This window comes from Barbus barbus (genome assembly GCF_936440315.1).
Source record: "Barbus barbus genome assembly, chromosome: 29".
Classification (NCBI taxonomy): domain Eukaryota; kingdom Metazoa; phylum Chordata; class Actinopteri; order Cypriniformes; family Cyprinidae; genus Barbus; species Barbus barbus.
Genome location: NC_136757.1, coordinates 295188 through 583545, shown reverse-complemented (window position 1 = coordinate 583545; position 288358 = coordinate 295188). Strand labels below are relative to the sequence as shown.

The 288358-nt window shown below is 41.0% G+C and overlaps 2 protein-coding genes, 1 long non-coding RNA gene and 1 pseudogene across 7 annotated transcripts; 2 read left to right on the top strand and 2 right to left on the bottom strand.

Moving 5' to 3' along the window:
- Positions 1–77725: 77725 nt before the first annotated feature.
- Positions 77726–130016, top strand: LOC306848941 (prickle-like protein 2; the record flags this gene model as incomplete). The annotated part of the gene is made up of 7 exons (XM_079383732.1): positions 77726–77857; positions 97568–97681; positions 106702–106839; positions 107190–107393; positions 107560–107746; positions 128016–128951; positions 129115–130016. The coding sequence occupies 7 exons, from the start codon at positions 77726–77728 to the stop codon at positions 130014–130016; spliced, it is 2613 nt and encodes an 870-aa protein (XP_079239858.1).
- Positions 130017–132055: 2039 nt separating this feature from the next.
- Positions 132056–200350, bottom strand: LOC306849346 (uncharacterized protein). Of its 3 annotated transcripts, XM_079384299.1 has the most exons (7): positions 200155–200350; positions 176153–176244; positions 172217–172419; positions 170136–170182; positions 156068–156166; positions 138210–138415; positions 132056–133052 (listed from the first exon to the last, which is right to left on the bottom strand). In XM_079384299.1, the coding sequence occupies exons 1-6, from the start codon at positions 200194–200196 to the stop codon at positions 138254–138256; spliced, it is 645 nt and encodes a 214-aa protein (XP_079240425.1). In that variant the 5' UTR covers positions 200197–200350; the 3' UTR covers positions 132056–133052; positions 138210–138253. The 3 variants fall into 3 exon arrangements, with proteins under 3 accessions (XP_079240425.1, XP_079240424.1, XP_079240426.1); XM_079384298.1 differs by lacking the exon at positions 138210–138415; XM_079384300.1 differs by lacking the exons at positions 138210–138415; positions 156068–156166.
- Positions 200351–207236: 6886 nt separating this feature from the next.
- LOC306849774 lies at positions 207237–212086 on the top strand. Of its 2 annotated transcripts, XR_013782366.1 has the most exons (5): positions 207237–207290; positions 210522–210649; positions 210972–211052; positions 211139–211242; positions 211517–212086. It is a non-coding gene; the product is annotated as an uncharacterized lncRNA (long non-coding RNA). The 2 variants fall into 2 exon arrangements; XR_013782367.1 differs by lacking the exon at positions 207237–207290 and having other exon boundaries at positions 209267–210649.
- A 45083-nt stretch (positions 212087–257169) lies between these two features.
- Positions 257170–272747, bottom strand: LOC306849772 (myosin heavy chain, fast skeletal muscle-like; annotated as a pseudogene). Its single transcript has 39 exons — positions 272547–272747; positions 272279–272422; positions 272047–272203; positions 271835–271862; positions 271216–271327; positions 271042–271134; positions 270881–270944; positions 270694–270792; positions 270507–270610; positions 270182–270320; positions 269981–270099; positions 269724–269873; positions 269465–269635; positions 269083–269389; positions 266727–266797; positions 266560–266647; positions 266363–266480; positions 266119–266242; positions 265160–265296; positions 264814–265069; positions 264489–264731; positions 264224–264400; positions 263981–264126; positions 263838–263928; positions 263360–263749; positions 263093–263219; positions 262849–262967; positions 262537–262733; positions 262282–262465; positions 262033–262198; positions 261819–261943; positions 261407–261715; positions 258455–258658; positions 258235–258360; positions 257922–258092; positions 257732–257836; positions 257548–257642; positions 257309–257440; positions 257170–257187 (listed from the first exon to the last, which is right to left on the bottom strand). The product of its transcript is annotated as a myosin heavy chain, fast skeletal muscle-like (transcript).
- Positions 272748–288358: the final 15611 nt, after the last annotated feature.

Here is a 288358-nt window from a genome sequence, read left to right as displayed (position 1 = left end):
GACGATAACGCGGAGCCATATAATTAATATCAGTAATACGCAGCATGCACGATACAAGGAAATGATCAGTAACATCATCACTTTGAGGTATGATATCTATATCGGTAAGATCAAGTCCATGCGATATAATTAAATCTAGTGTATGATTAAAACGATGAGTGGGCCCGGTGACGTTTTGCTTGACTCCAAAAGAGTTTATTAGGTCAGTAAACGCAAGTCCTAACGCATCATTTGTATTATCAACGTGAATGTTAAAATCTCCGACAATTAGCAGTTTATCAACATTAACTAGTAGATCTGAGAGGAAATCTGCAAATTCTTTTAGGAAATCTGTATATGGCCCTGGCGGTCTATACACAGTAGCCAGAGCAAGAGATAGGAGAGATTTCTTTTGCATATCTAACAGTGTAACATTAAGCAGAAGTATTTCGAATGAGTTAAACCTCCTGTTTCCTGTTTTCTGAGTAACATTGAGAATATCACTATATATTGTTGCCACACCGCCACCACGACCAGTCTGACGGGGCTCATGTTTATAACCGTAGCTTGGTGGAGTAGACTCATTTAGACCAATATATTCATTTGGTTTCAGTCAGTAAGAGTATATGGAAGCAGAATAATGACAATAGTTTTTGAAACCAAGCATGCTGAATTCCACAAATCGAAAAAAAGATTCATTGCAATTAGCAGTGCTTGCATTTTAATGCCTTGTATTTCCGGGGCTTGCATTTTTAGGTCCTGAAATTGAACATAGTTGTTTATTTAAACTGTGAATATTTCAATTCTAAATATTTCACACATTTTCATAATTAAAAATTCAATAATTCATATTCACCTTACAGAATTCACTTCCAAAATATTCAGTCTGTTTAAAAATGCCATGTATAATATTCGACAGGTAAATTCCGGTCATTTTATTTCACTTTCCGAATTCGCTGCCACAAATTCATTGGTTAAAATTCAGCAGAAAATTCGGCGTGGCACATCCGGGACCCGCAGGAATAGCAGTAGAGCACCGATGCACGATCTCCAGCTGATGTCAGCCGCTCACCAGCAGGACACGCAATCGGCTGTTGATGAAGGCCATTCATTCACAAAAACTGATTTGCAGAAATGGAGCAAGCTCTAAGTAGAAGTTTTGATTATTTTTTAATCTTTATTTCGGTTGCTTAGTTTCTGTAACTTTGTTGGTTTCTCCAACGCAATAGCCAATCAGAGGTGTTTGAATCCACCCACTCACCGCTCCAGTCACCGCTTTTTGAGTTGTGAGTCCTATCATGCTCGTAAATTCTTTCTAATGAAGACATTAAAAATATATATATTTGTTGTGTTCTCACATTCATTGGTTAAAACGGAACTTTGTGAGATCGTGATGAATGAGTGACAGTTTTTAATCAATTTAAAGGGAGGACTCTTTGCATGCAGTATACCAAGTCAAATCAAATCACTTTTATTGTCACATCACCACAGCACGTGTGCCTTCGTGAGTGAAATTCTTGAGAGCGTGCTCCAGACACTGCAGAAACAATTTACATATAGACATCACCATACATACGTACAGACTTATACAGATGACAATGTGTAATATACACATACATATACTCAGTACACACAGTGTACTATTTGACAGACATACAGTTACCGATACACATTATACACAGTATGTAGTACACATTCTACGTTATATACACACAGTAATATGCGAAGATGCAGCAGATTATATATAACCGGATGTGCAAATGTCATGGATGTGCATTGGATGATATCCAGTGCTGGCAAAAAGATTGTTGTATTTGTGCAGTAGTGTACTGGTAGTCCAGTTTGAACTGTATGGAATTAAAGTGCAGTGCGTGGTATATTGTAAAGTGTATACAATAAGTATATTGTTTTATACGATAATATATTCAGAATTTAAATAAAACTTCTGTTTTTCATGCTTGACAAGCGGTCATGTATGACACAGAGATAGCTACTACACTATATAGATAAAGATAATAATTTCAGAAGCACAGAGTGATGTGATTCTGTTCCAAATGCAGGATTTAGGTAATGAGACAGTTTATCAATTATTTGTATTATTATTAATCATGCACACCTGCTTGCTTTTCTGTTTAATTTAAGTGTTTTGTGAACACAGGCTATATGCTTTAATAACAAATTATTCTAACACTTTACAATAAGGTTCCATTAGTTAATATTAGTTAATATATTAAAGTGTTAGTTATTTATTGTAAAGTGTTACCCAAATAATGTATTTGGAGCGTTCACTTGAAACTACCAACCACCACCCCCCATATCTGTACACACACAATTAATTAAAATACGGGAGTGAATACAGAAATTCTATGCAGTGTACGGAACTGAACTGAACAACTAGTTGTTAATGACGTATCTGAACGTGCATCGGTGTATTCATCTGTGAGATGCAAGAAAAAAAAAACAGTGAAAGAAGTCTTAACTTAGCACGGGGCTAGCTGCGCTCACGAGCCCTGCGGTAACATGTCAGTGTTGCCAGATCTTCATAGAAAAAAACAACAATAATAATGGACAAGCACAAAGAACCCAAACACCCAAATGCTTTGTTTTATAACACCAAAAAAAATCTCATATCCACACAGATCACTTTATCAACTCCATAAAGTGCCTATCTTTATGAGCTAAGACCAAACATGCCGAACCCGCAACTGCTTGGCTGCCCACTGCTCCGGGTGTATGTTCACTACTGAGTATACACTTGGATGGGTTAAATGCAGAGCACTAATTCTGAGTATGGGTCACCATACTTGGCCACACACCACTTCCCTTTCCCTTCCCTGGTTTCAGTATATCTAAAAAAACGAATTCTTCTTTTATAAGTCGTGAAAACACTATCATGGGTTTTTCTTCTGCTATTTGAGCAAATGGGAATGTAAAACATAAACTAAAAAACAGGCAGAGATGTATTAAATTGATGTGGGGCGGAGAGAATTTAAAGGGGAGAATATAAATACAAAATATTAAGAGTTGAACAGTCTTTTTATTAGGAAAATTAAATGAATTGAGTTATATCCAACAGCATTAAGACCGTTCAAAAGCAGAACATGGCCTTATTGAAAATGCAAATTGATTATCTGCCAGTAGGAGGCGCTATTGGAATGGTTTCCCTCGTAACAGCTGTACACAAAGCTGCGCGGCTCTCATAAATGCTACTTTATCAGGCAGTATTCAGGCATTATAATTTGGATGAGATAATAATAACATTAAACGCTTGAGAAACGCCTCCTTTTTGGTCCGCAGAGACTTGGATTTGTCGTTGTAGTTTCTGACTTGTTCTAATGTTTTCAGAATTTTTGTTGTGTTTTCTGAATTATTTTGTTTTTTTTAGATTTGCATTTGCGTTTGTAATTTGTTATTTTGTTTTCAGAAATGGGATTTGTTTTGCACTTCTTGGCCACCGTACTTATCTTAATTAAACAGTCTGAGTAAATACATCTAAAATGCCAACCCCTCAGAGGGCCTCAGAGGATGCCAATGCTCAGACAACATACAGAATTACCAAATTTTTCCATAAGTCAAATACATTAAGTTTCTGCAATACATAAATATATTGTGGAAACTTAATTTCCTGTAGAGCTGCTTTGCAATGATTTGTATCGTAAAAAGCGCTATACAAATAAACTTGAACTCTCGATGCAGCTTCTGTGTTTGCTGCAGTGGAAAGATGGAGTTTGTTGGTACTGATTTCATTTGAATGGTAACAACCATACAAAGTCTAATTATTCTAACAATGTATTGATAAAATGTAAGAATTTGACGTAAATGATGACATACATTTAGTAAGGTTAGGAAAATATTGCCCTTCATAAAGTTAAGAAGTGTCCTAGAAATCAATTTAAGGCAAATATCACAAATATGCTGATTAAAGTAAGACCTCATTGAGCAGTGATGAGACTATATATTTGTTTGGATCGTGATTAAAATGCAGTGGTTGCCTCTAATTTCAAATGGCTACAGAGGTTTTGCAGTTTGCTGGTTATAGAGTAACTATACAACAAATAAATTTGCTTAAACAAACAAACAAAAAAGACAACCAGTAACAGAATCGGCCATTTTGCTTGTAAAAATTAGAATTGACCCTGAAAAATCATGATTGGTGCATCACAAATTTTTTATTATACATTTCACAGTGAAGGAATTTTCCTTATTATTTATTATTATTATTATTATTATTATTATTATTATAATACTGTATAAATAAGTAGGGCTGCAACTAACGATTACTTTGATAATCGATTAGTTGGCCGATTATTTTTCCGATTAATCAGATAAGAAAGCCCAATCTTATTTCTTTTTTTATTGACAAAAAAAAGACTTCCACATTCTGCCCAATGTCCTTCAAACAAACGTGCCAACTGAATGCTGTGAAAACACAGTGTTAACCAATTTATTAGACCACCTGTCATAATAAAGAGAAAACACAAATATTTTAGTAATGTCAAAATTTTTAAATATGAAAATTTTATTTATTGGGAAAATAAACAATCAACTAATTAGCATTTATTCACATAACAAAAATGGTCTCCCATGTCTTTCATAACAGCTTGCATTCTTGCTGGTATTGTTTATGTACTTTTTGACTGTAATTGGGTATCTGAAGAAAAAAAAAAACACTATAAAAGCGCTTGACTTTGTTTCTGCTTTTCTTTCTTAGATAACAGCAATAATTATAGCATCAGAAATAGCCTGAGCAATCAGGTTTGACTGATTTTTCGCGCCGGCATAGCCCCGTGTGTTTCACTCTGCATACAGCGCTTGATCTGCCAGCGCATGTGGATTAGCGCCTCTCATTACATTGAGTGGCTCAATCCTTCTGCGCGCATTGTAAAATGCTGCGCTGGGCGGCCCCCCCCTCTCACGTTTATTTTCTTCCAGTCACCTCGGAGAAAAAGACGATAAAATCGTGGGGCTGGGCGTTCAGGCTTGAGTGATTTTTCGCGCCGGCATAGCCCCCACGTTTTTCACTCTGCATACAGTCTTTGATCTGCCAGTGTGTTTACACTAAGGATTAGCGCCTCTTGCAGCTCTTTGATCTGCCAGCGCTACTTTCATTATGAAAGCGTAAGTCTGTCCCTGCCGCCTCACGGTGCCTTTCTTCAATGAAGGTGGCCATGCCTCCCCTGCTCTAGTGTTTCTACTCTCCCAGTTATCACGGGGAAGAAACTGCAAGCTCCATGGTTCGAGCGATCAAGCTTGAGTGAATTTACGTCAGCGCAGCCCCGTGTTTCACTCTTTGATCTCGGCTCGCCTTCTTTAGTGAAGATGGCCCCTCCCCTCATCCACTACGATGGCAATGAGTTCAAATTCAAATTTTATTTGTCACATACATATACATACATAGTACGACATGTAGTGAAATGTATTGTACGACTGTCCAACAAATTGTCCAACAAAATTAAGAAAAACCAAGTTTACAAAAATACAAATAGAAAAAGTACAGTAAACATATATATAGAAATAAACTAGCAATAAAATAAATAGATATGAGAATAAAAATAGATATGAAGAATAAAAATAGAATATGATTCTATATAGATTCTATAAAACGTAAAGTGTATGTCAGTGATAAAGTGTCCGTGTGCTGTGCAGTGCAGTAAAGTGTATAAGTGAGTAGAAGGAATACTAAAGACAAATGGTATGTAAGTCCCACTCATTTATCCTTACGTGACCTTCTACAAATTAGTGCAGATTGTAATGAAAATGTGCAAAGTCGAAGTGTGGGGTGATGTGATTAGAGGGGAGAGAGGTTAAGACTCCGAATGGCCTGCGGGAAGAAGCTCCTCCTCATTCTCTCTGTGTTCGCCTTCATGGAGCGGAAGCGCCTCCCTGAACGCAGCAGAGAAAAGAGTCCATTGTTGGGATGGCTGAGGTCCTTCACTATCTTCCTGGCCCTGGTCAGGCACCGCTTGCTGTAGATGTCCTGCAGGTCAGGGAGCTCGGTGTGAATGGTACGTTCCGCTGAACGCACCACCCTCTGGAGGGCTCGTCTGTCCTGCATAGTGCAGTTCCCGAACCAGGAAGTGAGGCTGCCCGTCAGGACGCTCTCGATGGTGCAGGTGTAAAAAGTCTTAAACACCCGAGAGGGAAGTCTAAAGTCCCTTAAGCGTCTCAGATGGTACAGACGCTGCCTGGCCTTCTTCACCAGGGTGCTGGTATGACAGGACCAAGTCAAGTCCTGCGTGATGTGAACACCCAGGTATCTGAAGCTGTCCACTCTCTCCACTGGAGTCCCGCTGATCGTGATCGGCTGGTATGACCGCTCCTGCTTTGTACTGAAGTCCACTATCAGCTCCTTAGTTTTGCTGATGTTCAGGTGTAGACTATTCACCTGGCACCCACTCTCCAGGTTCTTAATCTCCTGTATGTAGGCCGTCTCGTCATTGTCTGAGATCAGGCCCAACACAACCGTGTCGTCAGCAAACTTGATGATGGTGGTGGAGTTGGAAGTGGCCACACAGTCATAAGTGTACAGTGAGTACAGCAGGGGGCTCAGAACACAACCTTGAGGGGCTCCAGTACTTAGGGTGATGGAGGATGAGGTGTGTTTACCCATCCGTACGGCTTGCTGTCTGTCCTTCAGGAAGCTGGAGATCCATTGGCACAAGTATGTGCTGAGACCAAGGACCTCCAACTTGGAGGTGAGTGTGGAGGGAATTATGGTGTTAAACGCTGAACTGTAGTCCACAAACTGCATTTTTACATAATTCCCTTTTCTGCAGTCCAGGTGACTTGTTGTGGTGTGGAGGAGGTGTGAGATGGCATCCTCTGTGGAGCGGTTATGCCTGTATGCAAACTGTAGTGGATCCAGTGTGTCTGGTAGTGATGCAATGATGAAGTCTCTGACCAGTCTCTCAAAGCACTTCATCACCACTGATGTGAGGGCTACAGCGCGATAGTCGTTTAGGCAGGTGGGCTGGGGTTTCTTGGGGACAGGAACAATGGTGGACTGCTTAAAGCATGAGGGGACTATGGACTGTTCCAGGGAGAGGTTGAAGATCTCGGTGAACACCGGTGCTAGCTGGTCAGCGCAGGCCTTCAGAACCCGACCTGTGATGCCATCTGGTCCTGCTGCCTTCCTGATGTTCACTCTCCTGAATGCCCTCCTCACGTCATGCTCCGTGATAGTGAACACGTTGTCCTCACCGGCTTCCTCAGCGTGCATGCAGTTAGCACTGCTAGCGCCGTTAGCATGATTAGCTGCAGCCTCGAAGCGAGCATAAAAAGTGTTCAACTCGTCAGCCAGAGAAGCGTCCGCATTCCCCGATCTGGAGGGTGGTGTTTTATAGTCCGTGATGGTTCTAAGTCCCTGCCACAGACTCCTAGAGCCGCCATGTTGGATTTGCGACTCTAGTTTCCTCCCGTAGCGCTGCTTCGCCTCCTTCACCGCTCTGCGCGCGCTGTAAGATGCAGCCTTGTAATCATCCATGTTCCCGGTGATGAGCCCTGTGTTGTAGGCAGCGGAGCGGGATTTCAGGGCGTCGCGGATGGTTTTATCCACCCACGGCTTCTGGTTGGGAAACGTCCTGATGATGGTTTTCTGCACCGTATCATCCATTAGTTTCTCTATAAATCCCACAACCGCTTCCGTAAACAAGCTGACGTCATCAGAGCTGCGCCGGAACATGTCCCAGTCTGTGTCATCTAGCGCGTCCTGCAGAGCGGCCACCGATTGGTCCGTCCAGCGTTGGACCTCCCTCTGCACCGGGGCTTCCCGTTTCAGCCTCTGTTTGTAAACAGGCATGAGGAAGATGGCGGCATGGTCCGATTTCCCAAACGGTGGTTGTGACTGTGCCTTGTAGCTGTTCTTGTATGGGGTGTAACAGTGATCTAATGTCCTTTCGCCCCTGGTGGGGCAGCCGATGTGCTGATGGAAGTTCGGCAGTGCACGCTTGAGGTTGGCACTGTTGAAATCTCCCAAAACAATGAATGCGGCGTCCCGGTGCTGTGTCTGGTGAAGGTATAGTGTTTCATGTAAATCCCATATCGCAGTGTCCGTGTCCGCTTGAGGTGGAATATAAACGGCACTGACGATGACCGAGCTAAATTCCCGAGGGAGATAAAAAGGGCGACATTTGATGGTCAGAAGTTCAAGATTCAGTGTGCAGGAGCGTGAGAGGGGAACAATGCTCGCGCTGTCGCACCAGTGTTTGTTCACCATCAGACATACTCCACCTCCCCTAGTCTTCCCCGAGTCCAGCGTTCTGTCCATGCGGTAAACCGAGAAGAACTCGGCCGGCTGGATGGCGTGGTCTAGTACCGCTGGGTTCAGCCATGTCTCGGTGAAGCAGAGAAGGTTGCAGTCCCGAATGTCCCTCTGGAACTTGACTCTTGCCCTGAGGTCATCGAGTTTGTTATCCAGCAACTGGACATTGGCGAGCAGGACACTTGGTAAGGGAGCGCGGTGTGCGCGTGCCCTCAGCCTGTTCCTGACGCCGGCTCGTTTCCCTCGAGGACGCCGGTATGGGTCGCGTCCTTTGTTCCTTCTCAGGATCTCGCTCGGCCAGGATGGGTCCGGGTTCAAAAACGGCGAAAGGTTAGTGCATTGTGCACCAATAGAAATAAGAGTGGCCCTGTCGTATGTAAGAATGGCCATCTTACAAAAAGAAACCGGTGTTTATAGTTTACAATACGAAAAAAATAACAAAAGACGACAAGGTTTGGCCGGAGCAGTCGTGACGGCAGCCGATCTCACCGGCGCCATCTTACCAAAAAGATCTGTGTTAATTTTGTGGTACCAAAAAGTTTGTGGTAATACTGTTGTGAACACTGGGCCCTTTCAAAAAGCACCCACACAACTGATCGCTGTTATAGCAAGGAAATAAAACAAACATTTTCAAAAGAGAGCACATTCCTCTCACTCTTATCACGAGCTTCAGGTCCCCGCTAGGCGGCCTGCCCCTCGAAAAACAAATTCAACCCCTGACCACATGGGCCGAGGCCTGGCAGGCCATCCCCGGAGTGTCAGAGTGGGATACAAGGATAATAGAACGAGGCTATGGGTTTCCTCTTCCTCCTCTCACGAGCACCCTGCCTCTGTGCAGTCGATCGCTCGAGTTTATCCAGCCCCTTGCCACGCGGGCCAAGGCCTGGAGGGCCATCCCCGGAGTGTCAGAATGGGTTATACGGATAATAGAACGAGGTTACTCACTCCAATTCGCTCGCAGACCCCCGCGCTTCAGCGGCGTGGTCTCCACTGCTGTAGATGGCGAGAACGCTCATGTTCTACGTTCAGAAGTGATGACGCTGCTGGAAAAAGGAGCCATAGAAATGGTTCCTCCAGCTCAGAGCGAATCAGGCTTTTACAGCTGTTACTTCCTCGTTCCCAAGAAGGATGGCGGCCTCCGGCCCATCCTCGATCTCAGACGCCTGAATCGCGCCCTCATGAGGAGGTCGTTCAGGATGATCACACTGAAGCGGATCCTCGCGCAAATTTGCTCAGAGGACTGGTTCTGTTCCCTGGACCTGAAAGACGCATACTTTCACGATTCGCCTTCGAGGGAGTGGCTTATCAGTACAAGGTCCTTCCTTTTGGACTGTCCCTGGCCCCACGCACTTTTACGAAGTGCATGGACGTGGCTCTTTCCCCTCTCAGGCAGATGGGAATCCGCATTCTCAATTACCTCGACAACTGGCACATTCTGGCCCAGTCAGAGGTACAACTACTCTCACACAGAGTCCTCCTCCTCAGCCACCTAGAATGCCTGGGGCTCAGGGTCAATTTTGCCAAGAGCGCGCTATTTCCCAGCCGACGGGTGTCGTTTCTGGGAACAGTTTTGGACTCAGCTCAGATGAGAGCTGTGCTAGCGCCGGAACGCGCTCTGGCCATTCAAAAGCTCGCAGCCTCCTTCCAGAGCGGCACCGCTCGCCCCGTCAAAACGTTTCAGAGGATGCTGGGCCTCATGGCAGCAGCATCGCTGGTGCTACAGTTGGGCCTGCTTCGCATGCGGCCCCTTCAGCGCTGGTTGAAACCACGCCTACATGGTCGCCTACACATCAGGGTGAGCCAGGCCTGTGTAACGGCCCTGGCCCCCTGGAAGAACCCACGATGGTTCAGAAAGGGTGTGACCATAGGGATGGTCTGCAGCAGGAAAGTTGTCACGACAGACGCCTCCAACATGGGTTGGGGGGCGCTGTGCGAAGGCCTCCACATCAACTGCTTAGAAATGCTAGCAGTGTGCCACAACCTCCACATCAACTGCTTAGAAATGCTAGCAGTGTGTCGAGCCTGCCAGTTTTTCCTGCCAGAGCTAAAGGAACGACATGTGCTGATCCGCTCAGACAACATGTCAGTGGTCTCCTACGTAAATCACCAGGGAGGTCTCTCCTCGAAGCGCCTCTTCCTTATGGTAGAGCGACTTCTGGAGTGGGCTCAGCTCAACTTGCGCTCGCTGAGAGCAGCACATTTGCCAGGCAGATTGAACCAAGGAGCGGATATGTTATCACGGAGCAACGTCCCCTCAGAAGAGTGGATGCTCCATCCGCAGACGGCTTGAATGATCTGGAGAATCTTTGGCAAGGCCGAAGTAGACCTTTTCGCCTCCAAAGACAACTCTCACTGCCCAGCCTATTATTCGAAGTTCAAGGACGCGTTGGCCCACGACTGGCCCAACCTCCTCCTTTATGCATTCCCTCCGATCGCTCTGATTCCTCAGGTTATCAGGCGAATCAGGGATCAATGACACAAGGTCTTGTTGGTGGCCCCCCTGTGGGAGAACCAGCCTTGGATGTCAGAGCTGACCCAGCTGCTAACCGCAGCCCCCTGGCCCGTGCCCCTGAGACGAGGCCTCCTCTCTCAGGCGAACGGTTTATTGTGGCACCCTCGTCCCAAACTGTGGGCTCTTCACCTCTGGCCGCTCAACGGGAGCCTACCAGCCTCCCAGAGCGAGTGCTAAATACCATTTCTGAGGCTAGAGCCCCGTCTACGAGACGCCTCTATACCCTTAAATGGGCGGTTTTCTCTGAACGGTGTCTAAACCGCGGTGAGGACCCCCCTGCTTCTGAGTTGGCGGTGATTCTGTCCTTCCTGCAGGAACTGCTGGATAAAGGACACTCTCCCTCCACACTCAGGGTGTTCGTATCGGCTATAGTGGCCTTTCACGCCCCTATTGCGGGCCAATCAGTGGGCATGGACAATGCTGTCGTCCGCTTTCTGAGGGGTGCCAAGAGGCTGAATCCGCCTCGGCCCCTTACTGTCCCTACGTGGGACTTACCCACTGTGCTGAGGGCCCTGAGGGGCCCTCCTTTTGAGCCGCTCCAGTCCACGAACCTTCGGTCACTGTCGCTGAAGACTGCTCTGCTACTAGCACTAGCATCAGTCAAGCGAGTAGGAGACCTGCAGGCGCTCTCCGTGAGCCCTGCCTGCCTGGAATTTGGGCCAAACGACTCCAAGGTCGTCCTAAAACCAAAGGCATGGATACGTACCTAAGGTACTTTCCACTCCGTTCAGAGCTCAGGTCATCACACTCTCCGCGCTTCCTCCCTCCGAGGTGGACCGGGAGTTAATTTTGTTATGCCCTGGTTAGAGCCCTACGGATCTACTTTGAGCGTTCCGCCTCCTTCAGGCGCACGGAACAGCTCTTTGTTAGCTTCGGTAACCGTGCCAAAGGGCTTCCGGTCACGAAGCAGAGACTCTCTAAGTGGATGCAGTTACGCTGGCTTACTCTTCCTTGGGCCTTCAATGCCCCATTGGAGTACGAGCCCATTCGACTAGAGGCATTGCCTCGTCATGGGCCTGGTCTAGTGGTGTGTCCATTACAGACATTTGTGCGGCGGCCGGCTGGGTCTCGCCGTCCACATTTGCAAAGTTTTATATGCTGGATGTACCGGCCTTGCAGGCCAGGGTCCTATCTGCTTAGATGAGTATGACTTACGTTGTGGGACCAACCCTAACGGAGAACTCTTGACTGCGCGGGCACACAAGCTCTCTGATGGGTTCCTTACATATCTCAGCCCTGAAAGTGCTGAGTATGTGAGGAATACATGGAATGACCCGGGCCGAGCGTGACCTCTATGAGCTCAGCTCGCTTTAGCCCGAGTATACTGCTTCCCTCTGAGCATGGAATGCTTATGGAGCTATTTTACACAGTCGTTCCTCTACCATAGCGCGGCGTGATTGAATTGTGTTCCCATAACGTCTTTAGCAGTACAGTGGAGTATCGATAGGGAACGTACTCGGTTACTATCGTAACCTCGGTTCCCTGAGATACGGAACGAGTACTGCGTACTTTGCCGTGCCAGGTAGCTGCACGACTCAGTCGTCGCTTTAGTCGAAGTAAACCTGAGGATCCTATGGTGAGACGGCCGATTATATAGCCAGATAACCCCGCCCATTCTGGCGGGATCCGTCGCCACAGGCTCGTGCAGCTCCGCTGCCGACACATTGGTTCGTTTTTAACACACTGCACGAACCAATGATCGTGCAGTTTCACTGCGTGATTGAATAACGCTTCAGTAAAGGAGAAAAAAGGCTTTTTCCCATAGCGTCTTTAGCAAGACGCAGTACTCGTTCCGTATCTCAGGGAACCGAGGTTACGATAGTAACCGAGTATGTTATCCCTTTTACAGTTCCTACTCATAAAATACGTGCACTATATGTTGACTTTTAAACCTTAATTTAATGTACAACAACAGATATTTCAGCACAATGGATGTTTTTGCGCTGATTAATTGTCTCCCTCTCTACTGTGTTCCCTCTGTCTGATGCGAGTGCATGCGCCGATGCTCATTCAGAAAAATTTAAAACAGGATGGGCCTTTACGCAAAAATAGAAATGCTCGCGTGAATGTGACATTTACAGATAAGGATATGACGGTAACCTGAAAGTGTTTGCGCTTAGGACGCACACGCATAAGTGCATGACAGGGCAACCCATTAATGCATTAAGTTAGCTTAAAGCTTAAAATAAAGAATTCTCATGTTTTGGGCAGCATGGATCACATACTTCTCCCGAAGCATCTGATTCTGTTTCCTCCACTATTTTTATATGCATTTTGTCCATTGAAATGTGTTATTCAGTGCTGTAATTTGATGTGACCAGCTGAAGTTGGACGTGCACTGTGGGCAGACCCGACTAATCGATAAAGAGAATCGTTGTCGATGATTTTCATTATCGATAATAATCGATTTTAATCGATTAGTTGTTGCAGCCCTATAAATAGGGACAGATTAACGCACGGGCCAACCGGGCACTGGACCAGAGGGGGCCCAGCTACTCCTGGACCGCGATTTCCCCCTCAGATTTTGAATGCAGCTTCCAAAAGACAAAAAATAGCCAAATAATATTTTTATATTTAATAAACGACCACACTGGTGTGATTAGATCATTCAGTGCGGCACATCATCAGCTGCTAAATTGTTCGCTCATCTTCGCTGGAGTCAAAGAGAGCCGCGTGTTTCTACAGCAGCGCATTATAACCAATCACACATGATTCTGTTTATGAGTACAATGACCAATCAGAGGCGTCCAGATGAGTCATCGCTGAAAGTGCAGAAGCGCGTACGATGTAAGCAAGATATTAATTTCACAATGTAAGCAACTTCAGTAATTAATGGGAGTTTTTGAGAGTGCTTTAATTCTGCCAATGATAATGTTCTTTGATAATGTAAATGGAGTCTATTTACACTTTTGGCAGAGACTATTTACACTAATTCCTCCCACCGAGGTGTGACTAGGACTGTCAAACTTATAAAACACGGCTTTGATTCATGAGTTCCAGTGACGCAGATGGAAAAGCGCGTGCTTTTTGACGCGATTGACCTGGGTTCGAGCCCACCTTTTGCCAAACTTTTTTTCTCCCTTTTCAAATCTCATATCACATCATAAAAGCATTTGTCAATAAAAAAGAAAATAACCAAAAAGTTGAAAATAAAGTATTGTCGGGAGGGCTTTATTGTACCAATAAGGTGGCATCCATTTAATAATTAGAATTAAAATGATTAAAAATGTATATACACACACTATTATTGCATACTGTTTTATAATGTAATACAATTCTGAGGTGCAGATAATTTATTTGAAATAAGTAGTATAAATAGCAGAAAATCCTGCTATTTTAACAGTGTAAATATAATCTATAGCTATTTGCACTTAGTGTAAATAACATATCGCTAAAAATACTGCTATTTTCACTTGGTGTAGATAAAATCCATTACTATTTGAATTTAACAAAATTAGCACAATTTCAACTGAGGGGGGCCTTTAATCAGTCCGTGCCCTGGACAAGAGGCTTTCCAAAAGTGCTGATATTTCAGAAGTATCAGCACTGGTGCTAGTCTCTGCACATTCTAGACAGGCTGACAGTCACTGCAGTTGCATTGCTACTCCATAGGTGGCTGCAAGGGACTGCCTTTGAGTGAGTCATCATTAAACCTTTCATAAAAAAAAAAAAAAAAAAAAAAAAAAAAAAAAGCGCAACAATTCTGATTTACTTATGAAACAAGGTATTGAAATTGACTAACTGTTGGCAAACCTTTTTGGTTTCACGACCTGAATAAGTACAAGTCACAAAAAAGAAACCTTTGTGGGACAAGAAGGTCTCAGCCTTCTCATCTCAAACATAAAACGGGAGACTTGTAAAATACTCCTGAACGAATATCAGCACTGAACCATTAGGGCAGTGAAATGGATGCATGTCCTGCACCACAATGGAAACCACTTAAATGCATACAGTCTTATTGTAGAATATATCCATAACCTATGACCAGAGGCAATAATCCACCAGAGACCCTTACCACACAAGCTTCAGTTCTGATCATAATCTCCTCAGGAGGCTCACCCAGGGGACACACCAGATAAAAGAACCATGCACAGGATGGCCGAACATTGTCACCTGAAGAAGTCAAACTCTGTCTCCTCTCGTTGGAAGCAGGCTTATCTGCAGGAAGGCATTTAAGAGTACCCTTGGCCACGCATGTGCCAGAGTGCCTCCCTATCCCTAGAGGTGCTGGAGGTGACAGAGAATCTGAAGATGGCACTGAGCTGTCTTGCTTGAAGCAAACAGATACACATCTGCTCTGCCAAACTACTGCCAAATCAGACTCCAACCACTATTCCCCAGGATTCAACCGGTCTCTTGAGAGAAGATGGCATGTGCACTGAAACTTCTTTTGCGACCAAAGAAAAATGTGTTGCGCCTCAGCAACAGAATACTCTGAGAATTTATTCTCAAACACAACCTTTGTAGGGATTAAAAACACAACTGAACGCTGAAACATCAAGATCTTGGATTGCACTAAAATCAGCCACTTGCTGAGTAACTTGCTGTGCTTTTGAATGTTCTAAATATGAAAATATGCATCCTTCAGATCTATGGTGATAAATCAGTCACCTGGTTAATTCTGTGTCATAGAAAGTCTCTAAATCAGCATTCTGGATCTGCTGACGCAAGTTCAGGATTGGATTTAGACCAATGATAGGATTTCTTCTGACCTATAAATGCTAGCTGTAAAAGCCAGATTCCCTCTGAGAAGGAAGCATTTGTCTTATAGGCCTTTATCACACTTCCGCATTCGAAAAGCGGAAGATTCAAATAGTAGCGTAAAATAACTTCCGCTGCAGCCTCCATCAATGGCTGTGCCCATAGCACGGCATTGTTGTGAATTAATCATGTAGAATTCAGCACATATACGTCTTCTAAAGACACCAATCTCAGTTTACAACAATTAATTGAGCATTATGAAACAAAGGAATATGTTGTCACGATATCCCGATGCGTATTTTGTGATAGGAGCGCGTGAGCCATACTGTAAGTTTATAGGCAATTCTTCACAGTCTGATCACCTTATTTCATTACAGAACAGCGAGAAAACAATACAAACAACATAACCAAGATGGCGGTTTGACCAAGTTGGCAGCGCGAACACATCGCGAGGCTCAGCGTCTCACCAGTTTTTGCAATTTTGCAGTATTTTTCCTGCTCATCTCGGGTCTGTTCTCACTGAACAGCTTTGCCTTAACATCATACACCCGACAGGAGCTTTTGGATATCGGTCTGCACTTTTCCAACAATCTTATAACCAATCATCGACTCATCCCGGAGATCTCCAAAACACCCGAGGCAACGCACTCTGCTCGGCCGGGCGGAAGTGCTCACAGGCGGCGCCGAGATCGTAAACAAAGGCGGGGGAAGCGTGGAGGACTAAGAGCTAAGCTAAAGCTAACACCGCACCGGCTCTCTTTACCCAGCATTTTCCTCGCTAATGTGCGGTCATTGGTGAACAAAATGGATGAGATACGACTTCGCATCACCCATAGTAAGAAACTTTTGGACTGCAATGTCATGGTTTTCACTGAAACATGGCTACATAGCGACATACCCAATAATGCTATTGATCTAACCGGACGCTACACGCTCCGAGCAGATAGAACGGCAGATGACTCCGGCAAGACCAGAGGCGGAGGATTGTGCATTTATGTAAACAAAGCTTGGTGTACGAACTCTGACATTGTTGGAAAACACTGCTCACCTAACCTAGAGTTTCTCATGGTTAAGTGTAGACCTTTCTATCTGCCGCGGGAGTTCACTTCCACCATCATAACTGCAGCCTATATTCCCCCGGATGCTAATGCCAAGCTTGCTATGAACGAACTGCATGCGGCCATTAGTAAACAACAGACTGTACACCCGGAAGCTGCATTTATTGTTGCGGGTGATTTTAATCACTCCAACTTAAAGACAGTGCTCCCCAAATTCCATCAGCATGTCTCCTGCCACACTAGAGGAGAAAAAACTTTGGATCATGTTTACACAAACGTCGCTGGAGCTTACATCGCGACTCCCCTCCCCCACCTCGGACAGTCTGATCACCTTTCTTTGTTTCTCACCCCCAAGTATTCACCCCTCATCAACCGTGTGAAGCCATCAGTGAAGACCATCAAAGTGTGGCCAATGGGAGCAGAGTCTGTACTTCAGGACAAGTTTCAACACACGGACTGGAGTATGTTTGCTTCTCAGGCTGCCAGTGGCTCTCACACGGACATTGACATCTATACCACCTCTGTACTGGACTACATCAATACCTCCATTGACAGTGTCACAACAGAGAAACAGATCACAACGTACCCTAATCAGAAGCCATGGATGAACAAGGAAGTGCGGTTCTTGCTGAAAGCCCGCAACACTGCTTTCAGATCAGATGACGCTCAGGCCTACAGCATATCCAGGGCTAACCTGAAGAGGGGCATCAAGAAGGCCAAGCACTGCTACAAGCTAAAGGTAGAGGAGCATTTTTCCAACTCTGACCCCCGGTGCATGTGGCAGGGCATCCAGGTCATCAGTGACTACAAGCCATGCAACTCCACTCCAACGGTCACAGACGTCTCCTTCCTTAACGAGCTAAATGACTTTTATGCTCGCTTTGACAACAACAACGAGACAGCCACCAAGATCACACTCTCAGGAGACCATCAGACCCTCAAACTCACCTCCACAGATGTCTGCACAGCATTGAGCCGGATCAACGCATACAAGGCTGCTGGCCCCGACGGCATTCCTGGACGTGTGCTCAGGACATGTGCAGAGCAGCTCGCAGGGGTCTTCAGACATTTTCAACCTGTCACTCACCCAAGCAATGGTGCCAACATGCTTTAAGTCCACATCCATTGTGCCAGTGCCGAAACACTCCTCCCCAACGTGCCTGAATGACTACCGCCCCGTAGCACTCACACCCATTGTTATGAAGTGCTTTGAGCGACTGGTCCTGGCACACCTCAAGAACTGCCTCCCACACACACTGGACCCACACCAATTTGCCTATAGAAGCAATAGAAGCACTGAGGATGCAGTAGGCACAGTACTGCACTCGGTACTCACACACCTGGAAAACAACAACACATATGCACGGATATTGTTTGTTGATTTCAGCTCAGCATTCAACACCGTCATTCCCTCTAAGCTGACCACTAAACTTGGAGACTTGGGTGTTAACACCTCCCTTTGCAGCTGGATTATGGACTTTCTGACCAACAGACCTCAGCATGTTAGGTCAGGCCTCACCTGCTCCACCACCATCACACTCAACACCGGCGTACCACAGGGCTGTGTGCTGAGCCCATTTCTCTACTCCCTCTACACCCATGACTGCAGGCCTGTGCATGGATCCAACTCCATCAAGTTTGCTGACGACACCACAGTGATTGGCCTCAGAGACAACGATGAGACTGCCTACAGGGAGGAGGTACAGCACCTGGCTGCATGGTGTGCTGACAATAGCCTGCTCCTCAACACCAGCAAGACAAAGGAACTTATTGTGGACTTCAGGAAGAAGAAAAGTGGAACGCATGACCCCATCCACATTAACGGGATGGTTGTTGAACGTGTCTCCAGCTTCAAGTTCCTGGGAACCCACATCTCGGAGGACCTGACCTGGACCACCAACACATCCAGCCTAGTCAAGAAGGCTCACCAACGCCTCTTCTTCCTTAGGACACTGAAGAAGAAACACCTGTCTCCAATCATCCAGCGGAACTTCTACCGGTGTGCAATTGAAAGCATCCTGACCAACTGCATCACAGTCTGGTATGGGAACTGCTCAGCTGCTGACCGCAAGGCACTACAGAGGGTGGTGAAAACCGCCCAACTCATCACAGGGACACCACTCCCTGCCATTGAGGACGTCCAGAGAAAACGCTGTTTACGTCGAGCTCGCGGCATTCTTAAGGACTCCTCTCACCCTGACCATAGACTGTTTAACTTACTGCCCTCTGGGAGGCGCTTCAGGAGCCTCCGAACAAGGACAAGCAGACTCAGGAACAGCTTTTTCCCTACAGCTGTTTCCCTACTAAACTCTGCCCAATGATACCCCCCTCAAACACCACTACAAACTCTTCACCCCTCCCCATCATTAAATCGATTAAAAAAAAAAAAACAACCAATCTACACACTGAGTACTATGTACTGTAAATTTTTATTTCTATGCACTTTCAATGTTCATTGCACTAGTGTTTATATATCTTAATTTATAGCTTATTCATATCCATTTGTAATTATTTTCATAGTTTTTGCTCATAGTGTACATACATTTACTGCACAATCCATCTGTATAGTATGTTCATATCACCCATCTGTATATCATACTGATAGTATTTAAAAACTTGTAAATTATGTCCATAGTACTACTGCCTTATCTGTATATTCTGTACATATGTAACATTGTAGGCACTGTATATCCTGTACCTCTGCTTATTGCACTTCTGGTTAGGTGCTAACTGCATTTCGTTGCCCTGTACCTTACATGTTCAATGACAATAAAGTTGAATCTAATCTAATCTAATATCACATTAAGAAGCATTAGAATTAGCCAAAGCTTAAAACATTGATTATGACTAAAGGCTGTATGATTAAATTAAAGGTTTAGGGTAAACTTGTTGTATTAAACATAATGCTCACATTTTTTCACGCGCTGACTTTGATGCAGTCCTCTATAATTGCATCAAATTGAAGTTGTTCAAATAAAGAAATATTTCCAACCCATAGACGATAATTAAAAATAAGTTTGATCATCTTAATCGAGTTATTCTCTGTGATTGCGTGCAACGATTGAATGTCATACTGTGAACAAGAGCGGGAGGTTAATCACAATAAATATAATTCGAAAATAAACAAAATAATATTAAAAATAAAATTAAATCAGTCCGAGTATTCCTCTGGCAGTAACTTGAGCTGCGTGCTCTTCATTAATATGACTGGCAACACTGGCAGTGCTGACAGTCGCGTCGCTCAGATAGGCTAATGTTACACATTAAAATGAAGGATGACATGATACAGTTGGGCAAAAAAAGTATTTAGTCAGCCACCAATTGTGCAAGTTCTCCCACTTAAAAAGATGAGAGAGGCCTGTCATTTTCATCATAGGTACACTTCAACTATGAGAGACAGAATGGGGGGAAAGAATCCAGGAAATCACATTTTAGGATTTTTAATGAATTAATTGGTAAATTCCTCGGTAAAATAAGTATTTGGTCACCTACAGACAAGCAAGATTTCTGTCTCTCACAGACCTGTAACTTTAAGAGGCTCCTCTGTCCTCCACTCGTTACCTGTATTAATGGCACCTGTTTGAACTCGTTATCAGTATAAAAGACACCTGTCCACAACCTCAAACAGTCACACTCCAAACTCCACTATGGCCAAGACCAAAGAGCTGTCGAAGGACACCAGAAACACAATTGTAGACCTGCACAAGGCTGGGAAGACTGAATCTGCAATAGGCAAGCAGCTTGGTGTGAAGAAATCAACTGTGGGAGCAATTATTAGAAAATGGAAGACATACAAGACCACTGATAATCTCCCTCGATCTGGGGCTCCACGCAAGATCTCACCCCGTGGGGTCAAAATGATCACAAGAACGGTGAGCAAAAATCCCAGAACCACACGGGGGGACCTAGTGAATGACCTGCAGAGAGCTGGGACCAAAGTAACAAAGGCTACCATCAGTAACACACTACGCCGCCAGGGACTCAAATCCTGCAGTGCCAGACGTGTCCCCCTGCTTAAGCCAGTACATGTCCGGCCCGTCTGAAGTTTACTAGAGAGCATTTGGACGATCCAGAAGAGGATTGGGAGAATGTCATATGGTCAGATGAAACCAAAACAGAACTTTTTGGTAAAAACTCAACTCGTTGTGTTTGGAGGAGAGTTGCATCCAAAGAACACCATACCTACTGTGAAGCATGGGGGTGGAAACATCATGCTTTGGGGCTGTTTTTCTGCAAAGGGACCAGGACGACTGATCCGTGTAAAGGAAAGAATGAATGGGGCCATGTATCGTGAGATTTTGAGTGAAAACCTCCTTCCATCAGCAAGGGCATTGAAGATGAAACGTGGCTGGGTCTTTCAGCATGACAATGATCCCAAACACACCGCCCGGGCAACGAAGGAGTGGCTTCGTAAGAAGCATTTCAAGGTCCTGGAGTGGCCTAGCCAGTCTCCAGATCTCAACCCCATAGAACATCACTGCTCTAGAGGAGATCTGCATGGAGGATTGGGCCAAAATACCAGCAACAGTGTGTGAAAACCTTGTGAAGACTTACAGAAAACGTTTGACCTCTGTCATTGCCAACAAAGGGTATATAACAAAGTATTGAGATTAACTTTTGTTTTTGACCAAATAATTATTTTCCATCATAATTTGCAAAAATTCTTTAAAAATCCTACAATGTGATTTCCTGGATTCTTTCCCCCCATTCTGTCTCTCATAGTTGAAGTGTACCTATGATGAAAATTACAGGCCTCTCTCATCTTTTTAAGTGGGAGAACTTGCACAATTGGTGGCTGACTAAATATTTTTTGCCCAACTGTACATGGTCTGGAATCGGTATAAATACGCAGTTTTAACATTGACGTTTATTCCTGTGAATGCCCAGCCCCAAAATCATAATCTCCTGAAAGCTGACTACCATGAAATTAGATGGACAGTGTGTATACACCTTTTCTATGGATCAAATAACCAAAAATAACCCATTAGTCAGAAGGTGCCACGTTGGCAAATACACAGAGAGAGGTTTTGGTCGATCAAAAGACCACTTAGGCTCACATGAGCCGATGTGCTTGCAGAACAGAGATAGTCTTTTGTGTCTCTAATCAGTTTATGAGTGGTATACAATAGTTTGACCTGTTGTTGTGAATTTTGCTGTCTTAGTGAAACTTACCTCCTAGGTACCATACCTGAGCATGGCAGGTTTGCTGCAGATGTTCACAGCAATGTCAACTGCTAAAAATGTGTCTTGAATAGTGAGAATGTTCTAAGTATCTTTCTTCAAACGGAGCATGTCAACCCTCTACGCACACCGTGGCAATCAGAATCGCCATTGGCTAGCAATTTTTAGTTTACTTGCCAGGCTGTATTTGATCAAATGGAGCAGCACATAGACATTATAAAAAGTAGCTTTAGAAATTATTTAGGTTAATATTTGATTTAGCATAAAATGTATTATACAAACTGTTAAGCCATGTTTACACTACAAGCGACAGGAACGACAAAGCAACACAATCTCATTGATTTCAATGGAGATCTGGCAATTTCCGGTGGCACGAGCAACAGCGACCATTGGCGACGGGATGGGGCATGTCCAGCGGCGTGACAAAGTTTAGAATCCTTCAAGTTTTGGCAATAGCCAGTAGGAAAGAAGAGTAGAGCTTATGTTATCGTCTCCTCTCAGCTCTGGCAGTGACAGAAAGATGGAGTAGAGGCTGATCCTTGCCTTCATCATTCATTTTTGTTTTCATGTATGGATTCAATTTATATTTGTTATATTAATTTTTTGCCTCCAAAATGTTTGAATTTAGCAGCAAGAAACCTGATTCGCTGCCAACAACAACACGAGCACCGCTGTGAATTTTTTGTGAAGTTTCTGCGCGTTGTTGCGTGAAGAACGCATCCACAAATGGAGTTCAGTTAGAGCCACACAGACACATTGTGCATTCGGGGCATTTTGTGCCTATAATTCGTAATATTAACATTTATGTTGTATAAATAACTAAACGTGTGTGTGTATATATATATATATATATATATATATATATATAAATAAATAAATAAATGAGTTAAATCCCATTGATTAAAAACCTGCTAACATATGCTTCATTCTACTGGTCATCTTCAAAATGCAGAACATTAATAACTGTCATATAGGCTACATAATGTTATATTGAGAGCACTATTGTAAAAAATGTTGTGAGTTCTTAGGGTTTTTCTGACGTTTAATGTTAACTCTTTTAATCAATACATAAAACATTATGTACCCTCTTTGTATCTGCGAGGCATCCATTACACATTTTCCCTGTGTGTTAACGTCAGTATGACTGTCGAATGACTGACTTTACTCTTGGTAATGTATTTTGCCCCGCCCCAAACATATGATTCGACTATCAGTCGACTATCGGCAAGATTCGAAAATTCCGATTCGACTATGAAAATCCTTAGTCGGGGACACCCCTAATAATAAAAAATAATAATAATTATTATTATTATTATTATTATTATTATTATTATTATTATTATTAATAATAATAATAATATTACTCCAGTTAACCTAATTAATGCAGTCTAACAATCCTTTAACGGATTTGAATAATATAAATGTGTTAGTGTGTTATGTGTAAGCAAGGTTAAAGAGATCTTTAATCTAGATTTAGGCCCATTCCCAATTCTGTTTCATACCCCTTCCCCTTGTCTTTTGAAACAGAGTGTCAAGGGGTAGGGGTGAAAATATTCTCCCCGGGCGCCGCAGCATAAAATGGCTGCCCACTGCTCCGGGTGTGTGTTCACGGTGTGTGTGTGTGTGTGTGTGTGTTCACTACTGTGTGTTCACTTGAATGGGTTAAATGCAGAGCACGAATTCCGAGTATGGGTCACCATACTTGGCCGTATGTCACTTCACTTTCACTAAAGAGCGACGCACAGACTTGTGTACACGCAACTTTCATGTCTCTCTCTTTCTCTCGGTCTCAAATTGGCCATATTTGAGAAAAGGGTTTAGAGATTTCTAATTATTGGGGCAAATAGCCTCCCTCAATGTCTGTGGTGGTTATTGCCCTGATCAGACATGAAAATATGTTGTGGCACTATCATGCACTCAGTAATGATAACGGTAGCAAACCTTGGCGATTTTTTTGCTAACATTTCTTTGAATATCATGACTGTAAATATGAACACATTATGGAATGTAACAAAACAACTGATTACTTTTCATTTAAGTCTTTATTAATGCCAAAAATGCTTACATTTATGGGTTTTTTGTTTGCTTTGGCAGTCATGTTGCCACTGTCACAAGTTTACGCTGAGATAATTCTCATACCCCTTCGTTTGAAGTGTGGTCCCAAAAAAAATTGTCCTTTCATGGGCTATCTGGCCCTTCCCCTCCAACCAAAGAGAATCGAGACATCCCTACCCCTGAACGTGAACGCGTGAAACGTGTAAGTGTAGGGGTAAGGGGTAAAAATGGGATTGGGCATTAAACTGACAGAGTGTGTCTGCCTCCCAAACAATGTTAGGTAGATTGTTCCAGAGTTTGGGCGCTAAATAGGGAGCCAGTGCAGTGTTGACAGAACCGGGCTAATGTGGTCATACTTCCTGGTTCTTGTAAGAACTCTAGCTGCTGCATTTTGAACCAGCTGGAGTTTGTTTATTAAGCGAGCAGAGCAACCACCCAATAAAGCATTACAATAATATAACCTTGAGGTCATGAACGCATGAATTAACGTTTCTGCGTTGGACATAGGTCGTAATTTAGATACAGTTAGGTCCATATATATATTTGGACACTGACATAATTTACAAGAATAAAATTAAAATGAAGCAATTAAGATGAAATTGAAGTGCAGGATTCAAGCTTTAATTTAAGGCATTGAACAAAAATATAACAAAAAGCTTAGGCATTACAACCATTTTCATACAGATTCCCCCCCATTTTCGGAGGCTCAAATGTAATTGGACAAATAAATATAATCATAAATAAAATGTTCGTTTTTAATACTTTAATGCTTTGCAGGCAATGACTGCCTTAAGGCTACGTCCAAACGAAGACGGGTTTCTCCGTATCCGATCTTTTTTTTGCCTCAAATTCCGTAAACACGGAGTCGTCTCAGGAAATATCTGCGTCCACACGGAATCACTGAAACTGACTGAAAACGATGTAGTACACATGCCAGACCAATATGTGGCGCTGTAATTCTGCCACAGAGATACACAAAAAAACAGAGAAGAAGACTTGGACCATGTGCGTAAACCTTGCGCGCTGAATATAAACTAACACACAAAGCAGAAGATTTTGCTTTAATAAAACTAATGAGCTCACTAGGTTCTGCAGCACGAACACAGGCACGTAGTCTGACATTGTTGTTGTTGTTGTCGCTGTTATGTGACACAGCGGTGTCTGATTAGGGGCGAGACGTGGGCTGATGACGTCATAGTTTCAGAAAATATACGGATTCGCCGTCCACACGAAAACATGAAACCGGCGTTTTCAAATTTATCCACCCTGGGACCCGGTTTCAAAAATGATCGGTTTCACTCTTCGAAAACGCCGGTTTCGTGTGGACGAAACGCCTATACGGTAAAAAATGTATGCGTATACAGAGAAACCCGTCTTCGTGTGGACGGGGCCTAAATCTGGAACTCATGGACATCAGCAGAGACTGGGTTTCTTCTTTGTGATGCTTTGCCAGGTCTTTACTGCAGCTGACTTCAGTTGTTGTTTGTTTGTGGCTCTTTCTGCCTTTAGTTTTTCGATGTTTGTGGCAAAGACTAATAAGGCCTTGTGTGCACCTTGTGGTGAACCCTGTGTATTTGCTCTTGTGAAGGCATCTCTTGATTGTAGACTTTGACAGTGACACGGCTGCCTCCTGGAGAGTGTTCTTCACTTAGCTGTATGCTGTTAAAATGGTTTTTCTTCACCATAGAGAGGATTCTCTGATCACCACAACTGTTGTCCTCTGTGGACGTCCAGGTCATTTTATGTTTCAGAGCTCACCAGTCTTTTTTTCTCAGAATGTACCAAGCTGTTGATTTGGCCACTCCTAATGTTCCTGCTATCTCACTGATGGATTTGTTTTGTTTTTGAAGCCTAACAATTGTCTGTTTCACCTGCATGGAGAGCTCCTTTGACTGCATGATGTGGTTCACAGCAACAGCTTCCAAATGCAAATGGCACACTTAGAATCAACCTTTACCTGCTTAATTGATGTAGAAATAATGAAGGAATAGCACACAAAATGAAATGGCTATTCAGTCAACTGTCCAATTACTTATGGTCCCTTGAAAAAGGGTGGAGGTACATATTAAATAGCTGTAATTCCTTAACCTTTCCTCAAATTGTGCACTTTAAGACCATATTCATTATACAACTGTAGCTTGAATGTGTTTTGGTCAATGCTAAAATAATAAAAAATTTGCCTGTATCCAAATATACAGTATATGGACCTAACAGTATATTTCTGAGATGGAAAATGTGGTTTTACTAATGCTAGTAACATGGATTTTGAATCAAATATTGCTATCATATAGCACACCTAATGCTGGGCGGTATAACCAAAGATTTATTTCACGGTATTTTTCAAAATGATGCCAGTTTCACGGTATATGACGCTATTGTTTTTTTAATGGATGACTGGGTGTTAACCATATTGTCTACTGAAAGATATGGGTAGTATTGCGTATTGTCTTAATTTATTTTCTAAACAAAATCTCTTATGGCTGATATATGTAGTGAAAAAACAATAATAAGAAAATCGAAGTATTTCATGTTAAACAAGTTGTTTTTGTAATTTCCTTATCTGTAATAAAGGTTTTATTTGAATTGACTGAATATTCATTAAGCTGTTCATTCAGTGTTCGGAGTCCAGACATAGGCTAGCTAGACGGTTGAGAATTTTAATTATAGGCCTATTAACTATGAAGTGTCTGTATAATGTTTTATTTTGTATTAATTTGCAGAGCTTGCTTTGTTTGTTTTATGGACAGCTTCGATTTAGTGGCCAGTAAGCGACTATTAACTACATCTCATCAACATTAAGTCCAAAATTAAGTCCAAAAGAACTAGTATTCCGGAGAGGGTGCCCTCTGGTGGTGATCGAAGTGAGCTCTTTGACAGTATAGCTATATAAGAATATTGGCATAATATTAATCTCCACTTTTGATTCTGCATAACTCCTTATACTAATTGCTGAATTAATCAATTAGTCATTGAATGTTCTAAATGAAGTGTAGTTTGTCAAATCTATGTACGTACTTATTGGTTAAATCATTAATAAAATGGGGACAATAGCAATGATAAAAAAAATATATATTTTAATCACCAAATATATAAAACACAACAGTATCTTCTTTCAATTCAGTAATTTTAACGTTGAGTTAATTCAACAGCAAGCATACATGTTAAAAATACATGTTTCAAATCAGCCATATTGCAGAAGTGAGATGTTACAATGATACAGGCTACAATTGTCCCATTAGACAATACACTTACGTTACATAACTTAAATAAATGACATAAAATCCATAAAGTTTGTAGTACTATCTGTTAAGTGTGTCATCAAAAGGTGTGATAAAGTATGACACTGCCATGAGGTGTTCTGTAGAACAGTTTCCTGCCAATACAGTTAATGTTCCTGTACCACATGACCATAAGAATCTATACTGTAGTTTCAGTCTTTCAGGGTGACTTGCAGTAATTTTCTAGTCTCTATCATGGTAAGGCCTCTGTTTACAGCATCACATGGCATACTGTAATATAAAATGCTGTATTTGATACCATCTGTCTCCCTACTTTGGATGCGTCTCTGATCACATTGCCCTATGTTCACAAATGGCTCTATGTTCACAAATGGCAAATTCTCTCTCCCTCTCACTCTTTTCACACACCATAAACACACACACACACACACACTTTGAGCATTTATTGAGCAGATAGTATCTGGTTTAAATTGCTTATGCTGTAACACTTAGCCGTTTCGGTAATTACAAACCATGCAGTTCTACAAAATATGCATCAATAGAAATGTATAGATTTATCAAATCAGAATCAGAATGAGAATGAGCTTTATTGGCCAAGTATATTTACACATACAAGGAATTTGTTGTAGTGACAGAAGCTCCACAGTGCAACAGAAAGACAGTAACAGGACAGGACACAAATAAAACAAAATGACAAGAAATAGCCAATAACCAATGTACAAAGCAGCAAAAAAATAAGAAATAAAAAATACACAATATATAATATAGGCGACTATGTAATGATTGTAATGATGTAATGAAATGATTCACTAATTAACCATTAATCATAGACAAATGTATTACAGCTTTTTTTTCAACTGCTTACAGACAAAATCTTTCTTTGTCAAACAGTTTCTGAAAGCTGACACTCAAACAGCAGAAGCACACACCAAATCTGCAAAACCAGACACTAATTCTCAGCCTTTGACTCAGTTTTCAATTTCATAAAACACTTTTTGCAAAACACAACACACATTTCTCTATGTAACACACAAAAATCTAACAGGAAGTATCTTGAGTTCCTTTTTCAAACACAACCAATCAAAATGCCACTCTAATACATCAGTGCCTCACACTAACTCCTCACGTGTGCTTCAATGAACACCAACCAATCATGCCTAAAAACACACAACTACACATGCTTGATGTATTTCTTTTCTTTTGTACTGTGTAATACTGTATTCACAACCACAAATGCTTACAGTAAAAAAAAAAGGTTTGTTTCAATCTTGCTTTCGTGTTTACCGTGAATTTTTCAACATCTCTCTGCCAATTACTTTCAATCTTGTACAGAAATGTACACAGGAGCTCATGAAAGAAGAGCTTTAGGTTTTGAATAACTGGTGAAAAGGGTGTTTGCAACGCAAGACAAATGTTTGCTTTTGAGATGCGTTTGTGATATTTTGAAGGCAATGCTTCATTTTGCAAGAGATTTGAGGCATTTTGCATTTTGAGTGTTCATTCTTGGATATGTGTGTAAAGTTTTGAAAAAAAGAGGCAAAGTTTTGAAAATGTGTGTTAGCAGCTGAAAAAAAAAACCTGACAGAATACTTAAGTCAGAAAAAAAGACTTTTAAAGAACTTTACAGTTTTTCTCGATTGCTAAGACACATTTCTTGAAAGCTGCTATCCTTTTCTCTAAACTGTGAACAAAACCCAATTTTCAAGCTACATTCACAAAACCTCAGACTCTTCTTGCAAAACCAAACTTTCACCTCAAAACAGTTCAATCTGTGCTCAAAACTGAACCATGTTGTCAAATCGTGCCCCGAGTCAATCAAAATTAAAAACACTACTGAACAGTCACTAAACACTACGTAGAAAAATAGAAAACACAATGCTCAGGACATGAAGCTGGAGAAATAAATGTTTATTGTTCACTGCAGGCTAAATGCATGTTGCAAAACCAAGAAAACCTGTGCATAGCACTTGTACAAAAAGACAAAACAGAAATCTTGTGCATTTACCACTTGTGTACAGTAAGCCCATGTAAAAATAAAGTACATAAATATACATGGAATACTAGGCCTACAAACAGTTAGACCAACCCTCCATTACAATACTACAGTACATTGGTACAGTGATGTACTGAAACATTTACTTACAGTATACTGTGGTACAGTATATAGAGCTGGTAAGTCCCGCCCATCCGTAAAACCACACTGGACCTCTAGATTGAAAAACCATCAATGCAAGTGAATGTTATTATTTTCTCACATTCACTTGCATTGACGGTTTTTCAATCTAGAGGTCCAGTGGGGTTTTACGGATAGGCGAGACGTACCAGCTCTATAGTATGTCATACAGTAATTGCTGTCAACATTTACATACTGTACTATAATGTCAAAAAAAGGTAATTACCTGTTCTCTTCTCTAATCTTCGGATTATGGTGGACACAGTGAATCTGATGTTTGGTTTGGTTGTACCCTTTGTCCAGCCTCCCTCATGCTCATACCATGGACAAGAACATGGTCAATCACAGTAGCTCTGATTTCATCAGATATTACTGTTCTTTGTCTTCGCTGACCACCTCGACCTCCTCTCACACAAACTCTTCCTCTCAGATTTCTATCCATTGTAGGGCCTCACAAACCAGTGCTCTCTGAACTGGCTTACTGTATATGTTCCCTCACATCATTAGCCACAAGTGTGATCAGTTTTGAGTTGTTGTGTTCAAGTGGTGACACCTGTGCTTTAATTGTGTTTGACTTTTGTCACCTGTGCTCACCATTATGCAGCACGGGTGCATCACAATGAAAATGTGTTGGCAAGTTGTGTCTAAACAGGTGAAAAGTGCTTAAGGTTTTGCCAAAAGAGTGATTGATTCAATCAGTGGGTTCAGGCAACTGAGCATTTGGTTCAGACAATAGGGTTTAGTGTTTTAGCAATTGAGAAAAACTGTAAAAGGGACTCAAGGATAGATAAAAAAAGAGTTTGAATCACAAACACAATTTCTGCCTCTTTCTATTAATTAAGCATAATTGTTTTCATTTAATATTTCACTCTTCCTGATGAGAATAAAGTGCAGATACACTGGTAAACATGCATGTTAGAGTGAATGAATGAATGTGTAATACAGCCTTCACGAGACTGGCTTGTGCTGTTTGCTGCTACTAAACCTGCAAGCAAACGTACTATATTGTTCACGATTATGGTTGCTGAATAAACTGATCTACGCAACCCATGCCACAATACTACATCTTTTTGTGATGTTGTTGTTGTTTTAATTGAAAAACAGTAATAAACATAATTTGGAATTATTGGATATTATACTGGTTTAGCTTTTGAAGAAGCTTCTTGTTTTACATGTTTTCATAATGGAAGAGTGTGTTAATTTATTTGATAAATATAATAAATCAACAAACTAGATGAGGTCAAAAAATGCAAATGACAATATTCTCTTGATTTATGCTTGCGTGAGTACAGTACAAGAAATATGATGAAATGTAAAAAATAATCTCAAATAACAATTGCGATCAATAATTGTGAATAAAATTTTGAACACAGTATTCATGATTATCAGTTTAACCGTTACCAGCAGCATGACTTCATTGTGTAAATCCTGAATTTCTACAATTGATGTATTTTTTTGCCAGGGGACATAAATGAAAGTGAAGGCTAACTTCAATGTCATCCAACCTGGAACTTGCTTTCAGAACGACACAATAGGGAGCATAATTGGCAGGTAGTTTGACATGAAGAGATTGTTAATCAATGAAAGCTTGATACAATTTATTTTCTGCCTCTAAAATCCTGCTTTACTGCACTGTGTAGTGCAGTTGTGTCTGTTAAGCTGGACTACTGTTTCAAATTGTCACACACATATACAGGTACATCTCAATAAATTAGAATGTTGTGAAAAAGTTCATTTTTTCTTGTAAGTTTTTTCAAAAAGTGAAACTTTCATATATTTTAGATTCATTGCATGTAAAGTAAAACATTTCAAAAGTTTTTGTTTTCATTTTGATGATTAGAGCTTACAGCTCATGAAAGTCAAAAATCAGTATCTCAAAATATTAGAATATTTACATTTGAGTTTCATTAAATGGCCATTCCTACAGTATAAATTCCGGATATCTCTTGTTCTTTGAAGCCACAATAATGGAGAAGACTGCTGACTTGGCAATGATCCAGAAGATGAACATTGACGCCCTCCACAAAGAGGGTAAGTCACAGAGGGTCATTACTGAAAGCTGTGGCTGTTTACAGAGTGCTGTATCAAAGCATATTAAATGCAAAGTTGACTGGAAGGAAGAATTTGTGTAGGAAAAGGTGCACAAGCAACAGGGATGACCGCAAGCTTGAGAATACTGTCAAGCAAAGCTGATTCAAACACTTGTGAGAGCTTCACAAGGAGTGGACTGAAGCTGGAGTCAGTGCATCAAGAGTCTCCACGCTCAGACGTCTTCAGGAAAAGAGCTACCAAGCCACTTCTGAACCAGAGACAACGTCAGAAGCGTCTTACCTGGGCTGTGGAGAAAAATAACTGGACTGTTGCTCAGTTGTACAAAGTCCTCTTTTCAGATGAAAGTAAATTTTGCATTTAATTTGGAAATCAAGGTCCCAGAGTCTGGAGGAAGAGTGGAGAGACACAGAATCCATGTTGCTTGAAGTCCAGTGTGAAGTTTCCACAGTCAGTGATGATTTGGGCTGCCATGTCATCTGCTGGTGTTGGTCCACTGTGTTTTCTGAAGTCCACAGTCAACGCAGCCATCTACCAGGAGATTTTAGAGCACTTCATGCTTCCTTCTGCTGACAAGCTTTATGGAGATGCTGATTTCATTTTCCAGCAGGACTTGGCACCTGCCCACACTGCCAAAGGTACCAAAAGCTGGTTCAATGACCAGCAAATTTGATTGGCCAGCAAACTCGCCTGACCTGAACTCCATAGAGAATCTATGAGGTATTGTCAAGAGGAAGATGAGACACCAGACCCAACAATGCAGATGACCTGAAGGCCTCTATCAAAGCAACCTGGGCTTCCATTACACCTGAGCAGTGCCACAAACTGATCACCTCCACGCCACGCCACATTGATGCAGTAATTCATGCAAAAGGAGGCCCAACCAAGTATTGAGTACATATACAGTAAATGAACATACTTTTCAGAAGGCCAACAATTCACTAAAAATGTTTTTTTATTTTTTTTATTGGTCTTATGAAGTATTCTAATTTGTTGAGAGAGTGAATTGGTGGGTTTTTGTTTAATGTGAGCCTAAATCATCACAATTAAAAGAGCTAAAGACTTAAATTACTTCAGTCTGTGTGCAATGAATTTATTTAATACACGAGTTTCACAATTTGAGTTGAATTACTGAAATAAAACAACTTTTCCGCGACATTCTAATTTATTGAGATGCACCTGTATATACTGTACATATCTGCTTTCTCTCTAAAAATTAGATTTCACAATACCTGAGCCTGTTTCTAAATAATCATCTTAAAATATTTGTTAACAGTTACCAGAGGGCCGTTGAATGCTTGATTCTGATTGGTTGGTAGACTACTACATAAAGGGATACTCCACCCCAAAATGAAAGTTTTGTCATGAATCACTTACCCCCATGTCATTCCAAACTCGTAAAAGCTTTGTTTGTCCTCGGAACACAATTTAAGATATTTTGGATGAAAACCGGGAGGGTTGTGACTGTCCCATTGACTGCACAGTAAATTGTACTGTCAAGGTCCATAAAAGTATGAAAAGCATCTTCAGAATAGTCCATCTGCCATCAGTGGCTCAATCTGAATTTAATGAAGCGACGAGAACACTTTTTCTGCGCAAAGAAAACAAAAAAAAAACTATTTTATTCAACAATTCGTCTCCTCTGTGTCAACGTAGCGCATTTTGGAGAATATCCAATGGATGCAAGCAGTGTGTCAGCCGCGCCACACGGATGCGGCTGACACAGAACAGCGTATGCGGCTGGCGTCCGGTGGATGTCCAAAATGGCGCTACGTTAACACAGAGGAGACAAATTGTTGAATGTAATCATTTTTTTGTTTTTTTTGCGCAGAAAAAGTCATTCATCAAAGACGCTTCATTAAATTCAGATTGAACTACAGATGGCAGATGGACTATTCTGACGATGCTTTTCATACTTTTATGGACCTTGACAGTGCAATTTACTATGCAGTCAATGGGACAGTCACAACCCTCCCAGTTTTCATCCAAAATATCTTAAATTGTGTTCCGAGGACGAACGAAGCTTTTACGGGTTTGGAACGACACGGGGGTAAGTGATTAATGACAAAATTTTCATTTTGGGGTGGAGCATGCCTTTAAGTAGTTGCCCTGTTTGTTGACCACATGTCAGATCCAAACACATAGACCAAGCAAACAAATGACAAACAATTTGATAAAAATGGTAAACAATTTCCATGCTGCCCAATACAGCTGAGATTGCTCTCTCGCTCTCTCTCTCTCTGTATGTCTCTATCAATCTCTCAATCTATCGCTGTCTCTAATAGCATAGGAATGGTTCATACCTCCAGTGCTAGTTCTGTCTAGCAGCAAAGTTTACAGACAGATCATGTCAAATTACAGTAAATTAAAGTTTCAGTAAATTGCACATTTTACCATCACAATTAATTACTGTTAATAATTGTCTATTAAACAGAGAAACATTGACGACAACTACATTTTAGGGTTATCTGTAAATTTAGGACTTTTATTACTGTCAAGTCACTATTATTTGTATAGCGCTTTTAACAATTAAAATTGTGTCAAAGCAGCTTTACATCAGCTTGATATAGAGCTGGGTGGCTTTATATCAGCTTTACAGTATTTAGACGGGAAATAGTTTGTCAAAATAATGTCATTCTCCTCTGGCCAGACAAAATCAGCAGTTTAAATCTAGGCTAAAGCAGAATCAGATTGAGCAAAGGACTCATCTGGTTCCTGTGGTCTTGTCCCGATGGCCGTCTTGGAGACAGGGTCTTCACTGGGGTCAGTCTCTGGGGCTCATCTAGGTGTCCTGGCTGTAGAGGTCATCTCTAGGTGCTGATCCACCATCTGATCTGGATACAGTCTGGATCTGGGTGGCTACGGTGACCTCTGAATAAAGAAACAGACTAATATTAGCGTAGATGCCATTCTTCTAACGATGTAACAAGTACATCAGGTGTTTTTGGAAGTGTTCCCGGTTCCGGTTGACCTAATTAATGCAGCCTAACAATCTTTTAACGGATTTGAATTATAGAAATGTGATAGTGTATTAAGTGTAAGCCAGGTTAAAGAGATGTGTCTTTAATCTAGATTTAAACTGACAGAGTGTGTCTGCTTCCAGAACAGTGTTAGGTAGATTGTTCCAGAGTTTGGGCGCTAAATAGGAAAAGGATCTCCCGCCTGCAGTTGATTTTGATATTCTAGGTATTATCAAATGGCCAGAGTTTTGAGATCGCAGCGGACGTGAAGGACTATAATGCGATAAGAGCTCACTCAAATACTGAGGTGCCAAACCATTCAGGGCCTAATAGCTAATTAGCACAATCTTAAAATGTATACGATGTTTAATAGGGAGCCTGTGTTGACAGAACCGGGCTAATGTGGTCATACTTCCTGGTTCTAGTAAGAACTCTAGCTGCTGCATTTTGAACCAGCTGGAGTTTGTTTATTAAGCATGCAGAGCAACCACCCAATAAAGCATTACTATAATCTAGCCTTACTGTATGAAGTTACTGTATGAAGATGCTCTGTCTATCTACAGTATTGGTCATGTAAAATAACTAAAATAACAATAACTTATAAAAAAATTCATAAGTACACAAAATCAAAGAAAAAGTCTGTAAAGGTATGACGAAAAAAAATTCTGAATTGCATACATTTGTTTTGTTAAAAATGTTAATTTATTGTGGAAATACAAGCTTATTATGTCAGAACAACTTAGTATGTTCACTGTTTGTTTGGACTTTCATGTACCATAAGCCAGGCCTGGACTGGCCATCGGGAGCACCGGGAGAATACTTTTTGTGTGCAAAAAAAACTAAAATATCGACTTTATTCAACAATTCTTCTCCTGCTCATCACATCTGCAGTGATGCGCTGCCATTGTGGCGAAAGTATCACAATGCATGCGGTTGCTTCTGGTTCATGTAAACAATTAATGCGCGTGCTGATGAATGTGCATGTTACGTAAACAGCAGCACCATGCGCATGCGTTGTTTACGGGAAAGGAAGCAACCGCATGCATTGTTATAGTCTCTCCACAATGGCAGCGCACCACTGCACAAAACGTATTCTAGTAGCTTCGTAAAATTATGGTTGAACCACTGATATCACATGGACTATTTTACCGATGCCCTTGCTATGTTTCTAGACCTTGATTGTGGTAGTAACCTTGTTGTCTATGGAGGGTCAGAGAGCTCTCGGATTTAAACAAAAATGTCATCATTTGTGTTCCGAAGATGAACGAAGGTCTTACGGGTTTGGAATGACATGAGGGTAATTAATGACAGAATTAACGTTTTTGGGTGAACTATCCCGTTAAGGGTACAAATTACTATAAGGTACTAATATGTAAAAAAGGTACAAAGATGTTATTTTAAGGGGACTGCTCCAGAGACAAGCTGTTGTACCCCAATAGGTACAATTTTGGCCTCTTTCTTTCTGTGTGGCCTGGTTGAGTGGGAGATTTCCCAGCCCTGCCATAAGCCTTGCCTTACCTGTATTCACTGAGAAGTATTGGCAATTTTCTCACTGAGTGTTTTTATTGCATGCGGTGTTGATCCTCATTTCATGATCATTGTGCCTGTCTTTTGGATATCGTCTTTTGGATTATTGTTCTGTTTTGTTTGCATGGTTGTTTCTTACGTTACTGGACTTTTGCTTGCCTCAACGACTATGCCTCTTTATCTCTCTGTTTGGATTTATTTGCTGTGTTTATAATAAACTTCCTGCACATGATTTCTTAAACCTCCTCCAAGGCTGTTTTGTCACAGAATACTTCACCTTCACTGAATCCAGCCTAAGTTTCTCAGCTCTAGTCCGCGTTCGCTTACCAAAGTGAGCTTTTCAAGGGTTACCAAGAGCAGCGAAACAACTTACAGGGTAAAGCTGTTTTGGTTCAGTTGCTTCATTTATGCTAGAGCCATAAAATTACAGCTGATTATGCTAAATAGTTCAGGACATTAGCAGCTCAGTGTGGGTGGAACGATGACAATTTAAAGACTGTTTTCTGAGAGGGGCTTAATCATGAATTGCAAACTTGCATGCAAGGGTGAGGATTCATCGATGTCCAAGTTCATTACTATGGCTATCATGGTTGACTATTTTAATTTGTAACTCACCATGTTCTAAAGTTTGCCCGTTTCACAAACTGCAGTTGCCATTCAAGCCCTAACAAGCTCAGAATCTACAGAGCCCATGTGAATCGCTTACAGTTTCTACCGAGGAGCACCAACGTCGTAGAAGTGATCACATAACAGCTGTTTGCAATGCCCCCATTGGCACAGCAATAATACATCAGATTGACCAATTATCCTGCAAATCTGACTACTTTATAGTGAAACTATTTCTGTATATGTGATCAACTCCCCCAAACATACAATTATTCTAGGGCTTCCATGGCTGGCTATTCATGATCTGTCCATTTCCTGGAATAAAGGTGAGATTACAAAGTGGTCAGATGGTTACTTCAACCATCCCTGGGACGCAGGTGTGATCCACCATGTAAACTCTATGTGCCTCTGCACCAGAGAATTATTCAATGGGTCCATACTTCCCTGAGCACAGGACACCCAGGTATTCAGAGAGCTGTTCATCTTGTACGCAATTCGTTTTGATGGCCATCTCTAACCAGTGATGTTACACGCAGGAAAATGCCAGCTGGCCTGCTCCAGCCATTACCTATCCCACAGAGACCATGGACACACCTATCTATTGACTTTGTCATGGATCTACCACTATTCCAGTGGTTTCACCACTATTCTAATTATCATAGATCACTTTTCTAAATCATGCTGACTTATACCCATGAAACATCTATTCATGGTAATTGAAACTCCTAACTCCAAGTACATCAGATTGGACACCTCCATAGTCTGACAGGCTTTTTGGAAGCACCTAGACATCAATGCAAGCTTAACTTTTGGATATCATCCACAAGCAATCATGTACACCCACCTCTATTGGACATTGATGAGCACCAGCATACATGGTTAAAAAGATCATTGACTCGAGAAGTAGAGAGAGCCAGATGCTGTACCTGGTGGAAAGGAAGCCCTACGGACAAGATGAGAGACCTTGGGTAGCTGCCAGAGATATGTTAGAACTGTCACTCAATGATTTTGACCAAGCACACCCTGACTACCCAACACAATGACCAAGGGGGAATCCCCACAGAAGAACACTGGGAGGTGTTCATAAAGGCAGGGTTCTGTAACAACTGAGGCTGATATTCATTCAGCAGGCCAACAGAGGAAGCCCTCTCTTGAATGCTGATCATGTACCATTTCTTTTATGCCTACTTCCTGTTTGTCACATATATATTTAAAGCCTTGTTTATCAGTATTCACCTGTTTTCTCACTGCCTGTGTTGATTCTCGTTCCATGATTGTGATGAAGCAAGTACCACAAATCGCTTCAGGGGGAGGGGAAAAGGGAACGTGAGTCCGTGAAAATACAAAAAACGATGGCTCACTCGCAAGGCACTTTCATGCAGGGTGTAATTTATTTACAGTGCCAATAATCCAGACAGTCCACAGTGAAGAATATATACAGCTGTCCACAAAAATATACCAAAGTACCAAAGAAACAACAAATAGAAAAATAAAGAAGAAAACTATATTTACAAACACACATTGTATCCACAATATACAAAAAAATAAGGGTTTGCTTGAGGTACCACTGTAACACTCTCGCCGACTTGGCTAACAAGCACTATGTGTGAGTCTGGCCTCCCTTTTTATAGGCCAAACTCCGCCCTTTCTTTGGCATCACTCACCAACAGGTAGGTATTCAGGTATGTTTACACATTTTATATTCCCCACACTTCAAACCTTCATTAAATCTTCACTATATAATAATTATTTACCGGTAATAATTCAAATACACATATTCATCATTATTGAAACACATAAACATAAATAATTTACACATAAACCTGTTACAAACACATTCCGGCGCAACACATTCTGTGCCTTTAAAAGCAGGTGCCCTCTGTCTGCTCGGTTTGGCCGACGCAACGTTCACCCACCGAAAGACCGACTACTTCCTGACAAACAAACAAACACTCGAATGTAAACACAAGGACAAAAGACAAGATGCGGTTAATGTATGTGTGAGGTGAATGGGTATGCGACGGTGGAAACTGTGATGTGGAGAAATATCCGTGGACGATCGGTTCATCACGTGCACTCACTTCGCGGAACGCAGAAATAACAGGTGAGGGAGGGGGAATGGAGAGTGAATGGAGTGTATTCGTGTGTGTGTAAGTGTATGTTCAGGCCAATGCTGCTCCGTCAGCAGTGACAAACAGGTACTTTGTCACAATGACCATTGTGCCTGTCTTTTGGATATCTTGAATATATTGGTTGGGCTGTTTCTTATGTTACTGAACTTTTGCTTGCCCCAGCGTCTACACCTCTTTGCCTTTCTGTTTGAATTTATTTTCTGTGTTTGTTTAATAAAAGTCCCACACATTAATTCTGATACCGCCTCCATGTCTGGTTTGCTCCGTAGTGGAGTAAAAAGTATGATATTATGCTTTGGAATGTAGTGGAGTAACATTTCTCAAAAAAAAAAAAAATAAATTACAGATACATGAAAAACGTATGTAAAAATACTGTTACTGCCCACCACTGGTTACCACTGATTGTCTCCCCAGATGTTTTGTGTTTCCTTGTTACCCTCGTACCCATCGTATGTCGCGTTGGGACGTTTTCAGGGAATTGGAAAAATAAGTTGAATGTCAATTTTTTGTCAAAATTAGGTTTTCATTCAATTATTATTCTATAACATCTTGTCTATCATCTCTGAAAATATCTTGGTAAAATTCACTTGTTTAGTGCAGAAAAATAGCGATTTATTGCAGCAAGCAGAAAAGACTGTCTTTCTCTTATGTTAAAGGGATAGTTCACACAAAAATGAAAATTAGCCAAAGATTTCTTAGGCGTGTCTGACATTCCTCTTTCAGATAAACACATTCGTAGTTATATTCAACATTGTTCAAATCTGTATAATTGCAGTGAATGGCGCCCATTTCTGAATCCGAAAAAAGTGTATCTATCCATCATAAAACTACTCCACACAGCTCTGGGGTGTTAAAACGCATTATTTCAGCACAATAGACATGATAATCAAAACCAAACAGGTGTTTTATTTTAGCAGAGTGTCTGAAGTACGAGCTGGAAAGGCACAGCCCTATTCTGGAAAAGGGGTTGGGGAACAGCAGCCACTTTGCATTTAAAGATACAATACATGTCAGGATTCTGCCCTGACAGTCTTGTCTGTCTTGTCCCTGTTCAATGTTTCTTTGTTTGTTTTGTGTCTGAGCACATGGCTCTGTCTCTGTTTGTGTTTGCCACATGCTCCTCTGGTCCAACCTCCCTGTTTCCCATGGTCACGCCCCCTTGTTTAGTCCTTGTCTAGTCCTCGTTTACGTGATTGTGTCCACCTGATCCTCATGTGCTCTGCTCCTTTATATCCTTTCCCTCATGTCTCTGCTGGTTTGTTGCGTGAGTTCCTTGTGTGAAAGAGAATTTATTGTCAGTCTACTAGTCGTATTGAGTAGTGTTGTTTTTTGCTCTCCTTATCTGTCTAGCTTTGCATTGGTTCTCTTGAGGTTTATCAAGATTCCTTTGCTTTTGTTATTTTGCTCTAGTCTAGTTCCTGTTTTTTAATTTTGTTCTAGTTTTATTTAGCCTCTAGTTTGGCTTCTTTTCTTTATTTTGATTTTCGTCTTAGCCAGTTTATATTCCAGTTAGATTCCTGGAATTTGCTTTTTGGTTCTTTCTTTTGATTTATTTGCTCTCAGCAGTTTGAATTTGGTTTTTCCTTTTTAGTCATAGCATGTTGTCATAGATGTTTAATTTTGTTGCTTGTTGTTTTGTCTTGTGGTCTTGTCTTGTTTAGTGTTTGTTCCTGTTCTGTGTCCTGATTCCCCCGGGCTGCCGTTCTCAAGACCTGGCTATCTGACTGGACTGGTTTCACTACAGCTCAAAGTATCAAGCCCTGGCTGCTGTTCTCAAGAACTGGTTAGCTGATTGGACTGGGTTCACTACAGCTCAAAGTATCAAGCCCTGGCTGCTGTTCTCAAGAACTGGTTAGCTGATTGGACTGGGTTCACTACAGCTCTAAGTGTCAATCACTGGTCACCCAAGCTGCTGCCTGATCTCCATTGATATCATTGACTGGTGTTGCTCTATCTCCTTTGCTCTCTAGCCAAGCTTGGTCCAGGTCTGACTTCGGTCATCCTCCTGTTTTCCAGCAGACTGCCCTTTTCTATTGTTTGGACTCCCTTCAGCCCTGTTAATTTCAATCTTGTCAATAAATATCGCTCCCTTGATAATTCTGCATCTGGGTCTCTCTCTAGTATCTGCCGTGCCAAAAACCCTGGCAATACATTAATTAATACAGTATGTTTCTGCTTCCCCTCAAAATAGGCATTTTTTTTTAAATTATATAATAAATTATATTTGGGGTATTTTGGGCTGAAACTTCATAGACATGTTCTGGGGACACCTACGACTTATATTACATCTTGTAAAAAGGGGCATAATAGGCCCCTTTTACCATTTTACCGATATCAAACTGAAGCAGAGTTACAAAGTTTGTAATCAGCGAATGTTGGATATCTATTGTGTTTTGTCCATCATTAACGGCTGTATTTGCAGTTTTCAACTAACAGGTTATAAAGTTTATTGGAGCTATGTGGGTGCTCAGTTTTTTCTGTCATTTGGTCAATTTTATGTTTTTAAAGAGAAGTTCTACTGTCTATTTAAGGCTAATTTGTACTTGCCATGACTGATGACAAATGGTAGACTGAGACACTCTGCTCCACAAATTCATAGAACCATAGCCTCCTATATACGTGCAATTCAAGGCACCTATGTTCCCTTGCCCTTGCCACGTTCCTCTCCTCAGCCTATCACCCTTTCTGTTGAACTGTTGGTAAGCTGTCAACAAAGCGGTCTTAAAACTTAATGTTTTGGCTTTGGCTGAAATATGGATCTCAGCAGACAACACTGCTACTCACTCAGCCTTTTTTACCGACTCACTCTCCCTGCAATTACATTTCTTTTGAATATGATGCTATTACTATTACTTATCCTACTAATCCTCATAATCTATTGTCCACCAGGTCAAGTAGTCAATTTCCTGGAAAAGCTTGATGTGCTGCTGTCCTCTTTTCTGAAGGATGGCACACTTCTGGTTGTCCTTGGAGATGGTGATGAGCAGGGTAGGAGTTAAGTGAAGCCGGTGGAACGAAGGTTAATGAGTGAGGCACAATGGTCTCAAGTCCCGCTGAAGCAGCTTTGGAAGGATATAAGGAAGAGAAACAACAGTGGAAGACAAGTGAGGACCAGACCTGGGACATTTACACTGCTTTTTCTTTTAGTTTATGCAGCAGTCATCATGAGGCATCTTAATTTCATTTTTGTTCTTTGTTTATTTTATGATAAAAGTTTACGTTAAATGTTTGCTGGTTCCCATCTTCTTCTCTGAACATGAACTTTGTTACAGTTTACTTTCAGTGACCTATACAAACCTCAAGTGACAAACTTCCTAGCTCTTCTGGCCTAATCTCTGCATCACACAAAGCAGGCAAAGAACATTTCTCAGACCACTTACTGTATTTCTCAAGTTCTCTTTCACTCTTAGAATCTATGTTTCACCTTAATATCCTGCCTTGATAATATTTGTCTTCTCACCTTCAGGGCAGTACATGTGTTACTTTCCAGCCCTTAGCTGACAAATGTTCCTCATGAACACAGAACAAGTCCTCTTGCTTCTCTAGTGTGTTTTGTTTTTGTTGTTGTTGTCATTGCCAAGATCTCGTAATACCAAAATAAAATCAACAGTACCTCGGACACTGGGAAACTACTGAAAGCATTTTCATCTCAACTCTCTCCTCCTTCAAATCCCCCAATCTCTTCTCTGACTACTGATGGCTTTGATAGCTATTTCATCAGGTGGTTTCATAAGGTGGCAACCTGTTCTCTGCACCACTTACCCACAGCTGTCCTCCACCCAACCCGTCCCACTTTTCTCTTCCTTCTCTCCTCTCAAGGAGAACGAGTTCTCCAAAGTTCTCAGTTCAGATATTCCACAACCCCTCCCTTATAACCAATCCACTCCCCCTTCTACAGGAGATCTCACCAGCATTGCTACCCACTCTGACTCACATCATCCACATATCCGTCACTATTAGCAAAACCACCATCAGGTAATCACTGGGGCTCCTTAAGGTTCAGTGCCTGCTCTTCTTTTCTCCATCGTCAGGGTCTGAAAGACACATTCAGAAATGTTTTCAAATAACCACACTGACACCATCGGATGAGCACAAAACTTGAACTGAATTAAGATGAATGGTGGCACTATTGTCTTCTGTAGAGCTACTTTAAAGCTGAATCGCATCAAATAAATTGAAACATCATTGAACTGACTGGGCCCGAATAACGAACAACATTGCTGGCTTTTGTATTTTGTATAACTGCTTATAGCTGAATTATACTCATATCAAAATTGATGAACATCACACTGCTACTTAGGGCTGCATGATAATGGTTAAAAAAGATATTATTATACTTTATTATTATTTTATATTTCATCAGAATTATTGCACTTTCACATAAGCACAAATCAAAAGATTGTCAACTTGCTTTGGTTGCTTGCAGCAAACAGTGCAAACAACTGCGTGAAAGAAAAAAGACTGGCTGCATTACATTTATTATTTATTTATTTTTATATTTGAGTAGAATATTGTGGCATTGTAATGTAAGGAGGCGAAACAATGGAGATGTGGATCCAAATGCAGGCTTTAATACAAAACGTAGCCAGACAGGCAGGGTACAGAACCAGCAAACAGTAGCAATCAAGGTAATCCAAAAGGGCAAAAACAGGTGAAGGTCAGAGCAGGCAGCAAATTATCACAAAACAGATAAACAGTCCAAGATCAAACACATGAAGGCTAGGCAAGGCAAGGCAAGGAAAAATGGGAAGAAAACACATAAAAAAAGAAGACGTTATAGACTAAACAATATTCAGCGAAGTGAGTGTGTGTGCATCTTTAATAGTCCTTCTAATATGAGACAGGTGGGAACTGATAATGAGTTATGATGAGTCCAGGCAAAGGATTATGGGCAATGTTCCCTCTAATTTTTTTTTTCTTGCTGAGCAAAACTTTTCTCTATTGGGTGGACATTTCAGGCACCTGAGCAAAAACATTTTTTATACCCTGTACAGCGCACACACAAAAAAGTGTGTATCTTTTTACTTTAATGTGCTATTTATATTTGATTTGACCCTAGATGTGACTAAATTATATACATTTTAGGTTATCTGAGAACACATTTTTTACATTATAATACACTGCCATTCAAAAGTGTGGGATCAGTAAAGTTTATAGGTAATTAGCAAGATCTTAAAATGTATACGATGTTTAATAGGGAGCCAGTGCAGTGTTGACAGAACCGGGCTAATGTGGTCATACTTCCTGGTTCTAGTAAGGCAAGGCAAGGCAAGTTTATTTATATAGCACATTTCATACACAGTGGTAATTCAAAGTGCTTTACATAAAAGAAAGTGAAATAGACATTAAAATCAATAAAAACATGGAAATAAGAATAATAAAAACAAGGAATTTTAAAATGATATAGAAAATGATTTAAAATAAATTTAAAGAAAATGATTATACATAAAATGTATTGCAGTCAGTTCGGACATACAGCACAGTGCTCATTCAAATGCACAGTTAAACAGGTGAGTTTTGAGTCTTGATTTAAATGTTGCTAATGTTTTAGCACATCTGATCTCTTCTGGAAGCTGGTTCCAGCTGCGGGCCGCATAATAGCTAAAAGCAGACTCCCCTTGTTTTGTGTGAACCCTTGGTATTTCTAACTGACTCGATCCTAATGATCTGAGTGGTCTGTTTGGTTTATATTCAGTGAGCATATCAGCAATATATTTAGGTCCTAGGCCATTGAGTGACTTATAAACGAGTAAAAGTACTTTAAAATCAATCCTAAATGTAACTGGAAGCCAGTGTAAGGACCTGAGGACTGGTGTGATATGCTCAGATTTTCTGGTTCTAGTCAGAATCCTGGCAGCAGCGTTCTGGATGAGCTGCAGTTTAGCCTGCAGTTGTCTAAATCTGAGTATCATCAGCATAGCTGTGATAGGCAATTTGGTTCTTCCTCATTATCTGACTTAGTGGGAGCATATACAGGTTAAACAAGAGCGGTGCAAGAATTGAGCCTTGTGGGACTCCACATGTCATGGCCGTCCACTTAGACTTATGCTCTCCTATACTCACATAATAACCTCTCCCTTCTAAGTATGACCTGAACCATTTGAGTGCCATCCCAGAAAGCCCGACCCAGTTTTCCAGTCTCTCTAAAAGTATGTTATGATCGACAGTGTCAAACGCAGCACTAAGATCTAGTAGTACCAGCACTGATATTTTGCCAGAATCAGAATTGACGCGAATATCATTTATTATCTTAATGAGTGCTGTCTCTGCTGTGATGTGCTCGGAAACCAGACTGAAAATTGTCCAGGTATCCATTTGACTTTAAGTAGTTGTTCAGCTGATTAAAAACTACCTTTTCAATAATCTTACCTATGAAAGGAAGATTTGATATGGGTCTATAGTTGCTCAACATGGTGTTATCAAGATTGCGCTTTTTCAGAAGGGGCTTAACAACTGCAGTTTTGAGGGAGTTTGGAAAAGTCCCAGAAAGAAGTGAGGCATTCACCACTTCTAAGAGATCAGCCTCTAAACAGTTAAGCACATTTTTGAAAAAGGATGTGGGAAGTGTGTCAAGATAGCAGGTTGAAGATTTAAGGTGCTGTACTATTTCTTCCAAAATTTTGTTATAAATTTCTTTAAAAACACACATAGTCACTTCTTTTTGAAATTGCGGTCGAATCTGTGTGACCTCTGCATAACTTGAGGATGTGCCAATCGCCTTTCTGATATTATTGATCTTCTCAGAAAAGAAGGAAGCAAACTCATTGCATTTGCTGTCGGAGAGCATTTCATTGGGAATCTGACTTGGGGGGTTTGTCAGTCTCTCAACAGTCGCAAAAAGAGTGCGAGTGTTGTTTAAGTTACTGTTTATAAGGTTTGAAAAGAAAGTCTGTCTAGCTGTGGCTAGTTCCACATTGAAAGCATGAAGGCTGTCTTTATAGATGCTATAGTGAATTTCGAGTTTCGTCTTCCGCCACATCCGCTCAGCTTTTCTGCATTGTCTTTTCATGCTCTGAACTGCTGTTGATTTTCTCCAAATTGATTTCTGTTTCCCCGTCTTCTTGCTGACCTTTATCGGGGCAATATCATCAATAACATTCTTAATTTTTGAGTTAAATGACTCCAGGAGAAGATCAACAGAGTCTGCAGAAATGGTTGGTGTTAATGATATTGCCTCCATAAATAGCGCACTAGTGTTCTCGTTAATGCATCTCTTTCTGATAGAGACAGATCTAGATTCAGTGGTGACCGAGATCAATATATCAAAGAAAATACAGAAGTGATCAGATAGTGCTACATCCTTGATTACAATGGATGAGATGTTTAGACCTCTACTGATGAGTAAATCTAGGGTGTGTCCACGATTGTGTGTGGGTCCGTGCACATGCTGACTCAGGTCAAAAGTGTTTAAAACAGTTATAATTTCTTTTGTAGTTTTGATTTCTGCATTATCTATGTGAATATTAAAATCCCCTGCAATAGCAAAACAGTCAAACTCTGAGGAAATCATTGATAACAGTTCAGTGAAATCATCAACAAAGGCTGGAGAATATTTTGGAGGCCTGTAAATAATGATAAACAGGGTGCGTGGAGCACCTTTCAGCACAATACCTAGGTATTCAAAAGATGAATACTGACCAAATGACATTTGCTTGCACTGATAAACATCTTTAAACAGAGCAGCTACACCTCCACCTCTCCTAACAGTCCTGCAGACACTTATAAAATTAAAGTTAGGAGGGGCTGTTTCATGAAGGACTGTTGCACTGCAGCTGTCTTCTAACCATGTTTCATTTAAAAACATAAAATCCAGGTTGTTTGTGGTTATTAAATCGTTGATCAGAAATGATTTATTTTTAAGTGAGCGAATGTTTAAAAATGCTAACTTGATGGAATTACATTTTGTCTCTACAGCAATCTTAGATTGATGCATTATAGGCCGCAGGTTAGATGGGTCAGCCGTACGGCTTGAGAAGGTCTTAGACTTTCTATTGCTTAATAAAACAGAGATAGAGGAGGCTACAGGCACACTGGGTTCCCGCTTGTTCTGTAAACATTTGTGAATGTTGCTGCTAATATAGCGGGGACCCGACACATATCACTGAGAGCTGTTATCAGTTGTTTTTGGTTCACCTACACCAGATGGAGAGGGGTTTGGGCCTTGACGTTGTGGCAGCGGCCGGAGAGCTCTCGCAGGAGGAGGAGGGTGAGCTGGGCCTGCAGTCTTTGGTGGTTGTGGGGCCCGCCGTTTTTTAGTTGATATCTGGGGGCTTGAAGCGAAAGAGTGGGAGAGTTTGGTCCCAGCATACACCAGTTCCTCCATTTTCTGTGAGAAGCTTAGAAGTGGAGATTCTGGGGAGAGTGATAGTGTATCTGGTGAGCAGGGCTCTGGCTCTGGTGTTTCCGCTGGCTGTGAGATGTCGTTCTGGCTTCCCTGGCTGTTTTCCAGAAGGTCGTCCTTGGGTGCTGAGTCTTGGAGCTGTTGTAGTACGTCACAGTCTGCATGTGATGAGCTCTGTGGGCAGGGCTCAGCTGGGATGTCCATGAGCAGTGCTTGTTGTGGCTGCGTGGTGTTATCATGTTGACTCAGAAGCTGACATGAAGTCCTGTGGTCACTCATATACTGTCCAGGTGTGTGTGTGCCATTCAGGCCGAGTAGATTGGCACACACCGCTGAAGGATGACGGAGGGAGAAATAGATATTGTCCTTAAGCACTCTTGCACCGAGTCTGTTTGGGTGGAGGCCATCTAGTTTAAACAGTTGTCTGTGGCCCCAGAAAAGGTTGAAGTTGTCGATGAAGTTGACTCCTTTTATACTGCAGGTTCTTTGTAGCCATGTATTCAGCCCAAGCAACCGTGAGAACATGTTAGTTCCCCTTGCTGGGAGTGGTCCACTGATGAACGACTGAACTTCAAGATTTTGAAGCGTTTCAAAGAGTTCACTGAAATCCTTCTTAAGGAGTTCTGACTGCTCCTTCCGAATATCATTCTTCCCCACATGGATGATGACTCGATTTGCAGTCTTGTGCTTCATCAGAATGTTCCGAAGTTCTTTGTTCACATCAGAGACATTTGCTTGAGGAAGGCAGTATGTAGTTGTAGTCCTGCTGCTGATGTTTCTGATAATAGCATCACCCACTATCAGAGTCCTGGGCTCGGCTGCGCTCTGAGCTGAAAGCCGCTGTCTGCTCGACCTTGAGCGCCTGTTAGTAGCGATGTTAGCTGCTGGCTGATTCGATCCGTGTTTAGTCACATTTGCAGATTTCTCACCCACATTCATTAATGCTTCAAATCTGTTCTCAAGATGTATAGGGGGTGGTAGAATGCCAGTGTTTACAAGTCTTGTCATAGCCGTATCTGGGGTAGAGGATGCTACAGCAGCAATACGAGATACTCGTGATAATCTGATGTCTCGATTGCCTTTGGGTCTCGCTCCCTGTTTGTGCCATCGATTTGTCTGTCGATCTGTTTCGGCTTTTTCCTCTACACTTTGTATAAACTTTTGAGATTCAGAGGACTCACCAGCTGTATGCTGAGGGGGTCCGTGATGACCGTCTGCTGTGTGTTCCGCCTGTTTTGGAAGTCCAGTAAGTAACTTTGTTTCAAGAACCGCAATCCTTTGTAGAAGTTTGTGGCAGTTCATGCAGCAAGTAGATTCCACGAGAGGCATTTTCTCTAGTCTGTTTGAATGTAGACAGCTGTGTTTTTCCGTCTCTGGAATGTAAACTGCTGGGAGAAAGTCTTAAGTTTCCCCAAAAAAAATGTGTTGTCTGAGCACTGTGCTGATCTGCTGAAGTTAAAGTTAAAATCTTGGAGAGATATGAGAAAAATGCAAAAATAGGGAGCAAAGCGGAGAGCAATAAGCAAGAGCGTCCGAACAGTAGCAAAGCCGGAAGAAACGTCAACGGCTATGACAAGACTTGTAAGAACTCTAGCTGCTGCATTTTAAACCAGCTGGAGTTTGTTTATTAAACGTTCAGAGCAACCACCCAATAAAGCATTACAATAATCTAGCCTCGAGGTCATGAACGCATTAATTAATGTTTCTGCATTAGACATTTAGAGCATAGGTCGTAATTTCGATATATTTTGAAGATGGAAAAATGCAGTTTTACAAATGCTAGAACATGTTTTTCGAAGGAAAGATTGTTATCAAAAAGTACGCCTAGGTTCCTAGCTGATGACAAATAATTTACAGAGAAGCCATCAAGTATTAGACAGTGATCTAGGTTATTACATGCTGTGGCAGTGCAAAAATATTTTTGGCCACGATAACCTTTCTAGTTTATTTTCGTCGTCACTTTGTATGTTAGGGGTGGAGTATTTCAATTAACGGCGGCAGGAAGGAGTATATAAGGAAGTCAGTCTTACCCAGGAATATTGCGTCATCAGTAAGGTTGCATGTGAGAGGGACTTCGAAGTGGAAAGACGGCCGCTTCTGGAACTGTTGCTTTCAGCGAACGATATCTGGTGCGTCGCGGAGGTCAACGTGACTTTTTAAGCTTTGCACGTCAAGATTATCTGGTTTTAAGGCTGTTCTGAAGACAGGCTCTGGCTGCTCATTCACCTGTCCTGTTGTCTGATGGAACCTAAACTCACTCTCCAGCTTACCTCATGACTGTGAACTGGGTCAGTATCTCTAAGCGCCATTATACATACTCATTTACTCAGTACATATACACGCACTAGCATAACATTCATTCCCGCACGTTCAGTGTGTTTTTCTTTTTTCTTTCTTTTTTTTTATGATTGTAAATTGTGGTTTGATGTTATTTCTTAATTAGGAAATGAACAAAATGCTTATTTAATATTTCTTTTTTTTCTTTTTCCTTTCCCAATGGACAATTTATGAATGATTGTCGACGTGAATCTGCCACGGGGGGAAACATGAATAGTGACGCAATTACTACACGGATTTCGCACTTGAATTCACCCAAGTGATATATATTTTGTTTTTTGTGTATTTTTGATTATTTTGTTTTCTCTTGTTCCTTGTTTTTCAAACATGGTTTTTTTCCAAGGACATTGAGGAATAAATTTTCCCTTTGTGAAACAGTTTTTCTTTGACTATTTTTGTGATTTTTAATATTGTAATATTGTAACCGGTGGTTTCTGTTTATTTTTGACTATCTTGGGTAATTAAATTTTGTCAGGACAAATCTTGGCTGGCGCCCGAAAACTTTTTTTTTCTTCTTTCAGACTTTATGCTAGGGTGACCACCACCGTTACAATGCAAAAGTTTTTGGTCCAATAATTAACACATGCTTTTTCAGAATTTAGCAGTAAGAAATTGCTAGTCATCCAGTTTTTGATATCATCTATACATTCCGTTAGTTTTGCAAATTGGTAAGTTTCATCAGGTCGTGAAGAAATATAGAGCTGGGTATCATCAGCATAACAGTGAAAGCTAATACCATGTTTCCTAATGATATCTCCCAAGGGTAACATGTAAAGCGTGAAAAGTAAGGGGCCAAGTACTGAGCCTGAGGTACTCCATACTGCACTTGTGATTGGTATGATACCTCTTTATTTAATGCCACAAATTGATGGCGGTCAGATAAGTACGATTTGAACCATGCCAGTGCACTTCCTCTAATGCCAACATAATTTTCTAGTCTATTTAAAAGAATGTTGTAGTCGATAGTGTCAAACGCGGCGCTAAGATCCAGTAGCACTAAAAGAGAGATACAACCACGATCAGATGATAAAAGCAAGTCGTTTGTAACTCTAATGAGAGCAGTCTCAGTACTATGAGATGGTCTAAAACCTGACTGGAAATCCTCACATATATAATTTTTCTCTAAGAAGGAACATAGTTGTGATGATACTACATTTTCTAAAATCTTTGACAGAAAAGGGAGATTCAGGATCGGTCTGTAATTAATTAACTATTTGGGGTCAAGTTGTGTTTTTTTAATGAGAGGCTTAATAACAGCCAGTTTGAAGGTTTTTGGGATATATCCTAATTATAATGATGAGTTAATAGAATTCAGAAGAGGATCTATTACTTCTGGAAGCACCACTTTTAGGAGGTTAGATGGAACAGGGTGTAAAATACAGGTTGTTGGTTTAGATGATTTAACAAGTTTATACAATTCTTCATTTCCAATAGAAGAGAATGAGTTGCATTGTTCCTCAGGGGATCTATAGTGCACTATCTGATGTGATACTGTGGCTGACATGGTTACAATTTTATCTCTAATAGTTTCGATCTTGGAAGTAGAGTAGTTCATAAAGTCATTACTACTGTGCTGCTGCCTATATGTTTTGTTAATTTAGCCACTGTATTAAATAAATACTTGGGGTTGGGTTTGTTTTCTTCTAAAAGAGACGTAAAGTAAGCAGATCTAGCAGTTTTTAATGCTTTTCTGTAGGATAGGGTATTTTCCTCCAAGCAATACGAAATACCTCTAATTTTGTTTTTCTCCTGCTGTGCTCCATTTTCCATGCTGCTCTTTTCAGGGCCCGAGTGTTCTCATTATACCACGGTGTTGGACTCTTTTCCTTAATCTTCCTTAAGCGTAAAGGAGCCACCGTATCTAAAGTGCTTGAAAAGTGAGAGTCAATAGTTTCTGTTACATCATCAAGTTGTTCTGAGCTATTGGATACATTATTCAAAAGTTTGGGGTCAGTAAATTATTTCTTTCTTTCTTTTTTAAAGAAACTTTTAAAACAAGTTTAAGGAAAGTTAAAGAAACTTTATTCAGCAAGGATGAGTTAAATGGATACAATTGAAAGTAAAGACTTATATTGTTAGAAAATATTTCTATTTTGAATAAATGGTCTTCTTTTTAACTTTTTATTAATCAAAGAATCAAATAAAAAAGTAACATATGTTAAAAAAAATATTAATCAGCACAACAGTTTAAGTTTAGAGGTTTTGCATATCAGAATGAGAATGAGCTTTATTGGCCAAGTATGTTTACGCATACAAGGAATTTGTTGTAGTGACAGAAGCTCCACAGTGCAACAGAAAGACAGCAACAGGACAGGACACAGATAATAAAAGAATAATATCCAAATAGGCAATGTACAAAGCAGCAAAAACACAATATATAATATAGACAACTATGTATCTAGTCAAGTATGTGCAAATTAGAAATGAGAAAATAAAAATAAGAATAAAATAAGTGAGTGTGGTGAATGGATAATGTATTATAGTTGTGTGTTCCACATTTATTGTTGAGTGTTCATGAGATGGATTGCCTGAGGGAAGAAACTGTTCCTGTGTCTGGTCGTTCTGGTGCTCAGAGCTCTGTAGCGTCGACCAGATGGTAACAGTTCAAAGAGGGAGTGTGCTGGATGTGAGGGGGTCCAGAGTGATTTTACCAGCCCTTTTGCTCACTCTGGATAAGTACAGCTCTTGGAGAGTGGAGAGGATTGTACCAATGATTCGCTTAGCAGTCTGGACTACCCTCCGTAATCTTCTGAGGTCAGATTTGATAGCTGAGCTGAACCAGACAGTTATTGAAGTGCAGAGGATGTATTCAATGATGGCGGAGTAGAATTGTTTCAGCAGCTCCTGTGGCAGGTTGAACTTCCTCAGCTGGCGAAGAAAGTACAACCTCTGCTGGGCCTTTCTGGCAAGACAATGGAGTCTATGTGAATATCCCACTTCAGGTCCTGGGAGATGGTGGTGCCCAGGAATCTGAATGACTCCACTGCAGTCACAGTGCTGTTCATGATGGTGAGTGGGGGGAGAGCAGGGGGGTTTCTCCTGAAGTCCACAATCATCTCCAGTTTTGAGCGTGTTAAGTCAGTGTGGTGTCGTCTGCAAACTTCAGGAGCTTGACAGAGGGGTCTTTAGAAGTGCAGTCGTTGGTGTAGAGGGAGAAGAGCAGTGGGGAGAGTGCGCAGCCCCGAGGAGCTCCAGTGCTGATGGTACGAGTGCTGGATGTGAATTTACCAAGCTTTACTAACTGCTGTCTGTCTGTCAGGGAGCTGTTGATCCACTGACAGACGGAAGTGGGGACGGAGAGCTGGTTTAGTTTATTCTGAAGGGTTTCTGTGATGATGGTGTTAAAAGCAGAGCTGAAATCCACAAACAGGATCCTCACATAAGTCCCTGGTCTGTCCAGATGCTTCAGGATGAAGTGCAGTCCCATGTTGACTGCATCATCCACAGACCTGTTTGCTCTGTAGGCAAACTGCAGGGGGTCCAGTAAGGGACCAGTGATGTCCTTCGGATAAGCCAAAACGAGTCTTTCAAATGATTTCATGGCTACAGACGTTAGGGCCACAGGTCTGTAGTCATTAAGTCCAGTAATTTTGGGTTTCTTTGGGACGGGGATGGTGGTGGAGCGTTTGAAGCATGAGGGGACTTCACACAGCTCCAGTGATCTGTTGAAGATCTGTGTGAAGACGGGGGCCAGCTGGTCAGCACAGATTTTCAGACAGGCTGGTGACACACCGTCTGGGCCTGGTGCTTTCCTTCTTTTGTTCTTCCTGAAGACCTGGCAGACATGTTCTTCACTGATTTGAATTGTAGGTGTGGGGGAGAGGAGGGTTGCTGGAGGTGTTAATGGTTGTATGGAGAGGTGTTCAAGGCGGGTGTGGGGTGATTTTTCAAAACGACAATAAAACTCGTTCAAGTCATCTGCCAGGTGTTGATTCTCCAGAGTGCTGGGGGATGGTGTCTTGTAACTGGTAATATCCTTCATTCCTTTCCACACTGAAGCAGGATCACTGGAAGAGAATTTGTTCCTTAGCTTGTCAGAATAATTCCTCTTTGCCACTCTGATCTCCTTTTCCAGTGTGTATTTAGAGGTTTTGCACTTTATACGGATTTGCATATTAGATCAGCAACACTGATATCATATCAACATATTGATATGATATCACTTTGACACCACTGACTGGAATATGTTTAAACAGGCTGCCACATACAACAATACTACAGACCTCCAAGAGTACTCAGAGACTGTTACTGCCTACATCTCCAAGTGCATTGATGATGTAACAGTCACAAAGTCCATCACTGTCCGGGCCAACCAGAAGCCGTGGATGACAGGGGAGATCTACAGACTTCTGAAGGCTCGGAACGCTGCCTTTAGAGCTGGAGATGAGGAGGGCCTGAAGACAGCTAGGGCCAACCTATCCCGCGGCATCAAAGAGGCCAAGAGACAGTACTCCAGGAGGATAGCCCATCGTTTCAGCGACAGCAGAGACACGCGGAGCCTGTGGCAGGGGATACAGACCATTACGGATTACAAGCCCCCACCACAGACCTGTGACAACACCATCCCCCTGCTGAACGAGCTGAATGCCTTCTTTGCTCGCTTTGAGGCACAAAACAGCACCACTGCACAGAAGACTCCACCTCCTCCCGGCGACCAGGTGATGACGCTGTCCCCGGACAGTGTGAGGAGATCCCTCAGCAGGATCAATGCACGCAAAGCTCCGGGTCCTGACAACATTCCTGGGCGTGTACTGAGAGACTGTGCAGTGGAACTCACTGATGTCTTCACAGACATCTTCAACATCTCACTAAATCAGGCTGTTGTCCCCACATGCTTCAAAGCTACCACCATCATTCCAGTCCCTAAGAAGTCATCTCCATCCTGCTTCAATGACTACCGTCCAATAGCACTCACTCCCATCCTCATGAAGTGCTTTGAACGGCTAGTCTTGCACCACATCAAGTCTGTCCTCACCATCACCACTGCCCTCCACCCAGCCCTCACACATCTGGAGAAAAAAGACTCATATGTCAGGATGCTGTTCATAGACTTCAGTTCAGCATTCAACACAATCATCCCTCAACAGCTCACTCACAAACTGGTCCAGCTGGGGCTCAGCACCTCTCTGTGCAACTGGCTGTTGGACTTCCTGACCGGGAGACCTCAAGCAGTACGGTTCGGCAGTAACACATCCAGCACCATCACACTGAACACTGGGGCCCCCCAAGGATGTGTGCTGAGCCCCCTCCTCTTCACTCTGCTGACCCACGACTGCACACCATCACACAACTCCAACATTTTCATTAAGTTTGCGGATGACACGACTGTGGTGGGTCTCATCAGCAACAGAGATGAGACAAACTACAGGAGCGAGGTGAGCCGCCTGGCCGGGTGGTGCAGTGACAACAATCTCTCTCTGAACGTGAAGAAGACGAAGGAGATTGTTGTTGACTTCAGGAGAGTACACACTCAGCATGCCCCTCTGACCATCAACGGTGCGACTGTGGAGAGAGTGAGCAGCACCAAGTTCCTGGGTGTGCACATCACTGAGGACCTCTCCTGGACTAACAACACTGTAGCACTGGCCAAGAAAGCACAGCAGCGTCTCTACTTCCTCCGCAAACTCAGAAGAGCCAGAGCCCCGGCCCCCATCATGTGCACCTTCTACAGAGGCACCATCGAGAGCATCCTGACTAGCTGCATCACTGTGTGGTATGGCGCTTGCAACGCATCCTGCCGCAAGTCACTTCAGCGCATAGTGAGAGCAGCTGAGAAGATCGTTGGTGTCTCTCTCCCCTCCCTCCAGGACATCTACAGCACCCGTCTCACCCGCAAAGCCCTCCGCATTGCAGGCGATCCCACCCACCCGACACACAGCTTCTTCAGTCTGCTGCCATCAGGGAGGAGACTGCGGAGTCTCCAGGCGAGGACCAGCAGACTGAAGGACAGCTTCATACATCAGGCTGTCAGGAAGCTGAACTCTCTCCCGTCCTTGCCCCCCCTCCCCTCTTTCACCCCCATTTAACTCAGCAACACACTAGGAACTCTGACTCTGTGACACCCCCCCCCACCGACCAACAAACTGTGACCGGCACCTGTCACTTGTGCAGCATTGGCTGATCACTACCCATCCAACATTGACTGCAAATTACCTCTTCGGATAGTCTGACAAAAACTATCCGAACAGTCACTTCGACTTGTCACTTTAACAGACTGATAAGCTCTTCTTGCACTACACTCATAACAAAACAAAACATCTGCACAGTTTTGTTTTTGTTTTTGTACATTCAACTGGTTTGCACTCCATCTATTCTGCCATGTGCCTTATGCACTTTATCTATCTCTCTTGTTTTTATTTTCTACAATGTCCTCAGACTGATAAGCTCTTTTGCACTACAAATATATCTACACAGTGTTGTTTATTTAACTGGTTTTGCACTCTATCTGCCATGCGCCTTATGCCACTTTATCGATCTAATTCTTATTTTTTTCTACAATATCCTCATTTGTATAATTGTATAGTTGTATGTACATATGTTTAAACTGTATTTATCTGTATCTGAACGTGTTTAATGTTAACTGTATGCACCAAGGGTCTGAGAGTAATGCAATTTCAATTCTCTGTATGTATGTACTGTACATGTGGAAGAATTGACAATAAAGCTGACTTGAACTTGAACTTGAATATTACATTTCTGAAGGATCATGTGACACTGAAGACTGGAGTAATGATGCTGAAAATTCAGCTTTGCTTCACAGGAATTATATTTTAAAGTATATACATTAAAATAGGAAACCAATATTAGAAATTGCAATAATGTTTCACAATATAACAGTTTTTTTCAGTATTTTTAAAATAAATACAGCCTTGATGAGGAAGAGACTCTATTAAAAAAACAAGGTCAATTATTTATTAAGTTTATAATATAGGCCTAACATAATATAATATCAAAACAAACTAAAGCATTTAAACTGATATAATACAATAGAATAGAATAGAATAGAATAGATTAGAATAGAATAGATCTGTAAGTTAAATATAAAAAAATTAAATAAAAAAAATACGTGAACGTTAACAATTATATGTGACCCTGTACCACAAAACCAGTCTTAAGTCACTGGGGTATATTTTTAGCAATAGCCAAAAATACATTGTATGGGTCAAAATTATCCATTTTTCTTTTATGCCAAAAATCATTAGGATATTAAGTAAGCTACAGTTTGAACAATCCACCTGTGTGTGACTCTGATCTATGTCTCTGAGTTTTGTTATCGTTCTGTGCCCATCCTCCGCTATTTCCAGCACTTAATCAAGCCATTCTTCTTTAATACATGAGGATGTTTTATTTAACATGTCATTGCATTTGCATTGGCTCTCGTGTTGAGCTCTTAAGTCCACAAACATTGAAGCTTTCGGTTTCTACAGCGACTCATTTAGCGCACCACACATCATTCTCTTTCTATGAAACTTGTAAACCGCATTCACTGGTTTTAACTCTATAGCGGTTTGCCCGGGCAATTCTTTCGCTTTTAATAGAATTCAATCAAATGGCTTTCCCATCTCATTTTTGCATGTGTGTAGCACATTATTTATTTTGCGCGGCCGCGGTGGAAGCTGTGTACGCGCAGCTTAGAGGGAACATTGATTATGGGAAAGGGAGTCCGGGGTAGAGTAGTAATGGTGTGGGATTGAGTGCCCTCTAACTGAGCTCAAAGGCATTCCAGCTGGTAATCGTAACAGAGCCCCCCATAAGGAGCGGCTTCCAGATGCTCTTTAACAGGAACAGACCAGAGTCCAGGAGGGAGGTGGAGCGGAGGCAGACGATCCCCACAGCAGAGCAGACGGGACCGAGGATCCCCACGGGGGAGCAAATGAGCACCAGGGTAGAGCTGAAGATGATTTCAGCGGAGCTGATGGTGCAGTGAACCACCAAGGCGGATCTTGCAGGACTGGAACAAAGAGCACAGAGAGGTTAACAACAGCCTCAGCGGACATAACAGGACAGGAAGAGTTCGTAAATGGCCTCCCTGACGGTAACAGAATAGTCAGAGGGTTCAGAGATGGCCTCATTGGCCATGACAGTCAGAGAGTTCACAAGCAGGCATAGAGTTCACAAATTGCATCCTTGGCCATAAAGGGACAGTCAGAGGGTTCGCAGACCGTCTCCTTGACCATAACCGGACAGACAGAGAGTTCACCGACTGTCTCCTTGGCCATGACAGGACAAACAGAGAGTTCTGGACCGGCCTTCTTAGCCGTGACTGGACAGTCATAGCGTTTCTCCGTTACTGTGACAAGGCAGGCAGAGAGTTCATAAATGGGTGCCTATGCTTTGAGAGGAGCTGTCCGCTCCTGTTTGAGTGTCCGCTCACCACCGGCACCTCTGAAGGTTCTGCAGAAGGTGCCACCACTTCTGGAGGTTCTGCAGTGGGTGCTGCCACCTGTGGAGCAGATTCAGGGACTGGAGTGAGCTCTGGAGCGGATTCAGGGACAGGATCAGGCTTTGGAGCGGACTCGGGGAGTGGAGCAGACTCGGGAGCAGATTCAAGGACTGGAGTGGACTCTGGGGCAGACTCAGGGACTAGAGTTGACTCTGGAGTAGATTTAAGGACAGAAGGGAGCTCTGGAGCAGACTTGGGGACTGGAGGAGGCTCGGAAATTTATTTGGGTACTAGAGAAGGCCCGGGAATTGATTAGGGTACTAGAGCAGGCCCAGGAATTGATTCAGTGAATAGAACTGATTCTGGTTCTGCAAATGGAAGCTGCCACCTCTGGGGGAACTACGGCAGTGTGTGCGGCCCAAACACATAGAATGGCCATAGCAATCACTGGCAAGACAGTGTCTATTTACAAGACAGACTGCTCTGTGCCTGGTGAACCACAGTGTGTAGTGGCCGGCAGGTTTGAGTGCGTAGCGACCGGCAGGCTTGAGTGCGTAGCGACTGGCAAGCATGAGTGCGCAGAAACTGTGTTGCTTGCGTCGCCTTCCCTACACTATTAGGGGTTTCACAATCCCCTGCCTCTCCCACATTGATTGATCTCCTCCTCAACAGAAAGAGATAAACGTACCCTTTTAACAGACACACCTTGTTCTGAGTCTCTGGCCTGCAAGTGTGAGACAATAGCAGATTCACCATTCTGAGCCTGCAGCCCATTACAGGGTAGGCAGGAACAGATACATTCAGTCTGAATCTCCAGCCTCTGAAAGTGAGACAGTAACAGAAAGAGCCATCTGCACCTACTCCAGGGCCATGTCTGCATTTAAGATTTTAGGATCCGTTGGTGCTCCAGGAGACCAGCATCCTACAGCACTTCGTGTTTAAGCTGTTTAAACAGATTCCTGCTTCTTTCCCCACTGCATTGTTTCCAGCACAACCAGTGGTAGAGGTCTCCATCGTTGGACTGCTCACTCGACCACAGAGAATGTAAATATGAGTTATCCAAATTTCTTCCAGAGATCGTGGCTTTATTGCATATTATCAGTATATGATTTTTTTTGTAATTTACATTAGATGTTATATAACTGATTAATTAAGATCAAATAATCTTTCATTTATTTGTGTGAGGCATAAAAAGGTTATTTGCCTTATTAGTTCCAGTTAATCTTTTTATAAAGTAACTATGCCATAGCAAAACCCAACTGAATTACTTGCATTTTATGAATCTTATGTACTTTATCCCTTTTTCACTTATGGTATTTATTTAGTAGTTGTTGATCACTCCTGTCTATCTTTTGTTAAAGGGTTCATCGGATGCCCATTTTCCACAAGTAGATATGATTCATTAGGGTCTTAATGAAAAGTCTATAACATACTTTGGTTAATATATCTCTAGGTAGTGTAAAACAACACTCATTTTACCCTGTCAAAAACAGCTCTGTTGACAGCAAGCCATTTAATTGCATGTCCCTTTAAATGCTAATGAGCTCTGTTCACCCCGCCCCTCTTTTCCATGGAGTGAGCAGCAGTTCTTTGAGAGACGATAAACTTTAGCCGCATTCATTGTGAAAATTGCTGACTAGCACATTATTAGGAAAGGCGATTTGCAAAGATTCATAAAATAAAAACCTTATACTCACTACTTCTGTAGGTGAAGCTGGATCACGCATGATTTGTGTGAACAGACGCATTTAGGTAGATCAGGGTGCACATTTGCTTCAAAAGAAATCCACTGAATTTTCAGTGGCTCAGATGTTGGGAGTAAATGACGACTGCTATGTTAACTTTTACATCCAACAACAAAGAACCTCAATTTCTTAGGAGGCATTCTTGTTGAAACAATGGCGGACTGCTGACAGCTCAGGTGGGTCTAAGGTAAAACACCAGTGTCACTCAACAATCATGGGAGGGGCCTGTGCATAACTACGTCATTCTCCCAAAAATCTGCGATCGGCTTGATACGAGAAAGGGGTTTGGAATTATCAAGATTTAAAAAAAAAAAATGCTTTTTGGATTTTTATCATTGTAGTGTGGTTGTGTACACACACTGCCAAGACACATTTTAGTTCAAACAACATGTAAAACTGAATGTTGCATCCGATGACCCCTTTAATAAAATGTTTTTTTTTTTTTTTTTTATTACACTCATGTCTTCCTTGTGTTGATGATACAGAAAGAGGTTCTACAAGTTAGAAATGCCATCTTTCTTATCTGATGTACTCTTAACCACACCTTAAGTGACACATGATCCAAAAATCATAACGTCATTGGTGACGTGAGTACCCATCACTACACTATTTCACCTCCCTAGGTTGGTGAAAAGAAAATCACTACAATAGTGATTGTATCTCAATAGTGATCACTAAACAATTTACTTGTTTACCAGTGTTTTCAGCTCATCAGCACTTTTTTCTGTATTGAAGAGAGAGCACTGTTCATGGTTGCCAGGTTTGGAAGATTAAGTAAACCACTAGCAGAAAATGTATCAATTAAAAAAAATAAAAAAAAAACTCTGATTGGAGGATTTAATCTCTTGACATCTGGCAAGTGGCTTGTTACCAATGCAAGATAACACAAATGGCAAATTAAGATGAAACTTTTTCAGAATGAATAACCAGTGGGCAAATATCGCAGATGATTATGCTTAATGATTCGAGAAAAGCAGAAATCGTGATCACGATTGAAATATGATTATTTTCCAGTTTATCACTTAAGTTTTGACACAATCTGAATTGTACACAGTGTTCTAGAAATAAAGGTGACTTGGCACGGTTTGCAGGTTTGTGCTTTATGACATCACAAAAACCAGACCTTTCCTGTCAGAATATACAGCACAGCTCCTCGTCCAAGCTCTTGTCATTTCAAGACTGGACTAATGCAAAGCTCTATTGGCAGGCCTTCCAACCAGAGGGACTTTGTCTCCAGAACGCTGAAGCACAAAAAGCAATCAAAAAAGAAACTAAAGAGTCACTTTTCAAAACTTTCAACCTCTCTGATCTTCTTTGATGTAATGTGCTGCCAAGTTCATCATTAACTGCTGAGAGCATCACATCTTTCAAGAGGCAGATGAAGACACACCTCTTCCACAAGCACTAAACCTATGGAAGAAAAATAATGACAAATGTCTTTGAAACAAATTGTACTAACTGAAAAAAATAATGCATTGATGATACAGAAAGAGATTCTACAAGTTATAAATGCCATCTCAACAGTGTTTGCATTTTAATGCCTTGCATTTTCAGGGCTTCCATTTTTAGGGGCTGAAATTTAACATAGTTGTTTATTTAAGCAGTGAATATTTATATTCAATACAATTCACACACATTTTCATAATTAAAAATGCAATAATTCATATTCCCCTTCCAAGTAAATTTACCACAAGTAAACTTCTTCTGTCTCTTGAAGACTTTGCCTACATCATCCTCACATATGTTAAGTGCAGGCTGAGAAACAGTGAGGGCAGGGTGTTGATGACTGTGTTGTGAGACGGTCAGAGTGGGTGTGGGATGTCAGACCAGTCTTTTGCTTTTCAAATCTGCAGTAGAACTTGTTCAGGTCTTCAGCCAGTTGTTGATCAGCCTCAGTGCTGAGTGATGGGGTCTTGTAGCTGGTGATGGCTTTCAGGCCATTCGACACTGATGTACAGTCCCTGACAAAAGTCTTGTCGCTTGTGTACAAATTGAACTCAAGTGCCGCTGAAATATATTTCTAATCAAGATGTTTTTACAAGAAATGGCTCATTTTATTCCCAACAGCTTTTGTAATAATGTTTCAGTGCAAAACGAAACTGTCAAAAAGTATTCTAATATTCAAAGCTTGGTAAAGCCCATTGAGTCAATTTTTGCAAAGACATAAGTGTTGTCGCCTTGTCATATGAGCTTCGCCTGTGACTAATAATGGATCATTTAGGTCTCAGGTGTGTATAAAAAGAACCCCAGTACACTAGACCTTCACATCAACTGCAACTAGACCTCTGCAACCATGCCTAAGATTCACCCTGAGACTAAAGTGTTGATTATCAAGAGGCTGAAGACCAGATCCACTGCTGATGTGGCAGACACCTTCAATGTGTCTCAGCGTCAAGTACAGAGGATAAAAAAAAAGATTTGAAGAGACTGGAGACGTTTTTGACAAGCCCAGGTCAGGCAGACCCCGCAAGACAACTGCTCGAGAGGACCGTTTGTTGGCTCGAAAATCCAAGGCCAGCCCATTTTCCACTGCAGCAGAGCTCCACGAGACCTGGTCACCTGAAGTCCCTGTGTCAACCAGAACAGTTTGTCGGATTCTGTCTCGAAATGGCCTCCATGGTCGAATCAGTGCCCAGAAGCCAGCACTAAACAAAAGACAATTGAAAAACCGTGTGGCATTTGCCAAGGCCCACAGCCTGCTAAAAGGATGGACGCTGGAAAAGTGGCAGAAGGTGGATTTTTCAGATGAATCTTCTGTTGAATTACACCACAGTCGCCGCAAATATTGCAGGAGACCTACTGGAGCCTGCATGGATCCGAGATTCACCCAGAAAACAGTGAAGTTTGGTGGCGGAAAAATCATGGTCTGGGGTTACATCCAGTATGGGGGTGTGCGAGAGATCTGCAGGGTGGAAGGCAACATCAATAGTCTGAAATACCAAGAAATCTTAGCTACCGTTTATATTCCCAACCATAAAAGAGGCCAAATTCTGCAGCAGGATGGTGCTCCATCACATACTTCCATCTCCACATCAAAGTTCCTCAAGGCGAAGAAGATCAAGATGCTCCAGGATTGGCCATCCCAGTCACCAGACATGAACATCATTGAGCATGTGTGGGGTAGGATGAAAGAGGAAGCATGGAAGACGAAACCAAAGAATATTGATGAACTCTGGGAGGCATGCAAGACTGCTTTCTTTGCTATTCCTGATGACTTCATCAATAAATTGTATGAATCCTTGCCAAACCGCATGGATGCAGTCCTTCAAGCTCATGGAAGTCATACAAGATATTAAATTTGGATCTCACAGTACCACTACTTAATTTGCTGACATATTTTTGTATTTGCAGTAAATTTGTTCAATTTCTGTATAGGCGACAAAACTTTTGTCTTGCCAAAATTTGACCTTTCTGTCTTGATTAAATGATAAATCTTTTTTCAGTGAAACTAATTCATATCAATGCATTAAACATCATTTGGGAGGGTTTTAGCTTTTCATATGAGCTATTTCTAACACCAATTGATGAATTAAAAGTCAGGTTAATAGCAGGTGTTTTTACAAAATAGATAAGCGACAAGACTTTTGTCAGGGACTGTAGTGTTGTTGCTTGAGAACTGTTTTTTCAGCTTTCCAGGGTAGTTTTTCTTTGCCACTCTTATCTCCCTATTTAGTGTGTATTTGTATTGTTTGTACAAGGCTGTCCCCACTGTAGGCATCCTCTTTGGCCTGGCGAAGCTATTTGAGTTTGAGTTGTATGCCACACCATACACATATAACTAATATTATTTGTTTTTGGCTGTTCTCAAGAGGAAATATTCCACGTAAAAATAAGTAAGTACGTAAGTAAACAAATAAATAAATAAAAGCCATTATTGAGGTCTGATACAATTTTGGTGATCTTGAACAGTGGTCTACTCACTTCTGTTGTACAATGTAAATTAAAAAAGACTGATGAAATAGGACAGATTAAATAATGTATTATAGTAAAATGAATCCAATGAGACTAATGACCATTACAGTCTTAATAGACTATAGGAATGAAACATTTAAAGGGGTCATCGGATGCAAAATTCACTTTTACATGTTGCTTAAACTGAAAAGTGTCTTGGCAGTGTGTGTACACAACCACCCTATTATGATAAAAATCCACCCAGTGTTTTTTTTTTTTAAATCCCAATAAATCATGAGCACTGACTCAGATCAAGCTGTTCTCAGATTCTTGGCAGAGCGACATAGTTCTGCACAGGCCCCTCTCACAGTTGTTGATAGACTAGGGGTGTCCCCGGCTAAGGATTTTCATAGTCTAATCGGAATTTTTGAATCTTGCGGATAGTCGACTGATAATCGACTCATATGTTTCGGGGTGGGGCAAAATACATTACCAAGAGTCTGGATAGCTATAACTAAGAACAAGCATGTTCCCAATACAACCAAGAGCTTAAGAACAAGCATGTTCCCAAAATGACTAGACAGAGCAAGCGTGTCTGATACCAGAGCAGAATCAACACTGAAATGAAGGCTGCATCCGAAACTGGAAAATGCTGCCTTTGAAAGACACATTTCGAGGAAAGAAGGCATCAGGACATGTCAAATCCAATGTTAGCCTTACTTCCTGCCTCCTAAAATACCTTCATTTGGTCGATAATTAAAAGCAGAATAGATGTATCCTTCGCTGCCTTGATATCCACAATCCTGTGTGTTGAGCAAAATAAAGATGGTGTCTGAAGTCATTTCTAGCAAGTAATCAGTATTAAGAAATTAAATAACTGCTTAGTTATCAACAAGCTCGTTCTATATCATTGAACCATTAAGCTGCCTCAAAAGCATGTCCGATATCAGTTTCATGACCTTCTTGAACAAACGCTGCTTGCAAAGTCACTGGCTGAAAAGCAGCATGTCAGCAGCCAAGGTTTCGGAGTAAACAACTTCACTGAACAACGACCATTTACCATTTCTCTTGGAGCTGCGCCGCAGCAGAAATGATTCCGCTTGCACCATGGTCGTTATATTCTGCTGCTTAGCCGTGGCTGGAGCTGAAGAGTCACGAGCATCTTTATTGCTGGGGCTGCTCCATCTTTTAGTATAAAACGATGTGCAAATCCAGTGTCAGAACGTACCTTGTTAAAAAACATTCGTCACCGAAATGACGGGAACAAACAAACTTGTTGTGAAACTCCATTGCTGCCCCAGAAGAACAAATTGTATCCACTGTTCACATAACACTGAAAAGGTCATCCTTTCCTCACATCCAAAATCACATCTTTAGAGACTCACATTCTTCTAGAGCAAGTACTGCTGCGCTGCCGATGACTTGCAAACCATGAACGAAATGCGTTGGGTGGCGCGCTCTTGCTCTCGCTCGGGTCACTGAGTGGGCGCGAGCACATAACAATCCAACTCTTAACAGTGTAAAAACTCAGAATGCATGAAATGGCACTGTATCCCCTTTTAAGCGCAGCATATTGCAATGACAAGCTTATGCCAGTAATGCAGATAGTAATAATAATAATAATAATACATTTTATTTGAAGGCGCCTTTCTCGGCACGCAAGGACACCGTACAAAGATACATAATACATTTAAAACAGCGCAGAATAAGAAATATAGAAAATAAAACAATATTAAGAACAAATTAAAAGAGGCAGAGCATGTTACAGTACATTAGATATGATAAGCAGTTTTAAACAGATGCGTTTTAAGTTGAAGTTTAAAGTGAGAGAACGAATCAATGTTTCTGAGTTGTGGTGGTAGTGCGTTCCAGAGTCGGGGAGCAGATTGACTGAAAGCTCTGCTCCCCATAGTGGTGAGACGGGCACGGGGGACAGAGAGGTGTATGGAGGAGGATGACCTTAGTAAGCGGGAGGTGGTTGTAACCTGGATCAGACAGATATGGGGGGGACAGGTTGTGAATGGCTTTGAATGTTAATAAAAGAACTTTGAAATGGATACGAAACTGAACCGGAAGCCAGTGAAGCTGTTGAAGAACAGGGGTGATGTGATGAATGGAAGGTGTTTGTGTTATTATGCGAGCAGCTGAATTCTGGACCAATTGAAGTTTATGAAGGGATTTATGAGGGAGCCCGAACAGGAGAGAATTGCAGTAGTCAAGACGTGAAGTGACGAGGCTGTGGACAAGGATGCAGGCTGTGTGGGGGGTAAGGGAGGGGCGGAGACGATTAATATTTCTTAAGTGGAAATAGGCAGACCGGGTAATATTATTATATATAGTACCGCACATTGCCAACTAAACAACTAATGAGCCTAAGCGGATGACCATAGCAACACGCATGTGGCCAATAACCTGAGAGCATTAAAAGGAACTTTGCTTGTGAAGACGTTCGAGAGAGTGAAACATAGCAGCTGTGGCGAGAATGCTTGATTTCTTGATATCCTTCTTGGGGATGAGTCCATTTCAATAATGTAGTGATGCGTGAAGTAATGGTAACTCAGTCACTTCCGAATCGGGCAGCTTATGATCAATGCGGTGAATTCACGTGTTCAAGTTAACAAACTTGAATGAATCGGAGGTGAGTCCATTGGGGAAATTAATTCCACTCGCTAAATTCCTGATTCCTTGTGATGATGATGATGTTTTGCCTGCCGAATTCGCCTTTTAATTAGCTATTGAGCAATGCGAAAACTGCAGATAATACTGACAACCTTATATATGGATGCTTAGGTGTCGTATTCCTATAGATAGATGGGGATCAGCTGAGAGTCAGCTGATGCGAGCTTGACTAACGTGACCTGCCAGAACTAACGCTACGCTTGATTATTACAACTTATAGGCTATCTGAACATAATGCCCCGAATGCAGAAGTGAACGTCTGCGCGGGTCTGAATGAACTCCTTTTGTGGACTCGTTCTTTATGCAATAACGTGCAGAAACACGGCAACTAAACTCTAAAAATTCACAGCGTTTTATAATAATAGTGTTCTCATTATAATGTTATGTATATGACAGTCCCAGTCATAGTTATTAATATTCTGCATTGTTGATCGTCTTGCTGGCGCTGCACGCTGACAAGATAATCACCGTAGTACCTTCTACAATGAAGTGCTTTATTGCAGTGTAATGCAACCAAACGCATCTTATACGAGATGAATAATATGCATAAACCGGCTGAAATGCTTTGAAATCACTTGTGCCCTACCTGATTGGAAAAATCCAGTCTTTCCCTCTGCCTGTGTCAGTTTGAGTCTTGTTAAAGATTTAAATCCTGATGCTTTTCTTTCGGTCACAGATCATGAAAAGTGAAACTTAAATCTATAGGTGTGGTTGGATTTATTCACGCACGTTAAAATATTTATTTAAAGCGGTAACACTTTATAATAACGTCCAGTTATAAGTCATTTATAAGTGATTAGTTAATGATTAACTAATCATTTACAAAACATTCATAAGCGATTAATAAGTGATATGCTAACAATTTGTGTATGTTTTGTTAATTCATTTAAAAGTCATTTACAAGTAATTAGCTAATGATGAACTAATCATTTACAAAACATAACTATACATTCACAAATGATTAAGTAATATGCTAACGATTTATAAATCTGTCATAAGTTATCTTTATAAATAGCATCATGAAATAATTAAACACATCCTTAATGGTTAATAGTTACTAGTTAATATATTATTAATCACTTATAAATCATTGAAATGTCAACATTGTACTATTATCTCAATAAACATTATAAATCATTTACAAAGCTTTCTGCATCCCCTAATCTAAAGTGTAAACTACTCATCAGTTGTAAATGTTTTACAAACCATTAACCATTAAGGATCTGTTTGATTATTTCATGATGCTATATTTAAAGATAATTTATGACAGATTTATAAATTGTTAGCATATACTTAATCATTTGTGAATGTATAGTTATGTTTTGTAAATGATTAGTTCATCATCATCTAATCACTTGTAAATGATTCAAAACTTATTCTACAAAACATAGATAAAAATATTAACATATCAATTATTAATCATCTATGAATGCATAGTCATGTTTTGTAAATGATTAGTTTATCATTAGCTAATTACTTGTAAATTACTTTTAAATGAATTAACAAAACATACACAAATTGTTAGCATACCACTTATTAATTGCTTATGAATGTTTTGTAAACGATTAGTTAATCATTAACTAATCACTTATAAATTACTTATAACTGGACGTTATTATAAAGTGTTACCCAGTAGTTCTATGTGAAATCAGACATTTGAGCACCCCCATATAGCCAAAATGGCATGATCATAACACCCCGCGAATATTCGACTGTGAGATTGGGAGTTGAATCAGGCTCCTCCTATCAAAGCATCGAATCATCGACTATTCGGGGTCACCCCTATGATAGACACTGGCGTTTTACCTTAGACCCACCCTGAGTGAACTGGAAACAATCCGGCATTGTTTCGATGCCAGAGCAGGGGTAGACAAGAAAGTCTCCTAAATGATTGAGGTGTTTTGTTGTTGAATGTAATAATGAACATAGAAGTCGTCATTTACTTCCGACATCTGAAGACGTAGTGGATTACTTTTGTTTTTGAAGGGAATGCGCCCCTGATCTACCTAAACGTGTTTATGTTTGCGCGAATCATTCGTGATCCAGCTTCACCTACAGAAGAAGTGAGTAAAAGTTTTTTTTATTAATCTTTGCAAATCACCTTTCCTAATACTATGCTAGTTAGCAAGTTCTGCGGCCAAATGCGGTTAGAGTTTACAGTCTCAGAGAACTGCTCATCAACCCATGGAAGAAAGGAGCGAGGCGAGCAGAGCTCATTAGCATTTAAAGGGACATGCACCGAAATAGGTCGGTGTGAAAAGAGCAGTTTTTGACAGGGCAAAAAGGGTGTTTTTTTACACTACCATTGAGACATTTTCATTAAGACCCTAAATAATCATATCAACTTGTGAAAAATGGGCATCTGATGACCCCATTAAGAGTAAAAGGGCTGTAAAATGTATGACAATAATGATAATGTCATAATAAATATTACGTTGTAGCAAAATTAGCTCAAAAGGGGAATATTTATCATTAATTATAACGGGTTATAATTAATAATAAATATTTAGATTAGATCTTAGAATTAACTGTAGCAGAATCGATATTTCAATTATTTGATCTGTCCGTCTGTCACAAATTCAGCCTCTGTGGCTCCCTCCGATCACCACCAGAGGGAACCATCTCCTGAGTACTAACATCATCATTCGGACTCCATTTCCCATATCACCCCATTCCTGAGACTGATTACCTGCACAGGTGTTCCTCATCAACCAGCATATATAAACCATTCCTTCCCCTCTCTTAGTGCGAAGTCTTGTTCTTGCCCATGCAGACATTTCTGAGTGTTATTCCCATGTTTGAACTCCTGTTGCTGACCTGGACTGTTATATCGATTACGAACGAACTCTGCCTGCCTACTCTGACTCTGCCTGCCTTGTTGCCCTGCTCTATTCTCAGTCTGCCGCCTGCCCTGACCCTCAGCTTGAACTTGGTTTATGATACTGCCTTGTCTACATTGTGTCTACCGTCTGTGATTGACCTCTGCTTGTACGACTATTCTGTGGAACTAATAAAGCTGCACATGGATCTAAATGAAAATGGCTCCCCATTACAGAAGACTTTGCCCGAAATTGATCCAGCAGTATTCCACCATTTCACCACGGAGGTATCTGCTCAAGCTTCGATCCTGACCACCCATCAACAGCAACTCAATCACCTTACTTTGCTGACCGAAGAGATGCTACAAGCCATACGGGATCTACGCCGACAAACGCCTATAGCTCAAGCTCAAGCTCCAGCCTCAAGCTCACCTCCTCAAGCCCCGACTTCCTCCACATCCACCACCAGTCCTTGTCTGGCCTTCCCAGATAAGTTTGATGGTTCACCCACGAAATGCAAGGGCTTCCTAATGCAGTGCTCGATGTTTGTGAGTCAACAACCTCTGCTTTATCCCTCCGATGACAGTCGCATCGCTTTTGTCTGCTCACTTCTCACCGGAAGATCATTGGAATGGGCTACCGCTGTATGGAGTGAGAATCAGTCTGTTTTTCCCACCTTTTCTGTCTTTATTCAGCGGTTCAAGGAGGTATTCGAACACCCCGCTGGAGGTAAAGAGGCGGGTGAGCAACTGATCACACTACGGCAAGGTAAAAGTTCGGCAGCCGATTATGCACTCTCTTTCCGTACACTCGCAGCACAAACAAGATGGCCCGACGATCCTTTAAAACTACATTTTCGGAGGGGTTTCAATTCGGAGTTGCAAGCGGAGTTAGCCTGTCGAGATGAAGGCAAAACACTGGACCAATTCATCGACCTGGCCATTCGGATTGACAACCTTCTTCGTTCCCGCCGTCAACCCCGCTACTTCCCGGCTCCAGTCGAAACTCTAAGCCCATCTTCTGCTCCAGAACCCATGCAGGTCGGATTCACTCACCTCAGCGAGGAGGAGAAAGAAAGGCACATCCGCAGGAACTTGTGCTTATATTGCGGACTCGCAGGGAACATGAGGATTAACTGTCCCACACGTCCATCACGTAACCCTCCGACGGTGAGTTCCAATTTGAATTCCTCCACTGTATTAGAGATACCAGTCACCCTCTCTGTTAATGGACAAGTCACGGAAACAAGGGCTTTGATCGATTCAAGGGCTGCTGGAAATTTAATTGATGCTGATTTTGCCAAGTCTCACAACATTCCTCTTGTTACCTGTGTGTCTCATCTGGCAGTGGCAGCGCTAGACGGCCGGCCGCTGGGTTCGGGCCGAGTTCAGTTCGTTACCGAGGAGATTCAGTTAAGTGTTGGGGTGCTTCACACGGAATCCATCAAGCTGTTTGTCTTCTCGTCACCCCACACCCCCATCATCCTCGGATTACCCTGGCTCGAGAAACACAACCCTTCCATTTCATGGTCAGAAAGGCAAATCACGCAATGGTCTAAATCCTGCCAACAAGACTGTCTTCCAGCTACCTCAGCCAAAAAGATTACGAGCACACCCAAAACAACTCTTCCTACCGAATACCATGATCTCACAGAGGCATTCAGCCAGACCAAGGCCACTCAACTTCCACCACATAGGACTAGTGATTGTGACATCACCCTTCAACCCGGTTCACAACCACCCAAGGGGAGAATCTTCCTCTTTCTCAACCAGAGGCAGAGTCTATGAAAGCATATATCGAGGAGGAGCTCGCAAAGGGATTCATCAGACCATCCCCTTCACCAGCTTCAGCTGGTTTCTTTTTCGTTAAGAAGAAGGATGGGGGTCTTCGACCATGTATTGATTATCGAGGCCTGAATGACATCACCATAAAATTCCGTTATCCACTACCCCTAGTTCCGGCGGCCCTAGAGCAACTGCGAGAGGCAAAATACTTCTCCAAACTAGACCTGCGCAACGCTTATAATCTCATTCGCATAAAGGAGGGTGACGAGTGGAAAACGGCCTTCTCAACCACCACGGGGCACTATGAATACCTCATTATGCCCTTCGGGCTTGCCAATAGTCCTTCTGTGTTCCAGTCTTTCATCAACAACGTATTCAGAGACATGCTCAACCGTTGGGTCATTGTGTATATAGACGACATCTTGATTTACTCTAAGTCACTCGAGGAACATATCAAGCAGGTCCGAGCTGTCCTAAAATGCCTCATTGATCACCAACTTTGCGCCAAGGCAGAAAAATGCAAATTCCACCAAACATCTGTTTCTTTCCTCAGTTATGTGATCAGTTCAGGAGGGGTAGCCATGGATGATCAGAAGGTTTGTGCCGTTGTCGACTGGCCTCAACCAGCCACACTAAAAGAACTTCAACACTTTTTGGGCTTCGCTAACTTCTATCAGAGATTCATCCGTGACTTCAGCATGGTAGCAGGACCCCTTACATACACGACCAAGAAAGGTAATCAATGCCTCACATGGTCACCGGCAGCCCTTCAGGCCTTTCAGTCCCTCAAGGAACGTTTTATCTCCACTCCCATATTACATCTTCCCGATCCAGAACAAGAGTTCATTGTGGAGGTGGACGCCTCCAGCACGGGCATTGGAGCTATTCTCTCCCAACGTCAGGGCAACCCGCCTAAACTATACCCTTGTGCCTTCTTCTCCCGTAAAATCAATACTGCCGTGCAGAATTATGATGTGGGCAATTGGGAACTTTTAGCTATGAAGGCAGCCTTTGAGGAGTGGCGTCATTGGCTCGAGGGAGCTAAACAACCTTTCACCGTTCTCACCGATCACCGGAATCTGGAATATCTCAAATCCGCTAAACGACTCAATCATCGACTGGCCCGATGGGCACTCTTCTTCACAAGATTCCACTTCAAAATAACTTATCGACCAGGATCCCAGAACACCAAGGCAGACGCACTCTCCCGACTCCACAAATTCTCAACCCTGACTCCCGATCAAGAACGAATCCTGCCATCTTCCATCATTCTCGCACCGATTCAATGGGATATTATGACAGCGATTACTGACGCCCAGACCACTGAACCTCCACCTGCCGAGACCCCGCCTAATCTCACCTATGTCCCTCAGGCTTTACGGCAACGAGTCCTCAGTTTAGTACATGCAACCCCCAGCTCAGGCCATCCTGGTATTACAGCCACACTCCAACTTATGAGTAATCGATTCTGGTGGCCCTCCATTCAGTCTGACACAACGGCATTCGTGAAGAACTGTGAAATATGCAACATCTCCAAATCTCCTCATCAATTACCCGCTGGTCTGCTCCATCCACTACCCATTCCTCAACGTCCTTGGTCACACATCGCCATTGACTTTATAACAGATCTTCCACCCTCACAGGGCCACACCACCATCCTCACAGTCATTGACCGCTTCTCTAAGGCCTGTCGCCTCATTCCACTCCCAAAGCTGCCCACAGCATTCGAAACTGCCGAAGCCCTATGCAACTACGTGTTCAGATTCTACGGCCTTCCTGAGGACGTGGTCTCGGATCGAGGACCACAATTCACTTCGCGGGTATGGACCGCATTCTGCCAACAACTGAACATTAACGTGAGTCAACAAGAAGCTCAGTCGCAGGTACGTGGGTCCATTCAAAATCCTCAGACAAATTACTCCTGTTTCATTTCGTTTATCACTCCCTGCTCATTACCATATCTCACCCACTTTTCACGTCTCTTTGCTCAAGCCCGCTGGTGGTCCGAGAGGAGCGGCGGTCCAGGAGGAGGCTGGTGACCAGAGGGCTCCTCCCCTCATCATAGACGGCGAGGAGGCATATCGTGTCCGAGAAATCCTGGACTCTCGGTGCAGAATCCTTCAATACCTAGTAGACTGGGAGGGGTATGGCCCGGCGGAACGGTCATGGGTCAACTCGGACGACATCTTGGACCCATCTCTGACCACCGACTTTCACCGAGACCATCCGGATAGGCCGGCCCCAAGACCCCGTGGAAGACCACGGCGTCGGTCGCCTTTTCGCGTCAGGAGCTGCTCAAGGGGGGGTGGGGGGGGGGTGGGGGGGGGCTCTGTCACAAATTCAGAGGGAACCATCTCCTGAGTACTAACATTATCATTCGGACTCCATTTCCCATATCAGCCCGTTCCTGAGACTGATTACCTGCACAGGTGTTCCTCATCAACCAGCATATATAAACCATTCCTTCCCCTCTCTCAGTGCGAAGTCTTGTTCTTGCCCATGCAGACATTTCTGAGCGTTATTCCCGTGTTTGAATTCCTGTTGCTGACCTGGACTGTTATATCGATTACGAACGAACTCTGCCTGCCTACTCTGACTCTGCCTGCGTGTTGCCCTGCTCTATTCTCAGTCTGCCGCCTGCCCTGACCCTCAGCCTGAACTTGGTTTATGATTCTGCCTTGTCTACATTGTGTCTACCGTCTGTGATTGACCTCTGCTTGTACGACAATTCTGTGGAACTAATAAAGCTGCACATGGATCTAAATGAAAATGCCTCCCCGTTACACCGTCCACCGAGCAGACAATATAATTATTTATCAGTTCTAGGAAAGATTATTTTCCTGGCCAAGGAACAATAGCCTTCCTACTTATACCGTACTAGCAGTAGTTTAGCATGTAGCAAGGAGCAGCATTCAGTGACTTCGAATCGTGAGCAGAACACAGAGACAATCAATTGTGAATATAAGGGATTTAATAAATGAAACTATAACTAGCATACAGTTAAACTAAGCAAAACATACATATATATATATATATATATATATATATATATATATATATACACAGAATGAAGGAAAATCACAATTCACCTTAAAAAGGGGTTCAACCTTAAACACGCATCTAAATAGTTGTAAACGGTTACTTGCATTTGGTTTTATTGCTGAATTAGAGTCTTGATGCGGTAGACAAGAGGTTCTTGATGATTTCTTTAGGAGTGAGCTGAAGATTTTCCTCTGGTTCTTCTGAAGATAGGAAAGTCCACAGCAAGTCCACAAAGTTACTTGAAGGTAAAACTGCCAGAAGGTTAAACTCAAGAGGAGAGTTTGGAGCGTGTCCATCTCAAGAAGAAGAGTTTTGAGTCCCGATCAGTCTTGAGTTCTGAACTTTTGATAGTTCATAGCCACACCCACTTTTTGGGTGGATTGGCCAATCAGAGGCATGAATTTTTAGCTGGAGAAACTTTCTTTGTCTCCGTTTATGGACCATTTGCATTTTTATTGCTGGTTTGGAGAGTTGGTGCAGTTTTACTTTAAAGCATAGTACAAATTGTATGATGCATTTCATGACCACATCATGAATACATGAAGTACATCATTGTTTCGAGGAATAAAAAGAAGATCATTTTGATACAAAAAAAAGTAATTCCTAGACAATATTAAAGCAGAGATCCACTCATACACTTGAATATAGACATTTAAAGTCTAACTAATACAAATAAAGGGTTGTAACTAGGTTAATATAATAGAGGAATATACATACAACACATGCATATACCAGATACATTTATAACTGCTTAATTATGGCCTAAATAAAGAAAATGTCTTTGTGTGTGTGTGATTTGTATTTGGAATTGTGAAGACAGATCACTGGTCTAGTCAGGCCATTGGTGGCTGGCACAGGTGGTCATTCACTCCTCTTCGGAATATGCTTGAAGTTTGATTGGGAGACCAGAGAGGTGAGCTGCGTAGCATCTTTTTGATAGAGGGGACAAACCATTGGCAATTTAGCACCCATATAAATGTAAACGGTGAGGCCAGGTTGGTCATTTATATGCAAATGTAAAAAGGCTAAAAGGGTCTCTTAAAACAAAGTGTAATCAAGCATCAATGAGCCTACGCAGACACTATAACATAATGCCACAATGCAAAAAATCCTTGGTACTAAAATAGGATTAATTTAGGATTTATAAAACAGAATTTCACTTTTTGTTCAGTTCGTTTCCTGGATTAATTGATTGATGGATGGATTGATTTTCCAGAACTCTACTAACTCACAAAGTGTGAGTGACCACAAGCGTGAGACAGAGAACAGTTGAAATTTGATGCAAAAAAAGTAAGTGGGGCAAATGGAAAGCAGAGGAATGTGAGTGATGATTTAAGGGGCATGGGTTTGCACTCTCTCACTGATAAATCTGTTGTGGGTATGCTTTCTTGCTATTGGATCTGCACAAGGTTTCCACGGAGACTTGTCACTGCAGAGAGCTCCATGGCGACCAGAGCACGAGCACTGTTCACTGGAAAGAGACAAAGCCAGCATCCTGCTGTTAGTTTGAATGATTAATGTGTTCACGGTCAGTGAGAGCACTCCAAATGCTCAAACATCTTTGTGTGTTCCTGTGCAATGACAAGGAGGCTTTAAAGGTGGATGCACTACTATGTGTGCTTTAAAATCAATAAAATTGTCTATAAATTGATGCTAAAACTACGTTTTGTCTGTAGACATGGCTTGAGACCCTCGGTTTATGGGGTATTGATTATTGTTAGCCATGTGAAAATCTTAAATCTAGAGGGCATTCAGGAAACGATTGTGCTTTTCATTGGAACTACTGACCTGCTTATGTTTGTATTGATTTATTTTATTGTTAATATCCTTACGACTGTAAAGCAGCATATTCCATAGATGAACTTGTTTACTAGTAATGATGCATTTAACATAGCTGAACATCTCAGATGCTCTGTTTCCACAAATTGGACTAAATTATATGTAGATATAGACTGCTAAATATTAACTGGGCTCTTCAGAAAAAAAGGACCCTTCACGAACATATAAAGTAAACCCAGTGCGTATCATTTTGTCATTAACACATAGTGACGTGTAGCCATCACTAAGGCTTAATTATCAACTCAAATGCAGCAGCAGTAATTACAGCTGTATTATGAGGCGCTGTCATGTGTCGAGAGCCCACTCACCGTCACTGACTGACGCCAAGTGTGGGGGCTTGAATCATTTTCTCATCTTCATCATCGTCACTGAAAGCCTACATGCACTTTTTTGCTCTGGTCAGAAATGATTGAGATTGACAAGGAACTGGATTTGCTTGTGTGCCTGTCTTCGACTTTGAAGTTCATGAAATCAGTGTATTCACAATAAATGTAAGTATGTGTATTGTTTTATGGATTTTTTAACATGTAAAAATCGGCCTAGGCACATACCCTACACAAACACAGAAGAAAACGTTTGGTTGTTGTGCAGTCCTGTCCTGTTTCATCCAAAGCTGGATATGGCATATATATATATATATATATATATATATATATATATATATATATATATATACCTATGATGTCCCTGACTTCTATTGCATCTAACGATGCTCAGAAGAGGATGTATATAAAAAAAGTCAGGTTTTATTATGATAACATTGGAACTTTGACACAGTGATGCAATTTATTTGCGTAAACCTGATTGTTTACCAAACCTGTGCTGTTTGCCACCATGTTCATATGACAGGATATACACTTCTTGTTGTTTTGGCCCTCAGTCATGATTGCTGTTTACTGTATGTTTGTATTTGCATCTTCTCTTGTACGGTAAATGTACCCATACTAAGAACACAAATGTAAAATAAATATATGCTGTATGACTGCAGTATTGTGATGTTATAAAAAGTCTAAAAAGACATGAAGGTCAGCATCAGTCCTTCAGCTGAGAGCTTGCTCTAATGTTGCCTTTTACACAAATAAGAAATGTTCTCTTTCCTTCCTCACTCCCTCCCTCTCTCTCTCTCTTTCTCACTCCCTCCCTCCCTTGCTTTCTTTCTTTCTCACACACCCACACAGAAACAGTCAAATCCACTGGCAGAGTGAGAGCGAAGGATGAGGCATGACACATAAAAGAGAAAAGTGTTTATTTTCGCGTTGCTTTAGCACTGCGATTTTCTTTTTTAATCTATTTCTGGTTCTCACAGCTCTCAGGTTATTTTTTGGATGCTGATATGAAGATGCAGGTCTGTATGTCTTTCATTTTAATTTCTGTTGTATGTTTGCAGTGATATTATAGAAACAGGCTTCCAATGCCTATTTAAACATGCTCTCTACTTTATCCTCTAATGGGCTTGATGTAATAGCACGAAATTGGAAATCATTGTAGCTGTATGGTTTTCTTATCTCTGATCACTTTATTCAGACTCTTTCTTTTTCTCCTTGTTTTTCCTGTTGACGCGAAATACCAAATTAAGGTTCATGTTGTGTGCAAGTGAAGTGTGATGTCACAATGACGTCTTGTATGTTATAAGATTGTATAATGTGCTCACAGGTGCTCGGATGATCAAGGATTTGAATGATTTCGAATTTATGATGGGTTGATTTTTTTGCATGGCTGACATGTTTCTGCAGATATATAACATTAGTATTAAAAAGTACTTAGTACTTAGTACTTTTTTTTTTTTTTTTTACTTTCTCAGCACCATTCATCAAATGTGTGCTCAATACATTTTGATGCATTCAGATGGCTTTGTCTTGTATGTGCTGTGCAGTTTGAGATATTGTAATATCCACACAACAAAAACTGTTTATTTAGATTTTTTTTTCTGGAAAAAAAAATAGCAGTTTATGCACAATAAATTACATAACGATAGGAGTGTTATAATTGACTATAAGTACTTTTTTTTTTTGCCCAAAATTATTTTTCCTGAAAACTTAGAATCAGAATTTAGGTGGTCATCAAACTGTAACTGATAACTTTACCTATCTAAATTTTGTGTTTCGATTATGTTCATTGAGAACCCTCATTGCATTTACAGCAACGTTGCATTATCAGAAAATGAGTTGGCGTGTTAAATTTCCATGCAGGCAATTTCAATACATTGTCAGTGTGCGCACATTTATTAAGCATTTGGTCAGCTGCAACATAACTGAAACAACTTAATCATCACATACTGAATATCAACTGTAATGTATGTTTGTGAAATGAAAATGAAATCCATGCAAGTGTCTGTGATATTAGCATCTGTAACTGTGTAACGTGTTACATCTGCATTTCTCATTCCTGTCTGTCTGTGTCTTTCTGCAGTGGTTAATGGTATGAAGTAATGATATGGCGCTGGATATGGAGAGGACGGTCTCTAAAATCATGTTTGACTTCCAGAGGAACTCAACTTCTGATGATGACTCTGGCTGTGCACTAGAGGAGTACGCCTGGGTGCCACCTGGCCTCAAACCTGAACAGGTAGGTTCATGTCAGCATGCCCGTCTTTTTCAACTGAAGGATGGTATTCCATAAGCAAAAGGCTAAAGGCGAAAAATGTTGGGCTTTAAAGTTTTGGTTCTGTCATTAATTTGGTATTATATATAATAATTATATTATAATAATACTATAATATAAAATTATATAATCACATTTTCATAATTATAGAATTATTTGTTTGCTTTACATTATTTGTTCATTTTGTAAGGCCTCTTTTGTAAGCATAAGCAAAATATATATATTTTTTATTTTAGAATGAAATATGACAAGGACATATTCTGACAGATTTCATTAGATTCATTCATAGAGATTTAGATATATATATATTTTTTATAAATAATTATGAGAGGAGTGCTCTTTTTTCACTGGAGCACCTGCCCCCCAAATGTCTGTGCACAACCCTGTTTGTGTGTGTGAGAGAGAGACATATATTTTTATGCTTTGGCAATGCTATAATACAAATGTTGTGCCAATAAAGCAACTTAAACTTGAACTTATAAGGGAGAGAGAGAGAGAGACAGAGAGAGAGAGAGAGAGAGAGAGAGAGAGAAAGAAAGAGAAAGAGAGAAAAAGAGAAAGAGAGACTTACAGGTTCATTCTGTGACATGAGCCATTTCCTTTCCATCTGTTCAACCATGAAATGTTCATCAGCAAATCAGGCATGCTCAGCGATCCTCATCTGTCTCTATGTCTCTCTCACAAGCACAAATAATGAAGCTGCATACTGTTTAATATTAACATTTAAAATGTTTAATTACCTTCACTAACACTATGCACTATAGGGCAGTTACATCAATCATAAAATCAGTATCACAAAATTAATATTACCATTTTTCAAAATCCATTTACTTTGCAAAAACTATTGCTTAAATAATACTTTGAGAAGTTTTAATGTAAAGATTAATGTAAATTACATTTTGAATAAAGAAATGTGAAATTGGGTAACATGAAATTATCCTAATAAGTGAATCATAGAATCATTCATTCATTAAAAAAAAGCTCTCCATTAAGCTGGCTGTATTGATGTTTTAATAGTGGTTTAATTTCACAACGGACCATAAGTTATTGTTTTATCTTACCTAAATGTCAAAATTGGTACAATAATAGATACATCCTGAATATATCTTTATACAAAAAATATTAACACTGAACATGTTTTTGCATTATCATGGGTCATGCTTTGTCCTATAAGGAAAATTAAACATGGTATTATTAGGCCTATGGTAAAAGTAGCCATGTTTTTTGGTTTTTTTTTTGGCAGACTGATTACCAATTGTATAACCAGAGTTTTACCACAAATACCATGGTGAACTATATAGTGTAAAACCATTGTTAATTTTTGTTTACCATGGTTTAACTATAGTAACCATGTTAGTTTTCGTTGTGTTGTTTTCTGCCTTATCTCCCTCTAAACCTGTTATAAAACGATGTGAATATTGTTTTGCTAATTTCCTACTCTTTACAATAGTAATTATGTCCTTTTGGTAATTTTGCAGTAATTAATTGACTGCTATTGCTAACATTTGCTAGCAGTCTAATGTTTAACTAAGTAAACAAATACAAAACTACAATACAACAAAACTACAATAGTCTATTTACAGATGTACATAAAAAGTGTCAGCACTTGAAGTCCTGAACAGGATAGTTTTGCCTCTCTGCTCCACCTGATCGCTTCCACTCCATTCTAGGGTCTCGCATCCTTCTGGCGGGCGCGCGGATGCGTGGAGCGTGCGCGAGGCGAAGCGCGATGCTAGTCACGACTAACCAATTCTTGATTTATTATTTTAATTTGTGTTTTTAAAAAAATTATATTATTGAAAGGCGAATTCGGAAATATTCACTTTAGTACATTCGGCAGGCAACAAAAACAACAAAAATATGTAGGGCAGCGGGCCAAATTGGCTGCCAGGCCACCGGGAATTCTCTCGGTGCTCCCCGATGGCCAGTCCGCCCCTGAATGTCCCTCTCTATTGGCAAACATAATTAAAACTCACTTGCACTGATAGACACCATAATCATATTCCACCAGTTACCATATTTGCCATACCACCTTGTTCTAATGAGCTTATGTTAAAAAAAAAATATAATAATAATAACCACGGCATATAGTGCTTCTTACAGGGTGTAGGGGGTCTGGATAGAGGTAGTAGCTTTGCTGCTGTTTGCTCACCTACTTGGTGCAACACTGGTCCTCATCCATCTCCTAATTCTCTCACATGCTGGCTGCAAGTGCCACAACTTGGTAAACCGCCTCAGCTGGCGGGCTAAACCACGCGAGGGGATGGTGTTCACACTGCACCACTAGGCGGATTATCTGCTTTTGGTTGCCTACGGCTAAAGGGCGAAGGAGATCATGGGCTTATCCAACGGCTGAGTGTGGGGGAGTAAACCCTCCAAATCAGGAGTGGAGCCCCGAAGGCGGACAGCTGCCTGCATTAACGCACTGTTCCAGCAGCTCCTGCAGCCGAGCTGGTGCCAAACGTATTGCTCTGCATTCCTTTGGACTACATACTGTAGGTGAGGCTGAGAGGGGGATCTTGATGACTGGGCATACAAGGATCTCCATACACTCTGCCCAGGCTTGCGCCCCGGAGAGGTCACTCCAGTGCCGTTGTTCCAGCGACAACACAACACGGGAGACAGCAGTTACGAGTTATAAACCCAGAGCGGATTGGCGTAAGCTCGGGTGCCACGGGTTGTCTCCGACGGTGGGCGGGATCATCGTGTCCCACTGGTCAGCTAACACCCGCCTTAAGCTGGGCAGCCCCCAGTCAGTAAGGTGCTGACCCGCCACAGTCTGCCTGCTTCAATGGGTGCTTGGAGCTTAGGGAAACAACCGAAAAGCAGACTGCAAAACCTGCACCAGGCAAAACAAGAAGAAAAAACAAACAGCCAGCCCTGCGGCTGGCAAGTTGGAATGTCAGATCCATGTGCCCTGGCCACTCTGACAAACTACAACAAGTTGATGACGCCAGGAAGACAGTCATCATCAACCGTGAGTTGAAACGACTGGACATCGACATTGCTGCCCTACAGGAGACCAGACTACCTTCCAATGGCAGCCTCAGAGAGCAGGACTACACATTCTTCTGGCAGGGAAATGAGCCTGAGGAGCCTCGGATTCACGGCGTTGGATTTGCAGTGAGGAACTCCATGCTGTCCTCAATTGAGTGGCCTTCTGGAGGTACGCCCAGAATCCTCTCTCTTCACCTCTCTACCTCTTCAGGCCCAGTCAATATCCTGAGCATCTATGCTCCTACACTCCGCTCCTCAGCTGAGACAAAGGACAAATTTTATGAAAAGCTCAAGACCACCATCAAAGAGATCTCTACCACAGAACACCTGTTCCAACTCGGGGACTTCAACGCTCGGATCGGAGCTGACCACAACTCTTGGCCCCGTTGCATCGGCAACTTTGGCATTGGCAAGCTTAACGAAAATGGACAGAGACTGTTAGAACTTTGTTCGTACCATGACCTGTGCATTTCAAACACGTTTTTCCTCAACTAAACCCTGCCACCGAGTGTCCTGGCGTCACCCCAGGTCCTGTCACTGGCACCAGGTGGATCTTGTCATTACCAGAAGACCCCTGCTGAACTGCATTCTCACTACCCGCAGCTACCATAGCGCCGACTGTGACACTGACCACTCACTGGTTGGGAGTAAGGTACGCCTTTACCCCAAGCTGATCCACAACTCCAAGCAGAAAGGACGGCCACTTATCAACACAGCCCTGACATCAGTCCCAGATGTTTGCACACGCCTTGCCAGTGCCATTGAAGAGGCCCTTAAGGACTGCCTAGACAACAGCGCTGAAGAGAGATGGAGCCACATCCATGACGCCATCTACAACTTGGCCATGACAACCTTCGGCAAACGGGTGAAGAAAAATCAAGACTGGTTTGAAGCAGGAATAATCGAACTTGAGCCAGCCATCATATCTGCACTCTGGGTGGCCAGAAACTACGCTCAGCGGATTGCCAGGAAATGCGCTAACGATTATTGGCTTAACCTCTGTCAGAGCATTCAGCTCTCTGCAGACTGTGGGAACATCCGCGCCATGTATGAGGGCATGAAGAAGCATTTGGCCCAAGCACCATCAAGATCGCTCCCCTGAGGTCCGCTACAGGCGACGTCATCACTGAAACTGTAATGGAGAGCACCACCCCCTTGCCCGAGATGAAAGAACTTGATGCTCTGCCCACTGTAGACGAGCTCAGCAAGGCCATTGACTCTTTAGCATGTGGCAAAGCTCCAAGCAGTGACGGCATTCCCCCAGAGGTCATCAAGGCTGGCCAGAAGAGTGTCCTCCTCGACCGCCTCCATGAACTCTTACTTCAGTGTTGGGAAGAGGGAACAGTTCCTCAGGACATGCAAGATGCCAACATCATCACGCTCTACAAGAACAAAGGAGACCGCAGTGACTGTAACAACTATCGTGGCATCTCCTTGCTGAGCATTGTGGGGAAGGTCTTCGCCCGTGTGGTGCTAAACAGACTCCAAGTGCTGGCTGAACGCGTCTATCCAGAGGCACAGTGCGGCTTCAGATCCCAGAGATCAACGATCGACATGATCTTCTCACTGAGACAGCTGCAGGAGAAGTGCCGGGAGCAGAGACAGCCACTCTACATCGCCTTCATCGACCTGAGCAAGGCCTTCGACTTGGTCAGCAGGAAAGGCCTCTTCACCCTACTGCACAGGATCAGATGTCCCCCCAAACTTCTGAAGATGGTCACGTCCTTCCATGATGAAATGAAAGGAACCGTCCAGTATGATGGCTCATCTTCAGAACCTTTGCCGATCCGAAGCAGCGTGAAGCAAGGCTGTGTTCTCGCCCCCACACTCTTCGGCATCTTTTTCTCCCTGCTGCTGCGCCACGCCTTCAGTCAGTCCGAAGATGGTGTCTTCATCTGCACTAGGAGCGATGGCAACCTTTTCAACCTTGCACGTCTGCATGCAAAAACCAAGGTGCGCAGGGTCCTGATTAGGGAGATGCTGTTTGGTGATGATGCCGCCCTGACTGACCATACCGAGGAAGCACTACAGTGTCTCACCAGCAGCTTTGCTCATGCCTCTGATGAGTTTGGGCTGACCATCAGCCTGAAGAAAACAAACGTCATGGGCCAGGATGTCCCATGACATGATGTCCGCATCTCCATCGGCGATCACACCCTTGAGGTGGTGGACGACTTTACATATCTTGGCTGCAGCAACCTCTCTCTGGACAACAAGCTGAACACCAGAATCAGCAAGGCATCAATAGCAATGGCCCGCCTGACCAAGAGAGTGTGGAACAACAGCATGCTCACCACCTGCGCTGCCTGAGGGCATCACCTGGCATGACCGTGTCCCAAACACTGAAGTGCTGGCCCAGGCAAAAACATTCAGCATGCACGCACTCCTTTCACAAAGACGCCTACGCTGGCTTGGTGATGTCTGCCGAATGCAGGATGGCCGGATTCCGATGGACATCATGTATAGTGAGCTCGCCTCCGGTACCAGACCAACAGGCAGACAGCGCTCCGGTACAAAGACGTCTGCAAGCGTGACCTGAAAGCCGGAAGCCTGAATCCCGCAGACTTGGAAGCTGCCACCGCAGAACGTATCAGATGGCGGCTCGCCGTAAGGACCAGCATAAAACTGAGCGAGGGAAAGAGAGAGGACCAGTGGGAGGAGAAGAGGCAGCGCAGACAGCAGAGAGCAGAGCCAGTGCCCACAGAAGCAGTCATAAGCTTCACCTGTAGCAACTGCAACAGACTCTGCCGCTCTCGTATTGGACTGTTCATCCACAGTAGGCACTGCAATTCCACAACAGACTGACTCGGGCGCAGATACTCCATTGTCTCCCGAGACAGAAGGATGCCAGAGAAACAGGTTTTTTTTTTTTTTTGTAACCCAACAAACACACTTTGTCATTCATAAAACAAAGACCTAAAAACGCTAACAACAGGTATAATACAGTGTTTTCTTTTGTAAAATTTATTTACAACACATGAATGACACACTCTACTGTTCAGAATCCACTGCCTTATGTTACATGTTTATGTTACAGTACAAACCTATTCCTAATTGTTTTAATAATATTACATTTCTTACATTTGGAATACATGTCAATGTGATATTGCTGTCTTTTTTTTGTAGTTCTGCAGTATGTTAGGTTTTTTTTTGGGGGGGGGGGGGTCATGTAATTTGAAAGATCATTGAAAGTCATTGAGTGTATTAGTGCCAAAGCAATTATAAATGATCCACAGTTCAGAGTTGTTTCGAGTATTTGTTTTGTTTTGTTTTGTTTTTTGTTTGTTTGTTTTATTGTTTTGTTTTTTGGAACCTGGCATGTTTTCTCCTATAGTTTGATTTGCTTTGGCATACATTTAAACAATCACATGCTTCACCCACCAACTCAGCAGTTCGCTTGTGGTAAGAAATCAATCAAACTTAATGGATAAATGAATCAAGATGTATCATGATTCATAATGGAAAATGTGTTACATAAAAAGTAGCAGTGTCTGATTCTATGGGTGAGCATATTACTTACCACAGACGAAAACCAAAGGGCATCTCTTCTCATTGCAATCTTACCTGAACACAACCACCAGCTCAATCGCCAACAGTAGTAATGGACGAGGTCTTGTGCCAGCTGCACCAGCAGGCCTCCTCAGCTCAATTGTCTCCATCTGTGCACCCCTCATATTTCTCCAGTTACAGTAAGCCATCGCACCACTTTTCTCAGAAAGTTTGACAGTTCACCTGGCCAATGTCGAGGGTTCCAACTTCAATGTTCTGTTTACATCTCCCTGCAACCATAAGAATTTGCTGCCAAAAAAGTAAAGGTACCGTTAATCTTCTCTCTGATTTAAGTAAAATGACTGGACTGGGCACACGCCATTTAAGAGTAAGACACTGCAATTCTGTCCTCTCTGGATTATTTTACGTTGCTCTTTTGGGAGCAATTTGAGAGGGGGTGATCAAGAAGGAACAGGACTTTTCAGCAAGGGAGTGCTACCACTAAAGATTATGCGCTAACTTTCTCCATGTTAAAAGCACAGAGTGGTTGGCCCAATAATTCTCTGCAAAACAATTCACTGCCAGGGTTTGTCCCACATCCGCCAAGCTGAGTTAGCCAGTCAGGATGAAGAGCTATCTTTGGAACAATTGTGGCCTGCGCATGATGCTGGTCTTTTTCTTTGGTTCATGCCCGAGATGTCTGCTTCTGCCACTCCACAACACCCTCATAAGGCAAATTTACAACAGTAGTTTTTCCTATTAAAATCTCTTATGACTCTTGTCAAATTAATGTCCAAGATTCAGTTGATAGCGTAATTGCAACATAATTTACATTTACATTTAGTCATTGAGCAAACGCTTTTATTCAAAGCGACTTACAAATGAGGACAATGAAAGCAATCAAAATCAACAAAAGAGCAATGATATGCAAGTGCTATAACAAGTCTCAGTTAGATTAACGCAGTACATATAGCAAGGTTTTTTTGTTTGTTTGTTTGTTTTTTTATTATATAATAAAAAGAAAACAGATAGAATAGAAAAAGAATATAGCAACCTAGTGTTAGAGGCCTTTTTTGCTTTTGTTAATTGTATAATACATAAAAAGAAAACCAATAGATAGATTACAAAAAGATTAAAGACTCTAGTGTTAGTTTTTTTTTTTTTAACAAGCTGTTAGTAAATGAATAGAGTGCAAGTCTAAAAGGGGCAATTTTTTTTTTTTAAAGAATAGAATTAGAATAGAGAGGGCTAGTGTTATGGAGCCGATGAGACGTGAGAAAACTCGGAATGGCTCCATGATGTAGCTATCGCTAGGAGAGTACTCAATACTCGGCTAAACAATACTCGGCGACTTGAGCAGGATCTGAGTGAGTGTAAAATAGTGTGTGTGTGTGTGTGTGTGTGTGTGTGTGTGTGATTGGTTGCAGGTGGATCCAATCAGTGCAATGGAACATGGGAAATGTAGTCCAAGTTGATGTGTAACAGTCTGTGTGGTGTCAGATTCAATATAATGGGCAATCAGCTGAGACGTGACGTGACTCTGAATGATCAGCTGTGACTTGACTGGAATCATGACAATGACAATCAACGATGACTTGACTTGACTCATGACGAGCAACTGTGACTTGACTGGACTTATAAAGATCAGCAGTGACCTGACTTGACTCATGAATGGCAGAAATGACATGCCAAGGTGTTGTTGTGGCAGTCATTTTGCGAATGGCCTCTGCTGTCGCCACCATTTCACGAGTGGGTTGAATCACCGGAGTAGTGATCAGTACACTTCAGTGTTCCGGAGACTGTGGTTGACTAAACTTCGCCATTACCGACACTGGCGCAGTGTCGCATTCCTCCTCTGTAAAACCCACAGTAAAAGACGAGCCGACAGATAACAGAGCATAGTCTAAAAACTCAATCAACGATGACCGGGGACCCTCATGGAGAAGTTTAGACTTAAGAGGTTTATTCATACCTGCAAACTTGTCGCTTTTCGGCGACAATCGCAGCTTTTATTGTCAATTGGGTCATTCACGTGAATCGTGTAGAACCGGAGAGTTTTTTTAGGGGGGGGGGGGGTCTTGCGTTAATTGACATCTGGGCCGATCGGAATCTCTACTGAGCTCGCGCCTGTCAAGAGAGGGAGGTGGGGGTGGGCTTGTGTGCCATGTAGGCCATTGTTGGACAATTCTTATAAATGACATTTTTTCTGGACCAATCGGAATCTCAGCGCTTGGTTCAGGATCTTGAAACACACTGCCATCTGTGTTCGCGCCTGTCAAGAGACACCTGACCTAATGTGGAAACTCTGATGGAAATTGAATTCAAGGTAAATCAGTCTTTTTGGAGCTAAACAACAGATATTTGTTTGCTTAAGTCAAATAACGTCAGCTAAGTTAGCGTTTTTTTTTCATACAGTTAGCCTATGCTTCGAGCAAAATGCTTAATAGCAAGCAATACAAGCGGATCCAATGCTGGAATTTCCATTAGCAAGATAGCAAATTTTCTAGCCATCTAACATTATTAGCTAGTTGTAATGTTAATTCCTGCATTGTCTGACAGTCTTGCTAACTAAAGTTAACCATTTAGCTTGCAACCTTATCATTAGCCCCTAACTTAAGCCAGGTGCTCTGCCCTGAGTTCTGGCTACTACTCCAATTCTGAGCTACCCTGATTAACGACACGTTATGGAGGTTGTCGTGTGCGCAGCAGTCATTCAAGTCAGCTGGATGTAGCCCTACTTTTAAAGCGTTTTTGATGTGTTGATGTGGGTAGATGTGACTGTTTAGACAACAGCTGATGCGAGAGTAATACAGTGTAACAAAGCAATTTGACGTCTTGTTGCATTGGATGCGCCGCATTACTTGTAAACAATGTCTATTTAGAATCTGGCGAACGTGCAAGGCTAATGCGTTCACAGTGTCGGCGTCGCCCATTCTGCACCCCCCCCCCCCCCCCCCCCCCCCCAAACACTATCACCTTTTTTTCTCTGATGAGTTTGCAGGTCTGTTTATTAATGCCATTACAAAAAAAAAATCCATTAATACCCAATCAGAGAGGTTTGAATAATGAGCGATGGCTAAAAATTCCTGAGTATAGCTATCAAGAGATTGTATGCCCTGCTTAAGGGTTAATATTAATCTGGTGGTGTCCATACCTAGCCATTGTCCATTTCCATTGGAAAAGCTGTTGGATCCTTGTGCAGCCGAGTATTCTGTTACGAGCCGACGAGACGTGAGGCGTGCGGATCCATATGCAAGCTTTTATTAATAAACATGGTAAACACAGGCAGGGTCGAACAACAGCAAACTGGTATGGCACGGGCAATACACATGAGTAGTCCAGTGAATAGACGTGGTCGATCGGTGGCGAACATAATCCATTGGGCAAAACAAAGAGAGATAATCCTGCTACACAAGCAATGGTCCAGGCAGGAGCAAACAGAGTCCAACCGACAATACAAGAGAGAGATCAAAGGCAGGCTATAAATTACAGGGCAGGCGGAGATTGCACAGAAACGAGATACACAGGCTAGGATCAAGACACAAATGACTCAGGCAATAAACAGGCTAAACTAGACTTTAACTCGGAATAGCAAGAGCAGAAGACCACTAGGAGAGTGATAAACGCTAAACAATACTCGGCGACTTGAGTAGGATCTGAGTGGGTGTAATATTGTGTGTGTGTGAGACTGGTTGCAGGTGGATCCAATCAGTGCAATGGAACATGGGAAATGTAGTCCAGGGTGATGTGTAACAGTCTGTGTGGTGTGAGAGTCAGTATAATGGGAGAGCGACCTCTGGTGGCAATCGGGCAGAAGGCCATGGACTGGATTCGTGACAGCTAGAGTTAGAGGGTCAAATAAAGATGGATGCGGTGTTTTTAACGATTGTTGAAGATGGCTAAGAACACAAGCTTCTAGAGGCTCATAAGTCTGAAGTAATGAATTTAGGTAAAGGGGTGCAGAGCCAGTGGTGGTTTTGTATGCAAACATTAATGCCTTGGATTTAGGGGTGGGCGATATGGAAAAAATATCATATCACGATTTTTTTTTAGAAATATCACGATTCACGATTTTATCACGATTCTTTGTCATGTTGGTTTTACAAGTTGTCTGAGCATTACAGCCAAACTAGAAAGACAAAGCCTTTCAAGGTAAAAAAAAAAAAAAAAGACATGGCAGATATTTAGGCCAAAGTGGGCGAAGATAAAAATCTTTGTCATTATTTTATCTTTCTTATTAAAAAATAAGAACAAAGATACACATTACAAATACACATAATATACAAATAAAACAAACAGTGCTTTATGTTCAGGTACAATAGGTGTATTTAGCAGAGCATTCAATGAAATTAAATGAACAAATATAAAAATAAAACACTACATAAACTGATTCCTAAAGCAACTGTATTAAAGTTTTTCAGTCAAGAATAGTGAGTGATTTTTCTCTTTGCGTTTTGTTATATGGAGGACCAAACCTGCATAAATTAAATATGAATGAATAAATAAATAAATGTGATAATAGGAAAATAAATAAATGAATAAACGACAAATAAATATGATTAATTTCTAATAAAATAAATTTTCCCCCCTTAATTTATTTTCTGCTTTTATACATTTATAAAAAAATGTTTTAACTTTTATTTTTTCACTAATTCTTTTTTAATGTATTTTTATTATTTATACATTTATTTTGAGACTTATTTATATATCGTCAGAGTCAGACACCCAGAGGATGGTTGGTTTCTAGTCTAATAACTGGGTGTCATCACCCTAGGGTCTGACGTCGATGGTTCTAGGCTTCAGCTTCCTGTTTTTATTTCTGGAAAATAATTAAAATATTTCGGCACTAATGCGAATAACGTTTGGTGAAAATAACTTACAACTCTCCAGCTGATCTGCCACATCCCATAGCAAACTGGACAATGAATTACTACTTGCCGCTATTTTCTTTGAAAACTCATCTCTATCGCTTAGCTGGGCTGACGATGCGACACGTGAGCTCTCAACCAATGATGCACTGAAGCTACACAAGGACCACCTTCCTCATTTACATGTTACACACGGAAAAGTACAAATAAATGAATAAATAAATACATGTGGGAATAAATCATTCTAAAAAAAATTCATGCATAAATATATAAATAAATCTCAAAATAAATGTATAAATAATAAAAATACATTAAAAAGAATTAGTGAAAAAATAAAAGTTAAAAAAATGTTTATATATGTATAAAAGCTGAAAATAAATTAGGGGGGGGGGTTATTTTATTTCAAATTAATCATTTATTTTATCAAGTCGTTTATTCATTTTCCTATTATCACATTTATTTATCTATTTATTCATTAATATATTCATATTTAATTTATGCAGGTTTGGTCCTCCATATTGTTAGCGTTAAATGGATAGTTCCCCCAAAAATAAATATTCTGTCATCTGTCTGTCAATTCTGTCATAATGTTTTATTTTTATACCATAATTTACTCAAAAGTTGTTTTAAGCCTGAATGAGTTTCTTTCTTCTGCTGAACACAAATGCTATTTTGAAGAAGGTGGAAAACCAAACAGTTGCTGGTCCACAGTGACTTCCATTGGATTTTTCTTTCCTACTATCAAAGTCAATGTGGACCAGCAACTGTTTGGTTACCCTCATTCTTCAAAATATCTTATTTTGGGTTCAGCACAAGAAATTAATAGAGGTTTGGGGCAACATGTGAGTGACTAAATAATGACAGAAATTAAATTTTAGGGTGAACTATCCCTTTAATGACAGTCGACAGCATGTTTAGTGTACTGTCCCTTTAAGAGCTGCATGCATCTAATATAGAGGCACACATCTGTTTCTCTCTCAACTATTTACTTTTATTTTAGAGATAACCAACTGAGACTGTATGTAAACCTTGTGTGTTTTGACAGTATTAGCGCAAAAAAATAAGTTAGTTGAGTAATCAGGTGCTGTTAGACAGGGTTTTTAGTGCGCACGCTTCAGGTGTATGCTCTTAGAAAAAGCGCAAATTAAACATTTAACCAGCAAGGCTTGTGTGCAAATAATGTACTTTTGCGATCGTGAATAAGTGCGGTGTCCTGTCAGAGTAACTCTACTGCTGTATGTTGTGTTGTACAGTACATAGAGACGGCGGCGCCAGAACTGCAGCTGATAGAATGTGCTGTAGCACGATACTACGATATTTCTTCAAAAGCAGACCGTGGAGACATTTTTATCGTCCACGATCAAAAATCGGCATATCGCACACTCCTACTTGGATTTTATGCGAGTGGCTGTTAGTAGCCAGCGCAAATTGATAAACAGAAGTGTGACATGCATTCTTTTCGCTCAGTAAAAATTATCTTGCTGCCGCATTCTGGATTAATTGTAAAGGTTTGATAGAACTGGCTGGAAGACCTGCCATGGGAGCATTGCAATAGTCCAGCCTGGACAGAACAAGAGCTTGAACAAGGAGTTCTGAAGCATGTTCTGAAAGAAAGGGCCTGATCTTCTTGATGTTGAATAAAGCAAATCTGCAGGACCGGGCAGTTGTAGCAATGTGGTCTGAGAAAGTCAGCTGATCATCAATCATAACTCCAAGGTTTCTGGCTGTTTTTGAAGGAGTTGTGGTTGATGTGCCTAACTGGATGGTAACCACAAACAGTTCTGTCTTGGCAAGGTTTAGCTGAAGGTGATGGTCCTTCATCCAGCAAGAAATGTCTGTTAGACAAGCTGAGATGCGAGCAGCTATCGTCGGATCATCAGGATGGAATGAGAGGTAGAGTTGAGTGTCATCAGCATAGCAGTGATATGAAAAGCCATGTTTCAGAATGACAGAACCTAGTGATGCCATGTAGACAGAGAAGAGAAGTGGTCCAAGAACTGAGCCCTGAGGCACTCCAGTAGCTAGATGTTGCGACTAGGACACCTCACCTCTCCAAGATACTTTGAAGGACCTATCTGAGAGGGAAGACTCAAACCACTGGAGTGCAGTTCCTGAGATGCCCTTTCTCAATAGGGTTGACAGGAGGATCTGGTGGTTAACCGTGTCAAAAGCAGCGGATAAGTAATGAAGACTTGGAATCCGCTCTTGCCAGTCTTTGGGCTTCAACAACTGAAAGCAAGGCAGCCTTGGTTGAATGTCCACTTCTGAAACCAGACTAGTTGCTGTGCGAGAAAGGCAAAGACTTGGTTGAACACAGCTCGTTTAAGTGTTTTTGCAATGAAAGGAAGAATGGAAACCAGTCTGTAGTTCTCTAAAAGAGATGGGTTAAGGGTGGGTTTCTTAAGTAGTGGGGTTATACGAGCCTGTCTAAATGCTGAGGGAAAACACTAGTGTGAAGGGATGTATTAATGATGTGAGTGAGTGCAGGTACAACCGCAGGAGAAATGGTTTGAAGGAGATGAGATGGAATAGGATCAAGCAGACAAGTAGTAGGATGATTAGAAAGGATGAGTTTGGAGACTTCTGCCGAAGAGAGTGAAGAGAAGGATGTGAACGAGTGTATGTTTGCTGGTAAGATGTGCTTAGCAGATTGTGGTGTGGAAAATTGTGCACTGATGGATTTAATTTTATTAATGAAGAACGTAGTAAAGTCGTCAGCTGTTAGAGTTGGTTGATGAAGGAGGGAGTAGGAGGACAAAGGAGGGAGCAAAATGTTTTAAAGAGCATGCAAGAGTTAGACGAATTGATAATTTTGTTATGATAGTATGTCCTTTTAGCAGTGGGGACATTAGCAGAGAAGGAAGAGAGGAGTGACTGATACACATTAAAGTCAGTAGGATTTTTTTATTTGCACCATACCCTTTCAGCAGCCCTGACCTTAGAACGATGTTCGCAGAGAACGTCAGACAGCCAAGGGGCAGAAGGGGTGGTACAGGCTGGCCTGGAAGACAAGGGGCAGACAGTGTCTAAACAAGATGTAAAAGTGGAGCAGAAAGTATCAGTAGCACGGTTAGCATCAAGAGATGCTTACTGTTTAGGGGAAGGAAGCGAAGATGAAACCATAGCAGATAGCCTGGAGGGTTAGAAAGAGAGTAGGTTACGTCTAAAGATAACATGTGGAGGGGTATGTGTTGTGTCAGGAACCATGCTGAGGTTAAGAGTGAGGAGGAAGTGATCCGAGGTGTGCAGTGCATACCTGTCAACACTCCTGTTTTTCCCGGGACTCTCCCGTATTTCACACCCATCTCCCTCCCGTTTTGTTAAACTCCCGTAATTTGTATGGCCCAAATCTAGTTATATGAATAATCACATTAATATTTTATTCCAAGGTTGTACAGTTGCCAGATCTTGTATGAAACGCATCACCCAACGCATCACCTAACACAATCGACACAATACACAAATTTCAAGCCATTTGTGACCTCAACCTGGCAACCTACAACCCATTTGCGCTGTAGATTTCTCCTCAAGTAGTAGGCGCGGGAAGTTGAATCTACAATCAGTGGTAGAAATGAGAAAAATATTTGTGTAAATTTAACAACAGCTGGACGGAAGAATATAATTTCTTGTCTCGAAGCCATGTAAACAACGCCCACGTCTTTTCAAAGTGTGTCGCACTAATTTTAATATCGGACACGGTGGGAAAAACTACATATGTCAGCATATTAAATCACAGTGGCACATTCGTGCAGCCGAGGCACAGAAGGGCAACACATAGACTATTAACACACAATGTTAATGTTATGTATGTAATGTTACAATGTAATGTAATGTAATTTGTTCCACAGTGTTTTCGGTTTAATTTCTTTAAAATATATAAGTAACAGTTATAATAATAATTAAAAAGAAACACGAGTAAGTCATGTTATTATTCTTTTTATTTTTTATTAATAATTATTTATTATGTATGTGCTTATGTGTACCCCCCAACCCCCAAACTTTGGTACCCAAATGTTGACAGGTATGGTGCAGTGGAGTAACCAGTACATGATCAGTGGAGCAGTGTCCTAACTGTGTAAATAAGGTCCAGTTGGTTTCTTGATTTGTGAGTAGCCGTAGTTAACACTCTCTTGAGATCAAAAGAGGCATGCAGAGTGTGGAAGTCTGCAGCCTGAGGTTTATCTAAATGGATGTTGAAGTCTCCAAGCATAACTAGGAAAGTTCCATCCTCAGGAAAGGTTGAGATCAGCACATCTAATTCAACCAAGAAGTTACCTTGTGGTCCCGGGGGTCGATAAACAAATCGATAAATCGCTATAAAATGGATTTTAAAAGGGTGGATAATAGTGACTGTGATTCAAAGGAGCTAATACCCTAGAGAAGGTAAAGGAATACATTTCCAATAATTAGAGATAAGCAGACCAGTACCTCCACCTCTTCCAGTCAGACGGGGAGTGTGGGAAAATGAGAAATTATTGGAGAGTGCTGCAGGAGTAGCAGTGTCCTCTGGTTTGATCCAGGTCTCTGTCAGGGCCACGAGGTTTAGCCTTGAATGACCAGTAATAGATGTAATGAAATCTGCTTTGTTTACTGCAGACTGACAATTTCAGAGACCAATCGAAAAAGAAAGTAATGTATTAGCAGACATAGGCAAAATCCGCAGGTTGTTAAGATTGCGATGCCTACCCTTACCTAAACGTAGTATACTTCAAGTTTATTTTATTAAGTATGCTTAAGTAAAATATATTTTTAAGTATACTTTATGTAGCAAGTATACAAATATCAGTGCACTAATAGTATACTCTTTCAATACTCCTTGGCACACTTTCTAGTATATAAAAGTATACTTTTAAGTATGCTTTAAGTATAACAGAAATAAACTTTGAGTACACAACTAGTTTACATCAATGTTTTTAGCTTGTACTGTAACCAGTGTTGGGGAAAGTTACTTTTAAAAGTAATGCAGAACAATATTGTGTTACTCCCTAAAAAGTAACTAATTACATTACTTGGCTACTTTTTATGGACAGTAATGCGTTACGTTACTTTTGCATTACTTTTTAAATATGAGCAGGGTTTTATTGTTTTTAATACATGAAGTTGTATTTATAGCAAATGTAAAAGCCCTTTCACACCAAAAATTGTAATGAATAAACCTCAGGCTGAAGGAAAAGTAAATTCACGTCTGTAAAGTAGAACGCAGGAGAAGAAGGTTTAACACTCTTCAGCAATAAAAAAATTGTTAGCACAATTGTTAGTTTATCTAAAGTCATTTTTGCTTATTAGTATGGTTGAACTGGATCATCAAAGGTCAGCAGCAAAGACATTGGTTAATAAAATGAGATTAGATACATTTGTGTTGTTTAACATTTAATTATTGCAGGTTTGCGTCATATTCTGAGTGTGCATTTCACTGTTTTGATTCATTTTGATGAATACGAAATCTGTTTTTTGCGAGTGGGATGAATTAATGCACATTCACATTTAGTCTAGAACTACAGTAACAGCATGTTCACACAGTGCACTGTCAGTCAATAAATGGGAAAAAGTAACTCAGATATTTTCTTGTAAATTAAAAAGCAATGCGTTACTTTACTAGTTACTTGAAAAAAGTAATATTATTACGTAACTCGCGTTACTTATACTGCATTACCCCCAACACTGACTGCAACTATACTAAAAGTGAACTTATAGATATACTGATAGTTTACTAATTAAATACTTGTAGTAGCATGTTTAGTACACTTTGAAGTATAGTCTCAGTAAACAACTAGTTTAGTAGTTTTATAGTTTTCTTATATAGTTTAGTTTTCTTTACGTGAACTTTACATCATACTTTAAGTATACTACTATGTCCGTATTTAGGTATTAATTTGTATATATTTTGTTGCATGAATATCTGAACATACGAAACATCAAAAGAAAGAACAGGGTATCTGCTTGTAAACAAAAAAAATATTCTAGTTTCATGCATTCTTTTTTTAAATACTTGAATGTGGGTAAGTTTCATAAATAAAAAATTAAGAAATAAACAACATTTTGAACCAAAAGCTGAAAAAAGACTATGAATTGGATTCAGAATGATATTCAAAACGTAGTTGGAGTCGATCAACACCCCAAAGCTTGACAGTCATTATTATCTCTTCATTGGTCGACATTTTATTCCATAACGTTACACAGTTTTGATGCTGTTTTAACACGTGGAAGCATCTGTTGTTTTGGTTTCTTCTTCACTTGTTTTGTTTTTGGAAATTGTGTACAGAAGATGTGTACTAGCGCTCCTACCATATAACAATGAAAACACGGATTCTCGGTGCATAAGTATAGCTCAAATATATTTGGACTTTTTCTAAGTATAAATCAAGTATACTTAAATATAATTTTAAGTATATTTCTGAGAAGTACATAAAGCCCATTTCTGTACAAAAGTACTTTTGTAGACTAAAAGTATACTTTCCTCTTTTTAGTTTAAATGAAGTATACTAATAGCACACTTGAATAAACTTATTTTTTGTTAAGGGTATATTGTGTGATATGTGGTTTGCGAGTGGTAGTAGTAATAGAGATGTGGAAACACATAGTAAGAGTTGGTCATAAAAATTGAAACAGAAGAATGATGCTTATGTCCCTGCACAGTGGAATCGCACGGTAGAGTCAATGGTCTTTACACTTTTCGGTCTTCACACGAGGGCTGCTGCAGTACACTAACCTTTTTTATACCTGTCTGACAAAACGGAAATTGAATTCAGCTGGACACACTTTACTGTTTATCACAACAAAGGGGCAAGCAAGCGCACAACACTGACAAGATAGAGTACAAGACCAAACGCGACTTCAGCATGTCTCAACACAGTAAACAAAACAAGCGTTTCCTAGCAACGACAACTGCGCTAAACACTAATGAAACAAGAAATAAATACACTTGCGAGCTGCTTTTAACTTATGCTGATTCACTGCTTCTCTCAAAGAATATTTCTTTACACTGTCTTTTGCTAGCGCTTGAACACACTTTACTGTTTATCACAACAAAGGGCCAAGCAAACGCACGCCACTGACAAGTTATGCGATACAGTACGAGACCAACGCGACTTCAGCACGTCTTGACAGATGTTCCCCTTGCAACCCCCAATAAGGCATTAGAGACAAAAAAAAAAACTTGGGATGGGGGGATGCTTTTGGACCTTTTAGAAAAAAAAGGTAAATATCGTAAATTAAATATTTAAAATAATATATAAAATTGAAGGATATTTTTAGGGTACTTCTCATGGCTCATTAAATATGTGAATGCTAATGTAAAAATCTAGGTAAGATGATTTGGTTCTTCTTTGGTTTGGTCAACACCATGGAGTGTCAGTAAGGACATGGAAAGGGTTAGGAAAGGTTTCAATGTTCATCAGTATCTTGTACGGTAACATGGATATAGTAACAGGATCATTTACAAAAGTGTGTGTGAGGATTGTAATCATTGATGCATACAAGTCTGATAGGAATAACAAGAAGAATAAGATACAAGTTACAAGTTATAAAGTTTTTTTGGAACATTATCTGACCAGTGCTGTGTTTTGACTGGCTAAAAACGTTAGTGATTTGCTGGTCCAATAAGTGACTGATTACTGTGTAGTCAGTTCTCTGATCTTAGAAAGATGGCTAACCACCTGGACCTCATTGCTCACCCACTGATGGATCTCAACCCTGCCTGAAAATATTTGTCAACGTAAAGGCAGCACTGGATTTTGTATCTTATCACCTAGCTGGCAATGGGGTGAAAACATGTTGCTGTATTGCAAATGTCACAAAACATTGGTTGCATGTTATGACAAATGAAAGGACTTGCCACTTGTACATATCAGGTGGGTTTCCGTACTTTAGGTCCCACAACAAGGACCTTAGAAGGAGTTTGTTATTGGGCAGCAGGCAGACCTGGTTTAACATTGCACATTTGTCTCATTAAGGTTACTATATGTAATACTTAATATAATGTATATGTCATGTGCTACTGTAATATAAACACACAACAAAAGAGTAGGATCCAAGAAGTCTTTTTAATAAATCCACAAAGAGAAAACAGCAACAAAGAATCATACATAGAAACAATAAGTGGCTGATCCATAATTTTTCTGCACATGCTAAACTTATATGTAAATATGTTACAGTTTAAAAGTAAATCCCCATTATTCTTAAGGGGGGCATTTCCCCCATCTTCCCCTATATATACAATGTCTGTAGTCTTTATTATGACAAACCTTTGATATCGTTCCTCGCTGTTTATATGAATTATTTATCAGATTGTCTCTGTCTATTTATGTTTGTGTAAACACAGGTTCATCAGTATTACAGCTTTTTCCCAGAGGATAAGGTTCCTTATGTCAACAGCATTGGTGAAAAGCATCGGATCAAGCAACTCCTTCAACAACTGCCACCACATGACAATGAGGTCTGTTAGCATGGTCATGGCTCAAAGTTTTTAATACAAAAAATGGATAACTACAGCAGATATCTAAACACTACAGCTGGTTGAGTCCTAGACACATAGTTATGTGTTTTGATATCATCTTGAGTTCAACTTGTCTCTGCGCATTTTAACACTAGACCAGAGGTCTTTAGCCCTGCTCCTGGAGACCCACTGTCCTGTAGAGTTTAGCACCAGCCTTAAAACACGCCTAAACCAGCTAATTATGCTCTTCAGCTTTAGATCAGGTTGAAACTACACTTAGCAGGTGGGTCTCCAGGAGCAGGGTTAAAGACCTATGCACTAGAATTATGGTATACTCAATTATTTCAGACCCTGCAATAAATTGTGGCAAAAGGATATTCTTTTTTTCAAGAAATAAAAATTACAATATAGGGTACAACAGGGCTAAACATGTGCATTTGACTTTATTCTCCTTTAAACCTCTAGAATACACACAAATTTACTTCAGCACTTTCCTTAACAACCGCTTTGACTACGCATGTGGAAATTTGTTAGATTCTTGACGCGATCATGTCAAGAGAATTCTACACTGCTTTGATCTATTATTTATTTATTAATGCTGTAGATTTATGTAGAAATTTAATGTAGCAAATACATTATTGACTATATATTGAGAAAAATGTCTTATTAATGTTTTCAGTTTTGTTGAAGGTAATTTACATATTCTTTTCAGAAGGAAGAATATGTAAATACATGGTATTTGAGGTAAAAACTTTGGCATGACCGGAGTCTGAAGCACATAAAGACGACAACAACATTGGCCAGGCAACAGCCTGTGACGTCATTACCGGCGCGACCACAGTATAAAAGGGGACTGGAAGAATATATCATCCGCTTCATTGTCTGAAGCTCACATCCGAGGCTTGGCAAGAAAAGAGGATGCAGTGTCTCATTCCATTCTCAGGGAGCCATGGTAACCTGAGACATTCCTTTTCGAGGGAACTCGAACTGCATCGTCTAGTGGTCGTTATAGGGAATGGAATACCCACGGAATTTCCATGGAATTTCCATGGAATACCCATGGAATAATCATCGTAGCCGCCCCCCAGATGCATCGGTGGCTGTCAGTGACACAAACCCTTTCAACCAAAAGCCCGAGCAACATACCCAAAATAACTTACCTGTTAAGGGCTGAACAACCTGTCTCAGGGCAGAACTTAAAGGCTTGGAATCATATAACAATGTAATTGCTTTAATGGGATATGGCTGATCATCTAGGCCATATTACCAGACCCTGGCCTGTCACATACAATATCTCACAGAAGTGAGTACACCCCTCACATTTTTGTAAATATTTTATTATACCTTTTCATGTGACAACACTGAAGAAATGACACTTTGCTACAATGTAAAGTAGTGAGTGTAGAGCTTGTATAACAGTGTAAATTTGCTGTCCCCTCAAAATAACTCAACACACAGCCATTAATGTCTAAACCGCTGGCCACAAAAGTGAGTACACCCCTAAGTGAAAATGTCCAAATTGGGCCCAAAGTGTCAATATTTTATGTGGCCACCATTATTTTCCAGCACGCCCTCTTGGGCATGGAGTTCACCAGAGCTTCACAGGTTGCCACTGGAGTCCTCTCCACTCCTCCATGATGACATCATGGAGCTGGTGGATGTTAGAGACCTTGCGCTCCTCCACCTTCCGTTTGAGGATGCCCCACAGATGCTCAATAGGGTTTAGGTCTGGAGACATGCTTGGCCAGTCCATCACCTTTACCCTCAGCTTCTTTAGCAAGGCAGAGGTCGTCTTGGAGGTGTGTTTGGGGTTGTTATCATGCTGGAATACTGTCCTCCGGCCCAGTCTCTGCTTCAGTATGTCACAGTATATGTTGGCATTCATGGTTCCCTCAATGAACTGTAGCTCCCCAGTGCTGGCAGCACTTATGCAGCCCCAGACCATGACACTCCCTCCACCATGCTTGACTGTAGGTAAGACACACTTGTCTTTATACTCCTCACCTGGTTGCCGCCACACATGCTTGACACCATCTGAACCAAATAAGTTTATCTTGGTCTCATCAGACCACAGGACATGGTACCAGTAATCCATGTCCTTAGTCTGCTTGTCTTCAGCAAACTGTTTGTGGGCTTTCTTGTGCATCATCTTTAGAAGAGGCTTCCTTCTGGGACGACAGCCATGCAGACCAATTTGATGCAGTGTGCGGCGTATGGTCTGAGCACTGACAGGCTGACCTCCCACCCCTTCAACCTCTGCAGCAATGCTGTCAGCACTCATACGTCTATTTCCCAAACACAACCTCTGGATATGACGCTAAGCACGTGCACTCAACTTCTTTGGTCGACCATGGCGAGGCCCGTTCTTAGTGGAACCTGTGCTGTTAAACCGCTGTATGGTCTTGACCACCGTGCTGCAGCTCAGTTTCATGGTCTTGGCAATCTTCTTATAGCCTATGCCATCTTTATGTAGAGCAACAATAATTTTTTTCAGATTCTCAGAGAGTTCTTTGCCCTGAGGTGCCATGTTGAACTTCCAGTGACCATTATGAGAGAGTGAGAGCGATAACACCAAATTTAACACACCTGCTCCCCATTCGCACCTGAGACCTTGTAACACTAACAAGTAACATGACACCGGGGAGAGAAAATGGCTAATTGGGCCCAATTTTGACATTTTCACTTAGGGGTGTACTCACTTTTGTGGCCAGCGGTTTAGACATTAATGGCTGTGTTTTGAGTTATTTTGAGGGGACAGCAAATTTACACTGTTATACAAGCTTTACACTTACTACTTTACATTGTAGGTAAGTGTCATTTCTTCAGTGTTGTCACATGAAAAGATATAATAAAATATTTACAAAAATGTGAGGGGTATACTCACCTCTGTGAGATACTGTATAGGGGGACTTCATATATCAACCCCTAATTCTCCCAGGGAGGCTTCATAGATGACAGTGAGGGGAACGCTGCCAAGCTCAACAATAAGAACAACCCACCAAGGAGGCAAAAGATGGAGCACTAGGAGCAGAGTCCTTGACTCTCAGATTGAGAGGAGAACTCACATGCTCAGCGTGGGAGTGGTAGGCTCATAGATAACCCTCCCGCAGTGAGGGGAGTACAATCAAGCTCAACCAAAAGGCAGCCTAACAGGGCACGGGTCTCCGGGAGTGAAGTTCTTGACTTCCAGATCGAGAAGAGAACTCACACTCAACACTCAATCTCACACCTCAGTGTAAGAGGGAGAGGGGTGTCCCGTACAGCTAGGCTCGAAAGGATCCTGGTGAAGAGGCTTGTGGGAGCGGCAGGCTCTTGCACCACCCTTAGGACCAAGGGGGTAGTTTGACCATGAGAGCAGGTCAGGACACAAAGCTGTAGATGCACATGATTATGCTCCTCAGAGTGAGTCCTCAATAATAGGTCTTCAGAAATAAAGGAGTACCATCACACAACCTCAGGGAAAATTATGTACTCAAAAAGGTTCTCAAAGAGAGGAGAGTTTTGCTGGTTCAACCATAAGGGCAGTATAACAGGGATGTACATCATGGGCCTCATGACCTGTCATAACTGCAGAGTGGAATTTCAAGAGAGTTTCTCAGCAACTCAGTGAGAGGAGAACTCAAGCTCAGTACATGTGCAGCTTGACTACAGGGAGCTTAAATCTCAAAGAGCCCCTCAGAGCAAAATATGAATTAGCTCACCACATGAGCAGCCTGGCCAGGGTGGCTTCTTGAAGCCAAAACACCCGGCATGGTCATCAGGGAGCAGAGTACGCAATATCACTTGGGAGTGTGAGGAGTAACGCTATGCTCAACCTGCAGCTATCAAGAGAACCAGGATTCTGTACCAGAGATGTACACACTAACAGCCCTCAGGAGCACGAGGGAAGTACAGTCAGGCTTCTGCCCACTGGGCAATAGAATGCCCAACTAAACCTACTAATAGGTAAGGAGCATCGACTCAACCTAGGGGCACAAGAGGGCCAAGGAGGCCATGCAAGGCCTACACCTTGGACTAAAGAGAAACTAAATGGGGAAGTCTAAAAGACCACAAAAACCCAAGACGTCACCAGAACAAAGGCCAAGTAAGGCCCTTATCTCCTGACTTTCCACAGGAGAGGGTCATGGAAGGGAGGGGGCCCCACTACCCAGTATTGAGAGTCCGTGGTACAGAATGAAGGCCCCAGGTGCACTGGAAGAGATAGCTAAGCTTAGCAAGAACATTAGCAATAACAGTATCCTTGGTAATGAAATTGATCTTACTCGCCCACCATACCTCCAGCACACAGTCTTCTGGAGACTTGGGGTCACCTAAGATCCAGACCATCAGTAGGCAGTCCTATGGGGTTAAAGGGACAACATAATGTTACTGCACCACTGTATAATACCAAAGTTAGGGAATCAGGTTCTGCGCTGGTGATGTACAGTCAAGCTCCTAGCCCCAGAGAGCATGGTACTCTACCACACCCACTCACAGGTAAAGGAGCACCAGCTCAGTGCAGGGCCAAACAAGGAGGCTCGCAGACCTAGACTCGAGAAAGAGGAGGAGCCTAAATGAGAAGGCCTAGTAGGAGGCCATATACCAGGGTGGGGGAGGTCCCAACGCACAAGCCCTAAAACCCCCAACTCTTAGACAGAGGAGGCTCACAGGGAGCCATATAACCCTGAAATGAAAGTAAAGGCACACATAATAGGCTCCCGGGGTGCAGTAAAATGTGGCTAACTGATGAGGACATAATATGAATCATATGTGTCCTAACAACTGCAGATTAGATTTCCACATTATACAATTTCTCATGTATAAGGAATTAGAAACATCAGGAAATTACTGATAGGGAAAATGTTTCCTGTCATTTCCCTTCCATGCTCCACCTATAACTCCTGTGAATAGTCTGATTAATTGCCTCGTCAACAGTGGGACTCGAACAGAAGGCGATAGGCAGAGAATTCTCACTGTGATCACAACACGCAGGATGCATTCAGCTCCCACGGGAGCTAACCACGCTTTGTCCAAGCGCTAGATTCCCTCGGAAATCAAGCTAGAACAGAAAGCGAATGCGTAGCTATGAACTCGTTCAACTCCCACAAGAGGCAAACGCACTCATGCAAATGCTGCCTACAGTCTCAGGTAAATGGTGAAGCACTCAACCTCCCCTCTCAGTATTCCTGCAAATGCATCACAATGAGCAGAATCTGCCTTCTGTTCAATTCATGCTTATCCACAAGAAATAAGTGCAATGAATGCAATGAGCACATTCAACTCCCTCGAGAGCTGAATGCGCCTGCTTCTCACTCACACCCACATTACACAAGATGCGTGAAACCGCGGGTATTAGAGCAAAGCCTCTGACGAGAGAACATGTACTCCTAGTCGTGCTTAGCTGCTAACATAGACAAATGTCAGTGAAGACGAAGAAGAGGATGACATATTCTCCTAGTGCTCTTTCATACTGTGGTTGTGCCAGTAGTTATGACAGAGGCTGTTGCCCAGCCAATGTTATTGCCATGTATAGGCATGCTTTAGACACCGGTCACACTTGTATAGCGACCGCTAGAGGACGCGGTTTGAGTTCCTTCAATAGGGAATCACATTTTAATATATTTATATTGTCATAAATTCAGATTGAATCTCCAAATTAATGTATAAACAACATAAATTGAAATATGTGTTTAATGGCATCTTTTTACTTAGTATATTATTATTGTAGGCCATTATCTTTGATACCAATACTGCTACCGATGTCTCTATTAAATGCATTTTTTCCCTCGATTTTTAGCCATTATTGTAAAGTCATTCAACATTATAGTATAATTGAAGGATATTATTTTAACATTTAATAGGCTTAGAAAAATATAACAACTTTTCATTTAAGTGAACTTAATCCTCACATAAACATATAAATTGTATATGCATAAAATATAAATTCAATATTTTATTTAATCTTTATTAAAGCTACAAAAGTGAATCAGCGAGCAAAGCACTGAGTGATTTCTCTTTTTCTTTTGTTCTTTGATTTACATCAGTTACACTGACTGCAGCAGGTTTTACTTTAAAAGCAGTGCTGTCTCTTTAAAACCTGACATGGATCTGACACACATCAGATTTTCTCCCAACTCCCAATTATTATGGGGAACACCTTCAATGCTTTCAGAATCTTTACTTTTTTAAAATAATTTTGTTTACGTATTTTTAAAATGAGCAGTTGGATGGCAATATATTTATTGAACAAAAATATATTGTAAACAGAAAATAGTACAAACTTTGCTAAAGTGATTATTTTGAACAATTATTAACTCGTATATTATTCTAAAAAATTATTTTGTTAGCTAAAGTATTTGTATAAATACTATACTCCTTTTACTTTACCTCTACCCCTCTTGCCACCTCATACATTTATAGGATTTTTAAACAAAACAAACCACTTTTATGATTTATTTTCACACAAAATCTGTTGCTCCATCAATGCTCAATAAAACCAAATGTATTTTTTTCTGCAATCATACACTATAGGAGTAGTGAAAAGCACATTTTTCGATACACATTGTACCCTATATACCTTTTTAGTTAATACCTTATTTTAAGGTGTCATAATGCATAGTAATTACCTAATTAAGTACTTAGTAGTAGCCATTATACTTACATGAAACAAAATGTACTTACAATGTAACTAAGTTATGGAACAGCATGTAATTACAGTTTGTAATTATGTAGATGCAATAGGTAGCTACTGTAGCACATATGTAACAGGTCGAGTCTGTTACATCTTAAAAATTGTGGGCGTGTCAGTCCTCTTGAAATTCTCTTAAAATTTTTTGCTCTAAGAGTAATTCACAAAGCGTTTTAGTGCTAAAACTAGGTCCTAAATCTGTGAAACGTTAGGAGTAGTGAAGAGGACTCCGAAGTCACTAAGACCAACTCACATCTACCCTAAAATGGCTGTTGCCGGCAATCTGCCTCAGAATATAAAAATTTTAGAAACATTTGACGGTAACACTTTAGAATACTGATCCTTTGTTAATGAATAACTACACAGGAACAAGTCACTAATGCACTATTAACATTATAGTAACTACTATTACCTAACGATAAACTATGATTAGTGATTTAGTAAGTAATAGAGCTCAGTTTAAACTGGTAGTTCACTATTAGCTAATCAATAACTACTATTTTTTTTATATATATCCTGAAGAACTACTAAGAACTACTGTATACAGGTTCATAATTAATGTGAATTATACATAATGTATAATTAATTCTAAAATGAAGATGATGGTAACCCACTAGTAATGACTCAAGGATTATCTAATTATTTTAAAGGAACTACTAATTACTTGGATCAGTATTCTAAAGTGAAAAGCATCATAACTCCCTAATATTGACTGATGTCATTGTAAGCTTTTGAGATATATGTAAGGTTTTGGATAGTAATGACTCATGAGTTTCTACATCCTTCTGAAGAAACTACTAATTAATTGGATCAGTATTCTAAAGTGAAGATCACGGTAACCCACTAGTAATGATTTAAGTGTTACTAAATCTAGCAAAATTAATTACTAACCAGAACCTTACAAAAACCTCAAAAGTTTACACTGACGTCAGTAATTACTAGAGAGTTATCATGATCTTCACTTTAGAATACTGATAAAAAACTAGTAATTCCTTTAGAAGGATGTAGTAACACCTGAATAATTACTATCCAATGCTTTACAACACTCTCAAAAGCTTACAGTGATTTCAGTCGTTACTAGGGAGTTATCATGCTCTTCACTTTAGAATACTGACCCAAATAATTAGTAATTCCTTCTGAAGAATTTGGTAATACTTCAGTCATTACTAGTGGGTTACCATGACCTTTACTTTAGAATTAATTATTCATTATGTATTATTCATATTAATTATGAACCTGTATACAGTAGTTCTTAGTAGTTCTTAGGGAGGTATGAAAAAATAATAGTTACTGATTAGCTAATAGTGAACTATCACATTTGACTAAGCACTATCACTTACTAATTCATTAATCAGAGTTTCCTGTTAGTTACTAATAGTTACTAGAGTGCTAATATTGCATTACTCGTGTGTTCTTGTGTAGTTATTCATTAATGATGGAAACGTATTCTAAAGTGTTACCCATTTGACGATAATGAGCCTTTAAAATGGTATCACCTTTAAGGTTTAGAGGTTATCCCAACTCCAAATTTTCCTTTGATTATATTCTTTTCATTAACCAGTTGGGCAAGAAGTAACAGATATTCTTGCGTCCAGTTTGGTTTTCTTTTACGTTTGCATGTCTTACTATCAGCCATGATTATTCTACTCAATTAAAAGGCGGTTTATATGCATCCGCTACAAGAAGCATACATGTAAGAGACTGACAATTAGCTGAACATATATTTGTTTAATTAGTGCCACTTAGCTTGTATGTTAAAGTCTTTATTTGTATGTGGCAATTAACATTATTTTGTAAACCTTTATTTGGATATGGCAACATAATATCGTGCTCTATAATATTTCTATGAATAAATCTCTGACAGAGACCCCTCCTTTCTCCTATCATCAGCCAATCACTGTGTGCATAGTTAGTAAGCATGCTGACATCATCCATAGCAACGAGGTCAACCGCACACACACACACACACACAGTATTTATATTGCAGTTTTACATTTACAATTGTAACCATTTACAGGTTACAGATGTATTAATCTGTAATCCTAGGATCTCCAAGAAAATTTATGTAGAAATTTCATAAAACAAATATATATATATATATATATATATATATATTAAAAAGGCGGCAATGTGCTTTTATTAATAGTATTAATCTGATTAAATATTTCCTGTGCCATGAAATATAATTCATTCATAGCGGTTTATGATTGCCAAGAATTTATGTTGAATGTGCAGTCAGAGGTGTGTGTTCATCAGCATTTTATAACACCACTGAATGAATCTCATCAAGTAAAAATTTACAGTAGTTGATCTTTAATGATGCTTACATACTGATGATGTGTACTGATGTCAGGTTCGTTACTGTACCTCACTGGATGAAGAAGAAAAGCGGGAATTAAAGATCTTCAGTAACCAGCGAAAGCGAGACAATCTAGGCAGAGGAACTGTCCGACCTCTACACCTCACTGTAACTGGAGCTATATGTGAACAGGTACATATACGAGTACTAAATAATACCACTTATACCTTACCCTAACCTAGAAGCTGGCACACATTTATTAAAATGAAAACAGTATTCATCTTTTAGTGGAGATGCAAGCTTCCATTTATAATCCTCATCATCTCACTGATAGTCACTATGTGACCACCACCAGTAAAGTTAAACATTCACTGATCGACTAGTGAATTACTTTTCAGGACTAGTGAACAGGAGTAGTAAAAGCGAATAGCCATGCAAACCCTATATGTCGTAAAAATGTTTCAGTATATTTTTCAGTAATGATTAGACATTGCATGTTATGCAGAGAGGCTGCCAAATGACATCATGTCCTTCTCACACAGTGTGGCGACCAGATCAACGGTGGTGACATTGCAGTGTTTGCCTCACGAGTTGGCCATGGCCTGTGTTGGCACCCTCACTGTTTTGTGTGCTGTTTGTGTTCTGAGCTATTGGTAGATCTCATCTACTTCCACCTGGATGGCAAGATCTACTGTGGCCGCCACCATGCTGAACGACTAAAGCCGCGTTGCTCAGCATGTGATGAGGTAAGCCAACAGTGTAAAATCCAAGCTGCTGTCCATTGGCTGAAATCAACCTTGATCCCTTTAGCATGCCTAAACATTTCCTGTAGGTTACCTTTGACAAGTCAGTACCCAGAAGCTTTGTTTCAGAATATAAAACTCTTTACTTAATTTGTGTATCTTTTTCTAGATTATCTTTGCAGATGAGTGCACAGAAGCAGAGGGGCAGCACTGGCACATGAGACATTTCTGCTGTTATGAGTGTGAGGCCCCACTAGGGGGTCAGCGCTACATCATGCGGGAGGGACATCCTCACTGCTGCAACTGCTTTGAGTCACTTTATACAGAATACTGTGACTCTTGTGGAGAGCACATAGGTAAGGAAGGACCTCTATGAATCTTGTTTTCTTTCTTCCCTCATTACAGTACAACTTCTTCTGGGTTTTGCTTTTGTTCAGGTAGAATTATAAAAATGATTCCACAAATGAGTGCTGCAAATCAGCACTGCATGCAGCAAATTGAACAAATATAATATATGTTTTTTTTATTTTCTAAGATCACAGTATATTACACACATACCCACATATCTTATGGCTATCTATAAATGAACAAATGCACATACATGAATGCACAGCCATTTGCATTTCTAGTATCCATGACATGAATTTGCTGTTGTGTTTCCTTAGACTGCTATTTTCGACTTTTATTCACAAATTTAAGATGTTTGATCAATTCTAAATTACACTAAACTAGCCCTAAATGACAGATTACACTTACAAGTATGGTTGGACTGCATTTGTGTCAGAGAGTCACCCCGCATCTGAATATGTCTACTTCCCTTCTATACTGCAATAAAATAATGCAATAAAAGCATGTTAAATAAGTAGTTTGTCTGAGTTCACACTATTCATAAAACATTCTGCGAAACCTGCCCAGATGACCTACCACTTCTTCTGAAAATTAAAATAAAATAAATTTAGATGCTAACATTGTTGTCTATGACGTGTAGTGATGGGTACTCACGTTGATGATGTTATGATTTTGGATCACGTGTCACTTAAAGTGTGGTTATGAGTACATCACTGTAAGGTCTGTTTGGGGTTCTGTTTCATGATCATGTTTTCATGTCTTTTATTTTGAAGTTTAGTCATGGTTCCTGGTTGTTTCATGCTTCCCTTGCCCTAATGTCTTTATGCTATTGGTTCCCTTGTTCTTTGTGTTACGTTCTGATTGGTTCTCTTGTACATTGTGTCATGTTCTGATTTTTTGGTTTTTGTCATGTGTCCAGTCTTGTTTACTATGGCTGTGTCCAAATTCAGGGTCTGCATCCTTCGGAGTACTCATTTGAAGGATGTTACGTCACAGCGCCGCGACGAAGGCTGTCCAAATTCGTAGGATCCTTCAAATGCGGCCCACAAATACGTCCTCCTTTTCCCCGAATTGGAAGGATGGGTGTGGTGGATCCTTTCCCGTCCTACCTATCCCATAATTCTTTTCGGCAGAGCGTAATGGCGGACGAAGCGAGCGGTAGCGGAGTGGGAGAGGAGTTTCTCTGACAAAACAAGCTAAAGTTTATGCTTTGGCTCAATGAATTTGTAGGAGAAATTAGTAGAATACTTAAAAACAAATAAAAATAGGCTATAATGGCTTACCTGGATGTGACTGTCTTGTAGTCTGATATAAAAAACTCTCCGACAACGAGCAAAGAAAGTATTTAATTTATTTAATTGCTTTATTTCTTCCAAAAGAATTAAAATGAGGAGAATAACTCTTTGTTTGTCCATTTTCCCGCTTCTTGCTTGGCGCTGTCACGGTTGCTAGGCGACAGGATATGAGCAACGGGTAAGGGAGGGAACTGAAAGAAGGGTAGGCTGTCCAAATTCCCAAACACCGACTTCCGGGTTTTGCGGACGTCGGAGGATCCCTCCTCCTTCAACCGGGTAGGAAGGATCCTAAGGAGGATGCAGACCCTGAATTTGGACACAGCCTATAAGTAGCCATGTCGTTGCCTTGTCGTGTATTGATGTTGTAACCTGCTGTTGGTGAGTGTAGTTTGTCCATGCCAAGTCAAGTCTGTTCAAGTCAAGTCAAATCAAGTCACTATTATTTGTATAGTGCTTTTAACAATGCAAACTGTGCAAAGCAGCTTTACATCAGCTTGATATAAAGCTGGTTGGCTTTATATCAGCTTTACAGTATTTAGACGGGGAAATAGTTTGTCGATAAAGTGTCATTCTCCTCTGGCCAGACAAAATCAGCAGTTTAAATCTAGGCTAAAGCAGACTCCGATTGTGCAAAGGACTCATGTGGTTCTTGTGGTCTTGTCCCGATGGCCGTCTAGGAGACAGGGTCTTCACGGGGGATCAATCTCTTAGGCTCATCTAGTTGTCCTGGCTGTAGAGGTCATCTCTAGGTGCTGATCCACCATCTGATCTGGATACGGACTGGATCCGGGTGGCTGCAGTGACCATCTGCTCTGGATACAGTCTGGATCTGGGTGGCTACGGTGACCTCGGAATAAGAAAGAAACAGACTAATATTAGCGTAGATGCCATTCTTCTAACAATGTAACAAGAACATTGAGTTTTGGGGAAATGTTCCCAGTTCCAGTTAACCTAATTAATGCAGTCTAACAATCCTTTAACGGATCTGAATTATAGAAATGCGATAGTGTATTATGTGTACGCCAGGTTAAAGAGATAGGTCTTTAATCTAGATTTAAACTGACAGAGTGTGTCTGCTTCCTGAACAGTGTTAGGTAGATTGTTCCAGAGTTTGGGCGCTAAATAGGAAAACGATCTCCCGCCCGCAGTTGATTGTGATATTCTAGGTATTATCAAATGGCCAGAGTTTTGAGATCACCGGACGTGAAGGACTATAATGCGATAAGAGCTCACTCAAATACTGAGGTGCCAAACCATTCAGGGCCTTATAGCTAATTAGCAAGATCTTAAAATGTATACGCTGTTTAATAGGGAGCCAGTGCAGTGTTGACAGAACCGGGCTAATGTGGTCATACTTCCTGGTTCTAGTAAGAACTCTAGCTGCTGCATTTTGAACCAGTTGGAGTTTGTTTATTGTCATGAGTCCGGGCCCTGCAGTTCTGCCTTTCTCCACCAGAGGTCACCATCTTCCTTCCTCCCGGACTTCATTCCCCTAACTCCACTCAGCTGCCACATTACACACACCTGTCACATTATTACAGTCATTACACCCGCACCTGTTCCCCATTGCCACAGACTATATAGTCTCCCTTCTCTCACCACTCGGCCTGGTTGCATTATTTGTTAATTGTTTGGTAAATGTGTTATAGTGATTTTGTTTCTAGTGTTTGGCTCTGGTCTGGGATACATGCACTTTGTTGCCGTTTGTATCCCAGTCCTTTTCTGTTTTACTTTTTTTGTGCCGTGTTGGCCTTTTTGTTTCAATTAAAGAGCACCTTCCCTGCATCTGGACCCTGACTCCGTCTTTTTCGCGGCACTTCCTCGCCGTTGCGTGACAGTTTATTAAACGTGCAGAGCAACCACCCAATAAAGCATTACAATAATCTAGCCTCAATGTCATGAATGCATGAATTAATGTTTCTGCATATATATTTTTAAGATGGAAAAATGCAGTTTTACAAATGCTAGAAACATGTTTTTCGAAGTTAAGATTGCTATCAAGAAGTACGCCTAGGTTCCTAACTGATGACGAAGCATTTACAGAGCAGCCATCAAGTATTAGACATTGATCTAGGTTATTACATGCACAAGTTTTTGGTCCATTAATTAACCTCTGTTTTTTACAGAATTTAGCAGTAAGAAATTGCTTGTCATCCAGTTTTTGATATCAACTATACATTCCGTTAGTTTTGCAAATTGGTAAGTTTCATCAGGTCACGAAGAAATATTGAGCTTGGTATCATCAGCATAACAGTGAAAGCTAACACCATGTTTCCTAATGATATCTCCCAAGGGTAACATATAAAGCGTGAAAAGTAAGGGGCTAAGCACTGAGCCTTGAAGTACTCCATACTGCTCTTGTGATTGGTATGATACCTCTTCATTTACTGCCACAATTTGATGGCGGTCAGATAAGTACGATTTGAACCATGCCAGTGCACTTCCTCTAATGCCAACATCATTTTCTAGTCCATTTAAAAGAATGTTGTGGTCGATAGTGTCAAATGCAGCGCTACGATCCAGTAGCACTAATAGAGAGATACAACCATGATCAGATGATCTGAGTCTCAGTACTATGATATGGTCTAAAACCTGACTATAAATCCTCACATATATAATTTTTCTCTAAGAAGGAACATAGTTGTGATGATACTACATTTTCTCAAATCTTTGACAGAAAAGGGAGATTCAGGATCGGTCTGTAATTAATTAACTCTTTGGGGTCAAGTTGTGTTTTTTTAATGAGAGGCTTAATAACAGCCAGTTTGAAGGTTTTTGGGACATATCCTAATGACGATGAGTCAATAGTATTCAGAAGAGGATCTATTACTTCTGGAAGCACCTCTTTTAGGAACTTAGATGGAAGAGGGTCTAACATACAGGTTGTTGGTTTAGATGATTTAACAAGTTATGCAATTCTTCATTTCCAATAGAAGAGAATGAGTGGAATTGTTCCTCAGGGGATCTATAGTGCACTATCTGATGCGATACTGTGGCTGACAGCTGCATGGTTACAATTGTATCTCTAATAGTTTCGATCTTGGAAGTAAAGTAGTTCATAAAGTCATTACTACTGTGCTGCTGGGTAATGTCTGCACCTGCTGATGTTATATATTTTGCCACTGTATTGTATAAATACTTGGGGTTGTGTTTGTTTTCTTCTAAAAGAGATGTAAAATAAGCAGATCTAGCAGTTTTTAAGGCTTTCCTGTAGGAGAGAGTATTTTCCCACCAAGCAATATGAAATACTTCTAATTTTGTTTTTCTCCAGCTGCACTCCATTTTCTGGGCTGCTCTCTTTAGGGCCAGAGTGTGCTCATTATACCACGGTGTTGGACTCTTTTCCTTAATCTTCCTTAAGCGTAACGGAGCAACCGTATCTAAAGTGCTGGAAAAGAGAGAGTCCATAGTTTCTGTTACATCATCAAGTTGTTCTGAGCTATTGGATATGCTGAGGAACCGAGATAAGTCAGGAAGATTATTTAAAAAGCAGTATTTTATGGTAGAAGTGATCAGAATCAGAAATAACTTTTATACAAGGAATTTGTTTTAGTGTCATAAGCTTCCAGTTCACATAGACAACAACGAAACACAGACAATAAAAATAAGATGAGAAAAAAACAAATACACATATGTAAATATAAATAAACAAAAAAATGAAAAATAAAAAAATAATTGAAACAATGATTGTATATGCAGTTGTGCAGTAGATGATAGAATGGGATAGAAGGAGATACAGGGATGTACAAGGATGGAGGTGGTAGCAAATAAATATAAGGCTATTGCACATTGTTATTGCATAATGGGGGAGGGGGGCATTTAACTGTTCATAAGTTAGATTGCCTGGGGGAAGAAACTGTTCTTGTGCCTGGCTGTCCTGGTAACTGTGGCTCTGTAGCGTCGGCCAGATGGCAAAAGATCAAAAAGGGGATGAATTGGATGTGAAGGATCCAGAGTGATTTTCTGAGCCCTTTTCCTCACTCTGGATGTATACAGTTCTTGGAGGGTGGGCAGGGGGCACCGATAATCCGTTCAGCAGTCCGAACCGTTCTCTGTAGTCTTCTGATCCCTGATTTTGTAGCTGAGCCAAACCAGACAGTTATTGATGTGCACAGGATGGACTTAATGACGGCTGAGTAGAACTGTTTCAGCAGCTCCTGTGGCAGGTTAAAGGTTCCTGAGCTGGCGAATGAAGTACAACCTTTGTCAGGCTTTTTTTTACAATGGAGTTGATGTGAGTGTCCCAAATCAGGTCCTAAAAGATGATGGATTCCAGGAACTTGAATGTCTCCACTGCAATCACAGTGCTGTCTATGATGGTGAGTGGGGAGAGTGCAGGAGGGTTTCTCCTGAAGTCCACTATCATCTCCACAGTTGTGAGCGTGTTGAGCTCTAAGTTGTTTAGACTGTACCAGACAGCCAGCTCTTTTACCTCCTGTCTGTAGACAGACTTGTCATCGTCCTGGATGAGGCCGATGAGTGTGGTGTTGTCTGCAAACCTCAGGAGCTTGACAGAGGTGTCTTTAGAGGTGCAGTCGTTGGTGTACAGAGAGAAGAGCAGTGGGGAAAGAACACAGCCCTGAGGGGCACCGGTGTTGGTGGAGCGGCTGTTTGACATGAATTTCCCCAGTCTCATTAGTTGCTGCCTATCTGTCAGAAAGCTGGTGATCCACTGACAGATAGAGCTAGGGACAGAGAGCTGGGTTAGTTTGGTCTGGAGGAGTGTTGGGATGATGGTGTTGAAGGCCGAACTAAAGTCCACAAACAGGATCCTCACATAAGTCCCTGATTTGTCCGGGTGTTGCAGGATGTAATGCAGTCCCGTGTTGACTGCATCATCCACGGACCTGTTTGTTCGGTAAGCAAACTGCAGGGGGTCCAGTAAGGGTCCAGTGATGTCCTTCAGATAAGCCAGAACCAGTTTTTCAAATGATTTCATGACGACAGACGTTAAAGCCACAGGTCTGTAGTCTTTAAGTCCTGTTATCTTGGGTTTCTTTAGAACAGGGATGATGGTGGAGCATTTGAAGCAGGAAGGAACTTCACACAGCTCCAGTGATCTGTTGAAGATCTGTGTGAAGATGGGGCTCAGCTGGTCAGCACAGGTTTTCAAGCAGGCTGGTGTCACACCGTCTGGGCCTGGTGCCTTCCTTCTCTTGTTCTTCCTGAAGACCTGGCGCACATCTTCTTCACTGATCTGAAGTACAGGAGTGGGGGAGAGGGGGGTTGCAGGAGGTGTTAATGGTTGTGTAGCGAGATGGTCAGGACGGGTGTGGGGGGTTTCAAATCTACAATAAAACTCATTCAGATCTTCAGCAAGTTGTGGATTCACCTCAGTGCTGGGGGATGGTGTCCTGTACTTGATGGCTTTCAGGCCTTTCCACGCTGAAGTGGAGTCATTGGAATTGAACTGATCTTCCAGGTTTTTAGCATAGCTTCTTTTAGCCACTCTAATCCCCTTATTCAGTGTGTTCCTGGCCTGATTGTACAAGACTCTGTCCCCATTTAGGCGTCCTCTTTGGCCTGACGAAGGTGTCTGAGTTTTACTGTAAACCATGGCTTATCATTGTTGAATGTTACCTAACTCCTGGTGGGAATGCATAAATCCTCGCAGTAACTGATATATGAAGTTACAGTCTCTGTGAGCTCGTCCAGATTGGTGGCAGCAGCTTCAAAATCACTCCAATCATTAAGGTCGAGACAGGCTTGTAAAATCCGCTCTGTCTCGTTGGTCCATTTCTTTACAGTCCTGACCACAGGTTTAGCAGATTTAAGTTTTTTTTGCCTGTAGGTTGGTATAAGATGAACCAGGCAGTGGTCAGAGAGCCGCAAAGCTGCCCATGGGACAGAGTGATATGCATCCTTTATTGCTGTGTAACAGTGATCCAGTATATTACTTTCTCTGGTGGGACATGTAACATGCTGTCTGTATTTTGGCAGTTCACGTGAGAGATTTGCTTGGTTAAAGTCCCCAAGAATGATTAAAACAGAGTCTGGGTGTTGTTGGTCTGTGTCTGTGATCAGATCAGCGAGTTTCTGTAAAGCTGATCTCACGTGAGTTTGCGGTGGAATGTAAATACTCACGAGAATGAACGAGCAAATCTCCCGCGGTGAATAGAAAGGCCTACAGTTGATGAAAAGCGATCTTCTTTAACACCGTTACATCTCTACACCACCTTTCATTGATGTAAAAGCACGTCCCGTCGCTGCACGATTTCCCCGTTCATTCTGCGCCGATCAGCTGGAAATTAGGCAGATGTAACACATTGTCTGGAATGGTGTCGCTCAGTCAGGTTTCCGTGAAACATTCATCCGGGAAAGCAGAAGGAGTTTTTCCGTTTTGTTGGGTAGAGAGCGGAGATTCGCCAGATGAATGCCAGGCAACTGTATTCGAAATCCGCACCCTCTGAGCTTCACGAGCGCATCGGCTCGCTTCCCCTGTCTGCGCGTCCTGCGTTTGATCAGTGCCACCGCTGCGCTGACCACTATGTCCAGCAAAACATCCGAATAATCGAAAACCGGTAGATTTTGTGGTGTGTTCTTCCGAATGTTCAGCAGTTCCTCTCTGGCCAAACTGATCGTGTTTGAGAAACAAAAAACAGGAAAAGCTAACAAAAACACCAAAACAACTGGACAGCGAAGCACCATGGTGCCATCTTGGAGTATGACCTTGAGTATGACCAAAGATGGTGATGGTTCTACCATATTTGTAACATGGAGTTGGCTTTACAGCTTTAGCTATATGGAAATTACACAAAACTAGATAATGATCTGAGATATCATCGCTCTGCTGCAGTACATCAATTCCATATGACAGTATTAAATCTAGAATATGATTTCGACAATGAGTAGGTCCTGACACGTGTTGTTTAACACCAGTAGAGTTTATAATGTCTATAAATGCTGATCCCAACAAATATATTTTTCACTATCAACATGGATATTAAAAACACCAGCAATTAGGACTTTATCTGCAGCCAGCACTAACTCAGAGTCAAGTCAAGTCAAGTCTCGGATTATGTTTGTATTTTGGATTTCACATTTGTAAATAAACTGCACTTGGGTTCATCACTACCCTCGCCTTCAGTGGACTCCTCATTACAGAATACACGACCATCACCATTCATTGGTTATTAGAGCGATATATTGACTATGCTTTTGTTGCTGGCTGGTTCACCTTTTACTATGAGAGTTGCGGATGAGGAGCCCCGCAATTGTGCTGTACCTGCACCACAGCATTTTCACGTCCCGACCTTCATGTCAGGAGTTGTTCACATCATGCCTGCCAAGCCAGAGTCTGCTCACATCATGCCTGCCAAACCAGAGTCTGCTCACGTCATGCCTTCTACGCCAAAGCATGCTCGCCTCATGCCAGTTAAGTTAAAGTTTATTCATGTCATGTCCAAGCCTGATCACATCATGTCTGCCAAGCCAGTCTGCTAACGTCATGTCTGCTACTCCAGGGCCTGCTCACGTCATGTCTGCTACTCCAGGGCCTGCTCACGTCATGTCTGCTACTTCAGAGCATGCTCACGTTATGCTGACCACTCAAGAGATTCTTCACAACATGGCCTCCATTCAAGAGCTTAGTTGCAAGATGGCTGCCACTCAAGAGTCTCTTCGGAAAATGGCCACCGTTCTAGAGTCTCTTCACGTCTCAGCTGATCGTCCAGAGTCTCGTCAGGTCTCAGCTGATCTTCCAGAGTCTCGTCATAACATGGCCGCCATTTCAGAGTCTGCTCACGTCAAGACTGCTACGCAAGTCAAGATGGCCACCACACCTGATTCCCTGGCCAAGATGGCTGCCGAAATTTCCCCAGAGGATTTTTTTTTTGGAGGGGGGGCATAGTACCCAAGCTCCTGCGGATGCAGACCTTGGGCCAGGACTTAAAAGACTGATTACTAGTGTGTTGGACCCACCACTGATGTCAGTGCGAGCGGCTGACATTCCAGTGGTCTCTTTGCTCTCAGGCCCAGCAGGCATCCCATTGTCTGCTGCACTGCCCATAATGGCGGTTGCCGTTTTGAGTGTGTGGGCTGCACACTGCACTCCTGAGGCCTCTGTCCACGAGTCTGCTCCAGAGGCCTCTCCTGTCCACGAGTCTGCTCCTGAGGCCTCTCCTGTCCATGTATTCACTCCAGTGCCTCCAGAGGTGGCGGCTTCTGCTACAGAACCTCCAGAGGAAGTGGCGTCCACTGCAGAAACTCCAGAGGTTGGCAGCTTCCGCTGCAGAACCTCCAGAGGGGTTGACGCCCACTCATGAACTCACTGCCTGTACTGTCATGGCCACAGAGGCCATCCATGAATTCCCTGCTCTGCCTGCTCCACCATGGCTCCCTGCTCTGCCTGTTCCACCATGGCTCCCTGTTCCGCCATGGCTCCCTGCTCTGTCTGCTCCGCCATTGCTCCAGGTCCTGTTCCTGGCCCTCCATCCCGCCCCCTGGACTACTTCTGCTCTGCCACCCTCCTGGACTTGTGTGTTTTGGGTGGTTCTATGCGTCTGGAGCCACCTTTTTGAGGGGGGAATATGTAAGGTCTGTTTTGTGTTCTGTTTCATGTTCATGTTTTTTACTTTGAAGTTTAGTCATGGTTCCTGTTTGTTTCATGCTTCCCTTGCCCTCATGTATTTATGCTATTGGTTCCCTTGTTCTTTGTGTCACATTCTGATTGGTTCTCTTGTTCACTGTGTCATGTTCTGATTGGTTGGTTCTTGTCATGTGTCCAGTCTTGTTTGCTATACGTAGCCATGTCGTTGCCTTTGTTCCTTGTTGTGTATTGATGTTGTAACCTGTTGTTGGTGAGTCTAGTTTGTCCATGCTAAGTCAAATCTGTTCAAGTCAAGTCTTGGATTGTTTGTATTTTGGATTTCACATTAGTAAATAAACTGCACTTGGGTTCATCACTACGCTCGCCTTCAGTGGACTCCTCATTGCAATCACAAAATAAAGATGGGTGGGATACCTAACTTGTAGAACCTTAACTGCATTATCAACACAAGGAAGACACAAGTGTAATAAAATAAATTGTATAGACAAAAGATAGACAAAATATAGACAAGAGTAATCAACAACTACTAAATGAATACCATGAATAGGAATCAGTATAGGACACAATAATGCCAAGGTCTCTAGAAGAGGTTTGGATAGGTGATAGTTACGGGTGTAGGTGCAGAAGGTCCTTAGCTGGGAACACTCAAGCAAAGGTACCTTGGAGTGAAAGGTTGCTCGCCGGAGCTTAACCTTTTCGCAAATGTCTGTGTGTCTTCTGCCTGTCTGGGCTAGAGACCCAGAATTTGGTCGATCCGCTTTGTCTCTCTAGGATGGAAATTCGGGACGTGCTGCATCTGTTGTTGTCTCACTGGACGAAGACTCTGAAGTCTGAACATAAATGATCTCTTTCCTCGCAGGCTGGAGCTCAGAACGTGGTCATATCTGTTGCTGCCTCAAAGCTGGAGACTCAGGTCTTGGTATCTGTTGGTCAGTTGGCCAGTTCACCTCAAACTCCATCACCCTGAACATAGGAGCCCCACAGGGCTGTGTCCTGAGTCCCCTGCTCTACTCTCTCTACACGCATGACTGCGTGTCCTCTCACAGCTCCACATCTATTGTCAAATTCGCTGATGATACTGTGGTTCTGGGCCTCATCTCCAACAACGATGAGACCGCTTACTTGGACGAGGTAGAGAGACTCACATCATGGTGCCAGGACAACTGTCTCTCTCTGAATGTGAGCAAAACTAAAGAGCTGATCATGGACTTTAGGAAGAGACAGCAGCAGCCCTACACTCCTCTTATGATCAGTGGGACCCCTGTGGAGAGAGTGAGTAGCTTCAAGTACCTCGGTGTAAACATCTCCGAGAACCTGACTTGGACTACACACATCCAAACACAGGTTAAGAAAGCCAGGCAAACAAAACTGTACCATCTGCGACAGCTGAGGAAATGCAGGGTCTCACCAGCAATCCTGAAAACTTTCTATTCAGGGACCATAGAAAGTGTATTGACTCAGTGCATCTCAGTGTGGTATGGAAACAGCTCAAATCAGGACTGCAAAGCACTACAGAGAGTTGTGCGCTTAGCTGAGCGCATCTCAGGGTCTGCTCTCCCCTCTCTGCAGGACATCTACCTCAAACGCTGCAAAAATAGAGCTGTCAAAATTATCAAGGACTCAAATCACCCTGGTACCCGTCTATTCACTTTGCTTCCGTCTGGTAAGCGCTTCCGTAGCCTGATGGCAAAAACTGAGAGACCCAGGAGGAGCTTCTTCCCCCAGGCCATCAGGCTCCTAAACTCTAACTCTGTGTGATAACATCACATGACTCCATGTAAATATCACCATATCAATAGCTATTCATAATTTTTCTCTACCTCATATTGCTGCTATTTAAATACCCTGGACAACTTTTTGCACATTCCTGTTATATTACTATTTATGTCAACAACATACTGACCTGCACATTTATATTTATATTTTTTATTTTATTTTATTCTCTTATTTTTTCTACTTTTATTTTCTTAATATCTGTATACTTTATAATTGCACTGTCCTTGGAGCGGACCTGACCTACATTTCACTGCTGGTTATACCCTGTGTAATTGTGTATGTGACGACTAAAAATCTTGAATCTGTTATTGCCTCTTCCCTCATGGGCCAGAGGTTCAGAACGTGTTGATCTGTTAGTGTCTCACCCTTGCAGGCCGGAGACTCAGATCTGTGTAGCTGTTATTGTCCCTTCCTTCGCAGGACTGAGACTCAGAACAATGTATCTGCTAACATCTTTTCCATTGCAGCACCTAGACTCAGAACGGAGGTGTTTCTGTAAAGTGTCTCTATGGAAGTGCTGGAGACTCAGAAGAGAGTAACTCAGAGAGTAACGCAGCCCACACACAAGGAGTAGGCTTCATGTTGTCCAAGCAGGCACAGAGGGTTCTAATTGGATGGGAGGCGCATGGCCCCAGGATCATCACAGCATCTTTCCATACCAAGAGGAGGAGGATCAAGATGAACATCGTTCAGTGCTACGCTCCAACGAACAACAATGAAGAGGAAGATAAAGATCAGTTCTACAATACATTGTCATTTTGCAGCCTCTTTTCTCCAAAGCGACTTACAATTGGGGAATAGATAAAGCGATTCATCTTGAAGAGGCAATCAGACAGACGAAGTGCTCGTAACAATAAGTCTCAGGCATTGTTCAAATAAGTACAAGCTCGCAAGGGAAGGAATATATAACAAGAAAGATAAAGTGTTTTTTTGTTTTGTTTTTAGTTTAGGATGAAGTCAAATAGTGTCGAAAGAGATGAGTTTTCAGTTGTTGCTTGAAGATTGACAGGGATCCAGCACTTCGGATAGGGGTAGGAAGATCATTCCACCAGCCAGGAATGGTGAACGAGAATGTTCTGGATAGTGATTTTGAGCCTCTCTGTGACGGTACCACGAGGCATCGCTCTCTAGCAGATCTTAGACTTCTGGAGGGGATGTAGATTCGTAATAGTGCGTGGAAGTAGGGGGGTGCTGAGCCTGTGGTTGTTCTATATGCAAGCATCAGTGTCTTGAACTTGCGACTGGTAGCTAGTGCAAGGAGATAAAGAGAGGTGTAACATGGGCCCTTTTGGGCTCATTGAAGACCAGCTGTGCCGCTGCATTCTGAATCATTTGTAGAGGTTTGATTGTGTTTGATGGAAGTCCAGCCAGAAGAGCATTGCAGTAGTCCAGCCTAGAAATGACAAGGGCCTGCTCTGTCAGAAAGGTCCTGATCTTTCTGATGTTGTGCAGTGCAAACCTGCAAGATCGAGCAGTCTTTGCAATGTGCTCTTTGAAGGTCAGCTGGTCATCAAAGATTACACCAAGATTTCTGACAGAAGTTGATGGGGTAATTGTTGAAAAACCTAACTGGATCGTGAAGTCATGCTGTAGAGTTGGAGTGGCAGGGAAGACAAGAAGCTCAGTCTTTGCCAGGTTGAGCTGTAGGTGATGTTCTTTCATTCATGCCGAGATGTTCGGCAGGCAGGCTGAGATCCGTGCAGCTACCGTTGGATCATCTGGTTGAAAAGAGAGATAGAGCTGTGTGTCATCAGTGTAGCAATGTTAGGAGAATCCATGTGCCTGTATGATGGGACCCAGTGATGTAGTGTATGTGGAGAAGAGGAGGGGTCCAAGAACCGATCCATGAGGAACCCCAGTGACCAGTTGATGTGCTTTGGATACCTCCCCTAGAGACCTGGAGGACGACCAAGACCACCCTTAGGAAAGTCCAGACCTTCATCAACAGCTGCCTCAGAAGGATCCTCCAGATCCGCTTGCCTGACACCATCAGTAACGCTAACCTTTGGGATAGAACCTGCCAACTGGAGATGGGGCTGGATAGGGCATACATTGCGTAAACCGCCAACACGATTCACCAGGCAGGCACTGAGGTGGAAACCTCAGGGAAAGTGGAAGAGAGGCCATCCAAGAAAAACCTGGCAGTGTGACCTTAAAGATGACACCACAATGTTGGGTTATACCTGGCGACAGCTGGATAGAATGGCCCAGGACAGAGGACTCTGGAGATCTGTTGTTGACGGCCCATACCCTGATAGGGGTGATGGGTAGTAAGTAAAATCGGCTGTAAGGAAAATGGCTTGAGGGAGAAATTGGTTCTCTAGGAATGACCCTGCTGGCTAGTTCCTAGAACTAAGTTCCTAGAAATACGCGGTGCAAAAGCCCTGTTTAGTGAGTGCCAGTGAGCCTCCCCAAATGAACACTTTAAACTGGTGCACCAGCAATCAGTGCCTTGTACACTTATGTGTAGCTGGGGCAGCGCCCACCGTAGAATACTGCAAAAAATGGCAGCACTGAACCAACAGGGCAGTAAATCCAGTTTGCACTCTTAACTGGATCCAGATTGCACTCCTCAACATGACCCAAATAACTGGCACTTAAAAGCATAGAGTCCACTTGTAGAGAGAGCTCTTAAAGAGGTCATCGGATGCAAAATTCACTTTTACATGTCGTATGAACATAAATGTGTGTTGGCAGTGTGTGTACACATCCACCCCATAATGATAAAAATTCACCCACTGTTTTTTTTAAATCCCCCAAAATAATAACCCCTTTCTCAAATCAAGCCGTTCTCAGATGCTTGGCTGTGTGACATCACACGTACCCAGGCTGCTCCCACAATAGTTGATTGACACTGGCGTTTTACCTTAGACCCGCCCTGAGTGAACTGGAAAGAGTTTGCCATTGTTTCGATGCTGGAGCAGGTGTAGACAAGAATGTCTCCTAAGTGATCGAGGTGTTCTGTTGTTGGATGTAGTAATGATCATAGCAGTCATCGTTTACTCCCGACATCTGAGCCACTGAAGACGCAGTGGATTACGTTTGTTCTTGAAGGGAATGCTCCCCCTGATCTACCTAAATGTATCTATGTTCGCACAAAACATTCGTGATCCAGCTTCACCTACAGAAGAAGTGAGTATAAGGTGTTTTACGAATCTTGCAAATTGCCTTTCCTAATGATGTGCTTGTTAGCAAGTACTGTGGCTAAAGTAAACAGTATGGCTCATCACCCACAGAAGAGAGGGGTGGGGTGAGCAGAGCTCATTAGCATTTAAAGAGACATGCAACAAAACCGGTCGCTGTGAAAGGAGCTGTTTTTGACAAGGTAAAAAAGGTGTTGTTTTACACTACCATTGAGAGTTTTTTTAACCAAATTATGTTATAGACTTTTCATTAACCTGTTAGCCTGCACCAGAGCGACCTCGCACTGAACGATCTTTGTTTGCATGTGTAATTGTTTTCTAATAGAATAAATGAAACGGGACAAAGTTAATCTTGACAAACTTTATATCATTCTGAGGGTCTAAGCCTCAAGCATCGACGACAGATCGCTGTTTTTCGATGGAAAGCTTATAAGGAATGAGTGGCACAAATTTGCTACATTTGTGTAAGCAGTACACATCCAAACACGCAGAGTAAAAAAGCCGTACGTACCTTTATCATTGTAATAACGAGCCACAAACGCGTCCACTGCTGAAATCCCAGTTTAGTTAGAGAGGTAAGGGTCCACAGAAAAACATCCCAGCGAGCACTTTTAGTCCAGCGAAACAATAACGTTGTAATAAGGATGAATATTCCTTTGTTTACATTTCATTTCTTCAGAGAGTTATTGTTCGCGTCCGTTATGGAATAAATTACGCTCAAAAACAGCGTCTTGGTGGTAAAAAAACAAAACGATGTTGTAGAATACGGTCTTACAAATATAATGAGACCGTCTACGGAAAAAAAAGTCTCAGAAAAGCGGAATATAGATTATTTGAATTTGGCGCTCCCTCCTGCCGGCAGTGACGCTTCTGTGACGCACGCTGTCATCTGAGCGGGGCATAACTTAGCGATCTGCTTTATCCATAAAAAACTGTTTTTTTTTTCTTCTACATTTTTTATATGTGTGTGTGTGTGTATTGTGTGGGGAATGTGGCCGTGTCTGCATGATTATAATCTGTATGGACGCACATCAGCGTGTTTATTAGCGACTCTATGACGGCTATCATTGTGATTCATTGATCAGCTATTATTGATTATATGGCCCATCTGTTTGATTATAATCTGAATGGAAGCACATCAGCGTGTGTTTACTGACTCTATGACCATGTCTGGCAATATCACTTCACGTCTGGCAGTGATATTTATCATTGTAATAACGAATAACGAAGAATACTTCAGTATACATACTATATACAAAGCATTTTTTTTCTATTTTTTTTCCTTTTTTATTACTCAAATAATTATTTTTGTATTTTTTAGTGCTCAAATAAATCTGTCTATTATTTTATAATTGAAAAACTATGCAGGAACATGTACAATGACTAAAATAGCTTGTATAATTCTGTAATCCATTTGGTGGTTATTTTTCCTCAAACAGGGGGGTGGGGGGACCATAAATAGTTTCAGAAAAAATATTGCAGGAATCTCATTTTTCATGGTATCTTCTTCAAATTTGAAATATGAACACATGAGACGCATGGCTTTCGATCCATTACTTTTCTGGATTGCTCCAGGACTTATTTCATGTATTTGTATATGAAATAAAAAAACATTCAGTGTGGAAAAATATTTTTCAAGGCACGTCAGTGTCTATAACTTTTTATCTTTTTGAGCATTATCAACTCTGGATGATAGATAGTAAAGCCCAGAGTCTCTTCTTTCAAAAGATACCTAATTTGTTTGTGTAAGCACACTTTGTCACAAACTGTTACCATTTTAATTCAGGTAGGTTATTTTCACCTGCGAGGCCACAAATGGGGTTGAAGGTTAACAGGTTAAGACCCTAAAGGATCATATCAACTTATAGAAAATTCAAATTCAAAATGGTCTCCGTAATCTGACACAAGCTCCTGTTTAAGAGTGATGCAGAAATGCATTTTGACGTGCATACAACACTGCTATATGTACCTTCAGGCCTTGGACAAACCTTGCATTTCTAAGGGGAGAGGTTTGATCTCATCATCATCCAGATCTGATCTCATTATCATCCAGACTGTCTGGAATGACATGAAGAAACAGAACAAACTGAGACAGACTAAATCCAGAAGAACTAAGGCAACGTCTCCAAGACGCTTCAATAAACCTACCTGCAAAGCTACCTGAAAGATAAGTGCATCAAGGGCAAAAGCTGCTTTAGATGCAAAGTATTTTCACACCAAATGTTGATTTAATTTAGTTAATAGAAGTTTTTTTTTTGACAGCATCCTCATTTTACAGCATTTTTACACAAGTGCCTAAAACTTTTAACAGTACTGTAGCTTTGCAGGTAGCTTTTTTGAAGCATCTTTTTTTCCTTATTTTGTCAGTTTCCTGTGTTCATTCAGTATTTAATCATTGTTTATTCTTATCACCTGTTTTTTATTTATTCATCATCTCGTTTGCTCCTTGATTTCCCTGTCTTTATAAGTCATGGGTTCTTCCCTGGTCCTTTGTCTGCTGTTATATGTCTTCCTTTGTTGGATTCTTTGTTGACAGTGTGATTAAAAGATTTGTATTCTGACGAACTCCTCATCTCGTCTCCTCGCTCCCTCGTTCCCATGCTTCAGTGAGTGTGGCAGAACAGCAGACCTCAAAAAGAAGTGAGCGCCGCCTTTTTTCCCCTGTTTTGTTTTCCGTGTTTTTTAGAAGTGTTTTGTTTCCAGCTTGTTTTCCCCTATGGAAACTGCCGATTGTTTCTCCGCCCTAGGCCGCAGAGGGTCAGCCACAAAAACGGTGTTGGATGACGCCTCCGTAAACTCCCTGTTCTGGATCGGGACAAATTACCATCGCCCCATGGACCTCCCAGACACCACTGGACTGAGCTGGAGGGAAGGGATCCTCCAGTGTCTGGAGAGTGTCCATCCCTCAGTCAAGCCTGTCAGCCATCGCTCACTCAAGCCCGCCGCCATTCGCGGCCAATGCAAGCCCGCCGCCGGCCGCCATTGACTCAAGCCCACCGGCCAGTCCACTGTCAAGCCCGCAGGCTCCAACCCCAGAGCTCCTGCATACGGCGCTACCCCCAGAGTTGTCGGTGCCTCTCCTTACTCGCTAGCGCCCTCCAATGCCTGCTCCTCTCTAGCGCCCTCCAGTGCCCACTCCTCGCAAGCACCCTCCAGTGCCCGCTCCTCCAGGGCCCGTTCCAGTACCCGCTCCTCCAGGACCCGTTCCTGTGCCCGTTCCTCCAGAGCGCCCCCCCAGACTTCTTAGATTTCCCCTGGAACATTTTTTTGGGGGGGCCATATGCTGATCTGCCTTGGCCGCCGGAGTGATGCGCTAACTGCTTCATGCCTTTTCTGAATTCCATGTTTATAGTAAAAGCATGTGCTGACTGCTTCATGCCCTCTTTAAAAATTTATGTTTATGGTAAGACCACGCACTGACTGCTTTGTACCTTTCCTGAAATCCTGCACATTCCTATTCTCCTCTGGCCAGACAAAATAAGCAGTTTAAATCTAGGCTAAAGCAGAGTCAGATTGTGCAAAGGACTCATCTATTTCCTGTGGTCTTGTCCTGATGGCCGTCTAGGAAACAGGGTATTCACTTGGGATCAGTCTTTGGGGCTCATCTAATTGTCCTGGTCTCCGCTGACGTTCAGGGCTGTTCAGGCTCTTTGTGAGACTCCTTTCAAGATACCCTGAGCGTGGGGCATTGTTAGGTCTTCTAGCGACTTGGAGAGTAGTACATACTGAGGCCTCCACTCCAAGAGCATGGTTAGACAGTAGTTTGCTAGGTTGTAGGCTTCCTGGGAGCCTCCTTAGACATTGACACTAGTGTGGAGTGTTGCTAGGCCTTCTCTCATTTCGAGAGTTGTTGTTTTGAGTTTATAACTCTTTTTCTGAACAGATATTCTTAGGCTCTCTGGAGCCTCCTTGGATCTTTAAAACGTTGCTGGTGTGCACCTCAGGAATGAAGAATCCTTTAAGTCTTTGACTTAGTTGAGCCATTAAGGCACTCTTACCTTCATTATGGCGGCGTGGGTATCCCGTTCCCGTTCCATCTCTAGAGGATGCAGCTTGAATTCCCATTTGAAAGGGAACCATGGTTATATGCCTAACCTGAGATGTTTTATCCAGTGAATCCCATCTGGCCAAGTGGGAATATGAATAACGTTCATGGAATACTAGGGTCAACATGTTCTGTAATGTTACTTGATTATAAAATGTATCTTCTAGTGCATCGATTTAATGAAGTTGTACTGGAATCATGTTAATACAGAAGTATGTCTGCATATTTTATTAGTATGTGTATTTATTTTATTTGTGCTATCTACTTTGCTAATAATTACTTTTATCATCCACCAAATTGAATAAGACTGGTTAGCTAGCCAACATAAGCTATCACATAAAGTCGTGGCTTAGAGAGTCGGACTCGTAATCGAAAGGTTGCGGGTTCGAGTCCCCGGCCGGCAGGGATTGTAGGTGGGGGGAGTGAATGTACAGCGCTCTCTCTCCACCCTCAATACCACGACTGAGGTGCCCTTGAGCAAGGCACCGAACCCCCAACTGCTCCCCGGGCGCTGCAGCATGGCTGCCCACTGCTCCGGGTGTGTGTTCACGGTGTGTGTGTGTGTGTGTGTGTGTGTGTGTGCATTTGTTCACTACTCACTGGGTGGGTTAAACGCAGAGCACCAATTTCGAGTATGGGTCACCATACTTGACAATACGTCACGACTTTACTTTACTTTACTTTACTTTACTTTACTTTACTTTACTTTATAAATGCTCTCACTATACAGTATCATGCAAAGAGAACGGATTATTTCAAATTTTAGTCTTGAGTAGCCAGATCTAGATAATTTATTGTCAAACTATTGTAACTATTGTTAAAACTATTGTTAAATTTCCATTACCTTATCTGTCCTTAATTACCTTAATTACCTTAGGATAACTATTGTTCCCTTACCTTATCATGTTAAGTCTCTTGTACAATATACGTGTATATATATATATATATATATATACGTAATATACATGTGTATATATATATATATTGCCAATGCTTACTGTGCACGAGCACCAACATGAGCATTAACAGTAGCTGGCTGCAGCTCACTACCACTGGTATCTTATATAAGAAGGGTTCCTTAATTCTCCAGATGGTCCCTTTAAGCATTACTCTACTAACAAAAAGTAAGGATGTGTACAAAATAAACGTATTGAACTTATTTTTATGCATTGTCACACAAAGCTTTGCAACACTGTGCGAAAAATTGTTTTATTTAAAGGTACAACAGCTTGTCACTGGGGAAGTTCCCTTAAAGACATTCATGTGTAGTTAAGATACAAATATGTCTCTTTGAATGTAACACTACACTGCAAAATCTAATCTTTGTGAAAAAATGTGAATGTGAAATGTGAAAATGAATTGAGATCCCAGTACTGTTTTTTTTTCTCCTCACACTACATTTAAATTCATCATCAGCCAACAAGAATTTTTATGTGATGTCTAATGTAATTTTTATGTAATGTGTTTTAGGTATAGACCAAGGTCAGATGGCATATGAAGGTCAACACTGGCATGCCACTGAAGAGTGTTTCAGCTGTGCTCGCTGCAATCAGTCTTTGCTGGGTCGTCCCTTCCTGCCAAAACAAGGTTTAATATACTGTTCCCGTCTCTGCAGCCAAGGGGATGAACCTGAGTTGTCAGACTCCTCAGACTCTGCTTTCCAGAGTGCCCATTCTCGTCAGTCACGCCACAGTGCTCAGATTGGCAAGGATGGGACAAAAGGCAAAGGTGAAGGTTTACGACAAACATCATCTGGCCCTTCACAATTGGTCGGTGATGCAGAGCCTCTAGCTGTTAAAATGGATTTGCTGAGCATCTCCAGCCCAGCTCCCAGCCATACACCCCACCGCACACCAACGAGAACCCCAAGTAAAACCCCAAGTCGGTCTCCAAGTCTGAACCGTGAGCAGCCAGTTTGGGTAAACAGGGATGAGCCTTATTCCTATGAGTCTCAACATAGAGATTCCTCCACATCTCCAAATCCCCATCAGCTACGAAGCCAATGTAGCATGCGTAGTGCTTACCCTCCTTCTCCCAATCAGCCACCCAAGATAGTGAGCAGTCCAGAATCTTGGTCCAAAGAACAACCTGGGAGTAATTCCAAAAAGCCTCCAGTCATGGCTGCTCTGAGGGGCTACTCTTTCAATGAGAACTGGATGCACCATGGCCAGGAACCTGAATTTCATGCTCCTAAGCTCAAAACACAAATGAGCTTCAATGAAGTATCAAGCCGTAATTCTGGATTTTTGGACAAACGCAGTATAAGCATGCAAGGTTTCCCCCGAGAGATGCGTCCTCCATTGCTGAGGAGCAGGCACCAATTTGGGCCAAGCTTTGGTGAACTTACGCCACTAGAACAAACACCAAGAGGTTCTGCTGACTCACTGGCCCTTTCCTACACTACAGGTATGCATGAATTCAGTTAGACTGGTACATATATCATGATATGTCATATCACTACCTGACAGAAGTATGTTCAAAACAAGACATTAATTGGTTTATTCAATCTGTCACACATTTCATGTAGTATAACTATTTCTGATCTCTGTCCATTGTTTGTTTTCAGCAGGAAACTCTTTAGATGGGACCAACAGGCATCAGGAGCACTTCTCTCGATTTTCTATGCCTGACCTGAGTAAAGACTCTAGGGTAAATGTGTCTGATAAAGGTACCATGGGTAAATTAAACTCATCAATGCAGTTCCGCAGCACTGAATCCCTGAGCTCTGTCCCAAGACCTCTTGCTGATATTGGCATGCCTGTCAGAGTAAGGTACCCTCCTCCACTATACTGGGATTCACCTAGAGGTCTAAGTTTTGAGGATCCAGTCAAAGGTCGCATTGGTCTTGCAGGAAGCATGTCCTGTATGCAGGAAGGCAATGCCCAAGCAATGACACCACGTCCAAGACGCACTCAGACACAAGACTCACCCAGACAGCAGCGCCAACGTCAACGTCACCACCGCAAAGGCCACAAAGGTCACAAACACCACTACCGCTCCCGACGCTCTCGGTCAGACAATGCCCTGCATTTAGCCACAGACAATCAGAGTTTCCCTGGGGACCCCATTCATAGATTTCACAATGACTTTGAGCGACCATCCTCGTCAAGAGTGTCTCACAATCTCTTTGGAGCAAATTATGGTTATCGACAACAATTCTTTAGGCCTTGTCCTCGAACCACCTCTGACCTCACCTTGCAGGATCCTGGAGGTCCACAGATTGGACAGTATATGGGTAGGTATGGCGAAACAGTTGAGGATGAAGATCAGTTTTGCTCAACCTGTTCCTCTTCGTCAGAGGTGTCAGAGGATGATGGTTACCTTCTGGGTGAAGTCATTCCACGGCCAGTGCAGTTGCGATACTTTGACAATGAGGAATTGCGACATCGTTATAGTCCTACAGTGATGGGTGGTCACACTCAACTACATACACGCAAACGGCGGAAGAGCAAGAACTGCATCATATCATAAGCAAATGGTAATGTGAGTATCTGAGTGTGTGTATGTGAGAGTGGGTACCAACAGCATACAACAAAAGTTAGTACAGTGAGTACAAACAGACATGCAGATAGATACAACCCATAGGTCCAAAACTGAAAAAGTTCTGACAGGTTATTTTATAACCATGTTCGTGCAGTTAGGTTCATTGGAAAAATCTGTTTTGTTTCAATGACCACATATTATCCACCTTGTGTGTCTGTCATTAAATATGTAGAGTACAGCAGGGCTAAAGGTGCGTAGAGGTAAAAGATACATTTAACTTCATTCTCCTTTACACCACAAGATGACACAAAAATTCACTTCAGTACTTTCCTTAACCACGTTTGACTATGCACAGAAATTTGGCAGAAAGCAACACAAAAATTCTGGCCTACTTTGATCTAATATTCATTTATTTGTTTGTTTGTTTATTTGCTGTTGTAGATTTATGTATCAAATGATAATCAATAATTGACTATATTTTGAGACAATGGTTTTTTTAAGGTTTTTCAGTTTTGTTTAAGATTATTAAAGCAATAGTTTTTACATTAACAGAAGAATATGTAAAAGTCTGTTTTTTGGGGGTAAAAATTGTTGCTGCCCCTGCTGTTGGGGCTAAAGGCACAATAATAAACATGATGAAACAATTAGATTCAGAAGATAAATATGATATATTAAATTGCGTGTCCTTGGAGATAATCACCATATTTATAATGAAACCATCATATTTAAAAAAAATATGGTATAAATTATACATATGATATATATTAACATGATTACACGGTTAGATTCAGATGATAAATACAAAAATGTGATATTTTAATTTGGGTGTCCTTATAGATAGTCACCACATTTGTATTGAAATATGGTATAAATAATTTTTCTTAAGATGTGCCTTTAGCCTTGTTGTACCCTATTCACTTTTTTTGTTTTTGAAGGGCCTGTATTTTCAATATAATTTTTCTAAAGTAATATTTTTTGCTCATAAGAGGAAATGCACTACATATAGAAATAACGCAATTGTTGACAGGTGACAATTTTATTTTAATTGATATCGCACAGGGGTGTACTGACTTCTGTTGTGTACTGCATGTGTTTGTTCTCAATTATCCTGTAACTATGGGTTGAAATCCAGTTAAAGCATGTTTCAGTCATTACATATGTAATAGATGATGTTCTGATCTGAATTCATGTTTACTGTGACTGGAGATTGCACAATGATCAAAAGTATTAACCTCTGTTTATTTGAACAGCACAATGAACTTTATATGTTGATAAAATATGAAATTTGTTTTGTAGAAATTTGTGCAATAACAATATGCGAAATAACTTCATTTCAGAAGAAGTGAAGACTCAGTGGGATTTAACATTCAGAATTAGCATATGGATTTTTAACTTATGAAATGTCTTAAATCGTTGTTCAGTTGCATTACTCTTGAAAAGAATTTGGGATTACTGGTCAGAATATACCATTAACTCCAAAAATCTAATTACAGCCATTGTCTTATCTGTTTTCAGGTTTTTTTTGTTGTGATTCTGATTCTAGTCAAGGGTAAATTCTCTCCTTTCTTTTTTTCCCCTTAATTTTTGGTATAATTTTGTGCCAATACGGTTTACCATAATCCCCATGCTGCTTACTGTTAATTGTTCTAAATAGTTTCCTAGTATGCGCTCTTCATGGTTTTCAACTTGTTTTATTAATGTCGTTTTAAAATTAAACTTTTTAAAAATGTTTATCATTTTGCTGGGCAATGTTGGTTATGGTTTTAAATGCAATATTTTGTCTTTTCCAAAGTCATTTAAATACCATTTACAAATAATATCTTAAAATTAAATGTTTTCATAATGATAAAAAACTATATATATAAATATAATGTAGTATTGTAAAAGTTCTGTAAATATTGTCTTAAATATTTCTATATTTTGTATCCTCAGATGCATTACTTGTATCATATTGTAGAGTGTAGAATTTTACGGTGACTGCATGTGTATCCCCAGTTCATGTCTTGTATGTGAATTAAATAACTATTAACAAACAAACAATGCCTTTAATGAAGTTTCAGATTATTACAATTGAAGTGATCCATTAAAAAGCATATTTTATTTTCTGGACAAATTGTCAGAAATAGGGTGAAACTTTTTCAATCTGAACTGTTCCCTAAGGTTGTGTTTCTTTAAACATTGCTCCAGTTTTGGATAACCCTCTCCTGTGAATTTACTCACAATCTTGTATGTCATCTTAATTGGAATCTTGCATGTAATGCGTTACAATTCTGCAGGTTAGTGGAAGACAGTTAGTTTTATTTGTAAAACATGTAGACAGATATACCGTATATATTATGGTAACACTTTATTTTATCACAAGTGCAACTAACAATTCACATGTGTGTTTTAAGTTTATATACAACAAATTCTGTATTTTTTTACTCTGATGATCACCAATATTTTAAGCTTGTTGCTCAAGGGACAGATGTTGTAGGTACTGTTTGCAAGCAATATAAGGCAGAAAACCTAAAATGCAGACATGTATATCATAATCAAACTATTCATATTCATGAATTTTGTTAATGACATCATGAAAAATCTTTTCTCACTGGTTTTGTGGGATTACAGATGTGGAACATCCTCTGTTTACCAACAAAAGGAATACAAACATGTAATAAAAGTAATTTCATTGACTATGTATATGAAAATAGTTTAAAGAAACACTGATATAGCTAAAGGCATGTTAAAGTGGGGCAAATTTTAAAGTTGAATGCATAGCGTGCTTGAGAAGCAAATAAGTAGCTGGATTTAGCCATGTGTTTGCAGTCTTCACTTGATGGAATGCAGTTGGGAGGTGGATGGAGTGTCTAGCTCTCTGGAATCATACTCATGGATGAAGTGCTCCATGGCCTTGATGCAACGCATGCCAATGTCCCTCAGGTTTTCATGCAGAGACAGCTGAATTGGCTTCTCCAAGGATGGATCCTTGGCCACCAACATCTTCACAACCATGCCAAATGTATCACAGTCCTGCCGATACACCTGTATGGATTATTGACAATACATACACAAAACATTACAAAAAATGAATTAACAATAGCACCACAGATAAACAAAAACACACTTCTATTGATGCAAGTACAAAAGAAGACAAAACTCTTAAGAGTATATTATTTGACATTTTCAAGCAATTTATAATTAATTAGCAGTTTGACAAAATAGTCACCATTATGACTAAATACGCATTAATTTGAGACATTATAATTGTATTTTTTTTCCTGAAAGATGGAGATTGGAATATATTGAAAAAAGCTGCAGGTGATACGAAGAGAAAAACCCCCAGAAATATTCTCATTGTCATAGAGATATAAATCTACAACTACTCTAAAGAATAATGCAAAAGGAAGTTTCATGGCTGACGAGAAAACCAAAACTGTCCAAACAAAAGAAAAGAAAAAAAAAAAGTACATTTGGTCCCTGCTTTGCAGAACTATAGTTTCACACTACAAGTTGCATGGTCTAATTCATGTAGGCTACATATACAAAAATATACAACTATACTTTGTAATTATAATTATTTACTTTTCAGGTTTTCTTATATTAGTGTTATGTTCCATCTCTACTGTGTAATTCAGTAGACCCTGATCAGGGTTACATAAAACTACAGTGACTGGGAAGGGACATGTTTGTGCCACTTTGTTTTGTCATGGTCACAAAATAATAATAGAATGGAATGTCATAGTACGTTGAGTCTAAGACATGCAATGTAAAGACGCCTTGAGATGCGTTTAATGTGTAAACAAACCTGTGCAAGACCATAGCATCCTGGGATTATGAAAAATTATTATTGTATTTATTTTAAATTAAGAATGACAAAATAGTGTGGAATTAAGATACAGTGGTGGACACAATTCTTAAAACCATTTTTTAGCTGCTGAAAATACTAGTGTTCTCAGTCAGTTATTGCTATCTTTTGCTGTAGTGCGTCAGTAGGAAATATCATTTTACATGGCATGAAGAAACAGAACAAACTGAGACAGACTAAATCCAGAAGAACTGTGGGAACTTCTCCAAGACGCTTCAAGAAAGCTACCTGCAAAGCTACAGTGCTGTTAAAAGTTTTAGACACTTGTGCAAAAATGCTGTAAAATGAGGATGCTGTCAAAAATAATGTCACAAATTTTCTTTATCAATTAACTTCTGTTAACTAAACTAAATCAACATTTGTTGTGAGCATCCTTTGTGTTTAAAGCAGCTTTTGTCCTCGGTGCACTTGAGCACTTGAGTTTCTTAGGGAGCTTTGCAGGTAAGTTTCTTGAAACGTCTTGGAGACAGTTCTTCTGGATTTAGGGTCCTATCCTGGGATTGAAATGAACTTTTTCACTCACCAGCCAATTTGGCTATTCAATTTTTAAGTTACCGGCCATTCATAAATTCTACTAGCCAAAACAAAAAAAAAAAAAACAACAGAAATAAACCAACGGCCTGAGGCTGTCTGACAAAGCGACCATTGAAAATCATTTTGTGTCAGTACTAGGGGTGTGCAATACTAATCTCAACATTTTCTGGGATTTTATCGATAAAGATAATTAGACAATATTTTGCTGAGTGTGTTATTGTGCTTATGTATCTTAAGGACTGCCGTGGACAGCTGGCTCCTAAAGTTTTTGATATTCTTCATATTCTTTGAGGTCAGTTCACAGCAGTGATAGAAATGAATCTTTTCCAATAAGTTTAAATTGATTTTTACCTTTTATGGGCATTTTTAACTTAATAAAACCTTTTTTTTCTAAAAGTGTGCATCATCTTTTGAGTCAAATTCTTAAATTTAATCAGTCAATTATAATAATACATTTAGGCTGTTATTAAAAAATGAAATCAGTATCAATAAAATTAATCTTTACAGAAGATACATATAGAGTGGCAATTAGCTGTATTTACACATGCAGCTAAGAGGGACATGGAATGCTTTAACCTGCCGTTACAAATGCATAAATAATGTTTTGATATTTTAAACATGAAATGTTGAATACTGATATTTGAAATTATTTAAAAAATGAAAAGATACTGTAAATGTGAAATTAAAATCACCAGTAGGTGGCATCAAGTCACTGTTAATAAGTGAGTCATTGTGATTGAACCGAATCATTTAACCCCTTAACTGTCATCCCCATTTTTGAAAATTTACAAAAAAAGTGCACTATGCAAACTTAAATTATTATAATTCATTAACGCTTTTGAATACAGACCTAAGGTTGGCTAAGGTTTCCAATGATATGCATTTTGTCAAGATTATAAAAAGTTTTGATTCCAAAAGACCGTAATACATTTTGTAATATGACACCCCCGCTAAGGGGGAGGAGACGGCTAAAACATTTTGAAGTGCCATTTCTATGGCCATTTCAAAATGGTTTTCACAGGAAGAATTTTGAGATTTTAAGCTTTCAAATGGTATATAACATATGATGATTGCTGAAACGTGATAGGAAAAAAGGCAAGGAAATAAAGACTTTTTGTGACAAAGGTCAGAACTCCTGTTATGATGTAGATTTATCACAGACTCTTGGTGCACCCTTATCATAAATTAATCTATTACTGTTCCTACATAATTTGTAACAACAAAAAATGGTAAAATATCTATTTAGGAGACTTAGACCTTTCCAATGATATATAGTTTGTCATGATTACATTAGGATTTAATGTAATATAGTGAAGTAAATTTAGGCGTCCCGTATACGGGACGGTGACAGTTAAGGGTTGATTCATTCATTCAGGAACAAAACACCATCATGTTGCTCAGAGACGCAAAACAGCGCTGTGGTTGTGTTTGGAATATTTTTTGTTGTCGAAATAGTACAAAAACAGGAAATATGGTGGCTAAAACATAAGTCTCTTGATATTAACTTATTGTTTATTGAACTGTTGAATAAAATCAATATCACATTTATAACCATGCTGATTTTTAAAGAAAAAACGGCACTCTTCGTGTGATATTAACTATATGAATGGATATAAATATATATATATTTTCTGCCCCCTTATCTTGAATTATGATCATTCTTAATGCATATTAATAGACTGAATCATGCAGTGAAAGAAGCACGCACGCGCTCTAGTTAGTCTAACCAGACTTCATCACATAGTCCCGTATGAGTGCACTCTGTTGGTGTTTTTTGCAGTATGCTCGATAGTCATGATGTCTCACGAGTTCAGTATTTGCGCTAAACCTGCGCAGATTTTGCTTGAATGAACTTCCCCAAGAAATTAATGAGTGAACATAACTTACGAAAAGTAACCCGCCAAATTGGCTAGTGATTTGACAAGGCTACCCGCCACAGCTGATTTGGTGGGTTGGCGGGTGTTAATTTCAAACCCTGGTCCTATCATACACCTGGCGCAAGGCGCAGCGCATGTGTTTTTGCTAGTTTCAGACCGATGCGGTTCTCATTTTCCCATCCTGCGCCGCGTTGCATTTGTGCGCTCATGGGCGTGCTGGTCTAAAAAAGAGGTGTGTTCAGGCGCATTGTTGGCACGTTGCTATTTTGAGGAACTGAAAATAGACTGCGCCATAGACCAACTCAAACCTGGTCTAAAGTCTAAAGTCAATGGCGCAATATTTATTTGTGTTATTTAAAGAGCGCGTTAGTAGAAAATGAGCCTCTGGGCCGGGTCCACAACGCGAGTTCACTATGCTTATTACACACAGGTACGCGCAGCAGCACACAAACATGCCAAATATTAAAAACTAAAGGATTACAGTGTAAAATAAAATTATTGTGTAGGCTACATAAATATAAAAATGTCATAATGGATAGTCATTGCGTGTATCAGAATTAGCCTGCTCGCACATGAGCAGATCCGTTTGCTCTCTGGAGACGCGTTCAGTCTGTGCGTCTTAAAATTCCGCCGTTTAAACAGCGAATCCGCCACGGCGCGAGTGCAACTCGCTCTTAAAGGGAATGGGAGATGAGACTCTGATTGGTTTATTGCACGTTATGCCCAAAAAACACACCCATTACTCATTAAGAGAATAGGGACAACCCTTTTAGACCACGCGCGGAGAGCGCAGACCGTTTTACCCATCGTTATACTAGCAAAAGTGGATTCGAAAACACCCTAAGTGCTTTAGACCAGGGCTGTCCAAACTCGGTCCTGGAGGGCCGGTGTCCTGCAGAGTTTAGCTCCAACTTGCCTCAACACACCTGCATGGAAGTTTCTAGTATGCCTAGTAAGAGCTTGATTAGCTGCTTCAGGTGTGTTTGATTAAGGTTGGAGCTAAACTCTGCAGGACACTGGCCCTCCAGGACCGAGTTTGGACAGCCCTGCTTTAGACTATGCGCTTAGATCGTTAAAATAGGGCCCTGTCTGTCTCAGTTTGTTCTGTTTCTTCATGTCATTCCAGACAGACTGGATGATGATCAGATCACATCTCTGTGTGGAGCACAAACATCTCACTGTATTATTACAATTAATGGCTAAATGAATGTTTGGAAATGTAAACTGATATTTCCTCCTGACACACTACAGCAAAAAATAGAAATAACTATTGTTTTAGCTGCAGAAAATACTAGTGTTCTAATCATTTTTGCCACCGCTGTATAAGATTTTTTTAGCCTTTATCGGGGTGCCCAGTACTGTTCCTGGAGAGCTACCTCCCTGCAAAGTTCAGCTCCAACCCTGACCAAACACAACTCAATCAGGGCTGCGTTTCCCGAAAACTTCTTAATGCTGTGTGGTTCTTAAGTTGTACCTTAACCTGTACCTTATCGTTAATACGTGTTTCCCGAAACATTCTTGGTTAAGTATACCTTCTGTAAGTCATGTGGTCTGGACCACTCTTAGCTATACCTTATCACTATTGACAGTTCACAGTTCTTTACATCTCATTCTATATGAATATAATAATAGTGCAAAATCAAAGCTGCTGGCGCTCTCCTCTTTCTCTCTTTTGCTCCGCAATAGTAGCTATTGATTATATGTTTCTCCTGTTGCGTTTTTATTGAGTAGGCCATCCAATAACAGAAATCAGTGATTTATACCAATATGTCATGCGGCGATCAACCCTGTGTCAGTCCTCTGTCGTGTGTGTCATGTGTTCCTGCCTCTTGTTTCCATATTTGGTTTGTTTCCTGTCCTTGTCTGATGTGATTATTAGTTAAGGCTTGTCCAGCCATGTTCGTCTCATTATCTATGATTTACCTGTGTATTTATAGTCCTGTCTGTTCAGTGTAATGTCGTCTGGTCTACTCGTTACTTCCCGGTGTTCCTGTCTGTGTCAGCCCTGCCTTGTTTTGCCCTGCTTTGTCTTGCCCTGCCTTGATGTCTTCATTAAAGACTGATATTATTTGAGTTACATCCTCGTCTGCGTGTTCCTTGTTCCTCCCTGCTGTGTGCACCGTGACACCCTGGTTGTGGAGTAAATGAAGACACAATGGAAAATATATTATAATAATATTAATGAACCATTCAAATGCCAGTGAAGGCATACAGATAGTTAGTGATATAGGCTACGTTTGGGCATGAGGTTACGGTTTCACGCACTCATTTCAAAATTATATAAAATATCCAGGGTTGCAATTTGGATTGGATAAAAATAAATAAAAAATGTATACTACTGGCAACTGTAAAGACCCTGGAAATAAATCTCAGACTGGAGGAAGTGCCTGCACCTCACTCCCAATTTCTTTCAACACTGGGACAGGAATGATGCCAATACATATTTGGTTAACAAAGTAACTGCTGTTGCTTATTAAAAAAAAAAAGGAAATCAGATATTTCATTGTAAATTAAAAAATAATGCATTACTTTTCTAGTTACTTGGAAAAAAGTAATCTGAATACATAATTCACAATACTTGTAATGTATTACCCCCAACACTGATCATTATTATTATTATTATTATTATCATTATCATCATCATCATTATCATTACCTAATTACCATTATGTATTATAAATATTTTAAAGTAGACCACCACAATTGTTTTGTAAATACTGTGAATGTCTTACAAGTGAATGCCTTAAAATCATACCAGTAATGCTTTTGATTCATTTACAAATAAAACAATGGGCATGAACAAAAGGACTCTTACATAATGCTGATTAATTCCTCTACGAAACATGTTCATAATTATACTAATATAGACTATTAATGACTAATAGTTATAAAATGTAAAAAGTGAATTTCCTATAATATTCCTGTATGTGCGCCTGCTGAAATAGTCACACAAAATCAGATCTTTATTGCATGAATGTCGGGCATTTTGAGAATTTACAGCAGTGAGTGCCGTCAGCACAGCTGAAGAGTTCTGCATTCAAATACACACAACAAAAAAATGCTCCAAACGGTTTTCTAAATTAACTTAAAAAAAAATATATATATATATATATATAATCACTTGGCTATTACATGCAAAACTGAACTATTTTAATAGCTGAAACATGAGCTGTTTTGGGAGAAGAAGAAAAACAAAAGACGGGCTCGGGTCGGACTTGGGCCGGTAATTCTGATAAGCTGTCAGACACGGGCCGGGCTAGGGCCTGAGCGTCTCGGGCCAGGGCCAGGGCCAGGCTAGGGCCTAAATTTGAGGCCCGTGCAGGGCTCTACTCAATATACCGCTCTATGAATGTGCGTTCAGCTGCTCATGTCCCGTACCGTTCATGATCACTGGAAAAGTAAAGTCTGCTCAAATAACGCACCTGCAGGAAATTTCTGTAATATACTTGCTCCTGTTTGCAGTAGCGCTACTGTGTTGTAAGCTGTAGTACAGCTATGTAGTACAACGCTAGTAAAATGACGCTACCCTCTTGTGACGCTATGCTCTGTTCACATGCTCGGATAATAATAGCTTTGTAGGACAAGCCTATACATTATTTGGATAATTAGTCCAAAAATTTAACTGAATAAAAATAATATATGTGACCCGTGCTGGCAAAATGAGTGTGAATGCGCACGGGCTAATTTTGAGCTACAGGGAAAAAAAGTGAAAAATGTTGATTTGAGTCAAATTTGAGGTTTTCACAAAAAATAGTTAATTAAGCCCTCGTCTAGCAATCCCGGTGCTCCAAATAGTAATCAAGTATCTAAAAAATATCTTTATTATCTTTATTTCAATCAAACAATAAAAGAAAAGAGGGAATCACTCGCTGCAGCTGATTGAACTGCTTTTGTAGTTTTAATAATCAATTTGTTTGTAATGAACACACTAAGGGGATTTTTACATTTGATTATTGGTTTTTCTTACTTGAATGCTTTTGTTTAGATGTAAAATGGAAAAGGTAATGCATTCTTTCTTTCTTTCTTTTGTTTGTTCTGCTTTTTTGCATCTGTTCTTATTTATAATAGCAAAGATAAAATAAAAATAGCTATATTGTGATTATTAATATAGCAATAATTATTCTTAAGAAAAGAAGACGCAATGTTGCCAGGATATTTTACTTTGGAATCTTTGGAAAACTTTAACAAAATTTTTCTCAGAATTGAGTTTGCTGACTTTATCAACTTCAAACAAGTGTAGCTCAGTATTTTTTTGTTCGATTGCAGTCATAGAATGTGAAAATAAAAATAACAAATTTTTGAAAATTTGATCATTGTGTAACTCATTTTGCCAGAACAGGTCACATATTGATATTTAATATTAATATATTTTCTGCCCAATTTTATTGTGTTTTACTTTCAATAAAACTGTGGTTATTTTATTGGCCTGTGTTTTTTTATTTTTATTTAATAAAATAATAAATAATTATTACAAAGCATTTTCAGTTTCTGTTTTCGGCCAAGTGCAACTTTCATTTTGGTGCATCCCTAAGAGATACATGAGATGAAGTGGAAAGTAAAGAAATATATTATATACAAATATTAAACAAAAAATAAGACTGTGAATGGTTTTAAAAGACTGGAATGAGATTAATAAAATTGTTTAGGTATATCTTCTTTTAACATACAGTCTATTAATAACAGCCAATTATTTTAACTTATTTTGGAAGTTTTCAGTGTATGGATAGGTAGCCTATCTATACATTGTGTGAACTGTGCCTGCCCAGTCACCGTATAAAACCAAATCATTGCCAATCAATGTTGAATTTCTAAATTGCAGAGCAATTATAAAATAATCCTGCTTTTCACCTTTGATAAAATTATGGGTAACACTTTATTCTAGGGTCTCTCTTAATTAGTTGCTTATTAGCATGTATATTACTATATTAGCCATTTGTTAGTAGTAATTAAGCACATATTAATGCCTTATTCTACATCCCTAATCCTACCCAATACCTAAATTTAACAACCACCTTACCAACTATTAATAAGCAGCAAATTAGGAATTTATAGAGGGAAAAGTCGTATAATAGTGAATAAGTGTTCCCTTTTCTAAAGTGTTACCAAATTATGATAACATTTTAGGGAACACTTTCATTATTAACGATTGCAGTGTTTTTCATCAATAAACTCCTAATGCACTGCTTATTGGTAGTAAGTAAGGGAGTTGTTGTAGTAGATATGTTTAGGTATGGGACAGGGTTAAGGGATCTAGAATATGGTCATGCAGAATAAAGTGCTATATAAGTACTAAAACAGTCAATACTCTAGTAATATGAATGCTAATAAGCAGTGTTCCCTCATCTATATTACCATTGTTGTTATTTGTGTGTAGAGAAGCAGGCATCTGTGATCAAAAGACTTGAAATCATTACTGCAGTCTGTCTTGTAGTTACTATAGGTAACTATGTGTGTTTGAGCTGCTAGCTATTACCAGATCACTTCAAAATAGCACCTACTGCCTCATCCATGGTAACCATAGAGATGGTGTGTCTGTGTGTGCACTGGGGGTTAAATTATCATTCTGCATGTATCTGAGTCATCGCATCATGAGCTCTGCTGTGCAGTTTTTTGAAAATAGATGGAATGACTATGATTGCAATAAAAACACACTGTATAATAGAACTAGGTTTAACTTAGACACCTTGTGTAACTCACCAAAGACACTAATTTACGTAAAGACTATATTCTATTATGATTTCTTCTGTACTGTGTGTTTGCTGTGTAAAGTATATGAGACTTATGTATGCATGTTATATGCAGATGACTTTCTACAATAGCTAGAATGTACAACCTGGGGAACGTACAGGGGGTGATTCACCCTCTCCAGCAGGAGTAGTGTATTTGATTGGAGTAGAGGAAAATGGATTTCATGCTACAAGCATTTGCAATCAAATTACTTTGCTGCTACAGATCCACTTCAGGGTTTCCATTTCTCATTCACACCACCGCCCTCGCTCACCAGGTAGCTAGAGAACCTGCACTCTAATTTCCCTTTTAATTTTAATTATATGAAACATTTTCATTCATTTGAATAAAGCAATCTTTAAAAAGTTAAGTATGATCTAGAATAAGATTGGTGCCCTACAGAAATGCATCAATTTTAGTTAAATTTCAACTTGGGGCAAAAAAAAAACAAAAAAAAAAAACACACATACACAATTAAACTTGTATACATGCCTTTGAATTATACCCATAATCGGAATTTGTGCTCTGCATTTAACCCATCCAAACTCAGCACAATACAACAGTGAGTAGTGAGAACACACCCCAAGCAGTGGGCAGCCATTTTCTGGAGCTCCTGGGGAGCAGTTGGGGGTTTGGTGCTTTGCTCAAAGGCACCTCAATTGAGGCTATTGAAGATGGAAGAGAGTGCTGTACAAAACCCCTTCTACAATTCCTGCCAGTACTTAGACGCAAACCCGTGACCTTTGGGTTGCAAGTCCAACTCTTTAACCACTGGGCCACGACTGACCATTACAACATGTAGAGTTGGGGTTCTCAGACTCATACTCAGACTCAAGTCCAGTCTCGAGTACAACTTTTAGCGGACTTGGACTTGTCATGGACTCGGATACATTTTTACTCAGACTTGACTCGGACTTAAGCCTTTTGGAACAGGAAAATATTTCAAAGTCCGACTGAGTCCGGGGACAGTTGACGGAAAAGTCACTGACTCAATGCATTATCACTAATGTGATATTCAGCATTTGCATATGTTTTTAAGTCTTGTCTAGTACTTGAAAGTTGCCGGGTTTCTGTGCACACACACCCAAAGCGCACTCATCAAAAGCACCTTTCAGTCAGCATGCGAATGTAATTGCTGCACACTTACACGAAACGTTATGTCAAAATGCCCGTCTTGGCGACTGTTCATCTAAATGCAGTTGGTTATGTCTTAAGTGAACCTGAACAGTTGGGAGAAATACGGATGTGTCAAAATATTTTATCTGTCCATCAGGTTGTCACACCCCAGGACTTTTTGTTGTGCTTTCTTCCCTCATGTGCCTGTGACATAGGGTGTGTCTCAATCAGCTCCCTTGTTCAGTAGTCAGGGCACTGATCAGGGAGTCGGACATTTTAAGGGCTGTCTCAATTGCGAAATCCTTCCAGTGCACTGGACTGTTCGCTCCCTGAAAAATCCCACAATGCACCGCAAAAACTAGGGGCGATGAGAGCATCGGTGCTGTCGTGCTGCACGCGGGGGTTAACGACACCAAGCTGCAGCAGACGGAGACACTGAAGAGGGACTACAGGAGCCTGATCGAGACGGTACGCAGCACATCGCCCGCGACAACGATCATCATGTCAGGACCGCTTCCCACGTATCGACGAGGACACGAAAGGTTCAGTAGACTGTTTGCTTTAAACGAATGGTTATGGTGCTCTTTGTTAATAATTGGAATCTTTTCTGGGAGCGTCCTAGGCTTTTCCGTGCTGATGGCCTGCACCCCAGCAGAATCGGAGCGGAACTCCTGTCGGACAACAATCTCCAGGACGCTACGCTCCATCTGACTAGTAAGCCAATTCTCAAATAACTGCTATGATGACTTTTGTTCTACCCACTTAAAAGATAGAAGTACTTGCGTTGTCCAATCTATACAGACTGTGTCTGTTCCCCGAATAACGAGGTCAAAATATAAATTTAATGCAGGATCTAGAAAAAATCTGATCATGATTAAACCAGAAAAATGCTAAATAAATGAAAAAATTTTTTTTTTAAAGCTTGGGCTCCTAAACATTAGATCACTCGCACCCAAAGCAGTTATTGTAAATGAAATGATCACAGATAATAATTTTGATGTACTCTGCCTGACTGAAACCTGGCTGAAACCAAATGAATATATTGGTCTAAATGAGTCTACTCCACCGAGCTACTGTTATAAACATGAGCCCCGTCAGACTGGTCGTGGCGGCGGTGTTGCAACAATATATAGTGATATTCTCAATGTTACTCAGAAAACAGGATACAGGAGGTTTAACTCATTCTAAATACTTCTGCTTAATGTTACACTGTTAGATATGCAAAATAAATCTCTCTTATCTCTTGCTCTGGCTACTGTGTATAGACCGCCAGGGCCATATACAGATTTCCTACAAGAATTTGCAGATTTCCTCTCAGATCTATTGGTTAATGTTGATAAACTGCTAATTGTCTGAGATTTTAACATTCACGTTGATAATACAAATGATGCGTTAGGACTTGCGTTTACTGACCTAATAAACTCTTTTGGAGTCAAGCAAAACGTCACCGGGCCCACTCATCGTTTTAATCATACGCTAGATTTAATTATATCGCATGGACTTGATCTTACTGATATAGATATCATACCTCAAAGTGATGATGTTACTGATCATTTCCTTGTATCGTGCATGCTGCGTATTACTGATATTAATTATATGGCTCCGCGTTATCGTCCGGGCAGAACTATTGTTCCAGCCACCAAAGACAGATTCACAAATAACCTGCCTGATTCATCTCAACTGCTCTGTGTACCCATAAATACACATGAACTAGACAAAATGACTAGCAACATGGGCACTATCTTCTCTAATACATTAGAAGCTGTTGCCCCCCTCAAATTGAAAAAGGTTAGAGAAAAACGTACTGCGCCATGGTACAACAGTTATACCCATTCTCTCAAGAAAGAAACTCGTAATCTTAAGCGCAGCTATAGACAGGCTCTAAAAGCTGCCAGGGCAGAGCATATCCACAAACTCATAGATAATAACCAAAACAATCCAAGGTTCTTATTTAGCACAGTGCCTAGATTAACAAATAAACACACGCCACCCGATCTAAATATTCCCTCACAGTTTAATAGTAATGACTTTATGAATTTCTTTACTGATAAAATAGATAACATCAGAAATACAATATCAAATGTAGATTCTACTGCGTCTAGTATTTCAGCTTCATTCATCGCACCCAAAGAAAAACTGCAGTGCTTTACAACTATAGGACAGGAAGAACTAAATAAACTTATCAGTGCATCTAAACCAACAACGTGTTTATTAGATCCTGTACCCACTAAACCACTGAAAGAGTTGTTACCTGTAGCAGAAGAACAGCTTCTCAATATTATTAACTCATCGTTATCTTTAGGTCACGTCCCAAAACCATTCATGCTGGCGGTTATTAAGCCTCTTATTAAGAAACCACAACTAGATTCTAATGAACTGGCAAATTACAGACCCATTTCAAATCTTCTGTTTATGTAAAAAATTTTAGAAAAGTTGTGTCTGCTCAATTGTGCTCCTTCTTGCAAAAAAAAATGATATCTATGAAGAATTTCAGTCAGGTTTCAGGCCTCACCATAGTACAGAAACTACACTTGTTAAAATTACAAATGACTTCTTGCTTCAGATCAAGGCTGTATTTCATTGCTAGTATTACTTGATCTTAGTGCTGCGTTCGACACTATAGATCATAATATACTCATAGATTGATTACAAAACTATACTGGTGTTCAAGGACAGGCTTTAAGATGGTTTAGATCCTACCTGTCCGATCGCTACCACTTTGTTCATTTAAATGGGGAGTCATCTCAATTATCACCAGTAAAGTATGGAGCACAAGGATCAGTCCTAGGTCCTCTGCTATTTTCAATATACATGTTGCCTCTTGGTAATATTATTAGAAAATACGGGATTAGTTTTCATTGTTATGCTGATGATACTCAACTATATATCTCAACAAGACCAGATGAAACTTCTAAACTATCTAAGCTAATAGATTGTGTAAAAAATATAAAAGATTGGATGACCAATAATTTCCTCATATTAAATTCAGATAAGACAGAGATATTACTTACTGTTGTGTTAAAACTGTGAGTTGGCTGTGAGTTATGGAAAATACATGTAGAGCTTTTATACATAGTGTGTGCCATTGTAAAGACTAGGTTTTCCCTCACAGCCTCATTTTCATCCAAGAAAAAAAAAAAAAATCTAAATGCCGTCTACCCTGACTAAGGTCTAAACATTCATCAAATAAAACCCAAAACACACACAGCTACAATCAGAGATTCAGAGGTTCCGTCCAGAACCCTAGCCCTTCATCCTTCACTAGTTCCTCCAGCTTTGTGCATTCCTTGGTTCCACCCAGAAACCTAGCCCTCCTCTGACTCTTCATCGGCTCACCTGAGTTTCTCTTACTCACTGCTTTAGATACAATAGAAGCAGGCCAGGATGCTTTCTGTAATGTTAATTTCCCATGAGTCACTTAGTAAGGGAAAGCTGCGCAAGATAATGCTTATGTGGTCAAATATCTGCACACAGAAAGGCCATCTATTTTAAAGCTCAATTTGGTAGCTAGGCTCAAATAAGAGGATGCAAACATGCTTAAAAACATGCAACTTAGATATTAATGAGTTTCCTGCCACACCATGACCTCTGTCGGATGTAGGCTTGTTTTCAATACATGGTAGCACCTATCTACTAGTAGTGGCCTATTTTTTCCAGACTTGTGGATTTTTTCAAACTAACTCCAGCAAGAAATGATGATATGTAATAGTGCAGTAAAAGTAAATGTTTTTCCAACATGGAATTTCATAGATTATTTTCTCTGACAGCAGGCCTGAGTTTTCCATCTTCAAGCCTTGCAGCGGACCATAGCTTCAGTCACATTGCCAGCAGTCTCCAAAGAAGCCAAATATACCATTCAGATGGTGAAACAGTTGCTCAACACAGCTAAAGATCTTATCTGATATTGCTGGTTTACATAACAACACCGCTGGCAGATGGTTACAATCTGACTCAGCTCCTGATGGCATGGAGATTACATATACCATTATCATAGTATCACTCGCTTCTGATTCTAAACCTCACTGATTATACTTTGGTAGTGGCACTTGAAAAGAAAAGTACAGATTACAGACATAAAGATTCAGGGCACTGTGGTGGCACCACACTCAAACACTTGGTGTATAGCCTTCAAGGAATTGGTGGTGGTTGAGTCTTTAGGTCATTCTCTTTGCAAAGCTGTCACTTTGTCACTGCAGCACTACAGTTCTATATCATGACTTGCAGCACCGTCCTGTATGGATTTCTTTCAGGAGGATTTCGTCCGCCAGTGGCTTGCTGACTTTCCTTCATCTGGGATGATTTGTTTGGGGAGATGTTAGACATGCAGATGACATTGTGGGTCCATCAAAGTTGGTACGGCATTATTATGGTAGTGACGCTGGTCATGTTGGCTTCCTCCAAGAAACTGATGTTGGTGAATCTGTCCTCCTAGATAACCCTCAGACTATTTTGACTTTTAGTGGTATTGGTCCCTGCTGTAGGTGGTCAAAGACTCCATACAGCAGTGTGGAGGGAACAGTGGCTCTCTAGGCCAGGAATTTTGTTTGGGCTTTTAGGTCTCAGGCTGCAAAGACTTCCTTAGTATGGTGTAGGCTCCACTGGCAGAACTCAGTCGGTGGTTGATGTCAGCTTTTGAGGAAAGAAGTTGTGCATGTGTACATAATTCTGTACAAGTGCATGTTTTTTCCAGACCTTGAGGATTACAGCATGAATGTGGTACAATGAATGTGGTACAGGAGCTCTGAATTACCTTCCTTTAAGATCTCAGCTGAGATTCCATCTGGACTGGCAGCCTCATTATTCTTATGGCTCCTTATGGCGTCTTGCCATTGTTGTAGTTAGAGGTTCCCCCATGTCTTCTCTGATGGGACTCTGAGGGATAAGTTTGGAAATGTCTATTTCAGTTGTGCTGTCACAGTTGATGAGTTCTTGGAAGTGCCCATTCGATCAGGTGTTAATGGCAGCTCCTGCCAATCCCATGTGTGTGCAGGGGTTTAGGCCACAGAAACTTAGACCATAGATGGCCTTGGTAGCACTGAAAAAGATTCTGATGTCACCCGAGTCTACCAGTCTCTGGATTTTAAGAGCCTTTTCTGTCCACCAGGACTTCTTTAACTCCCTCCCCTTCTGTGGACATTCTCCTTGGCTCTGGCATGAGCCACCCTGTTGGCCTTGCAGGTTACATCATATAGCCAGGCACGGAAGGCTTTCTTTTTTTTTGGAGATTAGTTGTTCTGTCTCTGTGCCATTCTCATGGAACCAGTCCTGGCAATTCCTTGAATAGTTTTGTAGGTAACGAAGATATGGGTATTATATAGTTAAAAGGGTCGTATTATGCTTTTTCACTTTTTGAATTTTAGTCAGTGTGTAGTATGTATGTTTGGGCATAAAAAGATCTACAAGGTTACAAATCTCAGCGTCTACTCCAAAGGGAGCTATTTCGTTTTTTAAAAATCCCTTTTCAAGAACTACAACGAATGGCTCATTTGACTACAAAGTTGTTTTCCTGTATTTGTGATATCACAAAGTGACCCATTAGAATACCATTAAAATAAATCCCGCCTATGGAAATTCGAATGGTTGGCTGGTGGGGAGAACGCTTGGTTGAGCACTGCACGTTTCAAAATCGAAACCCAGGGCTGGTGTTTTTATATTACTGTATTTCTGAAGGAACCCGACTGTCTTCAGAAAATGTCATTTTCATTTCATCTTGCATGTACATTTACATTTATATTTATGCATTTAGTAGACACTTTTATCCAAAGCGACTTACATTGCATTCAATTTACATTTTTTTTTTTTTTACATTTTATCAGCTCATTACATGATAAAACTTACATTTTATCATGCAATGTCTGATAAAGCAGCGTTTGTGAGTGGAGCTCTGCTTTGTGTACAGCTTTACCGGGGAAACCTTGCTCTCTACCACTCCAACAGCGCCTCCCGCTGGCAGATGATAATGCATATATATGCCAAAATAGTGTACCTCTGTGGGACTATGGAATAAATAAATTCAACTGCATAACAGTTTCACTGCAATTCATGTTATAATGTTAGAATTAAAGAACAATAAACAAAATACATATTACTGTTGCACTTATCTGTACATAGTAAATGCAGTTATGTTTAAGCTGTTGTTGACATCCTCTCTAAAATGTGATTTGGCCAAAAATAAAAAACAACAACAATAACGTTACCACTTTAATATGTCTTGCCATATCCGTGCATGCAAAGGTTCTGCGCGATCCTCAATACTGATATAGCAATATAGATGAACTTGTTGTTTTAGCAAGGGGCAGGGCAGTACTGAAATGCTGTCTAAGCTGTTCGCCAATCACAAAGCACTGGGACAGCTAACCAATCAAAACACATTTTGTTTTTCAGAAGGCGGGCCTTCATCAAACCCAGAACTAATCGAGCCATTTGTGTCAGGCTGGGAAGAAGGGTTTTGTAATAATCTAAATTATGTGAAAAATAATGCGTTTTTCGAATTACCAAGCATGAGAGCATGTTCTAGTACACCCCCAAAACAAAATCAAGACTTTGTAAAAGATCATAATAGAACCCCTTTAAACTAAATATGTGCTACAGTGAATAGACTAGAATACCGGAACAGTTCTGTTGATAATGGCAATACATGATTTAAGTTTAGTCAGAAAAACTTAGAATGATTATTGTGTTTCAGAGAATGGTGTGGGGGAGTGAGGGAGAAACTGTATGGATAGTGAATACGTTCAATGGAACTGATTGATTTTTTTTCATCAGTAGCAAAAAATAAATAAATAAAAAATCCAATGATACACACTTCATATATCTGTCTTTGTGAGTTACCAAAACCACATGTGAAAAAAACAAAAACAAAAAACAAAGTACACATAATAGTGGCTGCTCAAAATGTACAGATGTGAGTTTGGTTTATGAATATTGTTGTCTTCCTAAAAAAACTAACTAAAACAAACAGATCAGAATCAGATTCAGAATTAGCTGACAGTGACAGTAGCTCCACAGTGCAACAGAATGACAGCGACAGGACAGGACACAGATAATAAAAAAAAAAAATAAAAGTAATAATAATGTACAAATATACAAAATGGACAATACTAAAAATACAATTCGGTATGTACAGGTATGTTAGGTGCAAATTTGAAATGTAATAAGTAAGTGTGTTAAATTAAAAAATAAAAATAAAAAGTATGATAGTGTTGTGCGTTTCATGTTTATTGTTAAGAGTTCAAATGTTCATGAGATGGATTGCCTGAGGGAAGAAACTGTTCCTGTGTCTGGTCGTTCTGGTGCTCAGAGCTCTGTAGCGTCGACCAGACGGTAACACTTCAAAGAGGGAGTGTGCTGGATGTAAGGGGTCCAGAGTGATTTTGCCAGCCCTTTTGCTCACTCTGGATAAGTACAGTTCTTGGAGAGTGGGGAGGGTTGTACCAATGATTCGCTCAGCAGTCCGGACAACCTTCTGTAGGTCAGATTTGGTAGCTGAGCTGAACCAGACAGTTATTGAGGTGCAGAGGATGGATTCAATGATGACAGAGTAGAACTGTTTCAGTAAGTCCTGTGGCAGGTTGAACTTCCTCAGCTGGCGAAGGAAATACAACCTCTGCTGGGCCTTTTTGACAATAGAGTCAGTGTGAATGTCCCACTTCAGGTCCTGAGAGATGGTGGTGCCCAGGATTCTGAATGACTCCATTGTTGTTACAGTGCTGTTCATGATGGTGAGTGAGGGGAGTGCAGGGGGGTTTATCCTGAAGTCCACGATCATCTCCACAGTTTTGAGCGTGTTGAACTCCAGGTTGTTAAGACTGCACCAGACAGCCAGCTCCTTAACCGCCTGTCTGTAAGCAGACTCATCACTGTCCTGGATGAGGCCGATCAGTGTGGTGTCATCTGCAAACTTCAGGAGCTTGACAGAGGGGATGTTAGATGTGCAATCGTTGGTGTAAAGAGAGAAGAGCAGTGGGGAGAGAACACAGCCCTGAGTAGTGTTGTGGGTGTTGGATGTGTATTTTCCCAGCCTCACTAGCGGCTGCCTGTCTGTCAGGAAGCTGTTGATCCACTGACAGTGGATCAGTGGTGGGAGGTGGGGACGGAGAGCTGAGTTAGTTTGGGCAGGAGGAGGTTTGGAATGATAGTGTTTAAGGCCGAGCTGAAGTTCACAAACAGGATCCTCGCATAAGTCCCTGGTCTCTCCAAGTGTTGTAGTATGTAATGCAGTCCCATGTTGACTGCATCATCCACAGACCTGTTTGCTCTGGAGGCAAACTGTAGGGGGTCCAGTAAGGGTCCAGTGATGTCCTTCAGATAAGCCAAAACCAGTTTTTCAAATGAATTCATGACCACAGATGTTAGAGCCACAGGTCTGTAGTCATTAAGTCCTGTTATCTTGGATTTCTTTGGGAAGGGGTTAATGGTGAAGTGTTTGAAGCATGAGGGGACTTCACACAGCTCCAGTGATCTGTTGAAGATCTGTGTGAAAGATGGGGGCAGACAGGCTGGTGTCACACCATCTGGGCCTGGTGCCTTCCTTCTCTTGTTCTTTTTGAAGACCTGGCGCACGTCATCTCTTATCTGCAGTGCAGGTGTGGGGGAGAGGGGGGTTGCAGGAGGTGTGAATGGTGTATTTTCAAACTTGCAGTAGAACTCATTCAGATTGTCTGCCAGTTGTTGATTCTCCACAGTGCTGGGCGATGGTGTCTTGTAATTGGTGATGTCTTTCAGACCTTTCCACACTGAAGCCGTGTCACTGGAAGAGAATTGTATCCTTCGCTAATCGGAACAATTCCTCTTTGCCACTCTGATCTCCTTTTCCAGTGTGTATTGGCCTGTTTATACAAGACTCTGTCCCCATTCCTGTAAGCATCTTCTTTGGCCTGAAGGAGCTGTCTGAGTTTTGCAGTGAACCATGGTTTGTCATTGTTATAATTTAGATGAGTCCTGGTAGGAATGCCCATATCCTCACAGAAACTGATATATGATGTTACAGTGTCTGTGAGCTCGTCCAGGTTGTTTGCAGCAGCTTCAAAAACACTCCAATCAGTAAGGTCGAGACAGGCTTGTAAAACCCGCTCTGTCTCATTAGTCCAACTCTTTACAGTGCTTAATACAGGTTTAGTTGACTTCAGTTTCTGCCTGTTGGTCGGAATAAGATGAACCAAACAGTGATCAGAGAGTCCTAAAGCTGCCCATGAAACAGAGTGATATGTGTCCTTTATTGCTGTGTAACAGTGATCAAGTATATAGCTGTCTCTTGTGGGACATGTAACATGCTGTCTGTATTTTGGCAGTTCACGGGAGAGATTTACTTTATTAAAGTCCCCTAGAATGATTAAAACAGAGTTCAGGTGTTGTTGTTCTGTGTCTGTGATCTGATCAGTGAGTTTCTGTAAAGCTGTGCTCACGTGCGCTAGCGATGGAATGTTGACACTCATGTGAACAAACAAATCTCCCGCGGCAAATAGAACGGCTTGCAGTTAATGAAGAGCGTTTCTAGATCTGAACAGCACATCTTCTTTAACACAGTTACATCTGTACACCACCTCTCATTGATGTAAATGCACGTCCCGCCGCCGCACGATTTCCCCGTTGATTCCGCGTCACGATCTGCTCTGATCAGCGTGAAGTTAGGAAGATGAATCGCGATGATGGCGTCATTCAACCAGGTTTCCGTGAAACACAGAGCAGCAGAGTTTGAAAAGTCCTTGTTTAACCGGGAAAGTAGAAGGAGTTCTTCTGTTTTGTTGGGTAGAGAGCAGAGATTAGTCAGATAGATGCTAGGCAACGACATTCGAAATCCATGCTGTCTGAGCTTCACAAACGTGCCAGCTCGCTTCCCCCGTCTGCGCGTCCTGAAGCGTCTAAACAGAGCTGCAGCTCCGCCGACTACTATGTTCAGCAAAACATCCGAATAATCGAAAACCGGTTGGAGATTTTGTGGTGTGTTCTGCCGAATGTTCAGCAGTTCTTCCCTGGTGAAACTGATCATGTTTGACAAACAAAAACCAGGAAAAACTAACAAAAACACTAAAACAAAAAACATTTTTTATGTATTGTGTGGGGAATGTGGCCGTATCTGCATGATTATCATCTGTATGGACGGACATCAGCGTGTTTATTACCGACCCTATGACGGCTATCATTGTGATTCAATGATCAGCTATTATTGATTATATGGCCCATCTGTATGATTATCATCTGTATGGACGCACATCAGCGTGTGACTTCATGTCTGGCAATCAGAATACTTCAGTATATATACTAGGGGTGTGCCCGAAGCCGAATACCTTATCCGGAAAGGCACGGATAATGGCTTCAAAACGAATAACACATTTATCCTAATAACATAAAAACATATTCGGCAGACACAATCACATGTTTTCCGGAACAGCACTACATTAGTGAGATCTGCGATTGTTAAGATTTGTGCAATAATAATGGCTACTGCTTTGATAGAGTTTGACACAGTTTCATACAGATAATATCATGGAGATATTTTGCGTTTGTCTAACGAATGTGGTCTCCTCAGCAGGGGCGCTGTAAGGGGGGGAAAAGTTAGGACGATTCTAAGGGCTTCGGCCAATTTTCCCATCATAGTTCAGACGCGGGCCGGGCCTCGGGCCTGTTTTAGGCTTCTCCTTATTTTTATATTTTAGACATCCATCAATTAGTGATGAAAAAATTGCCGCACTGGAAACAACACGAGAGCATGCCGCGACTGAGAGCGGCTCGACGGTGTTTAGCGTCCCGCAGCAGCAGCTGAAGAGTTCTGCTTCAAATACATGCAATAAAGCTTTCTGTAAAGCCCCAGCAAAAGTAATTACCATCAATGTGTCCGGGCGGAATAGTAAGAAGATATTTTAATCTACTAATGAACAAGTGTTTTCTGTGTCAGTGTCGCAAAGATGAAGATGATGATCCTGACTCGCCATCTAATTAGATGTGCCTTTAGAGAGAAATGCATCTTAACAGATTATAATGAAAGAGTTTTTGTTTTTGTTTTTGATTTGATTTATTTCGTTAAGAGGTAATTTAAAGCTTTCTATAGATATATTTATCATGTCTGTGAGGCATGTATTCGCTGACTTCCGATTCATTTTTGTGAAGCGCTCCTGTTCAAGACGAGACGGCAGAAAGCGCATCATGGTTTTCTTTATTTTATAAAATGATTTTATATATTTTATAAAATGTTTTGTTGATATTGTGAGTGCACACAAATAAATGTAGACCCTTTACAGTTCCGAATGATGGATTACTCTTTCTTTTATGAGCAAAAATTATAGCATAATTTGTTTCCATTGAAAAAACTGCAATTGATTGCGCTGCTGCCTCCATGAACTACTGATGCAGCGCACATTTATCTAGGTTTAACGTTTAAACATTGTTATATGCTTGAACTGTTTTAGTATATTTAGATTTTATTTTAGGCAAGTCCTGATGATTTGAGAAGGCTAAATTGATCAAGTATGGTTATGATCACCCTGCCGGTCTGTCGTTGGCCGCTTGGTCGTTACTTTAAGAAAGAAAAAGAAATTATTTAACGAACACAAAATGCTCCAAACGTTTCTCTAAATTAACGAAACTAAATATAAGTTCAAATTTTACTTTTGAACATGAAACATTTACGGAGGTCTGGACCTCATAGGACCAACCTGTATGTGTAAAGTGAATGAGTGTAAGCCGATATGAATGAAATGAGCGCAAGCCGTGTTGGGGTCTATGCGCGTCTCTCAGATATGAGAGCTTTGTCTGGAGTTATATCAACTAACTTGACAAAAATATCCTAAAAACGGTCCTAACATTTAATTATACAAGACGAAGAAAAGCGATGTTTGGTTAAGGCTTTTGGAGGGTCCAAATAATTTGTTGTGCTCTGTTGATAAAATACTCGTAAAAAGTTTCACTGGAAAACAAAAAGACTAAGTCATCGTTTTCTTTTGATCAACATTTTCTGTAGTTTTAAATAGAACATATTTACAAAGTCATAATTATAATAAAAAATAATACTTTCTTTAGTTAGCCTATACAATGCATATTTGTTAAATGACAACTACGAATCAAACAGATTTGCTTTCCATGTAATTTGACGAACTTCCGGTTTAACCCACGCCCACTTCCGGATCCATCCGAATACAGATACAGATACAAATAATTCTGAGATTGTCACAGATACAAATACAGATACAAATAATGGCTCCGCTGCACACCCCTAATACATACTATATACAAAGCATTTTTTTCTATTTTGTTTCCTTTTTTATTACTCAAATAATTATTTTTGTATTTTTTAGTGCTGAAATAAATCACTTATATGATGTCTAAAATTCTGTCTATTATTTTATAATTGTAAAACTATGCAGGAACATGTATAATGACTAAAATAGCTTGTATAATTCTGCAATCCATTTGGTGGTTATTTTTCCTCAAACAGGGGGGTGGGGGGACTATAAATAGTTTCAGAACAAATATTGCAGGAATCTCATTTTTCATGGTATCTTCTTCAAATTTTAAATATGAACTCATGAGACATGTGGCTTTCAATCAATTACTTTTCTGGATTGCTCCAGGACTTATTTCATTTATTTGTATGTGATATAAAAAAACATTCAGTGTGGAAAAACATTTTTCAAGGCACGTCAGTGCCTATAACTTTTTATCTTTTTGAGCATTATCAACTCTGGATGATGGATAGTAAAGCCTAGAGTGTCTTCTTTGTCTGGAACTGTTACCGTTTTAATTTAGGTAGGTTATTTTCACCTGTGAGGCCTAAAATGGGGGGCGAAGGTTAACAGGTTAAGTACTCAAATACAGGAATGACAACTATGTTCTGCTACCATGTGAATGTGTGATTTACTTTATTATTGGTAAAATCCAATATCAGTCTGACTTATTATACTGTGGAAACTGATCCTTCACACAACACACAGACATAAATTTACCTCTTCTATCTGCTCTTGTTTCTTCTGTATAGCTCTGTTTCGTGCCACAGCACATGTCACAGACGAGAGAGCATCTCTGTTGCTGGGTTTCTGTGACACCTGTGGAGGTCACCACAAAAGACATCATCAATCTTTCAAACTAAAACTTTAGTTTTAGTATTATTTATATGCTACAGTCTTAAACAATAGTCAAAATGTAAAGGTGTGTTCACGCCATATTGTAATTACCGTAATTACAACATACCAACTTGAAAAAAGTGTTCACGTCCTTGTAGAACTCATAATTTTCTGAGAGCTATGGCTTGTACCATGTGACCACTGCACCTCACGCGAAACCAGAGAAAAATGGCAGCGCTTCCAGTAGTAAAATTTAAATAAGCAGTTCTTTTGTAATATTTATGTTTTAAAATTCATGTATTTGACTTTTGCCAATGTAGATGTTTTCATACAAAAGTAATGTGAACTTGAATGAAAGACATGCAGCACAGAGTGAGATGTCTAGTCTATCCATGTACAGTAAAGAAATAATCATACTCAAGACAGAATTTATAACTTTGCACAGACAAGAACAGTAAGTGATTGTATCACAATAGTTTGCATGTTATTATACTTTTCAGTTGAATGAGGGTAAACAAATTTGGCCTGTTGTCCATGATGAAGGACTAAAACATGAGACTTGACTCAAGCTCTAAGTTTTCCCAGAACTAAAATAAAATTAACAAATATTTTACTTTGATGCTTGCTATACCATGCTTTCGCATGTTTTTAATGTATTTTAGCACATTGCTACCATGTTGTTAGTGTGTTTTAGCATAGTGCTAACATGTCTGTCAGTGAGTCTCAGTCACCCCAGTCACCCAGTCATCAGTCACCACTTACCCACGATCTCAGTCACCTGTGTTCTAATCACCTGCACCTGCTGAACTCCAATCAAGCCACCTACAAAACCACACTCCACGCACACACTGATCGTCCGGTCTGCCGTTCACTACAGGAACCAAACCAGACCCAATCTACTAACCTTGTGCTCTTATACCCAGATCTTTCTACGTGTCTCCACCACTCCCTGGATTCCTCCTCGTGGCCGCCTTTCCTTCCCCGGCACCGGCTAGCCTGCCTCCCTGCCCTCAGTTCCCCGGCTCCGATCTCACGTAGCCCCTGGACTCTCTCATCCGATCTCATTAATAAAGTCACTTGTTATCCTAAACCTTTGTGTCTCCTAGCCTGTGTCCTGACAATGTCTTATCACGTTGTTAGCATGTTGATAGTTTATTTTACCTTGGTACTAGCAAGTTTATTTTACCTTGGTACTAGCAAGTTGTAAACATGTTTTACTATGTTGTTTGAATATTTTACCACATTCCTACATTTACAATGTTACTACCATTTAACGTTTGAATGGTTTACCACATTCCTACATGTTACTACCATTTTGCTAACATGTTTTTAGCACATTTTAACATATTGCTAATGTGTTTTAAAATGTTGCTAGCATATTACTAAATTAAGTATAGCATGTTTATGAGCTTAGCATGTTGATAACATGTTTGTTGACATGTTAACAACGAGCTAAAACAAGTTTTGTCCGGACACTGATATATTCTTCTTCTTCCCCCAGGCCATCAGGCTCCTAAACTCTAACTCTGTGTCATAACATCACTTGACTCCATGTTAATATCACCATATCAATAAGCTATTCATAATTTTAAAAGAAAAGGCAATACAAGTCAAATTCGAATCAATAACCACCTCTCAAAATATTTGGACAATATTAAAAACAGGTGAAGAAATATACACACAATCTTATAAGAAAGGCTTAATATCGAATTCTTCATTCAACCCAAAAGGTGACAAAGTATATAAAGAATAATCCAAAAACATTCCCATTGTAAAAGTATCCTCTCAAAATCTCCCCCTCTTGACAGTTTTTGTACTCTCTCCATGCCAATGTACTGTAAAGCACTAACATTGTGGCCCACTTGTCTAAAATGGGACACTATTAGGGCTGCGTTCAACAAACAACTAGTGATCTAGAAGTTTACCAACATAAGCGAGACCACACGGACAACGTGTAAGATAAATCACATGTGTAGTACAAGTAATTGTACTGCGTATCAAGATGTTACGGCCAGTGTGTGGGTGGCTAAAAGATTTACAATTATATGTAAATGTACACTGAGCACAATTACCACACCTATAATTACCAGGAAGAAGAGTAAGAGTGACAGGTTTCACTATAAACTTGTTCATGCCTTTATCACCAGCAGGGTGGATTACTGTAATGGTCTCCTCACCGGCCTTCCCAAGAAGACCATTAGACAAGTGCAGCTCATCCAGAACGCTGCTGCCAGAATTCTGACTAGAACCAGAAAATCTGAGCATATCACACCAGTCCTCAGGTCCTTACACTGGCTTCCAGTTACATTTAGGATTGATTTTAAAGTACTTTTACTCATTTATAAGTCACTCAATGGCCCAGGACCTAAATATATTGCTGATATGCTCACTGAATATAAACCGAACAGACCACTCAGATCATTAGGATCGAGTCAGTTAGAAACACCAAGGGTTCACACAAAACAAGGGGAGTCTGCTTTTAGCTATTATGCGGCCCGCAGTTGGAACCAGCTTCCAGAAGAGATCAGATGTGCTAAAACATTAGCCACATTTAAATCCAGACTCAAAACTCATCTGTTTAACTGTGCATTTGTTGAATGAGCACTGTGCTATATGTCCGAACTGACTGCACTGTATTTTATGTATAATCATCTTCAATTCTTAACTGTTTTAAATTCAATTTAAATAAATTTTTGTATCATTTTAAAAGTTTAAACAGAACGCTAAAGTAAGTTCTGTGATGGTAAAGAGAATTTGAGCAAAGAAAGACAAGTGTGTTTGTTAATCAGTTTAAATCAGGGCCTCTGAGTACTGTCTGTAAGCGGAGGGGAAGAGCGATGGACCTACTCAGACGTGAGTGAGCGACACCAGCAGAAGAATACTGGTGTCATAATTAAGGTGCACCTGTAAGTGTAAAGGTGTACGAGTACACATCTATAGATTGAGAGGTGTGCACAGGTGGACAAAACACATTATCTAAGGCACTAAGAGCCGTAGAGACAAAGAGTGCATTTGAAGGTATAGGAAATACAGAGAGAATGTGAGATGCTAGAAGGGGGGTTCTAGTCATAAATCACGTTACAAACAGGGGCACACCCCGAGTTTTAGCGAATGGGTCAGGTATGATGGTCAAAGTAAGTAGGGGGTGAAGTAGTGGAATAGTTAAGTGTTTTGGAAGGTTTTTTCACAAGAGTTTGAACAAAGCTTGAGAATATTTGGTTTTAAATTCCTTGCTTTTATTATATTGTGATTATTATTATTTTATTTTGTTTAATCAATATTTTACTTCCTTTTATGTAAAGCACTTTGAATTACCACTGTGTATGAAATGTGCTACATAAATAAACTTGCCTTGCCTTACAACGGACGAAAAATCTGATCTTACTTGCATTTCACGCAAATTACTTTGATGTTTATAAACCAATCGAGGACCAGCTTTAAAAATATTATTGAATCATTGTATGCTGTTGATTTTGCTGTCGATGAACTCGATGTTCAGAGTTTATATACTAACATCCCTAATGAGGATTCAACATTCAAGATTTTTATTTGTCACATACACAATTATACAGAGTATAACCAGCCAGCAGTGAAATGTAAGTAAAACTAAAAAGCAATGTTTGCACCGCTTCTGGTCGCAGGACATCTTGCAGTCTGGGCTTGTGCCAACCAGGATTCGAACCCACAACCTGAAAGGTTCAGATCCAGCAGCTTAGCAGAGTGCGCCACTCGGTCAGATTATGGGTGGTGGAACAGTTTCTAAAACAAACACCGATTGATGTGAAACCTAGTACGGCATGTTTGCTGGATCTCATTAATATTGTCTTGACTAATAATTATTTTCGTTTTCAAAATGATTCTTATTTACAGTTGAAGGGAACAGAAATGGGCAGTAAAATGGGACAAAATTATGCCTGTTTATATATGTGTGTTTTTGAAAATGAGTCAAATTGAATCAAATTATTTTTTATCTAAGATTATACTTTACAAAAGGTACATTGATGACATTTTTATGATAACGACTTCTACACCCGTTGAATTGTTGATGTTTTTGATCTCAGTTCTAGATCTGAACATTTGAATTTCACTATGGAGTGTGACATAGAGAGTATCAGTTTTCTTGATGTAAAGGTATACATTTCTGAGGGAAAATTCAAACTGAACTGTATCGTCAACCAACGTATCGCAACACGATTTTAAGAGGTGATAGCTTTCATCCTAAACCTCTAATTAAAAGCCTGCCTATTAGCCAGTTTAAGCGTGTGCATAGAGTGTGTAACACTTAAGAATCCTACTCTTGATGGTCCGCTGATTTGACTTGATTAGATTTTTGTAAGGTGGTTATCGTAGGGAATGGATAGAAGAAGCTAAGAGGAAATTTGATGATACATCACAAACACAGTGTGTATGAGCTACAGGTAATAAAATACAACCAGGCAGTGGCGCTATTTGTGCTGTTAAGTATTCAAGTATTCAGCATTGGGTGTGGAATTTCGTAAAGTTTTACACAGGCACTGGCACATTACTTCTAGTGATTCTAAATTGTCTCATATTTTTAAGGATGGTCCTCGATTGGTTTTTAAACGTCAAAATAATTTGCGTGACATGCTAATAAGATCAGATTTTTCGTCCGGTGTAGTGAAACCTGTTGCTCTTACTCTTCTTCCTGGTAAATATAGGTGTGGTAATTCTGCCCAGTGTATGTTTACATATAAATATAACATATAAAATCTTGATACGCAGTACAATTACTTGTACTACACATGTGATTTATCTTATACGTTGTCCGTGTGGTCTCGCTTATGTTGGTAAACTTCTAGATCACTACGTAATCGCATCAGTGAACACCGGAGTAATATTAGAACAGGAGTTGAACGCAGCCCTACAGCGTCCCATTTTAGACAAGTGGGCCACAATGTTATTGCTTTTCAGTACATTGGCATGGAGAGGGTACAAAAAACGTAAAGGGGGAGATTTTGAGAGGAAATTTTTACAACGGGAATGTTTTTGGATTTATACTTTAAATACTTCGTCACCTTTTGAGTTGAATGAAGAATTTGATATTAAGCCTTTCTTACACGATTGTGTGTATATTTCTTCATCTGTTTTTAATCTTGTCCAAATATTTTGAGGGCTGGTTATTGATTCGAATTCGACTTGTATTGCCTTTTTTTTCTTCCTCTCTTTGTGGGAGTATACCAGAATTTGTGATTGAACATGCATCTAATTAGGATCACCCCCTGTTACCTAAACAGACTTGCACCTCAGTTCATTTAACGTGTGCCTGATGACGACCTGATAGTCGAAACGTTGCAGCAATAAAATAATTTTATGGAGCAATTATATCAGTGTGCGGACATTACGTTTTTTTTTTTTTTGCTTTAGTTTGACTTTTTTTAGTTCTGCACTTGAGCCCCATTTTGTTTTGTAGTGTGTGCGCAACTTTTTTTTTTTTTTTTTTTTTGCATTTTTGGCTAAAATATGTTTTAACATGTTGATACATTTTACAAAATTATTGTAGCACATTGCTTGTGTAACGGAACACCAGACTTTAAACACATTGATATCAGGTTAACAGGTTTTCAGAGCAGTCCACTCCCAGGTGTGACCAAGGACATCCTGGGCCGTTCTTGGCCACCAGAAGCGATTGGCCCCTGGGTAGCCAGTGACCAGGGAAGAGTGAATAGATCTGATCAGCAGAGTACACTGAGTTCTGGGAACATATGTGTGACCGGGCAGACACCCCCCTGGGGGGGCTTCAAAGTCATTGGCATCAGTAAGTTGTTCATCAAGGCACCATTAAGGAAGGAAGGAAAGGAAAGGACGTGACGTGACGTGTGGCCAAGTATGGTGTCCCATACTTGGAATTTGTGTTCTGCATTTAACCCATCCAAGTTCACACACACAGCAGTGAGAAGTGAACAAACACACACAGTGAACACACCAGCTAATGGTGCGGCGCCCGGGGAACAGTTGGGGGTTCAGTGCCTTGCTCAAGGGTCTCACCTCAGTTGTGGTATTGAGGGTGGAGACAGCGCTGGTTATTTACTCCCCCCACCTACAATCCCTGCAACTTGAACTCGCAACCTTCAGGTTACAAGTCCGACTCTCTAAGATGGGACAGGGCATAGGCTTTTACATTTTTTGAACCAGGATGGTAGGATATGGAGAAATTTAAATTAGTGAAGCATAGATCCCATAAGGCTCCCTCCAGCCAGTGTCTCCATTCATCCAAAGGAGAGGCTCTCTGTTCCTGGTGTCAATGTTTCTTTCCACTAGTGGTAGTTTCCTGGAGAAGAATGCACATGGATGGAGCTTTGATGGTGTCCCCTGCTGCTATGACAGGATTTCTCCAACTCCTATTGTTGAAGCATCAGTAAATGACGAATGATTTTTTTTCTGGATCAGGGTGGATTAGGAGTAGAGTAGCTATTTAAATGTGTTGTATGGCTACAGTGGTGGCTGGAGTCCAGGACAGAGACTTGGGCCTGCCTTTCAGAATAGTGGTGAGTAGATGAGTGATGGAACTGAAGTTGTGGATGAATCGACTGTAGAAGTTAGAAAAACCAAGGAATGAGGAGGATAATGGGAAGTGGATAGCAGAATTTTACAGTGATCCTGTTAAGTGCATGTAATTTTATGCAGGGGATGTTGAAGGACAGATGTGACCTTGCTTAAGAGCCTCCTCAATATATTCCTCCATGGCCTTCTATCAGGGATGGAGAGTGGGTATATTTTGCCATAGGGCACTGGCTCACCTGGAATTAAGTAAATGGTTGTTATATACGGAGGCTAAGGTAAACAGGCTGAGTCATGGATCGAAGTGCAGGTGGCTTACTAAAAAGACTAAGTGAACAAAGAACAGGAAACAGAGAACCAAAACACGGGTAGACAATGGCATAATAACATTCAACAACTGACAAAGCACAAGTAAAACGCAAGGGCTATTTATACACAAGAGAAAAAGCTTAAAAAGATAACAAGGGGGCGTGGTAAATGGGAAACACCTGGGGAACCAATACACAAAAGGACTACAAACTGACTACAAACAAGGCACAGAATCAAAGAAGAACACAGGACTAGATGTTAAAAGCTGTGCCAATAAGTGGTGAGCACTCTTTTGAGAATTACCTTATTGCTATGAATGGTAGACAATCAGCTGACTGGTATTTTCCAAATTGTATAGGAGATAAATCTTGATCTGGGCACAATGTTGGTTCGATAGAGCACAGGCCACATCATCGGTAGTGCACCCTTGCATCCTTGGGTGTTTCGGCCTTTCATCACTATACACTCTTCAAACTGGTGGCCTGCTACAGGATGATCAGTCCTCAGCTTGTTGCCCGTGCTCCACCCTTCCCAGAATTGATAAAGTCTGCGGTTGGCTGAGATGTTGACAGATGGGAGTTACTGAGTGATTTATGCTTTACTTGGGGCCCAACACGGATTATTCCACTTTCATTCAAGCAAATCCACTGGCTAATTCTTTCTGCCACGTCTGAGACCTCTCTAATGGTCTTCTGTAAGACCTGACCATGGATTCAGAGTTCTTTCAGTAGTCTGATAACTGAAGATGCCACAAATCCTCTACAACCCACTTCAACTGGATACACTTTGGTGTTTCAGCCATGTTGCTTTATTTCTGCAACAAGCTCTTCACACAGGACACACTTCAACATAAAAGTCCAGACAGGCACAGACAACATGTATCATAGCCCCCCACCTAAGTAGCGGATTCCAGACACTCCAAAATAGACAACAGAACAAAAAGGAGGAGGTGGAGCGGAGGCAGAACAGGGAGCAGGATGGTGGACCAGGCCCATGGAGTGGAAAAGGGCATGGAGACCGAGGTGGAGCAAGTGACAAGGGTGGAGCAGGCAGAGTCTATGTGACATGACAGCCAGAGTGTTCACAGACGGACTTCATGGCCATTACGGGACAGTCAGAGGGCTCACCGGTGGCCTTCATGGCCGAAACATGGCAGACAGAGAGTTCAGAAACAGTGTCAGCAGTCATAATGGGGGATTCAATGGACACAAGAAGTTCAGAAACGGCGTTCACGGCCATAAGAGTGGTCTCAGGGAACACAGAGTTCGTAGGAGGAAGCTGCCACTGTCTCGGGCATCACAGCGAGGATGGGAAGCAAAACGTCTATCTCCGAAACAGATGAGGCTGTGGCTGTCGAACTAGAGAGTGCAGTGACCATCGGGCTTGAGAGCGCTGAAACCAGCAGGCTAGGGTGTGTAGCAGCTGGTGGGCTTGAGAGCATAGCGGCCGGTGGCCTCGAGGGCGCTGACACCAGCGGGCCAGAGTGCGTAGCGGCTGGTAGGCTTGAAAGAGCTGAGACCAGTGGGCTAGAGTGTGTAGCGGCTGGCGGGCTTGAGAGCGTAGTGGCCGGCAGGCTTGAGAGTGCTGAGGCCAGCGGGCCAGAGTGTGTATCGGCCAGCAGGCTTGAAAGCGCTGAGATCAGCAGGCTAGAGTGCGTAACAGCTGGCGGGCCTGAGAGCATAGCGGCCGGCAGGCTTGAGAGCACACTGGGCGGCGATGGCCTCGGGATGCCGGCTGCTCGCGCATATGTCAGTGGTAAGTCCGCCACACTGGAAGCCAGTCTCGTCCACCCCGAGAAGGGTTCAGTAGGAGAGATGGTGCAGGCTGTTAACATAAGAGATGGCCCAAGCTTCGCATCCACCAGAGCTTGCGGAGCGTAGCCCGCCCCCAAAACATGTTTAGGGGATTCTAGAGTGGCCTTGTTGGAATCCTCGTCTACCTCCCCCACAATGAAGGAAAAGGGCTAGCTCCACATACTCACTAAATGTCCCTCAAGGACCAGCACATAAAAGTTGGGATTTGAGCGGCTCATTAAGTCCAGTGCAAAAAAATGTCATGAGTGAACTGTCCGGAAATAGTGTATGGTACGCCAAGTCCAAAAACCCACAGGTGTGGTCCTCGAAGGAACGCTCGCCCTGGCTCAGAAGAAGGAGCTGCATACCTGCTAGATCCATAGCTGTTGGTCAGTTGTACTGTTATATGCGGTGGTTGAAGGAAACAGGCTGAGTAGTGGATCTAAGTGCAGGTGGTTTAATAGAAAAAAGCCTAAGTGAACAAAGAACAGGAAACACTGGCAAACAGATAACTAAAACACGGGCAGACAACAGCATGATAACGTTTAACAACTGACAAAGCACAAGTGAAACACAAGGGCTATTTATACACAAGAGAACAAGCTTAACAAGATAACAAGGGGGCGTGGTAAATAGGAAACAGGAAACACCTGGGGAACCTAATCACAGGGAAGCAATACACAAAAGGACTACAAAACCGACTACAGCAAGGTACAGAGAACATGTAACAATGGCACTGTTCCATGGTCAGTGAGGTGGCAACTGTGGGGCCCATTTCAGGCAGAAAACATCTCTGAAGTGGGCATAGCATTCAGGAATAACTGACAGATCTTTTCTTCAAAATACTTTCAATAGATGTGGAGTTGAGAGGGAGGACCTTGGAAGGAGGTGAGGTTTCTTGGGAAAGTTTTGGAAAGCAGGAAAGGAAAGCTATGGAATTCTCCAGAACCAGGAAGTGGATGGATTCCACATAGAACAACTTGTAGCTGGATGGGACACACACTGTAGTGGACATTTTCCTGGCAGAAAAGCTTGCCAGTTATAGACTGTACTTTGTAGATTCTCTTGTGGAAATTGAGCTGACGGCAGAGTTCTCCTGAGATAAAGTTGCTGGCTGACCTAAGTCAATGAGGTGAGGTCTGAAACAGAAACAGAAGCAGTGAGACAAGCAATAGAAGTGATTGGCGTTGGACTATGAACATAACTCACCAAAAGACGAGGTGGATGAATGGGACATGTCATTACATACATTCCTGCACACAATGAGCGATTTTTATGGAGAGTTGGATAAACTGTTCATGTCCAATGGAGTCATCATATGAAGCAAAATGCAGCCACAAAGTGGAATTCAGGCCTTGTCAATAGGTAGTAAGGAGCAAGCAACAGCCTCCTTGAATGGATCTGGAGTTGGATTGCTCATGTTACCATGAATTGTTGGTCTGGTCTTTCGTAACGAACACTGGACTCAAAACAAAGATATCAGTTTAATACAGGTTTTATTGCAGAGTTGCAGCAATTAACATGAACTAGCTAGTCAGATGATATTGTTACAAGTGGCTAAATGGCAGATGAGTAACAGAATCATTCTGTGTTAGCCAGTTTGAGAGTGATCGGGGGGTCTGTGATTTAATTTATGTATTTATGTTTAGTTCGTTTTATTTATTTTAGTGCGAGTACACAGACACAAAATAATGACTTTCACAATGACCATTATTTTTATACAATAAAAAAAAAATACAAAGAATCAGATAATGAACCCTTTTGCGAGGGTTGAGAGGAAAGCCTTGGTACTTCACAAAGCTTTATTCAATTATCACTAGATGGCAGTGAGTATACAGATTTGGAAGGGAATCAGGGAATCCACGAAGATGAATGAGCAAGGAAACTTTGCTGTTGACAATGGTCATATCGCTTGGCGGAAAGTAGTCCTTAGTCACAAGCAAGACCAGACAACGAGTGACTGAGATGTGCATGCTTATATTCCATGGCTGAGCAGTGTAGTGATTGGGAATAGGTCGTGCAATTCAGTAATCTGGAGATTGTAATTGCTGTGAGGGAGTGAGGATGGAGCCTGGCAAACCCATGACAGCTAGCATATTACTAAGGTGTTATAGCATTTTACTTGCATGTCTTAGCATTACTAAAATGCTTTTAGCATGTTTCTTGTGATAGTAGTCTATAGCCAGTGGTGTAGTGGTGCCTGGAGAAGTGGGTATACTCTTAATTTATGCCCCCAATTTTTTTTTTTAAATGGCCCGGCAAAGGATGAACCACCTGTGTCATAAAGAGTGACATGTAAAACTAGTCTTGCATATTTAGTTCACTCCAAAATGGGCCAGTAATATTTGTACACTGTCACTTAACTTCTGCTGCTTGAGTAAGGATCATTTTAAAAATAATATTATCCACAGAAGAGGTGCAGATTTTGCAATAAATAAATAAATAAACATATAAACAGACTGCAGCAACTGACATTTTGTCAGAACCTTTAGTAGATTACATGCTATTTTATTTAGTTGTCTCTTCATGATTGTGGGAGAATTGTGATCTCTACTTGAAACAAACTTGTGAAAAAAATTGTGATTCTCAATCATTTCAGTGAGGGGGACAGAATTATTTATTAATTATTACTTGCTTTTAATTGGCTGAGAAACCAAATACACTGCTGGACAATAACCAATAATTTATCATATTTTTCCAGTATTTTCTTATATACTACATTTATTTCCCATTTTTATCACAGAATAAGGCAGAAGATATATTTTATAGCCTAGTATCTATTGCCAATTTTAATACATGTTATGTCAATTAGCACTGCATTATTCAGAATCAGATGCCTTGAAAAACACACATAAACCATATATTGTTGCAATCATGTGTTTACTGTCTTCACGTGTCTTTTTATTCAGCTTAGCTACAGTAGAGATAGCTTTGGCTACAGTGATAGCTGGATTCTTGCATGTCGTGACTCGTAAGTTAGTACTTCTATGAGGCCATTTCGTACTTGAGCTAGAGCACCATCCGGCTTCGAGTAGCCTATAAATGAAACATACACTACATTAGAGTGTTTACATCTAGTTCCTGAACGCATCACTGTCTTTACTGGATGTTTTTAGAGAATATTTGCATTCATTCACATGCGATTGGATTAGTTACTCATTCGCTGGACTGTCATGATTTGGTACATTGCTAGCATATTTAACATATTGATAGTATGATTAAATTTTTTGCTAGGATGCCACGCTGAATGTTGCTAGTATAATATAGTATAATAGTATAATTTAGTAGATTGCTAGAGTTTTAATTGTCCTCTGTAAGAAAATCATAAGCCTGATCAAGTTGAATTATATAACTCACTAAGTCATAAAAGTCTGAAGGTCTGTTGCAAATTATTATTATGCAAGAAAATAATATTGACATAAATGTGGAGCTGGGTTGTGAAGGAATGCGGAACGAATTGTCACAAGAGTAAGGTAAGCAGCTTATATAGCCTATATATTTAAACAATATTACACAGGCTAGACTTCTGTTCTTTTGAATATTAGCATGACTGTTATTTGGCCATAATCACAGGTGTGCTGATATCCAGAACAATAGCACAGTTCTATGTATGATACTGTCTTGAAAACCTTGGTTCAATAAAGTTAATACTGAGTACCTTACATTTTGGAAACCATATGGCTAATTACTGTGTGTCTATTTGCAAATGAAAACAGTTACAAAGCCACAGCAAAATCATCCTTTGCGTATCTCAGAATAACCCACAGTAGTAGTTTTTCAATCCAGCATGAATCAGTGTTTATGAAAGAATGGGTTGAGTGAATTATTTGTTGATTTACACTTTTGATTATTGCTTGAATGTTATCATTTGTCTCTCTTTTTTTGCATTTTAAGACTCATGTTATGTAATGTGTTTCTGTTCCTATTGTTTCCCTCTTCACTTCCTTTTTAAAGTTCCTGTCCCCTTTTGCCTTGCTACCTTGTTTGTTACCATAGGAACCCTTATTATTTACCATGCTAACTTATCACCTACACCTGTCCCTCATCATCCGTGCTTAACCTGTGTATATATATACCCCTGTGGTTCAGCTGTGTTTTGTCTGTTATTGTTTACTGTATGTGTTTTGTCTTCTGATTACTTTCCTGGGGCCTCTTTCATAAAACAGGTTTACCAAATAAGCCAGGTTTATTTCAGTTAGTCTGACTTATTGTCAATTGATTTGGTTCAAAATAAGTCAGACTAACTTAAATAAGCTTGGCTTGTTTGTTAAACTTGTTTTATGAAACAGGCCCCTGGTTCCTTTCTGTGGTTTGTCCACAGTTGTTTCAAGTTTGGATTATCTGTGTTGGCGGTTCAAATTAAACTGTGCTTGCTCCGTCTCATCCCTGTATACATTGCAGTGTTCCTACCTTCAATCTCTGCCTGTATTATGATGCTGTTTTTGCTTTCGCCCAATAAACTCAATGCTGCAAATGTATCACACTCTAGTCGTAGCTACTTCTATGTTACAGTGTGGGACATGCAAACACATATGGCGCTTTTCCACTGCATGGTACAGCACGGTACGGTTCAGTACGGCTCACTTTTGGGGGGTTTTCCACTGGGTACAGTACCTGGTACTTTTTTTAGTACCACCTCGGCCGAGGTTCCAAGCGAGCCGTACCGTTACCAAAACATGACGTGTAAACTCTGCTGATCACTGATTGGCCAGAGAAAATCGTCAATGCCTGCGTCATTCAACTTGCTGCACGAGACACAACAGACCCGCTAGATTTAAATCAGCACAGCCAGCGAAGGATTGAACGCAACTGTTTTGAATGAGCACACCTTTTTTAAACAACCAAAAAATGTCTGTTTCGTTGTCTGTTGAGGAAGTACAGACTGTCCTCTCGTTGATAGCCGAGGAGCGGATCCAGCGGGAGCTTAATGGAGCAACGTGTAATTAAAAAGTTTTTCAGGAGTCATGGCAGTAGAGGCGGCGCTGCTATAACGACACTTGAATAATCCCGCCCACTCTACAGCGGTACTAAACTGCAGTGGAAACACAAACAGAGCCGAACTGAGCCGTGCCGTTCTGAGCCGTGCCGAGCCGAGTTGTACCACGCAGTGGAAAAGCGCCTATACAAGCAACGTGATTAAAAACTATTTCCTAGTGCTATTAGACTAAGCATCAGCACTTTTGGCATTCTGCTCAGTCAATCATATTCAACACACACACACACACATCTATCACATTTTTATAATACACAGTTCAACTTGTATTGACCCAAAAAACATTAATTTGAGAATGATCATAATGATACAAAGCAAGGAGTTTCTGGTCTCTTACTGTGGATGACAGTGATGATCTGTTTCCAGAGGATGGCCGAGAAATGCCTATAAAAAAGTAAGGGCGAGAAGAAAAGAAAGAGAAAGAGAGAGAGGTTGCTGTAAGAAAATCTGTGTAGTGTCATTTGGAAAATCTGCCTCACAACATGGGTTGTATTTTTTTCCGATAGTGGGCCAGGGTGCTTAAATCCATATAAATACGACCAATCTCTTTCTCTCTACACTTACATACATGCACACAAGAACACCTTCAGCTCCCTGACACTCACACACATAGACACACACATTTTCTCTCATTATATCTCACTTTTAAGCAACACGTACACAAAAGCATTGAGTCACCAAGCACATAACCGTGAGATGGAGGGGGAGGAAAATCTTCTCAACATGTCACATCTGATTTTTAGCCAAAAAAACAACAAAAAAGACCACACATGCATGTCTGCATGCACATGAATTATTCAGAAATTAAAATTCCTGAATTTTAATAGAGGTGATAAACAGGATGCAGAATTATATATAAATCTGATATTTTAATGCAGCAGAACAAAACTGGAAGATACATATGCTATATATGCTTTTTTGCAGATTTGTAGTAATAGATATTTATGATGTATATGACATGATGGATACGATAAAGCTAGTCTGTATATACAGATTTTCCACTGGATTCTTTATCAGGTATTATCAGCTATCACTATCTAATTATTAAAAAATAAAAAAATAAACTGTTCCCTCAGAAAATGCCAAATTAATGGTCCTACAATCTAAAAATCTACATTTTGGGTTATTTGGCAACCCAGCGCTGGGTAAATATTGAACAGAACACATGCTGGGTTATTTTGACCCAGCTGGTTGGGTTAAATGTTTTTACCTAACATGCTGGGTTGTTTTATTTAAGTCAACTATTGTCTAAAGGTTATTATATTGCTGGCTTAAAATGGACTGGAAACTGAAAATAACACACAGTATTACTAGAGGCAACAGCAATAATCAAAAGATGAACATTTATTATTAAGCAAGAACACATTTGAACACAACTGAATTTATTTTGGGTGAAAACAGCATAGTTTACAATATTACTGTCACGGGAGGAGCACACGACAGACACAGTGGGTGTGGCGTCAGGCCTCGGAGAGGCTTTTATTAAACACAAAATCAACATAAAATGTCCAAAGTGGAAAATATTGTCCAAAATAAACAGGGGATCTGGTGTCCAGGCAAGGGGCGGAGTCCGACAGCCACACGTGCTCCCCACTTTGTGTATTCAACTATTCTGTGTAATTGCTGAAGGGCTGCTGTTTGCGATGGGACATGTCACTCATAGCTGAAAGATGCCCTGACTGACTTTATAACCTGCCCATAAACAAACAGTACTAAGATTAGAGAACATATTTTAACATCAAATTAAATTCAACTCAGTAATATAATTTACAATTTACAGCACAGTTAAGACTTTATATATGAAATAAAATGTATACAAACCTTTATTTCACTGAAGAAGTGCACCAAATCTGTAGAGGACTCAAAAAACGCGTGATCTCTCTGTAACTCAGCAGGAGAGTTGTTTCGCTGGAGACAGGCTTAACCCAGTGGTTGGGTAGATAAAAATAACCCAGCATTAAAAATGACCCAGCACCTTAGTTACAGAGAAAACTACCCAGCACCAGGGTAAAAAATCTTAAAAATAATCCAATAAAATGACCCATCTGAACCCAGCATTTGGGTTAAAAAAAATACAATAATTTGCTAATGCTTGAATAGGCTATATATAAAATATGTTATAGTTTTATTGTGGAGCTGAAAATGCATTTAATATTGGATGAGATTGAGAACAAATATAATTTGCGAAATTGATTAAATGATTACTGAGTAAAATTTTAGTGAAATTCTGTAAAGCAACATTAAAGAAAACACAGAATGCTAACTCTCACTGAGAATTCTATAGTGACATGGAAATGTGTAAACTGACACTACCACCTAGTGTTAAGAGTTAAGAGTCCATTCATGCACTGCAAAATTAAGGTCAACCGAATTTGCAACAAAAATGCTAACATACAGATATAGCACAATGCAGCTAACCTGTTCTGCGAGGTTCAATATGTGCTGTGGAGCTATTTTTGTTAAGGCCTTTGTCGAACTGCTGGCTGGAATGAGGAGAGGCTCTGGGCTTACGCCTTAGCTGTAGGCTGGACCACTGATATGTATGATGCCTCTGGTACCTCAGGGCAAAATTTGGGCGCCGTATAAAACGCCGTTCCTCCATAGTCCTGAAAAACCTGAAACTAAAGAAAATGAGAAATGTATCATAACACATTTGATCATAAGAGACTGATCAAGCAATATGATAACAAACCAGAACTAGAAAACTGTTATATGCAAGTAAGTCTGACCAGGCATTTCAATAAATAGCCTTTACCTAAATCCCACAATAAATTTACATATTTCATTGAAATAACCAGATCCAATTAGGGGTCAAATTAGACTTCCTTACAAGGTCTAGTCATTTTGAAACTGATTTAAATTGAGGTTGCTAACAGTTATACACATAGGTGCCAATTTCTTTTTCCGCCGATGGGTGCTCGGCACCCCCTCCAACCAAACCCATTGCACCACCGAAAACTCACATGCACGTCTACATAAATGTTTTGATTCAGCTCACCATAAGCAAATTAGAACTTAAAACATTTGATCAAACTCACAACAAACATTTCATCTTGCTCAGGATCTTAAGTTACAGTATATACATAAGAAATGATGTATAGAAAACTTATTGAGAGCTTCAGTAGCCTAAATATTGTATTCTGTAAATATTTCATATGTTCATTTACGACTGACATGACAAACTTATGCCTTTTATTTATTTTCAGTTCTTCAGTTACAGAAACTGAGCTACAGACACAAATTCACATGAAACATATAGGCTACTGACATCTTCAACAGTCGACCTAATAATAATATTATGAACGCTCAGCATGTTCATCTACAGTTTGGTTAGAAACACACCTTTTGTAACTTTGTAACTTGTAACTTTATATTTTTATTTTGGACATAGCCTTTTTTAATATCTCTCTTGTAAAAATATATATTTTTCTTAATTGACATGTGGTCACCCTCCAAAATTAGCATGTTCTTGGTCATCTAAATGACAAATATAAAATATATTTTTAAAAATCCAAAAATTGGAAACAATCCCAGTGAAAAGAGGGACTAAAAAGACCATTGCACTGTTTTAGCAAGGTTATCCATAATCTTAACTTGTTTTTGCACCCAAAGGATAACATCATGACAGTTAACTTGGATGTGCCGGTGTGATCATTTGCATTTGAATGAATGAATTAATAAATAATCTATTGTCATTGTTGTAAAACAACGAGAATACATTAAAGCCTCAACCGACAGTGCAATATCTTAAAGTGCAAATACATAGAATGTAAACATAATAAGGTCCAACATGATTAGCAATAGCCCAGTATGTAAACAGGACAATGCTACACTGACAAGGAATAAAGTGTATGAGGTGGGGAAACAGTAATAACCAGTAATGATGTGTATTGTAGTGTGTGCTGCAGCAATGCAAAGTCCAGTTCACAGTTAATGCCATTGTTAGAGTGGTACATAATGAACCCACATTTAAGTGGGTGGAGAGGGGAGAGCGAAACAGTGTTTATTCAGCAGTCTAACTGCCTGGGGATAAAGGCTGTTGGCCATTCTGGTGGTCCTGGCCTGAAGAGACCTGAACCTCCTACCAGAGGGCAAAAGGTGGAACAAAATGTGTGCTGGGTGAAACCGGTCTCTTATGATGTTGTGTGTCCTGCGCGGGCAGCGGGAGGTGTACACAGTAGAAACCTCGGGGAGGATAGTCCCGATGATTTTACCAGCAGTTTTCACCACCCTCTGAATCATCTGCTGTTCCACACTAGCAGCCCGTAGGTCAACACGCTAGGCATTTAACTTAAAATACTAATTTTCAGTCATACAGATAGAGTAATACATCTTTCAAATCTGTAAAAGGTCTACGTTCATTTGTGTGCACTACAAATAACAACTAAACGTTGTGCTTTTGTAAATTAAAGCAAAGAAATAAAATTTTAAAAAATAACAAACTGCACACTTCACAGACATCAAAAATTTATCTACAAAAAGCAAAATGTCTACTTTTAAATTAACCAATTCAAATGGATTTTCAGAAATTTCAGATTATGTAATCCGTATGAAACATGCACGTCCACTGTGGATGAACGAAGGTCTCAAGGGTTTGAAATGACTCATTATTTTACACTCCTGTTAAATACTGATAAGTGCCTGCCTAGTGTGAATTTTGTGAGCATAGAGCACCTGGAACCCTGCCGCATCACCTTCCTGCAGGGGTACTTCTGACCACAAGGCTTTGAAAGCTGCCTTACTTATTGTGTAATAGGCTCTGACAGGTAAAGGCTTCATATGCAAGAGAAATAGCCTTGACTATTCACTTGCTCATTCTCTACTTGGTTGCTGGGGACCATCGTCTAGGTGCCCCGAAGCGCACAAACAGCTGATCGTATTTTAATCACAGAGCAGCTCTGTGGGTGTAATCATCCAAAGTGCTGACTGGATATAGCAAGTTTATCTTCTCCTGGTCCAGCGTCCAAAAGGGAAGAGGGCAAAGGCCTGCAGCACTACAGATCACAACATATTAGTGGGAACCTTAGGCACATACCCCAGTCTAAGGTGTAGAGATGGTCTCACCATACCCAGTGCAAACTCGAAGGGGCAACTGACAGGGCCTGAAGATACCCTACTCTTGTAATGATTAGCCAAATCAGTTGGGTTACAAGGTTTAAAATGGGGTCAGATCTTACTGTGTGTGTTTTTTTAGGTGTTTCACAAGTTCACACTTGAGGAGAACTGGCCCCCCGACTGAGTCTGGTTTCTCCCAAGGTTTTTTCTCCATTCTGTCTCAGAGGGAGTTTTGGTTCCTTGCCGCTGTCGCCTCTGGCTTGCTCAGTTGGGGACACTTCATTTCTAGTGATTATCATCAGTTTGATTTCACAGATACTATTTAAACTAAACTGATCTAGACAATGACATCACTGAATTCAATAATGAAATGCCTTTAACTGAAAATTGAGCGTTTAATCTTATTTTTATACATTACTGACACTCTATCCTCCAGTTTGATACTGTTAAGTGCTTTGACACAATCTGTATTGTTAAAAGAACTATATAAATAAAGCTGACTTGTCTTTGTTTGTAAAACATCCTACAAGATTGAGATATCTAATATATAGATTTAAGTAGGTGAACATACTCTAGGCTCCAATATTTGACACACAAACCCCAAGAATGGTGACAATAAACAAATGTAAAAAAAAAAAAAGACGAGCTCTTTACATCACAGCACAACAATTGACTAACAATAATGACAAAACAATAACCCTATACCAGTTTTAATAAAGTTTTAAATGAAGCCAACAAACACCAAAACAATAACCCTATAACAGTAACTGCATTATTTATTCATGCTGCAATGCATGCTGGGAACACAAAGTCTTAACATTTCAGCAATATTAAACTCTTTGTTCAGACAACTGTGTTTGACTAGTTGGGACAACATTTGGGGTAATTCTGTTGGTCTGACAAGGGTTTTTATGTTGTTTCAAGAAAAGTGCATATCTTATTATTTGAGACTCAAAAGGATTCGTAAACTGGAAAATATGCATTTGCATTTTTTATAGTTTATAGGTAGCTACATGTCTGTATCTTCTCTCTTTCTTTGTTAGAATTTGCATCAGAGGTGTCCAATCCTATACTCCTTGAGGGCCAATGTCCTGCAGCAGTTCCAACACACTTTCCTGGAAGTTTCTAGCGAGTCTGAAGACTTTGATTAACTTGTTCAGGTGTGTTTAATTAGGGTTGGAGCTAAACTCTCAAAGACAGTGGCCCTCCAGAAATAGGTTTGGTTTGCACATTCCCAGATCTGTATTCATCCTTAATCTTTTTATTTATTGATTAACATTTTTTTTAACATAACCTTACCGTGAACGCAGGTTTTTCCCTTCAAACCTTGGCCGATAGGGGTGGGTGTACCTTAAGGGACTCCTTATTCTCTGGATATGCCTTTTCTTGTTCTGAAAAATATAAAAATACTGTTTTAAATGACATTCAGTAATGCAACTTATGATCATGAACTTAAGTATTGTCATGGTGTAAAGAACAGAAACTGCTCTTTGTTAATAATTGGAATCTTTTCTGGGAGCGTCCTAGGCTTTTCCGTGCTGATGGCCTGCACCCCAGCAGAGTCGGAGCGGAACTCCTGTCGGACAACATCTCCAGGACGCTACGCTCCATCTGACTAGTAAGCCAATTCTCAAATAACTGCTATGATGACTTTTGTTCTACCCACTTAAAAGATAGAAGTACTTGCGTTGTCCAATCTATACAGACTGTGTCTGTTCCCCGAATAACGAGGTCAAAATATTAATTTAATGCAGGATCTAGAAAAAATCTGATCGTGATTAAACCAGAAAAACGCAAAATAAATGAACAAAAACTATTTTTAAAGCTTGGGCTCCTAAACATTAGATCACTCGCACCCAAAGCAGTTATTGTAAATGAAATGATCACAGATAATAATTTTGATGTACTCTGCCTGACTGAAACCTGGCTGAAACCAAATGAATATTTTGGTCTAAATGAGTCTACTCCACCAAGCTACTGTTATAAACATGAGCCCCGTCAGACTGGTCGTGGCGGCGGTGTTGCAACAATATATAGTGATATTCTCAATGTTACTCAGAAAACAGGATACAGGAGGTTTAACTCATTCTAAATACTTCTGCTTAATGTTACACTGTTAGATATGCAAAAGAAATCTCTCCTATCTCTTGCTCTGGCTACTGTGTATAGACCGCCAGGGCCATATACAGATTTCCTAAAAGAATTTGCAGATTTCCTCTCAGATCTACTAGTTAATGTTGATAAACTACTAATTGTCGGAGATTTTAACATTCACGTTGATAATACAAATGCTAGGTGCAATGCGCTAGGACTTGCGTTTACTGACCTAATAAACTCTTTCGGAGTCAAGCAAAACATCACCGGGCCCACTCATCGTTTTAATCATACGCTAGATTTAATTATATCGCATGGACTTGATCTTACCGATATAGATATCATACCTCAAAGTGATGCTGTTACTGATCATTTCCTTGTATCGTGCATGCTGCGTATTACTGATATTAATTATATGGCTCCGCGTTATCGTCCGGGCAGAACTATTGTTCCAGCCACCAAAGACAGATTCACAAATAACCTGCCTGAATTATCTCAACTGCTCTGTGTACCCATAAATACACATGAACTAGACGAAATGACTAGCAACATGGGCACTATCTTCTCTAATACATTAGAAGCTGTTGCCCCCCTCAAATTGAAAAAGGTTAGAGAAAAACGTACTGCACCATGGTACAACAGTTATACCCATTCTCTCAAGAAAGAAACTCGTAATCTTGAGCGCAAATGGAGAAAAACTAAATCAGAAATTTTTAGAATTGCGTGGAAAAACAGTATGTCCAGCTATAGACAGGCTCTAAAAGCTGCCAGGGCAGAGCATATCCGCAAACTCATAGATAATAACCAAAACAATCCAAGGTTCTTATTTAGCACAGTGGCTAGATTAACAAATAAACACACGCCACCCAATCTAAATATTCCCTCACAGTTTAATAGTAATGACTTTATGAATTTCTTCACTAATAAAATAGATAACATCAGAAATACAATAACAAATGTAAATTCTACGGTGTCTAGTACTTCAGCTACATTCATCGTAGGGCTGGGAATCTTCAGGCATTTCACGATCCGATTCCAAAACGATTCTTGATCTACATTTTTTCCCCAATTAATTCTTCTGCTGTGCAAATGCATCTTTACAACTTTACATTTTAACCAAAATTGCAGTTTCTATGCTTTTTGTTTATAGTTGGAGTCTCTGTATGTCAGTGCTGCCATCTATAAACATAGGGCTGTGAATATTCACTGGGTTCACGATTCAATTATCATTATCAACTCAATATCACGATGCGTCACATTCTCAGTTTTCAATATTACTGCACACAGCTACATTTTCATATCAAATTTATTTTGTGCAAAATTTACTTAATTTTACTTAATTATATAAGCAGGCTACTTTAAAAAAAAAAAACATATTTAAAATAAGTGTTCTTTAAGTATCCAAAAGTTTACAGACAATAGTTTTTTCTTTTTTTCCTCAGCATTATTGCCGTTTTGATTTACTGATGAGATCATAGACAGTGTCAACTTTAACAGGCTGCATTCACACTAATGTTCTTCTTCGCACTAAGATCTATTTCGATATAACAGATGTTTTGTCCTGCTCTGAAAACATAACTGACTGTGTGTAGCCTACATCAAATTAATTTAAAAGTATTAGAAAATGCAAGTGTATTTAACCGCAGCCGCAATCGAGCTTAAGGACAAACAAACACAAAGGGCACGTGAAAGTCTGTTGCATCTAATAGTACTGCATTCCAAATGGCAGAAATGAAAGCATATCTAAAGTAAAACACAGCGGGTGGAAGCACACACTGTCAAGCAATGTGCACGTGTCTCACAGCACAAATCTGTGTAATGAAGCCCCCCACGTCTCTAGTGCGCACACGTGCCATATGCGGGGAAAAAAACAAGCTCAGAATCGATTCTGATATATTTAGAATCGATTCAGAATAGCTGAAGAGAGAATCGTGATGCATCAGAGAATCAATTTTTTCTCCCACCCCTAATTCATCGCACCCAAAGAGAAACTGCAATGCTTTACAACTGTAGGACAGGAAGAGCTAAATAAGCTTATCACTGCATCTAAACCAACAACATGCCTATTAGATCCTGTCCCCACTAAACTATTGAAAGAGTTGTTACCTGTAGAAGAAGAACCGCTTCTCAATATTATTAACTCATTGTTATCTTTTGGTCACGTCCCAAAACCATTCAAGCTGGCGGTTATTAAGCTGCTTATTAAGAAACCAACTGGCAAATTACAGACCCATTTCAAAACTTCTGTTTATGTCTAAAAGGCTGTATCTCATTGCTAGTTTTACTTGATCTTAGTGCTGCGATCGACACTATAGATCATGACATACTCATAGATCGATTACAAAACTATACGGGTATTCAAGGGCAGGCTTTAAGATGGTTTAGATCCTACCTGTCAGATCACTACCCAGAGCCGGCGCCAGGGCACCTCCATCAGGGGGGCATTTGAATTTCTAGGGGGGGCACAAATCACCTTGTGTATGTGGGGTGGAGGGGGTTTCGGGTGGGAAGCGTGCAATCTGTGATCGCGTGCAGTTGCTGATGCTCACTAAAGCGTGCAATCGCTTTCTTATGTGCGCTGTTTTATCGGTTTCACTTTCGCTTTCAAAATCGATCAAGTTCAGCAAGGAGGGGAGAGGATGGAAATTGGGGGGCACAGTAACTCGTTTGGGGGGGCACGGCCCGCGAATGCCCCCCTTTGGCACTGGCCCTGTCACTACTACTTTGTTTATTTAAACGGGGAGTCATCTCAATTATCACTTGTAAAGTATGGAGTGCCACAAGGATCTGTCCTAGGTCCTCTGCTATTTTCAATGTACATGTTGCCCCTTGGTAATATTATTAGAAAAAAACGGGATTAGTTTCCATTGTTATGCTGATGATACTCAACTATATATCTAAACAAGAACAGATGAAACTTCTAAATTATCTAAGCTGACAGAGTGTGTTAAAAATGTAAAAGATGCCCAATTATTTTCTCCTATTAAGGCGAGACACGGCAGGCAAAAACATCGTTTTTTTTTTTATCGGTCAATTTTGAGATTTTTGGATATTTGTCTTCAATAACATGTCTTCTTTCAGACTTGTGGTGAAAAAAAGTCCGAAATACACATTTAGGTCTTTATTTTACTGCACTTTGTCTGTTTGCGTCTGTAGATTTCTCATAAATTCAACAAAAGTTGGCGTTCTAAATCAACATGCTGCTCCGCGATCTCTGCCTGTACCCAGTCATCACGTATACTGCTGGAAAGCTCTCTCTCTTCTCTACAATGCTGTCGGATCCAAATATGGTCATTTCCTTTTTATCAGCAACCAATCGTGAAAGTAAAAGAGGGGATTTAACTCTAAATGCGCAATCTCATTGGCTGAAGACAATTTCTGACAACGTGATTCGTTCAGAATCGTCACATGACATGGTATGCTTTGACGCTTCCTTGTTTGGTTAAGCTTTCCGCGGGATCTTTTGAGTGAATTAATGAAAATGACGTCAGTCATCGAAAAGAGTACAGCAGTTGTCACTTGCAAGGGGGAAAAGGAAAATTAGTGATGGATTACCCAGTGAAATGCCCTCGGGAAGCGCATCTGAACGTAAGCTGTCGATGGGAGGTTTAGAATTTCTAATGTCAGAAATAGCCCAATACGTGTGGCTGTTACCACCTTGTAACATATTATAACATTACTGTAACAATATTTGTTTTGTATGGATGAAATATTTATTTATTTATAAAATTTATAAGAATAGAATAAAGTGCCATCTCATTCATTATGTTGTGTTGCGGTGGTCAGTTTTACTTTTACAGTACAGATTTCTGTGTGCTGTATATATAAAAACAAAACAAATTAACAGTTATTGATACAATACACATTTCATTTTAGCGGCAGAAATTGAGAGAGGTCTTGAGTCACTTCACAGGACCAGGGAGCAGGTCAAGCAGGCCTATGCAGATATTGATGCAGATGTGGCAGAGTTGCTGAGAGAGGATGCAGATGCGGTGATAGATATCAGTGTGTCTTTTGATGGCACTTGGCAGAAAAGAGGGTTCACATCACACTATGGGATCGGGGTGTGCATCGATATTTTTACGGGACTGGTGATCGACTTTGAGGTTCTATCCTCCTATTGCCATGCTTGTGCCCTTAAAGAAGCTGCCAGGCATGAGGGAAAGATTACAGATGAGGAAACTGACAGCTGGAGAGAAACGCATGACTGTGCACAAAATTTTAGGGGCTCAAGCAAGGCTATGGAGCAGGAGGCAGCGAAGAGGATGTGGGCCAGGTCTGTGAGTCGCCACCAGCTGAGATACATTCAGATGCTGTCAGATGGGGACAGTGCTGCATTCAAGGAGGTGGTATACCCTGGGCATGAGGTAGTAAAATTAGAATGCATCAGCCATGCCCATAAGCGTATGGGCACAGCACTACGAAGATTAAGTGCTGAACGCAAATTGGGGGGGAAGGGTCTGGGAAAATTAACGGCCAAAAAATGTAAAACATTACAAAATTATTGCAGGAGGGCAATTTTAAATAACCAGGGTTCCATAGAGAAAATGAAAAATGAGATCTGGGCTGGTCTCCTCCATAGCATGTCCTGTGACGAAGTCCCCTTGCACACCAGGTGCTACCTGTCCTGGTGTTGGTATAGGAGAGCGGAGGAAAATGGAGAAACTCCAGAGAGCCACAGGCTCCATGCAGGAAACTTTTTGTCTCGGGAGGTGGGCCAGAAGCTGATACCTGTATACCACCGCATGTCAAGTGACAGCCTGCTGCAGCGCATGCAGCATGGTGGCACTCAAAATGCGAATGAGTGCCTCAACTCCGTCATTTGGGCCCGCTGTCCAAAAACAGTGTTTGTAGGTAAGAGTAGAGCTGAGGCAGCTGCAAGTATGGCCATTTCAACTTTTAAGACTCTGAGCACAGCTAAAAAGCTGAAAAGGCATCAGCAAGAGAGGGGTGAGGGGCCTACATATGGTGCAGGCATGGAGAGCTAGGCTTTCAACCCTCATGGGTGAACTTTGCGTTCCGATGGACATAGATGACTAGAGTTGCAGTTCTGATGATAAGTTTGTGTCTGTATTTGTGCTTCTCTGTGGTTAGTTGAAGGTCTTATTTGGCAATGTTGTTTTATTCAGTTGTCATTGTTCATGGTCTACATTATTATAAACATTTACTTGGCCAGTTGTTTTGCTTGTTAGCAATGTTTTCATATAAAAATGTGTGAATTTTTACAATATAAATCTTTAAAGCCGTTTTCTCAAAATGACTTTTCTCTCATACTCCAAGTCCGAAATCTCCACTTCAGTAGCACCTATATACACCAAACTTTCCAGTCTTGTACCTAGTTATATTATGAAGACAATTACAGAGGGATTTGTAAATATATTATTCCTAGCCTGATTTATATAACATTTTATTCCAAACAACATGGCGAAAATACATTTTTTAAGGCTATTGACAGTATATTCTGATTTACAGGATAACAAACGTAGATATCCATAAATCCCTCTATAATTTTTTTCCCATCTAATATGTGAACACAATGAAAAAAGAATTTTGAACCTGGCTTTATCCAATTCTGAGATTTCGTTTTTTAAAATATATGCACATTAGTGCATATTTAATTAGATAATGCCTAATTTGCATATTTAAACATAAAATTACAGAAACTTTGTAATACATTTTTTTCTCATCTTAATGTAGGTAATCAACTGGGAAAGTTTCATGGTGATATCTGCTAGTTACAAATTTTACCCTATTCACCTGTAGTGTCTCGCCTTAAATTCAGATAAGACAGAGATATTACTTATTGGACCAAAAAAACAAACAGTACACAGAATCTCTTGGATTACAATTTGCAACTAGACGGATGTGCTGTTACTTCCTCTACAGTCAATAATCTGGGTGTTGTATTAGACAGCAACTTGTCTTTTGAAAATCATATTTCCAGTGTTACAAAAACAGCATTCTTCCATCTTAGAAGCATTGCCAAGCTACGAAACATGTTACCTGTTCCCGATGCATAAAAGCTAATTGCTACTTGCTACTTGGAAAAGTATTTTATGATTTTATGGGCGATAGGAGATCTTGAACTGGAATCTAGTAAAGAATAAGGCCCATCGGGCCTGACGAGGGTTGAGTCGTTTCGCATCACGTAGGTATTCAAGATTTTTATGATATGTGAGAACCAGGAAGGGATGTGCAGCCCCCTCCAACCAGTGTCGCCATTCCTCGAGGGCGAGCTTGATTGCGAGTAATTCACGGTTGCCGATGTCATAGTTTCGTTCCGCCGGTCTGAGCTTCCGAGAAAAGAAGGCACATGGATGAAGTTTGGGAGGCGTCCCCTGCTGCTGCGATAGGACCGCACCTACTCCCGTGGTGGAGGCGTCTACCTCTACGACGAAGGGTAACTCTGGATTGGGATGAACGAGGAGAGGTGCGGTTGTGAACGCTTTCTTCAACTGATTGAAGGCCTTCGTGGCGCAGGTGTTCCAGGACAGAGACTTGGTTCCTCCCTTGAGAAGATCGGTGAGGGGACTGGTGATGGAACTGTAGTTGGCGATGAAGCGGTGGTAGAAATTGGAAAAGCCTAGGAAGCGTTGGAGTTCTTTGATAGTGTTCGGGGGTGACCAGGAGGTGATAGCTTCCACCTTCCTCTTTTCCATGCGAATGCCACCACTATGGATAATGTAACCGAGGAAATGGACCGAGGGTTGATGGAAGATGCATTTTTCAGCTTTGAGGTATAGCTGGTATTTCCGGAGTTGTTGGAGGACCTCCGCAACGTGGTGGCGATGTTCGGCCAAGCTCCAGGAGTATATCAATATATCGTCTATATAGACTATCACGAACCGATGTAAAAACTCCCGGCGCACCTCATGCATGAATCCCTGAAAGACGGAGGGGGCGTTGGCGAGCCCATAGGGCATGACCCTATATTCGTAGTGGCCGGTAGGTGTCACAAAGGCCGTCTTCCATTCGTCCCCCTCCCGAATACGAATGAGGTTGTATGCGCTGCGGAGGTCCAATTTGGTGAATATGCTGGCACCGCAGAGTTGTTCCAAAGCAGCTGGGACAAGAGTAAGGGGATATCTGAATTTGACGGTGATTTCATTGAGTTTCCGGTAGTCGATGCAGGGTCTCAAGCCTCCGTCCTTTTTGGCCACGAAGAAGAAGCTGGAAGCAGCAGGGGAGGTAGATGGTATGATATATCCCTGTTTAAGTGCCTCCTCAATATATTCCTCCATGGCCTTCTGTTCAGGTAATGAAAGGGGATAGATCTTACCCCGCGGTACTGGCTCACCCGGAACTAGGTCGATGGCACAGTCCCATGGCCAATGAGGTGGAAGTTGGGAGGCCCTTTTGGGGCAGAAGACGTCACTGAAGGAGGCATAATGGGAAGGGATGTCCACTGATTGCTTCTCTACCGGGCTCTCTATGGAGGTGGCTTGGAGTGGTAATGGAGTAGGGACTCGAGGAACAGGTCGAGGCCGATTAGGGAAGCACTGAGGGAAGCAATTGTTACCCCACTTCAGGACGTCTCCAGACCTCCAGGACAATACTGGATCATGCTTCACCAGCCAGGGCAGGTCTAAGATGATATCTATCGTAGAACCCTCCAGGACCAGCAAATGGATTGACTCATGATGGAGTTGGCCTATACGGAGCTGTAAGGCTCCTACACAGAGCTTAACGTGGCGTCGAGTGAGTGGTGTACCTGTTATGGTCTGGATCTGATAGGTGGTTTCCGTGGCGGTGGTCGGGAGGTGGACCTGCTGGCAGAGACTTCTGGCGATGAAGTTCCCCGCGGAGCCGGAGTCGAGAAGAACGGTGACTGGTAGGGTAGTGGTATCCGTAATCAGTTGAGCACAGGTGGTTAAGGGATTCATTTTAGGAATGTACGGTCGAATACCACTCACCATCGGCCGAGGAGGGCGAAGGGGACAAGTCTGGATCTGGTGACTATCACCTCCACAATATAGACACAAACCGCTCATTATTCGTCTTCGTCTCTCCGAGGGCGCGAGGCGATACATATCTGTTTTTGCATGGTCTCTGGAGGGTCTCTGGTCTCTGGCTGGTGGCTAGGAGGAGTGACAATGGCGGTAGTTGTAGCTGGATCTGACGGGCATGCTCGTATTCGATTAGAGCATCTTATGGCTAGCTGAATGAACTTCTCGAGCCCATAAGTGTCATCATATGCCGCGAGATGTAGTCTTAACCGAGGGTTCAGCCCTTGGCGAAATGCAGTGAGTAAGGAGGGCTCGTTCCAACCGCTCGCGGCCGCGAGGGTGCGGAATTTCAGCGAATATTGGTGGATGGTCATCGAGCCCTGCCGCAGCTGATACAATTGTTCTCCCACAGATGAATCACCAGGTGAACTGCTAAAAACCTCACGAAAATGGGCCAGAAATTGAGCGAAGGATTGGGTAACGGGGCCAGCTTGACTCAGGATAGTTTCTGCCCACTTAAGAGCGGGACCCGTGAGAGAAGTTACAATGAAGGCGATCTTGGCTTGGTCTGTGACAAACATCTGCGGATGCAAATCAATGGTGAGAGAGCATTGTAAAATAAAGCCATTGCACTCCTCCGGATCACCTGAGTAGGGCGCTGGTCAGGCCATGGGACTGGCGAACATCACTGGTGAAGAAGAGCCGATGGTTGTGTTGACTGGTGTTGACGTGGAAGCCGGGGGTGACGGTGCTGAGGGAGGTGTGAGGATTCTCTTGAGGGTGTCGACAAGTTCCTGAAATGGGTCTGAGGCACTCATCCTGTATCTGTGATGGTCCGATCTTCTGTTATGTAAACTGCCGGACACGGAGGTAGGTGTAAAACACAGTGAGCTTATTTACAGGTTCAGTGCAACAGTGAAGAATGTTAAGGTGATAAGGTGAGTTCGTGATCTTCAGATATCTTGCTGGTAACGTGACGTGATTCTGATTGTGGCTTTGTCTTAAACAGGAGCGTGACGTAGAGAGAGAATGGAGCACCGGGAGGCAGGAGTATCCACCACAGCGTTGGGCGATCTGGAGACGAGGAAGACACGAGGAGGAGAACAGGAGGTAAGTACAAACAGGTAAGGATTTCAGAGGTAATACTCAACATACGGAGTCCGTTGGGAGAGAGTCCACGTTGTATGAACGAGATCGGACAACTGAGTGAACTGTGGTGAGTGCTCTTATGTGGTTCTTGATGACAGTGGTGATGGTGTGCAGGTGCGCGTGATTAGAACTCAGGTGAAGTGGATCGTGGTAGTTGACTGAGGGAAGAGCCTGGCCGTTCTCTGACACCTACCAAAGAAAAATATATTTTCACAGCATTTATTAATGTTTGTTGATGTTAATCAAAATGTTTATGTTAATTCACAGTGCATTAACTAATGTTAACAGATAAAACTTTAAATCTTAATAATGTTTCAGTTTTGAATATCAACTAACACTAATAAATGCAGTAACACTTTCTATGAAGCCCGTATTTATAATACATTATAAGGGTATTCTTAAAGCATTATAATGAATGCATAATGCATTGTAAAAAACCTTATAATGTGTCATAAAATATCATGAATAATCATAACAACAATAATAATACATTATACGGTAACACTTTATAATAACTGCACGCTATGAATCATTAGGTAAACATCCTTTATAAAGCATTGTCCCAACATTAATAGTCAGTAGTAAGCAGTTTTTAAATACAGCTATAAATGGCTTGTTCTTTATTTATTAGGCATATCTATTACAAAAGAGATATAAAGGCTCAGTCATCTTCCTAACAGAAAAAATAAACAAACACAACACAGAGGGATACAGAACATAAATATTTTTTCAAGATGGAAAAAATGAAACTGTACAAATGTACACTTTAATTCTTATTTATTTACTTTTTTCAATGAAATTGCAGAGGTTTATTTTTATTTATTTTTTTTATAAAGTGTAAAGTTGTTTCATTTTTTGTATCGTGAAAAAATATTTCTGTGTTCTATATCCCTTTGTGTTGTGTTTGTCTAACTTTTCTGTTTGGAAGATAAATGAGCCTTTAAATCTGCTTTGTGAATGCTTTACAAGGTATAAATAGTCCTCATTTTAGATGAGCTCACACAAATAGATGGCTGGCAACTGCTAAATGCTTTATAACTACCTGACTTAATCATGAATTACAGCAGGAATATGTGTTAATAAAGCATTTATTAACACACTGAGCAATTATTATGATGTGTCTAAATAATATGATTTATAAATGTACATTTAAATAGTTTATTAATCATTTACACTTTCTAAGTGATCTTATGATCCACTGAAAACTCCTAAATAACTGGTTTGTAAATAACATAATAATTTAGAAATGTTAAACTGATCATTAATAAAGTATGAAAAATACAATTATTAAACATTATATATATGCTCGAGAACAAATCATTTATAGCTGCCTATAAATACCTTACGACATCTCTTGAGTGCATGGATGTTTATATAAAACTATTTGTATTAGTAGACTTAGGTAGGGTAGGTAGAATGTTCACATACAAAGTATCCTATACTCAGTTTGTCTGTTGAGGAACCATCAAAATAAAGTGTTAGCATACTGTCACGAATCTGGTCCATGCTCTCCTGGTTAGCCACCACTAGAGGTCACCCGTTCACCACAGTGACTATTTTCACTCACAACACATTGGACTCCATTTCCCACAATCCATTGCACTGACGACATGCACAACTGTTCACTATCTCGCCCACACCTGATCATCATTTCACAATCACCACCACTCACTATTTAAGCCTGGGACTTGCTCTTGCTCACCGCCGAGTATTGTTAGCCTGCTACCTTACAAAGCGGTCTTAGTTTTCATAGTCTTGCCTTGCCTTGTTTTCCTTTCCGTGTCTGACCCTGCCCGTGTTTTCTGGTTTTACCCTTCGCCTCTGCCGTTTGGACTCTGTTCGCTCCCGGTTTGGACTATTGCTCTCGTTTCTGGATTATCTCTCTGCCTTGCCCCTTTGGATACTGTTCGCTGATCGTCGACCCACGCTTGCTCCACGGATTGCTCTGTCTTGCCCTTGCCATACCTGTTTGCCACTGTCTGACCCTGCCTGTTTACTGACCATGTTTTATAATAAAGCTTTGCATATGGATCCGCACGTCTCACGTCTCGTCCGCCCCGTAACACATACAGTATATTCAGCAGACACACTACTAATACTCTCATGACTGCTAGTTGACATGTAGTTGCAGAGTTACTTATCAACAGCTGTGTAAAGGGTGCCATCAAAATAATCAAACTGATATTACAATAGAAATGGTTCAAAGCAAATGTGTCATATTACATATGCATCTGATCAGATATCTGATCTTATGGCTGTTTGGAAAAAAATTTAAATATAAATATATTATTGTTATTATTATTATTACTAATAAGTGGTCTTTGTCTGCTTTAAGTAAAGTAACAAGTGACGTGGCAAGATATGAGACTTATAATAAATTATAACTATGAGAAATATAATCCATTGTAATTTAAAAGGATGGATTGTGTTCATTGTGTGTTATAAATCATCATACTCTTAAAAGCTATAACCACAAATAAGTAGCTATTATAATACTCTTCAGATAATATAATATTCTTCAGATGATCTAACATATTATAAAGTTATTTATAATGCATTATGCATTCATTATAATGCTTTAAGTATACCTTTATTATGTATTATAAATACGGGCTTCATAGAAAGTGTTACCATAAATACTATATATTTATTGTTTGTGTTAATTAATATAGTTAATGTTAAAAACTGAAACCTTACTGTAAAGTGTTACAAAGTTATAAAGTTTTATATGCTGTTCTGTGTATGTGTGTTTCACAGAGTTGATGGTTTGGATTAACCCTTTAATTGCCGTATCCCTTAAAACCAAACTGCCAGAGGGTTACTGTGATGCTTGTGCTCGCTGGGCACCGTTTTCCTGATGCCATAGGGGTGGCTTATGCACTGATGGCTTGGGCCCGTCATCGCTGCTTGCAGCTATATTTATATATTGCAGAACCTTAATATATTTAACTTATACAGACTAGTCCTGACTTCATATTTCTTATTAATAGAGGTTAACACATTAACACTGCACTGTGCTTACATACAGATATATAAAAAACTTAAATGATTCAATTAAAATCTACTGTACCTAAAAGTTAAATAAAAACTGTACTGTACTTAAATGTAAGTAAAAAATTAACACATGCATCATTTAGCCACCTTGCAAACTTTTTAATAGTGTTTTAAAGGCACAAGATGTATGTTCAAAACAATAACAAAGGCGAAGCTTGATGACGCTGTGAAGATGGGTGGAACAATTGGAGACATCGTTTTCACTATTAAGAGATGTATGGAATTCACGAATCATGTTCACGGATGAGGTAATGAATTACCTGTATCTTCCACAGCTATTCAAACAGTGAATAAATTATACAGCGAAAGCGAGCAAAGAACATTATGACATTATGACTGAGTCAAAAGTATCAGTTTTTATATTATTATTATATTAGTTTATTATATTAATTTTAATAATTATTATCAAACAATAATATTCATTTACATTTACAACTGCATATTTTCTGCGTAAAAATAAGGGCCGTTTTTGGCTTTGGTCTAAACAGAGAGCAGAGGGGCTTATTTAAAAAAAATGCAAATTCATTCTCTGCCACGTAGTGTCACGGTGCACACACGAGGAGGAAACAGGAATGCGCAGACGAGGACCTAAACTCAAATAATAGTCTTTAATGAAGACATCAGGACAAGACATGGCAGGACAAGGCAAGGCTTACAGACAGGAAACACTGGGGTAACGAGTAGACCAGACGAAATCAAACTGAACAGACAGGACTATAAATACACAGAATAATCATAGATAATGAGACGAACACGGCTGGGCAAGAATTAACTAATGATTACATATAACAAGGACAGGAAACAAACCAAATAAGGAACACAAGAGGCAGGAACACATAACACACACGACAGAGGACTGACAAAACTCCCCCCTTCTCCTGGGCATGAAAAGGAGTCAGGGGCCCTCACAGGGTCCCTCAGCAACAACCTCCACTTCCGCGGCAAGGGTTAGGGACGAGTGCCCCTCTGCCCCAGACGAGTCTCCGTGGACAAGTCCGACATGACATGATTAAAACTGTTCCTGTGGACACAACACAAACAAAACCGGCACTCCTGGCAAGAACAAGGAAACGGCGGCGGCCGGCGGGCTTGAGTCAGCGGCGATCCGGCGGGCTGGGGTGAGCCGCGGATGGCGGCGTGACTTGAAGGAGCCGCCGACAGTGGGTTGGCTTTCCCCATGGACGGCGGCGTTGATCTCCCGCGAATGGCGGGCTTGGTGAGCCGCAAAAGGCGGCGTCATCTCCCGCGAACGGCGGGCTCGGTGAGCCGCGGCCGGCGGCGTCAGGTCCCGTGAACGGCGGGCTCGGTGAGCCGCAGACGGTGGCATCAGCTCCCGCGGACGGCGGACTTGGGTGAGCCGCGGACGGCGGCGGATAACTCCTGCGATAGGCGGGCTGGAGGGCTCGCGGCCAGCGGATTCGCGGCACTCGCGGTGATCCCGCCGAACTCCCACGCTGACTTGCAGTGGGCTATGGCGGGATCACGAGTGACGACTTCCTTGCCGCGGGACGGACAGACACAGGAACAAAAAAAACAGACTTTTCAAAACGAAAAAACAAAACGGAGTGAAGGGGTGCTGCTTACTGTTAGGTCTGGTCTTCTGTAACGGTGCACACACGAGGAAGGAACAGGAACACATAGAGGACGTAAACTCAAATAATAGTCTTTAATGAAAACATCAGGACAAGACATGGCAGGACAAGGCAAGGCTTACAGACAGGAAACACTGGGGGTAACGAGTAGACCAGACGAAATTAAACTGAACAGACAGGACTATAAATACACAGTATAATCATAGATAATGAGACGAACACGGCTGGACGAGAACTAACTAATGATTACATATAACAAGGACAGGAAACAAACCCAATAAGGAACACAAGAAGCAGGAACACATGACACACACGACAGAGGACCGACACGTAGTGCATTTCACCAGGAATATGGCCGTTTTCCCCGGTAACCACAGTAACCAAAGCCGTGCAGTTGTAGCACCTGACTTTGAAACTTGCAGCGTTCATATTTAATCAATTAAACCATAGCCTTTTGAAGTGTAAGCTATTTCTCAATTTACATAGTTTTTTCACCGGAGCACCACTTGAGTCCTCTCTTTCCACTTCTACCAGTGATCCTTGTTTCCTTCCCGCAGTACTACCTGCGCAGATATCCATAGCATCACTTGGTTGTAGGTTGCCAAATTGTGGGGACAAACGGGTTAAAATCAAGCCCTCTCTTGAAACCAACACGGAAGTGACTAAAACTGCAGTTCATCGACTGGCCGCTAGAGGCTGGCTCCAAAAGGGAGTCAGGTCCATAGACTCCCCATGATAAAATGCCCAACTTTACAGCAGAAAAAATATGTTTACAGCCTGGTACAAAAAGTGGTTTTGGTCTATATAGCTAATTTTGCCCTTCATGACAACTGTGAGGGGGGTGGATTTTTTTTTATAATTCATCCGTTTAAATAATATTAACCCTCTATGGTACGAAGTTGCCATATGGCAACAATTATTTCGACCTATTTCCTTGTTATTCTGAATAAAATACAATATATCGCAATATGGTAATTAAAAGGGCCGGCCTTAAGGTAGTCAATGATGTGCTGTTTTTAAATAAAATTACATTTGAACGTTCATCCGAAACACTTTTTCCCACTGTTACCCTCACATGGAGGGCACCTATTGAAGTGCTCTGTTAACCTCATTTCTGAACATCTCTTCTCAAAGGGGATTATTTTTGCATCATCTTTGGTTAGTAAATTACATATTTTAATTCACAAATCAACATTGTCTGACATAGTTTTACTGTAAATTGAGAAAATTTCAATGTTGCCACATAGCAACACTGTACCACTACGGAAAAATAGGTATGTTGCCATATGGCAACGCTGTACCACAGTGGAATTGAAGTAATGTATTTCCCCATTGGGATTTTTTATAGATAGTAACATCAATAATATGATTGAAATTATTTATTTATTTGAAGTGTTTATTGTAGTATAGTTATATTTATGTATGAATAAGAAAATTATTTATTCTTTTCAGAAAATGAATACAGCAATATTTCATGGAAAGCGCAATAGGAAGTGTGCAGAGTTGGCTCTTCCATGTGATGACAATGAGGATGAGTTAGCCTTCAGTGACCATACACTGTAAAAAAGAAATATATAAAATTTACGGTAAAAAAAAAAAAAAGCAGTTGTGGTTTTACCATAAAAAATATGGTAGCAACGTTTTAGGTTTTAACTTAAATTTACATTTAAATACTGTAATTTCAATGACTAGTATAATGTTAATATACCAACCTATTGAAGTACTGAAATCTGTTTTGTACCTTTGTAATACACTGAAAGCCACCAAAAGCAGGTGGTGATGAGAAAGTCACATGATGAACCAAAGCACATCACAAGCAGCTTTTAAATATCAACATATACAGAAGGTGCACAGTATCATTCACACAAACACTAAACACCATCATGGTAATACACATGAAACTCAAATAATGTAAGAAACATTAATTTAACAACATTAGATGTAACATACAACCCTAAGGTACAAAACTGATAAGAAAAAAACGTAGAAGAAACATAGTTATTTCAACAACAACAACAAAACATCAAATTTGAAGTGTAACGCACGGAATTGTCAATTTACAGTTATTCACTGTAAATAATGTGTTCTTTTTCACTTCCAAAAACGGTATAGTACCGTGAAATTACATGTAATGTCCAATACAGTTTTTCACGTATATAGTAGGGGAAATTACTGTTAAAAATGTAACAGTTTTTTGTTTTTTGTTTTCTGTAGCATTTTTACAGTCTTTTACCATTAAATTCACGTTGTTGTTTTTTTACAGTGTAACAATGAGTGTGTGTGCATGTGCATGTGTCTGTATGTGTATGGCAGATTTTTATGGAAATTAAGATTGGATGCATCAATATTTCTAAGAAATGTGCATTTCAATTGAAAAGAAAATTTAATAGAAAAACTACTTTTTTGGCCATTTACCATTGTGGTACACTGTTGCCATATGGCAACGTTTTCCTAAATACCCCCCACAAAACGTTTTTTCAAAAATATCTTTTGATTTGTATAACTGAAGCCATTTTATGTCATAAAAACTTGTTTGAAAAAATATTTAATGGTTAGAACATAATGCATACCATAGAGGGTTTGGCCACTTGAGTGACAGGTGGATTGCCGCTCTGCTCCAGAGTGTGATACTCGCTCGAGTGTGAAACTTAGAAAACTGGCTTTAAAGATTTTTATTTGTACAGAAAAAAATAATTATAGGTAGGACACATATATATATATATATTCACAAACAACCTGTAACCTGGAAGGTTTGTAAAACATTTACAACTGATGAGTAGTTTACACTTTAGATTAGGGGATGCAGAAAGCTTTGTAAATTATTTATAATGTTTATTGAGATAATAGTACAATGTTGACATTTCAATGATTTATAAGTGATTAATAATATATTAACTAGTAACTATTAACCATTAAGGATGTGTTTAATTATTTCATGATGCTATTTATAAAGATAAATTATGACAGATTTATAAATCGTTAGCATATTACTTAATCATTTGTGAATGTATAGTTATGTTTTGTAAATGATTAGTTCATCATTAGCTAATTACTTGTAAATGACTTTTAAATGAATTAACAAAACATACACAAATTGTTAGCATATCACTTATTAATCGCTAATGAATGTTTTGTAAATGATTATTTAATCATTAACTAATCACTTATAAATGACTGGACGTTATTATAAAGTGTTACCAAAGTTCTTTGTTTGGGCTTCCAAAAGAGGACACAACTAGAAATCAGTGGTTAAGTTGTATTTACAACACTGTTCCAGAACAGTTCAACCCAAATATTAGAGTGTGTGCAGTGCATTTACGGAGGACTGTTTCCTGAGCCTGGGAGAGTAGCCTACAATGCTGGCTGCTCAAAGACTGTTTCTATAAAGTGGGGGAATTCCAGCTTTGCAAGAACAGTCTGGTGCTTCTGACTCACAGCCTGTAAGTATGTTTTCTTATTTAAAGAATTTTCCACTGACGATTCAAACGCGAGTTTTGAGCAGTGTAGAGTAGTGCTTGCTGTTTGTCGTTTCTCTGATCACAAATACAGACATGGTAATGTTTAAAAAGACAGTATAAGTCATTATAATCAGTAATTATGTCCCCAATGGATGCAAAAAATGCCTCGTTTATAATAGGTTTTGTTTTTGTGTCGTCGCGCCGGGACACGGCATCACAATACGGTGAGGGGCGTAACATTTCCGTCTCACGCTTGAGGTATTCGGCCAATCACAACGCACCAGATAGCTGGCCAATCAAAGCACACTTCGCTTCTCAGAACAATGAGCTTTGTAAAAATCTGCATTTTTCAGAAAGGCAGAGTATAGAGGAGCATCAATAATGTACAGTATGTAGAAAATAATGTGTTTTTTTAACCTTAAACCGCATTAAACACATTGCACTACACCAAATACACAAAATAATGTTAGTTTTAGCCACATTATGTGACCCCTTTAACATTACTTTATATTAAATTCAGTGATATAAATCTGGAGGCCTCTCAGGACAGACACGGACCGCAACACAGGACAGGGACCTCCAGAGCGATACTGACAGACGGAGACATCGGAGAGCTGGACGAGACCAGCGGAGACACAGGAGAGCTGGACGAGACCAGCGGAAACACAGCGGAGCTGGACGAGACCAGCGGAGACACATGAGAGCTGGACGAGACCAGCGGAGACCCAGGAGAGCTGGACGAGACCAGCGGAAACACAGGAGAGCTGGACGAGACCAGCGGAGACACAGGAGAGCTGGACGAGACCAGCGGAGACACAGGAGAGCTGGACGAGACCAGCGGAGACACAGGAGAGCTGGACGAGACCAGCGGAAACACAGCGGAGCTGGACGAGACCAGCGGAGACACATGAGAGCTGGACGAGACCAGCGGAGACCCAGGAGAGCTGGACGAGACCAGCGGAAACACAGCGGAGCTGGACGAGACCAGCGGAGACACATGAGAGCTGGACGAGACCAGCGGAGACCCAGGAGAGCTGGACGAGACCAGTGGAGACCCAGGAGAACCCAGGAGGCCATGGTGGAGCCAGGGGCTCAGGAGACCATGGCGGTGCAGGGAGCACAGAAGGCCAAGGCAGATGGTCTACGGAGCCTTGGCCTCGGCCCCTCTCGGCCCGGCCCCTACAGCCGGAACCCTACTACCCCCCCAAAAAATTTCCCTGGGGATGTTGGGGGTATCAGGAGCCCTCCGAGGCTAGACACAAGTTAAAAACACCCTAGGTCACTGGTCATCACGGCAGCAGCCGGCTGACCATCCCAACGGCAGGGACCGGTGGGCTGGAGGCAGCCCCAACCGGTGTCGGGCCGAGTGACTTCGGACGGCGGGTTGGCCTTCCCCGCGAAACAGTGGGCAAGGTGAGCCGCGAACGGCGGCGTGATCTCCCGCGAACAGCGGGGACGGTGAACCGCGGACGGCGGGGTCCTTGAGCCGCGGACGGCGGCGTGATCTGGCGGGCATTGAGTCAGCGGCGATCCGGCGGGCATTGAGTCAGCGGCGACACGGCGGGCTTGACTCAGCGGTGATCCGGCGGGCTTGACTCAGCGGCGATCCGGCGGGCTTGACTCCCGTGAACGGCAGCCTCCTCTCCAGCGACCGGCGGGCTTGGTGATCCGCGAACGGCGGCCTCATCTCCCGCGAACGGCGGGCTCGATGATCCGCGGACGGCGGCCTCACCTCCCGCGAATAGCGGGCTTGGTGATCCGCGGACGGCGGCCTCACCTCCCGCGAACGGCAGGCTGGAGTGAGCGGCCTTGGGGGAGCCGCGGACAGTGGGTGTGCTTTCCCCACGGACCGCGGCGTGAGACCCGCGAACGGCGGGCAAAAACACAAAACACAGGAACAAAAAAACACTAGAAAACTGGACAAAACAAAACGCGGTGAAGGGACGACGCTTACTGTACTGGTCTGGTCTTCTGTCACGGTGCACACAGCAGGGAGGACACAGGAAACACGGAAACGAGGATGAAACTCAAATAACATACTTTACTGGACATCAGGCAGGGCAAGACAAGGCAGACACTGACAGGAACACTGGGGCGTAACGAGTAGACCAGACAAAATGGCACTACACAGACAGGACTATAAATACACAAGTAAATTAACGAACACGGCTGGACACGAATAAACTACTAATTACATGAAACGAGAACAGGAAACAAACCAAATATGGGCACAAGAGGCAGGAACATATGACAGACACACAACAGTTCCCTTACAAATGTATGGGGTCATTATGATTTTCAGAAATTAAGTTAATTTAAGGATCCATTGAATTGATCAAATAAGACAGTGAAGTACTTTTTATGGTGAAATATTTGAAAATAATTGTAATAAGATTAATTTAAGCTTAGTTTTTAAGCATGTTGCTGATTTATTGCTACAGCTTCAGTGATGTTGAGATCTGATATACCTTGCCCCAAATTTCAAGAGACTTGATAAAAAAAATATCCTGTTTAGAATGTATCCACAGGGGCATTTAAAAAAATATATTTTAGTTTGTTCTTCTTTTCCTGGAACTCTTGAACACCTTTTTACTGCTGTCATATGTATGGATGTTTTCAATTAGCTTTCAGTGAAAAAATAAACAATATTTATCCCTTAGTTTTATAAAATACCCTTTTTTTTAATGTATTGAATTTCCTTTTTTTCTGACATAGTAGACATGGTCATTTTTGTGGGTAAATACCATATTTACACTTGAAAATAGTAAATACATTTCATAAATTCTGTGACAATATTTCAAAGTTTGCTTACAAATACTTCAAAGTACAACCCCAATTGAAAATATTCCCAATGTTTTTGCTGACCAACATAAATGCATTTTATAAATATAAACAAATTTTGATTTTGATGGCTGCAACACACTTAAGTTGAGACAGAGGGAAAATAAAAAATGAAAAGGCTATAGAATATCCAAATTAAAATATTTTGAAACAGTTCACAGTAAGCAGGTGAACTGGTAATAGGCCAGGATATCATGTTTGGGTATAAAAGGATCATCTTAGTCTCAGTCATGGCTCATCACTTTGTGCCAAACAAATAAAAAATCACATTTCTCAATGCAAAATCACAAAGAATTGATGTCTTTCACTAACTACCATGCTGTGAAAAGATTCAGGGAATCCCGAGAAATCTCAGTCTGTGTAGGGCAAAGCAGAAAACCTTCACCACCATGTGAATTTGCATGATCTTTGAGCCCTCAGATGGCATTGCATAAGAAACCATCATGCTGCGGTGTTAAATATAGCCACATGGGCTCAGGAGTGCTTCAGCAAACCACTCTCACTTAACACAGTCTGCTGCTGCATCAAGAAATGCAACTTGAATCTCTTTTACTCAAGGAGAAAGCTATCAATTTTATGCAGTGATAACACCGGATTCTCAGGTCCAGAGCTCATCTCAGATAGTCAAAAAAACAGTGGAAATGTGTGCTGTACTCAGATGAGTTAACATTTCATCTTGTTTCTTGGGGAAAATGGATGTCGAGTTCTCAGTCCCAAAGACCAGAGGGACCATCCAGACTGTTCATCAGCGACAGATGCAAAAGCACACATCTGTCATGGTATGGGGGTGCAGCAGAGCAAACAGCATGGGTGACTGTGTAAAGGTGCCATTAAAATGGTGGCATATATTGGTATTGTACAGAGACATATACTGCCATCAAGATGACTTCTTTCATGGGAAGTCCATAGTTATTAGATCAAGACTATGCCAGCTCTCATTCTGTATGTGCTACAACAACATGGTTTCATAGACACATGTGCATGTGACTGACTGGCCTGCAGATCTGTCTCCTATTGAACATAATGAAAAGAAGAATCAGGCAACGATGACCACAGACTGATGGGCATCTGAAGTCTTGTATCTAGTGAGATTGGACAAAATTTTGCTCACAAAACTTTTAAGAATTAGTATCCTCAATTCCCAAGCAATTAAATATTGTAATTAAAGGGAAAGTTGATGTGACAGTGTTAAACATGCCTCTGTTCCAACTATTTTGGAGTGTGTTGCAGCCATCAAAATCAAAATTAGTTGATATTTACAAAATAAAATTTGGCCAGTAAAAACATTGGAGATTTTTCTTTGTACTTCAGTCAATCAAAAACATGAGCACATAACATTTTCTTGATTGTATGGCATTTCACAAAACGTCCAGACTTTTCTGGAATTGAGGTTGTAGAAAGATCAGAAATATATGCTTCTCATTTTCAAAATAGTTATTATTTTAGTGCAGTCCTGATTTATATCTTTCTAATATCAATTAAATAATTCAATTAATATTTTTGTTATTATAAATACAATTTCAAATCTTGCTTTTTTGTTGTTGTGGTGTGCCGGCTATAATAATAAAAATAATCAATATTTCTTGAGCAACAATCAGCATGATTTCTGAAGGATCATGTGACACTGAAAGCTGGAGTAATAGAGCTTTAGCACAAGAGGCAAACACATTTAAAAATATATTCAAATAGAAAGCAGTTCTTTCAAATTGTAGATTTACTGGTTTTTTTTTCTATCAAATATATGCAAACTTACTGCAGAAAGGATTTGTTTCAAAACCATTAAATCTTACTGACATTTTTTGAATGGTGGTAGGCCTATAAGCTAGGCTATATTTTATTTATAATACATATCTTAAAAGCATGTATTTTAATCATAAATAACACTGAATGGCACATGGCTTTCATGACATATTTGATTTGACTGGACTTATGAAATATTATCATAAGTTTCCTAAAAAAAAGCCATGTGAATATAAATTAAACTATATTTATGTGCGTTAAATAAACTCTTTAGAAATTTGTCAATCAGCAAACAATTTTTTTTTTCTAAACAAGAAAAAGCATTTCATGCTTTGTGTCTAAATATTAGATTCAGGGGAAGTTCATCAGCTGCGCTACAGAAAGCCGAGCGAACACTAAAGTAAAGAGTCGCTATGGAAATGATACACCGTCTAGTCTAGCAGCGGTAGTATTAGCACTACTACACCGGCGCCAACAGCACACGGATCCCGTTATAATCAGTCCTTCAGCAAATGAGCGCAAGCGCTACAGTAACGCGTTGTATTTCTGACGCACTCAACGCGCTTGCGCTACAGACAAGTTGACAGATAGATACAGAAAGTGCGCTTTGAGGCAGACCATTTTCCTTTGCAAGTTTCAGCTCATACATCTCTGGTGTAAACTCGCCATAACCAAGCGCCCCCCGAGCCGCCCTCGGTGAGAAACACTACACTAGAGGGAGCCCGCGTGCCACACTCTGACCATCACAGTGACAGCTCTCCCTTTCGCACTTTATTATATATTAAAGCTCCTCCTTATTGCTCTTGTCTTGTTTTATCTCCAAATCTATTCTACTCGCAGGCGATGGAGGATAGTGTGTGCCCTATAGCTCCCACTTTGTTGCAATCTGCTGATATTTGTAAACTAACTTCTGTTTTTGCTCTTCAAATTCAGTGGTTTCAGTTTACTGTGTTGCAGGCTCATTTATTGATAATAATCAATTGATAATAAATAATAAATTGATCATAATAAATAAAATTCATGATTTGTAATAAAATTGGGCTTGTTTTTGAAACCGTGCTTGCTTTTTTGTCTTGGAGAGTTGGCAACACTGCTAATAACCAACTGCAGAGTCATAGATCAAGCACTTTAGAGGCTGAGCTTATATGTCGAGTCGTCATCCAGTCCGTTTTGTGTGTGAGCGATCGATATGAAGAGTCCGAAAGCAGAGAAATGACGGGCTGTAAGATATTTTAAACCGGAAGACTGAAGTGCATTAGATCTGATGCCCTCCACGCGCTGTATATGTGGTAAATAATAAACGGTTGAAGTAACACAACTTCTAAAAGATTAACTAAAGATCTGTTTCTGTAAGGTGTCGATATATTCAGAGGACATGCAGTCATTCTGAACCCCAGACAGATGACCGAGACAGACGAGTCCAGTACCTGTTTACTGCGGTGCCCGGGGTCCTCTGTGCGCGTGTCCATCCTGTCTCAACTTCTGCCGGTCAATTTATCGATTATTGTTTTATATTAACATAAACACGAGCTCCGCGAACATCTCAGGGTTTGTTTGCAACAAGACTTTCACTTTCACTTTCTGTTTTGTTGTCGCTCTGACGAAGCCTGGCATAGTTTCTCTTCCTGCGCAAAAGCTCGTTTGTTTTTATCTGCCGGGAAAGCTTTAAAATAGCCTAATCATTGTGTTATTCAAAAGCATTTAATGCAATTTAGATATCTTTTTTTATGGTGACCTTTATGCTTCTAACTTGGTTTAGTATACCTACTTTAATAATATGCCACGTTGCGAGAATGATGTAAAGAATGATCATGTTATGAAATCTGCAAGGCACTCTTTTCAATTATTATTATTATTATTATTAAATGAAAGGCCCTGTACTTAATTTGTATAAAGAATGCATTATTCATTGATAATGAAACTGGATTTGTATCATTCCTAAACCCATGTCACTAGATGGAAGTGTTAAGTAAAGTGTCTAAGCACTTCAATGTGATCTTGATTGTATTATTTCCAAAACACAACATTTTTAAAAGATTTTTAAAAGCCTGCTACGTATTTAATGATATTAGTCCTGGGTTTGCTGGATTATGAACACTCTGTGCACTCTCAAAGTCTTATTCTTCAACATCATAATTAATCAATTTTTCCAAAATGTTTTAAAATTGTTTGGTTTTAGTGATTCTTTTGTTGATGTTATAGCTATGATTTATAAAGGAGTATAATTGTACATATGAGGCCTGCCCCTGAGGAGCTCTGGCATGTTCCTGCTTTAACGCATCACATAACTGTCTATCTGTAAAGCTACTTTGAAATTGTGTGTATTGTAAAAAGCACTGTACTATAAATTTGACTTAACATACGCTCTTAAAAATAAAGGTGCTTCAAAAGGCTCTTCACAGCGATGCCATAGAAGAACCAATTTTGGTTCCACAAAGAACCTTTCAGTCAAAGGTTCTTTAAAGAACCATGTCTTCCTAAACTTTTTATAATCTGAAGAACCTTCTTTCACCAAAGAAGCTGTAGTGAAGCAGAAAGGTTCTTCAGATGTTAAAGGTTCTTTATGGAACCATTTAGACAAAAAGGTTCTTCTATGGCCTCCTGAAGCACCTTTATTTTTAAGAGGGTAAGTGAATTGTACAGTAAATAGGATTTTTATCCTTAAATATTTCTTATGCGTTGAAATTTTATAATTCTTGTTACCAATTTTAATATCACAAACAATAATCCTATCTTAAGTAAACATATTTCAAATCTACAGTACAGACAATAACTGTCGTTAGAAAATACACTTACATTACCTAACTTGCATAACTCAAATGAAATTCATAATGTTTGTATAAGTATTTTCAGATGAGTTATGTGCATGGTAATGCCTCTATATACAGTATCACATGGCGTAGTGTAGTGTAAAATGCTGTATTTGATGCCATCTGTCTCCCTTCTTCTGATACATCTCTGATCAGTTCCTCTCCCTTGTATCCTGCTTTATGTTCACAAATTAAAAAACAGTTTTACAAATGAGGACATCCTCAAAGAGAGGTTTTTGGTGATTTTGTCAGGTTTTGCTCACTTCTGGGTACCAATTTGTCTATTATATATTTTTTAGTTAATTAATAATAGTGAAACACACACACACACACACACACACACACAATAGTGGTTATCATCTAAGATAAATAGCTTATAGTGCCAAAAATAATTCATTACATTTGATTGCCCCTAAATTGCAAACAAGTTCTTTAGAAACTATATCTATTGAATCTATATCTATAGCTGCACCAAATGATTAACTGATTAACCATTAAGATGAGTTAGATTAAATAATAGACAAATGTATGAAACTGAATGAGAAGACATGCAAATGAATAGTTTAATAGTTTAATAGTAAGAGCGTTATGAAGGGCAGTTACTGTGAATGAAACATTTATATAAATGAAACAAATATTTTGTGTAGTGAAAAGGATACTTTGTGATTGTGTGTATTGTACAAGACAATAGAAAATACTCTGAAATGTTTGAAAAAGTGCACTTTTGAAGACCTGTTGTGATATTAGTACTAAGAGTTTTTAAAATGTAAAAGTTGCTTGTGAAAATAGTACCAAAGTGAATTAAACTGTAATAAGTAAACATCCAACAGGCCTATGTGAGGTGTGTGATGTTAATGAAACAGTCAAACATGTTATAATGTACTGTAGGAAATATATGAACTAGAGTGAGCAGTTTACAATTAAGAATTTGTTAAATCCAGGTATAAACATAATACCATTAATGTTACAATATTTGTGAAGTACTGGCTTGCACAAGCGGATATAAGGCTTAGTTCACACTGCAGGCCAAAGTGGCTCAAATCCCATTTGTTTTTCCCAAATGTGACCCATATCTGATTTTCTTATGACAGTCTGAACAGCACAAATCCGATTTGTTCAAATCAGGCCCAGGCCACTTTCATATGTGGTCCTAAATCGGATGTTTTGCAATGAGACTTCAGTCTGAACGGCCATGTCGCATTTCATGCGATTGTTACGTCATTGAAAAGTGACAGATGACAATTCTGCGCTGGAGGAGGCGGGAAGATTAAAATCACAATGGCAGATTCGTTATTTAGGCTCGTTTATTTAGTATGGGAGAATTAAGTAGAGCATTGGCAAAAACTGGGAAGAATGCACCAGGGAAAGATGAAGTATGTTATAGCATGTTGAAGCAGTTACGTAAGGAGGGGAAGAAGAAGTTATTGATGTTATACAATAAAGTGTGGGAAGAAGGGAAAGTACCAAACAGCTGGAAGGAAGCAGTTATTGTACCAATAAGAAAACTTAGGAAAGATAACTAAGCCTACAAATTATAGACCCATTGCCCTGACTTCTCATCTCTGTAAGCTAATGGAAAGAATGATAAATGAGAGATTAATGTATATTTTGGAAAAGCAAGGTTTGGTGACTGAATGCCAAAGTGGATTTAGGAGGGGAAGGGGTACAATGGAGGCAGTGGTATGTTTAGAGGATGAAATAAGAACAGCTCAAATAAATAAAGAGACGATAGTAGCAGTATTCTTTGATGTTGAAAAAGCATATGATATGCTGTGGCGAGAGGGGTTGATGATTAAGTTGTATAAAATGGGAGTTAGAGGAAGAATTTAACTGGATTAAGGAATTCTTGATAAGAAGAACAATTCAGGTCAAAATAGGGACAGATTTGTCAAGCAAGCATGTAGCAGAGAATGGAAGGCCCCAGGGGAGTGTAATAAGTCCCACATTATTCTCAGTAATGATAAATGACATATATATAAATGTATCAGCGGGTATGGGGAGATCACTATTTGCGGATGATGGAGCAATATGGAAAAGAGGAAGGAATGTTGATCATATAGTTAAGAAAGTACAAGAGGGTATACAACAGGTTGAGAAATGGGGAATAAAATGGGGCTTTACATTTTCTGTTGAAAAAACTAAAGTAATGTTTTTTACAAGGAGGAAGATCAATGAAGGTTTTAATTTAAAACTATATGGAAGTTATTTGGAGAGAGTTGATAAATTTTGCTTTCTAGGAGTACATTTTGATTCAAGGTTGACATGGGTAGAACATATAAAGAGTGTGGAGGATAAATGTAAAAAAGTAATAAATACAATGAGATGCCTGTCAGGGTTAGAATGGGGAGCGGACTATCAGTCACTGAAATATATATATGTAAGCTTAATAAGATCAAGGATAGATTATGGAAGTGTGGTGTATGGTTCAGCAGCCAAATCTGTACTTGCGAGACTTGATGTAATACAGGCTAAAGCATTGAGACTATGCTTAGGAGCAGTAAAAACATCACCAGTGTGTGCACTACAAGTGGAAGCAGGAGAAATGCCACTGGACATTCGACGTAAACAATTGCTGGTAAATTATTGGATTAATCTTAAGGGACATCGTGATGGTCACCCTGCGAAGAAAGTGCTGCAAGCGAACTGGGAAAAGGAAAGGGCGCAAAAGTTTAGCTTTGGGTGGATAGGAGATGAGGCAGCTAGAGAGTTGGGGGTGAGCGAAAAAGAGTTCTGCCCTACTGTTGTATGGCCCGACTTTCCAATATGGAAGATTGAAACAATGGAAGCTGATTTTGAATTACATAGAATTAAAGCAATAAACAATAGTGTAGACCTTGTAGCTGAGTTCTACAGATATGTGGGTAATAAATACAGAGATTATATCCAGATTTACACAGATGGGTCAAAAGATCCTGAATCAGGAAGGACTGGATCAGCCATTTTTATAGTTAATCAAGGAGGTGAGGAAAGCAAAAGAACCACGGATGGTCTAAATGTGTATACAGTTGAGTTATATGCCGTCATGATGGCATTAGAATGGATTAGGAAGGAGGGCAAAATAAGTAAGGTTTTAATTGGTAGTGATTCATTATCAGCACTGTACAGTCTCAGGACAGGTATGTCCAATAGCCGGCAGGATCTGTTATATGAAATATTAGCAATATATGCAAGAGTAGGAAAAAGGTAATGAGATTCAATTGATTTGGACCCCAGCTCATGTAGGCATTTTGGGCAATGAGAGAGTGGATAATTTAGCTAAACAAGCAATTAAAAAACAGAATATTGAAGTAAATATAAAAATATCAAAATCTGAAGGGAAGAGCATTGTCTGGAAAGAAGCAGTTCGAGAATGGCAGCGTAAGTGGGACAGGGAAGCTAAAGGAAGACATTTGCATGCTATTCAAAATAAAGTTGGTACATTGAGGAACTGGGGAGGGACTAGGAGAAGTGACATTCAGCCAAGTATAGTGACCCATACTCGGAATTCGTGCTCTGCATTTAACCCATCCAACGTGCACACACACACCGTGAACACACACACACACACACAGCAGTGAACACACACACACCGTGAACACACACACACACACCGTGAACACACACACACAGCAGTGAACACACACACACACACCGTGAACACACACACACAGCAGTGAACACACACACACACACACACACACACAGCAGTGAACACACACACACAGCAGTGAACACACACACACACACACACACACAGCAGTGAACACACACACACACACAGCAGTGAGCACACACACAGCAGTGAACACACACACACACACACACACACACACACACACACACAGCAGTGAACACACACACACACACACACACACAGCAGTGAACACACACACACACTCACACTCACACACACACACACACACACACACACACACAGCAGTGAGCACACACACAGCAGTGAACACACACACACACACACACATACACACACACACACACACACACACACAGCAGTGAACACACACACACACAGCAATGAACACACACACACAGCAGTGAACACACACACACACACACACACACACAGCAGTGAACACACACACACAGCAGTGAACACACACACACATCAGTGAACACACACACACACACACACAGCAGTGAGCACACACACACACACACACACATACACACACACACACACACACACAGCAGTGAACACACACACACACACACATACACACACACACACAGCAGTGAACACACACACACACAGCAATGAACACACACACACAGCAGTGAACACACACACACACTCACACTCTCACACACACACACACACACACACACACACACACACACACAGCAGTGAGCACACACACAGCAGTGAACACACACACACACACACACATACACACACACACACACACACACACACACACACAGCAGTGAACACACACACACACAGCAATGAACACACACACACAGCAGTGAACACACACACACACACACACACATACACACACACACACACACACACACACACACACACACAGCAGTGAACACACACACACACAGCAATGAACACACACACACAGCAGTGAACACACACACACACTCACACTCACACACACACACACACACACACACACACACACACAGCAGTGAGCACACACACAGCAGTGAACACACACACACACACACACATACACACACACACACACACACACACACACACACAGCAGTGAACACACACACACACAGCAATGAACACACACACACAGCAGTGAACACACACACACACACACACACACACAGCAGTGAACACACACACACAGCAGTGAACACACACACACATCAGTGAACACACACACACACACACACAGCAGTGAGCACACACACACACACACACACATACACACACACACACACACAGCAGTGAACACACACACACACACACACATACACACACACACACAGCAGTGAACACACACACACACAGCAATGAACACACACACACAGCAGTGAACACACACTCACACTCTCACACACACACACACACACACACACACACACACACACACACACACACACACACACACACACCTCAGTCGTGGTATTGAGGGTGGAGAGAGCGTTGGTTATTCACTCCCCCCACCTACAATCCCTGCCGGCCCGAGACTCGAACCCGCAACCTTTGGATTACGAGTCCGACTCTCTAACCATTAGGCCACGACTGCCCCTAAGAAGAGAAGAAATAGTGATGACAAGATTAAGAATAGGACACAGTAATTTAAATAGTAAGAATTACACATTACACATTATAGGGAAGCACCCTACTGGTTTGTGCGAGTACTATTAGAAACCACATGTACTTATAAGTTGCAGAAGGTATGAAGAACAGAGGAGAATTATGATGGATGAATTAATAAGAGATGGGTTGACAGGGGCAGCCTGGCAGGTATAAAAGATATACTGCAAAATGGTGTAATTAGGCAAGGCAAGAAAAATATTTATAATTTTTTAATTAGAACAGGTTTGATGAAGAGAATATGATCGCGGAAAACAAGCTGGAGGAAATAAACTGGAGTAACATCGCAAGAAAATAACCCAGAAGATGGCGGTAATGCAACGCTCATGGATGCAAGCCGCCGTTAAACCTCAAAGAAGAAGAAGAAGAAGAAGAAGAACAACAACAACAACAAGGACTTTTATTTTGGTCTGCCGTTGTGACGTCATAAGGCGGCGCCGCACCGCGCTCCTGCTTCTGACGAAAGGTATGTGTTTTAAGCATTTAAAGTGTTTAAATCGATATTGTTGCTCAAAGGAACTCTTTCTCATTATTCTGTGGTATTTTCTCTTCCGTCTCTGAGCTTGGATACGTTATCTATTAGAGATCAAAAATGTACCAACAAATTTATAAGAAGTATTTTCATTAATAGACTTTATCCAAATCGACTCAGACGTCACCATATTTTTAAAGATTTTGACTCAAAGGAATTAAAAGGAATTAGAATAAGCTACCTCTTTTCCAATCTTCCCAAAAGTAAAAGAAGTTCAATTTAAAATAATGAATGATATATATCCATCGAAAGAATTCCTTAGATCAAAACTTGACATTGAGGAAAACTCGTCTTGTGTTAATATCCATATTAACCTTCTTAACTATAAACCAATTAAGTTTGGAGTATTTAGAAAAGATTGTATGCAACACTATTTAGTTAATAATATTATTTGTTGTGGTAAATTCTTTATTCATAAATGTAGATTTTTGAAAAGCACCCCTTCTTTACCTCATTTCATAAATAAACTTATAATTATTGCTTCTTCTCTACATACACTTGAAAGTAATAAAGCTATTACATTAGCTAACTTTTTCAACCAATTTAGTGACTCATAATATATTGTAACCCCTTCTGTATTTTCTTTTTATTTATTTGTTTTATTTATTTATTTATTTTATTTCTAAATCATATTTAATTATTGATGTTAATGATGTACAATGTATATAACTTAGTTGTGTCTGCCTTGTATCTGCAATTGTGGGTTTTTTTCTATGTCTTAAGTTTGTTCATTTAAAGCCTATTTTGCTTGTAAATTTTTTGATTTTCAAAATAAAAAATAAAAAAAAAGAATAAAAAGTTAGCATGTGTTCACGGTTACACCTTCAAAAAAAAAAAAAAAAAAAAAAAAAGTGTTTAAATCGATACAAGTCGTTCAATCTGTTTTACTGAGAACTATAAATAAATGAATAATTACTGAATGTAACACTGTGATGCGTTATGTAACATTAATGAAAGTTATTTCTGTGAGTAACAGAAAAGGTGCGTCTCATTTGTAAACACGAGCAGTTTCCTGTGAAGAGCGCACGCTGATGACATCAGAGTAAATCCAGTGAGATGATGGACAAAGCTTTCATTACAGGGCTTGACATCAACAGACACTGTGCTTTTCCAAAACCAATACCAACCATTTCACAAGCCCAACGACAATATATTCCTCCAATTAGGCCTGTCACGAAAACAGCTTTTTGTTGTGCGATATATTGTCCCAGAAATAATTGCGATAAGTGATATTATTGTCATTTTAAAGACCATTTTATGTCACTGAATATATAATCATAATATATAACAGCATAATAGTGCAAGGGGGCCTAAACACTTCTAAATGACAACTACATTTTAATTCTTAAGAATATTTAGATAATGGACATTATCCAAATGTTAGATACCTTAAAACACTTGAATAATAGTAAATAAACATTTTTAACAAAAAGTGCAAAGTAACAAGTAGGAAAAAGAAAAATGCACAAAGAACTTGTTTGGAGATTTTTCCATCTACAGGTTTTCCCCTGACCTTCTTTTCTCTGTAGATTAAGGGTGCACTAGAGCTGAAAAAGATTCAAGATTCAAGATTTTAATTTGTCACATACACAATTATACAGAGTATAACCAGCAGTGAAATGTAGGTCAGGTCCGCTCCAAGGACAATGCAATTATATAGAATACAAATATTAAGAAAAAGAAAAGTAGAAAAAAATAAAAGAATAAAATAACAAAAGATAAAAAATATAAATATAAATGTGCAGGTCAGTATGTTGTTGACTTAAATAGTAATAAAGAGGAATGTGCAAAAATAATGTGCAAAAAGTTGTACAGGGTATGTAAATAGCAGCAATATGAGGTAGAGAAAAATTATGAATAGCTTATTGATATGGTGATATTTACATGGAGTCAAGTGATGTTATGACACAGAGTTAGAGTTTAGGAGCCTGATGGCCTGGGGAAGAAGCTCCTCCTAAGTCTCTCAGTTTTTGCCATCAGGCTACGGAAGCGCTTACCAGATGGAAGCAAAGTGAATAGCTGGTTACCAGGGTGATTTGAGTCCTTGATTATTTTGACAGCTCTATTTTTGCAGCGTTTGAGGTAGATGTCCTGCAGAGAGGGGAGAGCAGACCCTGAGATGCGCTCAGCTAAGCGCACAACTCTCTGTAGTGCTTTGCAGTCCTGATTGGGGCTGTTTCCATACCACACTGAGATGCACTGAGTCAATACACTTTCTATGGTCCCTGAATAGTGTTGTCAAAAATATGGATATTTCGATAAATATCGATACTGAAATATCTGAACGGTACCAATATTAATTTCCCGAAGTATGGATACACCGATACTAGCCGAGCGGTCACTTTCACTTCTCTCCAAAGGCATTGGACAAGCACCACACGTGACCGCACTCGTCTCCTTCGCTCTGGTTAAATAGCACAAGTGAAGTGAATAGAAAGATGACTGCTCTGGTTGTTAAAGAACACAGCAGGAGCGCTATCTGTAGGGATCTATGATCTCCGCGATGCAGAGAACGCCACGGAATCCAGTCATAAACACGGAATTTACAGTTTAACGCGGAATGTCACGGAATTTGTCAAAGTTTGGATGAATTAATCAAAAGTAGGTCATTACACTTAAATCAAATCGCGATATGGACTAGTATCTGTAAATATTAAGCTGCAAAAGTGTATTTAAATATGAATCCTGCATGTTCTGCGCGTCTCTGTGTGAATGTGCTGCACGTGCGGTTGTGTTTACTAATGTGGCGCTCGCGGTGATTTCAGCGTCTGCCGTCTCAATGAGGACATAAATACATCAACAATATCTCCAGAACTGATCTGAAAGCACTTTACCAGCATTTTACCATTTAATTTGAGTAAAACTAGCATCATATCATACACACACAGAACTTTAGAAGTATTCACGGCAACCCGTCAAAATAAAAGTTCGGTTTAACAGCCTATTAAAGACCGTGTGCCAGAAATAGACTATAGACCCTTTTACAGCCCACGTGATCAAATAGTTGCGCGCGCACTTTGGCAACAGAAGTGGTGTTGTTCCCCACTGGCTCTAACGTGTTAGCAACGAAAGTTTATCAAAACGGTTTCCCAGCATCAAAATGTCTGGTTGTTGTGTTTACGGTTGCACTAATAGATATTCCACCAAGGGGCTTAAGTTTTATAGGATTCCGACAGGATCACGGCCGTTTCAGAAGAACCGGCGGCGCCTGTGGCTGCAGGCGATTAAACGTGTTGATTGGAGCGAGGACACAATAAAAAATGCTCGCGTCTGCAGCGCCCACTTTATAGCAGGTAAGTTTATCTATGTACTCTTGAGTTTAATGGAAAGCATGGTTTACATTATTGATTGTCTGTAGCCTACGGTGTAGTTTATCAACGCATCTGAAGTTTGATGACCACATACAGCTAGTTTCATAAACTGGTTTTGGATTTGGCTAGTAAACAAACTGTGTGTGTGTGTTATTTGCAGATGAAGCATTATTGGACTCTAGTAATCCTCGTTTACATTAGTGATTGTCTGTACGATGTAGAATAATATTCAAATGCAGGTAAAGTTTGATAAACTGGCGGTAGATTTGGCTAGTAAACAAACGTGTGTGTGTTTTATTTGCAGGTGAGGCGTCATTGGACTCTAGTAGTCCTGATTTTGTGCCTTCTGTGTTTGTGTACACAAAACCGAGCCAGAGTTGGAGAGGTAAGAATATTTAATTTCCCCCTCTGTTCTATTTAGTTTGTTTTTCTCTCTTGCATAACTGTACATTTCTGCTGTTTTTATTGTAGGTACCATAGGAAAAGGAGGAGAGATGGCAGACCTATAACGGCAGCAAATCTATGTGTTCCTTCTGAAACTCCGAAACAAGAATGCAACATGGATCATTGTCCAGGTATGAATATATTTCATCTTAACTGATTGATTGTCAGGGTGTGTGTGCCCCTGCCAGGCATACTGCTCTAATTGCATATCTGTATATGAGTACACAGGCCCCTGGATGAGTCAAATGCAGATGAAAAATCTCGCCCTGTGATCAATAAAGTATCTTCTCTTCTATCATGGAAAAGTTTTGAAAAATCATTGCTAAAATGTGTGAGAACCCCCAATTGTGAAATTGTCTGCATTGGTTGCAGCATATGCTAATTTTTCACTTTTCTTTATTAAAGCTGAAGACGACATCCCAGTTACAAAGAGGGAGTATGTTGACCTGAACCGGAGACACAGTCAGCTTCAGGAGGACCATGTACACCTGTGTCAGAAGTTTGAGGCACTACAAGCAGAAAATGTAAAGCTGAAAGAGGAGCTGCAGAAATCGACATTTTCCTACACAACTGTTAAGTGCAACATTGGACAATTGTTTTTTCTCACCGGACTGACCTCCGTGCTCTTATGGTGCAACCCTTCGTATCCCTCATTTCACAAAAGGAAAAAAGCAGCTTTCTGCACAGGAAGTTGACACATCTAGACAACTTTCTCGTGTGAGAATCCATGTGGAGCGAGTTATTGGTCGGTGGAAAAACTTTAAGATTTTGCAAACAGTTATTCCAGTGTCGCAGGTTAACATGCTAGACGATGTTGTGACTGTATGTGGTGCCCTCACAAACCTCTGTAAGAGTGTTGTTTCCAAATGAGTAACACATTACCATGTATTCGTTTTAACGTGATTTACATTTGTAAAACGTATTTACTGTACATGAAACAATGCATTTATAATAAACCTCCCAACATTGGCTGCCACTGGTGTGTATAATGTACTTCCCCCAAGATTATCTCAACAATTCACAGTGCTTTTCAATTTCATTGTTATTAGTAGTTTAATTGCAATGTATGCAAGCAACATAGTTACTATTAAAGTACTATAGCATTACAAAATAAAACTTTAAACAGAAGTGCGTCAACACATAGCAATCAATAACAACAACATAAAATGTAAGGAAAACAATAAATGTAGGTCTGGGTAATATGGACCAGATTCATAACACAATACAGAACATTTCCCAGTCCTAAATTTAATCATTCAAACATCAACTCTCAGACATTCCCTACATAACCATGTTGCTGGCTTCCTTTTTATGTGTGCACAGGTGTAGTGAACGCGGTTGCTGCATTTGAAACAGATGATCATTTTTCCAAAATCTGGCCTTTCAGTATTTGCAGGCTCTCTGTGATACCAAGACAGGGTCATGTCTTCTTGTCAGTAGTTCAGGCAACACACTCGAGATAAAGAAGACTTGTGCTTTTGGCAAAGCCTCCTTCAAAAACTCTTCATTTCTTAGGATACGTTGCACAATGAACTCCTTCTTGGACCACAGCACGAAGTCACAATATTTAACATCACACACAAACATGTGAAGTTGACATTGATAGTAGTATGTGTGTGAATGCTTCAATGCGAATGACTTGACAACGTATTCATAAGCATCCAGTGATTTATATGCTCGTAATTTCTCTCGGGTGTACACGCTCGGTTTCTGAACTAAATACGTATATATAACTGGCCACTGTATATTTGGCCATCTGCTAACGTCTTCTATCCACTCCACTATAGTACACGGATCTGGTAGCCGGATACCATTTGATAAAGTCAACTTTTCCAAATAACTTTCTCTGTCTGTGTTGCTTAATCCGCTCGCGTAGCTTGACACGCTGCTGATTCTCGCCATTCTTCCGTTGCCAATATGCGCGCGCATACGTTGCTACGTCATCATTGTTTACAAACAGTAACTGCCTCTATATTACTATTATTTAGTAGAATGTACATAATACTACTACTGAAAAGAAATAATCACAAAATATTTTAATTTTAATAGTAAATCCCCTTCATTTGCCAAAAATTTTTAATTTTCATTAATTCAAATATAAATAAATTAAAATTGTTTTATGCCTTCATCTGATATCCAGTAAAATTTAAATACACAACACAGAATTTCTGAGGGGGAAAACACATTTCATAAGGCTACTGTAAGAATAAATAAAAATAGTTTGTATGCATTCAAATAATAGACATGCTAAAACACAGAATTTGGTAACAATAAAACATAAGGTGAGAAAAAAATAAAACATTTCATACGGCCCTAAACGTGTCATGTGTTACACTTTTAATAAATTAAATGTTAAATTGTATAATCTTCATGATTTTAATGAATTAGACATGCTTTTAGATTAATAGCATTTAATTTGACCATTAAAAAAAAAAAAGAGTCCAGAAAAATTCAAACGGAAAAAATTGAATGTAGAAAAAAATAAAACTGAATTTGGGGAAAAATAAAAGGGATTTCATAGGGCCCTATATCTGGAAATATTTTGGTTATGAAGCAAATGAGAATATCAACAAATAGAACTTTGGATTTTAATTAGTACATGTATTAGTAAACGTTAGTTTCAATTAACATTTAACTAAGATTAATAAAAGATTAATAAATAAATCAACAAATGCAGTGCCTCAAGACATTTTTTTGTTCATGTAAAATATACCGCATGTTCTCGACTTGTTACATTTATCTTTAAATAAAAAAAATTACCCCCTTAATATTGTGGCAGTTTTTTTTCTCCGTGGTATCGAAAATGGTATCGAGTATCGATATTTTTCAAGGTATCGTATCGAAGTTAGAAATTCCAGTATCGTGACAACACTAGTCCCTGAATAGAAAGTTTTCAGGATTGCTGGTGAGACCCTGAATTTCCTCAGCTGTCGCAGATGGTACAGTCTTTGCCTGGCTTTCTTAACCTGTGTTTGGATGTGTGTAGTCCAAGTCAGGTTCTCGGAGATGTTTACGCCGAGGTACTTGAAGCTATTCACCCTCTCCTCAGGGGTCCCACTGATCATAAGAGGAGTGTAGGGCTGCTGCTGTCTCTTCCTGAAGTCCATGATCAGCTCTTTAGTTTTGCTCACATTCAGAGAGAGACAGTTGTCCTGGCACCATGATGTGAGTCTCTCTACCTCGTCCAAGTATGCGGTCTCATCGTTGTTGGAGATGAGGCCCAGAACCACAGTATCATCAGCGAATTTGACAATAGATGTGGAGCTGTGAGAGGACACGCAGTCATGCGTGTAGAGAGAGTAGAGCAGGGGACTCAGGACACAGCCCTGTGGGGCTCCTATGTTCAGAGTGATGGAGTTTGAGGTGAACTGGCCAACTTTCACCACAAAAACACACACTACTTAGCCGTCAGATCCCTAAACAACACCATATCTGCAGATGAAACTCTTTTAAATGTGAACGAGCAGCTCATGACTACAGCACGTTATGTATGAGAAGCTGCTAAAGACACAAGAGCAAGTGGAAAACAAAAAACATGGTGACATTAATTTTTAAGTTAATATAATGGGAGATATATTGCGTCACCAACAATTATTGAGGTCATTTACATATATTGGGTGATAAATTGATACAGTTGGGCAAAAAAGTATTTAGTCAGCCACCAATTGTGCAAGTTCTCCCACTTAAAAAGATGAGAGAGGCCTGTCATTTTCATCATAGGTACACTTCAACTATGAGAGACAGAATGGGGGGGAAAGTATCCAGGAAGTTTTTTTCTGTAAGTCTTCACAAGGTTTTCACACACTGTTGCTGGTATTTTGGCCCATTCCTCCATGCAGATCTCCTCTAGAGCAGTGATGTTCTATGGGGTTGAGATCTGGAGACTGGCTAGGCCACTCCAGGACCTTGAAATGCGTCTTACGAAGCCACTCCTTCGTTGCCCGGGCGGTGTGTTTGGGATCATTGTCATGCTGAAAGACCCAGCCACGTTTCATCTTCAATGCTCTTGCTGATGGAAGGAGGTTTTCACTCAAAATCTCACGATACATGGCCCCATTCATTCTTTCCTTTACACGGATCAGTCGTCCTGGTCCCTTTGCAGAAAAACAGCCCCAAAGCATGATGTTTCCACCCCCATGCTTCACAGTAGGTATGGTGTTCTTTGGATGCAACTCTCCTCCAAACACGACGAGTTGAGTTTTTACCAAAAAGTTCTGTTTTGGTTTCATCTGACCATATGACATTCTCCCAATCCTCTTCTGGACCGTCCAAATGCTCTCTAGCAAACTTCAGACGGGCCGGTCATGTACTGGCTTTCTTCACACCAAGCTGCTTGCCTATTGCAGATTCAGTCTTCCCAGCCTGGTGCAGGTCTACAATTGTGTTTCTGGTGTCCTTCGACAGCTCTGTGGTCTTGGCCATAGTGGAGTTTGGAGTGTGACTGTTTGAGGTTGTGGACAGGTGTCTTTTATACTGATAACGAGTTCAAACAGGTGCCATTAATACAGGTAACGAGTGGAGGACAGAGGAGCCTCTTAAAGAAGTTACAGGTCTGTGAGAGACAGAAATCTTGCTTGTCTGTAGGTGACCAAATACTTATTTTACCGAGGAATTTACCAATTAATTCATTAAAAATCCTACAATGTGATTTCCTGGATTCTTTCCCCCCATTCTGTCTCTCATAGTTGAAGTGTACCTATGATGAAAATGACAGGCCTCTCTCATCTTTTTAAGCGGGAGAACTTGCACAATTGGTGGCTGACTAAATACTTTTTTGCCCAACTGTATGTTGATTATTGCGACAGGTCTACCTCCAATACATTTTTACATTCAAAATTGAATTTAGAAAATGTGCCCTGTTATCTATTCAAACATTTATATGAAGATGTGGAACAGAAGAGAAGCGTGTTTCTGATAGTTTCACTCTCACCTCACAAGATGTGATGTACAGAATAACTAAAGAGCGATCTGTTTTGTATGATTTGATTAATAATATTATATTTGTAGCAAAATACTTTATACATAAATGTAGATATTTGTTTATTGTATTTAAAAATGATCTAAAATACTTCTCAAATGTCCTTAGTAAAATGAAACAATCCAAAGGCAGTAATACGGAAAAAACATCATATCACAATTATTTTTTTTAGAACTATCACGATTAACAATTTTATCACGATTCTTTGTCATGTTGGTTTTACTCTTTTGCAAGTTGTCTGAGCATTACAGCCAAACTAATTTCCCTGTTATAAATACAAAGCCTTTTAAGGTAACAAAAGAAAAAGAAAAAAAAGAAAGACATGGCAGATATTTAGGCCAAAGTGGGCGAAGATAAAAATCTTTGTCATTATTTTATCTTTCTTATTAAAAAATAAGAACAAAGATACACATTACAAATACACATAATATACACATAAAACAAACAGTGCTTTATGTTCAGGGACAATAGGTGTATTTAGCAGAGCATTCAATGAAATTGAATGAACAAATATAAAAATAAAACACTAGATAGACTGATTCCTAAAGCAACTGTATTAAAGTTTTTCAGTCAAGAATAGTGAGCGATTTTTCTCTGTTTTGTTGTTTTGTTAACGTTAAATGAATAGTTCCCCCAAAAATTAATATTCTGTCATCTGTCAATTCTGTCATAATGTTTTATTTTTATACCATCATTTACTCAAAAGTTGTTTTAAACCTGAATGAGTTTCTTTCTTCTGCTGAACATAAATGATATTTTGAAGAAGGAGGAAAACCAATCAGTTGCTGGTCCTCAGTGACTTCCACAGGATTGTTCTTTCTATCAAAGTCAACCAGCAATGTGGGGAAATCGTGGCCTGATGGTTAGAGAGTCGGACTCGTAATCCAAAGGTTGCGGGTTCGAGTCTCCGGCCGGCAGGGATTGTAGGTGGGGGGAGTGAATGTCCAGCGCTCTCTCCACCCTCAATACCACGACTGAGGTGCCCTTGAGCAAGACACCGAACCCACAACTGCTCCCCGGGCGCTGCAGCATAAATGCTGTGTGTGTGTTCGCTGCTGTGTGTGTGTGTGTGTGTGTTCACTGCTGTGTGTGTTCACTGCTGTGTGTGTGTGTGTGTGTGTGTGTGTTCACTGCTGTGTGTCTGTGTTCACTGCTGTGTGTCTGTGTTCACTGCTGTGTGTGTGTTCATGGTGTGTGTGTGTTCACTGCGGTGTGTGTGTGTTCACTGCTTTGTGTGTGTGTGTGTGTTCACTGCTGTGTGTGTGTTCATGGTGTGTGTGTGTTCACTGCGGTGTGTGTGTTCATGGTGTGTGTGTGTTCACTGCGGTGTGTGTGTGTTCACTGCTTTGTGTGTGTGTGTGTGTTCACTGCTGTGTGTGTGTGTGTGTGTGTGCATGTTTATGTGGTTTATGAGGACACAAATTTGTATAATGACATGGGTATGACAGAGGTATTACAATATGAAGGTGGTTTATGAGGACACTGCCTATGTCCCCGTAATTCAAAAGGCTTAAAAAACATACTAAATGGTGTTTTTTTGAAAATCTAAAAATGCACAAAGTCTCCTGTGAGGGCTAAGTTTAGGTGTAGGGTTGGTGTAGGGCAATAGCACACACAGTTTGTTCAGAATAAAAACCATTACGCCTATGGAGAGTCCCCATAAACCACAAACACCAACATATGTGTGTGTGTGTGTGTGTGTGTGTTCACTGCTGTGTGTGTGTGTGTGTGTGTGTGTTCACTGCTGTGTGTGTGTGTGTGTGTTCACTGCTGTGTGTGTGTTCATGGTGTGTGTGTGTTCACTGCGGTGTGTGTGTGTTCACTGCTTTGTGTGTGTGTGTGTGTTCACTGCTGTGTGTGTGTGTGTGTGTGTGCATGTTTATGTGGTTTATGAGGACACAAATTTGTATAATGACATGGGTATGACAGAGGTATTACAATATGAAGGTGGTTTATGAGGACACTGCCTATGTCCCCGTAATTCAAAAGGCTTAAAAAACATACTAAATGGTGTTTTTTTGAAAATCTAAAAATGCACAAAGTCTCCTGTGAGGGCTAAGTTTAGGTGTAGGGTTGGTGTAGGGCAATAGCACACACAGTTTGTTCAGAATAAAAACCATTACGCCTATGGAGAGTCCCCATAAACCACAAACACCAACATATGTGTGTGTGTGTGTGTGTGTGTGTTCACTGCTGTGTGTGTGTGTGTGTGTGTGTGTTCACTGCTGTGTGTGTGTGTGTGTGTTCACTGCTGTGTGTGTGTATGTGTGTGTGTGTGTGTGTGTGTGTGTGTGTTCACTGCTGTGTGTGTGTGTGTTCACTGCTGTGTGTGTGTGTGTGTGTGTGTACGTTGGATGGGTTAAATGCAGAGCACGAATTCAGAGTATGGGTCACCACACTTGGCTGTATGTCACGTGACTCACGTCACTTTCAACTGTTTGGTTACCCTCATTCTTCAAAATATCTTATTTTGGGTTCAGCACAAGAAATTAATAGAGGTTTGGGACAACATGTGAGTGAGTAAATAATGACAGAAATTAATTTTAGGGTGAACTATCCCTTTAATGACAGTCGACAGCATGTTTAGTGTACTGTCCCTTTAAGAGCTGCACGCATCTAATATACAGACACGCATCTGTTTCTCTCTTAACTATTTACTTTCATTTTAGAGATAACCAACTGAGTCTGTATGTAAACCTTGTGTGTTTTGACAGTATTAGCGCAAAAGATAAGTTAGTTGAGTAATCAGGCGCTGTTAGACAGGCTTTTTAGTGCGCGCTTCAGGTGTATCCGCTCAGAAAAAGCGCACGTCAGACCAGCGCGCGAATGAAACATTTGAATGTATGTATTTGACAGAATGTGTGCTGTAGCACGATACTACGATATTACTTCAAAAGCAGATCGTGGAGACATTTTTATCGTCCAGATTCAAAAATAGTCATATTGCACACCTCTAATTTGTCTGTATTATATAATTTGTTGTAATTATAATTTCTTTATATTATTATTATTATTGGTAACACTTTATAATTAAGCACATATTAATGCCTTATTCTACATCCCTAATCCAACACCTAAACTTAACAACTACCTTACTAACTATTAATATGCAGAAAATTAGGAGTTTATTGAGGGAAAAGTCATAGTTAATAGTTAATAAGGGTTCCCTATTCTAAAGTGTTTCATTGTTAAATTGTCAGTCATACTGGTTTTCAGGCTAAACTGCACTCTTTTGGTCGTGTCATGTTGCTTAACTAGGCTGTGTATGGTATGTTATAAATAGAAGGAAAACAAAGCTACATTTTTACTGCAGTTGTCTCTTCTGTGAGCAGTTGCGTTCATTTGTTTGTTTGTTTTTTCACGAGATTGTTTCTGCGTGAGTCTCAACTGCACGACCGTGTCACTGTCCGCATATTATCCTCTATAAATTGCCCTTTGCACCAAATCTAATAAAATCAGAATCATTCGCGCTGAGATTTTGGTGATTCCCTAATTATGTGTTTTAATCGCTTTGTTGTCTGGTCGGGCAAGAAAAAGTCTTTCACTTGCCCTTTTAAAAAATCTACTTGTCCCAGACAAGCATTAATGTCTAGCTCTGTTACTGTGTGCAAAATTGAGCCAGCGGGAGCGCCTGTGTTGCCCTCCACAGCTAATATCATAACTGAATATGAACTGGCTGTAGAAGGTGTCTTTCATTCTGTTGCGCTAGTTTTAGTATTTTGTGTGGGGGGGGGGGGATTGCATTGTTTGCATTGTTTTTTTTAATGTCTTGGCTAATCAGACCCTTTATTAACTATCACTCCCTTTCCAGTGTGCTGACTACTGAACTAGGGAGCTGACTGAGACACACCCAGAGATTTAGTTTTGATTTATTTATCTCTCTGTTAATTATTTTCATCTTAATCGTGACAGAGTGTCCAGACACACAGAAAAACTCCTGGTCAAGCAACTGAGATCCACGTGGCTCTTGTAAAGATGGCGTTTATTAAAGAGGAGAGTGAAGACATGAAGATTGAAGATGCATTCAGAGTCAAACCAGAAGAATCTGAGGAAAAACCAGGTTGGTTTTCATTCTTAAAGCGGAACTCAGTCATTTGATCATTTGATAATTATAATGATGTCAAACTACAGAAATTAGTGATATTTTTGAATAATGTCATATGAGTGCCCTAATGTTTTATTTGATATAGATATGTTAAGATTACAAGACCAGACAAATATGCTGCCTTCAAATGTAGCTGAGAAGATCCTACTTCAGAATTGGGCTTTCATTACCAGGGCTCCAGACATTACCGTTGACTCCTATACGGGAAAAAAACAGGCACCATATAATTTTTTTACGAGCCACATAATGCACTTTAAAAAAAAAACGCACCCTGTTGTGTATGTCTCTCCTCTTTTAACTGAATGTCACTTTCAGCTTATGAACTAAATAATTTTTCTTTACGCAGAGTTTGAGTCAGTGAGTGCGTTTACATGCACCCTCTTAATGCGATTATAATGAGATTTTGACAATATTGCGATTAATCTTTACCTCATGTAAACACAATACTTCAATTTAAATAATGCGATTAAGCTCATAATCGTAGCAAGCATAATCGTATTAACATAGGTGGCTTATGCCAATTTTAATCGAAATATACAGGCATGTAAACACCTTAATCGCAGTATTGCCGCTCTGACCAAAGTGACATGCATGAATGATGTGACACGCACCTGTAATAATACGCAGATTATGCTGCATTCACGTGCTATCAGAATTGTCGTAAATACGAGTCTCCTAGTCGGAAATTGGCCATATAAGGCCTCTAAGGCCGTTCATGTCCAATTTCCAACTAGGAAGCTCTTATGATAATTCCGATAGCACGTGAATGCAGCATAAGAAATGATGGCGGGGAAGAAAGCATCGCATTCAGGGGAAAACACAACTAGCTGCCACTAGTCTCTGTTCCTTACCCTCATCCAGAAACGGCGAGATCGCGACGGCAGCGTATAGACAAATAAATTCCATCACATTTCTATGGCGCCGAAAAAGCGTGCAATACAGCCATACAAAATCATTATGCATTAGACGTAAATCAATTAAAACAGCGGCCAGTAACACACCTGCTCTTTCTGAGTCCATCATTTGTGCTGTCCAGTAGGGGGGGCTGTCAATAATGGCAGTAAAAAGATTAACCACAATTCTTAGCGAGTAATAGAATAATGGAAATTGCATGTAAACGGGAGTAAGAGCTTTGCTCTTGACATGTAAACATCAAAATGCAATTAAGATCTTATTCTAATTATTGGAAATAATCTTATTATTCGTGCGCATGTAAACGTAGTCAGTGTCTCCATGATTATGTCCATCACAGAGTGTAGTTTGGCCGTCAGCGTTTGACACATGTTCAGGATCAAACTGTTCAAGTGATGGGCCTTCAGTGCTGATCCTGATCCAATCTTCCAAGGTTGACACATGGAGTGAATTGCATACTTTAGATTTTATCCTGTTTTGAGCTGAAAAGCCACGTTCACACTGTGCAGCCGAAATTGGTAGGACAAGCATTATCTCAACTAGATGCAAAACATTCTGGAAATCTGTGCAGTAGGCCTCTTTTGTTAGTAGGACTTCCCACAAGTTGCAATAGGATTTATCTGAAAACTGTCCCTTTACAAGGGTTTTCAGCAGTCTCTATTCTGCCTCTACAGCACTGAAGTCACATCCGTTTTTCAGCGAGATGTCTTGATACCATTTCAGCTGTGTGTCAATTTCATTTTCTCCAAAAGTGTAAATGTTGCCTGGCCAAGAATCATGACAAAAGATTGAGAGGTAACACTTTATTTTAAGTACTTAGTTAAGTACTTAGTAGTAACTGTTGTACTTACATGAAACAAAATGTACTTACCATGTAACTAAGTTATGGAACAGCCTGTAATTACAGTTTGTAATTATGTAGATGTAATAGGCAGCTACTGTAGCACATATGTATCAGACCGATTGTTACATATGTGTTGCAGACTTTATACAACGTAATTATAAATGTAAGTACACAGACATAAGCTACTTAAAATAAAGTGTATCAAGATTGTACTTAAGTGTTTGATTTAATTTTGATTTAAGTTTGATTTAATCCACCAGTACACAGCTAAAATACATGTAATACCTTTATAATTACATTAAAATGACAGAATATTACACAGGCATAAGCTACTTAAAATGAAGTGTTGCCGATTGAGAAGCACTGAATGATCTCTGTCCCTTGTGTGTTTTTGTGCTGTGGGTTTCTCTCATTATTTCAAACCTCCTTTCAAGATCCTTAACTGTAATGTCTACAGTTTTTCAAGATTCAAGAGTTTTATTTGTCACATACACAATTATACAGAGTATAACCAGCAGTGAAATGTAGGTCAGGTCCGCTCCAAGGACAGTGCAATTATAAAGTATACAAATATTAAGAGAAGAAAAGTAGAAAAAAAATAAAAAAAATAAAATAAAAGAATAAAATAAAAAATATAAATATAAATGTGCAGGTCAGTATGTTGTTGACTTAAATAGTACTAAGAGGAATGTGCAAAATAATGTGCAAAAAAGTTGTACAGGGTATATAATAGCAGCAATATGAGGTAGAGAAAAATTGTGAATAGCTTATTGATATGGTGATATTTACATGGAGTCAAGTGATGTTATGACACAGAGTTAGAGTTTAGGAGCCTGATGGCCTGGGGAAGAAGCTCCTCCTAAGTCTCTCAGTTTTTGCCATCAGGCTACGGAAGCGCTTACCAGATGGAAGCAAAGTGAATAGCTGGTTACCAGGGTGATTTGAGTCCTTGATTATTTTGACAGCTCTAATTTTGCAGCGTTTGAGGTAGATGTCCTGCAGAGAGGGGAGAGCAGACCCTGAGATGCGCTCAGCTAAGCGCACAACTCTCTGTAGTGCTTTGCAGTCCTGATTGGAGCTGTTTCCATACCACACTGAGATGCACTGAGTCAATACACTTTCTATGGTCCCTGAATAGAAAGTTTTCAGGATTGCTGGTGAGACCCTGAATTTCCTCAGCTGTCGCAGATGGTACAGTCTTTGCCTGGCTTTCTTTACCTGTGTTTGGATGTGTGTAGTCCAAGTCAGGTTCTCGGAGATGTTTACACCGAGGTACTTGAAGCTGCTCACCCTCTCCACAGGGGTCCCACTGATCATAAGAGGAGTGTAGGGCTGCTGCTGTCTCTTCCTGAAGTCCATGATCAGCTCTTTAGTTTTGCTCACATTCAGAGAGAGACAGTTGTCCTGGCACCATGATGTGAGTCTCTCTACCTCGTCCAAGTATGCGGTCTCATCGTTGTTGGAGATGAGGCCCAGACCACAGTATCATCAGCGAATTTGACAATAGATGTGGAGCTGTGAGAGGACACGCAGTCATGCGTGTAGAGAGAGTAGAGCAGGGGACTCAGGACACAGCCCTGTGGGGCTCCTATGTTCAGAGTGATGGAGTTTGAGGTGAACTGGCCAACTTTCACCACTTGAGGTCTGCCGGTGAGGAAGTCTTGAATCCAGTCACAGAGTGAGGAGTTTAGGCCGAGGTCTGTGAGTTTAGATGCCAGCTTGATGGGGACTATAGTGTTGAAAGCTGAGCAATAGTCAATGAATAGCAGCCTTACATAATTTCCATTGTTGCTATCCAAGTGTGTGAGGGAAGAGTGGAGAACGTGAGAAATGGCATCGTCCGTGGATCTGTTTGGGCGATAGGCAAACTGAAGAGGGTCCAGAGTATCAGGGATGGAGGAGCAAATGTGGCTCTTTACAAGTCTCTCAAAAACCTTCATGACTATAGATGTGAGGGCAACTGGGCGATAGTCATTCAGGCAAGAGGGTTTATTGTTCTTTGGCACAGGGATAATGATGGATTTTTTGAATGAGGTGGGAACCACGGCGGTAGCAAGGGACTCATTAAAGATAGAAGTGAGCAAACCAGCGAGCTGATCGGCGCAGGACCTCAGAACACGGCCGGTTATCCCATCAGGTCCGGCTGCTTTCCTGACGTTCACTTTCTTTAGCGCCCTCCGAACCTCATCCTCCGACACGGTGATTACAGGATCGTCGCTGCTCTGCCTGTTGCTTCCAGACGCGCTGGTCGGCAGAAACGCGCCGCCGCCGTTGCCATCGAAGCGGCCGTAGAAGATGTTTAACTCGTCGGCCAGCAACGGATCTGCTCTCACCTCCGCGGAGGATTTGTTTCCGAAGTCACAGATGGTCCTCAGTCCCTGCCACATCCGTCGAGAGTCGTTGAGCTGGAAATGAGACTCAATTCTCTCTCTGTATCTGTGTTTGGCGGCTCTTACTGCGCGTCGGAGAGCATAGCACGATGCTTTGTACTCGCTCGTATTCCCAGACAGAAGAGCCTCATTGTAAGCGGCGGTGCATGTGTTAACCGCGGCAAGGATTGTTCTGTCCACCCACGGTTTCTGATTGGAGAATGTCCTTATCGTTATTGTTTCTGTAGCTTGCTCGGTTAGCGTGTTTACGAAGCTTAATGCTACATCCGTGAACTCGCTGACGTCAGAAGAACTCGCCCGGAACATGTCCCAGTCGACGTCATCAAGCGCCGCCTGCAGCATAGTCTCTGAGTGGGAGGACCAGCGCGTCACTACTCTCTGCACCGGAGGTTCCTGAATGAGCCTTTGTTTGTATCTCGGTGTTAGAAAGATGGCGGCATGGTCCGATTTGCCAAAAGCCGGTAGTGAGCGGGCTTTGTAGGCATCCTTGAACTGAGTGTAGCAATGATCCAGTGTGTTTGGTCCTCTAGTTGGACAGGATACATGTTGATAAAAGTTCGGCATGACCTGCTTGAGGTTGGCTTTGTTAAAGTCCCCCGCGATGATGAAGGCAGCGTCAGGATGTTTGTTAATGTGGCCGCTGAGCACATCGTGAAGCTTAGACAAAGCCAAGCCAGTGTCCGCCTGTGGTGGAATGTACACAGCAGTAACAATGATCGATGAAAACTCCCGGGGCAGATAAAATGGGCGGCAGATAATGGAAAGATGTTCCAGATGAGGCGAGCAGGAACGCGACAGAATGGAGATATTCCTGGGGTCACACCATTTCTTGTTGATCATGAAACATACTCCTCCACCCCTGGATTTACCGGCCTCTGCTGTTCTGTCCGTCCGAAAGACAGAGAAGTTATCACTCGGCATTACAGCAGTGTCCGGGACCGAGGACGAAAGCCACGTTTCTGACAAACAAAGGATGTTACAGTCCCTAATGTCCCGTTGGAAACTAATCCTGGCTCTAAGATTGTCCATCTTATTCTCCAAGGATTGGACATTAGCGAGGAGAATGCTTGGGAGAGGAGGACTGTGAGCCCTTTTCCTGAGTCTGACTCGAATTCCAGCGCGCTTCCCGCGGTGTTTCTTGATCCGTCGCCTCGGGGAGGTGTTGTTTATCTCCGCGTTCCGAAGAATCTCCAGAGGCCACGCAGGATTCGTGGATAAAGTGTCCTGAAACAGGTTGGTGTAGCGGTTTCCAATGTCCAAAAGTGTTTCTATGTTGTAGGTGATCAGTGCCGACGTGAGATGTGTAAAAAGAGAAAGTAAAACTAAGTAAAAAGGAAGGTAGAAGCAAATTCTCAGTGGAGCGAACCTAACGGCGTCCGAACACAGCGGCGCCATCAGTTTTATCAATGAGGTGGTTCAGTTCTTCTCTGAAACCTGGGAGATCACAACCTTTCAGCTGTATGTTTTGAAAGGAACTACCCTCGTAGTCAGATGAGGCTACTTTCTTCTGCCTTCTGGTCTGTTTTTATCTTTGGGCTTTGTCCTGCTGCAACACTTTTTCATGCTGAGAAACTGAACTTAAGTTTGTGTGACTGAGAAATTCCTCCAACTTTCCATTTCTCTCTGGTTTGTCCTTCATTCCCTTGATTGCACAAACACAGGAATCAATAGCTGCTTTAGCCTGAGGTAGAATAAGTAAGTTCTTTTGAAGCACAAGACTCAACTTTGTGATTTCTCCAAACAGGTCATGCAGAAAGTGACAAAACACCACAAAATGCAACTTTTCCATTTGTTGTGAGATGTGTTTTGCTCTTTCTCTTATTACAGTGTTTTTGGATGAGGTGTTGCATGTGGAAGTGTATATTGGCCCTGGCCTGTGGTCTGAACAGATGCAAGACAAACAGAAAGGGTAAATTTGAGGCAGCCAGCGCTGGGTCTTCACAGCAGAAGGTGTTTGTATGGCACTGCCTAACTCCATACCAATGGCTTTCAACTTACACTTGCTTTTGGGGCTAAAATGGTATGTTTTCCATACTAGCTGTAGCAAGTCATAGACTTTTTCAGTCACTGGAACAGACTTCTGAACATCCAGCATGGCTAATTCCAGTCTGGGTGGCATACAGTGAAAGGAAAGAATGTGCTGTCCTATTTCTTCTCTTAAAGGGTTACTCCACCCCAAAATGAAAATGTTGTCATTAATCTCTTACCCCCATGTCGTTCCAAACCCCAAAAGGCTTGTGACTGTCCCATTGACTGCCAAACAATTAACACTGTCAAGGCCCACAAAAGTATGAAAGTCGTCGCCAAAATAGTGTATAGTGTATCTGCCATCAGTGGTTCAACCGTAACGTTATGAAGCTACTAGGATAGCTTTTGTACACAAAGACGACAAAAATAACGACTTTATTCAACAATTCGTCTCAGTGCACACTGTTCTGTGTCAGCCGCACCACACACGCGATTATATAAGGTGTGATCATTTTAGGGCTGGACAATAATTCAATATCAATATGTATAGCGATATAATTTTTTTCAGTAATGGTGATATGATTTTTAAACACATTTCCGATATTTCGATATACAGTGTTTCCCATGCATTTATTTATTTGTGGTGTTTGACTTCGTTGAATAAACATGAGCACTGCACGTTTCAAAATCAAAACACAGCGCGAGTGATTTATATGAATGTATCTCGTTACAAAACGAGAAAGATTTATATGAATGTATCTCGTTACAAAACGAGAAAGATTTATATGAATGTATCTGTAACAGAAGGACCAGGCTCCTCCCAGAGCCAGTTACCCCGATCCATTTCACCTGAGTTTTAATCACCTGCACCTGCACCTCATTATCACCAGACACATATAAACTCAGTCACCAAAGTCACAGTTGTCCGATCTCAGGATTACTCCATGGACCATCTCTGCTTCCCGATAAGCTGAGTATAACTACCTGCAGTTACTTACCTGTCCTTACTTACCTTCTGCCTTATCCTCTTCCAGTCCTCCTCCTCGTCTGTTCCGGTGGCTTGGTCGGATCCTCGTATGTCTCTGCCGCTCTGCCGCTGCCAATCCCCAGGATCTGTCAAGACAGAGAGACTGATTGTGATTGACATTCCTATTACCTTAACCTCACGAAGTGACACTCACCAAGTCCGAAGAATCCGCACGATTGCTGTTTGCTGTTTCACCCTGTAAATAAACACCTTGTGATTTCACTTACCTTCTGTGTCCGACCCGTTCCATTACAGAAGATCGGACCAAGACGGCTACACCATGAGTGTAAACGACCCATTTCAGGAACTGGTCGACACTTTGAAACGGGTATTAGCCCATCCGACTTCACCATCACCACCGGCCTCTGTTACCACACCCGTCACTTCCGCCTCCACCACTTCTTCGGCAGTAATGTACGCCAGTCCCATGGCCCGACCAGCGCCCTATTCAGGTGATCCAGAGGAGTGCAATGGCTTCCTTCTCCAATGTACCCTAACTATTGACTTACATCCTCAGATGTTCCTGTCCGATCAGGTGAAGATAGCGTTTGTGATCACGTCGCTCACAGGACCCGCATTGAGATGGGCGGAGACTATTTTAAGTCAAGCAGGACCCGCCACGCACTCTTTTGCCCAGTTTCTCGCCCATTTTAAAGAGGTGTTTAGCAGCTCTCCTGGTGATTCTTCAGTTGGAGAACAGTTATATAAGCTTCGACAGGGTAATATTCATCAATTCATCAATACTATTCATCAATACGCCCTGAAGTTTCGCACCCTCGCGGCCGCGAGTGGATGGAACGAGCCTTCACTGATAACTGCTTTCCGGCAAGGCTTAAATACCTGCCTGAAAATTCATCTGGCAGCCTACGATGACACCTTTGGGCTAGAGAAGTTTATTCAACTTGCCATCCGCTGCTCCAACCGGATGCGGGCCTGTACATCGGAGACCACGACCGTTCCAGCCATTGACACTCCTCCGAGCCACCAGCCAGAGGTTAGACCCATATCTGAACCTATGCAGACTGACACTTTCCGTTTATCGCCAACAGAACGACAGAGGCGAATTACCAATGGGTTGTGCCTGTATTGTGGAAGTTCTGACCATAGTATTCAATCCTGCACCCTTCGTCCGCCCAGGCTTTGGGTGTGGTATGCAACCTCACATACCCAAGATGAACCCCTTAACTACTTGTGCTAACATTGTCCTTGTAAATCACCTAATGCCAGTCACAGTCCTCTTGGACTCCGGCTCAGCGGGGAACTTCATCTCGGGGAAACTCAGCCGGCAACTCCACCTCACACCCATTGCAACCGAAACCACTTACCAGATCCAGGCTATAACAGGTACTCCACTCACCCGTCGCCTTGTGAAATTTTGTGTCGGTCCCCTAGTGCTGAGAATGGGGCAGCTCCATCAAGAGAGTATTCATTTACTAATTTTAGAGGAATCCACTGTAAACATTGTTTTGGGTCGACCCTGGCTGGTTAAGCACAATCCAGTTTTATCTTGGACCTCTGGAGATGTTCTGAAGTGGGGTACTAACTGTTTCCCGCAATGTTTCCCACATATGCCTAAACCATCTCCACGTCCAGTTGTCGAATTATCTGTGCAGGCCACGTCCATCGAGAGCCCTGTGGAGAAACAATCTGTGGAGGTTCCACCGGACTACGAGGCTTTCAGGGATGTTTTCTGTCCCAAAAGGGCATCTCGGCTACCACCTCATCGGCCATGGGACTGCGCAATCGACCTCGTTCCGGGTGAACTAGTACCACGGGGAAAAATTTATCCCCTATCACTTCCCGAACAGAAAGCGATGGAGGAGTATATTGAGGAGGCACTCAAACAGGGTTACATCATCCCTTCCATCTCCCCTGCTGCTTCGAGTTTCTTCTTCGTGGCCAAGAAGGACGGAGGGCTCCGTCCATGTATAGACTATCGTAAATTAAATCTCATCACGGTTAAATATCGCTATCCCCTTCCTCTTGTCCCTGCAGCGTTGGAACAACTTCGCGGTGCCACCATATTCACCAAACTGGACCTCCGCAGCGCGTACAACCTCATCCGCATCAGAGAGGGGGACGAGTGGAAGACCGCCTTTGTAACCCCTACTGGGCACTATGAGTACCGGGTCATGCCCTATGGGCTTGTCAACGCCCCATCTGTCTTCAAAAGTTTCATGCATGAGGTGCTCCGGGAGTTCCTTCATCGTTTTGTAATTGTCTACATTGATGACATTTTGATCTACTCCCGGAGCCTGGCCGAACATCGCCACCACGTTGCGGAGGTCCTTCAGCAGTTGCGGAAACACCAGCTCTACCTCAAGGCAGAAAAATGTCTATTTCACCAACCATCCGTACACTTCCTTGGATATATCATCAGTCACGGTGGCATCCGCATGGACAAGGGGAAGGTGGAAGCCATCACATCCTGGCCCCGACCCACCACGATCAAGGAATTGCAGCGCTTCCTGGGTTTCTCAAACTTTTACAGAAGATTCGTTGCCAACTATAGTTCAATCACAAGCCCCCTCACTGATCTCCTACGAGGAGGTAAGAAGTCCCTTGCCTGGGATGTGAATGCCACCAATGCCTTCAACCGTCTCAAAGAAGCCTTCACTACCGCACCACTCCTCGTCCACCCCGATCCAGAACTGCCCTTCATCTTAGAGGTGGACGCATCAACAACTGGAGTAGGTGCGGTATTATCTCAGCAGCAGGGGAAGCCTCCCAAGCTCCATCCATGTGCTTTCTTCTCCAAGAAGCTCAGCCCGGCGGAGAAAAACTACGACATCGGCAACAGGGAGCTTCTGGCCATCAAGCTTGCCCTGGAGGAGTGGAGACACTGGTTGGAGGGGGCGGCTCAACCATTTCTCGTGCTCACAGATCACAAGAACCTTGAATATCTACGAGACGCCAAAAGATTAAATCCACGCCAAGCAAGATGGGCATTGTTTTTCACCCGTTTCAATTTCCAAATCTCCTATCGTCCAGGATCCCGTAACGCCAAGGCGGACGCTTTAGCTCGTCTTCACACCAAGGAGGATTCTCTCGAGGAGCCCGAAGGTATCTTGCCCTCCAACATCATCGTAAGTCCCATTGCTTGGTCCTCTCCGCCAGTGGTCTCCGACACTCCTCCTGCCAATCCGCCGGGCTGCCCACCGGGTCGTCAGTATGTTCCCAGGACACAACGCACTTCCCTCATCCACTCCTCTCACACTTCACTTGGTACTGGTCACCCAGGGGCCAACGCTACTCTCTCGCTGCTGAGCGATCGCTTCTGGTGGCCGAACATGGCCAGGGATGTGAGAAGGTTCGTTCAGGGCTGCCCAGACTGCGCCATATCCAAAAGTTCCCGTCATCTCCCTTCAGGCAAGCTGGTGCCCTTACCCATTCCCAACCGCCCGTGGTCACACCTGGGAGTGGATTTCATAACTGATCTTCCACCCTCCGACCGTAATACCTGCATCCTCGTCATCATCGACAGATTTTCCAAATTCACCCGTCTCGTTCCTCTACCTGGACTCCCCACTGCCATGCAAACAGCAGAACTTTTATTCAATCATGTATTCCGTTACTACGGCCTCCCTGAAGATATAGTCTCGGACAGAGGTCCACAATTCATCTCCCGTGTATGGAAGGCCTTCTTCGCTCTCCTAGGTGTGACCATCAGTTTGACTTCAGGTTATCACCCTCAATCAAATGGGCAGACTGAACGCAAAATCCAGGAAATTGGGCGCTTCCTGAGAACCTTCTGCCATCGCCGCCAGAATTCTTGGAACCAGTTCCTAGGCTGGGCCGAGTACGCCCAGAATTCACTCCGTCAATCTTCTACTGGACTCTCTCCCTTCCAGTGCGTACTCGGTTTCCAGCCTCCATTGTTTCCCTGGTCCGGAGAACCTTCCGATGTGCCTGCGGTCGACCACTGGTTCCGAGAAAGCGAGGGAGTCTGGGACTCAGCACATCACCACCTGCAACGGGCAGTACGCAGGCAGAAGATCGCCGCCGATGCTCGTCGTTCAGTAACACCCACCTATCTGCCTGGACAGAAGGTATGGCTTTCCACACGAGACATTCGGCTACGCCTGCCCAGCCGTAAGCTGAGTCCCAGGTTCGTTGGCCCCTTCACCATTCTGGAACAGGTCAACCCGGTCACAAATTCACCCTACTTTTCACGTCTCCTTACTCAAACCATATTACCCTTCTGTTTCCCCAGAGCCTGGTCCGACCGAGGAACCCCCTCTCCCACTCATCATTGATGATGGAGCCATCTACAAGGTCCGAGACATCCTAAATTCCCGGCGTCGTGGTGGGAGACTAGAATACCTCGTGGACTGGGAGGGGTACGGTCCTGAGGAGCGCTCCTGGATCCCCAGAGATGATGTTCTCGATCCCAGCCTTCTGGATGATTTCCTGCACCTTTCCTGCACCTCGAGGCCGAGGCAGACCACCACGACGCCGAGGTCGGCCCCCAGGAGTGGACCGTGGAGGGGGGGGGTACTGTAACAGAAGGACCAGGCTCCTCCCAGAGCCAGTTACCCCGATCCACTTCACCTGAGTTTTAATCACCTGCACCTGCACCTCATTATCACCAGCCACATATAAACTCAGTCACCAAAGTCACCAGTTGTCCGATCTCAGGATTACTCCATGGACCATCTCTGCTTCCCGATAAGCTGAGTATAACTACCTGCAGTTACTTACCTGTCCTTACTTACCTTCTGCCTTATCCTCTTCCAGTCCTCCTCCTCGTCTGTTCCGGCTTGGTCGGTTCCTCGTATGTCTCTGCCGCTCTGCCGCTGCCAATCCCCAGGATCTGTCAAGACAGAGAGACTGATTGTGATTGACATTCCTATTACCTTAACCTCACGAAGTGACACTCACCAAGTCCGAAGAATCTGCACGATTGCTGTTTGCTGTTTCACCCTGTAAATAAACACCTTGTGATTTCACTTACCTTCTGTGTCCGACCCGTTCCATTACAGTATCTCGTTACAAAAGATTTCTATTTCATATAGATGCTGTTCTTCTGAACTTTCTATTCATCAAAGAAACCTGAAAAAATTCTGCTCCGCTGTTTTCAACATAATAATAATAATAATAATAAATGTTTTTTGAGCAGCAAATCAGAATATTAGAATGATTTCTGAAGGATCAAGTGACTAGAGTAATGATGCTAAAATGCAGCTATTCACAGGAATAACTTGCATTTTAAATGGTAAAAAATATTTCAAAGTGTTACTGTTTTTGCTGTATTTTGGATCAAATAAATGCAGGCTTGATGAGCAGAAGAAACATCTTACTGTTCAAAAACTTTTGACTGCATGGTAGTGTATGTTAGCCTACAGTTTGAAGTTAAAGATATTAATATTAATATGATGAGTCAGAGATGTTTATTTGACAGTGATTTCACATTTCCTGTTTGTATGAAGGCTAAATACAAATAAAAGATTAACATTAACATTAATTAAAAAGTTTTATAGGAGGACTTCATAGACTTGGCAAATTCATTTTTCATAAGTTTGTAAGTACAGACATCTGTTGTGGGCATTCTTGGTAGTTTTTATTAGGCTTTTTTTAATAGTGTTCATATCGATATCGGAATTATATCGTATCGACCGCAATTAAGAAATATATTGTGATATAAATTTTGGCCATATCGTCCAGCCCTAGATCATTTATATATCATATAAATTAAATGTTTAACTCCTTCCATTCTTTTTCGTCCCGCAGCTGGCATGCATGAGAAATGGAGCCCTGATTATTATGATGTCAAGTCACCTTTAAATTGCGCTTTATACAATACAGATTTTTTAAAGCAGCTTTAGGGGGATCAACGGGAAAATAATAATTGAAGAAACATAATAATTTCTTCTATTCAGCCCTAAAAAAAAACAATCATGTAATTGTTCAGCTGATAACCTGAAAGATGGTTTACAGAAGAACCGGAGACCACTAGTGCTAAATTACAAAAAATGAAGATAAATTCAAAGATGTAGGATTTGCTGCAGTGGCCACTATATACAGTATAATGTACAAAATACTGAAAATGCACTCTGATCCATTACAGCGTTCAAAAAACATTTGGATGGGCAGTGGGAGACTCATCTTTGTGTGCCTATTTATGGAAAGAAATGCAGTAAATGGGGTTTTTATAATTTTCACCTTTTTGTGTGATGCTAATAGTATTCAGAACTTCATTGTATTCATTATCAAAAACACTTACCCCCAGTTTCACAGACAAGGCTTAAGCTAGTCCTAGACTTAAATGTAAATCTGAGCTGTTCCAACTGAAAGAAATTTGCCTTGACTGATCTTAAAACAGTGCCTTTGTTTTGTCTTAAGATGCACACCAGTAATGCTTTTTTATAAGGCATGTTTATAAAAATTACTTGAATGTCCTAATTGAAATATGGCTTAATCCTGGCTTAGTCTAAGCCCTGTCTATGAAACTGGGCCTTAATTTATTAACCAATAAATACTTATAATATATAACAAATAAATAATAAATACTTTTATAAACTGAATATCATATTAAGAAACATAAACATAAATAGCAGTAAATATTAACTGAATCAAGCTATAAATAAGTTGGTTGGTTGTTGGTGCTGAGGTTGAGGTGGTATGGACTGGTCCGACCACTGTTCAGGAGGAGCATTAGGGCATACTCATACCAAGGTACTGTACTGTACCCTTATAATGGTGCAAGTCTGTTTTTCACTTTCCTTACACAGGGTAAAGTTGATTTAATAGCTGTACTCCTACAAAACCTCTCCCAAACCCTGAGGGGGAGTCAGTTTCTTACGGAGTTTGATTTAGTATCACGTGTTTGGCCCAGTTTATCCAGACGTGAGTCTTGGTTCAGCACTCCATAGTTAAGAAAGGGAGGTGGTATAAAGGGTGGGGGAATCACATCTAAAATCACATCTACTGTCCTGCAACAGATCTAGAGCCAGGTAGTAAAATAATAATTAGCCTACTAATTTGAATCAGTAAATTTGAACTAAAACAATACATTATAAAAATTAAAAGAAGCAAGTTTTTTGCCATCAGATCAACCAGTAAACTCCTGGAAAACCTAAGGATCCAGTAAGTGAATGCGTTCAAACAGTAAATTCAAAACCGTGCAGAGAAACCACGGCCGTTTTCATCAGAGAAAGCGGAGATAATAGTACTCGCATACAGATGTCAGTAAAAAAAACACAGCAAGCTATTTGGCTTAAAAGCAGGAGTGTTTAATACTGGATGCTGGCTGGCTGAAGGTGTTTTAGATTACGCAGTGATCTGGATCAGTCAGGTCAAGGAAGCTCGTTTAGTGGTCTTTTGGCATCCCCCTGTGTTCCTGTTTGGTATCGCAGATTGACTTGTGCAATTTTTTGTGTGTTCTATAAAAGTGTTTTAATGTAGAAATGTTCATTTTCTATGAAGCTGCTTCACAACAGTGTATCATGAAAAGTGCTATACAAATAAATGTGAATTGAATTGCAAACAATTATTTATTTATTTATTTATTGTGGCACTATATACATTCATTGCGAATTATAAAAATTAAAAAGTACTTTTTTTTAGTACTTTAGTTTGCATTTATTTATTTTTGGGTGGGGTTCTGAACCACCACTTCTTTTTTTTCTACTACAAACTTGATTGCATATCATATGCACACCAAAGTCAATTTCTGCGTATAAATCGCATGCCAAATAGAAACAGAAAATTGTGCTATTGATATGCATTTTCATGAGACTGGGCTCATTTGATTTTTTTAAATGTCATAAGTCACACGTTCTTAGCAGCTCACAATGATTTGTTGTACCATAAATGTAACAATGTTTTTAACAAATTTAATGTAATGACGTGTTTGATACTTGTCTTTTATTATTTCCTTTGATTTATGGAGTAATTTGGATTGGATAATTGGATCTCTTAACCTGATAAACTAAAAGGATTTATGTTAAAATAACACTGAGCAATAACATATTTTTACATCTATGCAAATGCATATGCACTATTTGTAACTCTAGTAATAATAAAATAAAGAGACAGTTATTTAACAATATGTTAAGGAGTAGTAACATTTAGGGATGCACGATATGAAAAATTTTAACCGATACCGATAACCAATAATTAAGTCCTTCTCATAGCCGATTCATTTATATTATAGTTTTCATATAATCTGCAGTTTGTGCACCCAGGAGAAAACAAAATCTAAGATTCACTGATGAAGTAAAGTGACATACGGCCAAGTGTGGTGACCCATACTCGGAATCCGTGCTCTGCATTTAACCCATCCAACGTGCACACACACACACACACACACACACACACACACACACACACAGCAGTGAACAGACACACAGCAGTGAACACAGACACACACCGTGAACACACACACACGGCAGTGAACACAGACACACACCGTGAACACAGACACACAGCAGTGAACACAGACACACAGCAGTGAACACAGACACACACAGCAGTGAACACAGACACACAGCAGTGAACACAGACACACAGCAGTGAACACACACACACAGCAGTGAACACAGACACACACCGTGAACACACACACACAGCAGTGAACACAGACACACAGCAGTGAACAGACACACACAGCAGTGAACACAGACACACAGCAGTGAACACAGACACACAGCAGTGAACACAGACACACACCGTGAACACACACACACAGCAGTGAACACAGACACACACCGTGAACACACACACACAGCAGTGAACACAGACACACACCGTGAACACAGACACACAGCAGTGAACACAGACACACAGCAGTGAACACAGACACACACAGCAGTGAACACAGACACACAGCAGTGAACACAGACACACAGCAGTGAACACAGACACACACAGCAGTGAACACAGACACACAGCAGTGAACACAGACACACAGCAGTGAACACAGACACACACAGCAGTGAACACAGACACACAGCAGTGAACACAGACACACACAGCAGTGAACACAGACACACACCGTGAACACACACACACAGCAGTGAACACAGACACACACAGCAGTGAACACAGACACACAGCAGTGAACACAGACACACAGCAGTGAACACACACACACAGCAGTGAACACAGACACACACCGTGAACACACACACACAGCACTGAACACAGACACACACCGTGAACACACACACACACAGCAGTGAACACAGACACACAGCAGTGAACACAGACACACAGCAGTGAACACACACACAGCAGTGAACACAGACACACACCGTGAACACACACACACAGCAGTGAACACAGACACACAGCAGTGAACACAGACACACACCGTGAACACACACACACAGCAGTGAACACAGACACACAGCAGTGAACACACACACACAGCAGTGAACACAGACACACACCGTGAACACACACACACAGCAGTGAACACACACACACAGCAGTGAACACAGACACACACCGTGAACACACACACACAGCAGTGAACACAGACACACACCGTGAACACACACACACAGCAGTGAACACAGACACACACCGTGAACACACACACACAGCAGTGAACACAGACACACAGCAGTGAACACAGACACACAGCAGTGAACACACACACACAGCAGTGAACACAGACACACACCGTGAACACACACACACACAGCAGTGAACACAGACACACACCGTGAACACACACACACAGCAGTGAACACAGACACACCGCAGTGAACACAGACACACAGCAGTGAACACACACACACAGCAGTGAACACAGACACACACAGTGAACACACACACACAGCAGTGAACACAGACACACACCGTGAACACAGACACACAGCAGTGAACACAGACACACAGCAGTGAACACACACACACAGCAGTGAACACAGACACACACCGTGAACACACACACACAGCAGTGAACACAGACACACAGCAGTGAACACACACACACAGCAGTGAACACAGACACACAGCAGTGAACACAGACACACAGCAGTGAACACAGACACACAGCAGTGAACACACACACACAGCAGTGAACATAGACACACAGCAGTGAACACAGACACACACCGTGAACACACACACACAGCAGTGAACACAGACACACACCGTGAACACACACACACACAGCAGTGAACACACACACAGCAGTGAACACACACACACACCGTGAACACACACACACAGCAGTGAACACACACACACACACACAGCAGTGAACACACACACACAGCAGTGAACACACACACACACACACCGTGAACACACACACACAGCAGTGAACACACACACAGGAGTGAACACACACACACACACCGTGAACACACACACACAGCAGTGAACACACACACACAGCAGTGAACACACACACACAGCAGTGAACACACACACACACCGTGAACACACACACACACAGCAGTGAACACACACACACAGCAGTGAACACACACACACACACCGTGAACACACACACACAGCAGTGAACACAGACACACAGCAGTGAACACAGACACACAGCAGTGAACACACACACACAGCAGTGAACACAGACACACACCGTGAACACACACACACAGCAGTGAACACAGACACACACCGTGAACACACACACACAGCAGTGAACACAGACACACCGCAGTGAACACAGACACACAGCAGTGAACACAGACACACAGCAGTGAACACACACACACAGCAGTGAACACAGACACACACCGTGAACACACACACACTGCAGTGAACACAGACACACACCGTGAACACAGACACACAGCAGTGAACACAGACACACAGCAGTGAACACACACACACAGCAGTGAACACAGACACACAGCAGTGAACACAGACACACAGCAGTGAACACACACACACAGCAGTGAACACAGACACACACCGTGAACACACACACACAGCAGTGAACACAGACACACAGCAGTGAACACACACACACACAGCAGTGAACACAGACACACAGCAGTGAACACAGACACACAGCAGTGAACACACACACACAGCAGTGAACATAGACACACAGCAGTGAACACAGACACACACCGTGAACACACACACACAGCAGTGAACACAGACACACACCGTGAACACACACACACAGCAGTGAACACACACACACAGCAGTGAACACAGACACACACCGTGAACACACACACACAGCAGTGAACACAGACACACACCGTGAACACACACACACAGCAGTGAACACAGACACACACCGTGAACACACACACACAGCAGTGAACACAGACACACAGCAGTGAACACAGACACACAGCAGTGAACACACACACACAGCAGTGAACACAGACACACACCGTGAACACACACACACAGCAGTGAACACAGACACACACCGTGAACACACACACACAGCAGTGAACACAGACACACCGCAGTGAACACAGACACACAGCAGTGAACACACACACACAGCAGTGAACACAGACACACACAGTGAACACACACACACAGCAGTGAACACAGACACACACCGTGAACACAGACACACAGCAGTGAACACAGACACACAGCAGTGAACACACACACACAGCAGTGAACACAGACACACACCGTGAACACACACACACAGCAGTGAACACAGACACACAGCAGTGAACACACACACACAGCAGTGAACACAGACACACAGCAGTGAACACAGACACACAGCAGTGAACACAGACACACAGCAGTGAACACACACACACAGCAGTGAACATAGACACACAGCAGTGAACACAGACACACACCGTGAACACACACACACAGCAGTGAACACAGACACACACCGTGAACACACACACACACAGCAGTGAACACACACACAGCAGTGAACACACACACACACACACCGTGAACACACACACACAGCAGTGAACACACACACACACACACAGCAGTGAACACACACACACAGCAGTGAACACACACACACACACACCGTGAACACACACACACAGCAGTGAACACACACACAGGAGTGAACACACACACACACACCGTGAACACACACACACAGCAGTGAACACACACACACAGCAGTGAACACACACACACAGCAGTGAACACACACACACACCGTGAACACACACACACAGCAGTGAACACACACACACAGCAGTGAACACACACACACACACACCGTGAACACACACACACAGCAGTGAACACAGACACACAGCAGTGAACACAGACACACAGCAGTGAACACACACACACAGCAGTGAACACAGACACACACCGTGAACACACACACACAGCAGTGAACACAGACACACACCGTGAACACACACACACAGCAGTGAACACAGACACACCGCAGTGAACACAGACACACAGCAGTGAACACAGACACACAGCAGTGAACACACACACACAGCAGTGAACACAGACACACACCGTGAACACACACACACTGCAGTGAACACAGACACACACCGTGAACACAGACACACAGCAGTGAACACAGACACACAGCAGTGAACACACACACACAGCAGTGAACACAGACACACAGCAGTGAACACAGACACACAGCAGTGAACACACACACACAGCAGTGAACACAGACACACACCGTGAACACACACACACAGCAGTGAACACAGACACACAGCAGTGAACACACACACACACAGCAGTGAACACAGACACACAGCAGTGAACACAGACACACAGCAGTGAACACACACACACAGCAGTGAACATAGACACACAGCAGTGAACACAGACACACACCGTGAACACACACACACAGCAGTGAACACAGACACACACCGTGAACACACACACACACAGCAGTGAACACACACACACACCGTGAACACACACACACAGCAGTGAACACACACACACACACAGCAGTGAACACACACACACAGCAGTGAACACACACACACACCGTGAACACACACACACAGCAGTGAACACACACACACACACAGCAGTGAACACACACACACAGCAGTGAACACACACACACACCGTGAACACACACACACAGCAGTGAACACACACACACACACAGCAGTGAACACACACACACAGCAGTGAACACACACACACACCGTGAACACACACACACACCGTGAACACACACACACAGCAGTGAACACACACACACAGCAGTGAACACACACACACACACACACACAGCATTTATGCTGCGGCGTCCGGGGAGCAGTTGGGGGTTCGGTGTCTTGCTCAAGGGCACCTCAGTCGTGGTATTGAGGGTGGAGAGAGCGCTGGACATTCACTCCCCCCACCTACAATCCCTGCCGGCCCGAGACTCGAACCCACAACCTTTGGATTACAAGTCCAACTCTCTAACCATTAGCCCACGACTTCCTAAAACTGATATTTTAGTAACTCTGGCCTAACTATAATAGCAAACATCAGTCCTGACTCTTCAAATGTTTTAATTTTTTTGTGTAAGGTACCACAATACTTTGTAACAGAAATGGTTTAACAGAATTATGACAGAATTATGGTTTATCTGCAATTAACAACAAATTTATATTCAAGTATTTCATGCATAAAGAAATGCATCTATTCATCCTTTTTTAGTGCATGAGGATGAGGAAGTTATATAGTCTTTAAGTAACATGTTTTTCAAATACATAATAAATATAATGCATTGACATTTGTCAACCTCGAAAAAAAATTAAAAACAAAAGTTCATCCTCAACAAAAATAAAGTGCATCCTCATACCACGGAAAAGGCTGGTCATCATAGACTATAAATTCCATGACTTTGTCGTTTATGGCTGTTTCTGGAAATCTTTTTACAATTTTCAAATGCCTGCTGAATGGAGACTTCGACGCTCCGTGTTTTGGGTTTAGCACTAGTAGCTGCTGCTGCGGCTGCTTTATTCTTTTGACCTTTCAAGTGAGATATAAGATTTGTTGTGTTAAAACTTTACGCTAGGCTTGCAGCGATAGACCGTGTTGGCGGTGATACCGGTGTTAAGCCACAACACCGGTTATCACTTGCCCACCGCGGCACCGTCCCTCACCGTCATTTAGATTGTTTTAATAGTAATAAAAATCATTTAGTTCAGTTAGAGAACAGACACTACTATTAAAACTGAACGCGGCTGCTCAATGCAGCACACCAAACGAATGACAGTCAAAAGAACGGAGTTCCTTTGGAATTTTTCAGCTTTTAAGAACTGTCTGGTAGTGGGCAGAGCTAATGTGCAAACGAATCTCATTGGCTGGCGCTCATCTATTATTGTCCCTGTTTTGATTTCAGCGAATCAGTTCGAGCGAACGCAGACAAGCTGATTAATATTCATGAATACAGCAGCTCATTAATCCTTAGTATGCTTTATATTGTTCTTATTAGTAGAATTAATGTTATTGTTATTATAATCAGTCTTATAATCAGTAATATTGTTAGATTTTTCCCATTTTTTTTACTGAATGACCAAAAAAGCACCACCACCAGTCCTAAGTTCAGTTAAAATGACTAATATGCGCGCGTGTGTGTGTCTGTGTGTATGTATGTGTATGTATGTGTGTATATATATATATATATATATATATATATACATACACACACATATACATATATACTGTATATATATATATATATGTGTGTATGTATAATTTATATTTATATTATTTATATATATAGAGAGAGAGAGAGATGTTTGGAAAACATTTTAACATTGCAAAAAGGTTGTGAGATTACAGATAGCACCTAGCTTACTGCATCTAGCTTATATGATGTTTGTTTTTAATGCTTAAAATATGTAACTGTTTTGATATGTTATTATTGTATTTGTTGTTCTCATCTTAGATCTGAAGGCGCTGAAAGAGGAGAGTGAAATACTGATTGAAATGGAAGAGGAAGATCAGTGTGAGAAATATCATGATTTCAAAACTGGAGAAAAATATTTGAAATGCTGCTCACAGACTAAAAAAACTTCCTCAAGAAAAAGAACTCAAAAGACAGGAACTAGAAGGTATTTCACCTGCCAACAGTGTGGAAGAAGTTTCACTGAAAAGGGAAGCCTTCAAGTGCACATGAGAATTCACAATGGAGAGACCCCTTTTACCTGCAAACTGTGTGGGAAGAACTTCTCACAAGAAGGAAATCGTAAGACTCACATGAAAATTCACACTGGAGAGAAGCCTTTCACATGCCCTCAGTGTGGAAAGAGCTTTAGACATAAAGTATCCCTTAAAAACCACAGGAGGGTTCACACTGGAGAGACCCCTTACACCTGCAAACTGTGTGAGAAGAGCTTCTCACTAGAAGGAAATCTTAAGACTCACGTGAAAATTCATACTGGAGAGAAGCCTTTTGCATGCTCTCAGTGTGGAAAGTGTTTCAGACATAAAGTAACCTTTAATGCCCATATGAGAATTCACACTGGAGAGAGCCCTTACACCTGCAAACTGTGTGGGAAGAGCTTCTCACTAAAAGGCAGTCTTAAATATCACCTGATAATCCACACCGAAGAGAAGCCTTTCACCTGTGATCAGTGTGGGAAGAGCTTTAGACATAAAGCATCCCTTAAAAACCACAGGAGAGTTCACACTGGAGAGACCCCTTACACCTGCAAACTGTGTAGGAAGAGCTTCTCACTAGAAGGAAATCTTAAGACTCACATGAAAATTCACACTGGAGAGAAGCCTTTCACATGCCCTCAGTGTGGAAAGAGTTTCAGACATAAAGTATCCCTTAAAAACCACATATGTATTCACTCAGGAAAGAACTGTTGAATGCTAAATGAAGTTCACAGACAGGAATCGCCTTAAAGCAGATATAACACAGTTTCTGCCAATCTCATGTTAATTTTAAGTACCTGTAGAGTGGTAATGCATCCTTCATATTTCCAAAGTGTCTTCAGTTTTATCAGATTTACAGAAGACAGATACAGCTTTATGCTTCTCTCTTAAAACAGTCGGGTTCCTGGAGGCGTGCCATGGGCGGAGCAAATGTCACAAGCATGTGAAACTTCTGCTTAGCGATCGTCCGCAAGCTGTGACACTGACATGAAACAGGAACAAATTGTTTTACTTCAATTTTATTGCACGAAGCAGAAGCGCGTTAGAAGGTTTATTGTTCGAGAGAAGACAAGATGTCAGCGGTGTGGGAGTTGTTTGTCATGAAAAAAGAAGACATCAGACTTGCAATTTGCATGAAAATATGAGGTAATGCAAGGGGCAGTAGAGCAAAAAACTTTTAACAAAACTAATCTAATAAGCCATCTAAAGTTTCGCCATCCCGAAATTGATGAAGATTATCAGACGAAAGTCATTGCCAAACAAACGGTGTCACCCACTACCAAAGAGCCAGTGCAACAAACAATTGACAACACAATAACATTTAACAAGGACCGTGCCAAAGCAAAAGCCATCGCATGCAAAGTTACTGAAATGATTGCAATTAATGACCAACCGTTTAGCATTGTTGAGGAATTTGTATTTCGTCGGCTCATCGATTTATTGAACTGCACTACTCCCTCGCTAGCCAGGGGCACTTTGTTGACATTTCGCTCTCTGCTCTATGAAGTGGCAACTCACATCCACATGCTTTTGGGGAAAAATGTGACTGATATAAGTTTTACTACTGACATATGGGGCTCCGACTTAAGTCCAGTGAGTATGTTGAGCCTTACTGCTCAGTAGATTAAGGAAAACTTTGAGATGAGGAGAGTAATGCTTCAAGCACAAGAATGCCCAGGCTCTCACACCGGTGCTGCTATAGCGAGTGCACTCGAGAGCATGTTAGCTCAGTGGAGCATAACAAAAAATATGGTACATGTTGTGCTGCGAGATAATGGCCCAAATATGGTTAAAGCCACAATCTTGTCTGAATGGCTCATATCCTCCAGTTAGCCATGCACGCAAGAGTCCTGAGCCAGCGCAGCATTTCCGACTGTATGGCGATGGCGATAGGGAGAAAGATAGTCGGCCACTTCTAACATTCTCACCTCGCCATGTCCCGACTCAGAGAGATACAGACACAGCTAGGACTGTCAAAAAAGATGCTACAACAAGACACTCTGTCGAGTTTGTTAGTGCAGAAGCGAGCACTTGGTGCATTATGGGGCATAAATATGAGCTTCCCGCATTTTTTCAGCACGTACCAGTGGGGCCTTATTGAAGATGCAGTAACACTGACTGCTTGCGGCTTTCAAAGAAAAATAAGTTCACACACGGCAACTGCTTCAGACGTGATTCCCTCTGTTGAGTCTCTGAAATGTTTACTGAACAAAAGTCTTAGTACAGATAGCGGGGGGAAGACAACAAAAGCTACTCTGGTGGAGGCTGTGAAGCACTGGTTTAACGGCATATACACCGAGCCTTTGCACTTCTTGGAAACGATCTTGGAACCAAGGTGCAAAGATCGCTTTTTTGATCAAGCCACTAAACAGCGAGCAGCAGAAATGCTGCTGAGCCAGCTGAACAAGATGACAGCACCTGAAAACAGTACGGAGAAAGAGAGAAACAAAACAGAGCCCCCTTTAAAATGACATGCACCGAGAGCGACATGCGAAGTGCAACATCCCTGCTTGACATGTGTGGTCAAATTCTTGAAGAAAACATGACCAAAGAACACCAGGCACACCAAACCTCTCCAGTAGGACAGCAGGTAAATTATTTTCCCCTCATATAAAAAAAAAAAAAAAAAAGTAAATTGCAGCAATATAAGAAATAACATTTTGTTTAAAATCTTTTATATAGAGTACGAAACTTTCTTTAATGTTTTAGCTTCACTTTAAAAAAATATAATCAATATGACATGCCATGGTTATGCATTACTGTAACAGCAAAATAAGTTCAGCAATATTCAACTTTTTTAAATAAGTTATAAAAGATTAAGTCTTTTAAAAGTCAGTTTAATATAATTTAAGATGAAATAAATGCTAGCTGTGAATGTTTTTTTCATGCTGTTAAACATGTAAGTTGAATGTGTTATATTGAAGGAAAGATTGTGATACATTTTGTATTGCTCTTTGTAGGTGAATGCATATCTCATAAGTGAGCCGCCCATTTCCAGGAGCGAGAGCCCACTGCAGTTTTGGAAAAGCAAAATGTCCCATTTTCTAGCTTCACACAGATACCTGTCAGCTCCCTGTACAAGTGTCGACAGCAAACATCTCTTCTCAGCAGCATCACATGTGATTGAAAAGAAAAACGGACTCGTGTGAGAAAGCTGAAATGCTTCTCTTCATTACAAAAAAAAAAAACATTCCATTCTTACATTCACAGATGAAGTAGCCAGACAATCCTGTAACATTTCTGGCTGGCCTTTCTGTTAAATTCATGCTGTATCAGAGTAAATATCATATTTTATTTATCTATTGCACATTCCTATAGTTTGTTATTTTGATTATGTTAGTAATGTTGTTCAGTGACTTGGTTGCTTTATTTATGCATTATTTTTTGTCAGGCAATACATTTTATGTATAATTAAAAGAAAGTTAGCCACAGAAATGAATATTTAAAGAGTTAAGTTTCCTTTGAAGTAAGTTAAGGCCAGTTCAAAATGTTCTGAAGTTAAGGTTTTAAAATAAAATCAGTTGTCCACTGTATTTGTTTGCCTTTTGTTCTTGCAATCATACTCAGAAAGAATTATATTAATATTTATTTATTTATCGGCCTATATATCAGTTATCGGCCTCCAAATATAAAGAGTTATCTGTATCGCCCAAAATGTCCATATCGGTGCATCCCTAATTTTATTTCATTTGTTTATAAAAACATTTATCACACTGAAATGCTAGGAACAAACAAAACACACTTGCACAACTCCGTTGCTGCCTGGAGAAACAAACTGCATCCACTGTTCCCTTAACACTGGGTTCTTTGGGAAGCTGAACAAGGTTATCTTTCCCTCACATTTAAAAACACACTTCTTTGGTGACGCTGATATCGTGGTCTAAAATCAAAATGACAAATTGGCAATGCTGCCGACTACTTCCGTAACCTGGATGAAGCAGGTTCATGGGTGTGCTCTTGCTGTCACTCTGTTTAATGTTGCAAGGCAACTGCACAATATCAAAATAGTGTGTCAATAATGTAAAATGACTAGATTAAACACTCAATTTTCAGTTAAAGGCATTTCATTATTGAATTCAGCGATGCCATCATCCAGCTCAGTTCAGTTCTAATAGTATCTGTGCAATCAGGTCGACGATATCACTGGAAATGAAGTGTCCCCAACTGAGCAAGCCAGAGGCGACAGCGGCAAGGAACCAAAACTCCATCAGAGACAGAATGGAGAAAAAAACCTTGGGAGAAACCAGGCTCAGTCGGGGCCAGTTCTCCTCTGGCCAAACGAACCAGCAGTTCAGTTCCAACTGCAGCAGAGTCAGATTGTAAGGGCTCATCTGGTTCCGTAGGCAAGGTCCTCACTGGGGATCAGTCTCTGGGGCTCATCTAGGTGTCCTGGTCTCCGCTGACGTTCAGGGATGTAGAGGTCATCTCTTGGTGCTGATCCACCACCTGATCTGGATACAGTCTGGATCTGGGTGGCTACGGTGACCTCGGAATAAGAAAGAATCAGACTAATATTAGCGTAGATGCCATTCTTCTAACGATGTAACAAGTACATGTTAGCAATCTCACATGGAAACCTTTCAGCCCATGTCAAACCCACATGGGCCCCACATACAAATGTTGGCTGAGTCATTCCACTGAAATCTGATCCGTTCCAACAGACTCCGGTGGAATGAAGGACACAAATAACGGATGGATCCGTATGAGTCCAGACTCACTGAGAGGAGCTCCAGTGATTTGTGGGAAAATGAAAAAAGAAGTGTGTGTACTGTATGGAATGCTAAAGTTGCCGTAATTAGAAATAAATAAATAAATGGAAAAAAAAATGGAAAAAATATATATAATTTTATTTCCTTTTTTTTCCCCACATTTATTTATTTTTTATTTTATTTATACATTTATTTTCACATTGATGCATTCATTTATGTATTTATTTCTTTATGTATTTCTACATTTATTTCTACATTTCTTCATCCGTAGGGTAATGAGGAGGGCGTGTTTTACCTCAGGAATAGCAATCAAGCCAGAGTAGTCGAGGGTAAGCTTTGAGGCCAGTGACACCTTGTGGTGTCCAAACGAAGTACAAGTGTAGCCTACATGACGCGCCTGTTGATAGTGTGGGATGAATGACAAAATCTTACATCACGGTTATTATTTCCATTTCACGTGGGGGATGTTTTGGCTGGGAACCGTGCAATCTGTGATCGCTCTGCATTTGCTGAAGCTTGTGAAAGCATGCAATTGCTTTCTTATGCGCGCTGTTTTTTTTAGGTTTCACTTTCAACACATACAATGCATGTTTCAAAGATTCAGAATAGGAGGCGGCTTCAGTAAGTATAGAAGATTTGTCGACTTGCACCACTTCCTGTGTGGACAGTCACCATATCAACTGATTATAATGGGTTCTCTTGGTGTAGACACAGGTTTAGATACGGATTAATCACGAGCCTTAGGCGGAGTCATCTACCGGAAATATCCAGAATTAGATCATACAAAAGGTGTCCATGGAAAAGGAGCTAGTGAAACACACACGACCATGCATTGCAGCCTAAAACATTTTTAATATTTGCAACTAACCAGCAATTGTATGCGGCTATGCAGTGGAGATGCGTCAAACTCAGCATTCATCTTGTAATTTTGTCTAATATTTTTTCTTTTGTTCTTATTGTAAAATATTTTGTTCTTGTGATTTATTTCTTGTTTTTCATTTAATTCATAAGTTAACACTGCAAATTAAATGGTTTCGTTTTTTTCTGCAGTCGAAGAAATAGCCTAAATTATGTCAGTGATTTGTCACATTTTAAAGATTATCAAGAATTCTTATTTTTTTAGATCTGCAGTCTAATAAAGGTTAAGAACATGGAATTAGCCTATAGATATAGACTACAGACTAATTCCATTCTTAACTTTTAACTTCTTAAAATTTGTTATGAAGAATTTTAAATTAACTTCATAACGATTATAGGCTAATGAATTTTCATCATAAGGAATATACGAACATAACGAATACCCTAGCTATTCTTCAAAATTAAATTTTCATAAAAAAAATAAATGTTTAATAAATGTCACAGCAATGTCTCTTGAATATATTGTGCATTAAGTCCGATGCTTCTCTTTCTTTTTGGAATTATTGCTTGAGAAGACAAATTTCATTATGTAGGTTATTTTCAAATGCCTAGGCCTATATGTTTAATTCCCTTAATTATAACATTTCTAGTGCTATTTTTAAACGTTTAGTCAAGCAATAATATATTATCTCATACATGTCTAAAATCAGGGATTACAAAATGAATTGGTTTATAATATCGGCACCCTTGGTAAATATGATCAAAGAAGGCTCTGAAAATTAATCTGCATTGTTAATCCTTTTGAACTTTTATTAAAACAATTCACAAAAATCTAACCTTTCACTGGATAATAAGAATTTAAAATGGAGGGAAATATCATTATGAAATAAATGTTTTTCTCTAATACACATTGGCCACAATTAAAGGCACCCTTTTATTCGATACTTTTTGAAACCTCCATTTGTCAGTTTAACAGCTCTACATGTTCTCCTATAATGCCTGATGAGGTTAGAGAACACCTGACAAGAGATCAGAGACCATTCCTTCATCCAGAATCAGTCCAGATCCTTTAGATTCCATGCTGGTGCTTCTTCTCTTCAGTTCACCTCACTCATTTTCTATAGGGTTCAGGGGTCTCATTTATAAAACTCTCCGTAAATTTCATCCTAAAAGTGTACGTACGCACAAAAGCTAGATTTTGCATATGCGTGAATTTTTTCAGATTTATAAAACCATGCATATGCCAGAACCTGCGCAAAAATCCCTTTATAAATCCCAGTCAGGGGAAGATTGTGCATCTCCACCCTGTCTCCTCCCAGAAATCACCATATATGGAGCTTACAGCACCTAGTTTTACTATGCATAACCTCATCTGCATATCATTTCCATGTATATTCCCATCCACGTGACACCATGTTTAACACCGTCAATGCTACAAGAAATTAAGGAAATATGAGATACTGACTGCACTTCCATTTGGGTCATAGCCTACACATTAATTTTTATTGCTAAAAATTATCCAGTATCCTTGTTACGTTTTATAATAAAGATATGAAAATATCCATAAAAACAAAACGGTTTAAAATAGTTGATCTCTTTCTTTCTGTCGGATTGGTGTGGTTTTCACTCGCTCCAAGAGCACTCCACCACCGCTCCATCACGAGTACAATTCATACCAACGACCCGGCCGTAATATAACTGCATATTTAGCAAGAATTCACAAGTTTAAAATATTTAGCTAGCTTGATAGAGAAGGATCACTCAAATCAGAAAGAATGTGAATGACGGCAATGGACATGAGCAGGAAGTTATAATAGTTCTCAAGGAATTAGTTTGTTCCTTCTAGATACTGAATATTTTGAGCTGAAAGCATGATTTAAACAACTACTACAACTGTTACATGTCGGGTTTTCTGTTTTCCCCTGTGTCCTAGTTCAGTTTAATTAGTCATTGTGTACACCTGTCCTTCCCAATTATCTGCCCCTTTATAAGTTCCTGTGTTTGTTAGTCTCACTGTCGGTTATTGTTTCTGTTATGATGTGTGTGCACTCCTGTGTCTGTATCTGCTCCTGGATCTCTGATTAAAAGAGAAGTTAATGGTTTATGCTTGTCGTGCTCGTTGTTCCGCACAGCACCGTAACAGAATAACCGACCAAAACAGCAAGTTTGCGGCGTTTTTCCCCCGTTTTATTTTCCCGATTTTTGCCAAGTTTTTTATTTTTTATTATGGATCCCGCTGTCCTCGTCATCCTGCTGGAGCAGGGGGACCGCTCTCTCGAGGATCACACCGAGGATTTTTTGTTCCTGGCCAACTTAACACACTTCCCGGACTACTGCCTCTGCACGTTCTACAAAGCTGGACTTAACATCACCACACGTAGGCAGTTGTCCGGGGACGGTCCTCGAGAGAGCCTCGCCGCCTTTATCGAGTGGGTGCTGGTGTCTTGCAAATCGCAACTCACCGTGGACCTCGCAGAGAATGACACCAGCCCCACTCGGGACCCAGCGCCCAGTCCACTACCACCCCGCAGCGCGGAGCTGCCCGAGCCCACCGCAGACGGAGAGCCAGAGCCTGCCGCGGTCGTTGAGCCATCGCCATCAGGAGCGACAGAGCTGCCGATCGTCCCGGAGCCCGAGCCCCAAACGTCTGACCAGGTGCGAGAGCCGACAGTGCATCCGACGGTGGAGAAAGTTGTGGAGATCGCAGGGGCGATGGAGCGCCCCGCCCACGGCACCACCGCTGAGGGTGAGCATGAACTGGACCTGGGTAACCTCATTGACTTCCACTCTGACACGATCATCCTTAAGCCAGCTCCTATGTTAGATTTCTGGGAAGTTATCCCACCCAACCTCCCTCTCCCACCGCCTCTCATTGACCTGGTCCCTACTCCAACACCCTCATCGCCTGAGTTCGTCAGCCCCTCTGCTCACCCTCAGCACACCATCTGTGGCGTGGGCTCGCCGCTGGTCTGCCGACCTCCAGCTCTGTTGGCGTTGAGTCTGGAGGATCCCTCGTCTCCGCCCTCAGCCTCCGAGACCCAGACTCCGCCTCAGTCCGGCGACCCTGCGGCTCCACCATGCCTTCAAGCTCCCTCGGCTCCACCGGATCCCGTCTGTCCACCAGCTCCACCGGGCTCCCTCGTCCTTCCGGCTCCGCATTGGTCAGTCGTCCCCCTACCTGCACCTCAGGACTACTCTCCTTGGGCTGCGCCCCGTCCCTTCGTCCCTCCGGCTCCGTTGGGCTCCTCCTTCCCTCCTGCTCCACCTATGTCCTCTGTCGCTCCGGCTCCGCCGCGGCCTTCCGGATCTCCGCCTGCGCCGAGGTCGCCGAAGACATCTGCTCCGCCTTGGACCTCCGGATCTTCGGCGTCACCCTGGCTCTTCGGCTCTCCGTCTCCACCTCGGGCTCCACCTCCACCTGCTCCGCCGCCGTGGGTCGGCCCCATGGAGTCGGCGGTCACTACTCCTCCATGGCTCCTCCCTCCGTCGGCTCCCCCGTGGGCCACCATCCTGACTGTGGCCTGGGTCGTCATCTGGCTCCTCCTGTTCCTGGCTCCCCCTTGGCTTCTCCCACCCTCCACTCCCCCATGGACTTATTGTTTGGACTCCATGTCTTTTCTCTGCCACCCTCCTGTTCCACATCCTCCTCCAGAGCCCCCACCCGCCCTCCTCAGTTGTTACGTTACGGCGTGAGGCCACGCCTTGCCGGGAGGGGGCGATATGTTACATGTCGGGTTTTCTGTTTTCCCCTGTGTCCTAGTTCAGTTTAATTAGTCATTGTGTACACCTGTCCTTCCCAATTATCTGCCCCTTTATAAGTTCCTGTGTTTGTTAGTCTCACTGTCGGTTATTGTTCCCATTATGATGTGTGTGCACTCCTATGTCTGTATCTGCTCCTGGATCTCTGATTAAAAGAGAAGTTAATGGTTTATGCTTGTCGTGCTCGTTGTTCCGCACAGCACCGTAACAACAACACTTATTCACACGCAGTCGCTCTCTCAATAATGCATTCAAACAAATGTAATCTTTAATCTGTATCCGATTTCGAATGAGCATAAATCTGTAAGAAATGCATCGATCTGTATGTAAAATAACTGACGATAATTTCATCACCAAAAAAAATAAATAAATTGCACTGTAAAAAGCAGCAATTATGCCTTTTAATGACAGCCATGTAATTAGCTTGTCATGTGGTAGGAAAAAAAGTTTGGACAAACACTAGTGTTCCAATAAGCCACGTTGAAACAATCTTTTATTTATTTTATTTTTTAATAAAGGCCTATGAACAGAACTGTGATACTGAAATACTTTAGCCATGGAGCGAAGACAGAGCGGTGTTTCTGATTTCAGTGAGCGCGGAGTGGAGCGGGAGCGGGAGTGGGAAATTAACCCGGAGCGGAGTTATTAAATGGCCAGAGCGCGGAAGGGAAATTGTTGACGCTCCACTCCGCTCACATAGCCTACTCTGCCTGTCACCGCCACACAAATGTGGCATTTTGTTAATGACTGTCCTAGCACAGGATTTAACACGAGTAACAGCTCAGTTACAAAAGGCACTGTAACAGTATGTCACAGGCAATTCTAGTTGCATTTTTCATCAATTAATTTCTTAAATTATCCTTTGACTATGTTCTGGCCCGCCATCTAGTGGTGAATTAATTTTTTTGGCCCAATGCCAAACTTACTTGCCGACCCCTGGTCTAGAATGTCTGTATGGTGCATAAATATTTACGCCTAGTTTATTTCTTATTAATCCGGATATGTGCATGGAAAATTGCTTACGCATATTATATGCCCATTTTGTGCGTACGCAACGTTTATAATGTTTTCTAAACAATATTAGAAAACATTATTTTCTAATATTGAAAATATTATAAAAATATAAAAATATTATTAATATCTAATAAGGCTGCAATGCATGGTCGTGTGTGTTTCACTAGCTCCTTTTCCATGGACACCTTTTGTATGATCTAATTCTGGATATTTCCGGTAGATGACTCCGCCTAAGGCTCGTGATTAATCCGTATCTAAACCCGTGTCTACACCAAGAGAACCCATTATAATCAGTTGATATGGTGACTGTCCACATGGGAAGTGGCACGAGGCAACAAATCTTCTATACTTACTGATGCCGCCTCCTATTCCGAATCTTTGAAACATGCATTATATGTGTTGAACAGTGTTGGGGCTAGTTACTCAAAAAAGTAATATATTACATATTACTCTCAAAAATAGTAATGCCTTACTTTACTTTATTACTCCCTGGAGAAAGTAACTAGTTATATTACTAGTTAATTTTTTTTTTCTTAATTACTCTATAATTGCCTGAGATGCATCAGATGGAGGGAGAACATACAAAGGAGGAGTGTTCTTTAGGGTCTTTATTACGCCAACAACAGACTGGCACTGTCTAGCACAAATAACTACAAACAACTGTACTTGTGCAATCAAGTACAAACAAGTATTAACTTCCTCAATGTTTAACAAACACTGTCTAGTGCAAACAATCAATCAATCTTTCTAAAAGACAGCGATTCGACGGTAGAAAGAGGTAACATTTCTTCTACTACGTACGAGGCAACAAGCTTATTTATCTCGGATTTTGATGTTGGTAGTACTTTATGTTCAAATGAAAGTTTTTGCTGCTTGTGGGGCTGCTCGTTCATGTCACTCTGTCGCTTCGCAACGAGCTTGATGTGTCCGAGCTGTCGCTGCAGGTGCTTCTTCAAGTTGGAGGTAGAGTTACAAGCGGTGGAGAGCAGCTTTCTCCCCGGGCAGAGTGTGCACTTCACCGTCAAGTTATTTTCCTTCCGTTGAACATATTCAAAATAATTACTGAATCTCCACCCGTCGAAACTAGCTTTCTGTTGCTGGGAACCTTCCTCTGAAAAAGAGCTTGCCGTTGTTGACGCTTCCATTTTTATCCATCTGTCTTTGAGGGTGCCGCTCTGCTGCTGGCTGCTGGGTGTCGACCAATCGGTGATGGTAAATGATACCTCGTGCCAAACCCAGACCAATCACTGTTCCATTCACGCCCTCCTCCCCTTCCCTTCTGTTCTCTGTGTTGTGTGCCTTGTGTGTGATGAAGGTGCTACTGGCAAATGTAACGCAAGTAACTAGCTCGGGAAAACTGTAATAATATTACCATTTTCAGACGAGTAATGCCTTACACTACTAGTTACTGAAAAAAGTAATATTATTACAGTAACGCGTTACTTTGTAACGAGTTACACCCAACACTGGGTCCGGCAGGAATTGTAGGTGGGGGGAGTGAATGTCCAGAGCTCTCTCCACCTTCCATACCACAACTGAGGTGCCCTTGAGCAAGGCATCGAACCCCCAACTGCTCCCGGGGCACCGCAGCATAAATGGCTGCCCACTTTTGTGTGTGTTCACTGCGGTGTGTGTGCACTAAGGATGGGTTAAATGCAGAGCACTACTTCCGAGTATGGGTTACCATACTTGGCCACATGTCAAGTCACTTTCACTTTTTTCATTATTTGAAAATATAATGTTCTTTGCTCGCTGTATAATTTGTTTGTTGTTTGAATTATCATGGACATGCAGCATTATAATTAAACTTAAAATGTCTTTTTATTAAACATGTGATAAGGTTAAATACAAATTCAGTCTTTTAAAATATTTTATTGCGTAACATGGTACTTACCCAAAACGTTATGCTGTGTGTAGTTAATAGATTATATTAGGCTACAGTGTTTTGAACACTTTTGACTAGAGCGCAATTACAGCTGTTGTGTTTGTGATTGTCGTGGCTGTCTTGAGAAGCGAAAAAGCTTCGGAAAACAACTCGTAAAAAACACTCACGTCCTCGTCCTTTTTATAAGTCGGAATTTAAAATTACGGCAATATCGCGTGAACATTTCACATTAAATTCTGTCAGTGAGGGGGAGGACGTGGGACGCGCGCCGGCAGCACCCCTAGTTCCCACGGCTATGTCTGGACGTGCACTAGGAGGTTTAGCAAATCATATACCAAGCCTAGAAAAAAAGCAGGCAACCACCCCTTTAACCGTTTCAAATGATGTGTAATATGTGTATGACCAAATTCATAGTAGTATTTTTAATCTCTTTCGCACTGATAAGTAAAAAAGCGAGATTGTATCACCGGCGATATCGTTAACCCCAAGGGGTTAAAGTCAAGTTCTCACTGTTCAAATAGTCTTGTCCTCATATGTGCTCAACTTTCATTTGCTGTGCCTGTCAGTGGAGAGAGAGGCAGATAATGCTCAGATAGCCTGTGTGTCACTGTTACTCCTTTTCCACCAAAGCAGTTCCAGGTGCTAGTTCAGAGCCAGTGCTATAGCCGGTTGTTAGTTGGTTCAACTGGCGAGCCCTTTAAGAACCGGTTGCTTTTCCACAAGCTAGAGAGCCAATACAGAGCCAGGTCTTACGTCACTGAATACGTTTCATGTTTCGGATCACTAGCGCAGCACAACAGACATCTGTACAAAGCATCAGCGCCACGCAGATCGATCGATCGGCACACAACACACTAAAGCACCGCGAGAGCGATCCAAAAGCATAAAGAGCCGTCTGCTTTCCAGTCGCTCCCGCAGCAGCCCGATATGCCTGCACCGAACGGTCCGCGCAGCGCCGATCCATCCCGGACAAGCCTAAACAAACTATCAGCAATGGGGGACGTTGCGTTGCTATTGATGTTCATGGCTTTGTGAACCTACATCGGCATCCAAACACGGCAAATCAAACGTGTTAGCATTTAGCTGCTATTTCAAATATGGCGGTCCAAGTTTCTGTTCATCTTGTTGGTCACGGTAACCCCCCCCCAGCTCCTGACGCAAGCGGTTCTTCCTTCTAGCCCAGCAATGTTGTGGTGCTACTTATGAACCGCTTTTCCTGGTTCGGAGCTGATGCTTTGGATGTCGAAAAACAAAGAACCGGTTTGAAACTAGGCTCTGGCTCCAAACCAGCACTGGAACTGCCTTGGTGGAAAAGGGGTATGTGACACTGTGATTGTTACCTTCCAGCTATTTTCTCTTATCTTATATAATCAAGTCGTCAAGCCAATCAATCTTAGTGGCTGTAATGACTATCTCAACGTTTTTGAGTTGGCCAGTGATGTACTGTAACACTCTGTATGATTGAGCAAATTAATTTGTTTCGCCCAATTAAAACATTAATAACTAAAAAAATAAAAATAAATCATTCTTACTCTGAGGTCACCATAGTCAGCTGGATCTTGTCCATATCCAGATCAGATGGTGGATCAGCACATAGAGATGACCACAACAGCCCTAAATGTCAGTGGAGACCATGACAACCAGATGAGCCCTAGAGACAGATCCCCTGCGAAGACCTCGTCAACTAAACGGCCATCAGCACAAATCCTCAGCAAAGACCACAAGAACCAGACGAGTCCTCTGCACAGACCCTGTGGCCAGCTTCCACCTCTTCACCATGTGATGTATTCAATATTGAAGCAGAAGGAACTGGATGAATTTTCTGACTAATACCAATCCCAAAATGACTTGTGTTGCAGCCTGCAATTAAACCACACCATGTTGTTTCGTCTGGCCAGAAGAGAACTGGCCCCCAACTGAGCCTGGATTCTCCCAAGATTTTTTCTCCATTTCTGTCACTGATGGAGTTTGGGTTCCTTGCCACTGTTGCCTTTTGTCTTACTTAGTTGGGGATTTTGTGTCCCATAACATAACATTAACGATTTAATTGCACAGACACTATTGGAAGAGAACTGAACCAAACTGAATGATGATATTACTGTTCTCTCCAGAGCTGTTTTATAGATGAATTGAACTCATTCCATAATAGATTAATTTAACACAGTTATTAAACTGAACTGAATCAACAATGAACTGACTTTTTGAAAAAATTCTGAATACTACTGTCCTTATTTTAAAGCTGCTTCACAGCCGAATTTAATTTTGTCTGCATCACTGAAACATTATTTTCCTGTTTAACACTGTAAAGCTGCTTTGAAACAATCTGTATTGTATAAAACACTTTATAAATTAAGGTGACTTGACTTGAAGGTTTTTTTTAATATTTTTTTATTATTATTATTAATTCATACATTCCCTGAGTTTCTGTTATCTTGGCGTTGTTTGCTCCATGATCTACCAGTTTAGCAAGAATGACATAAACAGAGAGTGCCTTGAGAAATTATATTTAATGCATATATAAGACACAGCACAAGTAAGTCATATTATATGCTTGCTTGTAGATGTGGTGTGATGGCTCATCTTCATTCTTCATCCTTGCTCTAGTAACGGAAAAAAAACAAAATAAGTTGCATGCTGTTTTTTTTTTTCAATCCTAAACATATATATTAAGTAATGCATCTTAAGAATACCCCCACCCCTTTGCAAAGAGCTTTACAATACCTTCCCAGCTTCACGGCTCTTAGCTCTCAGCTTGTTGACCTGGGACTCAGCGATGTCAGCGCGCTCCTGAGACTCCTCCAGCTCATGCTGCACCTTCCTGTACCTGGACAGATGAGAGTTGGCCTGCTCCTCCTGTTAGGATGACACAAGATATCCAACCCCTTTCAGAGCACTGCACTCAAGGCACTGAGTGTATTTAATAGAAAATGTCAAAACTTCACACAAGACATTTGACTCACAGCTTCTTCAGCCTGGCGCTTGTAGGCCTTCACTTTCAGCTGCAGCTTGTCTACCAGATCCTGCAGTCGGGCACATTCTTCTTGTCTTCCTCAGTCTTTGGGTGTAAATATTATTCATAATCTTAGTTAAACTATGTAAATTATAATGAAAGGTCTAAAATGTCTAAATCCAGTGTAGTTTTACCTGGTAGGTTAGCTCCTTCACTCTCCTTTCATATTTGCGCACTCCTTTCACAGCGTCTGCACCACGTCTCTGTTCAGCTTCAACTTCAGCCTCCAACTCACGCACCTTCAGTAGAGAGTTATTGTTGTCACCTGTCAAATCTCTGCCATGGCCAGTTCAGTTCTAAGACTGTATTTAGCCTGTAATTTACCCTGGACTCCAGTTTCTGGAGCTGTTTCTTTCCACCCTTCATGGCCAGACTCTCAGCCTCATCCAGACGGTGCTGCAGGTCTTTGACAGTCAGCTCCAGGTTCTTCTTCATCCTCTCCAGGTGAGCACTGGTGTCCTGCTCCTTCTTCAGCTCCTCAGCCATCATGGCAGCCTGAAATATAAGCCAATGAAAAAGAACTAATCAATATAGATAGAAATGCCTTCCATGAAAGGTCCCTTTGTTACCACATGTAGGTAAACAAAGTCAAATAACTGTTTGATTTAGAATAGAACAACAGACTGTAAACACTCACATCAGTGATGGCCTTCTTGGCCTTCTCCTCTGCATTTCTGGCCTCCTGGACTGCATCATCCACCTCACCTTGAACTTGGACCAGATCAGCCTCAAGCTTCTTCTTGGTGTTAATAAGACTTGTATTCTGTGGGATTTAAGCAGGTAGTTTAATGTACATTCAACTAAAAGTTTTTAATGTAACCTGAATTTGTTCCTAGTATTTAATCATTTTTTTGTACTTGTGAGTGCAGCAGTCCCACACGCTCGCTGGCATCCATCAGCTCCTGCTCCGCTACTTTGCGGCCTCTCTCTGTTTGCTCCAGTGCAGCTCTCAGCTCCTCAATCTCTGCTTGCATTAGGTTATTCCTGCGCTCCACCATGGCCACCTGCTCCTTCATGTCCTCCTGTCCTCTGAGAGCTTCATCAAGGTGCAGTTGGGCATCCTGTGGTAATGTTTCTTTATTTGTTAGTTGCATGTCATGCTTTGGTTAATTCATGTATTGTGTTATCAAATATTTATTATGTGTTGCAATTCCACATTCTACAGAAAGTAGAGATGCACCGGTACCACTTCTTCCAGAACGAGTCGAGAGTGTTTTTTTGTTTGTTTGTTTGTTTGGTACTTGCCGATACGGATACCTGTATTTTCAAAGTTTTGTAATTTTTAGAAATTTTGGGTACAGTAACCAAAAAAATATGAATCATGTTAGCTGGCTTGATTTAGCAAACAGATATTTCCTTCAGTTATTTTCACTCATAATTATGTTCGTTAAAATGTATTTTACAAGCTTTTGTTACTTTCACTATTAATTTTATTGTTCTATGGTATTTTGTCTTTAATTTTATAGCCCAGTGCACATTATAGCTGCTCCACTGCATTCAGTACTGTAATCACAAGACGTTTTCCTGTAATAATGCAGGGAACCACTTGTTATTCATAAATCTTGTAACAGCAATGAACATATTTTCTGAAATAAGTAGCATTTTTATCTGAAACGTGCTGCAACTTATATTCCAAAGTGACTCATATAATCCAATTAAAGGGTCATGAAACACCAAACTACTTTTTCTGAGATTTTAGCAGAGGTGTTTGTGTTGCACATCATAGAAGACAATTTTAGCATCCATTAATTTTAATTGTTGGAGAAAACTACATTGTGTTGACATCACAGTTTGTAACTATAGTGCTTCGATGACTCGTTGGTGTCTCATAATTATTTATGAGACTGCGTGTTCTTATTCTATTAGAAGACTGTTTGCTTAATTATTCACAACAGCATATGTTGATTTCCTATGACAGATGCTGCAGACTGTGAGATTGTGTACATTAAGTGAGAGAAGCGTTCATGGATTGAAGGAGAGTGTTTGTTTTTGCTTTGCAAGATTTCGGCATAAACGGGATTCAGGCAGTCGTGGCCTAATGGATAGAGAGTCGGACTTGTAACCCGAAGGTCGTGGGTTCGAGTCTCAGATCTGGCAGGGATTGTAGGTGGGGGAGTGAATAACCAACACTCTCTCCACCCTCAATACCACGACTGAGGTGAGACCCTTGAGCAAGGCACTGAACCCCCAACTGCTCCCCGGGTGCTGCAGCATTGGCTGCCCACTGCTCTGGGTGTATGTTCTCTACTGAGTGTACACTTGGATGGGTTAAATGCAGAGAACAAATTCTGGGTATGGGTCACCATACTTGGCCACACACCACTTCCCTTTCCCTTTTACTTAGTGAGTGTAACCGGTTTTTACAGCTCCTTGATGCAACAAATCAAAAGGCTCATATATATACCACAAAACAACCCTTAAAAATTATTGGACGCTTCTCAGAACGATGAGCTTTGTAAAAATCATTGCATTTCAGAAAGGTAGAGCATAGAGGAGCAACAATAATGTACACTATGTGGAAAATAATGTGTTTAATGAACCTCGAACTGTGTAAACACATATGACCCCTTTAAAATAAATGTTGTTTATAGTGAATGCCCCTATAATTTTAGTTTGTTTTATTTTAAGATTGGATTTTAATCCAAATGATGTATGTGCTAATGGAGCAAACAGCAATTAAGATCATGCAACAGAAGTGCACGTGCTCTCTCTATCCTTACCGTTAAGTAAATTTAGTAACTTGTGCATTGTTTTACTTACTTGCTTTTGACATATCAAATCAAACTACAAATTTTCCAATGATGTCTGTGAAAAAGGGATATTCGCTCGACAAGCTTGCACATCTGTGCCGCTGCGTACACAATCCACTCAGCGTGCTTTGCTTGTCAGCTTGCACATATCAGCTATACAGGCGGGAATATTGAATGTTTAACATTATATGAATTACATACATGCACTTCATAGACATTCTTAATTTCTAATAACTCCATTCTGCTTTCTGTTTGTTCTGTTTGTAATTATTTGCCTGGACACAGCACTGTTTATATGCTATGTGGCAGAGACCTGCACTCCCGCGGGACCCAACGCAACAGAGTGCGGTGCAGAACAATGCTTGATGGGCGAGTGCGGGTGCGGGCGGTTAGACACTTGTGTGTGTGCGGAATGCGGCAGAATAAAATTATTTGCGGGACTCCCGCAAAATAAAAATATCTAAACATAAAATATCTAAAATCATATAAATTGTTATTCATCTATTGCACATAAGCAACAAGAACAATTAATATAACATAAAAATGATTAACATGCACAAGCGTAGGCAGAGTTTCTATTTATAACGTGTTTAAAGCGTTGATCAGTGTAGCCAATCACAGACATATCTGTTGATTTCTGGAACGCAATGGCCAGTCAGAGGTTTTTAAGTTAGAATCCACTCACCGCTCAAAAGTTCTTTGCGCAGTGCTGAAAATTGAAAATTGTTAAAAATAACAGTGCTTTGTGAATGTTGATGCTTAGCCTAAATAACAAATATTTTATCAGGAGCGTTTATGATGGGATGTTGTGGAACTTACGAGATGTTACAGAACTATTTAATGTAAATTTCATCGATGTACTGAAAAAATCTATATAGATAAACATGAATGTTGCGGGTGGGAACGGACAGAATCCTGCGGGAGCGGGACTGAAAAATCCGTCCCGTGCAGGTCTCTGTGTGGTATTGGAGCATTTTAATGAGTACGAGTAAGAATATAGGAACGCAGTATTGTGCCCGATGCCAGTATTGGTATCGTGTATCCCTAACAGAAAGATACCTTGAGTTGGCCTTGGATGTTCCTGAGCTGTTTCTGGGCCTCAGCAGCCTGGCGGTTGGCATGACTCAGCTGGATCTCCATCTCATTCAGATCTCCCTCCATCTTCTTTTTGAATCTCAGGGCATCATTTCTGCTTCTGATCTCAGAGTCAAGAGTGCTCTGCATAGAATCAATCACTCTTTGGCTGTTCCTCTTGATCTGTTCTATCTCCTCGTCCTTCTCAGCAAGCTTCCTGTCAATCTCGCTCTTCACCTGGTTCAGCTCCAGCTGCACACGAAGAATCTTGGACTCTTCATGCTCCAGTGTGCCCTGATGGATAGTAGTCATAGTAAGAATTGTGTCAACCTCACAGGAAAATTATGTAATGCTCACCATGGAAATTAATTGATTTGACAATTTTGAGTAACAATACTTCAGCTTCTTCAAGTGCAGTCTGTATCTCTGCTTTCTCGGTCTCCACCGTCTTCTTTGCCTTTTCCAATTCATGAATGCTCTTTCCAGTCTCTCCAAGCTGCTCAGTGAGGTCAGAAATCTCCTCTAAAGGGTTTTAAAGAGCGTAATTGTAAAACATTCTGTTTTAATATACCTTTTTTAATCATTTCTGTACAAATAAAAGTGGCATTTACGTTGCAGATTCTTGTTCTCCCTCTTCAGAGTCTCAAGCTGGTCAAGAGCTTCTTCATAGGAGTTCTTCATTTTGAAAAGTTCAGTGCTGAGCGAACGAGCTTCTTTCTGAGCACCTTCTAGTTCAGCCTGGCTTTCCTCATACTTCTGTTTCCACTCTGCTAGGACCTGAAGAAGAAATGTAGTCATTGTTAATTAGCAAAGTCCATTGTTCAAGGTTTAGGTGTATAGGTGATCCACATCTTTCCTACTTTGTCAAAGTTTCTCTGCTTCTTGTCAAGGTTGGCAGCCAATGCATTTGCCCTCTCCACATCAATCATGAGATCCTCAACTTCACCCTGCAGTCTCTGTTTGGTCTTTTCCAGTGAGCCACACTTGGAGTTCACCGCTTCAATGGATTCTTCAGCATCCTGCAGACGCTGTGCAAGCTTTTTCCTGAAGAAAGTGGTATGAAATAATGCAATCTTACTGATATTTTTATATTTTATTTTTTTTGCTGTATTTACTTGGCTTCCTCAAGCTCCTCAGTGCGTTGGATGGCATCAGTCTCATATTTGGTTCTCCACTGAGCCACCTCACTGTTGGCCTTAGACATTCCACGCTGGAGTTCAGCTTTGGCCTCCTGCTCCTCCTCATACTGCTCTCTGAGCAAATCACAGTCATGACGCGCAGACTGAACCGCATGGGCCAAAGCATTCTTGGCCTTAAAGTCAGAAGTGAATAACAATGAAGTGAAAATGTTTCCTTTCCTATTGTGCACAGCTGTGTTCATAGCTCTACACAGTACCTGATAACATAATTTTTTTGTAGGTACAAACCTTAACCTCTTCCTCAACATGTCTTTTGAGTTCCTCAATCTGCTGAGTGTAAACTTGTTTGGCTCTTGTAAGTTGAGAAACAAGAGCTTCTTTCTCCTCCAGTTGACGGCCAAATTCACCTGGTATGACAATGTATAATTTATGAAAGAGTCACAAAAAAGTTGTATGATGTCAGTAATGGGGTTTTGAATCACTTTTGTTTTTGTATTGCATTGTGTGCATGGTATATTCCATATTTGCATACCATTTTCAGTTTGGAACCTTGCCTTCTGGGCATTTATATCATTAAGTTGGCGTACAAGCTCATCATTCTTTGTCTTTAGCTCACTTGCTTGGTCTTCTAATGAACGGCACATCTTTTCAAGGTTTGCCTACGTAAATTAAGAAATTAACTTTTTTGAACTCACTGAGATTCTTTTGGAAATTGTTCAAATCTCAAGCTGCTAAAGTTAAAGTAGTTTTGTAAAACTAATAATGAATCTTTACTTTTTAAGCTTTCTCAAGATTGTACCTTTGCTTTAGCCACAGCCTCCATGTTGCTTGTCAAATCATCAATCTCCATCTTGTATTCACTCTTCTCCTTCTCCAGCTTCTGCTTGACCCGCTGGAGGTTGTCGATCTGTTCTCCGAGTTCAGCCACACTGTCTGCCTGCTTCTTTCTGAGAGCTGCAGCTGTAGCCTCATGCTGCAAGGTACACTCTTCCAGATCACGACGCAACTTCTGGAATTCGGCTTCACGCTTCTTGTTCATCTCAATCTGGGCAGCAGTGGCACCACCAGCTTCCTCAAGCCTCTCGCTAATTTCTTCAAGTTCCCTGGAGAGATCAGCTCTCTGCTTCTCCACTTTAGCACGAGCAGCTCGCTCTGCCTCAATTTCCTTTTCCAGCTCCTAGATACGGGCCTAGATGAAAAAAATTAATTATTTTTTTATTTTCCAGGTATGAATCTACTTCACCATTTCACATAGGAAAGATTTGGGTTAGTGTTACCTGAAGTTCTTTGATCTTCTTCTGAAGCTGTGCTCCCAAAGACTGTTCATCCTCAATCTTGCTGAGAAGCTGACTTGTCTCAAAGTCCTTCCTGTTTTTAAAGTAGTGTTTTGTCAAATGTGCAAAGACAGATGTCTACTCACTTTTTGATCTTCTCATCTGATTGCTGTTTGTCATTCTCCAGGTCCATTATGGACTCCTGGGCCAGTTTCAGGTCACCCTCAAGCTTCCTCTTGGCTCTCTCGAGGTCCATACGGAGCTTCTTTTCTTGCTCCAATGAACCCTCAAGCTGTTGTTAAAGAAACCAGAAAATTAAAATCTATTATAGAACAATAGTTTTACTTTCCCATTGATTGATGGTCTTATTCTAATGCCGAACTTCTTACATCGTCCACTTGCTGCTCAAGCTTTGTCTTAGATTTAGTCAGAGTGTTGACTTTGTCTTCCTCTGCCTGTAGGTCATCAAGAGTCTGCTGGTGTGCCTCTTGGAGGGCTTTCTTCTCTTTGGTCAGCTTGGCAATGCTCTCATCCTGAGAGGCCATCTCCTCCGTCAGGTTTTTCACCTAAATGAAAATGTTGATTATTGGTTTAATTCTCAAAAGCCTGAATCACAATCTGCAGTATGAACATGAAAGAAAAAAAAATACTGACCTTATTTTCTGTTGCATGTTTCTCCTTCTCCACTTTTGCCAAGGTGAGCTCCAGGTCATCAATGTCTTTCTTCAGCTCGGAGCATTCATCCTCCAGTTTCCTCTTCTTGGCTGTCAGTTCAGCATTGATTTCCTCTTCATCCTCGAGTCTCTCGTTTGACTCTTTGAGTTTGGCCTCGAGCTGGATCTTGCTTTTGATGAGCCCTTCACATCTCTCCTCCGCATCAGAGAGGTTTTCAGATTCCTGTTTATTGACATGGATATATTTAACGACTTATATTCATAGCTGTAGGATCCATATTTAGGATCTAAGCTAAAACACTCACAGAAGCTACTTGCAGTTGAAGGTCATTTTTCTCCTGAAGAAGTGACACCATTTTTTCCTCAAGCTCCTTCTTTTTAGCTAATGCCTTTGTTAAATCTTCTTTCATTTTATCAAAGTTCTCCTTCATTGCTGCCATTTCTTTCTCAGTCTCTGCACTCTTCAGAAGAGGCTTGATCTTGAAGTAGAGTTTCATCCATGGCCAGTGCTTGACATTCATGAATGAGCGGACATTATATTGGATGGAATAAATTGCTTCTCTGTGAAAAATATAATCAGTAAATCAGTCAGTCTTTATCACTCTATGATAGAAAAGAGTTGTTCCGAACAGTTTTGTATTTTCATTCTACCTCCTCTCCATCATTTTGACAAACTCCTTCCTCATGACGTATCCACGGCACAAAGCCTGAGTCATGGTAACCAGCTCTGCTAGTTTCTCATCTCTCATCTCCTCAAGAGTACCCAACAGACCAGCTTTGAAGAACACCTGCAAGAACATTTAGAAGATATTAGTGCTGTAGTTTTGAAGTCAAGTTGTCCAATTCTACTTAGATGTGGCCTGGGTTACACTATACGTTCTCTTTTAATTGAGTTTGGTCTTTCTGGCAATTCCAGTGAAAATAAATCTTAATATAATTTCATATCATTGACATCCTAGCGAATTCCATAGTGCCAACTTTGTTTAAACAGTTTGGGGAGGATCATTTTCTACAGCATGAACATACCCCTTTCCTGTGAAAGAATTTTGTTGGTACAAAACCTGAACCATTGTTGAATACATTTGGGATAAATTGGAATGCTGACTGTGAGCCAGATCCCATTACTACACCAGTGCGTGACCTCACTTATGCTCTGTTATTTGAATGGAAGCAAATCCTTGCGTGCATATTCAAATTCTAGTGCAAGGCCTTCCTTCCTCAAACTGTTCCATCAAAGTTGCGAGCATAGAATTGTTTAGAATCCCATTGTGTGGTGTAGTTTTGAGATTTGTTTTCATTGAAATTCTGGAATAATTGAGCCGACTGAAGTTATACTAGACCCAAAAATTTTATTTTTAAAAATGTATTCATGCTGTTCGTGTTGTACCCTGCAGACTTTCTTTGATAACATTCTTATAATATCACAATATCAACTAAACATTCAAATATCTTCATTCATGTTCCGCAGAAATAGAAACTGCTGCAGGTTTTGAATGTCGTTCCAAATGACATAATGGCAGAAATTGTATTTTTTGGTTAAACTGTTCCTGTAATTAGAAGAGGATGCCCACATACTTTTGGCCATATGGTGTACTTTCTGAGTAGCTCACCTTAGTGTGTCCAAACTTGTATTGAGTATGGTCAACATCAATAGAGCCCAGTAGTTTCTCTGAAGCCTTTTTGTTGTCAATGAACTGTCCTTCAGGGATGACGCTAGCATTTAATACTTTGTATCTAGAGGACATTTAGAGGAGAATCTTTTTTTTATTCAAAGCCACAAAAACATCTTTATAACATGGTGAAGATTAGGTGGTGCATTATCTCCAATTAGGACGTTGCAAAAAGGTGGGTTACCTCTGCTTAAAGTCACCGTAGAGGATTCTGCTGGGGAAACCTTTCCTGCAGATTCTGATACCCTCCAGCACACCATTACACCTGAGCTGGTGGATAACCAGGAAGTTCTCCATCAGACCTGTAATGGGAATGTTTTTAAGGTTCCAGAGATATTTTCAAAACTGTGATCCATTTGAGTCTTCAGGGTTTAAGTTTACCTGGAGTCTTGGATTCATTAGGAATCAAGCAGCGCACGAAGTGAGGGTGAGTGCTCCTCAGGTTAGTCATCAGCTTACCCAAGTTCTCCTGTGGAAATGTTTATGCCATTAGTCCAGTCTTTAATGGACAAGTTTACATCCTTCATTAAAAGAGAGAATCTGTTTACCCTAAAAAGTGCAGACACCGTCTGGAAGGAACCACCCTTCTTCTTGCCTTTCTTTCCACCACCTCCTTCAGCTGTTTAATGTTAATGAAATAAGTTGTTATTGTTGATCTCATGTTGCTTCCCATTAACCCCTTGTCACGTATCCTGTGGGTGTGCCCTGGTTGGCCACCAGATGTCACTGTCTTGTCTGAGCACATGGGGTTGTGTTGTGATTGTTCCATGTGTTCCCCGGTTGATTGTTTGACCCCGCCCTCCTTGTTATTCCCTAATTGTCTCAGTGTGTACACCTGGTTCCTCCTTGTTTGTCTCCTTTAAATGATCCTGGTGTTTGCAGTCCTGTTCGGCCACGTTGTCTAATGTGATGTGCAGTAAGTCCTGTGTGTTTCTAGATCCTGATCGTTGTATTGCTTAGTCTGCCTGTTTTTCCCCTCGGGGGAATTTAGGTTGTGTTTTTGTTTCTTTTATAATTAAACCACCAATTCCCTGCACTTGAGTTCTCGCTTCATTTCACTGCACGTATCATGACAGAACGTGGCCGACACTGAGAACTCAGCGGGGAATGGATCCACACCATCCTCCAGCCGCTAACGTGAGGAACCCTCGCTACTCACGGATCCTCCAGGTCAGGACGCTGCGATCCCTCCGTCAGAGGGGCACTGACGTGAGGAGATTTGCCCTGACGTTCTGTGAGGCAGCAGAGGGTTTGGGCTACAACGATGCGGCTCTCAAGGACTTTTTTAACCTGGCCCTGGAGGAGCCACTCGATGAGGAGTGGATGAGGGGACTGGGCCGCTTGACTTTTGGGGAGTTTGTGGAGTTTTTGGCGCATCTCCAAGCGGCGGTGCCCACTCACAGCGCTCCCGAGGCGGCGGTGCCCGCTCACAGCGCTCCCGAGGCGGCGGTGCCCGCTCACAGCGCTCCCGAGGCGGCGGTGCCCGCTCACAGCGCTCCCGAGGCGGCGGTGCCCGCTCACAGCGCTCCCGAGGCGGCGGTGCCCGCTCACAGCGCTCCCGAGGCGGCGGTGCCCGCTCACAGCGCTCCCGAGGCGGCGGTGCCCGCTCTCAATCCCCTAGTGGTGGCCGAAGATGCCGCAGCGGCGCCCCGCTCCCGGAGACGGAGGAAGAGGCGGAGGAAGGCCTTCTCCGTCCCACAAGGCCAGGAGGCTACCCAGGAGCTCACTGCTGGCCAGGAGGTCGTGCCAGAGCCACCCAAGCTCCTCGCCCTGCCGGCGCCACCCAAGCTCCTCGCCCTGCCGGCGCCACCCAAGCTCCTCGCCCTGCCGGCGCCACCCAAGCTCCTCGCCCTGCCGGCGCCACCCAGACTCCTCGGCCTGCCGGCGCCACCCAAGCGCCTTGCCCTGCCGGCGCCACCCAGACTCCTTGCCCTGCCGGCGCCACCCGAGCGCCTTGCCCTGCCGGCGCCACACGAGCTCCTCGCCTTGCCGGCTCTACCCGAACTTCTCGCCCAGCAGGCTCCACTCGAGCTCCCTACCCTGCCAGAGGCCGTTCCTGAGCTCACTGTCTGCCCTGTCACGGCCACAGAGGCCGTTTCTGAACTGACTGTCTGCCCTGTCACGGCCACAGAGGCCGTTCGTAAACTCACTGCCTGGCTTGTCCCTCCGGCCCCACCCTGGCCGTGCGCTGGGGTTCCTGTTGGGCCGGAAACCCCCTGGTCCGTCCCTCCGGATCTGTTCTGGTCTCCTGCTCTGCCTTGGTCTGCGGGCCCCCTGCCTCTGCACGGGCCTGGCCCACCATCCCTCCCCCTGATCCGTCTCTTGCCCACCTCCCTTCTTGACATTTTGTATTTTCATTTTTCATGTTTTTGTGTCGTCTTAGTGTTGCAGATGGAGCATCTGGGAGCTGCTCCTTTGTTGGGGGGTAGTGTCACGTATCCTGTGGGTGTGCCCTGGTTGGCCACCAGATGTCACTGTCTTGTCTGAGCACATGGGGTTGTGTTGTGATTGTTCCATGTGTTCCCCGGTTGATTGTTTGACCCCGCCCTCCTTGTTATTCCCTAATTGTCTCAGTGTGTACACCTGGTTCCTCCTTGTTTGTCTCCTTTAAATGATCCTGGTGTTTGCAGTCCTGTTCGGCCACGTTGTCTAATGTGATGTGCAGTAAGTCCTGTGTGTTTCTAGATCCTGATCGTTGTATTGCTTAGTCTGCCTGTTTTTCCCCTCGGGGGAATTTAGGTTGTGTTTTTGTTTCTTTTATAATTAAACCACCAATTCCCTGCACTTGAGTTCTCGCTTCATTTCACTGCACGTATCATGACACCCCTTCAATAAATCACCATATGATAATGTCTTTCACATAATTAAAACACAAAGGAATTGAGGAAATGCAGATGTTCATACCTTCTGTACCTGCATGAGCGACATACAGGAAGGACAGCAGTTTGAGTGATGACTTTTGGTAGAGTTGTACGACAGAGTCGTTCAGTGGATCCTTGTTTTTGTCCAACCAGCCAGTAATGTTGTAGTCAACAGTGCCAGCGTAATGCACCAGAGAGAAGTGGGCCTCTGCCTTACCTTTGGCAGGCTTGGGCTTCTGGAAAGCTGCACTTTTGCCCAGATGCTGATCATGCAGCTTGTTTTTGAAGCTTGTGTCTGTAGCCTTGGGGAACATGCACTCCTCTTCAAGGATGGAGAAGATGCCCATTGTCTGTTGAAGAAAAATTCATGCTCAAATACAGGCACAATGTGAAGAGTCATTTTAATTGACTGAATATCCTCTTACCTTCTCAATGAGCTCAATGCAGGCAGCCAAGTCCATACCAAAGTCAATGAACTCCCATTCAATGCCTTCTTTCTTGTACTCCTCTTGCTCCAGAACAAACATGTGATGGTTGAAGAACTGTTGCAGTTTCTCATTTGTGAAGTTGATGCAAAGCTGCTCCAAGCTGTTGTACTGATAATTAAACAGAAGCAATTTCTTGCAACTGACTGTTATCTTTTATGTCTTGATTCTTTCAGAGACATTAATGACTGATACTCACATCAAAGATCTCAAATCCAGCGATGTCCAGCACACCAATGAAGAACTGTCTAGGCTGCTTTGTGTCCAGCATCTCATTGATACGGACGACCATCCACAAGAACATTTTCTCATAAACAGACTTGCAGAGTGCCGAGACTGAATTGTTCACCTGAGAAATTCAAAGCTCATCGTAATTGATATTAAACTTTACTTTCTGTAGGTTGAATGTCTTTTGTGAATATCTACGGGTCCTAGATTTCTAAGTCCATTCATCACCTGTGGTACTGTCTGGCCTTTGGTCACCATCTCATTACCAACTTTCACTCTGGGGTAGCACAGAGCTTTCAGCATGTCAGCAGAGTTGAGGCCCATGAGGTAGGCGATTTTATCAGCCACTGAGGAAGAACAGTTTAAGAAATTATTGTTGCTAATGATGTCCATGTTTGCATGCTAATATGTGCTAATAGAACATCTTACCCTCATTGCCGTCAGGTTCAGCCTGCTCCTCCCTCTGCTTCTGTTTGAACTTCATGTTCCCATGATGCATCACAGCACCTGTCAGCTTGTAGATGCTGATTTTCTCATCAGCAGTGAAGCCCAGAATGTCAATGGCAGTCTTTTTTCACACCGACCAAATAAATCATATTATTAAAAAAAAAAAAAAGAAGAAGGGTATTTTATATTGTATGCCATACAGTATTTAGTTCATGCTAATGTTTTTTCTGATGTTCATTTGCTAAGATATATTTAATAGAAGCTGTAAATAGTACTACTACTAGTAATAATGAAGATGTGCACATACATCTGTGGCAATGAACTCCTCCACATCATTGATACTCTTGACAGTGATTTCACCTTGGCTGATCATTGGATAGTCATAAGGGTTGGTGGTGATGAGCAGGGCCTCTATAAAGAGTTGATGTGCAGCATGTTAACAGTGCTCTCAAACAAGGAAATATCTGAAGCACACAATCCTGTAGATTTCTCACCGAGCAGCTCTGGCTTGTGTCCAGTCATGAGCTGGTAGAAGATGTGGTAACTCCTCTCAGCAGACAGCTGGAATGTTACTCTTGACTTTTCCAGCAAATCTTTCAAAGAAAAAAATTGAGTTAAATTGATGAATCCACCTGTTAGCATCCAAATAAAAATATTTGCCTTAAAACAAGGTTGACTCACAAGTTTCAATATCAGCTGAGGCCAGTTTTCCAGTGGTCGCAAAGTGAATCCTGATGAATTTGCCCTACAGAGAGAAAATATTTAGAACAGGTTAGAATTTCACAGATTTGGAATGTTAACTGAATTTGTATAAAGCATTTAATTTGACCTCAGCAACTTACAAAACGAGAGGAGTTGTCATTCCTTACAGTCTTGGCATTACCATAAGCCTCCAGCAGAGGGTTGGCTGCAATGATTTGATCCTCTAGCGACCCCTGGTGAGTATTTAAGTAATTTCATCATGTAGAATAATTCTGTCACTGTGCTTTGGATGATATTTGATTTAGTGTAGTCACCTGCATTTTACCAGGGACAGGTTCTGCCTTCTTTGGTCCAGACACAGCGATTGTTGCAAAGTACTGGATCACACGTTTGGTGTTGACAGTCTTTCCTGCACCAGATTCTCCACTGAGTGGAAAAGATGGAAAGGAACATATTTCAGAATATAAGAAATAACTTGTTTGATATGTTAGCTTTTATGTAAGTGCTTCTTTAAAAACCAGAATCTTCAGGCACTACATTTCTATGCAGACCAGTGACATGTGAAACCGGCATTTGCATGTACATGCATGGTTTTAGCGGCATTGTCTTAAGATCGTATACAAGCAACAACGTAAATAATCAGCTTTCCCCCCACACATTTCTTTTACTTTAGTTATCCCATTTTTCCCCCAGTACATGTCTATTAGAATGACGTTAATGCATTCACATGTTCACGTAAGCCACACTCTCTAGCAGAATAGGCAGGTTTTAAAGCTGCTTTCTCTCAATTGATTAAACAGCCTTCATTTTTACATGTTTCAGAGTGCTGCTTTCTGCAAAAACACCTGAATAAGCAGTTTTCTTAAGTGCATGGAAACATTCACTCATTTAAGTTATTATACAAAAAACTTTTAATGATCATAGTTTACTTACGTAATCAGGATAGACTGATTATCCCTGTCTGAAACAAGTTCATAATGTTATTTTAAGTGAAACCACAAAACATATTTTTTTGCATTTAAATTGTAAATTTATCAAGCAAAATATAGGCAGGCTCAGGTTTAACACAAAATAAGCACACTTCTAAGATGATCTAATTTTTTTTATTATTGGTTTGCAAGTTAGATTTAAAATCCCCCCTTTACCAGTGAGCATGAACTGGTAGGCGTTGTCGGAGATAGAGAAGATGTGAGGTGGGGCTTCAATCCTCTTTTTGCCTCTGTATCCAGCCACAACAACTGAGTCGTAGACTGGGAGCCACTTGTAGGGATTGACAGTGGCGCAGAACAAGCCAGAATAGGTCTGAAATGGAGATAGTCCAGTTTTACAATGCTGCTGCCCCATACCAGGAATAAAACATGATTTACTTAGACTTACGTAGATCATCCATGCTGCGTAACGCTCTTTGAGGTTATACAGAACAGCAGGCTCATTGAGGTGGGTCATCATGGCCATGTCCTCAATTTTGTCAAACTTGGGAGGATTCATGGGGAAGATTTCAGCTTCTTTTACCGTGAGTGTCTAAAAAGTTTTCAGCAAGGGTAAGATATTTACTAAATATGAACATTTTTGATTCACGTGGCATAGTATTACGCAAAAAAAAAAAAAAGTTTTACAGATCAACACATTTTCTAATTGTACTTACTTTCCCACTGTGAGTTTTGACAGTAGCTTTGCCACCCTCTTTACTAACAAGAGTACCCTTCAGGTACATCTCATCTGCATCTACCACAAAAAACGCCGTTTTTGCATCAAATGGGGCGTTCTGAGCCTCGATTCTCTCTCTTTCTGGCTTCCGAAGGTAAATGGCCGCCGGGCCGAAACACTCCATTTCACCATCTCCCATGATTGTGGTTTACTGTGACAAATGACAAGGAGAGTATGTGCTGACGGTCATTCACTCTGGTAATATAGAGTGATTTCACATGGTCATTGTTCACTTAATTTCTGGCAATATTGTCGATTTGATTAAATTAATCGAGTTAAATTAAATTAACTGAGCTGTATGATGACATCACTGAATCGATGAACTGACTTTAACTGAAAAATTTAGTGTTTACTATCGCTCTCTTGCATTATCATTTTATTTCATTTTCGTTATTTATTAAACACTTTCAACACAATTTCCGGATGACCCAAAGTACTGTACAATACAACTAAATTCAGACAAACTTGAAAACACAATATAAGACAGCACAAGATAACAAAAATACAATTGTTATAACTAGATAAAAGCTATTGACAATAGATGATGTTTAAGCAGGAACTTAAAAATTGGTAAAGAGGACAGTTCTAACAGAAATTGGTAATTTGTTGTATAGACTAGAACCAGCAACAGTGAAGGCTCGATCACCTCTGCAGTGGAACCTTGTTCTAGGAACAGAAAGGAGACTGAGATTACTGGATCTTAGTGACCTATTTGGTTTGTGAATGGAAATTGCTTCTGAAAGATATGATGGTGCTTAATTATGTAGAGATTTACTAAGGATAGGCGTAATGTGATTGAACCTCAGCATCCTTGCAGCAGCATTTTGGACTGGCTTTACAGAGGACTCGCATTATAGAGGACTGGCTTATGCCATAGTATCGGGAATTGCAGTAGTCTAAACGAGATAAAATAAACAAGTGAATAGTCTGTTCAAACTGTTTTACAGAGAGTAGAGATTTGATTTTGGATAAACGCTGTAAGTGGAAAAAACTTGATTTGACCACTGCACTAATTTTCTTTTCAAAACTCAGGCTACAGTCAAAAAGAACACCAAGAGTTTTGGCACAAGGTGTAATGTAAGTAGAGAGATAGATGAAGTGAGGGGCACGGTCCTCATGTGACTTTAAACCAAACAAAATTATTTCACTTTTGTTTTCATTTAACACCAAAAGATTATCGACACACTATTTTCTTGTTAATACTGTAAAGCTGCTTTGACAATCTGTACTGTATAAAGCACTATATAAATAAAGGTGACTTGACTTGTAATCAAGAAATTAAAGTCAAGTCAAGTCAGCTTTATTTATATAGCGCTTTATACAGTACAGATTGTGTCAAAGCAGCTTTACAGTATTAAACAGGAAAATAGTGTGTCGATAATGAAAAAGTCAAGTTTTTCTGTTAAAGTCAGTTAAAGTCAGTTCATCACAAATTTACTGCTGATTTCATTAGTAGAGTTGTAATTTTATTCCAATAACCTCATTTTATTTGTGTTTCGGTTACAGTTATGAGAGAAGATTGGAAAGCTAATTGGTAAGTCTTGACAATTTGTTCATATTGCTTTTATATTCAATATTATATTCAAGCTTGCTTCTAAACTCAGTGAGATTTACACTTTTTTCTCTCTAAATATTAAACAAGTGGTGTAATGATACTGCTCCACATGAGTGTTTCTGAGCTTCTGCGTTTTAATTTAGTTCTAATTTTCCTTCAGGCATGATCAGCTCTCTTCACTCATTAACCATCACACACACACACACTCACACACACACACATGTTGGTTTTTGTGGTTTATGGGGACTCTCCATAGGCGTAATGGTTTTTATACTGAACAAACTGTATGTGCTATTGCCCTACACCAACCCTACACCTAAACTTAGCCCTCACAGGAGACTTTGTGCATTTTTAGATTTTCAAAAAAACACCATTTAGTATGTTTTTAAGCCTTTTGAATTACGGGGACATAGGCAGTGTCCTCATAAACCACCTTCATATTGTAATACCTCTGTCATACCCATGTCATTATACAAATTTGTGTCCTCATAAACCACATAAACATGCACACACGCACACACACACACACACACACAGACACACACACACACACACACACAGACAGTCAACAATTACAGCAATTTGGTACTCTATTTAACCAACTGTTTGCTTTAGAACTGAGTGTGATCTGTCATTTTTCTTTCTTTTGAAATGAAAATCAATGACTTTTAATATGCATATGTTGTGGCTATGTAATCACAAGTGTAATACCTGCTGTCGTGTCCAGAGAGAATGTGTCTGATGAGTCTGAGGTAGGAGATGCTAAGACAAAGATTAAAAAAAGGTAAATCCCATGCAGTGAATATGTGCTTACTTGGAGTAATTCAGTCAGATTAGTTTCAAAAGCATGTTGAATATACAGTGCATGTCCATAATGTAAACTCTTAAATATGCTAACTAATTACCATGTGTCAGTCTAAAATTTGAAACACTAGTATGTGATAATAAGTTAATAGTAGAAGGAGATGAGCAACTCACCCACCTTCGAGTTCCAGTCAGTTCTTAGAGGAGCCTGAAGCAGCATCTTATATAGACACAATAATGTTCACTCAGCAGAATGCACTCACTGAATTTGGTCATGTATTTTTAGCTCCGTTTCAACAGGAATTTTTGTAACTGATTATGTTCATCAATATCATAACACTGACCAAAGATATGTTATCACTATGTTGCAATTAACTGTCCAGTCTTAATTAGTGTTTTGTTTTTTGTTTATAGGAAATACTGTGTTAGAGAACATCTTGTAGAACAGATAATATGTTGAGATAATGGCAGTGAATGCTTTGCTAAGATCAGGTGACTTGACACCTCAATGTATTAAATTAATATTTGAAAATAAGCCACAAATACTGTGATCAAAAATTATACTTGATGTATTTATGGGCATGACTTGCGATCAAGCGCCTTAACCTTGAAAAAAGGTTATGTGAAGGGTATCAGTTACTGGAGTTTAGACATTGTTTGGGTCTTATGTTGAGCATAATCTTCTTTAAGTGCCTTGGCTCTACATTAGAGCCCAGTTTAACCGTGGAGAAGCTCTCAAATGTCACTGGGATACTGTTCCCAGAATCCTTGGAAGCTTTTTGTGTAACAAAGCAGCAAATTTGGGCACAGCAGCTGTCATTCTGTGAACTTATGCACATGGTGACACTTATGCTGAAGGCCAGGTGGGATCTGGCAGAAGACTGCTGTGTTGCTGTGTAGACAAACCTATGAAAAAGATTGCGATGTGTTTGGTGAAATTAGTCTTTTTTTTTCAGGTCATATTCCAAATTAATAACATAAACACGGTTAAAATGTCAGCAGATAGACATGGGACACAGAGGTAAGTGCAATACAAACAACAGGTTTATTGAAAAGCAGCAGAGGGGAATGAGATGAGCAGTAAGTCTGGGTAAGCAGGCAGGGAATTGGAAAGTCTCTTGGGGTTTATCTAAGTGTAAATGTCCTTGTTTCCTAATCCAGGGGATCCAGAGGAAACAGCGGAGCATGGAGACGGTGGAGTACAGGAGCTATGGAGAACAGGGATAGGAACACAGGAGCAACTGGTAGGTAGACAAAAGGTAAGTGGGTCAGGTTAGTCAACATAGAATGTATGAGACCAGACAGTGAGTGAATGGGAGGAGTGCAGGGATATAGTGCTGCTGATTAGTGCTGACAGGTGGCGGTGATCAGAAATCAGGGGATTAGGATCTGGTGAGTGTCGTTCGTGGAGACTGTGGTGACTAAGTAATGCTTTACATGTAATGCTTTACAAAACTTTTAATATTCCTTAAGTGACTTTTTGAAATGTAGCTTTTTCTTTTAGATATCTTAATCAGGTGAATAATGGAAATGTCTAATACATAAGATGTGCAGCAGTTAAACACATTAAAGCATTTGATTTCATCCGGTTCTTATTTGGACTAAATGCTAGCTTTGTTTTTGGCCATGCGTTTCATTGATCTTCTCCCATCTCTCTGCTCATTTCCAGCTTGTTATTTCAGTTTCACACTCTTCTAATGGCTGTGCTAGTCTATTGAGCTTCGGGGTGTCTGTTAATTTGTGATATTTTGTTGATCCCAGAGTCGTAGTCCGTATTACAGTTAATCAAAGTCTTTTGATTGACTTTTTTTTTTGCACTTTTCACAATACAGATGGTTTCAAAGCAGCCTTACAGAAAGTCATACTTTTAGGTCTATAATGTCTTATATAATAGCTGGACAATATGACGATATATAACAATAATACGAGTGATCCTCCACTAGCACTGAGCTGGACGACTTTAACTGAAAAACTGTAAAAAGTGTTTACTGTTGTCTTTTTGCATAATTACACACTATTCTTCCTATATAATACTGTATAAGCTACTGTATAAGCTAATAAGCTATTCATAATTTTTTCTACCTCATATTGCTGCTATTTAAATACCCTGTACAACTTTTTGCAATTCTTTTTGCACATTCCTCTTTATTACTGCCTAAATCAACAACATACTGACCTGCACATTTATATTGATATTTTTTATCTTTTATTTTATTATTTTATTTTTTTCTACTTTTCTTTTTCTCATATTTGTATTCTATATAATTGCACTGTCCTTGGAGCGGACCTGACCTACATTTCACTGCTGATTATACTCTGTATAATTGTGTATGTGACAAATAAAAAAATAAAAAATCTTGAATCTTGAATCTTGAATCTGTAAAGCTGTTTTGACACAATCTGTATTGTTAAAAGCGCTATATAAATAAAGGTGACTTTACTTGACTAGCACATGTATCAGTGCTGCAGTGACTCAGGCACATCTGAGCAATCAAATGCAATTAAAAGATTTAAATTTTTGTGGGTTTTTTCATTAACCCTCAATCATCCTTCCGGACAAATTTGGGCAAAATCTTTTTTTTTTTTTTTAAATAGTTTCCTTAATCTGAGCGGTACGAGACTTAGCTACTTTTCCTAAGTTTGCAACCTGAACACACACACACACACACACACACAAATAAACATACACACACACACACACACACACACACAAATAAACATACACACACACACACACACACACACAAACAAACAAACAAAGTCAGATCAAAACCCTACTGCAATATTTGTTGATGAAAATGTCAAAACAAATGTCTGGAACATGCTACTTGTTAGGTTTATTGTTTATTCTTACCTGTTTGGCACCATTTGGTTCAATTGAACGTTTTTGAGTTATTGAAATTTGTTTTGTTTTTTTTGTTGTTTTTTGTTAGAAATAAATGATTACTCAGTCTCCTACTTTGCCTTTTCCTTATGGCATGGTCAGATTTGTCTCTAAGCATATTTTAGCATCTTTGTATAGTCTCACCCAACACAAATGTCTTTTTTGTTTGTTTTTTATTTTTTAATTCTACACTTTTAACTTGTGATAAAATCTAAAACTTAAGAGGTTAAGTTCGTTACAACAATGGTTTATAGATTTCAGCCTATATGCAGCCATTGAGTACTACAGCCATATACTGTAGTTGCTATTGCTATTTTTTATATTTTTATACCATCATATCGTCACCAGATGTCACCAAAATGTTTAAGTTTTGGCTGTCTGAACTTCCTGGAATGATTTTTTTTTACTGATAATAATAGTATAAGTATAAGAAATATCAAATATAAAAAACAAAATAAGCATATTTTACATTAAAAATATGGTACTTTTAGAGGTAAATAAATAAATAAAAACACCAAAAATCACAGAAAAAAATACTTTCATAAAGTTTATAGACAGTGATATGACATTTATGCTTGAGGGTTAAGAGATTCAAACTGGTCCGTTTTGTTCTAAGCGAGAGTAGGGTCAATGTGTGGGATAAATGTATTGGATGACTAAATCCATGATCAGTGAATCTTATGATATGATTCTGAGCAGTAATGAAAGCATGAATGCATCATGAAAACGCTCCTGATTTCTACAGGAGTCTCCAGGATGGCGTGGCGTTGGGTGCCATTTGCTTGACTTTGGATTGTCAAGTCAAGTCAAGTGACCTTTATTTATATAGCGCTTTTAACAATACAGATTGTGTCAAAGCACTTAACAGTATCAGATTAATGTCAGTGTCAGTAATGTATAATAATAAGATTAAACACTCAATTTTCAGTTAAGGCATTTCATTATTGAATTCAGAGATGTCATTGTCTAGATCAGTTTAGTTTAAATAGTATCTGTGAAATCAAATTGACGATAATCGCTAGAAATTAAGTGTCCCCAACTGAGCAAGCCAGAGGCGACAGCAGCAAGGAACCAAAACTCCCTCTGAGACAGAATGGAGAAAAAAACCTTGGGAGAAACCAGACTCAGCCAGGAGATAATTGCTTATTTATGATTTACTTATTGTTTTAATTAAAATTTTAAATGTATAAATGTATTTATTTCTATTTTATATTGTTGCAATTTCTAACAATAATAGTATTATGTAGATAGGTATTTTATTATATTTTTAGTTATTTTATTTTATTTTTAGCTTTAATTTATTGTGCCCTTGTCCTTTTGCTTTGCCTTGCAAAGACAATGCAATGCATCCAACCGGCTTCCCAAGAAGATGGCAGGGGCTGTGGAATAAATTCTAAGGCGTTGGCACGTTATAAGATGGGAGCATGTCGTCAAAAAAAAATAAGGCATCTTTTCCCTAAGGGTGGTCATATTAGGACACAAATATAGCTGGTTGGTCAGCTATGCCATCGGGACTTAGCCATTTGTCAGCATAGGTCACAAGCATTATTGTGGTATCAAGTTGAAAGCTTTGATATCAAACGGTCATTTGCTTTAATCTACTTAGTCTCTGACACCCATATTTGAAAGAATATCGAAGGAGCTGTTGATTCAATTGTTCTTTAATTATTGGTCATTCCTTTGTTTGGTCACGATAAAGGAAAACTTTACATTAGCATTTATCTTTGTTTATTCATTTAGCAGGCACATTTTTTCAGCAACTGGTACACAGGCATGCTATTCGTGCATTGATTGTTCTGCTTCAGTAGGAGGAACACAGCTGAACTGGCCAGGTAACATTTTTTTTTAAATATGTAGTTATAAGCATTTGAAAACAATCTTGCAGACGTTCTCTGGCTCTTTGAATGCTTTCTTCAAGTGCTTTACTTAGGACAATTAACAAGTAAGAGTTAAATGTTTAAATAGAAGTAGTGTGGCTGAAGCATGAAGTTTGAGTGTTGCTAATAGATGTCAAGAGAATGTATCTTTAATATTTATGGGACTATTTGTCCATCTTGGAGGACAGATGGGGTTTTGTAATTAGTGCATTTGTCTACACAGTTCAGGCTAAATTAGTAATAGTATTAGTATTTTGTATTTTGATTAAATTTAAGAATTTTACACTTGGAATAGGTATGTGTCATTTGAATTTTTGTCATGCCAAATTATAGCAAGATAATGCATTTTACGAAGGCTAGTAGCCATGCCAGATTATATGTGATGCGATCTAGGAAAACCCAACACATGGTGAAATGTTACCTTTTTTAGGTTTTGATATCATATGAAAGCTGATATCAAGCCCTTTCCATAACTATTTTTTATTTTGTCCATAGCTTGACCGTAACTAAAGTTATGGCTATCTGAATTTGGCTGATAGCTATGATTTTCAGGAATGGAATTTTGAGAAAAACAGGTTGAAGGTGAGACGGGTTTCACTTTCACATCACGAGTTTAACGAGAGCTGTCAGTAAGGAGTGCTATACTGCATCATTACACAAACAGACTAACGTTACCCTGAAGAGGACAGTTTTCCGTTGTTTATCATGGGCATAGTCTCTGAACTTTTGATCACCCCTTATTTGTTTAGATGGCACAAATAGTGTACCTCAGAAAAGCGAGCGCAACGCAACTGTTGGCGCACCTGTGCATATACAGACTGTCATCAGACTCCTCTTTAGTAACTTTATCATCCGATCCTTAATCTCTGGATGTGAAATAGTCCATTATAACATCGTTTTAGGGCACTGGCATCACCAAGATTGAGCAGACTGAGATGAGCAAGATCGTTTAATTGAGCAGCTACTTCAGACTGCATGCGTTGTTTTCTTGCACTCCGCCATCTCACAATATTAATAAATAAATAAATAAACTTTGCGTGCCGCAGTTTACCCAGGACTGGCGGGAAATGTGCATTGATACACCTTTATTATATATGTTACGTGGTTTATTTTGATAGGATAGGTTAACTGTTTTTGTGGTGTTAAGAGAAATCACCTCCACAGCGTGTTCATAAGAGAAAGACACAGTCTTTTCTGCTTGCTGCAATAAATCTTTGGATTTTTCTGAAGTAAATAAGTGAATTTTGCCAAGATATTTTCAGAGATGATAGACAAGATGTTATAGAATAATAATTTAATGAAAACCTAATTTTGACAAAAAAAAAAAAAAAAAAAATACATTCGACCTATTTTTCAAATTTCCTGAAAACATCCCAGCACAACATCCGATGTGTTTTTCCAGATCACATCACATATATTTGGTACTAACCTGTTTATTGTGAAAAGAGATTTGAAGATTTGTAGCTACAATAGCTGTAATTTGAATGGTGAGTAATGATTTAATCATAACATTTGTTTTGTGGGAAACTCTTTTCATTGTTTTAAGGTTATTTAATTACATCAGTTAAAACGAACTAACATTGAACAGTACTGCCCACATCATTTATTAATTTCATCAGACTGTTTCCAGTCTAACAGCAGAAGAATAATTATACATTTACACATTCATAGTGTAACTTAAAGATGCACTCAATGTTTTTTATAGTGGCTAATATGTCAGTCGTTCAACTATTTAGTTACTGATGTCACTGTAGAAAAAGTTATTTACCAACAGCCCTGATGAGTAATGTTCTGTGAGCAATCCCCTCCACCCTGTGAGATGTAAAATAAAAGATTATTATTAGATTGTTTTTATGACTATAGTCTCTATTGCGCATCACTTTAAACAGAAAAATTATAGTATTTTTCAAAAATAAAGTTTTGCAAAAATAAAATAAAATACAATTTTAATGAGTAAAAATTACTGAGTTCACCTCTAAAAATGTTTAAATCATATAAAAGCACTGTGGGAAATGTCAGCCCAAACAGACCAGAGAAAATGAATTAAGAGTTTCTATTTAATTCAGAAGAATAATTTGACACTAGGGGTGGGTAAAAACTTTGTTTTTTTATGCATCACAATCATGATCTTTGTAGTGTGAAGTCTATGAGAGTATTTTGGAGTTAATTTGCAATGAGACATTTGTGACATGCTCTGTCAATGACTTGGGCGTTATTAAATCACAATGCCAGTACAAACATGAAACTGGAAAATTTTTATATTTTTTTCATATTTTATGTGAAGAAAAAATGAGTGGTATTTTGGATTTGCTAAAGTGATTTTTATGTGTGTTGCTGTATTGTTGCTATGGTGTTACAATGGTGAAAACTTGGCTGATGAATATGAATATTTTTGTGATGTTCATCCAGTAGTTCTTTCTGACTTTCTTAAAGGCAGATATTGCTAAGAGGGCTCTATGCTATGAGCCCTGACTTTAACCATTGCAAGATTTGTAACTTTGAAATACATAGTAGCTGTGGGGCAGTCGTGGCCCAATGGTTAGAGAGTTGGACTTGTAACCTGAAGGTCACGGGTTCTAGTCTCTGGTCCGGCAGGAATTGTAGGTGGGGGAAGTGAATGTACAGCACTCTCTCTCCACCCTCAATACCACGACTGAGGTGAGACCTTTGAGCGAGAACTGAACCCCCAACTGCTCCCCGGGCACTGCAGCAATATGGCTGCCCACTGCTCCAGGTGTGTGTTCACCACTGTGTGTGCACTCGGATGGGTTAGATGAAGTTATAATGACTGTTTAGTAATTTAGCTGAATTTTAAATAGAGGTATTTGCATAAGGATTTTTACATGAGTACATTGGGTAGAAACTTTTGTCCAAAGCAACTTATTAAATAAAGGTATTTCTTATTTTTTAGTAGTTCATGCATGCCCTGAGAACTTGTGATATTGTCTTCTAAGTAAGAATGCAGCGATCAACCCATTCTACCATTAACTGTGCTTTAAAACATCACGGTTAATTAATCGTAAAGGCTCCGCTACACCGAGGATTCTGTTGCACAAAACAGAACTGTTGCAACTTACGCAAAATTAAAACAAAATTACAGCAGTGGTGCACCAGCTTAAAGTGCCGTGCTTATCAGAGACATGGAGGCTATACTACACACACTAAATTAACGAAGACAGAGGGACCAAACATCGAAGCTTTATTTCCACCAAAAAATGCCTGAAGTCGATAGTATGGGAGCCATTTGGCTACACCAAGAATGAACACACATTTATTTGAATTTGAGTTAATTATAACATTTACTTGAATAAATTATTAGATCAATCTCAAGAGAGAGAGAGAGGTGACAGTTGCTTGTGTGAATTACTACGCGTCTCTCTCTACAAACAATGAATCTGTGAGTTTAGTTACTTTAAAAACAGTGATTTTACCCCCTCATTGCTGATAAATATAATGTAGTGATCCAGTATCTAAGCTATTTTATTAATAAAAGTCACGGGGCAGTGTTAACAACAAGTTTCTGTACTCCTGAATATTTCTGTGTGTGCGCAGTGCGATCTCCGATCTCACAAACCAAAATAATAGACATGATTTTCTCAAGGCACATGTAAAATTATGGATGACAGTATGGCAATAACAGTTCAGTTAATTCCCCACATTAGTAACAGTTTCCCCTGGGGGATAAAGCGAGTTAATACTAGTCTTATAATAATAATAATACTTAATTAACATTGTGATTTGTTATTAACAAGATATTTTTTTCACCATGTTTCCAAGTTCGCAACCTCAGGTCCAAATGAAATGTAGAAAGAATGCAACAATTAATTTTGTGATCTATTTACATTGGTTATTTTCAAAAGAGAAATACTGACATGGATGTTTAAAGAACAGAGGTCATCTTTTTTTTTTTTTTATCCAAAGGGAGATATGGACTTTTGTTTTATTTTGTGCTGTATTATTTGGTTACTGAGTTGAAACTGTGTTTCAAAAGGCAGCAATAAATAACACTTTAAAATCTAAAGAGTGTTCATCTGATTTTATAAATTAGTAGTGTTGTGAAATTAATGAATGCACAATATTTGTGATAACCGTGAAACCGTGACTATAATCGTACCAACAAAATCTATAATTGTTTCATCCCTACTTCCAAGATCTACAGTACTTTAGCTACAATAACACAAATAGAGAATGCCTTGAGAAACTGTATTTAATGCACAAGTAAGTCATATTATATGCTTGCTTGTAGATGTGGTGTGATGTCTCATCTTCATTCTTCATCCTTGCTCTTCAGTAACCGAAAAGACATTTAAATTTAGAAAAATTAAAAGATATATGCTGTTTTTAATCCAAAACTTAATATATAGTAAGCATAATGAAGATTACACCCAACACCACCACCCCTTTGCAAAGAGCTTTACAATACCTTCCCAGCTTCACGGCTCTTAGCTCTCAGCTTGTTGACCTGGGACTCAGCGATGTCAGCGCGCTCCTGAGACTCCTCCAGCTCATGCTGCACCTTCCTGTACCTGGACAGGTGAGAGTTGGCCTGCTCCTCCTGTTAGGATGACACAAGATATCCAACCCCTTTCAGAGCACTGCACTCAAGGCACTGAGTGTATTTAATAGAAAATGTCAAAACTTCACACAAGACATTTGACTCACAGCTTCTTCAGCCTGGCGCTTGTAGGCCTTCACTTTCAGCTGCAGCTTGTCTACCAGATCCTGCAGTCGGGCACATTCTTCTTGTCTTCCTCAGTCTTTGGGTGTAAATATTGTTCATAATCTTAGTTAAACTATGTAAATTAAAATGAAAGGTCTAAAATTTCTAAATCCAGTGTAGTTGTAACGGTTGGTGGTTGTAGAGAAGGTGCCCACAACGACGAATAACAAAAGGTAATTTTATTTGCATCAACACACGTAAACCATTGTAAACTTAAGATCCGACAAGGATTGGGACAAAACTGAATGCTTATAAAGAAACAGGAAACAAAGGAGCAAACTAGATAATTAATCAAACACAGGTGACAAGGTTAAATGATGATTACTAATTAACTAAATCAGAACAGGAACTACCAAATAAGGTCAAAACAGAACTGAAAGGAAAACTGACATGTGACAGATATCGCCCCCCTCCCGGTAGGTGCGTCCCGCACCGTAACAGTAACATCGGGGAGGGGGGGCGGGCGTCCTGGAGGCTGGCATAGGATCAGGACAGGGAGGAGAACAGGGAAGCCTCCAGGGCGGATCAGGGGTCTTGGGAGGCCAAGGCGGGACTGGAGATTCGGGAGGCCATGGAGGGACTGGAGATTCGGGAGGCCATGGCGGGACTGGAGATTCGGGACGCCATGGTGGATCTGGGTCCTTGGACGGCCATGGCGGATCTGGGTCCTCGGACGGCCATGGGGGATCTGGGTCCTCGGGCGGCCATGATGGATCTGGGTCCTCGGGCGGCCATGATGGATCTGGGTCCTCAGACGACCATGGCGGATCGGGGTCCTCGGGCGGTCTTGGCGGATCGGGGTCCTCGGACGGCCTTGGCGGATCGGGGTCCTTTGTGGCCTTGGCCTTTGGCCTGGCCACACAAACTGCGGCTATATGGCCCCCCCCCAAAATTTCTTTGGGAAAGTTCCCCTCAGGCGGCCATATTGGAGGAGAGGGCTCTTGGGGGCGCTCTGGAGGAGCGGGTGCTGGAGGGCGCTCTGGGGGAGCGGGCGCTCTGGAGGAGCGGACTCTTGGGGGCGCTCTGGGGGAGCAGACTCTTGGGGGCGCACGGGAGGCGCGGAGCTGGACGGAACCAGCGGAGACGAAGGAGAGCTGGACGGGACCAGCGTAGATGCAGGAGGGCGCTCTTGCAGCGCGGACTCTTGATGGCGCACGGGAGGCGTGAAGCTGGATAGAACCAGCGGAGACGAAGGAGAGCTGGACGGGACCAGCGTAGATTCAGGTGGGCTGGACGGGACCAGCGGGAACTCAGGTGGGCTGGACGGGACCAGCGGGGACTCAGGTGGGCTGGACGGGACCAGCGGGGACTCAGGTGGGCTGGACGGGACCAGCGGGGACTCAGGTGGGCTGGACGGGACCAGCGGGGACTCAGGTGGGCTGGATGGGACCAGCGGGAACTCAGGTGGGCTGGACGGAACCAGCGGGAACTCAGGTGGGCTGGACGGAACCAGCGGAAACTCAGGTGGGCTGGACGGAACCAGCGGGAACTCAGGCGGGCACTTGCGAGGTGCCGGAATTGGTGGGCTCAGACGAGGAGCAGGCACTGGAAGGCACAGGCGAGGAGCTGGCACTGGAGGGCGCTTGCGAGGAGCAGGTACTGGATGGCACTGGCGAGGAGCAGGCACTGGATGGCACTGGCGAGGAGCAGGCACTGGATGGCACTGGCTAAGAGCAGGCACTGGAGGGAATGACATGCCCTCAAACTCAATTAAAATCCCCACTGGTACCTGAACTTCTTCCCTCGGCGGCTCGGGGTGATCCGTCATAGGCGGCGGAATCGTTCTCGTCGCGGACGGCGCAACGTTCATCGCCCCTTGCGGCGGAATCCTCCTTGCCGCGGGCGGAACATTCGTCGCCGTGTACGGCGGGATCCTCTTCGTCGCCGACGGCGCAAAGTTCATCGCCCCTTGCGGCGGAATCCTCCTCGCCGCAGGCGGAATATTCCTCGCCGTCTCAGGCGGAGCGAATTTCTCTTGGGCGGTGGGTAAGGGCGTGCGGCGAATGGCGACCCGTTCTCCCCAAAACGGGTGGCCTGGGTAAGCCGCGACAGGCAGCCCAACGTCCCACGCAGCACGGGCAGGGGCGAGCCGCGAACGGCGGCGTGAACCCCCACAAACGACGGGCACAAGCTCAAGCATCCTGAGCAGATCTCGTCTTCGGTAAGCGGTCGGATCTTCTGTAACGGTTGGTGGTTGTAGAGAAGGTGCCCACAACGACGAATAACAAAAGGTAATTTTATTTGCATCAACACACGTAAACCATTGTAAACTTAAGATCCGACAAGGATTGGGACAAAACTGAATGCTTATAAAGAAACAGGAAACAAAGGAGCAAACTAGATAATTAATCAAACACAGGTGACAAGGCTAAATGATGATTACTAATTAACTAAATCAGAACAGGAACTACCAAATAAGGTCAAAACAGAACTGAAAGGAAAACCGACATGTGACAGTACTTTTACCTGGTAGGTGACCTCCTTCACTCTTATATTTGTTCACTCCTTTCACAGCGTCTGCACCACGTCTGTGCCCTAGTGAGAAGGAAGTATACCAAGTATACTTGCAGCCAGATTAATTGTCAGTATACTTCAAGTGTGTCAATGATTAGTTAACTTGAAGTGTGCTTTTTTGTAAAAACTATTTTTTGTACTAAGTGTATTTTAGTTGTAATTAAATTATATTAAAGTATAACTTTAAGTGTATTTAGTGTACTTTTTGATGCTAAATTGGAACAACTTCAAGTATACGTAGTACACTTTAAGTACATGCCTATTTTCATGCTTGATTAGTGATATTAAAGTTTATTTTTTTTGTATTACGAGTACATTACAAATTAATTAAGAGTGTCTTTGCCATATCAAAATCACACAAGCCATATCCTATAAATGTATTATTTTTGATTAAAAATATGCAAATTATTCCCCAATGCATAATCCACATTTTAAGGTCATTTCAATAAATACATAACTTCAGTGACAGACAGAGACACATTATTAACAATTCAAACAGTGTTTATATACACCTCAAATGGTTTTAGCATTGCAAAACATAAAATGCACCAACCATGTTTTTAAATAAAAGGATATAAAATAAAAAAATAAAAAATTGTAACAGTAGCAACACACAAACTTCACTTTTTTGCTGAATTTGATTGTTTTCTTTTTTTTTTAGACTTTATTTCGAACATGTAAAATAAATACAATAAAACAAAACAAAAACAATGCAAAAACTTTTAAATTATTCATGTCCAAAAAATATTTCAATTCTATAAAGAATTGCTCTGTGTTACATTTGTGCCTGATGGCCGCTCACACATCAGATGTACTTGTGTGTGGAAACTCCACAAGAACAGCATTCGTTAAAGTAAAAGAGGTAAGGTCAGAGGACATGCTCATACAACGTTTTCTTTTTACTACATCAGACTGTAAATATCCTTTATTAAACATACTACAATAGAATGAACCTCATGATTAGCAGTGAGGGATTGTATCATGTCACGTCAATATTGCTTCCAGTTTATCTGCCAAACATACAGTATACAACAGAAGTGAGTACAACCCAAGTAGCATCACTATAAATCACATGATACAACACTATTGAAGTTGAAAAGTATAGTATTTATAGAACAGATCAGGTTAATTGTAATGTAGACACATGCCTTGTCTGTAAAGCTGCTTTGAGAAGCCAGTGTACTCTAAATAAGGGCATAAAGTACAAAAACTGCAGTGCACTGACCCTAGACTTGGTTGACATCATCTCTTTGTCTTCAAAGACGATCAAAACATCCAGTGGGTTCCTCGTGACATTTCCTCTTCCTCCTCAACAGCAATGATGGGGACTGCTGCCTTCTGCACCTGGTCAGGCTCCTTTTTCTAAATGTATTTTAAAAAGTCTTAGTATGTCACA

Coding starts and splice junctions, on each gene's coding strand:
- LOC306849346 (XM_079384298.1), bottom strand. CDS start 200,196: ATGGACACGCGCACAGAGGACCCCGGGCACCGCAGTAAACAG. Junction 170,183..172,216: donor TATTGAACCTCGCAGAACAG/GTTAGCTGCATT, acceptor ACTTTTTTATAG/GCATTTCTCGGCCATCCTCT. Junction 156,167..170,135: donor GATCATCACTGTCATCCACA/GTAAGAGACCAG, acceptor TGACCTCCACAG/GTGTCACAGAAACCCAGCAA.